This window comes from Patiria miniata, unplaced genomic scaffold, assembly GCF_015706575.1.
Source record: "Patiria miniata isolate m_02_andy unplaced genomic scaffold, ASM1570657v1 HiC_scaffold_17, whole genome shotgun sequence".
NCBI lineage: Eukaryota > Metazoa > Echinodermata > Asteroidea > Valvatida > Asterinidae > Patiria > Patiria miniata.
This window is the reverse complement of record NW_024037055.1, coordinates 8819662-9025222: the sequence shown is the minus strand read 5'-3', so window position 1 is coordinate 9025222 and position 205561 is coordinate 8819662. Positions and strand designations below refer to the sequence as shown.

Sequence of the window (205561 nt, the reverse complement as noted above, 5' to 3'; positions counted from 1 at the left end):
TAATCCTAAACAGGCTTGTCCCCATTGCTGAAACATCCCTTATCCCTCAGCAACCTGGATTGCGACATTACAAGTCAACAACAAGCCAACTCCTAATCTGGCACAGCATGCTGAGGATTGTTTTTAAAAGGACGAATAAGTGGAGCTATTTTTGTGGATATTTTGGTCACAAATGATACTGTAAACCACTGCCACCTCCTGAAAAGATCTTGGAGTTGACCCAATACCTTGCATTGCCTTTCTCACGGACAGATGCTTCTTTGATGTTCAGAACAAAACAAAAACGCTGGCGACGGCAAGAAAACGGCCTACCTCAAGGCACTGTCAGCTCAGTTGTTGTATAACGTCTACACAAAACAAATCACAATCCAATAGGTCATGACACTGAACGTTTCATCTACGCAGACGATCTTTGTGTTACATCTCAAAAGATTCCGTTCGAAGCCATAGAAGCAAAACCTCAGCACTTATACTATGAATGCAATTACCTCCATGCCAATTTTTGGTTAAGATCCAAGTCTGCTCGTTCCTTGTCAGGAACGTTAACCGCGAAGCCAACCTACCCTTAACATCGAATGGCCCGGAACACCATTGTCCCCTTGTAACCATCCTGTCTACCTTAGGGTGACCCTCCATTGTGTCCTGTCATTCAAGTCATCAAAATTTAGTTCCCCGTAACAACATCATAAGGAAATTGAACAACCTCCGATGGGGGATCAAACCACACACCCTAAGATGAACCGTTTTGGCTCCGTGCCATTCTTCAGCAGAGTATGGGTGCCCCGTCTGGGAAAGATCAGCCCATACCATGAAACCTGACCAAGACTCAAACAACATGCACTTTGATCACTGGATGCTTGAAACCCACCAACACAAGTAATTTGCACCTCCTTACTGGCATTTCCTCTTCGGATTTCCGAAGAGAACTTGCCAACCGAGCTAAGATGTCCAAATATTGATAAATGACGAGTGTCGCCTCCTCCACGCACGTCAAGAAAAGCTTAAGAGTAATTTCGTGTAAATACTTCATATAAGTGTCCACGCTCAAAAAATCGAAAGGACTTAGGGAGCAAGTAACCAAAATAGACTTTTTAAACTTTTATTTTTGCCCGTTGCCATGGTTACGGGCCATTATGTGTTTTGGCCATTTTTCGGCAATTTTGAGGCTGCAAAAAGTCATTTTTCACGTTATTTTCAAAGGTCATCCAGACAAACTGCAAAGTAATGTCACAAAAGTAACTATATCACGACAAAGTATCATCCTTACCCTTACAAGAAAAAAATAGAAACACTTCTGAAAAATCTCTTTTTATATTATTTTTAGGCCCTATAATACAGCATGTTTTTACAACTAGCAAAACTGCATTTTTTACCCCATTTTAACCTTCCAAAGTGGCACTTGCCAGGGCACTCAGAATAATTTCCCTTCGGTTATAGTTAGTTCAGACATTGGTCTTTTCATATCTGGTGAGAAAATTTTGGGTTATTGTTTAGCCTTTGTGCAAAAGCGCTCCAAAAATGGTAAATTTCACAAAACCTTAAAAAGTGTATTTTCAGTGTTTTCCTTTGTTTTGAGTAAAAACTTGTATAATTGGTATTGTTCATGAATCTAGCACATTTTTACAAACAGAATTAGACTGTGTATCATTTTTAGACCATTGGATGAATAGTAGGTCGTGTACTTCCCCTCACGCCTGGCTAGGCCCCGCCCACTCCCCCTGTGCCACCGAATTTTGAACTTGTATGTCGCAAAACGAAACAAATGTAAATATGCAAGTGAACACTTTAGAAATAACATAGCATTCCTTTTCACAGCCTCCCCTTCCCCCACCCCGGGGGCATTGCTTGGGGTTGAAGGTGGGGTGTGACCACCCACCAAAAACTTGGCATTGTCGGTACAATCATTGTCACATGGGCAAAACGCATGTGTTTGCAAGCCGCAATGAATAATGGCCATATCCACTGTCCTCTGATTGAAGTGCACCATCATTCCAATGATGTCCAGTCCTTCCCCTCCCAGCTAGGCCCCGCCCCTTCCCTTGCCACCAAATTCAGATTTTGATTTCTGCATGTATTTGCCTAAATTAATATTGTAAATAGATGTCAATTTGACAGTGAAGCTTTCATAATCTATACCAACAGGTGTACCCGTCTCACAGCCCACCCCCTGCCATCCCTCTTCCTACTCCAGTGGTTATTATGAGCAACTACCCCTCCCCTCCCAAATAATTGTACAGAATATGTATTATTGTTTAGGTTACATATTGCCTTGCGGAAATTCCACATATTTACATACCCTATGTAGGTTTCGCTATTTTTTGTCAACGTGGGAGTGGTTTGGAATATTTGGAAAGCGCAGGGGGGGGGGTGTAATATGGATACATGTACATGGTACATGTACATAATGCTGAAATTTGTTTTAACAAAATTGCATTATTTTATTATTTTCAATACAGGGAAGTGATTTGCGATTACGAGAGCAAATAACTCATATTTTTATATTAAAATACATGTACTTTAAAACAACTATCACTCTAGTGAAAACTCAAAATGGCCTCTATATTGATTGATTGAATTGAACGTGTAAATATGGTCAGATCAAGCACATATAAAGTCGAATATAGTACCGTTATGTGTGCTACTATGCCCTCCAAAATCGTAATTTCGTAATCAGCATGGCATCTTGAGTCTCTTCCAAACTGTCATCAGCAGTGAACATGGCCACACTTCTGTGGTGCATCCATTGTTACATGGCTAGCTATCTAAATGTATTGGTGCTTATAAATTACAGGGTTTGTTTGTATACAAGCAGGGAATGTCTTGTTAATGTGTTAATTAAAAAAAAATCAACTTCCCCACCGAACCACAAGTACTTACAGATTTTAACCCTTTCTGGCGGGTATTTGGTTGTTGTTTTTTCTGAAAGGGAGGGGTACAACACACTGTGATCCCATTATGATTTGCACATACTTTGACCGATTTTCCTACAACCGATTTGGCAGGAAAATATTGGTTGACCATAACTCTATAATATGACATTCTTGGTTCTATTGCTGTTACCACTGGAGGTGTTTTTTATTTATTTTTCCAAACTCTTGTCTAGACAACATTTTCAGCATAATTTCTGTATTTTTTCTGTGAACATTCATCCGAGTCAAGCAATTGTATAGGGACTTATAATTACTGATTTTATTCCAAAAATTGTGTGGGTTTTCAACCCGAATTGGTAAAACTAAAGTAATTGTGATGATGTTATTTAATGCTCTGCAATTCATTCATGTAATAACTATAAGAAACGTACATCAAAACAAACAAAATGGTACAGATTGAAAGGTGAAAATTACATGCGCTTCTCGCACCAAAGGTGGCCAAGTTACATACTGAGCATGTATTGTTGTTAATTATATAGCCATGAGTTTCAGTCATAGGATAATACTTCCGTGATAGGCTTTGAAAATGGAAGTATTTTTGACTTTAGTTTATGAGCACCGATGTCTTTACCACGGTTGGCATGGTAATAATAAGCACACTACAGAAGTGTATTCGGTGCCACAAAATGTTGATCAGGCAAATACAAATTTGGAGGATATTTCCACTAAAAAAATACTTCAGACCCTAACTACATGTATATAGCCAAGTCAAGTCAGAGTGAAATTCATGCAATCAAATTGATGCTGTGTTCTCTCGGAGCTTTCACTGGAGTGATCGTTGTTTTAAAGTACATGTATTTCAATATAAACAAATAAGAGTTAGTTGCTCTCTAAATCGACAGATCTTTTCCGTTTTGAAAATTATAAAATAAACGTCATTTTGTTCACCACACCTTTTACTGTAATTCCAAAGTAGCTTGCAATATAAACAAATTTGTACAGCGTACATGCATGTGTCCAGATCACCCTTCCCACCCCCACCCACCCCCACGACACACCCCTTCTCCTACTCACTTTTCGGAAATTTCAAGCTGCCCCGTGTTGTAAAAAAGCCACCTTACATAATTCAGACTTTCCCTAAGGCCATATGCATGTATGTAATCTCAACAAAATTGTACGTGTTGACTTGTTGGGGAGGGCGTGGTTCTCTTTGAGCTTTGGGAGTGGGGGTGGCAGGGGAAGGGGCTATCTGTGAAACGGCTGTTGGTGTAGATGTAAAAAGTTCACTTTCAAATTGATATGTAGTATTTACAATTTAATTTAGGCAAATACATGCAGACATCAAAATCTGAATTTGGTGGCAAAGGAAGGTGCGGGGCCTAGCTGGGAGGGGAAGGACTAGACATCATTTGAATAATGGTGCACTTCAATCAGAGGACAATGGATATGGCCATTATTATTCATTGCGGCTTGCAATCACATGAGTTTTGCCCATGTGACAATGATTGTACCGACAATGCTAAGTTATTGGTGGGTGGTCACACCCCACCCTCAACCCCAAACAATGCCCCTGGGGGAAGGGGAAGCTGTGAAAAGGAACTGTGTTATTTCTAAAGTGTTCACTTGCATATTACTTATTTACATTTGTTTCGTTATGCAACATACACGTTCAAATTTCGGTGGCACAGGGGGAGTGGGCGGGGCCTAGCCAGGTGTGGGGGGAAGTGCACGACCTACTATTCATCAAATGGTCTAAAAATGATAAACAGTCTGATTCTGTTTGTGAAAATGTGCTAGATTCATGAACAATACCAATTATTCAAGTTTATTACCCAAAACAAAGGAAAACACTGAAAATACACTTTTTAAGGTTTTCGTGAAATTTACCATTTTTGGAGCGCTACTGCACAAAGGCTATACAATAACCCAATATTTTCTCACCAGATATGAAAAGACTAATGTCTAAACTAACCATAGCCGAAAGAAAATTATTCTGAGTGCCCTGGCAAGTGCCATTTTGGAAGGATAAAAATGGGGTAAAAAATGCAATTTTGCTTATTGTAAAAACATTCTGTATTATAGGGCCTAAAAATAATATAAAGGAGATTTTTCAGAAGAGTTTTTATTTTGTTTCTTGTAAGGGTAAGGATGATACTTTGTCGTGATATAGTTACTTTTGTGAGATTACTTTGCAGATTGGCTTGATGACCCTTGAAAATAACGCAAAAAGTGACTTTTTGCAGCCTCAAAATTGCCCAATTTTGGTTACTTGCTCCCAAATAGGCCGTCAGCTGGATTGGAAAATTCGTTCGTTTCGCTCCAGCAATCGCGGGTCTAAATTTTTTTAACAGTTCTACCGAAATACGTACCAAAGAATGATACTACAAAAGTTCTCCACATTTCGTCCACCAGTTTTTTGATAATTTGACCCGAAAAAGCGAACTATTTGTCCATTGTGGACGTTCAAAAACGTACCGCGCCTACGTTAAAAAAATCCGCCGCGTATGACGCATCGTACCACGTGACGTGAACTGTCCAATTAAACACCAGATATGAGGTCGCAGGTCATGACTCTTCACAAACATTGCGGCGGCCATTGCCAAAAGTGCGTCAACGTAAACATCGACCGGTTCAAAAAAAAGTGTTTGCACACATAATCTGTCACGTTTGAGGGGGGGGGGAATGCGAAGGATCTGATGTCCGGTGATAGTAAGTTCACTTCCTGTGCCAAAGAGTGGCTAAATTTCACAATGGCATCGCCGAATATACCCACAATGTGTGGGCAGTGGATCTGCTATGTCTGTATGTACAGTACATGCACTACCGGCGCATGTAAAAACAAAGCAGTCCGGCCGGCCGACCTCACCCGTGGCGGTTTTTATAGATAGTAAACAGGTAAACGTCTCAATGCTGCAAGAAAACACAAAGCAGACACTTCAGCTGAGACCCAGATTTCTTCACCGAAAAAGCTCCGGGCAAAGTTCAAGTTTCTTTTAATTGCCCATCCACATAACTGTGTCATGCTGTACACAAACTCAAACAGGATTTTGATTTCGATGAAAACCTCAATTCAAGGACAAGCTGCAACAGTACAACAAGCAGAACTTCCGTTGGAGGTAGGCCTACATGGCATTATAATGAAGGCGATTGTGTATTTATGTGCCCCAAAAGAGAACCAAAAAATCCATGTTTGGGTTAAATTGTCTTGAATTAAGGGTCAGGTTTTAATTTCTTTGAGGGAAACTGGGGGTGACACAACGATAAAAACGCAATGCGAAAACAAAGCTGGTGGTCACCACGATGCACCGTGAATGCACAGAACCGCATCGATTTGGATGGCGTCAACTAAAAATGCATAGGAAAATTTTATTTTCTTGCAAAAGATACCATTCAAAATGATAACAGTACTTACCTGGTTATAAAAAACACCTTTTATTTCTCTAAGGCAGTCGACTGTTGGGTACGTCACTTGTCTACCGGATGGTTCTTGGACTTTACTTTCCTTTTAAGGAAATTCTCTAAAGTCAATGAAGAAAAATGTCTTCAATGACAAATAGATCTTATTTGAAAAACCCAGTAAAAAAGGTGGTTTTTTTTAGTTCCATGATTCAAACCGAGTACCGCTGGCACTGAAAATAAATGTCTAACATTAAGATGCCAAAGTACAACGGGTACTGCACAAAATCCCATAATAAAATGTTGTGCAGTCTCTTTCTCCATTGTTGAAGGATACTTTTATGGAGGCGTGAGGGTAGTCTTTCCGTTTGTATAAAATAGCAAAATAGCTTTTTATAGAATTTACTATGTGATTCTATATATAAAGGATGAACGTCGGGAAAAGGGAGATGTTCTGCGACTGACTGTTCAACCCCGATCAACAACTAAGTTTCATGAGAATGTCCCAGCTTGCTGAACTGTTAGAATCATGAAATGATTTAGAAGCCGAAGGAACTGGCCTTGGATCTTTATACCGGTAAGATGTTTTGATTGTTATTCAGAGTGCTTTGTTATTCAAGGTTGGTTCTCAATAGCTACCAATGTTTACATATTTACAGTGGAAGGCAAAACGATCGAGCACATGATCTTTCTAGTAATTTAACTCTAGATTGAACAAGTTGTTTTCTTTCTTCTAAAGCACGTCCACAGTAATCATTGTTTTTGATCATCAAATACTAAACCTGTCTATATTGTATTACTCATTCCCTTTACAGAAGTGATAAGTTAACATATCGGCTTAGAAGAGAATATCCACAGGTCTCTTTCCTTGAATATATGCAACATCATCTACACCGCTTCTTTATCTGCTGGAGGTGTGGTTGAATCTCTGGCGACTTCAGAGGAGGATTCAAAACTGAAACTTTGGCTTAGAAAGCAAAACATACGCTCCATCCTGTTGTTATGCCGTTACTGCACAAGATTTGATGAGAACTTTGATGTAGTGATAACATTTACTTGAAGTTGTATCAGCACGACATGTCTTTTTTTTTACTCCAAAAGGGTCATTTATGACTCCAAAAGGGGTCAATTTTTGACCCGGAAAAGGACTGAGCAGACTGAGTCTGACCCAGGGGTTTCTAGAGTGTAGGATGTGACAAGCTATATTGCTGTAGTTTTGAAATTGGGAGTGCCAACGCAAGGCCTCAAACCGGAAAATGTGGGTTTTTAGCATACATGCATGTACATAACATTGGCAAACTTTGATGAAGTGTAAAAAAAAAACTGCAGCAGATTTGCTGGAGAACTTTTGACATAGTGTTTGTGATGTACTGAACCCCACACATGTGCATTAAAAAAGTAGACCCAGTGTTGCTGGAACGAAACTCCTTTTACAGCCGGTTTTTTGAGCGTGGACACTTTTATGAAGTATTTACACGAAATGACTCTTAATTCCTCGGCCATGTCCACTCCTACCCAACATCCAGAGAAGTGGCAAGACTCCAACACTGGAAGCAACGACTGGGAGCAAACACGCCCACCGATTGTCATGATTATACTGTAACTGCTACATGGACATGGGTTCAATGGAAAAACTATTAGCCGCTTGAGAACCAGAACTAGTCGATCACAGACCCGCCTTAATCAAAATTCAGCTGCATGTAGTTGTGGAGAGGCAGAGTTGTATCACACCCCGTAGTGCCAGATATTTCTACCTGCCTAGGTTTTAAGTTGGTATTGACTCAGTAAACAGGACGGTATTGGGCCTATACCAGCTAATTATGGGTTTCTTATGGCAGTACCATACAATTTAAACGGCACAAGACCGCGGGCTAATGCTGGCTCGATTGCGTAAAAACGTGTTGACGGTACAGACTCTAAGGAGTCGGAATCGGTCCAGTGCTCGTCCTTTTAAGTGGCAAACGGTGATGGTAGCACCATTTAGTGCCTGCAATGGACCAGTGCTGGTCTTTTTAAGGCAAACCATAACAGCAAGACGGCGCACAGCCTGAAGCGGGCCTTTGCAGGTCCTCGTACAATAAACAGTGATGAAACGACGGCAAAAGGCCTGAATCAGGCCAGTTTTGGTCCCTTAATTGGAAACCATAATTGCAAGACGGTACATAGCCTGAATCGGACCAGTGCCGGACCTTTTAAGTCAAACCATTATGGCAAAACGGTCATCCTAAATTGGGCCAGTGGTTGTCCTTTTACGGCAAACCATATGGCCATCGTAAAGTATCTGGACAAACTGACCATTTGACACGATCCCAAATACATGTACATGTAGTAAGTTGAATTCCCTGACCCCGAAAATGGATCTTTAGACACCAAAATTGTATTCCCAAGTGGAATAGAAGATGATATATTGGTACTTATAACACCTCACCCACAGATTCTGTGTCTTGATTGGCCGAGAGCGAGTCACATGTTACTTTCTAATTTTGCTATCTTTCTGTGCACGGCCAAATGTACTATGCGCATAGCAACCAAAGTACTATACCATTAGCAACCAAAGTACTATTTCCACGGTGCGGTATTTGTGTGCAAATGCATGCTGGTGTGCGCGTTGCGCGTTGTGCGTAGCGCATATTATTCCACAGAGAGCGCGCCACAGACTTGGGTTCAAACATTTTGTGAAGGGTTAGTTTTTAAGAGAGAAATATATTTTCAACCAATTTGGTATTGAAATTGAAGTTTATTTCAACTGTGTTCAGATTTAAATAATGTAAAATATTAAAATCAAGCAGAATCTGTGGGTGAAGTGTTATAAAACAAATATTGAATGCTCTATCTCGTGGTGAAGTAAAAGTAGCCTCCCTCGGTGATCCATGGACCATTCCATTTTCCCTTGGCTTCGCCTCGGGAAAATAGAATGGTCCATGGATCACCTCGGGAGGCTAGTTTTACTACACCACTCGAAGCATTCAATATTTGTATAATATAGGTTTTCAAAGACGGCATCTTTAAAGTCCAAGATGGCCGCCGCAATGTGTCTGGGCAAATAAACAATTTAACACTAACCATAATGGTTTAGTTGCGTTCCTTGAACCTAAAAATATATGTTAAAACACCAAGAGTTAGATCCTTATTGGCTTTAAGATGCAATCTATGTATCGTAGATATAGGTTTTCAATGGTGGCCATGTTTCAAATACAAGATGGCCACAATGCTGTATTGGGACAACCTAGCCACTTGACACTATCCCAAATGGTACAGTTGCATTCCTTGACCCTGACAATGTGTTTTAGACACCAAAACCTTAAACCTAAGTGGCTTAGAAGAAGAGATATTGGAAGATATTGGTTTTTAATGGCCGCCATCTTTAAAATCCAAGATGGCCACTAAATGTAATCGGATAAGTTGGTTCCTATCAAAAATTGGAAGATAAGGCATTGAGGAGCATGTATGGAAAATTTGGCGCTTTTGTCCGGAATGTCCACATCCACTCTCTGCCCGACTATAAGGTGAAAAATGTCTCCAATAGTTGAGCTAGGGAAAGTAAATCGGCTTACCTGTTTGCGTCGCAGCGAAGCCAGCCCCACCATCCACATTTGGCTTTGTAACTCTGCGAGCATGAGAAACTACAAATAGATCCGCTAAAATAAAAGGTTTAATGTCAATCAATTTAGGATATAAGAACTGTTTACTAATAACTCCAATCCCAAATATTACATTGTACTTTTAAACTTTAGCTTTGTGAATAGGCTGTGTGTAAGTTTCAAAAGCTGTTAAGGTGTGTGTGATGCTAGACAATCGAGGAGATGTTTTTGTGGAGTAGGTTTAATACAAACGTTATGTAAGGTTTTGTTTACTTAAGATCCTCAGTTATGGTATTCTATGTAAAAGACCATGGCAAAAGCCATAACTAATCAAATAGTAATAGACCATGGCAAAAGCCATGGTCTATTACTATTTGATTAATTATATGCAAGACAATCGCATCTTGAACTCTAGATTTTGACCAATCAGCGGGCGCTTTCTATGTCGGGTCTTCCGTCATTCACTCGTTGCGCGTCATATACATGGATGAAAAAAACTGTGTCACGCCTTCTGTATCATGTTACGCGATATGCGCCCGGCTGTTGTTGTATTCGAATTGACCATTCAAACCATTAGTCCTGATGTGGGAATGAAATAATGTCACGATTAAGTAAAGTCGACTCCGATTGGCTGGCGCGCGGCTTGAATATATCTGCATGTTTAGACATATCAGACGTTATACAGGAGACTTGGCTTCGTGGATAACGGGTGATACTCCAATTACTTACAAAAAGATGTATCAACTAGACTGGCTTGATTTTTCCCGTACTCACAAAGGTAAATTCAAGATGAAGTTATGCAAAGGATAATGGTGTGTGCGTGCAAGCCATCGGTTTCAATTCCATCTTTAAATTGTACCTATTGTTCACTTTTCAATAGGGCAAAAACAAAATTATTTCAAATGGTTTCATCAGTAAGTGACAAATTGGCAGGCAAAGCTTCCTGCAAAAATATTAGAAGAGAGAAAGACGTTCAAGAGATCTACAACCGATTGGCAATATGCCCCAGGTTTCGGGACTCCTCCTGTATGACCGTACTCGTTTTCAAAGTAAATTAAAAATCGACTTTGGACAACATGATCTTGTCAATGATCGGTTTGTAAAATTTCAAGAGCACCAGACACAATTACACGCCCCATTCTTTATGATAAAACGAATGTTTTTCATGGGAATGAGCGACTAAGCGGAGGAGCATTAAACTCTAGTTTGACTCATTTGATTAACTTCAATACAATGCAACATTCCCTTCCTTAATAGTCACCTAGCCTCCAAGGTATCGGGAATCTGTATTGAAGATGAGTGAACCCGGATTAGAACGGCAATCTTCCAAGGACTGTCCACCAGCATTTATTCAGCAGGCTAGTTAAGCCAATTACACATGTGGGAAACATATCACGTCAGAAAATATATAATGTGATTTGAAATAACCTCAAATGGGTTTGGTTAGCTTTCACGAGAACGCTCGATTAGCCATCACGTGAGGATCGTGTCTGCATGCCCGGACGTTAACCACCACTGCCCCGGCTCGCGAGCGGGTCTCTAGTGACTTCCCGGGTGTATCGACGTAGCCGGACGATTTCGAGGATAACATTATTGAGGATGGCGGGAACTTTAATACAAAGTAATTACAATGGAGAGGTTTAGGTCACAAATATTCCAGATTATGACAGGCATTCTATTGGATAGACAAAATTTGTTTTATGATATCTTCCAATAACATCAATAAACCTCGTCGATTTTCGCAATGCATTTATATTTTATTTATGTGTGCATTTAATATCCAACAATGGAGACCTGCCATTTAGAGGTATCATTTAAACAAATACAACGAGAGCAAACTCTGTTCGATGAACAGAGCATATATTTTCCGCATTTTACATTTTGGAAACTTTTAAAGCTCTTTTGCCAATTTCAGTCCTGAAAAAAATGCTTTTTAATGTACGACCATTTTTTTTTTTCAAAACAAGGTTTTGTTATGATGGGAAGGCTTGTGGTTGTACTGTACATGAATAGTTATAAGATATCACCTTTCAAAATTAATACTCTAAACATTGTAAAATTGTGTTTATTGAAAATCCCTTCCCGAACTGTACAGCATATCACAGCATTTCCTCAAGCTCTTTGTAATTGTTATACCGTCCCCAATCCAAAGCATTTCTTTGACATTTTGCAAGATAAGATACAACAGTACAGGATGCATAACCCATGGCCCACAGGTCGGCCACGGCGAGAATGCACGCATGAATATATACGTGTACATAGGCCGGCCGAATACAGGTCAACTCGCACGCGACCAACTCGCACACAGGACAACTCGCGAAAGAATGTTGCAACCTGGCGCCACTTCAGTGGTTGTATACAAAGTTTATGGAGAGTCTAGAAAAAAATTTACTAAAAGTATTTACTAACAAAATTGGAAATGTTTATTAGTCCCAGATTCATGTCTTATCATCATGTTTGCAATGACTGACCTTCATTGAGATGATATAGGCTATGTATGGTGGCCCTGAAGGGACATCGCATATCGCAAACGTGTGCGCATACGTATGCGATGTCGCGAAATTTATCGCGAATGTGTGCGCACACGTATGCGATGTCGCAAAATTTATCGCGAATATGTGCGCACACGTAAGCGATGTCGCGAAATTTATCGCGAATATATGCGCACACGTATACGATGTCGTGAAATTAATCGCGAATATGTGCGCACACGTATGCGATGTCGTGAAACAATTCGCGAATATGTGCGCACACGTATGCGAATTTGTTTGCAATGTCGTGAATTTTATTGCATACCTTGTCGCATACCTTTCAGTAAAATTCCTAATGAACTGGGGAGTTGTAGCAGCTAGTCTGGAATCTAGACGTACTGTTAGATATAAATAGGGTCTGACTAATAAACCTTCGCGCGCACGCTGTTCCTCGTGCAATCGTTACTACTAGTACTGTCGAGCGCAAACTTGCTACTTGCGCAACTTTAAAATTTTGCTGTTTCGGCAACCAGCAGAAACAGCCTTTGTTTTCGTTAAGAAGCAACAAAAGAGTTCAAAATCTAATAAGGGATACTAAGCAACTAACCTAATAAAGTTTCAGCTAAGCTTCAGTTGTACAATCCGAGAAAAACAGCATTCTAAGATTAGCGGGGGGGGGGGGGGGCAATGTACTTCCGTTGGCATGTCATGTTAATTTATGGCAACCATAATAAATGTAATCTTATGAGAACAAGAAAATTGATGTTGCCATTTTTTCCATTGACCTTTAGTGACCTTGACCTGAGGTCAAAGTTCATGGGTGATTTTCACCTAAAATTTGGTAGTTGGAAGGGTTTGCGAAGATTTTCGAGGCAAGTGAGCACATATTGTATTTGGTTGAGAGTTTCTCCATTATAATAAATGTTATTATTAATGTATTTATGGGTTTTGCTAAAGAAAACATGGGAAAATGTCACTTTTGCCCGAAAAGGGCCGGGTTGTCTTGACCATCTCACGCAGATTCCGCCCCCCTCATGACCTCGGCCATCGAGTGACGAAAAATTATGAAACTCGGTACATACATAGAACAACGATGGTTCTTCAGTAGAACACCAATAAACTGGGTAAGGGTCAGGTCTGCCGTCATGTCCAGGATCTTCTGAAGGAGTCGGCAACGGTTAACACTGTCAAAAGCAGATCAAATGGTTGGACCATCTTCTGGGATGTTTTAACTTACAAAAAATTTATGTTGCCATTTTTTCTGACCATTTTCTGATACCTTAATCTTATTTTCCATAATATAACCCAAAACGGGTTAAAATGGACACAATATGGTGTTAGAAGTAGGAGCTTAAGTATAGATAAAGCATTAAGTATCAATTTATCCCTTTGGGGTTTTTATTAATGCTTCTTACACTAAGTAACTGCTCTGCATGCGTTTTTAAAGTCCTGTTAGTGTGTGGCATATAAACAGCTGAATTTTCCAGTAAAATATCAACGTATTTTTGACTAAATTTATTAACATGACATCTTTCGCTGGAACATTACATAAATGTACAAACACTTTTAGATCTTTCGGCAAACACATGTTCATCTGTCTAATGTTTATAAAGGATTGTGTCCATGGCCGACCATACCAGCAGTACAAACTGCTGCAGTGTCAGAACTAAATTGAAGGATCATCCTTCTCATCATCGTCGTCACTCGAGCAACGTGACAGGTTGGCATACAAATGCCTCGATGCCTCCCTCTGTTGCGGCTGTCAGCTTGCAGGCAGCTCCCAACGCAGCAAAGGCATAACACCTCAGCAGAACACTAATTTAGTGCCTGCCAACAATTGAGCCTGCCCTTCACCGCAAACTTGCCCGTCTGCTCAGATCCAGTGAAAGCATGGAAGGCTGCATTTGTGGAGGCGCCGAGGGCATTAGCTATTATTGGTGCCAATGGTATTTCCTGTTTCTTAGTTACAGTGCCACTTCAACCAACGAAACAAAGACAATTCAACCAACGAGCTGTTCATTTGATTAACACTGACGGAGGAAGAAGATGATTCCCCAAATTCCAGATGTCTCTCCACATTCCAGATGTCATCGCCAACCCACCCACAGTAGGGCACAGCAGTGGACTCCCGGGGGCCTTTGTTAAGGCTGGCGCTGACAGTAATATCTGCTAACTTTGAGGGGATATGGCCAACCAAAGACGACCTTCTTGCCAATATCAGCAAGAACACCAAGTGCGGTGTCCTTTGCCTGCAAGAAATGCACCGTGGTCCCAACTACAGACCAAAAACCCCGGACATTGACTATGATGAGCGCCCAGTACGAGAAGTGTGGGAGTGCAGGGTTTTTTTTTTTTTGGGGGGGGGGGTCAAAACTGGGACTGTCATTCAGTCAACTTTGGGGGGGGGGGGTTCAAAACTGGGACTGTCATTCAGTCAACTTCCATATCCGATGACCAGACCATCAAAGTCCTGAATACTGAGCTTAGTGGAGTAGCCATAACATCTGTCAATAAACAACTTGGAAGCCCCTTCCTAATGCCACCGCCACAATCCCCAAAACAGCCCAAGCATATTACATGCATAATTATCGGGGATTTAATAGCCACATCAGCATCATTGGCTATCATTCCATCAAAGACGTCGAAGCTTTTGAATCGCTGGCTGAAGCAAGTCAACTGAGCCTTATTCACAATGTGAAACTGTCGAAGTTTTTCCACAGTGGAGGCTGGAGATAAAGTTTCAACCCTGCTCTAGCCCTTGTGAGCCACAACATCGCCTCACTTAGCAACAAGATGGTCCTTGTCCTTGACCCCATTCCAAAGACCCGACATCGCCCTATTGGAATCAAAGTGACTGCTGCTGTCTCTTCGCAACAATTCCATTCCACCGCTGTTTCATATTAGTAAGGCCAACTGTGAAGGCTTCACCAATAAGCTCAAACACCATCTATAGCTGAGATTGATCCAACCCCTGATAACTATGACACCGGTTTGTTGATGTGGTGGTGCAAGAACATCCCCACGGGCTGCCGCACTGATTACATCCCAGGCTTAGTATCCTGCAGTGCTGAACTTTACAGGAAATACAAACGCATGTATGAAAACGACTCTCTTGCTGTCGATACCATCTCATCTGGGGAGGAATTAATAACAGCCATATCAGAACAGCTTCAAAGCTTGTGGCAAACCTTTGTGGTAACCACCAATATGGCCAAGAAGCCAATATGGCCTCCAAGCCTGGAGCATAATAATAATAATAAAAGCTCAGCCAAGTGAACAGCATTGTAACATCACCGCCAACCAAATAGCCCACAACAACTGCTATTAAATGGTAAAGTGCCACGTTCTCCTAATAAGCGACCGAAACCCAAGCTCCGCAGAAAGACCCCGCTATCGACCTAAATGGCCTCATCAAATCCTTCCCTGCTAATGAACTTGCGACTGGCATAAATAAAGAACAGGAACCAAACTGGATAACATTTTTACCAAAGAACTGAAACATCTTGGACCAAACGCCTCAAATTGGTTTCTCCAGCTCATCAACACGTACCTGCCTCGCCACAGAAACAATACCTAAAGTGTGGCAAAAGTCGAAGGTCATCGCCCTCCTAAAGCCCGGGAAAGACCCACTGCATGTCAAGACTGATCTTCCCAAATCCCTTCTAAGTCACACATTCAAGTTGCTGGAATATTTCCTCCTCAACCTTCTTGCCTCTTCATTGAGAAACAACTGATACAGGAACAGGCAGGCAGGCTTCCGTCCCGGCAAATCTACAACGGGACAGCTTCTAAACCTCACTCAGTACATTAAGGACTGCTTACATCAGAAAAAAAATGATCAACGGCGCTATCTTTGTTGATCTTACAGCTGCTTTTGACAGTGTTAACCATTGCCGACTCCTTCAGAAGATCCTGGACATGACGGCAGACCTGACCCTTACCCAGTTTATTGGTGTTCTACTGAAGAACCATCGTTTCTTTGTAGTATTCAATGGCAGAGTAGAGTACGTCTTCAAAGGAACGGTCCCCCAAGGGAAGACGTTGACCGATGTTCTTGACCAGTCACAGCAGTGCTACACTGTGAGTCTCCAGAAAGCGATCAACCCTGCTATATTAAGACCCAAGTGTGTGCCTCCTGGGTTGGCCAGGCTGGTGTCGTCTCCCCCACTACATTGAAAAACATGAGATGCCAATCAAGCCTGCAGAAGCCTTACTTACAGGATCCAATGCAGGATGGAAGACCTGGAGGTGCTTAAATCACCTCCGCTCTCCGTACCAAAAGCACCATGAAGAAGTGGGGATTTTCCTCAACCGACAAACACCCTGTGTGAGTGCGGTACTGCAGAGGACACTTTACAACATTTCATATTTAGATGCCAGGCACTAAAGGGTTGGTCATATTTTAGCCCTAAAAGGGGGGCGGATTTCCCCCACCCCCCCTTTAACTTTTTCCGCGATACTCTTGAAAAATTATTTATTTCGCGGCCTAAGCTGTCCTGACTTTTTAGCCTCGAGTCTTGCACATCTTTTGATACCAAAAACATAAAATTCGAACCACAGGTTGCCGCGCAGCGAAATATTTTCGGTGCTACCCTCCGTCAAAACTTAATTTCCCATATACATAGTGTACACATTTGAATTACCATACGTGCTTATGAATAATTAATTAGCCGTAATTCCAAAACCCTTTGACCTATAGTCATGAAATTTCTTGGGTTTGTTCATGTTGAGTTGTTCTATGTATGTACCGAGTTTCATAATTTGTCGTCACTCGATGGCCGAGGTCATGGGGGGGGGGGGGCGAAATCTGCGTGAGGGCCGGGTTGTTTGACCATGGTCAAAACAACCCGGCCCTTTTCGGGCAAAAGTGACATTTTCCCATTTTTTTTTCGGCAAAACCCATAAATAAATTATTAATAACATTTATTAAAATGAAGAAACTCTCAACCAAATACAATTTGTGCTCACTTGCCTCAAAAATCTTCGCAAACCCTTCCGAAAGGCAAATTTTACAACAATTTTACAAATGGCAACATCAATTTTCTTGTTCTCAGGACTCATAAGATTACATTTATAATGGTTGCCATAAATTAACATGAAATTTCAACGGGAACCCAAAATCTGTTCATTGGCCCCCCTACTTGATCTCAATTTCGAATTAAAAGTTACTGAATCATTTTCTGAATTGCAGCTATACGCGACGTCGCGCACTGATCCGACGAATTATAACAACCGCGCGCGCGTGTGCGTCGTTCCAATACTTGCGCGCGCTGCGCTGAATAACAAAACGAACTACTAATTTAAATTTTTCAACGGTGCTTCTTAAGAATCACCGTTGGAAATGCCTTCTTTCGTTGATTACTTCAAAATGACAGCTTCCCAGAAAGAATAATTTCACAGGGAGATTAGTTCCCTTACTATCTTTCAACTAAGTTTGTTTTTCAACAATAATTACGCCAGTTACTTTTCGGATGGCTGCAAATGATGGACTATAGCTTTAAGCACGAGAACCTGCAGGCTCGTAGGAAGCTCAAATCATTGGCTAAGCTCATCGGAGTATTTTGCCAAATCTCTCCCAAATGAAACGGTACTTCAGCCACTATCTCAGGGGCAACCTAGTCCGAAAATGTTGGACTAAATACTGTGTATGAGAGTCCCAAAACTAAAGTACTGCCCTCTCAAGTGCAAAATATTGAAGAAAAATCACCTTTTAAAATTGAGTTCAGTTTTCAAACTTGGTTGGTGAAATGCTGAGGACCTTGTCATTGCCCAATGTAACTTTTGGAGAATTTTACATTTCTATAGAGTAAATAAACTTTACTGATTTACCTGATTTTGTTTTGCATGTTTTTGAGCAATCCAATTCCCAGTCTGGGTGCACCCCCTGAACATTACACTTACTTGTACAAAAGACATGCGCACGTACATAGGGAGATTGATTCTTCGTACATACAGCTGTGTACTGTATGCTCAGATAAATAAATAACCGAAGACAAATACTTGACGGAAAACAGTCAGCACCACACGAAGCACCTTGTGAAAAAAACACATACTAGGCAAGTCAAGATCGAGGAAGACAACCTTTTGAAAAAGTGGTCGGGTAGACAACTATTTCATTAGACATTGTCCAGGTTATCAATATGTTTATGCCAGAAAAAAGGATCAAGAACGTCAACATTTCCAGTACCGATTATTTTGTACAAAACGAAAGCGTCTTTTAGGGTATGATAAATTTTAGTAAAAATGTAGGTACTCGTACAAGTTATTTCCGGTTTGATGACGTCGTCAGTCAAAAAAGGGAAGGGAGAACACTTGTTTATCTTTAAGTTAAAACAACGCATGGAAATATGGATTTTAAGTGTATGTAATAATTACACCCAACTTCCGGTTTAATGACGTCACAGTATTTGGAAGCAAAGGGTCAATATTAGGTGTAACAGATCATTTTGGGGGCAAAAAACAAAGACATGAGACAGGGATCATAATGATGGATTTAAATTATATACTGATAAATGTTAAATTCTCCCTACAGTACCTTCCGGTCTGATGACGTCATGATTATGAAACCTTGCAAATTCATTTGTGGTTGCTCACGGGATATATAGGGGCAATTTCATAAAAATTTGAATGAGGGTTTTAACATTTCAGAAGATTAAACTGTTTTTGATGTGCTGATAGAGGGCACCCTTTCGTGGAATGACGTCAAATGTATGTTTTTGTATTTGGCATTCCTTACTTAACACTTCCACAATGTATTTGTCTGTAGTAAAATGCTTCCGTTTTCGAGTTAAATTAAGTTTCTATTGCACTTCCGGTAACATCGGAAGTGAAGGTCAAGCAGTTTTGTGCCTGGGAATAAGAAATGTTGCTACAAGGCACCGTCTACAACCTCACGAAAAAAATGAACACGATACTCTATTTAGTTCAGGAGATATTAGGTCGAACTATTTTGTCAAATCGTGCCATCAAATCGCTTGTAATTTGATACCTGATAACGTCATGATGACGTAACAAAATTTATAACATCTTCGTAACATAGTACAAGTTCACACTAGGTTTTATGATAATCCCGTAAACCGTTCGGAAGAAATTCTGCTTTGTTTTAATTTCAGGCTAATTACTTCATTTTGATTTCCCCTAACTTTGACTTTCCGGTAGACCTGGAAGCAAAGGTCAAGCAACTTCACGTTTAAAAACTGTTATTATTTGAATTAGCCGAATCGTATTCTAATATTCAAATGCGGCAACATCGATTTAATGCACTTCCAATGTAAAATTTCGTCTGTTGCCCGACCATTTCAATTTTAGTTCAAGAAAATTCAAACAATGGGAACACGTTTCGTCCCGTAGTATACTATTCGATTTCGTCATACGCCAAACATTGTTATTCAGAAATCTAATTCGTCTAATACCACACAATTTAATGATCATTTTTGTTCAATTTCATCATACTTCATGCTGACTTTTTTTATGAATTTATTGCTTGTTACTTTTGCTTCTATCCCGTTATAGAACGTTAGACTCAATATTTTAGGCAAAGTACACTGAGATTTGAGGGTTATTGATTCGTGGTTTTTGACGTTTCCTTCTTTCATTTTAAGAATTGTTCTTTTCGTTTGTTCATTTAAAAAAAATCTTAGTAATCTTTACTTTTCGGTTACTGTTATTTGAGTTCAGTATTCAACTTTGTCCGATAAAAGCATGCAAGCGAATGTGATGAATAGTGCTCCCGGACACAAAGAAAATGCTCAAGCACACACCAGACTTATTTACGTAACGCCTGTTGTACAGTATGAGACGAATTTAAAATGGAACGGTTTTCAAACGGGGGGGGGGGGGGGGCGGCATCACCAAAAAGGGGCACTTGCTCAGTAAAAGGCATTTTCCATTGGTACAGCAGCGTTTAAAGTTTTTTATTATTAACAGCCGGTATAACCAAAGTGAACAAATGTGAACTAATTGTTTTGCAATTTTTCGAGGAATGTGTGCTAAGATATATTTTCACGCTTTTTTCAAAGAGTAAAAGGCATTTTTCCTTTTCTGAAATTGAAACAAAGATAAAATTGTGTGTTAAAAATGGCACTGTCCTCTCATGCCATCAAATGTCGAGAAATGTCCTCGCCATTTAAGGAACAATTCAGAAATTGGGTTCTGGTGGGGGAAAGAACCTGAAGTAGCAGTATACGATCCAACATGAGGTGGGTATTGCCAGTTCATTCATTGTTATCAATGGAGTGAGTATTACGCATCAACTGATAGTGCTTCAATAAAGATGGGACGGCTTAGGGGCCATTCAGAATTTTCAATGTTTTAAAATTTCGATCTTTTTTTCCAAATTGTGGGTGGGTGGGTCAAGCTAAATAATTGAAAATCGAAATTCACTTTCCATGGAAAAAAGATAAAAAAACAAAGAAAGATAGATCTTTTGACTTGCCGGAACTACGCGCAAACGTTCCGATATCGCGATGCGTGTTTTTTTTTCCAACTTCGTCCCCTGTATGTACTGTCAGTGGCGTAGCCAGGATTTTTTTCAGTGGGGGGGGGGGGGGGGGGGGGGGGGGCGCTGGAGGGGGGGCTGGAACATTTCATGGGGGGGGGGGCGTCATGTAGATCAATGATAATTTTTTTAGAAACTCAAAATCTCAGTGGGGGAGGCGACTGGGGGGCGACAAGGTTTCATGGGGGGGGGGGGCTGTTTTCCCCCCCTCGTCCCCTCCCCCCCCCCCATGGCTACGCCACTGCGGGACATACAGTTAAAGTTTATGTAAACTTGTATGAAAAGTCAAAGAAAAGTAACTCCCATGATCTATTTGACACCAAGTTTGTGTTAACTTGCCGATAACGCCCTAAAAAAATTATCCAGACAAATATGTTTATTTTGTAACATTTTTTGTTCGTCTGTCGGTCTTCTTTGCTGTTATGTTTACTTTTAGGTACCTTCAATGGTACTATGTTTAATTAACCTGTTCATTTGTTTAATTAAACTAATAACGCACATATAGTAACCAAATATGGCACTAACAAGTTTGAGGTCGGCAATTTCGTCTTTAAAAAAATCTGGGTACGTTGGGTTACCGTAAACACAATTGTCCTGGAAACAACAGTACCGTACAAAAGTACAGAAAGTCGTACGCAAGAGCTCCCCAGCAAGTATCGCTGACGCCATTATGATTCCAAAATTTCTCACTGTGTCACACAGTGAAATATCTAAACAGCGTCGTTGTATTGTGAACGTTGTATTATTCTTGCACACTTTTTGCAAGTCGACATAGATATCCTTGAACCACTGCCCCTGCTTTGCACAACAAGTGCACATGAATGAACGATTCGACTTTTATTCAAAGAAATTTCTATGTAAAGTCACCAGACTCTATTCAGTAAAGTCCCCGTCATAACGAAAGTAAACAATCCACGTGCATAACGCACGGCTACACCATCGTACAGTGTGGCAGGGACACCAACAAGTAACACAACTAAACATGTTTAAAAAAATTGATAAATATTCTGATTGAATTTCGTTAAAAGATACTTGTTGGTGAGGTATCACATATTTTATCACATAAAAGAGGAAGACCGACAACTTCACGCCGTCACTGAACTAGACACACATGTACATGGTGTTCAAGTACATGTACATGCAAGTGCATGTACATGTACATGCTCAGTCTTTTATTAATCGAAATTAGGGGTGGGTGGGTGGGTCAAAATAATTTGGAAAAAAAGTCGAAATTTTAAAACATTGAAAATTCTGAATGGCCCCTTAAGGACAATGATAATTTGTCCACAAAATGGTGTTTCTCTAGGATATTACCCCAACACTGAAATCTGCAGCGTGAAGGGGGATCTTTCTGTGATGATTATTAACCCAGAATCGAAGTCCGTACCATTTGCGTGGGTGAGTTTCAATGTACATGTACATGTAGTATTATCTAGTCAGTCACAAGGGCTTGAGATAATATTATCTCTTGATGCATTGGGGGTCTCTCTGTGATAATATCCGCACAGTGAAGTCAGTAGGGCTTGGGATAATATTATCTTTTGATGAAGTGCGGTCTCTCTGGGATAATATTATTCCAAGACAAATAAGTTTGTGGTAGCACCATGTGAATAAATCTCTTTTCTGAGTATGTGTGGTTCTGAAAAGAACAGCAGGGCTTGGGATAATATTATCTCCTGATCTAGTTGGGGTCCCTCTGGGATAGCAGCATCCCAGCAAAGCAATCAGCAGGCCTTGGGATAATCTCCCGATGAAGTGGGGTCTCTCTGGGATAATATTATCCCAGCAGTGTAGTCAGGAGATCTTGGGAAAGTATTATCTCCTGATGCAGTGGGGTTTCTCTGGGATAATATTATCCCAGCAGTGCAGTCAGTAGGGCTTGGGATAATATTATCTCCTGATGCAGTGGGGTCTCTCTGGGATAATATTATCCCAGCAATGAAGTGAGCAGGGCTTCGGATAATATTATCTCCTGGTGCAGTGGGGTCTCTCTGGGATAATATTATCCCAGCAATGAAGTGAGCAGGGCTTGGGATAATATTATCTCCTGATGCAGTGTGGTCACTCTGGGATAATAATATCCCAGCAATGAAGTCAGTAGGGTCTCTGGATAATGTTATCCAGCGGTGAATTTTGTGATGTTTATAGCTGGGTCTTTTGGGATAATATTATCCCAGCATTGTAGTCTATACTGTTAAGTGGGCTTTCTCTGAGCTTTTTTTCTCTGAACTTAACATTTACATCTAAGTAGCGCTGCTCAACTAGAGATATTCTGATAGAACTTTGGATATTATCCAGAATTGTTTGTGTCCTTCCATAACAGTTAGATTCGAACTATCAGTGAAATGCCAACTCACTGCAAAAATTTAACACTTAATACTGAGGTACTTCAAATGATATAAAATCCCGTTATTTTATTTACCCTAAGTAAATAGCCAAATGCATGTATGATTGATACATTACTTATTATTAAAACTTTGTTATGAATTATCTTCAAAACTTGAACCGCAATCAGTTTTTATGGAGATTGTTTTGTGCGATGTAATACTAATGATTATTGTTCACTAAAATGTTGCTCTCAAAGGAAACAATTTTCATACGTTAGTCTTTTCTTGCATAAGCATAACTATAATTATGGCACACACGTAACCGATCAAAGTGCCACACACGTGACCACAAAACAATTCCAAAAAGCAGAGGGTGTACATTATTTAACGTTTGTGCATACTGTAAAGAGTAACCTTACTCTCAAGTGAGTATGGGTGCGTGTGTCAGAACTTTGGAGGAAAGAGTGAAAAGTTTCCGGTATAGGCTCAAAAACATTTTCATGTGTAATGTCACAAGTTATAATTTGATGATTACTTGTGAATAATTACGATAGACTGCCCATTAATGCTTATGGTTACAAAGACTGTCTTTCAATGAGGTGCTGCCATTGTCCTCGCTCAGGCTTTCCTCCTCTGCCCTCACCTGCATGAGGGCAGCCACTTTGACCTTCAGCTGCCTCTAAAAACCTCTTGTGGCTGTAAGTCAACGACATTTTGTCTGCCGTTTGACCCCCGCCGTGCAGCAAGGGTTGCTTCGCCTGTTAAGAAATTAATGCAAACATTTGGATAATTAAACATTATTTGGATTTTCAATTCAACCTTTATGTACAGCTACTGGAAGAGACACCATGTGCAGCATTATCTTCCAATAATTCAAAGTTAACCAGAAATATGCATACTCTCTTAACAAAATTATGCTCAAATCCATGTTGGTTGGAATATACGAGTTGGTTGGAGAATACGAGTTGGTCGAGCACGAATTGGCAAGGATGAATCTAGTAAAGTCTTTCACCAGTGGATAACGAGCTGTCAAAATTGTGCAGAACTTTTACGTGACAGCTTATAACTTCCTGTAAATAATGCACTTTTGTTTTATTTATTATCGGACACGACGATTATCTTTCGCATTTCTTGTCAGGGTCATTACTAAAGAGATATGTTTCTGTGTTCGTTTTTCAAGTTACATTTTCCATCATGGCAATAGAAGTCATATAAGCTCTGGAATGGGTCAACTGTGATTTATGAAACCATTTTGAGGTCCACTACGTCTTAGTTGTCAAATGAGATAGCAACTAGCAGTGGCGTAGCTACCGGGGGGGGGGGCGTGGGGGGGGGCGACCGCCCCCCCCCCATGAAACCTTGTCGCCCCCCCCCCAGTCGCCCCCCCCCCCACTGAGATTCTGAGTTTCTAAAAAAATTATCATTGATCTAAATCTAAATAGTCGCGAATGATCCACATGATGACCACTGAGAAACGACCCTTCGACCGGCGACCGCGGAACAGTAAGCTGACAACCGGCGGACATAGCGCATAATGATAATTTAAAATGCGTATTAACACCCACTGCACTGCTCGCTCACACCACGGAACACGTATTATAGACAGCCCCCCCCCCCATAAAACTTTGTCGCCCCCAGTAGCCCCCCCTTCATTGTCATAACAGACGAACATAGCAAAGACATCACCATAGCTGTCTATAATACGTGTTCCGAATTTTTTTAGAAACTCAAAATCTCAGAGGGGGGCCATTGAGATTTTGAGTTTCTAAAAAAATTATCATTGATCTACATGACGCCATGGGCGTCAATCCTGGGGGGACAGGGGGACTGATCTCAAATTGAATCATGAGGCTTATCTGTGAAAGAACTCACAAGGTGTAGTGGTTTACTGTAAGTGTCAACTTGATGATATAACTATAGACTGACAAGCCCTACTTCCTGGAGAGATAACTTTCCAAGCAGTACTAACTGTACTGAAAAAAAACCCCACTGCATCGAGAGATAATATTATCCTAAGCCCTACGGACTTCATTGCTGGGATAATATTATCCCAGAGAAACCCCACTGCATTACGAGATAATATTATTCCAAGCCCTGCTGACTTCATTCCTGTGATAATATTATCCCAAGCCCTACTGACTTCACTGCTGGGATAATATTATCCCAGAGAAACTCCACTGCATCAGGAGATAATATTATCCCAAGCCCTGCTGACTTCACTGCTGGGATAATATCATCCCAGAGAGACCCCACTGCATCAAGAGATAATATTGTCCCAAGCCCTACGGCCTTCCATGCTGGGATAATATTATCCCAGAGGAACAACACTGCATCACGAGGTAATATTATCCCAAGCCCCGCTGACTGTATTGCTTGGATATTATCCAAGAGGAATACCACTGCATCACGAGATAATATTACCCCAAGCCCTGCTCATGAGTTCATTGCTGAGATAATATTATCCAAGAGAAACCCCACTTCATCAAGAGATAATATTATCCCAAGCCCTACTGACTTCACTACGCGGATAATATTATCCCAGAGAGACCCCACTACATCAAGAGATAATATTATCCCAAGCCCTGCTCACTTCATTGCTGGGATAATATTATCCCAGAGAGACCCCGCTTCATAAAGGGATAATATTATCCCAATGACTACTGACTTCACTGCTGGGATAATATTATCCCAGAGAGACCCCACTGCATGAAAAGATAATATTATCCCACGCCCTACTGACTCCATTGCTGGGATAATATTATCTCAGAGAGACCCCACTTCAGCAAGAGAGAACATTGTCCTAAGTCCTAAGCCCTACCGACTTCACTGTGTGGATAATATTATCCCAGAGAGACACTACTTCACAGAAGTATTACATTATCCCAAGTCGTACTGACTTGAAGCACTACCAGTTGATGCGTAATACTCACTCCATTGATAACAATGAGTGGACAGGCAATACCCATCTCATGTCGGATCGTCTACTGCTACTTCAGGTTTCTTCCCCCCACCAGAACTCCGTTTCTGAATTGTTCCTTAAATGGAGAGGACATTTCTCGACATTTGATGACATAAGGTAAGGAGACGACATTTCTCGATATTTGATGACATAAGAGGACAGTGCCATTTTTAACACAAAGTTTCATATTCGTTTCAATGTAAGAAAAGTAAAAATGACTGTCACTATTTTAAAAAAGCATGGAAAAATTATCTAAGCACAAATTACACGATTAAATGCAAAAAACAGAGTTCACATTGGTTCACTTTGGTAATACTTGCTGTTTATTATCATTATTATTTTTTTCATTTTTCATTTTTCACTTTTTTTTTGGGGGGGGGCACATCCGTGCTGAAATGTCAACACTTTTTTGTCCACCACTTGGCCTCCACAAAATCAAATATTGAGGGGGGGGGGGGCTGGTACCATCTCACAAAATAGGGAGCGCTCTTCAAAACCGGCCATTATGCAAACTATGCACTATTTGCCCATTTTCAGAGCGCACTGTAAGGGTTTTGGGGCTTGGTTTTTATATTCCTCATTCATATCGGCACTCTCTATGCCATTTTGGGAAATAGTTACTGGAAACAAATTATTCGACATTTTAAGGCCAGTTTGTTGTTCATCTCGATGGACCAAATTTATGCTCGAGGGCAACGAGGGGGCACATTTATGTCCGCAAGAGGGGCACTTGGGTAAATCTTGGAGAGGGAGGCAAGTGCCCCCCCCCCCTTCCCCCTCCCCCGCCTCGGTTCCGCCGCCCCTGCACCATAATGATGTGTTACATAATGCCAAATCATAGGTGTGTAGGTTTGCTTAGTGAATTCAACTCAAAGGTTGATGGATCTTGCAGTCCGCGGCTCTCTTAATTCCCAGAGTTAATTCTCTTAAATGTGTTAGCTCTATAAATAGCGTTGTTGCTCTCGAATGCTTTGATCAATCTCTCTCTGTCCACATGTTAATACGGGGCGACTTGGTTTACGCTCAACTGGCGAATCAAAACAATTTCGGCGCTTAAAGTTCGTCAATTAGAATTACAAAAGTCTGCAGGAATAAAAGCGGTAGTGCAAACGAGAAAGGCCTTGACAAGGGATCATTAAGTGAGACAACTTTACTATATATTATTTATCATGCTTGTAACTTTTAAACGAAGGGAGTAAAGAGAGCACTGTACACTATGTATTCGGAAGAAAACATGAGCAGAAAAACATGTTGTTTGATCTTTGAACTCGCACGTATATCAGACTCGTTAAAGGCGCAGTCAAAAAGTTAAAGGTCACGCTACAAGCATTTCATCCCACAGGTTGACTGTAACACAGGTTTTCATCACGTTTGATTTCCAGTTTGTTATAAAGATTTCGTTTATGTTTTTAATTAAGGGAAAATGAAACACTTGCTATTTTCAGTCATTTGCAAATCGGCTTTTTGAACCACAGGCTTCGCTGACCTACATCGGTCTAAGAGAGATGATCACGAATAATCAAGGATATCCTCCAGAGAATCTGAAGAGTCATGGTTGTCAATAATATATAAACCTGGAATGACAATTACACTTAAGAACAAATACTTACTGAGTAAATTGCAAGTTTGCAATCACGAAGACTATTGCGTACAAGAAAATCATGGTTTCTAACTGCTGCCAAATCAGGCATTCGTCCTGGAAAAAAATAAAATTGTGGATTATATAAACCTCTGCCAAACGGTGTGATAAGGTGTGAGCTTCTATAAGTTTGAATGTTTGTGTTTCGATAACATCATGAATATTTTTGAAACCGTAATTTCAGCCGGCAACATCTTATCAAGTCCATATCCCTTCCTTGGTAACTGACCTAACATCAAATATATACGGGAACACGGGTACAGTCCTACTTCTACTTTATCACCAAGGAAGTCATACTCTGCTTTCGCACACATGTTGTAATATCAGTGCCTTTCTGCAAGGCCTTGCAATTACCTGGAAGGTGCTGTACGTGGATATGAATTCTTCATAAGGACTCCTCCCGTATTGAAGATAGTTCGGTTGCAAGACTTGTTGATGTTCCACAGACTTTAGACTAGTATGTGACTACAAATACTTCCTGCTGGCGGCAGCGCTGTATTACAGCGCATTGTATTGCTGGCTGACATTGCTCATTTAAAATGTGACTCTTTTTTCGTTTTTCGTGTGGACTTGGGGAGTGAAGTGCTCAAACATAAGAGACCCGCAACTCGACGCATGCGTAGTTCCCAGCCAACCGAGCCATTTTGGAGTAACCCAAACCGTGTTTGTCGTGGCGTGTATTAAAAGGCTTTCAGCTGTACGAAAGAGACAAGCTTTGGGGTACGTTTTCCTCTGATTCTGCAACAAGTCGGTAAGTACCGAAGTTAACCTAACATAACATAACAACACGTCCAGTGGTTAGAAACCTAAGACAATACAATGCACTATTTTGATACAGTTTGAAGTAATTAAGATGTTGTGCAGTTTTTCCTTTTTAAATTTTTTCATCACAGCATTCACCCTTTTCGTAACAACTCCTGTGAATATGTATATTTTGATCTAATTATTTTTAACTTACAAAGCTTTGCCTGGTTCATCCCCACACTATACTAAATCAGCTGTCGAATGGCAAGGTCATAGGATCCCCATGGGATCCTATAGGAAACACATGGAAATTTAAGGATTCTCATGGCGGTCTCTTAAAACACCAAGGTGGTCTCTTAAAACACCATGGTGCCCCATGCATGGGAACACCATGCACAGCGAAAGAAACATCATGGTGGGAACACCATGGGCAGCTATTGTAACCCCATGGCGCCACCATGACGTCTCATAAACCACCAGAAATGCACCATGGAGGTCTGAAACACCACCATGACATTTTGGGGTGACCACCATGGGGGCCATGGTGACCGATGTTGACGCCATGGGAATGCTTTTGTACACAATGGAATTTAGAGACGATAGATGTGCTTTGTAAACACCATGGCGGTGCCTATATATACCATTTAAAGCATGGGTGACGTCATGGACGTATCCTCATAATATGGTATTCTGAAACCAGCCATAGGAAAAATTCCATAATAAAAATTCCATGGGAAAAATCCCATGGGAAAAATCCCATGCTACATGGGAAACTCATGTGGCACTTGGAAAAAAAATACAAGATTACCGTACTATACGCAGTGGGACTCAACAGACACATGTCATCAAAGTGTCATCATAACAACATTTTTGCTATGGTGCTATTTTGGATATGTTTACTATTGAAATTAAAATAATCAGCAACTGTCATGAAAATGAAAATCCGGCACTTCTGATGGTGGAGCTAGTTATATCTATGGGGTAACAGTTCTCATTCCATTTTGCTATAAGACAATTCTCGACTAGGCCAATTGTTATGCTCAGTTTGATGGAGGCATATTTCAGCTACCTGTGGGTGTATCGTACTTTTCTGCCTTTCTCCACGAGCCTTATACTCCCAACTGTATTACTGTTATTATTCATGGTTCATTTTACAGCCAAAATGCCGTATAACAATTTCATTTACGTTCATTACCTTAAATGACTTGTTTTACATTCAAATGATTAAAAAACATTAACCCTAAAAGGGCCGGGGGAATCTGCCCTCCCCCCCCCCCCCAACTTTTTCCGCAATTGAAGAAAATGTTTCGCTACCCGAGCTAATCTGACCTTTTAGCCTCGAGTCTTGCGCATCTTTTTTGATACACAAAACATAAAATTCGGAGCACAGGTTGCCAAGCAGCAAAAACTGTTCCGCCATGAAAACTGATTTTCCCCATATACGTAGTGTATAAAAAGCAGAATTACCATTCGTGCATATATATGAATAATTAACTAGTCATAATTCCAAAACCCTTTGACCTATAGTCAATAATTGTCTTGGGTGTGTTCAAGATAAGTTGTTCTATGCATGTATCGAGATTTAAAATTGTTCGTCAATCGATGGCCGAAATGTTAGGGGCGGAATCCGCCCCCGGCTGTGAGATGGTAAAAATACCCGGCCCTTTTAGAGCTAAAGGTTAGAAGTGGTAAAACACAGAGAGGATACATATACTGCGTTATAAACTTTCATTACCAACAATGACATAAATAGAAAATATATTTAAATAAACAGAAAATATAAACAGATAAAACAACATTTTAATACCCATAACTCGATGGGAAGAGAGGAGGAAGAAAAAAATGGTCCCATCCGTACTCTTATGTCGTACCCTTCTTAAAGCACTAAGTCGACCAGGACACTTTAAACCTACCAATCCCTTCCAGTCTGCACCCCCAGGAAACAAAAAACACAACCAATGACCAATAAAAAAAAATAGCAATTTACCAAATCAGGAAGCCGAGGTCATATTTCCTTCTTTTTTTTTTAAATTTTCTCAGCTTATATTGGGCTACATTTGTACCTTCTTGTCCTATACATCACTATAAGGTGCTCAGATGGTCATTATTCCATACATGGGCGTCGCGAGGGGGGGGGGGGGGGGCAAGGGGGGCACTTGCCCCCCCCCCCCGAAAAGCCACAAAAAAAATTGAAAGAAAAAGTGGCTAGGACACAAACAATACGTCCACGATTGACCGACAGTCCTCGATTGAAATTCGTGAACAAAACCAAGGGGGTCCACGATTGCGGTGTTTACAAATGTGTGTGCATGTTCGTGCATGTACCGGTACATGAATTGCATGACAAATCATATTTTTAAATCAAAAATAGGGATAGGTGGGTGGGTCAAAACAATTTGGGAAAAAAATGCAAATTTAAAAGCATTGAAAATTTTTAATGACCCCTAAGCACTGATTTTTCAAAGCTGGAACACAAATGCTCTCTGCACAATGTGATAGTAAGTTATAGGAACATAATTCACTGTATTGCCAATTTATAAGACAAGATGTAAAAACCTGGGGTTGTAATTTTTTTCCTGACACTCTTCTTGCTTTTTTGATAAACTGTCGGAGTTGCCAGACAGATTGTTGCATTTTCTAGGGGCTCTACGCGATGTTACGAAATACCCGTGGTCCCCAAAACCCTTAGGGTTAGGATTAGGGTCAGGGTTAGGATTAGGGTCAGGGTTAGGGTTGGGGGGACATAGGTATTGGGAAATATAGCTATGCCCCCTATTCTAGTGTGGGTCTGATACACATTGATTAAATCGGAAATAGAAACACCACTACGTTTTATGTGACTTAAGAAAAACAGTCTGCAACTAAGTGTTTTACAAAAAATAGTCAATCTGTTTGTCCCACTTTAGCTTACTTTTAACTAAACACACACCGGTGATTTAAAAAAAAAAAATCTATGTATATCGATGAGTGAGTCACCGATTCGAAGGGTAAAAAAGTTACACTTACATGTATTAAGCTTTATGTTATTGAGCAAAGACCATTGATGAAAACAGTCTAGTATAATTATGTTGTATAATGTGATACTGAGCTGAATTTTAATGATCTGAGGGGGGAAAATCAAAGCATTCCATTACAGCAAACAGCCTGGGATCTTTTTTGTCAAGAAATAACATATGCAGGGGCCGATACAAGGTCGCGATCAACGATTGAGGGTATATTTCCCTAGTTTCCCCTGTTGTATAATGTGAAAGTGAGCTGAATTTGTAATGATCTGAGGAAAAGGCCACAGCGTGCCATCATAGCAAACAGGCAGGGATCGTCTTGTCAGGAAATAACATATGCAGGGGCCAATACAATGTCGCGATCCACGATTGAGGGTATTTCCCTATGGTTTCCCAAGTCAGTTGCCGTGTCACGCGTAGCTGCTCTATTTTCTCGTCCAGACAACTGACAGCAACGCGAGGCCATACCAGCGAACGATGGCCGTTAAGAAGGGCTTAAGAAAATTCGCAGTTTTCATGACAAACCACAACCGATGCAAACAAACAAAGCTGTCTCAGGTAGTTAAAGACCTACTCACTACATTTATCCAGGTGTTTTTTTTGTTCTCAAAAGAATGATTTCAATGAATTTTGACGATATTATTTCACGGGACAAATCAAATAAAAATTATGTCATGAAATTTCCTTTTTTCGACCACGACGAAAGTCTCCCAAATGTTAATGTACTCAAAGGAAAGAATGAACCTTCATCTACAGAAAATCTCGTGAACGTGATGTCGTTAATGTGGGAGTCCCGATATAATAGGACACCGCCATTGTGTATGGTGTGTTTATCGTGAGAGCTTTTTCTCTATGGCACCGCGATTGCGTGCGGAGGGACTTTCCCTAAATGAGAAATAATTTTGCGGGGAGTGGGCGATCGATGAGAAATTCGGACACATGCAGGAGAATGCTGGACGCTAATGTCAGGAACTCAGGAATGACAACCCTGCTTCCTGAAATGAGACAGAATGGTATAATTTCGGGGGACTAAAGTTCCAGGAAGGTTTTGTTTTGGGGGTTTTCTTTTCCTACCTCTATGATATGACCAAGCATCCGATTGGTAATAAACCGTAGTGATCGAGAAGTGATTGATTGGTGTCCAGCTTTCATCCGTGTTTAATCAAGGACGGACCCCAGCCCTAGAATTATAGTAGGGTAGACCACCACAGTAAAAATGGCGTCGTAGACAGGATGCTGGGAATATCGTCAACAAACTACCTGAAGTTGGACCGAAGAGACCCCCAGTGTCGGAATGTACTTCTATAAACAAGCCTAGTGTTGGTTAAAAATGAGTACAACTATTGGGATGTTTTTCTAAATATGAACATGTCATCTCTGAAAACTTAATGAGATTAATAGTGAGCTATAATTCCATGTTGACTCCCACTTTTGTTTGTTGGGATTAGTAGTTCATCGTTCTTTAGTATTGTTTCTTTAATTGATTTAGGAAGCAAAAAGGATTATGAATCCTGGTTAATTTTAAATGAGTAGATCGCTGTGACACATTTTGGGTTGTGGTTCGCGACTCAGCCATACTATTTTTGTCACATTGTATGCTGGTCTGTCCATAGATAAGTGTATGCACTTACATGTGTATTCTGCCATTTCTGTGATTGCTTATTGCATATCATAGACAATTTACATTTACTTGTAATACTATATTGTTGTTGAGTCCTTCTGCATCTGGGACCCAGGGAAAAATATGGCTATGGCAGACGGTGTGGCTGATGCCATACGCGAGTCAAACCAGGCGTTGGCTGAAACTTTGGCGGGCGCATTTCAAAACATTCCAAAAGTTTCAAAATAATAGGACACCGCCATTGTGTATAGTTGGGGAGATAGAGGGGGGGGGGGGTATCGTGCACCCTCGGAAATCAATTTCTAATCAACGTTTCTAGGTCAGAAAAAAATGCGTAGAAAACGATTTGCTGTGTTAAAAAAATCAAAAATTGTCCCACGTATTGTTTTTATGCAAATTAGTGCCACCATTACCGAAAAATCCATTTTTCACTATATCTCAGCCAATATTGCAGATAATTGAATGAATTAGGTGTCTCAACCCATGTTTTCAAGGTCAGAGATCACAATAAAACTATTCTGGAATTGGCCACATGTGTCTGTGGCAGGAATATGCAAATTAGCGCCGCTAATACCGGAAAATCATGTTTTTGGCATATCTCGGCCCATATAGCACAGATAGACTAAGTGTTATTTTCAAAATTAATACATGAAGAGGCATTTTTGAGTAGAAGTAGGTAACATAGCTATGTTACATAATTTTGGGTTGCTGAATACGATAGTGATGGTTACCAAGCTGGATTTTTCGTGAAAATATGCCTAATTTCCATAAATCTTTAAAATCTGTCGTGTTCTCAAATTTGGGAATATTTTTTTTATTTTTATTTTTTATTTATTTTTCTGTTTCTACTTACACTTCCTTACTTCAATAACATTTTCTAAAGCATATAAGTGACTTAATGATTATGAGGACATAGTAACAATCCGAAATGGCTGCTATTTTACCCCGAAATTGTGCGCGTTTACCTTGTCTCTAGATATCATCAAGTAGTCTTGCAAAACCTCATTATTAATGAACTTCAAATTCATCATGTTACTTACTGGTACAGTTACCTTATTAAAACCTGGAAAATCATGTGAACAATTATAACATCTTGATATTTAGCCGAGTAAACAAAAACGGGGGAAAACAAGGTGTCCGTAATTTGGGCTATAAAGTAGTTGAAGGGTTGCCTAACGTGGGAGACTTGAACAAGTTCAATGAAATTCCCAAAATTATTGGTAAGAAAACGTTTTGATCTTGACATAATTATTGTAACCAACACGTATCTGTTATTTTGGGGGATTTCCTTGAAGTTGTTCAAGTACCCCATATGTTAGGCAACCCTTCGCCTATTTTTTTAGCCCAATTTACGGACACTTCGTCATTTTTCTCCATGTTTTTTCTTTTTTTGGCCTAAAAATCAAGACGTTATCATTGTTCACATGATTTCCCATTTCTTACGGTTAGGGTCACTGTGCCAGTAGTACCTTTGTGAATTTGACGCTCAACAATACTGAGATTTGGCGAGACTATTTTGATGACATCTGATGAAAAGTTAATGCGCGCAACGTTAGGGTGTAATAATAGCCATTTTGGATTGTTACTATGTCCTCATAATCATTCAGTTGCTTGTACGCTTCAGAAAATGTTATTGAAGTAAGAAGGTGTAAGTAGAATCACTAAAATAAACTTTTCCCCCAAAAATAATAAAAATATGCGCAAATATGGGAACAAATATATTACACGACAGGTATTTAAGATTTATGGAAATTAGGCATATTTCCACTAAAAATTCAGCTTGGTAACAATCATTTTCGGATTCAGCACCCTCAAATTAGGAAAAATAGCTGGGTTACCAACTTCTACTCAACTTTTTCGTGCCCTAAATGGGCCTTCATTTTCAATATCACCTAAACTAATGTTTTGAGGGTCAGGTATCATTAGAAGACCATTCACGAAGTAACTATGTGTGTCTTTGGCAGGTAAATATGTAAATTCTAAAGTGCCGATTTATCAGAAATTTGATTTTTAGCCAATATTGCAGCTGATTTCAACAGAAGGGTTTTGATAAACGGTAATAATCAAAGTTGATTTTAAGCCATCGTATTCAAAATAAACTGTAATATTGGCTGAAATTGAATAAAACATTTGCTAAAAACCAAATTTTAGATAAACTTGCAATTTGGAATTTACATATTTTCATGCCAAAGAGACACAGTTCTTCGTGAATGGTCCTCTTATGGCACCTGACCCTCAAAACATGGGTTTAGACACCTTAAGTGTGTAGTTACAATGTATGTGCAATATTGGCGGAGATATTGGCTAAAAATCATATTTTTGATAAACCGACACTTTATCATTTACACATTTTCAGGCCAAAGACACACGTAGTTACTTCGTGACAAGGGCGGATCCAGTACACAATTTTTTGGGGGGCCAAAACAATTTTTGGTCCACCCAAAAAGTGGGTCAAAAATATTACGGCGTGGGGTTCGGGGCCCGCTTAAGGGCCCCGAATTTTTTTTTGGATTCTAGATGCTCTGTGGTGCGATCTGAGGCAATTTCTGACCACTTTAACCAATGTTTTCTTTAGGAAAAGATGGTGGGGTACTCATTGTCTGCCTTTATTGCGATGAAACATAAAAAAAAAAAATGGTTTCGTTTTGGGGGGGGGGGGGGGGGGGCATGGCCCCCTTTGCCCCCCCCCCCCTGGATCCGCCCTTGCAAACAGGTCTAAATAATATTGCAATATATCTATATTTTTCAAATCCTGAAAAAAAAGTTCACATCCTGCAAAAGTTCACAAACACGAGGCGTCCTTGGACCCGTTCGGATAGTTCGTTGGCCCGGGGAGCCAGTGCAGACGGTGTGTCGTGTATACCCTTTACCCCTCCATTGTTCCCCCCTGATTACACGGCTACAGTCAGACAAGGTAGTGGGGTGGCCCGCTATTGTCTAGGCCCGGTTGACTGTACTTTTTTCCCCCTTGCAACAGGAGAAAAATGGCGCGGGGCAAGCCACGACAGGAATCCAATGCCAAGCTCGCGCTGTTTTTCCTTTTTTCTCCCCGGTTTCATTATTGTGACAGTTATTTGGTAACAATTGCATTCTTGTAACATTGGAGGATTAACAAAGGACGAACAGTAATGGAACTGACTCCGAGGAGCCAGTGAAAAGTCCAGCACAAAAGTCTAACTGCGGTATTATTATATATACATTTTGCAACTGTGTCTATCTGTTAAGTACACTGTGGCTTGGCAATGGATAATGAATGCACTGCGGGGTTTTAGGGAAAACAAGTTTTGAAAGAGAACTAGCGTACCTGACCTTTTAACAGGAAACAAAATGGGGGGGGGGGGGAACACAAATCCGCTCTTTATTGACTTGTTGAGCCCATCCCCGCAATTTTAATTCCATGGGGTTTTGAAAGTTGCGTGCGAAGGGATGATTATGACGAAACACAATTTGTAAAGACGCGAATTCCGATCCAAAAATAAAAAAAATATGGCAACACAACCAAAAATGAAAATGGAAGGTGGTTCCTGAAGTTTGATTAGGGCAAGGTCTTGGACACATAATCAATGAAAACAACAAAAATAGCAACGTGATCAGGTAGCATTATTTGAAGTAACCATCTACTTATATAGATTTATCACGCTGCCACCATTTCAGTCAAGTTCCCTTTATCTAACAACAGTAATGAATGATGTTTTTTGTACAAAAAGGGAACCAGACTAGTTTTACTTCCAGCCTCGCTTTGGTTACGTTGATTCGAATGGGAAAAAAATCAAGATGGCCGCAACATGAAAATGGTCAATTGTAAGTCACTAAAAAGGGTACACCGGTTTCCAACCCTTCCAAAAAGCAACCCTTTTCCCCCCATAACTTTGCAAAAATCCCCATGATGCCGTTCATAAGCTTAAAAAAATAAGACTTCTAAGACTAAATTTGAACCATTTTCTACATTCAGTGCAATGCATACAGTTTTTACCGACATACGAAAGGATAAGCAATCAAAAAAAGCCACAATGAATGATTTTACAAACGTGAGAGACATTCTACATTTTCAGTGCAAGGGCGGATCCAGAACACAATTTTTTGGGGGGCCAAAACAATTTTTGGTCCACCCAAAAAGTGGATCGTGGGGTTCGGGGCCCGCTAAAGGGCCCCGAATTTTTTTTGGATTCTAGATGCTCTGTGGTGCGATCTGAGGCAATTTCTGACCACTTTAACCAATGTTTTCTTTAGGAAAAGATGGTGGTGTACTCATTGTCTGCCTTTATTGCGATGTCACATAAAAAAAAGTCTGTTTTTTTGGGGGGGGGGGCATGGCCCCCTTTGGCCCCCCCCCCTGGATCCGCCCTTGCTTCGTGAATGGTCTTCTAATGATACTTAACTCTCAAAACATGGGTTTAGACACCTTACAGGCGTAGTTATGTGCTATTTTGGCCGAGATATGCCCAAAAACATGATTTTCCGGTATTAGCGGCACTAATTTGCTTATTCTTATGCCACAGACACATAGGAACACTTCCAAAATAGTTTTATTGTGATCTCTGACCTTGAAAACATGGGTTTAGACACTTTATTTGTTCAATTATCTGCAATATTGGCTGAGATATAGTGAAAAATAGATTTTTCGGTAATGGCGGCACTAATTTGCATAAAAACAATACGTGGGACATTTTTTGAATTTTTTAATATAGCAAATCGTTTTCTACACATTTTTTCTGACCTAGAGAAGATGATTAGAAATTGATTTCCGAGGGTGCACGATACCCCCCTTTTCCTACTAGACTAGTATGGTGTGTTTATCGTGAGAGCTTTTTCTCTATGGCACCGCGATTGCGTGCGGAGGGACTTTCCCTCAATGAGAAATAATTTTGCGGGGAGTGGGCGATCGATGAGAAATGCAGACACATGTAGGAGAATGCTGAACGCTAAGGCCAAAAAAAAAGTCTCCGGTTTCTGGTATGCGCGTGCGTCGCCGTAGCCATGCGCGTCGGCAAAATGAAAAGGTTTTTTTTCAATACAAGATGATGTTTCAAAACCGCCAAACTCACTGGTTTGACTGGAATTCTGCTGCTGCACAATTTTAACGTGTTTTTAGAAGGGGTTATGATCAAGAATAAGATTTTTGTGGCCTCTTTGGACTCCCATATATTTGCACTAAGTTTAGTGGGGCACCATTTGCAGTCATCAGCCGACATTTGAAGCCAAAAAAAAAACAGGTAAAAAAAAAAAAAAAGCCGCGTCGCCGCACCACTTTTGGGGCAAGCTCCATACCAGACACCGGAGACTTTTTTGGGGGGGCCTAATGTCAGGAACTCAGGAATGACAACCCTGCTTCCTGAAATGAGACAGAATGGTATAATTTTGGGGGACTAAAGTTCCAGGAAGGTTTTGTTTTGGGGGGTTTCTATTCCTACCTCTATGATATGACCAAGCATCCGATTGGTAATAAACCGTAGCGATCGAGAAGTGATTGATTGGTGTCCAGCTTTCATCCGTGTTTAATCAAGGACGGACCCCAGCCCTAGAATTATAGTAGGGTAGACCACCACATTAATATCTTAAGAATTCGATGTACGACTAATGTTTCTAACAACTTCCATTTTTCACAACCCGAAAAAGATCGTCGCCATTGCATGCATCGTAAAAACATAAGCAAGGAATGCAAACATGGTATGACCTTGTGACCCCAAACGCGCCGCTTGCCCACTGATTGGTGAAGCTTGAGATGGCCTCCTTACTATTTTATAAGTCATTCATCGCACGTTCGCACGTGCTGTTCAGGCCGTTGGCCTACTTATGTTCGTTTACACGTGATTGCAACTCATGAAATCTCGCAAAAGTCTTCATTTTTCAAACGGCGATTTGGACCGAACATTAGAAGTTTCCTGCACGTGTTTCACATGAAAAAGAAGCGTATACTTTCCTCTATCTACTAAGCCTTGCCATTTCTTTTGGCCGTTTTAAGAATCGAATGTATGCCTAAAAACCATCGGCCCTCGCTTTTGTTGATATAAAATACGATTTTGTTTGACAGGCCGTAATAACACTTATGTCAAAAGCAGTTTTTTTTTATATCAAAAATAAAGCACACGATTTAAACTTTTCCCTATGAAGCCCGGGAAAGGACAGGGTGGAATTTTTTTTTGGCATTTGCTAATTCGTTCGCACGAATTAGTAATTCGCTCGCACGAATTAGTAATTCGTGGGAACGAATTAGTAATTTGTTCGAACGAATTACTAATTTGTGCGAACGAATTACTGGAGTTTGCTAATTCGTTCGCACGAATTACTAATTCGTTCCCACTAATTACTAATTCGTTCCCACGAATTACTAATTCGTTCCCACGAATTAGTAATTTGTGCGAACGAATTAGGAATTCGTGCGAACGAAATGTTAATTCGTGCGAACGAAATAGTAATTCGTGCGAACGAATTAGGAATTCGTGCGAACGAATTAGGAATTCGTGCGAACGAATTAGGAATTCGTGCGAACGAATTAGTAATTCGTGCGAACGAATTAGCAAATGCCCAAAAAAATGTTCACCCTGTCCCTTCCCGGGCTTCATATTACACTTATTTAGCCATCTTGGCAAAACACTGCGAGTATCCAGGTACTTTTCTGTAGTCTCGAATACATCTCGTAAAATATCGCCATGCTTGCGTGACCTCGGGACAAGAAAGTGAGGTCAAACAGGGCTGTGTGCGTGACACGGCCATTGACTGTCCCCAGTTGTATAATCTGAAAGTGAAAGTGAGCTGAATTTGTATTTATCTGAGGAAAAAGCCATAGCGTGCCATCATAGCAAACAGGCAGGGGTCGTCTTGTCAGGAAATAACAGGAGGGTCGATATAAGGTCGCGCTCCACGATTGAGGGTAGTTTCCCTAGTTTCTTCGATACTGTCTGAGCAACTCTACTTTTGATAGTATAATAACTGATTTAATTACCTTGGTATGTGTATTTATATAATTACTAAAGTTCCTCTTTTGCTGGAGAAAAACATTACAATGGTCCGTCTTAACTGGCAGTTATTGTGAAAGACATAATTATGATTATAATTATGATAACTCCATAGATTAATGATACCATGAAAATGTGTCCGCCTTAAAAAGAGTTGAATTTCGGGGGGGGGGGGGTCGTTCAATGTTTAACTACTATTATTCAATTCAATTCAATTGCTGAACATTTATTTCAACGTTGTTATGTCACTAAAAAAATCGTTATATTAACATTTAAGCATACAAAATATAATACGAAGTAATTTTACACAACACCGTTATTAACATAATGAACATATATGCATAACCCACATAACAACACGGGGATAGGGTGAAGCGATCGCTTTTGTTCCCTGACCCGTTGGACACTTACAGACTGACGGGCAATTAAGTACGAACTAAGGACGATGACAGACAGACAAACAAACAAACACTCTGCTAGTGATGCATTTGTGGTCTAGTTAAGAAGTTTGTTGCCTAGGTCCCGTACATGTGCATATACCGGCCAATACAGAAGTGTGCTTTGTGTGCATGACTGCGCGGGAAGTGGTTGAACGGATATTGAAGAAACAAACAAACCAACAAACAAAAACCCCTACACCCCAAACAAACAAACAAACAGACAAAAGCAACTTTCTAGTATCGAAATTTCATGAAACCAAAATCGTAAGCAAAAACAGAAAGAAAGTGATAACTCCCTTGTTTCTCAATACAGTACTCCAGTTATCTTAGAGCATCCAAGGGGGTTCTCTTAGAGAATTCCAGGGCGTTCTGTTAGATAATCCCTGGGGTTCTTTTAGAGCATTGCGGCACACACTACTGACTGCATAGGGTTCTCTTTAGTGTGTGCTCGGATACTCCGAGAGGATCCCCAGGATGCTCTAATTAGAGCCCCTGTGGATCCTCTCGGAGTATCCGAGCACACAATGCACTGATTCCATGTTACGATGGTACGATGGTACCAATTCCATGGTACGATGCTCAACCGCTCGGCCATGGCACCTCATACACACGGAATCTAAACACACCCGCAGCGAAGTGCAGCGATCGGGGTCATGCATCGGGTCACACGGGTTTTACGAGAGAGATTTTGAAGAAGGAAATACATGAATTGATCTGCATGATGTGTCAAATGTAAAATACCAATAGGCGGGCCTCATGGGGGTCACGGAAGCTCGTCGCGTGACTATTTTTGTTCAGTTTCTTTTGAGGAGAGGGGGGGGGGGGACCGGATCTTTACAGTGTAGTTTTGAGTGACTGCCCTTTTTTAACCTTGGCATAGCCATAATATACAGTGTTTTCCATTGTTTTGCCTTCCTTCCAATGTTTTGCCTGAGTTCAGTGTTGATGGCTGTCGGGCCTGAATGCTCAAGAGCAACTGACGAGAGGAAACGGATTTGTTATTACTATTTTTTTTGGTTGGGGGTCTTTTGGGCACTGATGAAAGTCATTGTAAGACTTGTTGAGTAATTTGGCACAAACCGACCGCTTTAAAAGTGTTAGAATTCTGGACAAATATTCTCCGCGATTTTGTCTTCTAAACCTTCTACACTGATTGATCTTAAGGTGTCTATTTATTTTGATGACGTCATGATCTTGTCATCAGGTATCAACTTACAAGTGATTATGTTTTGGAGAAAAGTAATTTTCGTTCATATACAGCTATGTACCATACAAAACGAACATTCATTTCCCTTTATGATTTAAGGACCATACCTTAATTAAACTCGGGTACACCAAAATGTTTGAACTTGTAACACGAACTCATCGAAACAAAATCTTAGACCTCTGGGTCAAGCATCACCAGACCTACAAAGTTATCAATACCTTGACTTTGACATGTATGGTTATCGTTGAGATGTTTGTCTGCAAGCCTTTTTCATCAAACACACCGTGAACACGTACATCACTGAAAAAATCAAATTGAATTTTCTTTCGAACAAATTGTAACTGCCTTTTCTTATAGTGAGGTACGTTAGTAACACAAATGCTAAGGATCGTTACACGGTAGAGAAAAGCACCATTTTTTGACCAAAGCATCTCCATGGTATACCTTTTCGAAAAAAAAGACGGACGCAAAAAATTGGGTGATGGGAAGGGCATGTATGACGTCATTAACAAATATTAATTGATAATAATCTTCAGAACTACAAGCATCACAACAACAAATGTGGGACAGCAAGGTATTTTATTTGAGTGGTATATTATTGGGATGAAATATAGTTAAGGGTGATTTTGTGGGTCAAAAAAACTTGTTTTGGTCAAAAGACCTGGTTTTTTTTGGGGGGGGGGTAAAATCATGGATTTTTGGTAGTCACTTTGGCAACTTGTTTTAACATGCAAACAGTATTTGGTATTGTGAGATGTTGTTTTTTAGTCAAAGAGAAAGGTTAAAATTCTATGCCAAAAGAATTTTTTTGGCCCTTCCATCATCCATTTTTTTGCATCCCACTTTTTTTCGAAAAGGTAAACCATGGAGATGCTTTGGTGTGAAAATGGTGCTTTTGTCCACCCGTGTCACGATTTTTTTACTAAGGTACCTCACTTTCCGCCTATCTTTTGAACAAGTTTAAACATTTAAGATGCTAATAATCAATTACAAAAACTCTTTTGGCATAGAATTTGATCCTTTTTTTCTCTGACTTAAAGACAACATCTCACAATACCACATGCTGTTTGTATGTTTAAACAAGTATGTTTTGACCCACAAACTCACCCTTAAGAGTCATTTCGTGTAAATACTTCATATAAGTGTCCACGCTAAAAAAAAAATCGAATTTTTAAAAACTTTGTGGGATGAAAGGACTTAGGGAGCAAGCAGTCAAGCAATTTTGAGGCTGCAACAATTCATTTTTCGCGTTTTTTTCCAAAGGTCATCCAGCCAAACTGCAAAGTAATGTCAAAAAAGTAATTATACCACGACAAAGTATAATCCTTACCCTAACAAGAAAAAAAAAAAAAAAACTCTTCTGAAAAATCTCCTTTATACTATTTTTAGACCCTATAATATAGCATGTTTTTACAACTAACAAAACTGCATTTTTTACCCCATTTTTATCACTCCAAAATGGCACTTGCCAGGGCACTCAGAATAATTTCCCTCCGGCTATAGTTAGTTCAGACATTGCTCTTTTCATATCTGGTGAGAAAATTTTGGGTTATTGTATAACCTTTGTGCAGTAGTGCTCCAAAAATGGTAAATTTCACAAAAACCTTAAAAAGTGTATTTTCAGTGGTTTCCTTTGTTTTGAGTAATAACTTGTATAATTGGTATTGTTCATGAATATAGCACATATTTACAAACAGAATTAGACTCTGGATCATTTTTAGACCATTGGATGAATAGTAGGTCGTGTACTTCCCCCACATCTGGCTAGGCCCCTCCCACTCCCCCTGTGCCACCGAATTTTGAACTTGTATGTTGCATAACGAAGCAAATGTTAATAAATAATATGCAAGTGAACACTTAAGAAATAACATAGAGATCCTTTTCACGGCCTCCTATTTCCCCACCCCGGGAGCATTGCTTGGGGTTGAGGGTGGGTGTGACCACCCACCAATAACTTGGCATTGTCGGTACAATCATTGTCACATGGGCAAAACTCATGTGTTTGCAAGCCGCAATGAATAATGGACATATCCATTGTCCTCTGATTGAAGTGCACCCTCATTCCAATGATGTCCAGTCCTCCCCTCCCAGCTGGGCCCCGCCCCTTCCCTTGCCACCAAATTCACATTTTGATTTCTGCATGTATTTGCCTAAATTAATATTGTAAATAGATATCAATTTGCAAGTGAAGCTTTCATAATCTACACCAACAGGCGTACCCGTCTCACAGCCCACTTCCTGCCATCCCTCTTCCTACTCCGGTGCTCATTATAAGCAACTACCCCTCCCCCTCCCAAAGAATTGTACAGAATATGTATTTTTGTTAAGGTTACATATTGCCTTGCGGAAAGTCCACATATTTACATACACTATGTAGGTTTGGCCATTCTTTGTCAACGTGGGACTGGTTTGGAATATCAGGAAAGCGCAGGGGGGGGGGGAGGGCCCGGAGTGTGATATGGATACATGTACATGGTACATGTACATAATGCTGATTTTTTTAAAAACAAAATTGCATTATTTTATTATTTTCTATTCAGAGAAGTGATATGGCGATTACGAAAGCAAATAACTCATATGTTTATATTAAAATACATGTACTTTAAAACAACTATCACTCTAATGAAAACTCAAAATGGCCCCTATTTTGATTGATTGAATTGAACGTGTAAATATGGTCAGATCGAGCACATATAAAGTCGAATATAGTACCGTTGTGGGTGCTGCTATGCCCTCCAAAACCGTAATTTCGTAATCAGCATGGCGTTTTGAGTCTCTTCTAAACTGTCATCAGCAGTCAACATGGCCACACTTCTGTGGTGCATCCATTGTTACATGGCAAGCAATCTAAATGTATTGGTGCGTATAAATTACAGGGGTTTTTGTATACAAGCAGGGAATGTTTTGTTAATGTGTTAATTAATAAAAAATCAATTTCCCCACCGAACCACAAGTGCTTACAGATTTTAACCCTTTCTGGTGGGTACTTGGGTTTTTTTTCTGAAAGAGATGGGTACAACACACTGTGATCCCATGTTGATTTGCACATACTTTGACCGATTTTTCTACAATCGATTTGGCAGGAAAATTTTGGTTGACCATTACTCTATAATATGATATTCTTGGTTCTATTGCTGTTACCACTAGAGGTGTTTTTATATATTTTCCAAACTCTTGTCTAGATAATATTTTGGGCATAATTTCTGTATTTTTGTGTAAACATTCATCCCAGTCAAGCAATTCGTCACCGACACCACGAACTGACACCCGGTGGTCAGCGTTGCAGAAATACAAATCGGAGAAAAACGCTTTTAAAGGTTTGACACGAATTTACTCAGTAAAATATTTCATTTATCTTAAAGGTTTTAGTATCACTCAACGTAAAAATGCTTTCACTACTCAATTATAAATGTTATATTGTAAAAATCTGCTTAGTTAATTAGCAATTAAATGATTAAGATGGGTGTCAGTTCGTGAAAACCAAAATTTACGTGTTTTCGGAGAGTGCGCGCATGCAATAGCGTTAGTGAGTGTCAGTTCGTGAAAACCAAAATTGACCAGTTTTGAGAGAGTGCGCGCACACACTGCGCATGCGTGCGCGCACTCTCCCCAAACGCGTCAATTTTGGTTTTTACTTCGTGGTAACCAAAAATACCAGAATTGACAAATTTCTTGAAAATTCATTAGTAAAATTCGCTTATTTTAGATGATTCCAGCAATTTTAACCTCATCATGTTAAACTTCATGATACAAACTGCTAATATGTGCAAAAAAAGAAAATTTGAATTTTTAATTTTTTTTGTACACATGTGATGCAGAGGGTGTCAGTTCGTGGTGTCGGTGACGAATTGTATGCATCCATTGTCACTGCCATAGGGACTTATAATTACTGAGTTTATTCCAAAAATGTGTGGGTTTTCAACCCCAATTGGCAAAACTAAAGTAAATATACATAATTGTGGTGATGTTATTTAATGCTCTGCAATTGATTTATGTAATAACAATCAGAAACGTACATCAAAACAAAGACGGCCACGTTACTTACTGAGCATGTATTGTTGTTAATTATAGCCATGAATTTCAGTCATAGGATAATACTTCCGTGATAGGCTTTGAAAAATTGAAGTATTTTTGAATTAAGTTTATGAGCACCGATGTCTTTACAACGGTTGCCATGGTAATGATAAGCACACTACAGAAGTGTATTGGGTGCCACAAAATTTCATGTTGATCAGGCAAATAACAATTTGGAGGACACTTCCACTAAAAAAATACTTCAGACCCTAACTACATGTATATAGCCAAGTCAATTCAGAGTGAAATTCATGCAATCAAATTGATGCTGTGTTCTCGCGGAGCATTCACTGGAGTGATCGTTGTTTTAAAGTACATGCATTTCAATATAAACAAATAAGAGTTAGTTGCTCTCTAAATCTTTTCCGTTTTCAAAATAATAAGATTAACGTCATTTTGTTCACCACACCTTTTACTGTAATTCCAAATTAACTTGCAATATAAACAAATGTGTACAGCGTACATGCGCGTGTCCAGATCACCCTTCCCACCCCCACCCACCCTGCGACATACACACCCCTTCTCCTCCTCACTTCGGGATATTTCAAGCTGCCCCGTGTTGTAAAACAGCCAGCTTACATAATTAAGACATTCCCCAAGGCAATATGCATGTATGTAATCTCAACAAAATTGTACTTGTTGACTTGTTGGGGAGGGCGTGGTTCTCTTTTGAGCTTTGGGAGTGGGGGTGGCAGGGGAAGGGCTATCTGTGAGACGGCTGTTGGTGTAGATCGTAAAAGGTTCACTTTCAAATTGATATCTAGTATTTACAATTTAATTTAGGCAAATACATGCAGAAATCAAAATCTGAATTTGGTGGCAAAGGAAGGGGCGGGGCCTAGCTGGGAGGGGAGGACTGGACATCATTTGAATAGTGGTGCACTTCAATCAGAGGACAATGGATATGGCCATTATTATTCATTGCGGCTTGCAAACACATGAGTTTTGCCCATGTGACAATGATTGTACCGACAATGCTAAGTTATTGGTGGGTGGTCACACCCCACAATCAACCCCAAGCAATGCCCTGGGGGTGGGGGAAGGGGAGGCTGTGAAAAGGAACTCTATGTTATTTCTAAAGTGTTCACTTGCATATTATTTATTTACATTTGTTACGTTATGCAACATACACGTTCAAAATTAGGTGGCACAGGGGAGTGGGCGGGGCCTAGCCAGGTGTGGGGGGAAGTACACTACCTAGTACCTACTATTCATCCATTGGTCTAAAAATGATAAACAGTCTGATTCTGTTTGTGCAAATGTGCTAGATTAATTAACAATACCAATTATACAAGTTTATTACCCAAAACAAAGGAAAACACTGAAAATACACTTTTTAAGGTTTGTGTGAAACTTACCATTTTTGGAGCGCTACTGCACAAAGGCTATACAATAACCCAAAAATTTCTCACCAGATATGAAAAGAGCAATGTCTGAACTAACCATAGCCGACGGGAAATAATTCTGAGTGCCCTGTCAAGTGCCATTCTGGAGGGATGAAAATGGGGTAAAAAAATGCACTTTTGCTAGTTGTAAAAACATGCTGTATTATAGGGCCTAAAAATAATATAAAGGAGATTTTCCAGAAGTGTTTTTATTTTTTTCTTGTTAGGGTAAGGATGATACTTTGTCGTGATATAGTTACTTTGCAGTTTGGGTTGATGACCTTTGAAAATAACGCAAAAAATGAATTTTTGCAGCCTCAAAATTGCCCCAAAATGGCCAAAACACATAATGGCCCGTAACCATGGCAACGGGCAAAATATCGGATAAAAAAGTCTATTTTGGTTACTTGCTCCCAAAGTCCTGTCATCCCACAAAGTATACAAAAAAAAATTGAGCGTGGACACTTATATGAAGTATTTACACGAAATGACTCTTAAGTATTCCATCCCAATGACACACCACTCAAATGAAAGATCTTGTTGTCTCCTTTAATTTGATACCACATTTGTCGTTGTGATGCATGTACTTCTGAAGATTATCAACAATTTATATTTTTTTCATGTAATAATTAGCTGATGACGTCATAATGACGTCATACATGCCCTTCCCATCATCCATTTTTTTTGCGTCCGTATTTTTTTCGTAAAGGTAAACCATGGAGATGCTTTGGTGAAAAAATTGTGCTTTTGTCCACCGTGTAACGATCCTTAGCATTTTTGTTACTAATGTACCTCACTACCAAGGGCCGATACAAGGTCGCGCTCCACAATTGAGGGTATTTCCCAAGTTTCCCCTTTTTTCCTTTTTTTTGCAAGTGTTTCCCAATACTGTCTAAGCCACTCTGCTATTGAAAGTGTAATCGATTTTTTTTTTTTTTGGGGGGGCCATGTATTTATATAAATACAAACGTTCCTCTTCTGCTGGAGAACAAAATTACAATGCACAACTTTATACTGCAGGTCCATATTTTTCTTAAAAAGAATAAATTGGTCCGTCTTAACTTCGGGAAAATTACATTTATTTTCAAAGACGAACATAAGTAAATTATAACTATGATTACCTTGTAGATGATGCTATCATTGCAGTGTTGGCTGGGATAAAAGAACCCCATGGATGCTCTAAGAAAAAACCTAAGATACTTCAAGATAATGTTCTGTGATTCTCTGAGAGAACCCGAATACTTAGAAAAGTATAATTGTGGATAACTTAACAAGCCTTGCATGCAGTTAAAAACAAATCTTGCGATGTTGATTTCCTGTTATTTCGATCCTGGATTTATATTGGGGGTTTTGGTTGTTTTTTTTTTGTTTTTTTTCGTTGTTAGTTCGTTCAGCTTCTTCTTCTTTATATCCGTGCAACATACCGCGCAGTCTTGCACACAGTGCACACTGTGTGGGTCGGCTATCATAAGCACACGTACGAAACCTACACACTGGCAGCGAAGTGCAGCAATCGGGTCACGCCTTGGGTCACACGGGTTCTGCGAGAGAGATTTGGAAGAAGGAAATACATGTACATGAATTGATCTGCAGAACGCATCAATTGTAAAATACCCATAGGCGGACCTCGTGAGGGCCATGAAAGCTCGTCGCGTGACTTGTTTACTTTCAGTTTCAGTTTTGTAACCTTGGGCATAGCGGTATTAAAGAGTGAACGTTTAAAATGTTTTGGCTTTTGAAATCTTAAGCGAAAAAATGACAGTAAACGATCGAAACTCAGAGTCTTTTTGCCCCTTAGAAACCACTTTATAAGGAAAAGTAACTACGTGAAATTTTCCCCACAATGAATTTGTAAATATTTCTCTAAATTAAGCGCTTAAAAAAAGTTAAACTTGGCATCTTAAAAGAGGAAGTGCCTGATTGCCACGGCCGATTTCGTATGGTTTCTCTGGGCGCAGTCAAGTTCCCTGTAGATAACTTATAAATATCGCACATTCTATGTGACTGAAAAGTACGTGGTACACCTTCATCCCAATCGCATGACCGATGATTGATCTGCCATCTCGTTTCCTGCTGCCAACATCTGCAGAGGTGAAATATTCCATGTTGGCTGCCTCCATGAAACGTGCAAGTTGCTTTTCATGTCAAGGCCGAGCGGTTATACATGTATAGTTGTTTCGGAATCCGTCCAGACAGAACTTGCTCACACGTATAGAGGGCCTTTAAGTAATCAATGCCTCGTAGGTTGTCATGTATAAGTTGCAATTTTACCTTAACCTACATTCTTGAATTCTACTTTACGCGAAACGGAGGTCAGATGTGCGAAACATATTGTGCTCCACAAACGAAGGCATGGTACGGTCAAATTAGAACATGCGGGGAAGATTCCGTTTCCCACCCTTGTTTCTTTTCGGGTTTTTTTTTCTCGGAGATAATAATTTAGTTCTTTTAGTGGCCTTAGCTCTTCTGTATCTTTATAATTTATGAAAAGAATTAAACTGTTACAAACTGCTCATTGACTGGATTGACCTGCATTATGCAGATCAAAAAATTAAAATGGCCATTATGTTTTTTAAATCTGTATATTTTATTAAAAGAAGATTACAATGTAGCCAACCTACACGAAACGTTTAGGCTACAGCCTGTGTACATGTTTTATTTGTTATTTATTTCTATTTATACCGTCGTGTCTTAAGATACAGCTACTTAAGGTAAACAAAAACAAACTCCCCATTCCCCCCCCCAAGAAAATAAACAATTTCTTTGAATTTCCTTTAGATTTTGCATTTCATTTCTTAAAATTTTTCTTTTCCTCAGAATGTGTAGTGTTTTTTTTCAGAAAAATTCAGAAGATTCTACAAGCCAGCCAACTCAGTATGCATAAAAATATATAGAAAGGCATAAAAAAATATGTCTAGACCGCAAAGGCCCAGATATATTTTCCCCAGATATTTCTTTAAAAAAAAATCCTGTTTTGTATTGTTTGTTTGGGTTTTTGGGGGAGGGGTGTTGGGGGATTTCTAAGCCTACTATGCGGGGCTTCGGCTCGTTCACATTGGCTGGCCATGTTCAATGAGGTGGTCCTCAAGCCCAATTTAAAAGCTGCGGCAGTTTAATATTGGGTTTTGAAAAGCATTTGATCATCGTGAAACATGTTAGGTTTTAACATTTTCATTAGGTGATTGAAAAACACTCGAATTGTTAAAAAAAAAAAGTGTTAGGTATTTAGATGTTCATTCGGATTTTGAAAGCATTGGGATCGTAAATTTTTTTTTTTACAATTTTCATTCGGTTTGAAAAAAAATACGTTCCGTTTTACAAAAAAAAGTGTTCCAATCTTTTTTATTCTAATTCTGCTTCGTATTTGACCTGTCTTTAGTCCAGTAGCATAGGCTCATGCCTGATGTAGCCCACATAAAACTGTTCAGATATTGTCAATTAAATGGGTTTCTTTGCTATACCGTTTTGTACTTTTTTCCCCCAGATACTTGAAGTAGGCCTATTTTATACCGTGTTCCCGTGAATGAAGCGGGCCATCCATCAAGATGGTATCGCTGGCACGAGGAATCAACCTCCGGCTCAGTGTCACCATGATGAAACTCGCTCTGGTCCTGTTCATTAGCACCAGCTTGATAAGTCCAGTCCAGTCCAGTTTCATCCGGTTTAAACCAGACACCGAGTACATCTATACTTTCCACTCTTCCACGGATCTGAAGAAGGTCCGAACACTGCACGCCGAGTCTCAGGTATCGGCTAATTGTGTAAACTCATGACTTCACATGGGCATTACATCCCGAAAAGCGTATTTGAATACTAAACGCGTTTAAACGAAATTATTTTGAAAGAACATTTGAAAGTAGATTCATAAATGCCTGAGAAAGTTTACCATTTCCTATTGGTCGAGAGCCGCAGCGCGTCACTGGGCTGGTCTTAAATTGATGATAAAGATCTGGTCTTAAAACACTTTTCCAGTGATGACTCCTATAAAGTCTGCTAAATTTTACGCTTTTAGTGGTTGAACGTTCAAGATCTTCACTTAGACTGCGCATTATTACTAATGAGTCTGTATTTCGAGAGTTCTAAATTTAAACTACACCGCCGCCGCTGCGTTCCAGGCCACTTTGTATACACGGGAATCACTGAACCCCGACACGGGAATCAATGAAACGGCTATATTTATTGTGTAAAGTTGCCAGATCGAGTGCAAAGAGCAACTATTTAATGGGAGACTAGGGGAGGTTCTTATGGTCAATTTTTAGGGCCAGCCTTAGCGCAGCTTGATTTTTGCGAGGGATGCCGCGGCCCACGCTCGCACATTTTGTATGCACAATCTCCGGTCAAAGTTCTGGACTTTCATGCAACATAGACAGAGCTAATTGTGCACTTGCACTTGTTAATTTGCGGCGTACGTAGGAGTCCCCGAATGTGGATAAGCTGTAAAAGAAGGTTTTCAGTGATATTATAATATAAATTGATAAAATAAATAATGAACAATAAAAGTCAGCACAAATTACTTGAAGAACATCTTTAGCAATATTCTCTTGGAATCTTCAACGATTCATAAAATGGTTACTATTGAGAATGCTGCATTCGGCCTCCTTCGTACGTTTCTACTATCAAACCCATATTGCCCTCTTTCAAGCACTGCAAAAAGGTTTTAAAAAGTTAGCAATATTTTTTGTTCATGTTTAGGCAAAAAAAAAATAAGTTGGTCTCTGGTCAGCGCACGCGTCGATTTTAATCATGCGCGTCAATCTTTTTTTTTTTCCAAAATGTTCCGCGGTAGCTCAAACAGCGCGCTCTATTGCCGCACTTCTTCATTTTTCCCCCAAAGAGCACTAAGGAATGGGAAATTGCACCAAGGCAAATGATCGAGAGCACCAAGGCAAATTATGGAGGACACCAATGTACATGAGGACACCAAAATAAGCAAAATATTTCCCCACCTTGTCTGTACAATCCAAGCTTGAAGAAAAGAAAAAAAAGCAAAAAAAAAAAAAAGCTGCGTCCCCGCGTCAATTCCGAAACTTTGGTCTGACCAGAGACCGAATATTTTTTTTTGGCCTTATATATCGGATCTTCCCATGCATTCAGCCTTGCCTGTTGCACTCACCCTTTATGTGGTTTTTTTTTACTGTATGAAAAGATTGGCTTTGTATTGGTGAGGGGATTTGGCAAGAGCAACGAGCTCCAGGAGATTTATCTGCGGGTGCATTCGGCGTCCGTTACTAGCCAGGATGAACGAGGTATAGCAAGTTCTCGATAAAAATAAACTATAAGAGCAAAATAGGAGTTAACTATATATGTTCAGCCATAATTGTATCTGTCCTCAGTTGCCAACACGACCTTTGCTCGGCAACACTACCCTATCCGCTCCGTTCACAAGTACCCCCTCACCGCCGGGCAAAGAAAGTACAGTCGGGGCTGACCGAACGACGCCATCTTGCCTGACTGAAATATTTTGCCGCGAAGCGCGGCCACTGCGTGTACGTGTGTACGTAGTATAAATCCCCTGGTTTACGTGCGTCACACACAATGAACGGTGCACGCGTCAACCAGCGAAATGTATGTGTCCCTCCCATGGGACGTCATTACTAAGTAAAAGGGCGCCCTCTTGGTTGGCGCACGGAGCCTTCAGCCCTTATTTGAAACTGACCGACTGACAAACTTCCGTTTAAATAAACACTTAGTAACAGTGACTTAGTTATTTTTGAAGAAGCTTCCTCATTTATTTTGTTTTTCAGTTCTTTTGAGTGAAGAGAGAGACTTTAGCGATTGGTAAGTTTTGTTTTTGACCTGTGTGTATATCTTTCATTCCATAGCAATATACCATTTTGATGTCAGTTTATTCTTTGATATTGTTGTACGATTGTAGTTGATGTACAAATTACACTTGGACGCCCCACGAGTGTCATGTGAATGTACCGATGAAGACAAAGTAAATATATTATTGAAATTAACTGGAAGAATTTTATGTTTAAATATAAACATAAAGTTATGCAGGTCGTTGAAATTCAGTATTTGTAATTCTGCAAAATAAGGGAGATGTATGTTCTGATTAAGAGGATTTTGTAATTATTCTGACAGCTTTCTTCTGCAATAAAAACAGTTTATTACATTTTGAAGTTGCGCCACCCTATATGAGAATACCATTATTAAATATGAAAGAACAAAGGAATTATAAAGTGCTAAAAGAATAGAAGTATAGTAGTTCAATAAATGCTTTGAAAAAATCCAATTCGCCGAACTAGCCTTTTAATAAGCTACAGTTAGGAGCTTTTCTCATTTTACTCACGCTGTGAAAGCTCTTGCAACCCAATTTTTTTCTCTGTTTCCCTTTCGTGTTTCTCTTCATTTTGCCACTGATAAACTAAACCCAAAAATCCCCGTAAAACTGTTTGCCACAGAGGGGGAAACATTGTTTGGACTTGCACAAGTCCACACAACGGCGCTGCTACCTGGTTTATGTGTATACTGGCCTCAGAGTGCGCAAGCGCGCCCCCTATCCAGTTAGCTAACCACGCGGCAGGAAGTAAACGTGGAGACCGTAGAGTTGAAAGTTGTACTCTTGTCTTTATTCCAATAACTACTTCGCTCTTGCCCTGACCTTAAAACTGTAAAACAGAGATTATAAAAAACGTATGTCAGTCCTCCATGTTTATGAGGTAAAATGATAAAAACCAGCATTAAGTACTTCAACTTCTTGTCAATAAATTTAAAAGGCCCTTAACATTAAACAGTCTCATCCCTAGAGATTATAAACACACACATGTGAAAATGGTTCATTCATGGAAACCTAATGTAGCACAGTTCACAGAAAAATGAAAGTTATGTTAAACAAAATCCTAATACACGTACATGTACAGTATAGTCCCAAGCCGTTTCATAAAATGAAGTGATTACATGTTTACCATGTCCAGCCATCTACATTATGTAAATCCAGTAAACCTACAGACTTGTGATTTCCAGGCTTCCTGGCATAATCAGAACGTCATCTAAAGAACTCTGTCACACATGTGTTCCTAAACTGTGAAAATAATCCATACATGTAGGCTCATAAAGAATGTGAGGGTAAATTGTGAGGGTGATTGGGTAATAAAACTTCTTTTAATCAAAGGTCGTAAATAAGAGCTCAAGTTATTTGTTCCAGCATTAACAGACTTCAAAGTTAACACTTACAAGGCTTAAGAAACATAACACTCATCCCGCAAGATGTCTCTTGACACTGCAAATGTGCGACTTCCTATAACAGATAAACAATGAACGGGACGACTTCAATTACAAAATGTCCGACTCTATACGTTATACATGAAAACTAACATGTCATTTGACTTAATTTATACACAACAAAAATGAGACAGATCCAGAAAACAAACCCAAAATCACAAGTAAATGCCACGCTTTAAATCTAGATAACAACAAAGTATTGATTCTCTACTTACATATAAACATGTGGATGTCGAACCCCAAAGGATGAAGCCTCTAAAAACACTTATTTTAGAGCTTTCTGACACATGACTGTGCAGACCGTTAATCCAAAAAAAAACGGTCTAGTCTCGAAACAAGAAAATACGCGATGCGCATGCGCAACGCGCGCTTTCGTTTGGGTTTGGCACGCCTGGACATAAATGAACAAATAAAAAATCGCGTACAGCACAATGTCGACCTATTTTGTTCGAATGTCCGCACAGTGAATGTAATGCTTGTACACTCACACACGTTTGCTTATGGTGTAAATTGAGGATTTTCTTTTGTTCCTCTTCCCTTTTCCTTTGTTTGTACTCTTTTTGCAACAGCTCTTATTGGTTTTGTACACGTTTTCCAAACGAGGAGTCTTCGATTCGGTTTCTGTCCTCGATTTTTCGATGGTGTTGCAAGTGTGTGTCCCCGATTTAACCAGTTACACGCGCAAGTGTGTATTTGCCTGCAATCGGGGGCCTCCTATTGTCCCTTCTTTTGTTTTTTCATTAACTTTTAAGAAAGACCTCCCATAATTTTTTGTACAAGAATCCAAATTGGGGACCCTATTGCCCTTTATTGTTCAACGTCGCCTATTCAATGCAGAAACAAACTCACACGCACACAGGATTTCTAACTGCAAAGGAAGCTCTTATTTATTTCGCCAAAAGGACTCTGCGGTCAACTCGCAGCACCGCTATCAGAACTGCAACTGCTGATTCCAAGCATAGAAAAACACAGCTACACACAATGTATTACACTGTAACAACTTTAGCCCTCCCTAGAGTAGCCACACCTTTTAGTGATCTATTTATAGGGCCTATTTCCGAAGCGCACGCCATTAACCAGAAAATAGAACAAAAGAATAAGGCTTTTAAAAGCACAGAGAGCTCTTTGGCGCAGTGTGGGAGATTACAATAAACTGAACGCATTGGATTTTGTTTATTCATTTAAATCGATGGGCATTGCCTGGACGATCAGTCTTCCTCTTACTAATTATGGGGAGTGTGTGAAAAATCCAGTTAATAAAAGTGTTGAAGCTGTTGAAATTCTTTATAACCCAAACTGTCTTCTGTTATTTCTTTTGGGGCATAGGTTTTCCTTTGATATCAGTGAAAACGGAGCGATCGGTCAAGTATACTACCCACGTGATGAAGACGATCACGTGATATGGGCCAAGAAAGGTCTGGCTAGTCTCTTAGCTGGTAACCTGCAACATCCTCCAACAGACAAGGTACAGACAACTTTAGTTCTAAGATTATACATAGTACGTAAATTCAGATCACTTTCAAATTTAATATCATTGGGGTTTCCCTTCACCATAGGGTCTATTGTAGTTTGGGTTTATACCCAACTTCCCACTTTCCCGTTTTGTAATCATGCTCTGCTTTGAGACAAGCGTATTTCAGTCAATGTGAGTGTATTTCACAGATATCTGATTCCTACGGGTTACACCTATATTTTCTGACACCCCTATGCTCCGACTGCACATGTTCCTATTCCTAACCCTAACCCCAACCCTAAGCGGGTTGTCGGAACATAGGGGTGTCGGAACATGCATGTAGGGGTGTCGGAACAAAGAGTCGTCACCATCCCCACGTTCACTGAAAACGTTTCCCTTGTCAGATTTGCCTCGGAATCCGTGTATTGTTTGGCCTAATATTATGACAAAACTAATTTTGTTTGTGTAAAAATGAAACCTTTTCTGAGATGTCCGGGTCAAAACTGAACCGAAATTGAATCGGAGAAGTGTCAATTTTACTCAGAAACTTAGTGTATTTTTTACCATGAAAAGTGTAGGCCAAATGTAACACTGATTCTAGGTCATATCTGTCCAGCGAGTTTTGCAATATTTCCTGCAACTGATCTGCATCAAATAACTTCGGTTTGTACCTGATAAGAAGCTCAATGCTCGCTAGTGCAATTACTCATGAAATATTAAGTTGACATGAATGACTTAAATATAAACACCGCAAAAGAATTCCACACTCACAAGAGGGGTTATACTTGATGACGTCATTTTTATAGACCTTTGGGGAATTTTGCTAGCTACATTTGAATACCCCGTTTGATAACAAAGACTGTAGTTGGAAAAGTTGCAAATTGAAAAGATTACGCGAGTGGAAATGGCGAGGTGACAATGTTACACTTCCCGAAACGAACGCCAAGGAATATTGAATGACCTGTGCTTTGTTCGGGCACTGTGCAATCGATACGGGCCAATTACCGGCATGTGTGGTTACGCTTAGCAATCTCTCCTGATAACCTGATTTCATAAAGGTATCAAAATGTGGCTTACAAAATTCTCAAAACGTCTATGACGTCACCATCAGATCCAAAATTATGACCCCTCCAATGAGTGTTGACCAAATTAAAGTAATTATTCGAAAATAGTGTTCTAAAAGAACTGGATTAGGTTTTGTGCCTAATCTCAAAATGATCGTTGTTACACAATTGTATTGATAAATCGATTCTCTTTCACCTCCCATTTGGACAGATGAAGGGAAGCGGCTGGAGCTACGACTGCAATGAGACAGGTCACGAGGGTCACCACGAGTCGTCCTACACGGCTCAGATGGCACCGGGCAATGATGGCATTATTGTCTTCACTAAGACTAGACGCACACACCCAATACCTTACGGCAAATCCAAACACCAAAAGGTAAGCATATGAGTGGGGCATTTTGGGACCAGGACAAAGTGTTCAACTAAAGATATCTTCTGCACCTTTTTCCCTCAATTGAAATAGAAAGGCTGCATTGTCCATTAACATTAATCAAAATTCGAGTTGTACCCAGTAGCGCGCGCCGGAACCTAGGATGGATGATTTCATTTTCTTGCGAGTACTCTAGCTGCGAGTGCTTGCAGAAATTGCCAAGTTTTGAACATGTCCAAAATCCCGCGAGCAACTGCGAGCTTTCACTGCCAGCTGCAAGTACCTGCAAGTGGCTGCGAGTAACCCCCTCACACGGGACAAGTTCCTGTGGGAGACTGCCTTAAATAACTGTTACGTTCCGCTCGTGTCGCCCTTGATACGGAGATTTTACTCGCTTATTGAAAAACAGCGACGACAACAGAACTCGAATAACATATCGGTCTTAAATGTTACACTATAACACCGCATAATTGTTATGACACTCTAACACCACGTTACAATATGTCATGTTCAGGAGAAACTTTCAAAGAAAATCTTCCAATGACAGGAACAAAACGGTCGCGAACTTCAAAAACAAAACACACAGACGGTGTAGCTGGATACAATTTACCTTTAATTTAGATTCCACAAGCTTTTCCAGTAATGTTTTATGGCAACCCGGTCAGTTTTGCTAATCCGATGGTTCAAGTGCTGCAGCTAGGATGCGAGCGAGTTCGTATTTCCGAAACTTTAAATGTTTATTTCCCCCCCCCCAAAAAAAGAAAATCCTACTAACCGATGAAATAAAATTTATATAGGATATTTTTTCATTCCCCCCCCTGTGTCATTGCCGATGACCATAATAACCCAGTTTACATGAGAGATAAGACGCAAGATATGTTACCAAATATGTACTTTGGATTTATTTTTTGTTTAAAACCTTTGTAAACGTTTGTTTTAATTAACTATTTATCGAAACGATTCTGTTCAAGTTGCTTGCTTTTTGAAAAATATTTCCAATATTACAGCTTCGTGATACGAATATGCAAAATGTTATTTCGTCGACTCTTTTGATCCAGAGGACATATGCCTTTTCAGTTTACAATATCCAGATTAAATTATTATTGTCTGTCCTTTACCTCTTACATACCAACATAGAATTTCTTTTTTAAGGTTTGCATCAAAGTCAGTTCTGAAATTCATATAGATTTTTTTTTTAAGTCACATATTCTATTTGAGACACAACTATGAACACCAGGTATTATTATATCTGTTTGTTCCTAACCAAACGGTTTCAAAGTCTTAACTTAAAGGATTTCTGTTGGAAACTATGGCACAGTAAAAGATCATCGCTGCATTGTTTCGTGTTCTGAAGCAGCTATTAAGGTTTGCATTTGTACAAGAATTTGGAATAGAATACATCGTTGTTGAATGGACAAGAAGGTTATTTGAAAGGGTCCTTGTCAAAATTTAATGCAATTATAGTTGGCACATCGGTCGAATTATCCATCCTAATTAGTTGGCATATCGGACGATAAGTCATTTTACATTAGTACTGATCGATAATTCCAACCATTACATTGAGACCAATTTCTTCAGAAGGAGCCTTCGTAAAGTGTTATCATTTATTGGTCGAATAGGAAATCCACTATCATCCTGCCATGAAGCTCCCATTAATGGTCAAGATACTGGATCACTTTGATGCCCCAAGAGAATCGGCACCAGGGTACGGGTATGAGTTTTATATTCCCCATGTTTACCATGATTTTTAAACAATGAAAAGTAGGGGTGTTCTTAAAGATGGAGCATACTAGCGAATTGCAAAAACTAGTTGCAACTTTGCATCTACCTGACAGTTCGGACCAGTTTGGTGCAATTTTAATTTTTTCTTGTCAATTTGAATAAAGTGTACTACAGAGAGTGCTTTAAAAAAAGTGTGCCTTGTACTTGTACTCTGGCAAGTACTCGTATTCGTACTTGTGAAAAAAAGTACTCGACTTCAACACTGCAATAAGGCGTTGCACTTGAGGTCAACATTTTTTTGTCAATTTCTTTTTTTTTTAATACAAATCAGTACAAATGAAGTTGAAAGCCCAAATGCATTACACTCTTTCATTTCCCCCAAAAAGTACCCCCAAACTGACAATTTTGTCAAAATAGGGAAAGAAATTAAAGAATGGCTTTTTGCACCAACGGCTATTTGGCTTCACGTCATAAATTACATTAAGGTGCAATTAATTTTGGTCTAAATTGCACGCTTGACACAAAGGTTTGCCCAAGAAAACATGCTCTTGACCCTCAATAAAACCTTTAAAAAAAGGCAGCAATGTTAATGCTTGTCTGTCAAAGCCTACCAGAGCTATTATTCATAATATGCCTCCAATCTTCCGCTGTCCTAAAAATTATGTTTTAACGAATACGTTTTAGCTGCTCCATAAACTTATTTTCAGATGAACTGTTATAGTGACTTAAAAAAGGTCTGGCATTCGATTTTTAAATAGTGAAAACACGTTTTATTTTCAGATTTCGTCATCAACATCAAGGGGATGAGCAAACAGAAGAAGAATTTGGTAATTAACCATTGTAGTGTATCGATGCCTTAGTGATCGTTGTTTTCAAGAGAAAATTCGTGAACCTGACAATGGTCCAGTCCAGTCCGGTTCGGTCCAGTCCAGTCCGGTCCAGTCGGTCCGTTGCGGTCCGGTCAAGTCTGGTCCAGTCCGGTCCGATCTGGTGCGGTTCGGTTCTGTCAGATCCGGACTGCATGGTTTGGTGTGGTCTGGTCTGGTGCGGTTCGGTCCGGTCAAATATGTTGAGATGTAATGACATGTATGGGAAAGTAACAATACGCAGGTATAATGAGATTGAAAACATTGAAACATAAATTCGTTCCCCCGGTTTTGGCATTGATTGTAATATGTTTGAAATAATTTGTTTGTCGCACATCATTGTTAGCTGTTACATATATACATGAACCAAACTAATAAGGTTTTAATGCATTGGTTTCTATCGTTTGGATGTTCTTCAGAGTTTCCTGAGATGCAGACCTCCTCTGAAGGGCAGCTGACCTTTGAACGAGAGACATACTATTCATCACCAAGTGGGCCACCTGATGATGAGGATATAGTCACAGACTCAATACACTTGAAGAAGGTAAAAAGGATATATATGTATTCGAGGTCACATGTAAGTGTTCTACATGGGTCATTTTATAAACTAAGGGGCAAAACTCTAATATAATAGCCCGACTTCATCAAGTGAACGGGAAGGTAAAATGCGGCCCAAAGTAAATGGAATAGCCCAGTGAATTGATGGCGTATGTCTTGTATCCCTTTATGTGTTATTTGCAATAATTTAATTCAGCATTAAGATTCCCATAGGAAGCACATACTGGGATGTCTCGATGTGTATCACTGGTGGAGACAGAAATAGTAATGCTATGGGGTTTCATAAAAAAAGTGTTTTGTTTTTCAGTGTGCTAATACAATTACGAATCGACCCATAAATACATCTTCGTATAATATTGAGTGTTTTTTTTATGTTCATTCACGCATCATATACGATTTTTAGCCCCTGCGTAGTCATGTGAACACCGATATGGCGTCATTGAAGGAACAGATTTCTGGCAACCTGACATGCATGAGGAAATCTGCGCTGAAAGGTAAAAAGACCGATACAGCTGATAAAGTTAGCTCTCTACAGCTTGAAGTGTATGGCACACATAAGCACTTTTGAAAACCAGAAGTGCACAGTACAGCTGCGTTCCTCAATTATACAAAGGTTCGCAAATCAGGTAAATGTGGAGAAAAGCCCCTCGCATGAGATTTTCGTATGGATACATTTTCGAAATTTAATATTAATTTCGAAATCATCAATGACGTAAAGTTTGAAACAATGTATACCCAGTACCTATTTCGAGACATTGTGAAAATACTTTACAAAGCTAGCTTAGGTTGGAGTACAATCCCGACCTATACGGAAGGAGACTGTGGATTAAACCAGACCAATGAGAAAATAGGAGGCTGCAATAATCAGGACTATTCTCAGCAAAAAGTACATCTATGTCAATTGATTTTTGCGACACACAGAATCCAAGCAACAGAGCCAATGTTTCCAGGATCTAGTTCAGACCTTGCACTCCGTGCCTGATGGTCAGAAACTGGCAGAGATAGTGGCTCCAATGTACAAGCCGCCCATGTCAAGGTATGCAATAGATGGGGGCCTATTATTTAAAGCACATTAACTTCAACCATGTACTAGAATAAAGAATGTTGTTCATATGCTTTTCTAATATCATAATTTGTTTTATATGTATGGAAACCTATCCAAGTGCTAAAATCATCGCGCCAAAGATGCTATATGTGACACACTAACCTTATTACTTTTACATCCGCCCTACGATTGTCTCTTCTCAGACGGGTTCGTGACAAGCAGGACAGGCTGAACATGTTGGATGCGGTTGCCGCGATGCACACTGATACTTCTCAGTCACTCCTCACTGATGCCATCCTCTTGTCGCCGAAACCAAACAAGGAGCTGGTAGAGAGACTACTCATTGCCAGTGCTGGCTTCATACATGCTATTTCAGAGGTAGTACATATAGATTCTTTCAAGTTGTACACTCGAACAAAGTCTATAAGGGCGACATTCTACATTTGTTTTTACCAATTTTCAATAAATTTTGTTTTTCAGCATTACCTGGAGAATGTGGAGAATATCGTCTTCAAGTCACACACATTCCCTAGTGAGTATTTTGTTAGTTCTTGAACAAAGAATCATGTAGTTGCCTCCATGGTTCAAAAAGTAGAATATGTTTGTTCTCCGTGCAACCGGTTTTTTTTTTCATTTTGTACATGCCCCTAATTCCCACTGGTCTGTTCGAAAAGGGGGAGGGGACCTGTATTGCTGACCTCAGGAGAGAAAAAACAGTACACCTACTTTACTGTAATACTATTTTGTAGAGGATCGGGGCACACAATTGCAGAGTAATTAAGGACCAAAATGGGTACTGCTACTTGTACATTTTGTTAAAGCCGATAGTTGATGGATGAATTTAGCTGACGGTTTGAGGTCCCATGGGTTCTCTTTGAATAATAATTCGAATGATTTTTCAATTCGCTTTTGATACAGAACCTCTAAGGGACCCCGAGATACAGAGAGTTGCTGTGCTGGTACTCGGTGCCCTCGCTGGTCACCGATGGAAGGCCGGATACAGAGCTCAAGCAGAGTCCATTGTCATCAAGATTGAGAATAAACTCGGCGTACATGGTAAGGGAGAACAATCCTCTGTTGTTTGAAAAAAGAGTCTACTTTACTAACGCTATCAGTTTAAGCGAAAAATGAAAATCCCATTTTTAAGATGTGGCTATTTCCAACATGATCTGAGACTAGAACTCATTGTTAGAAACGCGATTTCTGTAGACTTTTGAGACTAACTTAGAGTTAAGCGACAGTTTTACACAGGTGGAGCAATAGTTTCCATTTACTGAATATAGTTTAAATTGATAGTTCTGTTAAATAGTCATATTTTTGGTATAATTTTCAATGTTCAGACCCCTGGGTGTACGAGAAGACCTTGACATCTCTGACCGAGGATGAGCGAGATGATTTTCACCACGACATGGTGGCTTTGATTGAATCCCTGGGCAATGCTGGGCTCCATCGTTCCTTCCCTCACATCCAGAGCTATACCAACCACAGCGCTACTCATCCACTGCTGAAAAGGGCTGGCTTACACTCCATGAGAGACTACCATCATGACATGGTAACATAAAGTTCAGTTAACCTGGGTTATTTTGAACATCTCACAGCCGCCCCCCCCCCTCCCCAACCCTTATATCTCGGCCATCAAGTGGCAAAAAATTATGAAACTTTGTACATGCATGGAACAAACAAACATAAACATACACATAGGTTTAACAGTTTTGGAATTATTGGCTAGTAATTATTCATATGCACCAGTACTAATTCTGCTTTGTAAACACTACATTATCGGGGAAGTTAGATTTCACGGCGCGCAGCGCCGACCAATATTTCGCTGAGCGAACAACCATGGCAAGACTTGAGGCTTAAAAGTCTGGAAAGTTCGGATCTGGAAATCAGTTTTTTTGCAAGGGTATTGCGGAAATTTGAGAAGGGGGAATTATTCCCCCCGGGCCTTGCTAGGGTTAATCCTAAGAAAAAAAATATAATGACACAGGGGCGGCTCCAGGAATTTTCGCAGGGGGGGGGGGGGGGTTTATCAGCAAAAAAGTCAGAAAATGTACACAGGTTTTTTTCTCCGGACACTTCGCCTCCGTAAAATCAAAAACTGGTGGGAGGGGGGGGGGGGGGGGCTGGTACCATATTTCAATAGGAGGCGCTGTTCAAATTCGACGATTGTTAACACTAGATTACAGAATGGTGTACCGTATTTTGAACAGGCGGACATTATACCAGTATAATTTTTTGGTCGGTGTCAGGAGGGGGGGTCGACTTATTTTTTTAGGATTTTGTATGATAATTTTTTTTTGGACTAAGCGGGGGGGGGGGGGGGTTCTGACCCCCAAAGCGCCCCCCCCCCCCTCAGGAGCCGCGCCTGAGACAGCCTGTCAAAGATACAGATAATTGAGAAGAAATAAAGACTTTCCTTAACTTATAAATAATTAAATAATTGTATTGTATAATTGCCTATTAAACAATGTTTGTTTGTCTCTCTCTTATTCTCCTTTTTTTCAATCAAATAATGTTCGTTTCAGGTGTTTGCAACCCTCGGTAAAACAAGGACGATTTCTTTTTCGGTCGACGTCTTTCAAGAAAACTTGCAGAAAAAAAAAAAAACTTTAGTTTTCGGGTAGGCAGTAAACGAACTTAACTTGAGGAAGTAACGTTTAATGTTAGAAAAAGTTGGGGTTTTCCCCATTCTTTTCACACTGTTTCGCTGCACGTATCTAAATGACAAGCTTTACGTCACGATACGTCTGCTTTTGTTCGTCGCATGTAGGCAGCTGGGATTCTTCTCAAGTCAGCCCTGGATGAAGATGAGGACGAGCATGTCAGATACGAGGCTTCACTCTTCTACAAGAATCATCCAATGGGTGGTCACCAAAATATCTCCAAGTTTGTCACCCCAGAGGAGTGAGTATGAAATCTCGTACAGGCCTACATTTTTTTAAAGAAAAAAACCAATAGACGTCAGACATAATGACGTCACGTTTTGTTTACATGTCCGCTTTCCTATTAGAGCTAGGTGAGACGTTTTTGAGGTCTTGTCATGATCATAAATGGAAATTGTCTTACCCATCGTTATTTCTAAATGTTTGGTTAATTTTCCTAAAATCGGCTGAAATGTTAGCTGGCTTTTGTTTGATTGCTCAATATCCAACACAAGAGGGCGCGTTTTTTGTGTACCCAATCATGCCCATTTCTAATCCAGAAAAAGTTTGTATTAAAAATGCTCTCAAGTTTAGCACATGATTATTTTCTCTAAATTAGTAAAAGAACATTCGGCACTCAGAAGCGATGCTAGTGGACGATTTTTCACATTGTATTAGAAATTATAATAATGCTATTTGCATTTGCCTCCCAAATTCGACGCGTTCCGGAGATACAGCTCAAAAAAAAGATAGTTTCGTAGAGAACAGACACAACCCTCGCTCTTCGAACGGTTACAATTACTTCAAACAATTATACGGCTAAAAAGTATTGCTCTGTTAGGCATACGGTTATCATAAGCTTAACTTTGTCCATTAGTAAAGTCCAAAATGAATGCCATTATCATTCCTGATCAGATATTCTGCAGACAATTTCTCCCAAGATGTAGCTTCCGCTGCTATAAGCCTGCCCTCCAGGCGTCGCTTGAGACGGGGATTCTGGGACAGATTCTCCTTTACGTTGCCCAGTCCGTCCATTTCCTGGAAGAAACTCCTTGGCAGCCGATTGGTTGGAGCAGAGTTTGGAGTGACCATCAGGAATGAACTTAAAATGGAAATTGGTATGTATAAGATAGAACACTATTATGTGCTCGACCTCTGTTTATTGGTAAAAAACAGAGGTGGATTATTTTTCGCAGAACCTGTCATCAGTAGTTGTTGAGATTTGCCCATTGGATAACGCACAATTACTCGAAATGGAGAAAACCGTACCTGGAGAAAAGATTTTCCAACAGATCAGATGCACTTATTTAATTCATTTTTTTGAACTCTTACAGCTCCCCTGAGTGGTCATGTCGGCGTGGATATTTTAGACGAGGCCTATGCAACAGTCTTGGTAGGACTTGTCGGTTTTTCAATGGATATCGCCCGGGCTCGTTTTTGCTTCAATGGTTACGCTGATTATAACCTCAACATACTACAGGTATATGTTACTTCCCTTCTTATGTGCTATATCTTCTGTCGATAAATACACGTGAAAAAAAGTTGGCGTTAAATAACATTGCTCTGTTTGTCATGATACCAAAGCAGTTCCTCTGATCAAAGTTATAAAATAAAAAGGTACTTATTTGTCACAATCAGGAATTTGGTGTGGAGCGCATCACTGACTTTGCAAAAGCGTACGATCTCATCATTGGGCAAGTAGTTGGGAACATCAGGAGGGCAGTGGACGTTGTTGTTAAACTCTTCAACGGCGAGATAAGCATTGCTCAGCTATTTGACGACTTTGTTCAATCACTAGAGAATATCCCTACCTCCGTAACCGTAAGTATATTTTGACCGTAGCATAATGGTACTAGTGGTATTTGGCTGTAATAATTATAGGTTTTATTGTGCTAACTTTTGCGCTAATCATACTAGTGTGGTACTGATTAGAAGCTGATCAAAGTCAATTATTCTCTAAAACTCGATACTTAACAACGCGAATAAATTATTTTCTGAGGCGCCTGCGCACGCGCACCTGAAAAGGAATTTGTTAATAAATTACAACAATAATCCATGTGATTAGGAAATTCGCTTTACCGCAGCAGCACAGGGCCGATATAACTCAGCGTGCAGATGACTCGATGGGGCGCTTCCATTACCAACGATAACCCCCCCATACTCACCTCATAACTTCAGGTTGTAGTTACTTACAATGTCTCATCTGAGTGACTGGTTTCTTCTTAATAAATACTTTTCTTAGCGGTTAGTGCAAGGAAGATAAAGATCTTTGGAAGTATCTTCTGTATAAAACTACAAATGAAAAGCGTTTTCTCATACAATTTTGTTTTATAAAATTAGCCTACCAGGATTGTTTCGTAGCATGTCTGATTGGATTTTAATGGATTTGGTGCTAAATGTATTTTATTAGTCAAATTAGGTTTTGCCCTTCACCGATGTATAAACACTGTATACTCAGTGTGTTACCTCCCGAGTGAAAGTCGGAAAAAAAATCACTCTGGTGGAACTCGAACCCACGACCTCCTACTTTCTAGTGCGGATGTCTTACCACTCGACCACCGAGCTAACGGGATCGGCTAGCTGGTTCGAATCTAATGTACATAGCATACAGTGTTTATATGTCGGTGAAGGACACAACCTAATTTGATTTACATCACCCGGCGCAAAATTCAATCTTATTTTATTAGTAATATATTTTATAATTGTTCATGTCCGTTATGCAGAATTTGAGATCAGTGGCCATGCAGGCTGTGTTCAGATTGTCTCAGTTTGACCCAGATCAGATGCCAGCTTCCTTCAAAGGTGTGATCAGTGTCGTCAACAAGGCTACTCAGCTCTTCAGTGATATCAAAACAGATGTCATGGAATTCTACCAGGTATAGCTATTTGTTTTCCTCTGCAGTTGGGTATAGTCAGTATAGTCCATTATACGTATGCGTACAGAAGACAGATAATGCCACTTGATAAGTTTGAATATATTTTTGTGTACGTGTGAAAATATTTTATTTGTACAACAGCCGCCACTTATTATGTGGTGGCCGCCACACGATTCCCAGCATACGTCCACGATTGGGGTCGTGTATAAAACCTATGGGAGTCTTCCTAAAAAGTTAAGGGTACAAACAAAAGAGGGACAATGGGACGTCAACGATCGACGGTGTGAACACGTTTGCGTGCGTGTACAAGTTTACATTCACTGAGTGGACCTACGAACAAAAGATGTCAACATAAACCAGGTAGCATCGACGTTGTGTGGACTTGCCCACAACTTCATATTTGTTCTGCTAAGGTTGAAGAAATTGTGTGTGGTCATGATTATATGGTATGCTGTAACCGATCGGGGGTTAGAAGAAAATAAGGATCAAGGAAACAGGGATGCAGAGGCACAAGGATAAAGTTCCGAGTTCCAGGCAATTTTCTTTAGGTACAAAAGTTCAGCCTGTGTAATTGTAGGTTGATGTTTGTTACAACAATGTCCCCCAAAAAACGACATGCAGTCAATTGAATAATGGCTCTGTAATGATTAAACAAAACAAAAATATATAAATTAAACAAAAATACATAAATTAATATATACAGTGATTCACATTTGATCATTAATTTAATATTTTAAGTTCATTAACAATTATATTTTTCTAGAGAGTGGAAGAGGCTTTCCTAGTCACATCCAAAAAGTTCAATGTAACCATATTCACTATTCACTCTATGTACATATAGTACCGGTATGTGTTCTCCAAGTACATGTTTACATTGCTAAAACAGTTATTTGTCATGGAATCTATATTATTTTAATTTGTTCCATGAAAGTTTCAAATATCATGAAATCTACCTTAATTTGTTCCATGGAAGTTTAAAATATCATGAAACAAGTGCAAAATTGATAAGTTTACACCCTAGATAAAGATGAACCACATTATTAATCAAAACACCTACCAACTTTATAAATGAGCAGGGATTGACAAATACGCCTGGGCTAAGCCGGCTGTTCACGATGTAAAGGCACTGTCAAGATGTATACATGCGGCGTCCCCCGACCTGTGCCAACCGAAGAGATGTGCTAACAAACACGGGCAATTCTAATTTACAATGGCTGCCAGTGCTTACGTATCGCAGAAAACGTATGATATTAGAACAAGTATCTCAGCAGAGACACGATGTTCACTCATGAAATCTCCAGAAGAGAGTGACAGAAAATTTAAACTAGGCCAACCACACCTAAATTTTTCACATCTAAGCAAGGCATAGTAGCACAACAATAAAGACTATCATGCTACTCGCATAGCTACAAATCTACAGCATCCCACAATGCAGAGTAAAGGCATGTAAATCAGTGCATCTCTATAGGGCGCTTTGTATGCGCACAGCATAGCTGCATAACATTATAACAGGGGAATGCAAGTGAACTACAATACAATAGAGGGCGCGCTACATGGCATCGCTGCACATTTGTAGTTCCAGATCATGACACTATAGAGAAAGGAATGCGAGAAAGAATTGAAGAGAAAAAAAGAATGTGTCATTAGAACCGTGGAGGGACCAGATGACATAAGTCCGATCGGTCACACTCAACACTAGATACAGTAGAAGTAAGAATTTCAATCTGTGTTAGACAGTGGAGGGACCAGGTGACTAACCGGGTCGACTGGTCACAATACATTTTCCCTGTACATAGTTTGGATGAACCTTGATTTGTTCCAATTTCCTGCAGGCCGTCAGTGAAGCAATCACTGTCACTTTGCCCTGGGCAGCCGAGCAGATCTGGAAGTCTATCGTTTCAGTTTCAGATTCTATTGGAGGCCTACTAAAGTCACCCCTGGAAGCAATCGGAGCCATCTTCAAAGGTGTCCTCAAGTAAGTGTAGACAGTGATGTACGCGCTGAAGTATTGAGCCTGGATGTTTGCCCTTGAAAAGGAAATTAATATGCAAACATCCTAAAATTTGCAATTATTTTTAGTAAATTTTTGATAAATTGCATGACTTGAAAGAGAAATATCGTGCCAAATATTGACCTCTCACTTCCGATAAGTACATGCGGACCAGTGAAACTTGTTGCACTCGTACATCGGATAAAAATTATGAAATCATTTTGTGACGGTCAATTGATAACTTAAATTAATAACGAAAAGCAAAGTATCTTTTTGTGTTTACTATGTTTTTAAAATAAACTTGAAGGGCTCGTTAGCATTTACAAAATAAAATCTAAATGTGCGCTGATAATGACTGCAATCAAGCCGTCCTGACTAAATCTAGAACCCTTGAGTTAAAGATTTCCATATACGAAGTTCACTCAACACCCTGTGTACAAACCCGATGAGATTGGACTGAAAAATTCTAAGTGTTTTCTAAGAAAATATTTGTATTTTCTCACTGCTCAAATTGACTTTGATGACATTAAATTGCTATCTGGGGGCTTGTTAGTCATTACAGAGGAAAATTAGTGAACTTTGTATATGGAAATATTTCCCCCTTGAGTTGTAGGTAGGTTCATCTTAAAGTCGTTGTATATTCTCGTACACACGCAAGTAAGCGATGTGAAAAACAAACGTTAACGAACAAGGAACACCTAGGAACCAAAATGCCCGATGTGTAAGGTTGTACATGAAATTCGTTTTAACTATTTCCAAGTGATTTTTCATCACTTTCTTTTTAAAGAATTCCAAAATAAAATTCCAACATGAATGCTTCTCGGGGTGGTATTCGATTAGAAATTATTCTGCAAAAATATTAGTAAGAGAAGGACAACCCAGTGTAAAATGTCCATGCCCAAGCTGAGCCGCGTGGCATTTCACTCGTACGCTCTTTCCAGATTTAGAATACAAAGCAATAGAAATATAATTATTACCGTGTCCATTCTCTTCCAGCCTCTAGACCTTTCAAATCAGCAGATATGTAAAAGTTACTACACAGAGTGCATCAGGTGTTACTACGAACCCAACATAAGTAACTTCTTTTCTATGCCATAATTATCATCGTTATGCTTTTTTATCAGCATTAAGACTTCTGTTACTGAAATCCTGAATGCCAAGAAGGAGATAGAAGAAGCCAACTTTTTCAAAGAAGGTGAGGAACAGTTACATGTTTTCCTCTACCAATTGATCCGGCCGGTATATTTGAGGGTTTGAGGTATTGAGAGGTGCCTTGAATAATTTCAGCAAGTTCTGTCTTGCCAAACAGGTCAGAGGCCGTACTGGTTTGATCTACCCAAGGTCCTCGGTGGTATTCTCAGAGAGTTACTGGAACACCTCCGCAACATCAGAAGAGATCTTAGCGTTTGGGTGTCCGAGATTGACAGCTCATCAGATCCCGTCAAGAAGTTGACAGGGGGTGCTTTTGACTCGGTAAGACACATCAAAGCACTTTTTTAATTTAAATTAAATTATTAAATTAAATTATTAAGTTATTACATTTTTTAGAATGAAAATAAACAATCTGCTGCAAAACAATTGCAAACTGGATTGACCTGAAATATACAAATCAAACACAAATAAAACGACCTAATGTTGGCATCCTAGCAGTATCTTTGTCAAAGACAAACTGGCAGGGATTACAGAAATAGACAAATGAGGGACACACAACCTATGTGTGGTTGTGCCTCATTTATGTGTCTGTTTCCTGTTAGGCCATCTTATTTTGTTTTGATTTTAATTACATTTTTGATATTGTACAGATTCCCATTTCTTACTGAAAATAAAAGCAATATTGCTTCATCAGAGAACAGAAATCGATCTATTTTCATTGTTTGATAGACTGCTAATTTAACACGGCTGAATTAAATCAACATGCAATAAGTTTTGCTAATATCTATTTATTGCTCTAGGTTAAAAGGGATATACAACATTTGCTTTTGCTGTAATTTTCAGAAATGGACGGATTTGGGGGTAATTATTTTGTAGCATTGTAACAATGATCTGTTTAAATTAAAGTTCTGTGTTCCTAGATAATGGAGAAACTAAGAAAAACAATGCTGTTCTTGTAGTGTGATTCCCTGACCCTTCTTCAGACGAAACGAAGCAATTTTATTGACGTCGGTGAATTATTAGGTCAGGGAACCATACTAGATGGCTTGCAGCCGTTCACGAACTTGTAATACAATTTGGTAAATTTGGGGTAGTTTAAGAAAAACAGACATTTTTTCCAACGATGGTCAGCCTACCATCGTTTGAAATTGGTACAAACATCTTCCACTTTTTAGTCAAGTAAGGTATTTCATGAAAATTTCGTAGTTTAGTTTTTGGATGTTTGCAAATGTTGCATATAGCCTTTAAGACAAACCTCACAAGCAGCAATTACAATGTTACTTTCAGATCAGGGACAGCTGTTTTCTCCTGAGTGCAAAGATGCTGTTTTAGTGAAGTTTCCCTTTATGTGACCAAGCCTTGTGGTCAAACGAATTATTTCAAATCGCTAATATTTAGACAAAGATCTTGCCTCAACACTACCATTCCAATGTTTTTGTCCCCTTTGTGGTTCATCGTGTCATTTGTCGCTTATTATAGCACACATTGAGAGGACGAGTGCGAGATGAGATTGAGTCAATCTTTGAAGATCTGATGGATCCGATACAACCCCTTCAGAATCTCCTAGGCCCATTTTTTGAGCTGCATAACCTTGTCTTTGGTAGTGTTGATGCACTCAAGGAAGCGTATCAGACACTAAAGGAAGGGTGAGTAGTCCGACATTGACAAAATACATAATGTGCCCGTACTTAGGTTCGCTGTTCTCATGCACACGAAACAATTTTGTACGCGTTTTGTTGACAGAATGTGCCCCCCCCCCCCCCCGCATGTCATTGGTCCAGGTATTTTCCAGGAAGCGCTATCATTTGGCTCTTGGGTGCAAGCTCTCTAAACAAATGACACAATGATTAACGTAAAGTTTATGTCCACCTGGATGTTGGTTTTCAGATACCAAAAGTCCCAAGCCCTTGTCATGAAACTGTTTGGGCCCAAGGCTCACGAGAGATTCCCAAGGAAATTCCGTGAACCGGGATCCGGGGCGTGCGCATCAGGAGGTTTCTACCCAACGGACTCAGCTGGACACTATGAGAATCAAGGTGTGGATCTGGAAATACCACCTGGAGCAAAGGTTAGTATGTCATTCTCTGCCCGTTTATTGTAGCTTATGTGTGGGCTTTGTACTAATACCGCGAAGAAGTAAATTGCCATATTAAAAATAATTGCCATATTTAAGACAGTGTCAGCAGTAGCGTAAACTCGTGTCGTCGAGTGGAAGAATGGTCATACCCCCAAAGCCGGGGGGTGCACACCACGTTGTAATGCAAACTTTCCGTTGGGAGGGAGATGTACACCAAATGACATTAGTTCATGAAACAAATGTGCATTTATATAAACTTGCTCACTTAAGGTTATATAAGACGGGTGCATTCAGTCTCCTGGGTTGATTTTTTTTCAGAACTATTTCATTAATATATTTTCCTATAGGTTTTCCCGGCTATTTATGAACCTTTATCATTCGAATTCACCGATTCTAATATTCAAATTCGTCCATCATCATCAATTTAGTGCACTTCAATTTTTAACTGCGTCTTTTGTCAGACAAAATCCCCACGCGGGATTTACGCCCTTGTAAGTGAATCAATCTCCTTAGCCAGTGAAATAATGGCATGTTTGCCCACGTTTGCTCAGGCGGCAAGGTCTCAGATGCACTACCAGGAGCACATGGCACCTGCCCTCTTCACAATCTATCTCACTGCAGACCTCACCAACATCTCGCTGATTTTGTCATTATCAGCACCAGAATAAAGAAACAATTAACCTCGTCTGGCTCAAGGCCAAAACCAGATTCCATATTCCCTTTGTCCGTGAGCTGCTGTATACTGACGACACAGTTTTTGTTTCCCACATCCACGCTTACCTGCAGAAGATCATTGACATCTTCGCCCGTATAGCCAGTGACCTGGGTCTCTCTATTAATGCAAAAAAAAAGCTCATATAGTTTTCACCTCTTCCCCCACTCAACACCATACCTCAAGTCCTGCTCAACGGAACGCCTCTAGCCAAGGTTGACAGCTGTGCTTTATCTCGGAAGCAGAGAGCGACGCTCGACTAAATCCACCAAGTGTAAAGTTTACCGAGTAGTTGATTTGCCAGCCTTCCCTGCACCGTAGAGACTTGTACTCTCTCGTACTCAGTCAGGCTTAGATCCGGCATCTTTGTTTTATCCTTAGCATGAGCTGGTGATCAGGATCCCTTATTCCATGGTTTTGCAACTGGCTGGCATGCTTATGTCACCAAAATGCTTGAGGAGTGTCATTTCAGATGAACCGCGGCCATGTTGTAACGATGGACGATTCCAGACTCCCCAAAGCCGTATTTTACTCAGAGCTCCTAATGGGTGATAGACCTTGTGGCCCGCCCAAGCTTCGCTTCAAGGACACACTGATAACGCAACTTAAAACATGCCTCATCGACATCGACATCCAGGGCACCAAGGGGGAACAGTTCTTAGAGTAACTGATGGGGCTACCCTGGTAAAATAAAACGATAAATTAAAAAGATAATTAACAAATATTAATTAAAAATAAACGTCACCACCTGGGAGGACGCTCCCAGTGGAAAAAGAACATCCTCACTGGCACAGCTGTCTCCCAGGCTTCACTCTTCACTGCGGTTGCAGACACTCGCAGCCGACGTAATGCTTTTTCCAAAGCTGTCGACGATGCTAACCTGGTGTGCGGAATATCCGGTCAGGTTTATCGCGCTCACATATGTCTTTTTCCCCTTCAGGAAGCCTGTTCAAGAAGCTTGGGATGACCGTATCGACATCGACCGGCTGCCACGACGACACCGACAGAGGGCGGGTGCCCGGAAAAGGAACCCTGTCTTACCTTTTAGCACGAATTGACTGTCGGGAAATATGTCATTCCCCCCAAAACAAAAGTAGTCTTGCACATTCCTAATACATCATTGATCCTACATTATTTATAACCGGAGCATTTGTTCCTTTTTTGTCAAGTTGGTGGCACCATATTCAGGCGTCCTTTACAAGAGTGCTGGTAAGCCCAACCAGGTTACTCTGCAGGCTGGTGGTGGGGCCTTCCGCGACATCAAGATCATCATTGACAACGTTGAGCCCAATAGGACCATCTCCGAAACTAAAGGAGTTCATGTAAGTGGAAATCAGCTTAACTGGGTTTTGCTTAAACTGCATTTTGATTTCATGATTATCAAGTTCATTTCTTTTCATTTTGTATGATTCATCTGATGAGTCAAAATTGAAACAGGCATATTATCTATAGCCATACTTTGTAAAGATTAATCAGATGCGGTGTGTTTGCTAAACATCTTATTATACATACATGTATGATACCGCATTGATAATTCAAAAAGCATTTTCAAGGGGAAAATCTAACGTTGAAAATGCTTAACAGGCACTCCGATAATAAAATCTAGATTAAAGAGGTAATTAGTTCGAGTCATCCATATCGCCGGGCTTTTGGAGCCATTTGTGTTTGGCGAAGTAATGAGTTTATGTCCTTTGCATAATTTAAACGTTGTCTTCATATTGAAAGAACAGTTTGCATTAAAGAAATCATTAATTAGCATGTTATTTCAACATATTGTATGCATTGACCTTTTGGTACCATAATGGGAGTATAATACGTGCCATACCTGCGTTTTCTGATCCCACTTTGCCAGTACAATACCTCAGGCAGGGTTTAATGGTGCGCAGTGCAATCTTGAAGGTGAAGTCTCCGGTTTCTGGTATGGAGCTTGCCCAAAAAGTGGTGCGGCGACGCGCCTTTTTTTTTTTTAACTGATTTTTTTGCTTCAAATGTCGGCTGGTGACTGCAAATGGTGCCCGACTAAACTTAGTGCAAATATATGGGAGTCCAGAGAGGCCACATAAAGCTTATTCTCGACCATAAACCAATCTAAAAACACGTTAAAATTGTGCGGCAGCAGGATTCCAGTCAAACCAGTGAGTTTGGCGGTTTTGAGATATCATCTTTCATTGAAAAAAAACTTTTTCATTTTGCCGACGCGCATAGCTACGGCGACGCGCGCGCATACCAGAAACCGGAGACTTTTTTTTTGGCCTAAGGTAAGCATTTTGAGGGATCCACACCAGGGGCTAATCCAAGTTTGAATCGAGAGAGAGATGTAGGTGCGAATCATGCAATATTTCATGAGCCATTTGGTTCTTCTCATCAAAGGTAATAGCTGGAACTGTTATTGGCACAGTCGGTTTTTCCGCAACATGTAGATCTTCAAACTACATCCATCTTTCAATGACGAAATCCAAACCCAACCGCCTGGCGTCCCTTCTAGACGGCGCCCTGGATGACGATGTTTCAGTTGCTGACCTAGCTGCCAAGGAGGGATACGTGGATCCTGGCAACTACCTTGGGAAGAGACCTCTGAAAACACCCAAGTGGACACAAGTCTGTGACGATTTCAAAATTGTTTGGTTGGTAGGTCTGAAAAACTGTTCGAGCACAGATCACTGCACATTACGGAGGCATTGCCCTGGTTAGTGAACGAAGCAAAACAATGTCCGGTAAAACGCATTCACCATCGAAAAGGGCCTCCGTACAGGCATGGCGTTACGAACGCCACACTTGTATAATATGCTGCAGTAAATTCAAGGCTGTGTCTCCTCAGTGTGCATTCAATCAGTGTGTATTCAACTCCATGTGCATTCAAACACTGCTAACCGCAGCGTCTGTCGCAGACATTATTACCAAAGACTGATACTAGGACATACGAAGTTAGTGGATTCGAGACCTATGAAACCTTTCAAAATCCTACAAAAAAAATGGTTTCTTTTTTAAAAGGTAAAGCATTGAGAGTCTTTGCTCGTATCTGATCATGGACTTCACTGAAATGGACTACCCTTGAAACAAATGACAGTCAATAAAAAAGGGGATAAAACCTGATGTTCCGTTCTAGACTGTACGTATTTTTTGTAGGTCTTTTTAGAGGCATGAAAAGGATCTCGACCACATCACTGATTTTTTACCACTGTACATAGGGAATGGTAGTGAAGGAAGGTACCGTGCTTGGAAATGATAAAGACGGAGAGACGAAGGACACCAGCCCTGAGCGCGAACCTCCCCCTGACACCACTACCGATAGACCAGACCCTACCAAACTACCACCAAAGCGAACGCCCTCTTTTGGTCTAGTAATGTCACCAGGTAATTGAAACATTTTCCTCATGTGTACGTACACGAAGAAGGGTTTTCAAATATTGCCTCCGTATAAATAACACTATCAGAGGCGTAGCCAGCAGGGGGGGGGGGTGTTGGTAAGGGGGGTATTTAAACAAGCCCCAATATCTTGTGAACGTTGCCTTCTTTTCAACAAATGCCACTTTTTAACGAGCACCCTTTTTTAAAGAGTGCCCTTTGGAATGTTGTGCTAACGTCGGCAACTGTGTTTCCATGAAAAGTGCCACATATTTGTCCCTTAGTGGCCATGATTGTCCAGTTAGAACAGCGTCCCCATAGGAAGATGGTGTGCCCCCCCCCCCCCCCTCGCTGATGATTGGTGAAAAACTGTCTATCTCTCATGACGGATGGGCGAGTGCCCTTTTTCAAGTCTACTCCCTAGTAAAATGATCTTGTTACGCATTGGAATATTGGTAATGCTTTGTAAAGATTTTAAAAAGGTAAGTTTTATCGAACTAGCTCATTTGCATAGGCCATTTTGCCCCGTTGCATAAAGATCGCTGTGTAAACGCGAAAGTAACAGGGCGGTTAATAATGTATCAGCTTGAATTAATTGTTGTCATTCATAAACACTTTTTCACTTTTGACGAAGACAACACACAACAAACCAGAGAAGCACTGGGCTTTCCCGAGCCAAAACTTGCCTCGGGGTCTCCGTTTAAGAACTTCACTCTGAGGAACCTGAAGATTGGATCCATCCTGGCATTTGCCCGTAAGCTTGGACTGGAGGAAACAGCAGACGCCTTGTTGACTCTTGTCAAGACCATTGTTGTAAGTTCGATGACACAAATTTGTCAAACTGGCCCCTAACCCCCTCCCACTCCTAAAAAGGGGAAAGTAAACCGTTACTGCACCCGTTCATTCAATTCTCTCCTGGGGTGTATTTTTTACTACAAATATTATCAAAATGTATTGATTTGTGCATAATTAAGTCAGTGTTTCAGATAATTGCACATCACAATGAGCTGTCAAATTAAAAATGTAACCTTACAACCATACTATTATTATTTTTTAGCAATACCTTTAGCATACAAAGCTGTATTATATAAGTCATAAACACGTTCTGAAATTTAGATTTTGACTTGTCTTTTTGAACTGCAGAAACTTGTTGGTGACAGGCCGTGCGTTCTACCCGAGTCTTTATCCAATGATATGTTGCGAATTGAGCTGCAACAGCGTCGTCTGAGCTCACAAGGAGACAGAGAGACCTTACTCAAGCGATACAGGCAACCTGAGGATCGTAAGTGTGGATTGATCCGGTGGTGGTCTGTGTCTAAATCTTTGTTTGATGGTTATGTTTGTTGTTCCTGAGTTATTACTCTTTGATTGTTGATTTTGAAATTAAACCCAAAAAAATATTGCAGACGGGGTTGGAATCTGCATCCTGCTTGAGGTTCATATGTATTTGGGGTGTTTTTTGTGTGTACTTTTACCTGTACCGGTATTTATTTGCTCTATTTTGGTAGCGTTGCGATTTGTCAGCGTGTGATTTCCCAAAAAATACACCAACGTAGTCATCAAAATAATTTCTACATTTACAGTGGCTTTACTTATAGGAGCCCGTTCAAAAAATGCTCGCCAATAAGCCAGTTCGGTATTCCAAGCATGTGCACATCAAGATTGGACGATTTTTCTTTGGGGATAAACATTTCATCTTGTGCGTGCAAAAGCATAGCAGGGTACCAGCAAAATGGAAGAGATCGTTGTGTTCTGAAGTAACAGTTTGCAGAAGAAAGAAAACATTTGGACACCAAAGTGTTTTAGGTGTTTGTGTGTCCAATTCCATCTCTTTTCGATTGCACGAAAAATTACACAGAATGCAGATTCGGTTACCACGTCCCCCATAGCCTTGTGTGCATTTATCTGACGCGTTTATCCCGAGATTGTCGAATCTTGTTGTGCACCACTATTTTGGAATACAGAACTGACTTATTAAATACCAAAAATAGGTTTGGTTTTTCCTTTGTTAAGGCTGCCCCCTGCTTCAAGTTTCCCTGCCCAAGAATGTGTACTGTAAGATAGACAACAGTTGCCTGGGTGTGGAGTGTTGTATGAACGTCAAACTCTTCATGGTGTCCTTTGCCTTCAAGGCATTCATGCGCTTTGACCCTTGCGAGTTTCAGTTTGTACTCGGTGTCAATTCTTGGAACTACACCTTGCACATTCTAGATGCCAAATTTGGTAAGTTGAGTTGTCACTGTTTCATGTTCACATCAATTAAGACATTGTAGAGAAGGAGAAAAGGGGGAATATGACAAATTAGGAAAAAGAAAATTAAAATGAATTTTATATTTTTAAATGTATATATTACACGTTTTCTATGTAAGTTTTAGACTGTTCTTTGGTTCTATTGTTAATTCAGAGTTAAAATTTGCAGCTAAAAATATATTCACGTTTAGTGCAGTGTTAATTTATGATAATTTTCTCTAGGCAAGGAATTGAATTTTCCAGTGCCCTTTGACATTCCGTTTGCTGATGACATGGAGCTGTCTCTGAGGTATACATTCTTTTTTATTTTTAATTTATGATGTACAGTGTCATTAAAAAATATTCCCATCTTTTGGAAAATATTAATACATAATCAAAGAAAACGAATATCTTTTTAGTGTCGTTATTTGACTTTTTTTCTCAAACTAGGATACCAACTGAAAAGTCCCTGGTCACATCCTGGTTTCACTTGGCCCGATCTTTTGCAGGGTCAAGACAGTGACACTTACGTTGGTTAAATGACCCTTTTGCCAAGGTTATAAAGTGATGTCGTGATGTGTTTTTTTTTCCAGAGAAGTGGCTTTTTTACCTGAAAGTCTCAAGCCAAAAAGAACAATGAATTCCGGGTGAATCTGACAAACCGTGCACGAAGGGTATCTACAGTGTCCCTGTAACCCCAGACACACTCCAGACTATTGTTACCTAACGCATCGCCCTATACGAAGATATCTCAAAAGATCCTGTGAACACAATGACCAACACAAAAGCAGCGGTCCCCTCCGTTGCATGCCTTGCTTCAAATAGGGACATTTTAGAGTGTGCGTTTATCTAGAGTTCGGCTGGATTGTTTGAATATGATTATGACGACCATTTTTTTCGAATCAAATGTGTTTCTAGAAGGTTGTCACCAAAGAGTGCCTTCGTTTTAAGGTTAATAATGTATTACGAACAATAGATGTACAGGAAGTGGAATTGCCTCCTTCTTTATCCTTATTGTACTTATGTTGTCACTCAGATTCACCATTGAAAAGAGCAGGACTCAATTACTAGTCAGCATGTCTGTTGCCATCTGCCCAAAGACTGGAGATGCGGCCTGTTTGCCATCTATCCACGTGTTGAAAGATTCTGCTGTCCCTGTGCCCTTTTGCCATCCGAATGGAACCATCACGTGGCCAGACAGTAAGCAGGACACAACCAAATGAAATCCTAATAAATTGTAAACTTTGCGCAGGCCCACCGTTATCGAATGATTACAGCTTTATTTCTATAAAATGAACATTAATTAGTCGTCTTCAAGTCATATTGATTTTAATTTAATGCACCTTTAACAACATGGGCGTCCGCAGGGGAGTCAATGGGGTGGGGTGGGAAAATGCCCCCCCCCCGCCCACCCTCGAAAAAAGGGATAAATTGAGAATACCTAGAGAAAGTATAGGGATTGTTTTGGAAATAATGTGCTTTGCCCCCCTCTAAAAAAAATTTGAAAATGGGCCACGACAAAGGCATTCGTTATCATTGTTCATCTCCTTTTATTTGTGACCTGACTTCTGATTTTACTTGTGATTGACTCGTGACTAGATAACAACTCTGAATAAATGTTCTCAGTTTACCAAAGAAAACCACAATTGCTATGAAATACAAACAACGCCATCTTGGACAATGTTGAATTGCAGTTGACATTGAGGAGTATTTTAATCGTGCAACTATGAGGAAGCTACTCAAAGATACTGGAGAGGAGTTACTGCAAGCAGGTACTGAGGTTGCGTTGAACTACGTCCTGAATGAGCTTGGCATTCCAAAGGTAGGTCACATGGTGTTGGAGGGTCATAATCAAATCAAGCATCGGATTGATAACCGATTGACAAACTAATTAAGACTTTTGTCCACAAAATGTCTTAATGTGTCTCAAAAATGTAGAAGTTAAACAACTTGTTTTTTTCTGAGGAAACTAAATCTTTTTTTTAGTAGACTAGTTACCATAACATGACAATGTTTTTTATGCTTGACGACATGATTTTTATTCTGTGTGATTTGTATCTTTTGTTTAAAAGTTTAATACGACAAGGCTTGTAAAGACTGTCAAAATCTGTTTGGGCCACTTTCTTATTGTTCACAACACCTTCTTGGTTTGTGAATGCCTTAATATATTATGGTGTCACTGAGCTTACAGTGCTCTAAAAGTTCCGGAATCAAAAGAAGCTGCAATAAGCTTAATTACAATGGTGTTTTGCTTTTACCCTGCGCAGCGTTTACAAAAAAATTTACAACTCGTCAACTGCTGCCCTCTGGGCAGCAGATACTTTCCCGCACTAAGCAAGACCCTATTCATAGCAATACAACAAAAAGCCACGTGCCAGACAGTGTCCAGACAGTTGCCAGATAGTTGCCAGACAGTGCGCTGGAAAGATAATTGACTGGCGGCTGTGGTATGCAGTTATGAAAGGAGATGACTGTGTCAAGTTACAGGTCTTTGTTGATTTTCAATGAGACTTGGCAGGAGCCTGGTCGAAAGTTTGTTGACACGGCCTGGGTGTAGCCCTGGCTGTAAAGTTCATTGAACCGGCCCAAAGGGTAGCAGGTCACTCTGCGCAGGGTAAATGTTAGATTTTAAGATACATTAATATAACACACTTTATCGTTTCAAACTTCAAGACAAGCTACAGGCCTAAATAATTGTAGTACCCAATTTGCAGGAATTTCTTAGTGACAAGAAACCCTGCCTAGCGCCAACCAGCATGAGTCATCTACAGTTGATTGCTGCTCTGGAGGGGAGGCAACTTGCCATCACGGGAACTAGAATGGAGTTGGAAGCCAGGCTGTCTCAGGATGATAGAAGTGAGTAGAAAAGAAATACAACATGTACTGCCATTTTTTGGAAATGTTGACCCTTTTGGTTGGCAGAATGTGCTCCTAATTAAACTAATTGGAATAGCTCCGTAGCGCTTTGGCCGATCGCCATGAAATTCGATGACTTGTCGTAACTTTCACAGGGGCTCTATATAGTACCAAAACACGATGTCTACGGTATGCATTGTTATCATAACAACCGACTAAAAAGCATAGTAATCGTAAAATGTTATTTTTTTTTTATAAAAACATGGAAATATTCATGTTTTTGAGTCAAAACAATGTTTTCTGTGCCCGAACCTATCAAGTAATCTACTTGGACTCAAATTCGTAGTCAAGTGACCTACTTCAATGCATACTGGGAATCCAGCGTGGCCACTATTCGCGGGAAAAGCCTTAACAGTTTTTGTGGTTTGGGGTTATTTTTTATAAATTTGTTGTATTAAAATTTACGAACGTTTATAATATTCCCATAATAGTGCCAATTCAGGTTTGAACCAATTCAGGTTTGTGGGTCAAAATCACATAAAAAATGATGATTTTGCCCATTTCCAGTCTAGCCGGGCAGAGCGAGTAATATGGTGGAAGTACATGTTCTGTACATGTACAAGTAAATTGGATTTAGTTGTAGAAAAAACGGGAACCTCGCTTAATTCGAACTATGGATAACTTCATCCATTACCTTAGGTTTGAGTTATTGGGATTTTACTACATTTGAAAAACGAAAAAAAAGAATAAAGTGTTCTGTTAAAATTTTTAACGAATAAAAACAAAATCATAACTGTTTTTAAACTCGTTTTTCATTTCATTGTATTTTTAAATTGTGTTTGAAAATATAACAACCGTTTAAATTAACATTAAGCAGTCAGAAGAGAGCCGGGTTCTCAAAGATAACAAAATGGCGTTTATTGCGAAATAGATATAAAATGTTAACTGAATTAATTCAGAAGCCCCTAAAAATACCCCTCAATCACCAAAGACCCTAAAACGTATCCTTTTTTTTTACAACGTCTTGTTGTTGATTTGCGCAGGTTGTCAGTTCTCTACATTGCCAGTTTTTCCCCCGGAGCTGGCCAAGGTGGCCTACTGCTCCCTGAGTGAGAACTGCCTCCGTCTAGACTGCTGTCTGGAGCTCAACATTGAGGAACTGAAATTCCGCCGCTCCTTCAAAACCTTCGTTGAAGTTGACGCCTGTGATTTCACATTCTACATCGCGTTTCAGCATTTGCAGTACAAAAAATTGCTGTTGAGCTACGAATGGGGTGAGTCAAGGTCGTTTTGACGAAAAACACATGTATACACGGATGCACCCAAGTGTGTATTTTCCTGCAATCGGGGACCCCTACAGTGTCCCTCTTTTGTTTGTACTCAAACTTTTTGGGAAGACCTCCCATATGATTTTTACACGATCGTCAATTGGGTACCTTCGGGAATTTGGGACCCTATTGTCCTCTATTGTACAACGTCTCCTTTTATTAGCAAAAGAACTCACGTACATACACCCACACGCACACGGTGTTTTATTGCATCCAAGCTACACGGCAATATGATTATATTAGGTCGCTGTTCGTATTGGGCGCAACAGGGACTAATACATCCTGCAACTCTGTGCGTCCTACGAACTGCTAAAACCGGGTAATCGCCTAGTTAGTTTCAAAGTCGCATACACACTGTTGGTTAAGTGGCCTACGAGCTTCAAAATGCTACAGGTGTCTGACACGGCTTAAACCAGATTCAGATTAACTTAGTGTTACCGAGAGTACACATGAAAAATAAGAAATTAATTAATTAATTAATTATACCCCGTCTATGGAAACAGGGAAATCGCAGCAGCAAAGCATCGGTCCTATCACCCTTAAGTACTCCATCAACAAGCTGGAATCGGAGAAGACGTTTGAGATTGACTTTGGGGCATCTATCTGTCAAGGCGCTGATGATTGCATCTTTGATGTGGACATCATCCAGGACTACAGAGTTCCTATTCCAGTCTGCAACTCTAACTTCTCATTCTCCCTTCCTGGTAAACTGATTCAAATAATAAGGATTCGACATGTCCATCCGATTTTCAAATAGGTTGAATGTGTTGAACCATGGAATGCTATATAAATACGGGTTTTTATTTATTTATTTTTTCGGCAAAATGGATGATTTTAAGTTGAAGTGTTAAAAAATGTTGTTAAGGTTTTGATAAATATTGGGTTGTTTAAATAATTCTTAGAGTAAGTGGAGATTGCGGCTCATTGTAGTTGCAACACCAGGCAAGACTTGATGGGGCTAGGAAGTTCCCGTTGTACGTCGCGAATAAAGGCCTGAATTTGACTGGTTTCGTTGTAACAATTGGTTTGTATTATTTGCTGCTTTACGAGTTTCATTTCCACGATCCTGTTGTTTCTATCTTTTTGTCTGTGTAGGAGGGAATAACTTGAAGGACTTTCTTGATCAAGTAGGCCCTAATGCTGGACAGGAAGCCGTCAATGTTTTTCTGGAGTTCATTGGTCTTCGAGATAAGATTAACGATGGACAGTGTGACACAGGCGCACTTGCTTTACAGGATGAGGAAGGTAATTTATGTTTGTAATGTTTTGGTTTTGTTTATCATACTTTTCCTTTTTTGGCAGAAGAAATTAGAACTTACTTGACGCTAGTTGTCTAGTGGCAAGTTGGTTTTATTTTGATCAGTTTCATCAATTTAACGCTTTATAATAAAGGGGGTATTATAGAGTCGACTAGGGAGGTTTGCGAGTACACACTGGCTTTGTGACAAACAGTCCCTGTCTGTCATGCTGGAAATGCGTGAACTGTATGTACAGGAATCTTAAATAAGCATTTTACCCATTAAGAGCGCAACAACGTTTAAATTACATGTACATTTTGTTTGAAGTAGATATAGCCATAGTCAGTTGATTTGGCTGATTGAATCTGCCCTTTCCTTGATTTTTGCGATTTTTCATGCTCTTTAGTATGCACTGAAGTAAGCCTGCAGTCGCTGCCTAGTGGAGTGACGTGTGAGCTTTCACCTCGATGCCTGGGAGTTCGATGCTGTGCCGAACTCGATCTGAAAATCACTGTATTATCAGTCAACATGTGGCTGATTCTCGATCCGTGTGAGTTCACGCTGTCCATGGGATTTGGAAAATGGTCTTTGACGTCCACCATATTTGACTACCACTGGGGTAAGTGCGACATAGAAAGTGCTTGATGTCGATGTCGGTATCAAATATGTTAAAGGGAATATACAACATTTGCTTTTGCTGTAATTTTCAGAAATGAATGGATTGGGGGGGGGGGGGTAGTATGTCATAGGAACTAGTGTTACACTGATCTGTTTGAAGTTTTGTGTTCGTAGGTGCTGGAAAAACCAAGAAAAATAACCATGTTCCTTGAGGCTGGTTCCCTGACCCACTTAAGATGAAACAGATCAATTTATAGTCGTCAGGGAATTGTAAGGTTGGGGAAACAGTCTAGCTGGCTTGTACCCGTTCATAGGTGTGTAATCAATTGCAAACAAATGCAATCTAACTAAAGAATGGTAATTTGGTGGAAGTATTTGATAAAAGCCAGTTTTGTCCAACGCTTTAGACTGTCAATCACTAAAAGTCCAGTAAGGTATTTCACATTAATTTGGAAGTTTTGTTTTTGATGTTTTCAAATGTTGTGTATTCCCTTTAATTGCTCTGAATGTGAATAATTTGAAAATAGTCTCTTTACTTACAGTGTTTCAATTCATTAAAAAATGGTATTCCACAATTCAAGGCGAGAAACAATCCCTTTTCCTTGTCTGCGATTGATCACTTGACGAAAAATGTATTTTCAAATGTGACGAAAGGCTTTTACGTTCACTTAATTTGATCCTTTGTAATTTCCTTGTAATGCGGTACTTTTACCAGGTACCCAGGAAGAGCTGAAGATTGGCAAAGCCGTGACACTGATCTACACCATTGACAAGCTGACTGAGGACAAGGTGTTTGTACTGGACCTAGCACTGTCCCTGTGCCTGCCAGACTCAGACTGCGACTCCCCCTCTATTGACATACTAAAGAGGACCCGAGTGCCAATACCACTCTGCAACCAGAATGCCACATTACCAGGTATTCTTTCAAAATGCCTTTGAGTCCAAATCTATGGGATTACCTGTTAAAACTGGAGCATACAATAAACGACAGGCAAATGGCAATTGGTATCTTTTAACGAAAATTGCCCTTTCTAGTGGTTGAATCTTTCTTAAATAGGGCCTATGGATGTTATATTTAAGGGAAAGATCCTTCAGACAAGGTTATCTTTCTCAAAACGCCCTTGTTTTGAAAACGAATTTAGGGTTTGCCATGGGACTTTCGCTGCATGGACAATTGTGGTACATACATTTTGGTCTGTCCTTGTTGAAATTGCATCGAGAATAATTTGTATCCATCTACAGGAAATGGAACTGTTAGAGGCTTCTTGCAGATGGTCGGTCGGAATGCGGCAGACTCGGCCGTGGATGCCATTCTGGAACATCTAGGATTATCTGTGAGTCATTTCTGTCAAAAGTTACCACAAATTTGAGATTTAAGATCAATTGCGATTTGACGAATGGTTTTATTTAGAGTAATGTGGGATTGTCATTTCAAAAATTGTCTTGTTATGTGGTTTACCTGTTCCAGGAATACATCAGTCGAGTGCCATGCGTCCGTCCACAAGTAACACAAGATGGTTGGAACAGAAGTAAGTAGAATATAAAATAGAAAATATATATGTATTGTACACATATTTTTACCTTATTGCTGGTCTCGCAGATGATAAATTCTACTTAATTGGCAGTCTCCTGAATAAAAAGAAGAAAGATTTCTAGCTATTTGTGGCATTATTTGTACTGTTGGTAATAATAAAAAGGTCCCGGAACTCTTAAACCTGGCTTGTCATGCGCTGGGTCTTGGTTCCAGTCGTTGTTTTGCTTTAAATTCTCTAAACGTGTTCTAAAAGTAATTTATCTGTGTCTAGTTTGTCCAAGAGATGTCAGACTACCCCGCCTTCCGAGGAACCTGATCTGCACACTACCGGAGAAGTGTCTAGGGTTCGATTGCTGTCTGGAGCTTCCCATTCCCGGGATCACTCCCGTCAGTACCCAAGTCGCGTTCATCTTCGATCCTTGTAACTATCGGCTGTCGATGAGTCTGGGCAGCTGGAGCCGGGATCTGAATATCTTCTCCTATCATTGGGGTCAGCGGGAAGTGGTCACCATAGGGAAGTCGGTCACCTTAAGGTATGCTAAAGGGAGTAACTTCAAGCTGGTCACGCTTTTATACACGTCATCATGTGTTGGTTGATACAGAAATGGAATCACAATACCATTAAAGTTACAACCAGAAACGTATGCTCAAAACGTACTCAGGAGAATTATGTTTTGCTCGTTGGGCAGCCTTGGCATCATATTTTGGACATAAGATGTCAGGGACAGGGGTTTACTTTTTAAGGGGACACACAAAACATATGGTAAAAAATTATTTCTTTTCGTGTTAATCCTTTACAGCATGGTCATTGACAAATCTGATGCAGAGGAATCCTTCTTGATCGATTTGGACATCTCCATCTGCATCGACAGTGACTGTACAACCACACCAGTCCTTCAGGATTTCTTGGTCCCTATCCCATTCTGTAACCTCAATGCTTCCTTTGAGTTGCCTGGGGACGGCAGCTTTGCAGGTCTAGCCAGAAATCTTGCCGGGAACGTTGGGGAGTTGGCCATCCAGGCTGGTCTCCAAAAACTTGGAATACAGGTACTACTTCGATCATAAGTAGGCCTCTACATCTTGCTTGCATTAGACAATTTTGTTCGGTTTTGCGGTACTTTGGCGTCTTGTTGTGGGAAACAAAGAGTGCTATTTGTTTGATAATCTGTTTGTTATAGCCTCTGTGCAACATGCATACTGTCTGAAAGACAAAACGACGGTATAATGGTAACATAGGGTCACATTTTTCGAAGATGGTTTGCATTTTTGTGCATGTTAGCATTGGCAAGCAATGGTAAGTGGCAGAGAGAGCCCTGAAAGTTTTCGTCATTGTAGGCTGCGATTGTGCTCACTTTGAACTTATTGTTGGCTTGTAACAGTATTGGCCTTTCACAGTCTTCAACCGTATCACACCCTTTTTATGTCGACATCAATTTCGGCTATTAATTACACATCTTTGTATACAAGCGCCCAAATCTTAAGTCTTACAGGCTAGTGCCATTCCTGAGCACATCAACATTACGTTCATAAGCACATCAAATTGAAACTGTTGGACTAACCAATAGCACATAATAAAGAAAATCCTGCTTTAACAGTTTCTTCCATAATTGAGAATGTCTTATCAAATTTATTTGCTGCAGCAATTTGTTAGCAACCAGCAATGTGACATGGAGATTATTGTCCCTATTGAAAACAGTAAGTTGCTTTTCTTTAAACATGTTAACTAAATAGGTTGTTACCCTACAATTCTGCTTTTCGGAATCGAAAAAAACCTCAAATCGTCGGTTTCCTTGATTTTGATCTAGGACTGTATAGACCTTATTCATCTCAGGTGTCTTGGAGGCTGTTCTTAGTTATTTAAATCTAGTAACAATGATTGCACCAAAGGTTTACCTATTCGTATCCACGTGATACAAAACCATTTCCCTCTGACTCCACCTTAACGCATAAGGTATATTATTATTACCTATCAAAAAGTCACAGGAATTATATTCTTATTTGTTCCTAGTTTATCCTAATTATATATCCTTTTACAAAGAATGTTCCAGGCAGCACATAAATGATTTTTTTTTTACAAAATATGAGATTTTTATAACATACTCAAATATAATTTTACAAAAAAGCTTTATTTGCAAAGAAGAATTTTACAGACGCTACCTCTGGCCGCACTGAATATTTCAGAAATATTGCAATAAGTGGAAAAGTTCGACGCAAGTGATAAGTCAGTTGTTAGTTTGAGGTATCACTGTCAGAAGAAAACATTTGATTTAATTTGCGGCTTTTAAACTAGTTTGGCTTCCACTGACTCATGTCTTCCTCAGGATGTCCACTCTTAGGGCTACCGTCTCCATCCAGCCTTTTGACCTGTTCAGTGGATGACCGCTGCCTGGGCCTGACATGCTGTGCCTCCCTTGACCTGGTCTTCACTCAGCTGTCTACCACCGCTTACGCCCTCCTAGACCCCTGTGAATTCCAGCTGTCCGTCGGGCTGGGGTCCTGGTCCAAGAATCTGAAGCTCTTTGAATACGACTGCGGAGTGGATAAAGTGCTGGATATCAGTGAATCTGTCTACATCTCGTAAGTATTTATTTGAATTAGGTAAAAATACTTTTAATTGGAAGTTATCTCAGTGGAGGAAGCTTGGATTAATGAAGAGTGTGAATAGATGTTGACTCTGTGTTTTTAACCCACTATAATCAGGTATAATGTTGACAAGCTCACAGAGGAGTTCCTGATTGACCTGTCAGTAACCCTGTGCATAGACGGCACCTGTCGACCCATTCACCTGCTGCAGGCATCTCATGTACCCATACCAATCTGCAACTCCAATACCACCTTCTCCTTGCCTGGAGGTGGCACCATCTCTGGCTACCTAGATAGCCTTGCAGGCCAAGTAACTGATGCAGCGGTGGACTTGGTACTAGACTTTTTGGGACTGAAGGTAAGGATATTGACCTTTGGTTCGACCGTTGCAGACAAGTTGTCACCGTCACCACAAAGTGACACTAACATCGAAAAATCGATATTTTGCGATTTGGATTTTTTTCATAAGTTCATAAACATGGATGGATATGGATACGCATAGGTTACCTGTAACTGTCTGCGTACTTTTGTCATTTGTTTCTAGGCATTTCTGTCCAGAGACAGGTGTAACCTCCCTCAAGCACTCCACGGTGGTAGCGACGGTACGTATTGACATATTCTTCTTGCGGCACACGTCACGACAAACTTTCTTTCTGACAACCAAACCAAAATACTGTTGTCACGTAAAGTAAAATGAGGAAAAATTGCTTATTAGAGGAGGGTTTCAAATGGGACATTAAGCCCAGCCATGCTATGTATGAACTTCCCACTAGAAATATGAACTTGAAATATGAAAAATATTACAATTTAACCATACATTTTGCTTTTGTTTATCACCAATAAAATGATTAAGGTGTTTCACCGTGATTTATATCCTAATTCAGATTGTCCAGTTCAATTTCAAGACGCCCTTTCTTGCCGTATCGGCAGCCGTTGCACAAGTTTCCACTGCTGTCTGAATCTAGACTTGAAGGTGACTCAGATCAGCTCCAAGGCCTGGTTTATCATCGACCCCTGTGACTACACGCTGTCAGTCGGGCTGGAGAGGTGGTTCTTCAACGTCTCGCTGTTTTCTTATGAGTGGGGAACTGAAAACCGTTTCAAGATTGGAAACACCATCAGTGTCAGGTAAGTTCAGCAGTGTATACAGTTTTTGTTGTCAGGGGGGAGGGGCAACCGCACATCCGAGCCGAAATGTACACATTTGTTTCTCCGGACACTTGGCCTTCGTAAAATCAAAAAGCGAGGGGGGGGAGGGGTGGGGACTGGTACCCATCTTCCAAATGGGGGCACTTTTTGAAACTGACCATTATTATGCATATCTTTCATTGTAATGGCTGTTGATCGGGTTTTCTTTGGTGGGATTAATGTCAGAAAAAATGGTTGGTATGCATCCGTGATGTCTGACATTTTGTGTGTTTCCTGATGCCACGCCATTGTTGTCTGTCGGCAGCCAGTTCATATACCACTGGTAAAGGTTGCCCCGAAAAAGGCTTGTTCCTATCGATCCATCTGGCCTTCTGGGGCCTTCATTGAGTCCCTGCGTAACAACATTCTCTAAGCTGCCTGTTGACCTCTGACTACGTGGAAAGTGGGAGTCTGTAAATTAGTCAGTCCAAGCAAACCTTTCTTGGACCCAATCTCCTGAAGCACATTAATATTATATCTTTTCTGCGCCAGTACCACGCCTCGAAGGCATTGATATTCTTGCATTCTGTCTCTGACATTGTCCAAGACTCGCAAGCATAATTGCAATAGGCAAGATGAGAGCATTCACCAGCTGGATGTAGGTTGTTTATGTTAATTTTTTTTCTGCAAAATTCGTGGACAAATCTTGGAGAAATCATCTCCTTCATCTCCAACTACCATCAACTGGCATGGTTTGGCTACATGCTGACTATATTATCAAGTTTCACCCTCACCCAAGTATATGAGAGAGAGCTCAGTGTGATTAGAAGCCAGTAAAATGGCGTTGTCTATATAATTATCTTAACCAATAAGTCATCAAGCGCATGTCTCATGATGTACTCAGCATATAAGTTGAACAAGGTTGGCGATAGAATGCACGATCTGGCGATAGGATGCATACTCTGGCCTGGGTAAAATTAGTCACCGTCACTCTGTTGTCTGTGGACGCACGCCAGTTTGCCATCATAAAGGCTTCAAACAAGTTGTATAAAATGGCCTGGAACACCCAAGGCCTCCAAAAGCATTCCAGTTTAAAAAAGTGGCTAACTGTTTATTCAAGATCGGAGTAATTATGTAGGATTTTGTAAAAGTACAATTTGCGGGAAGACTGCTTTGAAAGTTCAGTCTCACAAAAAAACAACACTTTTAACAACTCATAAGGATTAATATCACACCAAAATGATACGTATTTTATGGTAAAATAAGGGTAAGGTAATAAGAAGTAGGCCAAGTCATCTTTTAGAAAATGTGTCCTTTACTTTTTAGGTCTCTTTGGCCTGATTTCTTCAGACCCACTTCCATTTGAGCGCTGGTCGGGGATGGTCATAATTTTGTTCATTGTGTCCAGGTTTTCTATTGACAAGCTTGACCCCGCCAAGGCGTATGAAGTGGATCTGGTCTTCTCCCTCCTCATCGATGGCATTACTACAAACTTCACCATCATGGCTGACCAGAGAATCCCAATACCTCTCTGTAATGCTAACTTCTCCCTGGCCTTGCCTGGCGATGGCTCGGTCAGAGGATTCATGATGGAGCTAGGAGACAATGTGGGACAGGCAGCCATCCAGCGCGTCTTAAGAAGACTCAACCTACAGGTGAGACGGACAAGCCATGTTGGCAAACGAAGTGTAATATTTTGGTTGTATATGAACAGTGGTTTCATGGAAACTGTCGCGGAATGAAATAGAGCACAAAATTCGGGTGTTTTGGATCTGAGGTTACAAGAAATATAATATACACATAACGGAATATATACTTAGCTGAAAAGGCGTGAGCACAAAATCTGTTTGGCTATTGTTGGATTGGTTACTAATAAGAAATTATCTAACAAAAAACTTTCAATTTAAATTTCTCTCTTTCGGCCGAGGTTTATACCGTCACACTGTCTTCAAAACTAATAAAAACTGCAGACAGAACGTTTGCAATGTTCAAGCCACAGTGTTTTTAATCAGTGTTCTGTATGTACACAAGTTTGTGTTATTGTAATCTTTTGTTTAGGATGTTGTCACTGGAAGAACATGCCTGTTGCCGTCAGATCAAGTGACAAACATTCGTAAGTCTGTTCGATCGGACATTTTCTAAGTATCGAAGCAATTCTTTATCTTTGAAAGATGATTTATCAGATACATTGTGGTATGTCTTCAGTAAGGGTACTAAATTAACACTGGGTGTGTACGATTAACATTTATAACAAAACGAAGTGAAGTTCTTACAGGACAATTCTATTCCTTCATATACTTTATGCTTTCACTGCCTTTTAGACAATCAATGCATAGTACTTAATATATTCCCCATTATTTTACTAGTTAAGATTTTATGACAAATCTTGACCAACAAAGACGTATCTCAGTGTCTGTTGCCCGATAGCTGAAATCTGGACAACGTGAAATAAAAACTACCACGTATTTATTTTAAGAACCAAAACATTTTTTTTGATAATTGTATTTATCTTTCTCTTAATAAGACTGCCCGATGATCTCCCTCCCTTTCCTGGAGAATGTTGTCCAATGCGCCATCGATGATCGCTGCCTCGGCATCCAATGCTGCATCCACCTTGACTTTGTCATCACTGAATTCATGCTGAGCGCAAAGATTCAAGTCGACCCTTGCAACTTCCGGCTGTACGTGGCCTTTGAGAACTGGGAACTGAACATTACCCTCTTCAGCTACATCTGGGGGAAGGTGGAGACTGTTAACATTGGAAACGCAGTAATGTTGAGGTTTGTTTCGTTTCTCAGTTTCTTCTAATTGTCGGCCTTTTGGAATGACAAAAACAGGCAGTACTAAAACTTGGTTATGATTTTCATTTTTAATACAAGTTAGAACAAAAAAAGCGTTTATATTTTCTTGAATCTGTAAAAATAGGCCAATATATTAAAGAAATGGAAGGACCTGATTCGATGATATTATGTTGTTCAACTCAGTGGTTGGTGTTCTAATTGGAAAAAAAGCCGTCACCATTTATTCGTTTTCAACACCGTACAAAAGATACGGCAAACTACCCGCATTACTCAAGCATTACACCTAATCTTATGTTTGTCCACAGACACCAGTTAACGTTTGATCCGTGAGCATTTAAGACATATCAAATACATATTGTTTAACTCGTGCCTTGCAGTCATTTATTTAATGACATACATTCATCTCTTTCCGAAAAAAGTATATTTTTCTTGCAATTTATTACCATCCCTTAAGTTTTTATTAAAATTTCTGAGTACTTTATAGGTGATCCATTGCACTTCGAAGACAGGCCCTCATGTTACAAAACTGAAGAATTTTTCACAACATCTGCTTAGATTTTTTTTTTGTCAAGATATAAGTTGATTTGTAGCTTATTTTCGTACTTTCGTACACGAATTTAATGCAAATAGAAGTAGTTTTATCGGCAAAATGAATGTATCACAATGATCATAGCGTGCATTAAATCAAAACAACGGATTCAATACAGTTTTTTCTGTGAGATTACGAATCACATGATATTGTAAATATTGAAGAAGTGTTGGGGTATATTTTTTGTCTTCGCTTTACAGTTATTCCATTGAAAAGCCAACAGACAGAACAGTCTTCTCTGTGACCCTGAACCTGATGTTATGCATTGATGACACCTGCACTATGACCTCAGTACTAGACCATGTCTGGGTTCCTATACCCCTGTGCATCATCAATGCCACATCATTCCCCTTGCCTGGTGATGGCACAGTGGAGGGATTCATAAGGGAGCTGGGCGGTCGCATCGGGAACTCGGCCATTGATCTGGTGCTGGAGAAATTTGGCCTGACTGTGAGTGAAAATGTCCTGCTTCCTTTTATGTTGTATGTTTTTGATGGGAGAGATAATATCTAAGCAGAGATAAACCTTGTGTAAGCGGCTGTCCTAAGCTTAACAGAATAACCTTTTACTTTCACATGATCAATATGAATTTTTTCAGCGTCTAGCTGTTATCATATTTGTCTTCATGCATGTACACGTAAAGTGAATATGATCTCTTCTCTAATCTTGACCGATTACAGCAATATCTACAGAGTCCATCTTGTGACATCGGAGTGCCAGGGTCTTTGAGAAGTAGTAAGTTGGCGTAATTACATTTAAACTACAAAGAACTTGAATACATGAACAGATGACTACATCCCGTCAGGATAAACCGTCCTGCTGTCTACTTTTTTTGGCCGGTTGGCAAGGGGGAGGGGGGACACTAAAGGATGCTATCTAGTGAAGATACACATTGGGTTCGATCATAGTTTCAAGAAATAGACCGACAAAGCTATTTCTGTTTTATAAGGGAGCCGGGCATTGTTTAGTTCACCAAGAAATGGATTTTTGTCTTTTGCAATTTTTTTTAGCGTTATCACTTTTTCCAATCAACGCATTGTCCCTTTCACTATCAATATTTGCTATTACCATAACTTTGTTTCTTATCAGCGTGCCCATCCGTTGATGTCGCCCATCTCCCAGACTTCCTTTCCTGCACTGTCAGCGACTGTCTGGGCATCAGATGCTGTCTGGAGATGGACTTGAAGATAACGACTCGCAGCGTCAGTGCCTGGGTCATCCTTGATCCCTGCAACTTCACCCTGTCTGTGGGCTTTGAGAAGTGGGAACGCAGTGTCACCTTGTTCCACTACCCACTCGGAGATGTCATGGAGGAAGTTGTCAATGGTTTCCTGAGAGTAAGGTACAGTAACTGCGACAAACGTTTGCCTTTATATTTCATGGTTTCGCAAACGAGCGATTTTATGTTTAAGATTCACGATTTAACTGTATTACTATTGGATCATACAGAAGTTACGTACGTTTCCATGATTCCGAGATTGCTGAGGATTCTACAAAGGCTAATAGAATGTTAATGAAACCATTTTAATGGTTATTATGTAACAATCACATCTAATGGGTGCAATTAACTTGACTTAACTGATTTCCCTAATGTAGATGGCGAGTGGATAAGATCACGAAAGACAAGCAGTTTGAGATAGACTTGTCCCTAGTCCTCTGCTTCGATGAGGTATGCGACACATGGACAGTATTTGCAGGCAGTCGTCTGCCAATACCGCTGTGTAACACCGAAGATACATTCACTCTGCCTGGTATGTTTAGGATTAATTGACAAGATTAGCTTGTGAAAATATCTGTCTTATAGTAAAAGATCACCAATTATTATATAATGTGGAAAGTACACAAATATCGCATAGGAGCACAAATACATCGCAGGAAATTAGTCACCACGATGAGAAGAGATATTACCCTGCTAAGGTTTGTTTCAGTAGAGGAGATGATTTCTAGTAATAAGTCTCATGGAATTTTCAAGCAGACTAAATAAACATGGCTTGTATGTAAAGAAAATTTTTGTACATTCCCTGATTTCTGATTTCTTTGTATTCCTTAGGTGACGGCACTGTATCAGGCTTTTTGAATTACCTTGGTGGTAATATTGGTCAGTTTGCTGTAGACGCAGCTCTACGACATCTAAACCTCACCAGCTTCCTGACAGGAAAGGCATGCACCTATCACAGGCAGGGTATGCATGTAATTTATGTAATTGAATGTATGTTGGAAATTATTATATATATCTGAAAATATATTGAATATAATTTCAATATATTATTGATATTTGAAAATGATCTTCAGAATTGCAATCTAGACATTTTAAAAATGCATTGCTGCATTGATCTGAATTTTGCAACTAGTGTAATGTCATATCCAAAGGTCATATCTAGGCTTTAATGTTAGAAACCAAGGAGTATCAATGCCGTGTCACAACGAGCCTAACGAGGAGTCTTTTCATAACGCCAGGGATAACCCAATATTTCAGTATTGAAATTCACTAATTAAATTAATTCAGGATTGCAATGAGGACCATTGTATAATAAAAAAAAATATGAGCAAGTCTGTTTTTTAAAAGTCATTTAACAAGCTCTGGGAACAACCAAATGCAGTGTCCGAACAGTGTGTCACTTATTTCGCGAGACTACTTATTTTGATCCGTAAATTTCGGTCTACTCGAATGTCTACCATTTCCTTTGTTTACATCAGATATATGTCAATTCAAACCTTCGCATTAGTAATGCAAAACATGAAGGCCTGCTTATTAAGATTGCCGCTCTTTTCCATAAGATGCCTGTGCGAGGTCTACAGGTCTACTCGGCAACTGTACTCTAATTGGAGATTCCTGCACGGAGCTGCGATGCTGCCTGGACCTGGACCTGAAGATAGCTGATGTCTCGGCCACAGCGTGGTTTAAGTTTGATCCCTGTGACTTTACCTTCTCTTTGGGTCTGGAGAAGTGGTCCTTCCATGGGTCCATCTTCAGCTATCAGTGGGGTAATAAGAGCTTCCCGTCTTTCATAAAGTTATCAAAATGGTTGGTGGAACGGTTATCTGCACTTGCACATTTTCTGGTCAAAAACAGTAGTTTTGGAATAACTAGTACTACTTTTCCATTCAAATCTTATCATATTTAAAACAACGGTTTGGGGGACATTATCCATCAATATACCAGATTTTGGTATTCATATTCAAAGTTAGAGGGAGCTTTTGCCACTTTATGGGAAATCAAATTTAATCCAAGTGGCCCTTATGTAAAAATTATGGTCATATAATTAATCCTTTGCATTTTACATGCACGATCTGTCCAAAAAAACAACCTAAATCTTGCAGAAAATTGAAGATGGAAAAGTGACTTTTCGTGCCAATGACGACCATACTTGATTCCCGGCATGCGTTCTAGTTGGTCACGAGACCATGAACGTTGGTCTAAAGTGAATAACTTTATAGGTTGAAGCGAAACAAATAGCTTTGACTCTTACAATACGTATGATAAAGTAGTTAAAAGTCACAAAAAGTCATGCCGATTGAACAATGCGCTCCAGAGTTATTACACAACGTTTCATGCCCCAGTCCTGATATGGTTAAGTTTGATCAATAAAGTGTTCCAAATTCTGCCCCTAGGCCTACAACGATCCTGGTTTAGAAAACAACCTTAACGAGAAGTTGAAAGTACTAAAAATACTAGCTTGTGCTTGCAATTGTTTCTTCATTTGTAGGAAAAGAGATTACAGTTTCTGTTGCTTCAGGAATGAATCTGAGGTAAGTTGTCCAGAGTAATGAAAAGTCGATTTTCATTTGTGGCTGCTTTAAATTACTTAATTGTTTGTTTGCGTCTTTTAAACAAAGCTTATGTGGTATATATGCGACTGATTTCAATTTTGATAAAATGGATATGTGTTAACATTGTGTGTGGTACATTTCGTGGCTCTTTCCTTTGTATCCATAAAAGCACAACATTTGTGTTCGTCATTTGCGAGTTTATGTTGATGTCAGGCGCGGTTCTAGAACCAATATTTTGGGGGGCTAGCAGGGTGGATCCAGAATTTTTTTCAGGGAGGCGTGCTGAAATGTAGACCGGTTATTTTCTCCAGACACTTAGGCCTCCGAAAATCAATAGGTGGGAGGGGGGAGGCCTCATGCCATATTTTCAATGGGGAGCGCCAATAAAATCCTAAAATAATTCACACTATATTAACTACAAATGCACCCTTGTCACGACTATTTCTTTAGAGAGAGACCGTTCGCATGTACATTACAATCCTTCTTTTTGCTATAATGTAAGTTATTTTTACGGAATTTATTTTTTTTTGGGGGGGGCTAGACCAAATTTTGGGGGCTAAAGCCCCCCCCCCCCAGGGCCCCCCCCCTAGAACCGCGCCTGGTTGAACTTTTGCGAAAAATGAGCACATTGTAATTACCTTTCCAAAACTGTCTCCATAATAGATATTCAATCAATAAGCGGAACGACACTAATATGTTTGAGGTGAGCATGACGCTAGAATACTGCATTGATGAACTATGTACCGAAATTGATGTACAGCATGTTATTCCGGTCCCTGTGTGCAACCCAGGCTTCAGCAATTACAGTCTGTCAGGTGAGAGTGATATAATTTTGGGTTTTACATTGATAATTAATGTCTGTTTACCAAATGGACTAACCATGTATCGCTAAAAGATTTAACTAAGGTTAAAACAGAGTCAAAAGTGTCAGTCACTTTTGCCACCTATCCGATTTTCACAACACACTTGTAAAAGTTTAATTCTGTCCTAAATCTCAACACATATGATAACTTTTTTATTTTTACTCCAGTGGATGGTTTCATAGAGACGGTATCAGGGCAAGTCATCCAGGGAGCATCGTTGGCCCTTCTGTCACGGCTCGGAATTGGCCCAGACTTTTTCAACAGTCGACAGTGTGTCAACCCTAACGGGCCTCAGTCTTATGGCAGTAAGTTTCTTCTTATTACCCAATAGACTTGATTTGGCATACAGTGCTGCCTGGATGTGAACCGTGCACCGTACAATCAATTGTTACAGTGTTACCTCATTTCTTTCCAGATTGACCGAGCATGCAGCTTCCTAGGATCCTGACCCCCTTGCTCACTGTGGCATCCTAGACAAATGCTTTGGTATACAGTGCTGCCTGGATGTGAACCTTGGACCTTACAATCAAATGTTACAGTGTAACCTCATTTCATTCCAGATTGTCCCAATATGCAGCTTCCCAGTAACCTAACCTCCCTGGCTCACTGTGGCATCCTGAACACTTGCTTTGGCGTACAGTGCTGCCTGGATGTGAACCTTGGACCGCTGCATCACCCATTCAGTGCTTCTATGGTGATAGATCCATGCCTTGGCCAGCTGACCCTTCAGTTTGACAACTGGCAGTACAGTAAATCCCTCTCACACCTGGACTTTAATAACAGTCACGAGATCACCATTGGAAACTTTGTTATGCTGAGGTGAACATATTTATGCTTGTTCTATTCGACATATCAAAATAAAGGCTCATTAGACATTTGAAAATGATAATAAAGTTATGTTATGACCCACGTGATGATCTGTCACCATAGGCGGATGTGCCACCACGGTCCACATGACGAGAAATAATATTAGCAATTTGTATTTTGGTTTACATTGCCTGTAAAGTGCGCTGCAGTTCCTCTTTGGACGTGGCAGAAAATTGTATTAATCGCCACGATGCCACATGATTTCATTATATGAAACATTTGTCGTTAACTGATATTTTGAGGAACTTACTTTTATCTATTGGTTTGACAATACAGGTACACACTGGAGCTAACTGATGGTAACATTGCAACCAGTCTGTCCATAAATGCATGCATTGATGATCGTTGCACAGGAAATATCATAGTCTTGGATGGTGCAGGCTCCCCTCTTCCTCTGTGCTACCCCAACGGGACTATCTCTTGGAACAGTATACCAGGTACGATTCTCTTTCAAAAATACGCTAATCTAGTTTGTATGTATCTACACAAAATGAGCATACTGTTAAGTGATAACATGGCACGTTTTCGTTTGATAACTGTTAGGAATAACGTACACCTCTCAACTGGGAAGTGCGGATGCTGGAGTTGAGGCTGTGGCTCAGGCTCTTGGGTTGCCGTCTCGTCTTGTCTCGGCCTCATCTTGCCCTTCTGTGATCCAGCCTAGTCAGACCAGAGGTAAGTCGTACAAAGAGTAATATCAGTTGCCACTTTCACAAATATGGCTTAAATAACATTTCATCCTAGAATATTATCTTCTACTAATTGTTCGAAGAAGCAAATGTTTTGAAGAGGTCAAAGTTGTACGTCTCAAAATGAACATTAATATTTTCTGTTCAAGTCTTTTTTTCTAAACTGCGAGTTAAAATGGGTGTAACTTGCTTTAATTTTCATTTATACTGTACTGGCAAGTTATGAGAAATGTTTGTGTTCTGTGACTACCATTCCAATCATATAGTTTCAAAAGTTACATCATGCAGTGAATACTACTCATGTTTTTGCTTTTCCTAGACTGTCCACACCTTCCCCCTCAGCCCATCTTTCTATCAGGGGGTGTATGTCACTATTCAGATACCTGTCTGGGGGTGGAGTGTTGTCTAGCAGTAGACCTCGGCATCATCAGTCGCACCCTGAGGGCCTGGCTGATTGTAGACCCCTGTGATTTCAAACTGAGAGTTGGATTCGAGAACTGGAGTTACAATGTCACTTTTATCAGGTATGTGAGAACGTTTTTTATGTGAGAGAAAGTTTAATTCATGTTTTGTCAATTAATATTTGTGATGATTGCTTAAACATAACATGTGAGGACACAGTGCCAGGAGACCGTCAATGGAGGTTATTTTTATTTTTTCAAAATTTACTTTAATACAGAAACTCTGAATTTTTGAAGTTATAGGTGGGGCATGGCAACCAGTGAAAGACTGAGTGATGCGGTCTTGCTCTCCTTCACTGTCGACAAGACCGCAGACAACCGGAACTTCCTCCTCTCCCTCTCCCTGCAACTCTGCATTGATGGAGTCTGTGCTCCTGACATTGTCATCCTTCAGGACTTCACAGCACCTATACCGTTCTGTCATCCCAACGGTACTTTGGAGTGGGCTCAAGAATTGGGTAAGCCCTGTTTTTTAACAAATAAAGGAATGAGATGGAACATTATTTTTTGGTGAGTTTATTCAGCTTATTTGGGACAATAATGTGTTAAGGTTATCAAGTTGTATTTTTCTCAGATGGTGATATTGGGGATTACGCAAGTGGCCTCGTGGTAAACCGTCTCGGTGTCAGCGTTGATGTTCTCCTACCTCAACCGTGCAGAGGGCCACCAGAGCAAATCACACCATCAACCACCGGCAAGTTGTCATAACTTTGTGCCAAACCTGTGTTCACTAGTTATGTGTTCACTCTTAACCCTTTAGAAAAAACTAATTACATGTAAATGGATAGTTTCATTACAGTCGGAAGGTCTGTTTTTACAAAGCAGAACTAAACTACAGTTGTGGTTTTTTATTAATTATTTGCGTCATGATATGACATAGAAAGTGGAAATCCAATCCAATTTTTGGTTATAACAGGCTGCAGCTCTCTTGCTTTGCCATCATCCGTCGGACCGTACTGCTCCCTGGACCAGTCATGTCTCGGGGTGGGTTGCTGCTTGAACCTTGACCTGGGCATAGTTCAGAGGTCCTTTTCTGTGTGGATGAAGCTGGACCCCTGCGCTCGCACTTTCTCGTTTGGCTTTGAGAAATGGACTCATGTGGAGATGCTAAGCATACAACTAATGCAAAGTAAGGAGGGCCTAGTATGCTTTTCATGACGATTTATAACGATTGGAACTAAATATTGACATCAAAGGGATCGATATGTAAAAGTAATCTATAGGGTGATTATTTCCGTAGTGATTATGGATAGACCTTACCAAAAGAAATACTGGCGATAATTTATGGGGTCACAGTCTAAATAAGGGAGTGTGTGTATTGATTTAGATTATTTTGAAAATCTGTCTGGTGACAGTTTTATGTAGAAGTACTGAACACGATCAATCCACGTGCATGACCGGTGAGAACGGCATGTTTCACTTGAAGTGGCGGAGCGAGATATTTTCTTAAAATTTTTCCCCCGAAATTTCAATTTGTGGGATATCTGTGAAACAGAGAGGAAGCCGGGGTTGGAGAAACGTCTTTTAAATGACTGATGGGTTTAGAGACGTCCGCATACAGCGCGCAGAAAAAAAAAACACTCAGCACACTAAAAAGGGAGGGTAGCCGATTTGTGGCTTCCCCTCCCTTTTCCCCACCCCTTTTTTTGTCATAGGGGTTCTTACCTGGAAGAAGCCCCGCCCCCCCCCCTCCCCCGTCGCTTTTTGCCACTGTTCATTTGTGTTTGAAACCGTTTGAAGTAATGTTTTATTAATATTTCTATAGTAATTATTTCTATTATTAATACTTGATCTCCTCAGCTCATTCCTTCGAGAAAAATCTGGGGGTTTTGAAAATAAGGTAAGTCATACATAATTATAATCTTGATTGGTACTGAAGTGCCAAGAGGCAAGCTGTCAGCTTTGAACACCAGATGCCGTTCACAAAATTTTTTTAGAAAGTAATTAGCATCTGGGATAATACAACTTGGAACGTCCGAGATAAAGCTGCTATTTAGTAGCAATCTTTGAATCGTTTTACATTTGTTATTTTCATTCATTAAAAATTAATGCACAACATGTCTGTAAAAGAGCTACCTCGACGATGACTGCCATATAAAGGGTGTCTTACACGAGTGGGCAAGGGTAACATAACAACACATTTTAAATTCAGCTTTACTGATTACTGATTGATAATAAGAAATAAAAGAGTCCCACAACTCGGTCAAAATTTCCCTCGTGGTAAATCCTGGCTTCCATCACCGGCCGTTGGAAACCGGGCGTCCGGTAGATCGGCTGCCAAGTTTAATCCTTTTTGGGACTCTGGCAGAGGCAAGCACCCACTTTGGCGATCCTTTGTGTTCATGTTTGATTATAGCAGGTCCCAAATCTGGGACCCAACAATGAGTTGTGTTTAACCTGCTTAATTCTCCACTGGTCAACAAAGGGCCTACAGTGCTTGTCTTCAAATAACTTGTCAGGATGCTAGAATTGCTTGTTCACGCCATGTTTACACCATATACACTAATCTGCTTAGAGCCCTTTGTTGAACTATGGAGGCTTGCAGCCCGCATACCAGTTCGCTTGAGTTACTTTGAAGTTCCGACGTTCCGACGTTCTGAAGTTCCGAGATGGGCAAAAATACCGGCCGAGAATCATACTGGCCTCAATTGAAGGGCCGGCCTGGGCTGACCGGTAAAGCAACTGGCCGGTGATGGAAGCCGAGCCTAAAAAAATGTCGCCATGACGAGGTACTTGTCAATGAACACACAAAGTGAGAAGACCGCTCAGTACCTGAGGTCAAATAATTGTAATTTAATGATAACTGAATATAAGAAACATCACGTTACAGTTTAGCTATACCTGTATAGGTACCTCCTGGAACATCCCCACAATACTATCTATGACGTGGATCTAGATATCAGCTTATGCTGGCAGGGTGTGTGTGATGAACCCATCGTCATTCTCAGAGATGCAATGTTCTCAGGATCACATTGTGCTGATCAGCAAGTTGGAGGCAGCAGCACAAGGAGGAAGAGAAGAAGTGTGGGGGACCTGTGAGTGGAAACAAATATAATTCTTGTTATAATACCTATTTTATATATCTACTTATATGCTTTACATCAGCAAAACTGGCTAAATATTCTTACTGCTTATATGAAACTGATGAACATTTTTGATTTTAATATTTTTTGGTATTTGTTATATCTGATTATGGGAGGGGTGGGTGCAACTGGAGTGCTGGGGCGGCGCTTCATCAGCGGCCTAGGGCTTCCATATACGTTTCCCTACTTCCACTTGATATACAATATTCACTGGCTCATTGTACAAGTCAACTTCCCAATTTCAAGTGCATATAAATGTCATTCTAACTGCGGATGTCTTTTTGAAAGTGCTAATGAATCTGCCGAGGGAATGGACAGCATGAATGATGTGACAGCTAACACTATAGACAAGGCCAGGGCCTACTTTAAGACCATTCTTAGTGGAAACTCCACCTCGTATTCAGCAGAGGATAACGCCATCACAAAGCTGCAGCCGGAGAAGGTGGTCAAGCCCAGTGAGTTACAGTCTGGTGTGTTTTTTTTTTTTGGGGGGGGGGGGTTTGAAGCGAATTTTGAATGAACCCACACAAGTTTATTTGTATAAAAACATACATGATTCTGTTCCGGTGCCCCTGCTCCCACGATTTGATCCTTAGCGTACAGCAACCTATACAATTGTCAATTTCCCTTTGCTCGATAAAGGAGGCTATTAGATAAGCACATTTACAAATGGTAAATCACACAGTTCGTCATACTGGTTATTTCATGCATTTAATAAGGAAATGGAAGTACAAGCAGTTTATAGAAATGGATTAAGTATTTTGTATTTCTTATCATAGGGTTAGCTGAATCAGGCACAGCAAGCCGTCGCTCCATGGGTCTACTCTTCTTCGGTAATGAAGATGGCACTCCATTTACTATGAGGAGAAGGAGAACGGACATGTCACTCTCGGCGAAAATAGGTAATGCTAAACAAATTAGGAAATCAGTGAGAAATGAGCAGGACCGAGAGTTTTCATATTACCTACACTCTGAAAACTACCGGGTCAGAGTGTCCTGACTCTTTTCCGGGTCAAAATGACACTTTTGGGGGCAAAATTACACTTTTCCGGGTCTAAATGACATTTTCCCTGTCAAAATGACACTTTCCCCTGTCAAAATGACACTTTTCCAGGTCAAACTTTTTTCTGGTCTAAATGACACTTTTCCGGTCTAAATGACACCTTTTCGTGTCAAAATGACACTTTTTTTCTGGGTCAACAAATGTCAATGCTCTGACTCCTTCCCAGGTCATTTTGACCTGTTAAAGTATTGGCCAAAATAAAACCCATTTCCGGCTCAAAGCTGACCCGGGAATGTTGGTGTGTACTTGAAAGGTTACGGGCGCAAATTTAACAGATGAGCCTTAGTTAAACATTCTGAATTTACATCCTTGTGTTGTTTTAAGGGAAAGACAGTTTGTTTGGACTCAGACTTACACCAGGCGCGGATTCGGGCACATGGCAGGGAGATTCCATCATTGGAGGAGGACTAACACGTATGTACTGATATGTAAATGTTTAGGAGATATAAAAAAAAAGTCAACTGAAGAATGTCTGAGCTGTCCACTCCAAGTTAATTTTCATTTTGCTTTAATAAAATGTTTATTTAAAAATGTTTAATAAATGTTGTCTTTCGTACTTGCATAACAATCTTTGGAGTAAAGCCTATAAATAGTGCAATGTCCAACGGATATAGAAAAAAGTAAACGTTTCTTGGTACAAATTAGTTGGCAAATCGGCCATAAAAGCACATGTTCATCGTTCTCATTATCTGGGGCCAGTATTATTTAAGGACCGGTAAATAAACTCCATTGTTTAATTTTGAGAAGCATCGTACATGTTCTATTGGGTTTTTAAAATAAAATGTGATTTTATAATCCAAAGTAATGTATAATGTTGGAATTACCAGACTTCTTAACAGTACTCGTTGGTATCAATTTTAGCAACAGAGTGTTAATGTTGTTGCACCATTGACTCACATTAGAGAAAGGTCTTGATGCTCTTGGAGGACGTATCGCCAATATGACCATCGGTGAGTTAGAAGCAATGCTGGATCTTCAGAATATCGACCCGTTCACCGTGGGTCAGTTGAGTAAGGACCTACGGGCTGTGTTCAGGACTTTCGTGAGTCAACTTTTATGTTTTTGTCGTCTTTACAGCGCGTCCTAAAGTACCCGCATCATTTTTTTTGGCGAGGCCCTAATGTCGCCGCTGGAACACCTACCGCCGCCGCAGAAACACTTACCGTTATTTGTATATCATTCTAAAGCTTGGAATCGTAGCTTTATCCCTGGTAAGAATTGGTCTGATTTTCAAAATTGTTTTTTTGAAATGATTCGTATTCAATTAAAGGTATGTCAGAAACAAAGTCAACCGATTTCAAGGAAATCAATCATGCGCATATTTTCTAATGTTGATGAAATGGTTCATCATGTTCATGACATGACGATGTCTTTGCCTTTTACTTTCTGTGTTTGCTATTCTTTTTGATCCACGTAGACTACACCTTAAATGATTTCACAATATTGTTCTTCGTTTTATTTTCAATTTTGATATGCACGTGCAAGTATGTACCTACTCAAGATGCGCTCTAAAAGTGTGACTCAGTTTGCACCTGATGTACCGTATCATCACTTTTTACTTGAAATCGGTTGAGTATGTTTTCGACATGCATTTATTTGAACTTGAATAATTTTGAAACTTCTTTAAATATCAAACCAATACTCGCCAGGAATAAAGTTCAGATTTCGCCAGTTTAGATTCCAAGCTGTAAAATGGCATGAAAATAATGGCGGTACGTGTTTCCGCGCCGACGCTAGAGCCTCGGGAAAAAAAGAAAAGTGGCAGGTATTTTGGGACGCACTGTATAGCATCACAGTTCGATAAGGAAGATAATTAACTCAACGAATTGCTTGCACATAAATGTCACTTACTCAGACTTCAGTTGTTAACCACTTTTTAAACTTTGAATCTTCATATAACATTTACTTTTTCTTTGAAGATTGACGAGTTCATCGACGTCATCATCAGTGGCAAGGGTGGGGACATCTTCAAGCAGTTTGACATTGTCTTAAGTGGAAAGATCCCTTTCCCAAGGAGACATGCTCCGTTTTTGTCTGCAGGGTGGGGAATGTCAGTTGGTGGATTCATCTCTCTTGGGTTCAGTAAGTAGTGACAAACCTTTCCTGTCAGTGTTCCAAGACAATGAGCTTTTTGTTCACAGTGTGTTCTCTAATTGCTCCCTTACGGGTCCCGTGGTTGTGTTGTAGTGACGTAGCCGAGAGGGCATTGATGCCCCCACCTTCCACACATACACTCACCCAGGCAGTTGTGTTTTACTATACTCACGAGGACCTGTCGCTTTCCTTCTTTTGTTCCCTTTTGTTTGTACTCGGTAACTTTTTTCTTTGACAGCTCCCGTAAGGTTTTTACACGAAATTCTCCTGAGGACTAGTGTCCAGGGCCTCAGGGCCCATTGTTATCGCACACACCCCATTGTCCAAAGTCCTCAGTTGTACAGGATTACCTGTACATATTTGTAAACACCGGCAATCGTGGACCCTTATTGTCCCTAATCATCATTTTTTTTTTTTGTACTTTAAATTTCTACCATAAACTGTCATTGGTTTTGTACCCCAAGTTCATTAGTGGACTATCGGTCAATCGTAGACGTATTGTTTGTGCCCTTACCCTTGTGTCCTAGGTCGACAATTGCCGGTGTTTACATACTCACACAACTTCCCAGTTTCCCCAAGTGTCCTGTCCCACACCAAAATACCAACATTTTCCCCCGCCCAGTAGAATGTAGATTACTTAATTTAAACTCGTTTCAATTCCCTTCACGGAATTAAACAGCTTCTCAAGCTAACGAGTTCCCCAATCGCTACATAACATCATCCGCTTGTTGAATTCGTAGCAACCGGCTTTGCATTCACCTTTGGTGCTCCCAATTAAATGTTGTGTCCCTGCCCTCGGCGACAAACACAAATCATCCCATTGGTCATCATGGGCCACGAGAAGTGCTAAAGATTCTCTATCCAGAACCGATTATTCTACAAATGTGAAATAAGGCCAGAGTGAAGTATTTTTAAAGTAAATATCTAAAGTGTTTGCTAGGTTTTGCACACGGGCAAGTACCTTTTTTCTTGTTAAAGTTTTCTTAACTGTTTCCAGATATTGGAGCTGGGGGTTTCGGTTACCTGGAGATACCAGTACATGTTGGCATCGTTTCCATGAAAACCACGGTACGATTAATATACATGTACCTAATATTTCCTGTCAGGGTTTATTCAACTCTGTTTGGCCTGACCGCTAAAAAGCAACGCAGAGCTACCGAGGTAAATACCTCAAACCAGTTGAATAAACCAGAACCAGTTATAAACTGCAAATTAATGTAGTGTGTCTATGTTCATGGTACTTTCGTTTAGTATTTGGACTAGACAATTAGTAAATTCCTAAGCTCTACATAATAATAATAATAAACACTAATAAAGATTGAAAAAGCTTCAACCAGTTCAATCAGTTGAAACCAGATTTACAAGTTCTTTACGCTTAAAATATTTTATGCCATTTTAAAACCAGTTATAGCAGTTCAAATCCAGGTTTACGAGTTAAAAACCAGTTCTGAAACTTAAAATCAGTTATATTATGTCAACACCAGCCACCAATTTCCATTACAAACAGGTATCAGTTGAAATTAATTGAAACCAGTTGAACTGGTCTAAGCTGAATTTTTAACCATGGTGATACTAAGTAATTCACTTGAGGAGTTTGAATTTGTTGTAGGGAGGTATAACACCAACTGTTGGCGCGTATGCAAGTGCCGGTGTTTCTATTGGATTCATCTTGTATGGTGAGCTCGAGCTGATCGCCGATGTGCTCCGCACTCGCTTTCCAATTGTAGCTGAGATCACGTTCTCCAAGTTCCCACTTGATGTTGGGTAAGTAAACTGGATTGGGCGCAAAGAAATAGACCATTCAAGATCAACCAAGATATACCAAAATAAAGTGATTGTTTTTAATATTCCTGTTGGTCTCCACATACCGAGGTTTTGTGTTAGTATAGGCATACACATTTACTTTAAATACTAACGTGATGACTTTGTCAAATTGAAACTATCTAAAGAAGTAACCTTCTCCTCTCTTCTGTCATTCACAGAAACTCCCGAATTTAAGATGACACTTACTACAGACTAAAATTAGCATCGTAGTACAGGCATTATGTGACATGACCTTGAACAAATTGCAACAGATATGCTTTCACTTGTTTTGATTCCACGAAGGTATATCCTCGATGGCATATCAGGGGAAGTCCTGAAAACGGGGGAATCAATTTCCTCATGTTTCAGACCCTTTTATGACCGGGTTTGATATGGACCAAGATGGGGAACATTGTATCCAATGTCCTAATTCCCATAACTGTAGACAGATTTTCCTACAATTTTGCAGAAACGTTGGTTGGCTAAATTGCTATAACATGATATCTTTTTGTTGCGCTGCAGTACCACAAGAGGGCGCTTTGCAAGATATTTTTCTATGTTTTAGTCAAAACAGTATTTTAATATAATTTCAAATTTTTACTTTGAACGCTTTCATATTTGGTTCAAATTTATTTTCCGCACAGTGGCGGAAAAGTCATAGTATGGCAAAGTATAGAATAATCAAGGATCTTCATTTAATCTCATGCATGCCAAATAACGTGACCATTCTTTCCGGTCCAAACAGGAAGTGCCTAATAATTTGAAAATGGAAAGAGATGTGAACTTGCTTTCAACGATGTTAGTCTTTGGCTACATTATACTTCACAAAGAAAGTACCGGTAATGTCATAAAATGTTAGAGCGCCCTCTAGCGGCAGGTTCAAGTATTTGAAAATGAATAATAAGTTGACGTGTGTGGCGAAGTTTGCGGTAATCGCTTCAAAATTAATATATATGATGAAATTTATACAGACAAGACCTGTGCACGATAAACAAAAATGATAAAAATACCCTTTTTCCAATGAAAATTAATGGAGAATCAAATCTGAGAGATATTACCTTGATTTGTGCTTTAAATTTTAATTAAATGGTAGGTCCTAAACTTCCGTGTGTTTCTTGGCAAGAGCGAACTTGGACATGCCCTGCGGCTCCCTTGAAATTTCACAATACGCTTGAAATCGTTCATTGCACAGCACCGAAGCAGATTGTATTGTGCGTGTAAGGTCAAGAGGAATTGCCAAGCACTGACATACTGTGGTACATATTGCTTTATCAGGAGTAGAATCCTTATAGACATGGTACACGTCTTTCCGGCCTTCACTTTTGGAATTCATCTTTGTCATACGTCATTCAAAGCTAACATAGGCAAGGTCCTTATAGCTTAGATGTGTCCCGAAGACTGCCGTCATGATGATGTCATCATGTGTCACGTGATGTCACGTTAAAGATAATAGATTTCATCTTAAAAATCAATATAAAATCCACCATGAGAGACCTTAACTTGAGTTTTTTGCGGGAATTGCCAAATTACGTGACCCTTCCTTCTGATCCCAAGCCAGAAGTGCCTTATAATTTGATAGTGGAAAAACGTGTGAACTTGCTTTGAACGATTTTAGTCTCTGGCTAGGTTATACTTCACAAGCAAATCACCGGTGACGTCATAAAATGTGAGATCGCCCTCTAGCGGCAGGTTGAAAAATGTCAAAAATGAATTTTCAGTGGGGTAACTGTATGTCATTGAAACAGTCATATTACTCATACTTGTTCAAATGAGTAAGTGCTCCGATGATAAGTCTCATTTATAGGCTAACCGTTTAACATTGCATTCAAGTCATGGAACTATGTTGGTGCATCTCACCAAAACACAAATTCATAAAAACATAAGCTTATACAAAACCATCATACGGAAAGGTCCTGTGTCCTGTTTATGGAACAGACATAGCTCTATTTTGTTTTTGTTTTTGTTTTGTTTTTTTGCAAGCATAATTTGTCTCATGATTTTGTCCCTTTTTCAACAAGAAAGGACGCTGGAAAAGTACCCTGAAAAATGACACCAAATGAAACAATTTTAATGTGGCTCTAAGCATCACTTTGGCAGCCATACTGCATGCTTTTATTGCACTATGGGTAATAACCGAAACCTGTCTTATCTATCATTGTCTATGACAGGTAACTGTCACGGTAGCGGTTTATTCTCATGTGCAATATATACACCCCAAATCAGGGTGACTCAGTGTGTACATTGAAAGTCCTCCTTTCCTAGGCCTATCCTGCTTGTCCAGTCCTAGAGATGAACATCAGCGTAACATAATGCATAAGACCAAAAAGGTCAACGTGGTCAAAATACAAAAGGGCTACTTTTCAGGTCCAAGACCCCTACCCTCAACCTGTGGGGCACTTTGGACAATTTTTATTTGCAATCAGTCAACACCGTCAAAATCAGGTTTGAAATTGTGTGTGTAGTGCAAACTTATGACTCTTTGAAATTGTTATTTCAAAGAGTCCTATGGGTGCACATCGGTGTATCGGAGTGGGGGTGCAGGCCCCTGTGGTTGAAATCCCGGATATGGCGCTAATGGTGCATATAACCTCTCACATTTTGTTACATATAAAGCTAATTCCTCAGCCCTTTTAAAACCAAAAAACTCAAAATAAAACGTAGTCAAAGCAAGCCGCCAATGTGAATGCCGATTGCGTAAAAGTGCCCTTTAAGAAACCGTTGTTTCGAACACAGGTCCAGGTCGCATTCGAAGCAATGACTACTTTGTGAATGTAATGGTAAAGGTTAAAAAATAAATCGCTGCACATCGCAATCGACTTCTTATTCCTGCAATTATTCGTGTCTGCCAATTTACAATTATGAGCTATTTTACATATTAAAATGAAGAAAGCTGAAATGCTCAAAAAAACCTTTATGCTTAGGTGATACCTGTTGAATTTCAAGAACTCCCCCGCCCCCGGAGAATCCTCCACTGAGTTTATTTTGTTGCAGTTTGTTTAAGGATGGCCCCCTAATTTATTGTAAAATGCCTGTAGTGTAGTCGCTATGCATTCACGGAAGTCCCTGATCGAAGCGTATGAAAAATTGTTGTTAGTAGTAGGTGTAGCGTAAATTAGGCCTTGTGTAGGAGGGAATTTGTATTTGTTTAATGCTGAGGGGAAAGAGGAGAAGTGTAAGAGAGGGACGGGGTCCCAAATGTTGTACGCTGGAGGTAGTTGTTAATTTGGAATAAGTAATTTGAAAACGTATTTATGAATATGACGTCACACAATATCACATACGCAAAACAGTTTAATTGTTTCGGAGTTTTTAGAGGAAAGATGACGTCACACTGACTTCCAAGTTACGTCACGAGGTTATTAATTTCGGACGGAACTGTGTATGGGCATATGGTTCAGCATTAAACCAATACAAACTCCCCCTCCACACAATACAAGCCCTCATTTACGCCACAGCACTCTATAACTGACGTGGAGCAGTAGTATATTAAGACAGTTGGATTTTAAAAATACTTTACTGTTTTTCACATTTTCAGATTAAAGATGGATGTGGAAATGATCCCCCTGATAATCCGTCTACGAGCTTTGGTGACATTGAAAATACCTCTTCTGGGAAAATTTACACTATTCAAACATGACATATGGCGCTATCAGGTTCCAACCATACGATCAAACATATTTGATATCCACAACACGGACCCTGACAAGTCACCTCCGGAGATTGAAAATTACTCAACACCAGTGGTAAACCATTACATTTATCGCATTTTAATGTTATCAAAGGACATCTTAAGTTGTTCAACGTTTCCTTTCAAAAAATATGCTATAGGTTCATATCAACTGATGCCAGCGGCTGATATAAATCTTGTGCTACATCTGAGCCTAATGAGACTTAAACTAACGCTCAAACCTAACGCTCAAGCCTATATAAGCTGAAAATAAGACAATTTCTTTTCTTAAATAAGACGGTCTTCTTTGCACTGCAGCTGTTACTACAAACCTTTCAAATACAGACACCGTAACCGTCATTTACCGTTGTTTTTAAAATGGTAGAAAAGACAGACAAACCAATGTCTATTTGCCTTGAATTCAGTGCACAATATAATTGCATGGTGGTGTTAAAGCGCCCCATTTTCTCTGTAAGCAGATATTAAGGTGTTTGGGATTACCTTTTGTTCCATATAAGTTATACTCCATTCCAGCCCTATATCATGCCAGCAGTGGTAATATTCTGTAACGCACCGACTTGGGGGGCTGATGCATGTACACACATGGGCGTCGCGAGGGGGGGGGGGGGGCAAGGGGGGGCACTTGCCCCCCCCCCCCCCCTTCCAAAAAAATGCCCCCCCCCCCCTTGAAAAGCAAAAAAAAAAAAAAAAAAAAATAGCGAAAAAAAAGGGAAAAAAAGAAAAGAAAAAGAGGCGCGAAGACAAAGTGGTGTAAATTTAATGAGTTATGTCCCTGCCCCCTCTAAAACTGATAAATCGAAAATGTGTTGAAAAATACTAGCATTTTCGGTCAAATTTTGTTTTGCCCCCCTCTAGAAAAAATCCTGGCGACGCCCATGTCTACACATGAGCCTCTTGCTCTTGTTTGTGTCTTTAAACAACAACAATTATTAATGTCAACATATACATGCTCAGGTCAGCTCTTTTTTGTTGCAATGTGCGGCGAATTTTGGCAAAACTCGTATTTCGATATTCTTGTCATATCACTTATTTAGTGATTCAAAAATGTTAGGTTCACCTACAGGAAAATAAATGTTTTCCTATTTCCTATTTTGTAAGTTCGCCAATGATGATGCCATGTGTAACATATAAATGCTAATAGAGATTTTGAAATGTCTTCGTTTTGTTGGTTTCATGAAGATTGGGCACGCTAAGCGTAGCGTAACAGGCAGAAGTGTGTGTGGTGTGGAGCAGGTCCCCGGATTAGACTACACAGAGCCAGCCTTCCAGCTTGAGATTGCAGCGGCCGATGACAAGAGCTTGGTGACGTTCTTCTATCAGGTCGGAACAGCTCCTGGAGGAAGCGACGTATTCTCTAAGACAGAGTTTGGAGGACCCTCGGTCATTATTCCTCAAGTACGAAAATAACGCAGTTTTGTGCTCATTCTTTCACGGGTCTCAAATTGTGATTATTTGGCCAGATTAATGATGAATAAATATCAGAAGGAGTTTTGATGTCATGTAACAGTCCTTTGGTATTAAGTAATGTCCATTGTCTGGATACTGAAAGTGCAAGGGTAAGTTTCGCCAGGGCAAGTATTTTCTGGGGAAGTTTGCAAAAGTTCAACATTCCAACTGAAGCAAAATAATGCTATATTCGTTTTATGACTCGAATAAACAAAATAAAATGCCTATGTTTAAATGGAAAATTCCTTATTGGGCATGACAAACCCCACAGTCTCAGGTTAATTAATTAAACTGAAATCAACCCAATAAGGTTGTTCAAGTTCTGTTCATCATGATGAAAAAAAAATACGACAGAGGAAAACAGGACAACATTTGCAAAGTGAAAAAGATGCAACTTTTTACAATTTCATCAGGTTTACAGTTTCCCTTGTTCCCTTTCTGATCTGAAAACAAGAGGTAATACATCAATGGTCCAAAAGGAGCTTTTGTGTTGTTTGTGCTTTGCTGTTTAGTGAATGCCAACGTATTTTAAACTGAGATTTTTCCAAATAGGTCTACCATAACCAAGGTTACACATTTCCGAGGTATACCATCAACCTAAAACGAACTTGTAACTTTTTATAGATGCTCCTCGGAGGGCATCCTCTGTACTTCACTGTGTACGCCATGAATAATGGAGGAGGCACTGCCACAGCTACCTGCAGCCTACCAACCTTTGACGTCACCCTGCCGACGGGTCGCATCACGCCAGACTTCACCTCAACCAGTCACCCGTACATACTCCGCGCCGCGGCCGTGGTGTACGACGATTCCGTCATCTTGATGCAGAAGGAAGGCGTCGGGTTCGGCCCCGAAACCTGGGGCGATCAGATTGTACCGTGGAATACCATTGATATCACAGAGAGACAGCACCTTGGACTTTCAAGTAAGTGGGATGTCGTAGTTTAGCTTTGGTTCCCAATTCCATGCTCAACAACCCCTCGGCCCGGGCAACATTGGCTTTCCGCTTTGTTGAGATTTAGGGAGAAATAAGATGTTATTTGGATACTAATGTTATGTAATTTTAATTTTAATATAATATAACAAATAGAAAACAGGTGGTCAATTGGTCGAGGATCACCCAAGGTGCGTATTCCTATTCGCATTCAATGCATACCCATTTCTGTATATAGGTCGTCTTAGCACATCCAATTACTTAGACTCACGCACCACTCTAATATCCCTCTCAGACAATGACTTTGACTACTTCACCGCCGCCAAGAAAGGTCGCCTCGTCTCCAAACCAAAGTCAACCATCACTCGTCGCAACCCCAACTTCTGTGCACGGGACTGCCTGGCCCTCCCAGAAACCAAATGTCTGAGTATTAACTACAACTACGCAGATTTCACCTGTGAACTACTGGAGGAGATTGAGGGTCATGGGGTTGAAGTTCACGAGGTAGCATGACATGTTAGATAGACCAGATACAGTAACAACGCCAAACAGTCCAATTGAACATAAGATACACCTACAAAATATTCAATTGCTGATTCAAATCACAGTGTGTCTACTTGTTGATTCCCTTTCATTTCTTGCAAGCGATCCCAATGTGTAAACAGTTATGGATGGATCCTGTATTGTAACTGTGACAAAACTGTGCTACTATAATCATTATTAAAAATGTTAATGGATGTCAATTTAATAAATTTGCTGTGTTTCAGTACGGACTCTTCACCCATTATGAGCGCCTCGGTGTGGGCCACGCTGTAGAGTTCAACCACGAATCACTCCAACTCGTCCACAACAACCTCTACTACTTTAACATTGAGCTCCTGAACTACGTAGGATATGAAAACATCATTTCATCCGTCGGCATCTTAGCAGACTTTACTCCACCAGAACCGGGGCTGATCGTGAATGGGACCAGGGATGAGGTGGTGCATGAAGCTTGCGTGGAGTTCACACCAGAGGAGTGGGAGAGACGATGCATTGAAGACACTCCATTGAATAACCATCGGTAAATATCAATACTTAAAATGCCTCTAATCAATTAGCATAATGGAAGAAATATGTTTAGTAATAAAACAACTACGTGTTTAATTTATAACGGACCAACATCTATTTGTGATTCTGTTCCAAAATGTGACTTTTTGTAGCCAAAATAGGCCAAAATTGAGCCCTGATGGTAAGATTTTCGATTATTTTTTATAAGATAAACGTGCAGAAACGGTGGCAAATTAAACCCTTGATGAAGACGACACTAAAATCTAAAATGTGAAAAAAAGTTTTTTCTAAATTGAACATGAAATTGTCATTTTTGTGGTACTTTCAACATAATGTTTTGTTATTCTGTACCAAATATAACAAACAACTACACATTCTTTAATAGCAGAGCTTGTCAAAGAATGGACAAAAATAATATTAAATTCTCAAATAGCCTATATTATGATTACACAAATTATAATGTCTAAAAAACACATTTTGCATTTTGGATGTACCATTTGAGCAATGTAGTAAGTCATTAGCTTACTAAAAGTCTGATTTGCAATTACTCTGTTAAACGAAAAACTGTTCAAAATTTTACAAAATATGTTGTACATATTGCGAAGAAGAGGAAGTTTAATTAATTAACCTTCCAAATTATGTTGCCTGGATTTTCCGCATAGCTCTTTGTCTTTGTAATATAAATATACAACCGCACCTGGTTTGTGTCTTACGACGTTTAATCAGATTTCTGCTGTGCAATTATTTAACCTCAGGTATATTACTGATGGTCCTGGTTCTATGACTGTATTTAACGGCTATCAGGAACTAACTGATTTGCATTATACAAGAAGCAATACTTTCATAGCGGGTAAGTGCATACACGTTTCGTTGACAATATAATGAACGTATCTTTGTTTGACCCAATGTACTTATTTTGAAAATCATCCGAAACATGTGGACAAGCTGTTTAAATATAAGCTGTGTGTTAATCTGAGGTAATGTTCGGGGGGGATTAGGCTTGTGCGTTGTTGTTTTTTGTGAAATTTTTGTTTAACCTGATGTATAAGGCTTTTACTTTTACTGCTACTTTAATGTACAGGCTGTAAACATTCCTCAATGGCGGTTAAAAACATGATGCGTTGTTATATTAAAAATTATTCCCAAATTCTCACACTGGCTGTATATCATTGAATCACAGTGCTTGTTACTTCGGCGATGGTCAAAAGAACTCGAATGTTCAGACTGACGTCCGGGACGCGATGTTCTTTCCGTACCAAATATTCGCTACGGGCGCAGAGCGAATTCGAACGCTATTGTTGTGACTAGGTGCAAATTTAATGTGAACCAGAAGACGAAGATATTACTTTAACAGTTTATATATATTCGAACAACAGGTTTTAAATTGGGCTACTTATCATGGCCAAGGCCTACCTGATTGTACCCTTAAGCTTAATAGTGCCAAGACTGTCATCATTGTGCTGAATTCACCACGACATCGCTGTCCTCACATCATAGAGAGCATCCCCATTGACAGTCAAGCCATACCAGTCAGTAATACAGAAAGACTACCCAAGATGCAATGCGCGCGTGAGCAAGCTGGTCGGGGGTACCAGAATTTCGTCGCGTGACTTATTAATTTTAGGCTCTAAACCAGATAATGTAATGTCACAATGATATTGTTGTGCATGTGCTGTGTGTTTACATCACTGAAACATGTTGATACCTGTGTCTCCAAGCAGCATCTGAAAAGATTAGTGATATGTCTTTCTAATTTTCTTTTCAGCAAACTGGGAAGGTTTTCATGACAACGAGACAGGAATCCATGGCTACACCTGGTCCATTGGTCACGATGTCTGTGATGATGATGTCAGCATGCATGTTGACCCCCACGCTCATCTGTTTGATGAGTCAGAGTGGACTCACCAAGGACTTGTTGTCAGTGTGAAGCTACCAGGTATTTTGTCCATTGTCAAATGTTGAAACAATCGGAGAACGTAAGAGAACTTACCTGCAGCATGTAGGAAGGAATTATCCATAATTACAGCTGTTCTGGGAGGTTTTGTTGTTGAATAGACAATTACATTTAAAAAGTTGTACTAGTAATTTCAAAGTTTTAAAACGTAGTATGGTTTGAAATTATTGCGTTATTGGTCTCTTTAACCAAATTCCTATTATATTCACAGACAAATCAAACGCAGGCTTATTTCATCTTTTCCAATCCAGGAAACAAATCATTCAATAAAACATTGCTGTAATATATTCATTTCCACAATTAGAAAAGATACCATGCTGATATCTTTCCCAACAGACGGTGCATATTACATGACTGTGCGTGCTCTCAACAAGGTAGAGTTTGGCGGCCCTATGGCACTCACAGTGTGTCACAGCACACCTCTGATTATCGACAATACTCCGCCCATCATTTACAGCATCCTTGACATCACCTACGACTCGTCCATGGGTAGAATTGGAATGAAAGTCAACGCTACGTGAGTATCTGAATACGGGCGATTCACAATAGTGCGCCTCCAAGAGTTTGCAACGCGTTGGCAAGTCATAATGCGCGGAATCAGTCGATCTTTTCCAAACGCGCATTGGGTCGACAGATTTTGCGCATTGTGATTGGCCAGCGCGTTGCAAACTCTTGGAGGCACACTATTGCGAATCGCCCGTATAGTAAGACATTTTAATTGCACACAAAATGACGCTGGTGCATGATACACTTCGGCAGGTGAAATTCTCAAGAAATTCCCAAGAATGTATGAAATCTATATTCCGCATTATTATCTTCCTAAGATTTGCATCTGGAAACAAACCTTCGTATATTGAGACCCTCTCTGAGTGTCGTCATTTGGCTGAGTACCCCCAAAGCATGCACTGCCTGTTTAAAGAGGTTGTGGAATACTGAAAGTCGTTTTGTTTTTATTTATTTTTTTACTGTAGAGTAGACCCATATATCATAATGACAAAGTCCCATTCTTTTGTAATGTGCGTTTATATGTTTATAAAACTGAAATTCATCGAGTAATTTGTTGGTCGGCGAGCGCATAATTGAAATCAACAGTCGTCGGGTTCTTCGTAAAATGTGAAAAATCGTGACGTAATAAGCAGGTCTTGTTTATACTACGCTGCATCGCGAGTCCTTTTTATTACGTCACGATTTACTATGTTTTGTTTGCTGCCCCAAACGACGACTTTCACACAAAGTGCACGTTCGGGTCCAAACAGGACCTGAAAAACAGCTCTCAAAAGTACCTTTTGTACTCATTTCATGACAGATACAATAGTCGTTTTTATTTCATCACACCTTAGGCTACATATACCCGAAAAATGACAGAAATGTCTTCGAGCATTCCACAACCTCTTTAACACGAGTTAGCTTTTTCATAGGTAATTGAGTCCAGTTTTGAGAATGCTCATCTTGCGCACAAACTGATCATCCAAAAGGTGTTATGTGAGGCAAAATGATAAACGGCTACAACAGCTGTTGCGGGCGCATCTTACATGTATAACTCCGGCCCAATCATATTTGTCTGCTTAGAAATGCTGAAATATCCTTCTTATCTCTTTCTGTGACATTAAACACAGTGATCCCGACTCCCATCTGTTTGAGTATCATCTTGCAGCAGGCAGGACACCCAGGGATATATCACTGCGTGATTGGGAGGCTCACGGTTTGGCTGAACAGCTCTTCATGGACTTCAAGATACCCAACGGCATACCCTGCTTGGTCAAAGTCAGAGCAGTCAACAGAGGTAAATATGTACTGATTGTGATTTGAAATATGCCCTGCCGAGAGGCCTAATCCACTGCAATTAGTTGATTACTTCTAGGTTTCAATGACTGAAGGCATTGAAGGCACGTGTGGTCTAGCGATGAGGCACAGGATTCATGATCGTGAGGTTGTCAGTTCGAGCCCCGCCGTGGCCGTGTATGTAGTGCCCTTTAGTAAGGCGCTTTAGCTCAATTACTCCTCTCAACCCAGGTGCATGTTAAATGGATACTGGCATTATTTAATGCAAGCAAGGTAACAGACTCGCTGTGGAGGAGGTGTCGCGATCCCCCACAGCAACATATGAATCTGGCCCAATCGCTAATGAAAGCGAAATGGGCACTCTGTTCCCTGTTGACACAGGTTCGGCCTCTTTACCTTTTGTTTTCAATGACTTTACCGCACTCTCAGTTTATTGCTCGGGAAACATAGTTAACGTAGATAACATTTTGTTTGGGCCTTCTGCAGTGGACCTGCGCACCACAGAGCATGCTGACCAGCCAATTCTTGTAGACGATACTTCACCAATCGCTGGAGACTTGTATGATGGACCCTACGCACATCAGGATCTGGAATTTACCAAAAATAGAAATAAGGTAACACAAGTGGTCGCCATCAGTCAATAGGCCTACAGTGTGAACAATTGGTTGGGAAGCGTTATACTTCCCGTTTTGCAAAATTTCTTAAGAATCTCCTCAAAATGGCTTTTGTTGGTAATTCATATCTCTGTTAACGGAATAGATTTGTGCCAATTGGTACAACTGGCGTGACCCTGAGTCTGGGATCTTCTCCCACCTTTGGGCGGTTGGGACCCAGCCTGGACTGAGTAACGTAGTAGACTTCACCAAAGTGTCTGGTCGAGAACACAGCGCCTGCTCTGGCTATGTGACCCTACAGCACGGGGAGACGTATTACTCAACTCTCACAGCCTTCCACGGCGGATATGATAAACTCAACGTTTCGGCTTCGTCTAATGGAGGTAATTTTAACTTGTGAACACGAATGAGTGTGGAGCTCACCCATACCACACTTTGTTTTTTGTATAAGTGGTGTTAGTATTACTTTTTTACTTTTTTGGAGGGGAGGGGTCCTGGACAATAATTCATTGTGAGTAACAACAAATGAACTTTAAAATTGGTATTAACATTAACTCTGATACAGATATGTAGATAAAAGTGTGATGTCATAATGATGTCATCATGTACCAAATTAGAAGAGACTTGTATTCAAAAAGGGACCGTTATGTTTTAGTCATCACTCGTGAGCAAGAGAACAATCACGTAAACAGTTTTTGATTTGATAGACCATGCCCTGATAAAAAAAAATATGTCGTGTAGCTGAAGTCGCTTGACTGTTACTATCGGGTTTATATGAAAGTCAGTGTTAGGTGAATTCAAAATACCGACAGAAGCATCGATATTAAAACGGGCGTAATTTCCTCCAAAAAGTGCAAGGGATGAATATAAAAACTTGAATTGTTAAACTATTAATTTTTTTTTAAATTGCCTAGAAACATTCTTTGCACATGAAAAATAAATCAGACAGGGAGTTATTTTAGCGAAAATTTGGAGAAAAAAAACTTTTATAGAAAAAAATCTAGCCTTTTGTACCAAGTTGGACCATTGTTTCAAAACGTCAGATGTCAGCTACCTGACGATGAGTACCTTAAAAATCTGACGACATCAAAGCGAAAGTGACGTTACGTTATTTTGATATTTCTAACAGTTCTTTCACTTTATGTTGCATATGTGACCAGTCTAAACTAAATCAGTATTCACCATGCACATTTTTAATAGTACCGTGTAAATAAAGCATGTCATGAAATCAATCGATCCCTTAAGGACGCGTTTGTTCAAATTAATTAATGGTTAAACCTAAAAGGTTTGATTTTTTTTTCATGATTTACAACTTAACTAGACAACGCCGTAAATGTCTCGTCTCCTCCTTTCGTTCTCTTTGTTTCTACAGAAATCTTATATCCAATAGCGTTGTCCACATAGCATGGGAAAGATACATTTCTAAAGGGTGTTTTGTGGAGTCCATAGTCCCATTTGTTTCTTGTGTACTTGTTGCCCAGTAAGGAACCAATGTGTGTGCACATACACATAGGCACCATGTTTGTTTATGGTGTTAATCTATTTCCTATTCTTCCTCTTTTGTTCATACTTTTTGCAACAGCTCCCATTGGTTTTGTACACGTTTCCAATCGAGGACGTCCTTGATTGGACTCCCGTCGTCGATTTGAAAAAGAATGTTTCATCATTTAACATTAACACTCAAGTGTGCACACCTTCAATTGTGGACCCACTTTTGTCCCTCTTTTATTTATACTTTTTAGGAAGATATCCCTTTTTCATGTTACACACACACATCAAAATGGACCTTCGGTCAATCGTGGACCCTACTTTCCTCTATTGTTCAAGGTCCACGATTTGAATGTGTATACATGTACTCACACGTTCAGCGGTGATCCAATCGTCATGATCGTAAGCACTATCATCATGATCATCATCGGCAGAAAAATATTTTCATCATGTTATATAGTGATACCTCAACTTTAACCTGTTATCGTCAGTGCCGATTAGTCTTCCCTCAACAATACACTGAAGTGCATGTGACACGTGATTTTATATTACTTATCTTCAAATTCGGTAAGCATAATTCATGTTAGTAACATTTCAAAAATAAAACTCTCCAGTAACTGTAGATCTGACTCCACCAATGCAAGGCGATGTGTATGATGGCCTACGGCCGGGACATAATGATCTAGCCTTCTCATCAAGGCCAGCGACTGTGGAGGCTCAGTGGGAAGGATTCTCTGATCCTGACTCTGGTATCGACGACTACCAGGTTACAGTCTATCGCAAGCATGCTGAAAGGTGCAGACGGGTTTAGTTGAATTTGATTTCTTTAAAAAGTTGAGAAGGAAAGTAAATCTGGGCTTCTTCTTATACATTTGCATTTTGTCTTTGCTTGGAATGTAAAATTGATAGTGGTGCAAAATTTTATAATTTATATTCTGTTTTTATTGAACTACAGTTTCACAAACAGTTTTGAGGTTATCCATAAGGCAGATTCAGTAGGCAGCGAGACATCCTCCATTGAATGGCATCACTTCCATCTCCATCACAAGGACCAGGTCTATGTCAACCTGCGCACCATCAACCGGGCTTTCAATCACATTGATACACCGACGAATGGGTTCTTGGTCGACTTGACTCCTCCAGTGCTGCGAACTCTGGGAGATGGGCTGGATGTGGGTCAAGATGCTGACTTCCAGGTGAGTTGACATCATGCTGTCGTTTATGACTCAACAATCGCCTCTAGTTACAAATCTAAACCTTTTATTAAGGCTAGTACTCAGAAAGAAAAGTAAATTGTAAAAAAAACATAAAAATTAACCGTTCCAACTTAAAGTAAAAACAATTCAACGTTGTGTTTCTTTGTTTTTCAAAAGGTTAAAATTATTAAAGATGTTCAATAAATTACCTTTTATTTGGAAGTCGAATTTTGATAGCCTTGCTGTACACTGGGACTACTTTGATGAGGAGTCCGGCATCGAAGCCTTTGAGTTGGCGATCTACGAGTTGCGACATGGAAATAAACACAAGATCTTTCCTATGGGTAAGATATAGTTTCTCAGTGTAGTCTAGAGAAATGTTCATTCATCATGAAGACGAAAACAACACAAAAACCAAATAAAAACGAACAACCAAAAACAAAAACAAATTGCACACCTTCCTCTGCGTTTGTTTTAAGTATACTTTTATGTTTATATTTTGTTTTATTGTTTTAGGCCAACACTCGACTGGCTTTAAATTGATTTCTGATACCACGGCTCGGTCCCACGTTCAAGGTGGTCTGACACTGCGTCCAGGGGCTCGTTATGTGACACGAGTGAAGGCCAGGAACCATGCCAAACTAGATGTTTCTCATGAAACCAGTGGCATCAAGGTCGATCCTAGTCCTCCAATGGTGAGTATCCATCCAGGCAGCGTCAAGCGACACAAAGGCGGTCAATTGCAAATGATCTTTTTAAGTATAAGCTGCCCGTGTACACACCTCTCACCCTTTGAACTTTATAGCAAAACTGCATTTGCCGGCTGGCGACTTTACGTTGCTTTGAAAACCTCGAAACTTGATATTCAATCTACAAATGTGCTGTTATCTTAATTAATTCACAGATGAGATATGTGCGTGGAGGCAATTTTGATGGGGGAGTTGAAGAACTCTTCAAAGGGTACTTGTACCAGAACAGTCGTACAACAATCCAGGCATCCTGGCTGGCTGTAGATGGACAGAGTGGTATCAAGACCTACTGGGTGGCAGTCGGAACGGCTCAAAGTGAATATAACTTAAGATTACCTTACAAGATAACGTTAGAATGTCCAACGTAATTGTTATTGTTTGTCCTGACTGGAATTGCCCAAGATTGATGGTACAAATGTTTGCATTGGAACTATTTGCCAGCACCGTGACTTTAGGCGTTATTACTTGCCAAATTATAATAATGTGTAGCGCGCCCCAAAATACCCGCAACATTTTATTTGCGAGGCTCTAGCGTCGCGCGGAAACACGTACCGCCATTATTTGTATATCATTTAATATCTTGGAATCTTAAATTTTTCCCTGGTAAGCATTGGTTTGATTTTCAAAAGGGTTTTGAAATGAATCGCGTTCATGCGCATTTTTCTAATGTGGAAATGGTGTATCATGTTCATGATGTGACGATGTCGTTGCCTCTTACTTAACGTGTTTTCTATTCTTTTCGATCCACGTAGACAACACTTTAAATGCATTTACAATATTTGTTCTTCGTTTCAAGTTCGATTTTGCGATCCACGTGCAAGTATATGTATCTATTCAAACAGCGCGCTAAACGTGTGTCTCAAGTTTGCATTTGATATACCGCATCGTCGATTTTCCTTGAAATCGGTTGAGTTGTTTTTTTGACATGCCTTATTGAACGCGTCAAACAATTTTAAACTCTCTTCAATATCAAACCAATACTCGCAAGGGATAAACTTCAGATTTCAAGCTTTAAAGTGGTATAAAACTAACGGCGGTACGTGTTTCCGCGCCAACGCTAGAGTCTCCTAAAAAAAGGATTGCGGGTATTTTGGGACAAGCTGTATAGGCCTATACTTTTCATAATTTTCCCGAACGACAAATCGACAAATATTGTATAAGTCAAAAGAGCAAATGTTTTAAATATTAAACTGATGGGTATTTATGTAAGAAATAATTAATAAGAAAAAAATATGTAAGAAAAAATTAATACTTGAATTTGACTCTTTGTTTTGTTTGTGGCATACACTTCTTTCTAGACTTTGAACTCATCAAACCATTCACTCCAATGGGCCCTAAGAGCAGTGGTGTCCTCTTAGACCTTCATCTTCAACTTACCGACCCATCAACATGCAGTGATGAGACAGTCACTGAAGGTTGCCAACCAGTCTACTACTTGTGTGTCAAGAGTGAAAATGGCGCAGGGGCTTTCAGTGACGTCATCTGCTCCTCACCAATCAGAGTTGTTGATGAAGATCAGACGGGTTAGTTATCAGTTCTATGCAGTACTTGAAAGCAATCTGCTTATTTGACTATGTTAATTGTAAGACGTTGGATACCATCTACTAAGAACTACATAAAACACTTATCAATTTCTATCTTTTTCTGTGCGGTTAAAGTTTTTATTTTCACATCAGGAGACACAGTGAATTTCATTCCCCCCCAAGACTCTTCACTCTAGACATCGTGTCATTTGAGATTGGTGGACAATCTCTCTGATAGTTTATGGTGACAAATGGCCCACAGAAGTGCCCAATTGTCTCAGATATCACAATTAGGTTTTACTGCAATCAAAATCTGTCACAATCTAACATCTGGGTTGTGCCTGATTCAGATATTTTGATGACTGCATTGCTGCAGGGCTTTGAGAACATTATTGGTTTTATAACAAGAGGCCTGACATCCTAATCTTGTTCCGTGCGTTTACTGCAATGTTGCACTTTAGGAGATCTGAGAAAGTAACGAAGCATCTTGTCAATAATTATTTTTTGTTGTCAACAAAATTTACTTCCTTTATAGTACATGCAATATAAGGTTTGACCTCAAACAAATTGCAACAGAATTTTTTTCACCACAGTGCATTTCTATAAGGTCCCTAAAATGACATACTAAAAGTCTTAAAAAATCGAGGTGGTGGAAATATGCCTAATTTGCATAAATCCAAAATGGCCGCATATGTTAGGACTTTCGCATTGATTTGGTCATATTTCTCATACAAGGTCGATTTTAGAGGTACTTTAAACAACAGTTTTAGTCCTTTACATTGATTTACTCATTATTCAAGTCCTAGGTAAATTCCAAGATCCCTATGTTTCCGAAATTTTCCAAATGCCGTATAATTTGCATAAATGCTGCATATCAATTTGCCTAATTAAAGTTAAAATAATGGATACCATGTGTGGACATGTACCAATTGAGTGTTCCCTGATAATCCAAGTCAAATTTCACACCACAGTGCATTGCTATAAGGTCCCTAAAAAAGTTGTTAAAAATCCAAGTGGTGGAAATATGCCTAATTTGCATAAATTCAAAAGGCCGCTAATTACATGATTTTCATATGATTTGGCGCGGCCATGATAATAGTATATAGGCCGTTATGTGCGTTTGCTTTTTTTTGTTTAAGAAGTAATTTTTGCCATATTTGGAAAGAGTTTACCTCCCTAAGCCGGAAATGCATTGGAGACATTTTTCCCAGCTACCGTGTGGCGGCCATCTTGGATTTCAAAATGGCCGCCATTTCGAGCCTAATTTGTATCATAACTTCGGACTTGATTGTCACATGAAGTTTATTTTGATGGCAAACCCCATGTTTTTGATACCAAGGAACCTGAGTATATTATTGTTTATGGTGTACTCCAAATGGATGGCAGCCATCTTGGATATTTCAAAGATATGGCCGCCATTTTCGGCTTATTTGCATAATAAATTTGGACTCGAATGGCGTACGAAGTCAATTTCGGTGGCAAACCCCATACGTTTGATACCAAGTAATCTTAATGACCCATTGCTGATGATCTATCCCAGATGGATGGCAGCCATCTTGGATTTTTTTTCAAAATAGCCGCCATCTTGGATCTTATTTATAATAACATTGCACCTGAATGTCCTATGAAGTCCATTTTTTGAATGAACTCAAGTAAATCACTGTGGACGGGGTACTTACAGTTGATTGCAGCCATCTTTGATATTTCATAATTGCCGCCATTCTGAACTATTTGCATAATAAATTTGGACTTCAATGTCGTATGAAGTCACTATTGGTGGTGGCAAAGCCCATAAATTTGATACCAAGGAATCCAATTAGCACATTTAGGCATCCCAAATGGATGGCAGCCATATTGGATATTCAAAAATAGCGGCCATCTTTGATTTCATTTAAATAATAAGGTGGCACCTGAATGTCGTATGAAGTCCATTTTGGTGGCAAACTGCATATGTTCTTGATACCAAGGAACCCAAGTTAATCATTGTTGATGGGGGTACTCCACTGGGAGTATACCCCATCAACAATGATTTTCGTGGGTTCCTTGGTATAAAAAAAACATGGGGTTTGCCACCAAACTGAACTTCATATGACAATCAGGTCCGAAGTTAGATACAAATTAGGCCCGAAACTGCGGCCATTTTGAATTCCATTTTGACCGCCACATGGTAGATAGAAAAAAAATGTTACCAATGGATTTCCAGCTTAGGAAGGTAAAGTCTATCCAAATAATTATGAGAAAAATTCCTTCTTTAGCAAAGAAAAATGCAGTGGCCAAAAATACGACATAATATGCTATCTAGTAATAACTCTCGTCCTAAGTTGCTTTTCGGGGTACTTTAAACAACATTTGTCATTTGACATTGGGGCCATTCAGTGTCAAATCACCCCCCAAAACTTTAAAATTTGAATCCCCAACCTCTTCAAATTGGATCATATTTAGTTTATAGGGTAATTTCGGCTGAAAAGCCGAAATTTTAAGTTTTAGCACCATCGGACAAACAGTTTTCGCGCTACCGCCCAGGCAATTTTGGTCAAAATGGACATTGCTGCCATTTTTAAATGACCATATTTCTATAATCTGTGAGCCAAATGTGTTAATCTTAATTTCCTTTGAAAGGTTACATCATGAGAAATCCAAATTTACCATTGTTTTTTTTCATGTCGGGGTTATTTGAAGTATAATGACATTTTGACCTTTAATTTGACCTTGAATTTGACCTAGTGGATCACCCGACATTGAGACAAACTTGGATGAAAATTAAACCCGGTTTTTGGCTCATCTCAAAGTTGGCATACGCGTTGCAAAATGTGATATCCCTATGCACTGTACTAGTGGATTTAAAGTAGGGATTTTTTTGTCCCTGAAATGTGTTTATGTACAGGGTGTCCAAGACTGTTAAAATTATTCCTTTTATTTTCTGAGTTGATTTATCAATCACTAAATTTTACGGCCGTAAAGTGTTATGTAACTTCGGAGGTGGGCATGCTAGGTGAATTATGCAAATCGTAATTCCTTTTTCCTTTGTTGCATACCAATTCCGGGATTGCACCCATGCAGGAGGGGTATAAAACCCTCACCCTTTGTGATTTGTAACTCCTGTGTTGAATCCTCTGTTCTCCTGAGTTAGTCTTTGATTGTTGGTCCGAGTAGAGCGGCGCAAGGGTTCGCTCTGCGACACAGGGATATCACATTTTCCAACACTTATACCAACTTTGACAAGAGCTAGAATCCTTAACAAAAATTGTATACCCCATAGGAAACATAGGATCTCATAAGGTACCTCGGACTGGAATGATGATGAAATCAATGTCAAAGGACAAATTGTTGTTCAAAGTACTCCAAAAAGCAATGCAGGACAAGAGTTATGGCCAAATCAAAAATCATTTAATTAGTGGCCATTTTGAATTTATGTAAATTAGACATATTTCCACCACTTGGATTTCTTTCCTTTTTTAAGGAACCTTATAGCAATGCACCATGGTGTGAAATTAATTTATGTACATGACTGGACTTGGATTATCAGGGAAAATTTTATTGTGACATGTCCACACATGACAGCCATAATTTTAACTTTAATCTATGCAAATTAATAAATGGCATTTATGCAAATTATTATCGGCATATCGCAAATTTGGGAAACATAGGGATATTGAAACTTACCAAGGTCTAGAATAATGAGTAAATTCGCCTGATGATCGCCACGCAGTGTGCGTGTGCGTGAAACCAATGGTAGCAGAATAGACTGAACCTATATGTTATATATAGATTCATATATATATCATATTGCAGATAGTATATATATATTACAGCATAATAAATGAATATAAATCATCTACAGATCTTTTCTGAAGTCAATGGGCATCTCAATAATAAATTAAGATCAACTCTCTGTGTTTAGTATTAAATATATTGTTGCAGCATCACTAAATATTCTATTATAAAGTAGCAAAAAAAGTGGTACTGGGTGTGGTTAAGAAACACATTAGAAAACTACTTTCCACCACTCGGATTTCTTAAGACTTTTAATATGTTATAGAGGAGATTTTTCTGAGTAATAACATTTTTAAATGGTTTCTGTTGCAATTTGTTTGAGGTTACCCCTTAATTTTTTACATAATGCCTGTACTATTAACAATCTCATTGCACAGGGTACGTTACAGATGGTCCGAGCATGCAACAGGATCAAGATGCTCAGCAAGAGAGAACCACTGTTACGATCTTCTTCAATGGCTTTGAGGTAAAACCGTTTTGTAGGGGAATCATAGTATTTTTACATCATTCATTTCGGTTCTTTTAAAATCGACAGCCATTTGAAATAACCTTTACTCACGCTTTTCTCCGTGTTGCAGTCGTCCAGTATTATAGTTTAGGTAGATTTTTTCCGCTCAAATTTGCATTCTCCGTTTTGTTTATGCATAAATGCACTGTAAACATACTCTCAGCCAAGATTCTTCAAAGATCCTTCAAGAACTTCTTTTAGCCAGTATTGACCTCAATTAACTGATTGTATTTCTGATTTAGAAAAGTATGCAGCATACTTTGCTTTAAATCAAGCTGAAGAATTCAGTGGAAATGAACGTTGCTTTGTTAATACAGAGCATTTTTTTAAATCCCATGCAAAGTTTGTAAATTTGTTGTTGATCGAAGGTTGTCTAACTTTGAAGTTTAAAAACAAAACTAAATTGAAATGAAATGATTTTTATTATTAAATACTTTCAGAGCCAAGTGCATGGCATTTCTCAATATGAATGGGCGGTGGGCACAACCCCTGGGGGCGAGGATATACAACCTTTGACCTCAGATGGCATAGTACCAGGAAGTAATGCAAATGTCCCAGGTAAGATTGCCAAAACAAGTGCCGTTGTAGCTGTATATTAGATGTGTGTAGGAGGATTTTGTACTATGTGTCCCAAAAAGGAAGTGTCCGTCTAAATAATAATAATAATTTCTAAATTACAACAAAACAACAAAGTAAATTTTGAAAGTTTTGAGTGTTATGTAAGTTTCCTCATACCTCACTGCACAATGGGCAATTTATCACAACAAACTCTGTGGACATTGTGACAAAGTTGCTTGCCTTATTACTCAATGTTAGCGCTTTAACTGTTATGTAGACCGAAGCTGTGTTAAATCCTTCATGATGTGATAAAACATTTGCCTGGCTATTAGTTATCATGGCAAGACCTCAGTTTAATGGTCAAGGGCAACTAATTCGATAATCAGGCCGACATCGTTTTAACTTCAAGGTTACAGACTTGTAACGAGTCACTGGATTTTGTGACTCGAGTTAAGTCGAGTCATTTTAAGGAAGTGACTCGGGTCGAGTCATCAGGCCAATAAGGTCGAGTCGAGTCGAGTCGAGTCAAATTATGCTCGAGTTAATTGAAGTCACTGATATTTGAACAAAATCTAGTGATTTATAGAATGGAAGAAGGGGCACAAGGCACCAGTTTATTATGAAAATCCAGAGACTTACATTTTGCAGCATGGTACCCAATAGAGCGCTTCTGCTTGAAATGTATACCAAAGAGATATTAGTTGGCTGTTGAGAAACATACATTATTCATACACGATATTTTGCATATCCTGTCCCCCCCCCCCCCCACGAGCGCTTGATAGCGTGTGATGGCCTATTTGATTTAAGGTATCCGTTAAGTAAGACTAATGACTACATCTTTCCGAATTTGTTACAAACTTTGGTTTTTCTTTGGTTTGGCTTTTGGTCTGGAGTACTTTTGACGTCAATGTCAAAACTAAATTGCAACTTATAAAACTGTTTCTGATTAATTAGAAATATGTCTCATTGTTTTGTTTTAGCAGGACTTAGCAGGAGTTCCATCAAGGGCTTTAGAAATCGCCCAAAACCGATCATAAAACCCAGTGGGAAATGCGTTTAAAGTCTGGTGCCTGGATAGTAGTTTGAGCGGTACCTCAAAACACATGCGAGGTGCGAGTCCATGATATGGCGTACATTTTGATAAGCGGCCAAAATTGATTGAAGCAAAAATAACTGAATGCGAACGCGAAGTCTCGGCAAATGTAATTATGTTCGCACAGTCTTGGGACTCTCGAGTAGAGTCGAGTATTCTGACGAGGGATTCGAGTCGAGTCGAGTCGAGTCATTCGTTCCCAATTCATTGAGTCGAGTCGACTCAGTTACCAGTTGGGACTCGACTCGACTCTCGTCGCCTAAACGTTTAACTCAGGTCGGACTCGGGTCGAGTCATGGACTCCAGTCATTACAACTCTGTAAGGTTTATATGACACAAAATGCATTTTAACTAATTTCCGTTAAGGTAGTCATGTGACAAGCCCAAACAGCTTTCCACAATGAGATTTATTTGCTAATAATCGAATCTTCTTGGTTAAGGATTGGCAGGGATAGGCAAGGCCCAGTCGCCTCTGCCTCTGCAGCATGGAGTGACTTACTACAGCACACTACGAGCCATCACCAATGCAGACAAAGTCTTAGAATCCACATCCAATGGATTCACAGTGGACATCACTCCACCTGACATCATGATGACTGACCTGGGCCTGCATGACGCAATCGTGGACCTGGTGTGTAAATGTATTCGCCTTTTTTGTAGAGGTGTTTAATGTTCCCAACGTCATAAGGAGTACATATGCAGTATTAAGGCATTCTTATTCTTCCCTAAATATGCGACCCACACTTAGCAATTCAGTTTCATTTTAAAGTCATATGTACCTATTCACCCCTTACTACATAGGCCTTCTTCATTTTGAGGTTCCTTGAAAGTGGGAATGCCATCAGACAACCTTCGCACACCTTCAGCTATTGCATCGGTTTGGTTTTGCACCATGCAGGGATCATACACAGATCGAAGTGAAACAACAGCCTGCAGTAAAATAGTCAAAGAATAGCGACCGACCTTGATTCAATAATGCAAACAATCACAATGGAGAATATGTCTTGGAACGAGAAGGGAATTTGTACCTGCATTCAATGATTGCTGCCAGTGCCATTAAGTGCTCTATACATGTTGAAATTGCAAATGTTTCCGAAGTTTAAGTAATTCGGGCATTTTGCTTCCGTTTGTTTTATGCGCAGAGCTATGACGGTGGAGTGAACTTGTACCAATCTAACTCTGACTCCATTGATGCTATCTGGGATGTGACTGAAGAGGAGAGTGACATTATGGCTTCGTACTTTTACATGGGGCAGTACCCTGGAAGCGGCGATATCTTCCCCGTTACTTCGACAAAAAAATTCTACATTCCATCAGCCTTGATAAGTCCTGCCGAAATAGGTACGGTTCGACAGGTCACTTAAAATACCTGCTTCCTTACTTGTTTCCAAGCCGTAAACCAGGCTTCTTGGCTAGCATATTGAAGTCCCTATAGCTTTTAAAGTTAGGTACTTGCTAACTAAATTATCCTGCTTCCTGGCTGCTTCCAGCATTGATTCGCCTGGTAGTTAGCTTCCGTAATCTGACCTCCTTTCAATCAAGGCAGGTTGTGTGGTTAGCCTTTACTGTTCTTGTGTTGTCCTGCTTTGATTATTTACAAGTTGAGTTTCAGTCTGGTTTGGCTTCCATCGATTAATTTTAGTTGCTGTTTGACCGTTATTTGTTACGTGTTTTAACATTTTGCAAGCCCATTCCAAGCTAGTAATATTTAAGCGTACGGGCATTAATATGACTATTTTGTAATGGACATTCTTTTTTCCCCTTTCTAACGCTTCCACGATGAAAACCATCTTTGCTTGGCACAGGATCGCCCAACATTTTGAGTGTTGAAGCAGTCAACAGTGTCGGGCTAAGGAGGATTATTCATGCCACAAGCGTGACCGTAGATAACTCTCCACCTAGTGTTGGTCAGGTATGTATTTACTTCAAAAGTCGGAGACATTCTGATAGATAACAAGCCATCCGAAGCCAATAACAAGTCACTAACTCAAAAATTAGATGAATGAATTGTAACAAAGCCATTCCGAGGTGTTTTTTTTTTTTATTGTTCATCCCCTGATACCTATACAGGGTGGATACAAAAAAAAAACGAAACCGACATATTATTGCTAATTGGAACAGAAGTAGGGCACATGTGAATCAAAGGAAGTTATCCTCTGTTAGGGTTGAACCTCCTCTTTAAAATGACACCCTGATCATGTTCTTACATTCACGGTTGACTGAGCAGTGACCAATTTTATGAAAGGTTCTATTTAGAGAATTGCGCCACTGTTCATGGTGAAATCTCTTTTTCCCCCCACCTGCCTTGATTGGCAACCATAGCCTTCCACTCTGTGACAAATGACACCACAAAAACCAAGAGGCGCAAATTCTCCAAATAGGCCCTTTCATAAAATTGGTCACTGCTCAGTCAACCGTGAATGTAATGACATGATCAGGGTGTCATTTTAAAGAGGAGATTCAACCCTAATAGTGGATATCTCCTTTTGATTCACATGTGCCCTACTTTTGTTCCAATTAGCAATAATATCTCGGTTTCGGTTTTTGTATCCACCCAGTATAGTATAGATGGGTATAGATTGCTTTGTTATTCTGGTAATGCGACTCAAGTTGTACTTGAGTTTTAAATGCAACACTGTTATTTAGTCAATTGTCTCATTTTGCAGAATATAACATTTTTTTCATACGAAATCTCCAAAAAGGCGTTCACAAAATCAACCATTAATTTGTCACCTACGTAACTGTAATCACGTCTGGGTATGAAAATCCAGACCCAACTGACCAAACTAATTTATTCTCATGTGATTGGTTTGGATTTGTTAAAGCCAAAGTACGACAGTAGTACACGTTTTCCGGTTATTTAGAAAAAAAATTCGTTGTAATTCACCAATTCCTATATTTGAATTCGTCCAAGAATAATTTCAGATGCGCTTGGAAAAATCGACTTGGTCATTTATCATTCAGTTACAAAGTTTGGTCACCCTAATAAAGCACAACATCAAGGATATTCGTCAATACAGATTGAATTCAGTTGTTACCAAATTATAGCATTCAGAGATCGAATTCGTCTCATATCAATCACATTAATATAAGATTTGAGGCTTTGCATGGTGGGGTATCGGTATCTTTTCGGTTTGCGGTAACACCATGTGGTAATAACTACTGCTTAGAAGAAATTAGTTCTGAAAAGAACTTGTCCTGCTTATTATCAACTTTGCTAAGTAGTTTTTTGTTCTGATAAGAACAGTCCCGCTGTAAGTTCTAAACGAACTTGTCTTTGGTCTCAACGTTTCGACTAGCCTGCTTTAGTCATCGTCAGGAGACATCGTCACATTAATATTTCTTTTAAGTAAATTAGTCTGGTCTCTGCTACAGGATTTTCCCGTGTGTCCTTGAGCCTTTGAGCACAATTTGGCACATTCGTTCGCATAATGATGTCATACCAAGCTGGTGCACTAAACTCAGAGAATAGTTTCCAAGAGAAAAAAATTAAAGAATACCAAAAATGTAAGAAAACCCATAAATACCTTAACATTTACAAACGAATGAAAATAAGTCAGAAAATAAGAATAAATTTAAAAAAAAAACGACAAAATACAAAACATCTTAGTTTTTTACTTTTTTCTTTTTTCTAAATGTGCCCATGTGCCAAAATAAAACCTTTTTTTCGGAGGGTTGCAGACACCCCAACCACAGGCCCCACAAAAAAACGAGAGGTTTGTTTCGTTGGAATAAATATATTGAATTTGAATTTGTTGAGGAGCACGGGGACGCAATGTTGATAAAATTAAAATCAAAAGAAACAATCTATCTATCTCTTTGTTACAATGAAGTATGACAAAATTGAACAAAATTATGAACAAATTGTGTGACAAAAGACAAATGTGTTTTTCTGAATACCCCGGTTCGGCTTACGCGAGATAAAATTGAATAGCCATACCTCTTGACAAGAATGTATTCTCGTGGTTTGAATCCGCATAAAGTAGAATTGAAATTGTATGGCTCAAAGTGTCTCACTACACGGACAAAATGACTCAATTATTACGACATTGAGTCAAATTACTTACTTAGTGTTTTCTGTGTACCTGTTACCATTCAGGTCCAGTGCCCTGCATTCATTCATGCAAACAGCGCCCTCTTGTGTAGATGGAGCGATTTCCTCGATGCTGAGTCTGGAATTGATCACGTCGGGTTTCTCGTCGGGACAGCGAAGGGTCAAAGCGATGTGTTCCAGTCTGGTGATTTGCCCGGCTACTTCACTCACTACAGTGTCAGAGGTTTGTGAGCAGCATTTTTGATGAAACAACTATAAGTGTTGATCAGGCCTTAAATTTTATCGAGTTAGAGATTACCCCTGAAATACTATATGGTTTATATGACAATATTTGCCTAAGAATCTATAATTAACCAAAAAAGTCACTTTATTACAATTTTAAAAATTTTTGGTCCTTATAGATCCGTATGGTTATCTTTCCAATATGGTTATATATCTGTACTACCCCGTCTGCTGAATTCCTTTAATCGTTTTGAATATTTACCATCGTAAGTTGGATACTGCATTCGGGTTTTTAAATTTGCGCCTTAGAATTATTGCCTCAGATAATAAATAATTTACCCTTGCCCTCCAACATTCACCTTGAGCTTTTGGAGGATTTTGCAGGAATATTAAGGAGGCACATACCGCCTCACATCTATTTTAAACTTTAAAAATCACCTGTTAAAATTAAATCAAATATATAGTGCAGGACACTGTTGTTTGGCCTAATGTTATTCTCAAATGAATAATACGTACTCATTGGATAACTTTCCACCTTATAGATCTGAATCTAATTCACAACAAGGTCTACTATGCGACTGTGAAGGCCTTCAATGCTGTCAACCAAAGCACAATGGCATTCTCTGGTCCTATTGAGATCGACGATACACCTCCATCATATGGCCTTGTAGTGGAGCTGTCTGGTGTGTACAGCTACAATTTCAGTGATCCTATCGACCTACCAGAATGGGACTGTACAAACGATGAGGAATGCTTGAGCTTGGACGGAGAGTGTGTGGAATCGATTACCCAGCTGCAGATCCTGTGGCAACCGTTCAGCGATGAAGACACCCTGATTACCAAGTATGAGGTTGCCCTGGGCACCACACCAGGAGGATCTCAGATCAAACCTTTCTATGAGGTGTCCAAGGACCAGACTTCAGAGCTCATTACCAATATCGATCTCAGCAGTGTCCGTAGAGTCTACTCCACAGTTAGAGGCTACAACGAAGCCGGTTTGACCAGCACCGCCGTGTCCAATGGCATCTACGTCAGCCGGTTGAGTGCCGGACTTCCAGCCCTCAGACCATTCCAAGTCAAAGATGGTGTCATCGACAACCAATCTGCCGACAAGGACTTCCAGACGAGGATGCGAGAAATGAGTGCGTCGTGGGATTTCAGTGGCGATCCATGTCCAATAAAACATTATGAATGGGCCATTTACAGAATTGATGACAAGGAGATTCAGCCAATGACAAATGTGCACGGTAAAGAAAAAAAAGTTTTGCTAAACAACCAAATATGGTTAACGCGTTCTTGAGGCACATTTCAAGTCACTCGTCCTACGCATAACCTTTCTGGAATGTTTAACATTTGGTTTGTGTTCGTGAACATTTGGTGATAAAAGTACACTTAACTTTTGTCTAATAACAGTGCCTCACTAATCGCGTATTCAAACTGCCAAATAAGTTAAGTTAAGCATCACTCAGTCCCCGCTCATTTTCACAAAGTTTGTTGGACAGAGGTTTCACAGCAAATGTTATATGCTTAATACACATCTTGTAGCAAAAAAAGTATCATAAGACTAACAAAACTTGAAAGATTACAGTATAGACCATCCTCGTGATTTTTGTTGTTGACGACAACGTAAGGTAAAAGATGGTTTCACAATTCAATCTGTTATTGTTTATGAAAACAGAACGGACCTCAGACACCAACACAGATATCGAGATGACAGATGGTGAGACGTACTACACCCTGGTGCGAGCTACCAACGCTCTGGGCCTGGCTGTCACGGTCCGATCTGATGGAATCACAGTCAAGCTGGACCCCTTGATACCTGGCCAGGTCTATGATGGCCTCCTAGTGGGCTTTGATCTGACTTACCAGAAGGAGACTGATACTATTTCGGCAAGCTGGAAGGGTTTTGGAGGGGGGAGACAACACCTGCATGTTGAGCATACAGGTATGTGTTGACACAACCGGATAGCATTCTGGAGCAATACTTTTACTCACAGGTAAATATTCAAAAGAGCTCTACAGCATCGTTGTTAATACAAAAACTAATTCTGTTAACCCTAAAGGGGCCGGGGGCGGAATCCGCCCCCACCCCTCAACATTTTCCGTGATAGCTTCTAAAAAATTTTTTTCGCGACCCGAGCTGTTATGACTTTTTAGCCTTGAGCTTTGCGCATCTTTTGATACCAAAAACATAAAAATCGGACCACGGGTTGCCGCGTAGCGAAAAATTTTCCGGCGCTACGCGCCGTGAAAACTGAATTTTTGCATATACGTCGTGTACACAGAGCAGATTTGCCATTTGTACATATAAATAATTAATAAGCCATAATTCCAAAACCCTTTGACCTATAGTCATGAAATTTCTTGGGTATGTTTAGGAAGAGCTGCTCTATGCATGTGCCGAGTTTCAAATTTTTTCGTCAATCGATGGCCGAGATCTTAGGGGGGGGGGGCGGAATCCGCCCCCCCCCCCCGGCTGAGAGATGGTCAAAATAACCCGGCCCCTCTAGGGTTAATACTGAATATTAAGAGTAATTAGCTATAAGAATCCTGAAATTCTCAAGTACCCTTTACAAGTCAGACGTTGGATTGAAACGGGCTCAGTACGATGGACTGACATTCCATCCAAGAAGTAGTGACGTGGCTCAGGCCAATTAATGCTTGTTTTATGTAGTGAATATATGTATCCACCTTTAATCTCTGCGCTGAATTTTCATTTAGGAAATGCTGAAGTCATCAAAGACCAACTCACAGAACAGACTGTGGATTACTACGAGGCGGCGGTCGGAACTGACCGCCGTTACCCTAAGACCAGGGACAACGTAGTGCCCTTCACCTACGTCGGTCAGAACACCACCGTCACTTTCACTAACCTCAACCTTTTGGCATTGGACTCGATATATTATGTGACGGTAAGAGCACACAGTGCTAGCTTTTCCACAGCTGAGGTGACATCAACAGGGATCAATGTTGGTATGGACAGCACAGTACATGGTAGGTTTCTTCATTATTTCGTCGGCTATTATTTTTCTTTCCGATATCTTTCAAAGTGTGAGGCGAAGAGCCTTTTCAACAAATGTCAGCAAGTTACACGCATTATATCTTAAGTCAGTGTAATAGATACTTCAGTGCAGGTTCCATAAGCAATTATTTTCTTTCTCTTCGAAGAAAACACTCAGACTAAATGAAACAAAAATTCATCAGTACCTTGTTAAAGAAAGAGAACCCATAACAAGTTGATAAGTTGTTGCCATTCTTTTAAATATCGCAAATAAGTTCAATTTGTTTGTTTTTTTCTAAAAACGCAACCGAGGACTTTGTAAAATAAAAAAATGTGTAAAGGGCCATTGGTTTGAGAAATCTTCGTCGGATGATAATTGAACTTGTATTTTAAAACTTTGTTATAGTTGTCAATTGATATCATTTACATTAAGATTTTGTATTTTATTCTCATCGTAAATATGTTTTAAGATTCACCTCTGCAATTTCCAAAGTGAAAAAGTTGAATGGCACTCAACTAAATGGAGTGAACGTATGTGTTTGACTTTACTCTGTTCATGTTGAAATGAATGTAAATACTAATACATTTATTTGATATGTAATTCTTTATTGCACTGACAAGGATCCGAAGTAGGAGTGCCCAAGTTCTTGAACTCTGTGTCCGAGGTGCAACTCGTGTGGGATGAATTTCAATCCACTCTGCCCATCCTGCTGTATTACGTTGGTGTGGGTGAATCTTCACCTTCCTCCGTCCAACCCGAAGATATCGATTGCCGGGATATCTTGTTGGGGACGAGGCAGGCATTGGCGACATTCAGCGAAAGAGCAATGAGTTTTGTTGGCAAGGACACGTATGCGGACGTCAAGGGACTGAATCTCACGCATGAGGGATCCTACTTTGTGACTGTTGTCGGTGAGTGATATTTATTAATTGTGCGTAAAAATACAAGTTATGCCTTCAGTTCAGTAGATAGTGTTAACGTCTTTTTCCTGTGTGTCTTATAGGAATGAACGAAGGAGGACAGTGTAACTCCTCAACGAGTTACTTCTCTGTTGACATCACTCCACCCGTAAAGGGTAGGCTGCGTGTTGGACCTTTCTATGACATGGTAAATGTAGTTATTAGTAGTTTAGTGTAACTAATCTACCAGTAAAGTCGATGTTGACATCAGTGTATAATGTATGGTGCTTATTCACTAGTTACATTTTCTGATAATATCGCTCCACCCATTCAGACAAGGATGTGTATAGGCCCTGCCTATGACGCGGCAAGCTGTCAGAACAGTGAAACTTCTAAAACAACTTAATTCGTTGCCAAAAATTACACCTGTCACGGAGGTTTGGCTGTACACGTTATGTAATAATAACAGAACAGTGAAACTCCTCTGTCAGCTATTTTTCTCACTGCCGCTGATAACAGTATCTGACTGTGCTGCATCTTTTCTTTAATGGTTATCAGAGTCATTAAAGCAGTGCAAATCTACCAGTAAAGTCGATGTTGACATCAGTGTATAATGTATGGTGCTTATTCACTAGTTACATTTTCTGATAATATCGCTCCACCCATTCAGACAAGGATGTGTATAGGCCCTGCCTATGACGCGGCAAGCTGTCAGAACAGTGAAACTTCTAAAACAACTTAATTCGTTGCCAAAAACTACACCTGTCACGGAGGTTTGGCTGTACACGTTATGTAATAATAACAGAACAGTGAAACTCCTCTGTCAGCTATTTTTCTCACTGCCGCTGATAACAGTATCTGACTGTGCTGCATCTTTTCTTTAATGGTTATCAGAGTCATTAAAGCAGTGCAAATCATCATAACTTTGTAATCTGTATATTTTTAACTCATTTAATACACATCTAGCCTGTTGCATACACCGACAGTGCCGAGTCAGTCTCTGTGGTGTGGGAGGATTTCAGGGATGATGAGAGTGGGATCAAGTCGTTCAACTTACGCATCGTGCAAGCTGCATCGTGTCATGTACGAGATGACAACAATCTGAGAGTGGTACCAAACCAGGACTGGCTGGCACTCAGCCCTGATACGTGGGAATTCACATTCGTGGACTTAACCTTAGAGGTGTGTTATTAACACTCTTCATTTTAATGCTTGCAGTAACAATTAACATTTTGTTCATTTATGCTCTTACCAAAAGAGCTTTGGATGCATTTTTTAAACAAAATTAATTTGCTTATTGATCAGTTAATTTTGTCACGAGAGCTAGTTTGAATCGATCTTTGCAAGTCTAAACCTAACCACAAAGGGTGTGCTCCAAGAACTTATTTTCTAATGTTAAAATATTATCTTGTTTTCTCTCCTCAGAAAAACCATCCCTACTATGTCCAGCTTTTAGCGGTTAACCATGCAGGAGATAACCTCCAGGCCCTGGTGGGGCCCATCTTCGTCGATTCATCAGAGCCGACAGCAGGACTGGTGGTTGATGGCGTGGACTTCAAGATGGATGTTACAGACAGTGGAGACCGCAGCCAAGTACAAGGTAAATGAAGAATATTGCTCAGTTTGTGTACCGTTGTGGTAGCTAGATTCATAAGGAGGCAGTACCTACGTGTAATACCCACATCATCGAGGTTTTAGTACACAGCTTCATTTCATTTCTGCAGGCACAATCCTACACCTGCCTAACCCAGCGGGCCCACCTTGTCCAATGAGAGACATTCCCTTCACTGACCCAAAATGGTCAGCGATGGACTTCAAGGGACTCTGGAACATGAACAGGGAGCACTGGGACCTGGAGTACCAGTCACAGCAGGTAGGCTATCAAGCTTTGTGGTTTAGTGAAACGTTTTCGCCACACCAATCCTTAAATAATTTACATAGAAGAGTTTTTTTTTTTCAAAGTCATATTCTTATTTTCTTCTTTTGCTGTGAATCCCCAGGTGTTTGCATCCGATGAAAGTTTGACACTGAAGTTGGAGCGGGACACAAGGGGACCTCGTATGCTGTCTGGAGCCTGCGTCACCAATGCACAGATTGTCAGGGGCTCGGAATATGAGGTCAGTGTGGTGATCTGCTCGGAACTATTTTCTGTTGTGTCAATGGACAATGTTTTGTCTTATACATACATTAGAAAAGGCGTCCAGATTTGAGTATATTCAACTACAAATTGGTCACCACAAGTCATCCAAGTGCCTCCATTTAAATGCTCACTGATAAGTAAGCCGGGTTCCCGGCTATTTTAAAACGTTTACAATTCAAATTGACGAATGTTAGGGTTAAATTCGGTAAAGAAGAATTTCATGGGCATTTGGTAAAAACAGTTTGTCTTTAATCGTTCATTTTCAGGTTGTAATTGTTTAAGCACTTCAATTATTGCCAAGAAAGTTAGTTTAGTGAGAGGTTAAGCATTTTCCTTTGGCCGTCAAGCACGATTCGGTGTGTTTGTTCTGATGATATTGGACTAAGGTGTAGGCATATTGAAATCTGAGAAGGTAGGAGAGAAAAAGAAGAAACAATTCAAATTCATCCCTGTGAATCTTAAGAGGGCCATTGTAAGTAAGGATAAATGTTATTACTGGAGACATTAAAGAGACGGGTTTGTTTTCAATACAGAATTAATTTTGGCCACGCTTACTTGAATACTCCTTAACGAATTTGTGTGCTCATGGTTTTAATTTATCGAAATCAAATTGAACTTAGTCAATCAAGGGCGTAAGTAGATACTTATGTTTGTGTGTAGTAAATATATTAACCGGATGAATATCAACATAATTGAACCGTGAACGTTTTTGCATAGCAGAGATTACGTACAGTACCACGGGAATGTTCAGCGTCCTCAACAGTTCATGCTTTGATTCAATTAACTGGTTATACTATGTAATCATATATAAATTCTTCGACCTATAAATTATATACTATAATTATTACAGTTTTACATTTTGTGTTTTATATTACTTCAATACTTAATTAGAGTATGTCATGTGCACGATTTAGTCATATACACAACGGATATAGTGTAGCTGCCTAACACACCTTACTGTTTTTACCATTGTAGTTTGACTTGATAGCTGCACAATCTGACCTGCACAGCGTGACCAGCATCCTATTCTGGGATGGTCCAGATGGCACGATTGGGGAGTTCAACTTTGATGGACGGGAGAACTGGCAAGAAGGGATCTGTCAGTGCTGTTATCAACAACCCTTTAATCAAGTAAGTCAAGAAGCTGTGTATTCGATATCCTCCTTGTTTGTATTTAGTTATTTTATTTATTTTTTATTTTATTTCTTTCTGGTAACAAAACAAAGGATTCCTCAAAAGTGCCCTAGGCACTGTAGCTGGAAAGCCTGACGAAACCTATAGAGAGGAGACAATGAGAAGAAATTACAGTTTTAGAGATGGGAGGAAAAGCCCAGAATAATATTCTGGGGAAAACCCACGGAATCAGGTAGGGACTGAAAACCCAATCCACATATTGGCCCAGACGGGATTCGATCCCGGGTCACATGCGGTGGAAGGCGGGGAAAGTGCCGCTACGCCAACCTGAATGCTGGTGTGGTCCTGTGATGACAATTTTTTGCAAGATATTTTGTAACAAGCGATGAAAATTCAGTGGTTGATCTGACATGTCCAAACACATGTCCTTTGGAAATTAAAATCTTATTTATGTTAACCGGACAATTGTATAAATGTTTTATAAATCAGTTAAACGGAGCATACTTACTTTCTGTTCTATTTGTGTGTAAGGGTTTATGAGACATCGGGATTGCACCATTTCGGGCAAAACACTCAAACACGCTAGCAGTTTTATTTGCAAACAAGAATCATTGGATGCTTTATGTCAATCTCAGCTGATCAGTACGTTAGAACTATATATGTCTGCCAGGTGATACCCACTGCATGCTAATCTGTGCGTAGCCCCAGATGTAACCTTCTTTTACAAGGGAGGACTAGAACCATGCGATGCGCAATACGAATCAAAGATTCCTCCAAGCACTTTACAACAGTAAAATGAAAATCAGCTTAATGCGCTTAATCTCGTCTGTGTTGCCAGCTGTAGCTGTATATTTGTTCATAAATGCGTGGACAACATTACATTCACTGTGTGGACTTCCAAACAAAAGATGTCCACATAAACCAGTTTTCAGATACGTTGTGTAGCCTTGCCTACGCCCACCCTCGCATACTCATGTTTACGTTACATACCTAGTGTGGACATTCCTTTGTTTTCGTGTAGTAAAGAAAAACCTGTACAAAAAAAAATCATTTTTCTTAAACTCTGAAAACTCTTTCAACCCAATTTTTTTCTATGATTCCCTTTTTCTTCATTTTGCGATAAATAAACCTAACCCAAAATGCCGCTAAACCTGTTTTCCAGATAGGGGGAAACCTTGCGTGTGTATGTGTGTGTTTTACTTGTTTAATGCATTTTATGAAATCAATTGGAGAAACAAATCTCGAGTATTTTTTTTTTTATTTTGAATTTTCAATTTCATATCTGTTATAATTCTGGTGAGTATTCGTGTAAATATGCCAATGGAATTTCCTCTTTGCTGGGATAATATAGTGTTCGTTCTGTTGTATTGTATTTTAATGTATTGTAAGTGCACAGCAGCTTAGGACTTCAGGCATTTTTGTAATGCAGTGTGAGAAAAACTTTCAATGTCAGATTGCAACAGAGTATTTTAATTGTGGCTTGTTCGTGACCAGGACACTAATATTAATAAGTAAATATTACCGATATTTGCTGCTTTTTTACTGTAATAGAAACTGTCTACAAGAAACTCCTGCTGACACTTCAATTTTTATGACATTAAATCCAAAAACCTGATTTGTCTTACAGTCCATGTGCCCTCAGTGTGACTGTCTGAACTTCCTGGGGATATCTGATTCAGTTGACAACTCAACATCTGGGAACACAACCTCTATGCGACCTTTAACCACATCCGGTGAGTTCATCATGGCCACCGACAATATTAGAGAGGCTGAAGTATCCGACGAAAATGGCACTTCCGTGATGACTACGTCTTCCAGTCCTTGGACTATCAGGAAGGTTGATGAAAACGGGGACAGTGTTCCCGATGATGAGAGTGGGAGATGGACATCTCAAAGAGCTTGCGGCTTCCAACTCTATCCAAGTAAGACAGTCTTCTCAACAAGCATTTTAACAAGTATGCTTTACTGGTAGAGATGGTTTGATACAACTCTGTTTCTGTAACCACCAAACCATGTCACTTTATTGTCATTTAAAAATCCCCCCTTAATATAGGAGAGGATGAGAGTATTCAGGTTAATCATACTATGGAGTTCATCTTTGAGCATCGAATGACTGCATCACGACAGGGGTTATCATTTAATATCGGAGAAAGTTATTCTCCCAGCTACCTGGTCTCATTACCCTATACAATTTCTGATTATTTCAGAGTAGTTCTATTTTTCTGCTCTTTTTTCCCTTATTCCGAGCTTGTTGGTGCACGCTCTCTGTATCTCTGGGGGGACCACATTAGGTACTGCCTCACTTGGGAGAAGAAGTGTCTCCTTCGTGGACATGCTGAAACGGGACATACTGTTGGAGTGTCATGGCCGAGCGGTTAAGAACACCGGACTCAAGCTCTGCTGGTGTTTCTGATCAGCAGAGTGTGGGTTCGAGTACCGGTCTCGACGGCTAGGCCACCGCTGAGGACCTTCACTCATGCATGCTGGACTAGGTCATCTGGACCAACATCATTGGGCGGGCTCGAGCTGCCATATGTTCTCGACTTGATTGATTGACTGATTGATTGATTGATTATGTATCAGTTCTTTGGCCTTTTTAAAACCTTAAAAACATCTAGTGATTGGTATCTTTTTTGTTGGGCACAACTTTTATAATAGTGTATGATGTGTTCAGAACGCCAAGATGATTTGAACGTGTTGTCTTTTCTAGATGGCGGAGCGTCTCAAGCTGTTTTGTGGTGTCGCTACCTTGATGATGCTTGGCCTGTGACGTCACAACCTGTCGATCTAGATTTTGATCCATCAGTAGAGGAGCGACATTACTCCATCCACTTCAAAGTCATGCCATTTGATGCAGATGAGGTATACTTTTTATCGTTGTTGGTTGTATTCAGGAAAATTCTACGAGGGTTATCTTTTATTTATGTTGCTGATATTCATAATACTGCAGTTTCCATTGTTTACATCTGATTCCGCTGCTGATGTCACCACCGTTGTTGTCAATGCTTTTGGTTTTGTCTAAATCTGGTCAGTGACTAAATTCCATCGTAAGGTTTAGAATCAGAGAGATGTTAAAGTTCAAGTTTGCATCAAGTTTCTAAGGCCTCAGTTGCCCATTGGTTACAGGTTCCTATTTAATGTGGTCTATGCCTTGAAATTGTGTGAACAAAGTCGAGTTTTCCATCACACTCTTTGAAATTGTTGTGTTGTACTAGGATGAATGGTCCTTTGAAGTTTACGTTGACGGTAAGCTACTCTCCTCGCTTACTGGCATACCAGTCCTGTCCTCATCCACGAAGCTTATCCTCCACGTCTTTAATCGAGACAGCTATGTCGCCGAGCTACAAGACCCCTTCAATCCTCCGTCTGTCACCGCAACACTCACAAATTTGAGGTTCGTGAAACTAAACTCCTTGGTCTGAAATTGCTGTACTATAGCATGTTAAGTTTTGAACCGGTTGACCACATCTTGCGTCTTTTTGGTTTAATTCAATAGTTGTATTTTAGCATGCGTTACTGTATCATTCATTTGTAAGCCCTATCACTCTGTTCTGATATAGGATGCCACCTGATCAAGGTAATTTGTGTCGTTACGGGGCACCATTTAGAGCAGGAACCAGTCCTGTCTCGCGCTACTTTGCCGGAATTGGATCAGTAGCAGGAGCAACCGATGTTGTGGCATTCAAGGAGGTAAGCTGAATCTTATCATCAAATATAGATTCCGTGTTTCTGAAAACTTGTATACGCTGTATAGACTTGCTAATTGTCTTTTTCTTCCTTAAATCAGCTATGTTAAACACTTAGATTACAAATATTACATGACTAATATTATAAGCGAACCAGATTACGTTAAAACCTCGAGGTTGTCCTGTCATCGTAATGAGCATGCAGTATCTTAATGCTCAGTGTGCTTGTCCTTTCTGTCAGAAATTCGTTTTTGGAATCACAAATGGAAAAAAAAGGGAGATACTTTTTAGCAACATCAAACTGACACTCCAGCTACTTCCCCCATATGGTACATCGACGTCTCCAGTGACTATAAGTGGGTTATGCTAGGGCTATAGGATTGCACAAACATAAATATTTCATTTTCTTACCAACATGAAATTTTGAACAGGTAAGGGACCGTTCTCATGAGAAACCCATCGGTCTGTTTGGTCTTGGTGACATTTTTTTTCTCGATTTTAATACAAATTTTTTTCCAACAAAATTTGTATGATAAAGAGCGCCCCCTAACGTCCAAAAAGGTCCAGCCCAAGCTCCCCCCCCCCCCGTGATTAAGCAGCACCAGGCCGGCCATTGGGCGACCTAAAAATTTGCGGAGAACTATTTTTGTGTGGGTCCGCCCTTAGTGGAATTCTTTCATTGGAAATGTTTCAACAAAAGAAAACCAGAAAATATTTCAGGCCAAGCGTTATGAATCCTGCAATCTATAATCAATTCTTTGAGCATTGTACCCCTCCCCACCCTCTCTTTTCTTCCTCTGTCTCCCTCATCAACAGGTTGCCCGGCCTTGCGTCCCATGCATCAATCTCTGCGATCAGTACCAGTGCGATCCTTCGTGTACTCTTGACGCTGTTCCCATCACGTTCACAATCACCAACCTGACTCTGCAAAGACTCGAGCTCTTAAATGTAATGCTTGACAATGACACTAATGCAACAACACCATCCTCTCAAGAAGATAAGGGATCGCTTCCATTCTTCTTGACAGGTGAGATATTAGTTTGATTACAACACTGGATATCAACTTGGATTTAACTATGAAGAATTTCCCTTGCAACATTTGTTTTGGATTAAACCTACTAAACAAGCAGTGTCTAATCACATTGGCAAAGTTGCCATTTCAACGTTTGTGTAATATCTGGGATTCAGGCCTCGCATGCTATCACAAAATTGATACCTGAGCAATTGTAAATTGAGTTGGTATACACGCACGGATTCGAGGAGTAGTGTGAGCGGAATATAACGAAACCCAAGTTGATTTTCAAAGACCTGTTGTAGTTGACACGCTCCTATTTGAAATACCGCATTTTGTTTAGCAGCAGCACATTTTGTACAAACATTGTCAACGAATACCTTATTATGTGGAGATGGCCACAATGAAAGATTTTTGCCGGATATAGTTTCTAGTGAAAACAAAAAAAATACCTTTCAAGCCTTTTCCCGACTACATCTCCCATCTCCTATGATAACCTGTTTAGCTTCAGTCGCACAAGAACAACTATTGACTCAAAGCTTGACCATCTAATAGTAGAAATTTCCTAAAGGACCAATCAAAGGATATAAGGCTGTGTATAAATCTCCGAACACTAATGGAATAACAAAAAAACTCATAATTATAACCAGCCAGAAGTACCTTTTACAACCGGAAATTTACGACAATTTTGCATTATTTGTAAAAAAAAAAATGTTGCCACTTTCGTCATTAAAACAGCGCATTGTCGCTGATTTCTCCATTATTCCTTGAGCTAAAAGTTCGCATTACATTTAATTTGTGTTTGGTGCATTTGCGTCACAGTGAAATCTTTCTTAGGAAACGGGAAAACGGTAGTAGCATCCTCAAATGGGTTCTACGTTGACGACACTCCGGCGCAGCTAGATTTGTTCTTCCACGTAGACCTCAATGTTAACCAATACCAGCCGACATCATTTCAGTCATCAAACTCTACCATCAGTGTATTGTGGCGCTTCAGTGATATGGAAAGCTTGGTCAAGGTAGCAGCGTTATTAAAATTGTATTGATCCATACTTGGCGTTTGATTGAAAGTCCTACTAAAGGTTTATGTTTTTAGGATTTTCCTTTTTAATATATCAATTAAAATTGATTTATGCAAACCATATTCATACAGAGATCCTAGTCAAAGGTTTGACATATCGAGAAGTAATACTTTGAATATGTATCCATTCTAAATGTGTGATGCAACTAATTGTGTGAAAAGAACATAGCTGCTGGCCAGACTTATATATTTATAGCACACTCGGAAGGGTAGAGTGAGAGCACCTTGTTTTTGTATGCGCATCAGTTCAAAAAACTTCCATTGCTGTTTCTCACAGACTTGAGCATGTCCTTGCCAAAGTCAAACCTTTTGCATCGAGAACACAGCAACAATAATTATCTGAAATCTTACTCCCTAGGAGCATTACTGGGCAATAGGAACCTCTAAAGGGGCAACAGACCTGCAAGACTTTGTCAACGTTGGGTTGAATCAGACAGCCACCAACAGCGATCTGGTAGGATTACTCCACCACAACACTACATACTATGTGACTCTGAAAGCTATCAATGGAGCAGGCTTGGAAACCATGGTAGAATGTGATGGTAGGTAGAGAAAGACTGATATATAGACAGACAAACAGACAACCTGACAGTGATCTGACAGGATTACTGCATCACAACAATACATACTGTGTGACTCTGATTGCTATCAGTGGAGCAGGCTTGGAAGCCGTAGTAGAATGGGATGGTAGCTACAGATAGACTGACATACAGACAAACAGACAAGATATTCAGTGATCTGACAGGATTACTGCCTCACAACACTACCTACTATGTGACTCTGAAAGCTATTAATGGAGCAGGCTTGGAAACCATAGTACAATGTGATGTTAAGTAAAGCCAGATAGACATTCAGACAGGCAGCAACGTGTCACTGCACAACCCGTAGACATATAATGCTGTGTTGCCTCTGAACGCTATCAGTGAAGCGGGAAATTGTAGATGGGGGAGGCCTATGGAACCAACACTGACTTTCCAGAAGAACAGGCTTTATTTATGCAGATACCTTAGGACCAAACGGGTTTTTTTGAAGATGCCATCACAAAGCTACGATGTTAACTTTATAAAACGGAGTTCCCTTTTTACATTTTTTAGGTGTAACTGTGCTTCTTGAGGAGCCCGCGGCAGATGACGCCAACGCCACTTCCCTGTTTAGCAAGAAGTTTCAGGAGGAAGTTTACCCTCCTGGGGTGGAGAAAAGTGAAGACGCAACAAAGACTGGTACCTCCTGGTCAAAACCAAAGGATGAATCAATTGTCCGTTATGGTATGACAACTTGAAGTGCCTGTTCTGGTTCATTTTGCTGAGTCCCTGCATCAAGCTAATTATCCATTCGAATATACTTCTGAACAGTTTTTAACTGACAGCAAATGGTTTAATTTTTGCCAAAACTTTTTATTGTCAGCGTCTCACTGACTGACCACATGTGCTCAACACAGAACACCTTGCCTGCAGTTCTGACAGCTAAAATATTTCATTATCTGACCATTCACATGTAAACCTCCATCCTTTCACTTTGTGTCAGTGAGACGTCTCATTGTTGGGTATCTGATCTTGCCTAATTCAGACCACATTGTCCATTTATGCGAAGAGTTTCCTTGTTAAGTTTTGGTTAAACCATAAGTATCTAATACGATGTATCTCGCTTCTTCGTAGAGTATTGTGTGAGTAGCTCAGCCGAGCTCTCAGATGACATTGTTCCATGCATGGTGGTTGGAGGTAACTCCTCTGGCTCAGTGGCCATAGAGAATGGAATGATCAACGTCCGGGCCGGTGAACGGGAAGAAAGGTTCAATATCACGGACTTTCAAGCGCCAAATAACGCCAATCAAGTGGACGTGACTAAAAAGGCTGCCAAGTTCAATATGGAACCTGGAAAGTAAGTGTGTATATGTATTTACCCCAATCAGTATTACAGGCCGGGTTATATTGCATGCAAGGGAAGACTGCCATATGTATGCTATACTCTGGACCTTTACTGAGCGAAGCTGACAGTGTTACAGCCAACAGTGTTACAGTGTTACAGCCAACATCAACGGCCTGCATCAACGGCCTGCATAATATTACATCCCTGAGATTATGCAGTATTCCACCAGAACCAGAACCTAACATCACGCCAACTGTTAATCTTGACATTCTAAGTATTAATTGGTTTATAAGTTACTTATATCCAACTGAGCAACTTAAGACATTGAATCAGATTGAAACATTTTGACTTAAGACTGATTAACTGTAAAATTTGACGACATTTTTATTACCACTTAGGCTTCTTCATACCCGGATGAAGATGTGTAACGCAGCTACGCTGTGTGTGACAGTATCAGCAGGAACCTCAACCGTGCTAGGTCAGTATTAAAAACCACAAAACATGAACAAATCGCGTGCATTTTGAAGACAGACATTAACTAGGGCTCTTTGTTTTGCGGTTTCTAAATCTTGTTACCACCATGTTTTGTATAAGGGCCAAGTCATACTAAAATGTGGACGGCAATAGGGAAGAAAAAACAACATATTAGTATCGTGCCATTCTTTTTAAGGGTTAGCATTGATGCTTAAACTGTTTTCATCTCAAACAATAAAATTCTCGCTTGTCAACTAATAACTACCTAGTTTCACTAAATTTTCAACAGGAGACAGTGATATGGTGACGACATCAACCAATGGTACAGACCTTGTTCTGACATCACCGACAAGAAAGAGGAGGAGAAAGAGATCGATAGATAACCACTTTGATTTCACTGTGGCTACAAAGGGAGGTGGGTGATACTAATCATAATAATCTTATATAGAGTCTTATATAGTGCACGTATCTACCAACAATTAGGTACTCAAGGCGCTGGTACTCTCTAAATTTTAAAGAGTGAAAAATCTCTCCATTCGAGTGAAGACTCAATCCCGCAGTCGGAGACTAGGGTCTAGACGTTTTAGAGTAGAATTTCCTTAATCGTTAAGATCGAAATTTCACTCGAGCTTTGACTGAAGTGATTCATTTTTCATTTTTTGTCAATCGAAAATGAAAGTGATTTTCACTCTAAAACAAGTAAACTCTAATTTCACTCTTTGGAATTTAGAGAGTAATTATGTCTATTTTTAAAGACAGGCAAATAAAGTTTATGAGAAATATGAGACCCATTATGTAGCACCTTCTTAAATGGTATACAAGGTGCAGCCACTGCTTCAAAATCATGTTGTACCCATCAGAACAGGTAAATCGAAATCATGTTATACCCATCAGAAGATAAATGCCGTGAATGATTATGTTCTCATTAAAATTCGTACAATTCAAACCTTATCCCAGTTTCAGCAGAGAAGCCAAAAGAGATGCTTCTTGTAGTAATATGTTGATTTCTTTTTTTTCTTAAATGTCTTTATTTACCCGGATAAGCGTTTCGTGTCCATTTACCTGTAAATCTTACGTGTTTAATGCTTTAATTCGATTCAATTTGATCTGGTTTTCTTAGTGAGTGCAGTATTTTTACTCAAGAGTTTACACATTATTGACCGAATGAACTCTGAGTGAATTTCTGACTTGTGTATTGCAGGTTTACACCAGGGCGGTTCACTCATCCTAGGCCTGCTGGATGTCAACAGAACCAACCAGGAATTCACATCGGCTGCTGCCCTGGATTATAAACCCTACATCACCAATCCCCTGTACACCATCCAGTACACATCAAGAGTTCTCAGAAATAGGTTGGTGTGGCTATTCAATGCATATTTCAAGAAAAACGCTGTATGGATTGACGAAAGTGAGACATTCCCAAGACGTGGTGTTGAAAAGGCTATTATCCCTAATAATTTGCGAAGAAGCATATTTTGGATAAAAGGAGTACAGCGGTTGGCTGTATAGAGTGGTCCTTCGTGGCTGTGGTTGAACAGTTCATTTAAGTCTGTACAGAAAAATGGAAATGAATAATGAACTGGAAAAAAACATATGCATATGGTCGTTGCAAGTGTGGTCCATTCAGCATCAGGACCCTTGAAGCACGCTGGCGACTCTTCGCCCATGTCCTGCGGCTAAAGAGAGATGTACCTGCTTAGAAATTCATTGACGAGTACTTCGGCACAGAAGCAGGCAGAAATCAGACCGATTTCAAAATCAGACCTATTTCAAAACAGTCGATATTTAGTTGGGTGCAATCGTCACATTCTTTTAGAAGTTTTCTGATGTAGAATTAAAAGTGTTCAAGCAGGGCTCTGCGTTTATAATGACAAAGGCAGGGAAGGAAACACAAAATACTTCGTTTCAAATACAAGTTCTTGTTTATTCCCCATAGAATTCGTTTTGTGTATGAGCCAACATTCTATATCACGAGTCTTGGGCAGACTGAGCTCCGTGGACCACTAATGATCAACGTAACACTCAGTACACCTCGGAACTGGACAGAGGCAAAACCTAGACTCATTTACTGGGACAGAGGTGAATAGATACACTGAAATTACCATTATTTTCTTTGCTCTGAATAAATTATGAATGTGTTAAGTTTCATTTTGTAATAGTTTACTCAGGCACTTGTGCAGTGTATGTTTTTGTGAATTTAATCCAAATTATAACTGTGAATTGATTAGGCCAGAGTCCTTAGCTGACAACATTTTAAAGGGGAGCGGATGTTTATGATGTTATGTACCAACCAACCCTTAGTGAAGCTGCAACAAAAAATCATTATGTGTGGTTATCCGCATGATAACCACACTTTTACCGTCGTAAATCGTACCTTTGTGTAGATAACTCTGAATGGCGAGATGCAGCCAAGACGTGCAGTGATGTAGATCGGATAACTTACCTGGACGATGGGAACAAGGTCAATGTGGAGGTTGGTTATTCTCCTGACAGGCCTACTTTATAGGCCAACATTTAAGAAGACACAGTGAAAACACAGTTATATTCCACAATTTAAAACAATAGCAAAATCGTTTCAATCTGAACAATCTAAACTAAAGCAGGGTTTGAAGTTGGAATGACTTGCAGTTTACTATGTGCCTCTGTACAATTGGCACGTTAATTCTTCAAATAATCCGAGCACACTGATTTAAATGTTGAGTGTTTACCCATGCATCAGTTCCTCTAAGAACACCTTTTCACTGTCTTCACGGCGCTGCTATGAACCTCCAATTTTCCATCTCAACAAAGTAAGACTCTTAACTCTTAATTATTTCAGCCAAAGTAGATTTTGTTTCATTACTTATCGTCCGGCTAAAATAGGAATACGTGCTTCTTTTACTTTCGCGTGGTAGGTTTGTTCTACATGGGCTCCTGCCTCGTCATCCTCAGAGCCAGGTCGCAAGCGACGTTCTGTGCGAGAGGAGTCTTTCCCATCTGACACGGCTTACTTCAGCCATGAGACTCAGTTTGCATTGGCTGAGGTTCTTGATGCCATCCCGAATACCCCGCCTGCAATCATAAACCTGGTAGAGACTATGTTCATGAATGAAGATGCAGGTACGTATATCCGTGGCGGAAGAATGCATCTGGAAAAATAGCCCGTATGCTAAAATTCGAATATGAAAGAAAATATGAAAGTTGTGGGGCATTGTTTGATTTTTTAAGAAGTTTAGTTAACGATTCAAACACATTTCTTAGAAATCCAAATGTTAACACTAGAATTTTTCTACTTTGTTTGACCACGGATTCTACACACAAGGATAAACGACTGTTCTGAGCGTTAGTACATAATGCACCGAGCGGACTTGTCTTAATTGGTTGGACGCGTGACAACGGATACCAGTTGGTTTGTAATCGCGTATTTTCCAGGTGTACCACTGTGTCGTGGTTTTTTTTTTGGCATGACATCTAAAACGGAAATATGCATGAAACTGTTAGCAAAACTACTCCTTATATAAGATATAATTGTTCCATAATTGCTTTAAAAAATAAATACTTCAGGATATTACAGACAGTATTGTGCAGTTTTTGTCGTCATAGATGAAGTATTTACCCGGGAAATAAACCAATTTCGAGGAAAACACCTTTTACCCCAATGTTGTGTTTAATTAGGCTTTCATTAAGAAGTTTTGGAGAGATTTGGTCCCGAACCGTTGAAACAAAAGTATCATTACATAGCTCATTTAAAGCCAAAGATACTGTGGTCGGCGTTATCATGGCTGTGTAGTTATCACTTATCAGATTCTTATCACTTATCAGAATAATAAAGACAAACATAGACTCATTAATATTCACAAATATAACTAGGTGGCTTGATTGGTTTCGACACCAGATCGGGCGCAGTGCCCTGCAAGTCTGAAAGCCGCCGCGCGCAGGGGTCTTTGTTCGCAAGTATTCGTGGTATTTGCCACCTGTGCGGTCTGTTATCACTCATCTAACCAGGAGTTTGGCCGAGTCGTTAATCCTTGTGTGTAGAATCCTTGGTTTGCCAAGTATCCATCAATATTAGCTACTTGTTCCCAAAATGTAACAGTATATATATATTGTTACATTTTGGGAACAAGTAGCTAATATGTTAAATTGGTTGCTGAAGTTTGCTTTTATTTTTCTTTTATTATTTTCTGCACACTTGCCTTATTATTGCAGGAACTTTGGTGTACACATTCCAAGCTAGCGATGCTGAAGATGACATCTTAGTCTTTGAGCTTGGTAGTAACAAGGACGTTCAAGGGACAACAACGATCACGGAAAGTGGTGAATTCAGCTATACACCTTGTGCTGATTGCCATGGTACTGTCACTCTGCAAATCACAGGTAATATTTTGGTTTTTTTTTTTAAATCACAGGTTATATTTTGGAGACTTTTTGCCAGGCACGTTTGACATCATGTGCTTCTCAGTATAGCATTTTCTTATTATTAAGCACTTCAAAGTAGCCCTACTATGTAGTTGTTTGTTACAAGTCCAATTGTTATGTCTGTAATCTGAACGGTTCGGTTCGGTTCGGTTCGGTTTGGAGTTCTGTGGTACAATTACAAATCGGTTAGATTTTGGAAGTGCTCAGGATCTGGGTTACCGGTTAAATTAATCCTAGTTGCGACTCTGCAAAGCGAGTGCCAATTAACAAGCGTCTAGCAGCCAGTCCAGATGATGGTATTCAGGCCAGGCCGTGACACTTGGCCATACGGCTGGCAATAATTAACGCACAAGTCTATTATGGGAAGTGGCTGAGCAGTGGCTTCCAAAGGTGCGCGTGTTGTGTACATGTACATAACCGTAGCCAAGTGATAGAGACGCAGCCTGAACAGAATAAAACAACGAGTTAACAGTTTTCTTGTCACAAGAGGGCCACTTATGCATGGCTCGTTGTGTGTTTCATTTTTTTTCTGGGTACACGTCAACACCGTGACACGGATACTATCATGATTGCTTGCGCAGCTGGCACAGGACTTGTGCCAGTGTTAAGTCTCGATTTGCCTCGTGCCATTAACAATGATTAACTCGTTATTCTGGACATTCTTCTGTAACTGGAAATTCTTCTGTAACTGGATTTTCGTCACATGGAAAGCACGTACTGCACACACCCACTGTGCAAACGATATACGTGAAGAGTTTTAAAAGGTGTCGACCGGGGTAAAGTTTTGCGTATTAAAATTAGGCATACATATCTTTTTTTGATGCAAGTTAAGAAACATGGAGCTACACAGAGACGTGGGTTGACTAGCAACAGCTCTCAAAGTTTGGTCTCCCAAAAAGTGGTTCCAAAAAATTACGGCGTGGGGTTCGGGGCCCGCTTAAGGACCCGGAGGTGGTTTTTTTTTATTATTATTATTATTATTATTTTGATTCTAGATGCTCTGTGGTGCGATCTGAGGCATTTTCTGACCACTTTAACCAATTTGAACGCCCTTTTCGTAACCCTTTTGTCCTAGGTCCACGATTGCCGGTGTGGAAGGTAATTCTGTCCCCCGGTAAAACTGTCCGGGGGGACAGAATTACCTAGGTAAAAGTGCCCTCCCCGGCCCGTTAATTCTGCCCCCCCCCCAGGTAATTTTGTCGCCCAGGTTTTTTGTCCCCCTCTTTTGAAATCCGGAAGGCCAGTTCTCTTTATTGTTTTTATGAATTCACTCTACAAGGTATACATTTTGGACGTTTATTCTGCCCTTCATGAATATACAAATTTAATTCTGTCTATTAGATGATAATGTGAACACAATGTTTCTGTTTGGAGTACGGTGAAATCGCGATTCTACCGCGATTGGTCAATACGGCGGCGATGCCTGGCGATGGCCCTCGCCTCATTGATACAACGCTTATGCTTGGATTGGTCTTTGTTCCCATCATAGCGCGTAACGAAATTTCCAATTGGATGAATTTCCATTGTAGAGGGAGACGCATGTACACATGTGATAATCACTGCCACATATCTTGCAGCATGTACTGGCGCTCGCGACACGCTGCTGCTCTCAGTATATACTGCATGGGGACACATTTACCGGGGGACACTTTCACCGTTGGGCAGGGGGACATTTTTACCTGGAGGGGGACAAATCTACCTAGGTAAAAGCAAACATTTTTGTTTTGTTTTTATGTGACATCGCAATAAAGGCATGCAATGAGTACACCACCATCTTTTCCTCAAAAAAACATTAGTTAAAGTGGTCAGAAATTGCCTCAGATCGCACCACAGAGCATCTAGAATCCAAAACATTTTCGGGGCCCTTAAGCGGGCCCTGAACTCCACGCCGTAATTTTTTTGACCCACTTTTTGTGTTTTTTTCATGAATTGGTTGACTGAATGGTATTGGGGGAACAATTCTTCAATGCAAATTAATATTCATGAGCTTAAAGCAGGAAGAACAATTCGTTGAAAGTATTTTCAGCAAGGAGCTCTCATAATTCACCCTTGCACTAGAAATAGGCCTCCTGCCTCCGTGTTGTTGATGAATTGCTCTAGAAAACTAGTTGAGTATCACCCGTCTTCCACGGAGCCAAGTCTCCTGTCTAACGCCTGATATGCCTAGACATGCAGATATATGCAAGCCGTGCACCAGCCAATCGGAGTCGACTTTACTAAAATCGTGACTTCATTTCATTCCCAAATCAGGACTAAAACTGTGATTGGTCAATTCGAATGCAGTGTTTTTTAATACAACAGCCGCCGCGCGCGTGTTGCGTAACATAATACAGAGCGCGTGACTACGGCCTTTGTTGCTGTGTCTAGCGTTTTTTTCTATCCATGTCTTGACGCAACAATGGGCAAATGACCCATGACCCAACATAGAAAGCGCCCGCTGATTGGTCAAAATCTAGAGGTCGAGATGCGGCTGTCCAAGTTGCATAATTACTCAGCGAATCTGTTCAAAAATTATAGACCATGGCTTTCGCCACGGTATATTACATAGACTACTAGAAAACAAACCAGTCAACCAAATTAAAAGAAGAAGAGAAAAAGTGTGTAGTCGCCATTTACTCTATTTAACTTTGCTTCTGCCCTGGAAAAGGTAGCCCTGTAAACTGCACATAATGTCTAGACTCAACAATAGAATCAATATCGGTAGACGTCAATATGGAGTTTGACGGAGCCTCTAACGTCCTTGGAGTTTATGCGATATAATTTTTCTCATCTAAAAATAAATGTTTTATGGCTTTTTTGTCTCTCCATAGACACAATAAAATTCTGCTCTTAGCTAACGAAAGAATGGTTTGTGACTATTGTACACTGTATGAATAATATTTTCTGCATTAAGATAGAGGAAAATTGGAAAGGTACGATTGTAATTTAGAAAATGGACTTAAATATTATGATACTGAATGCTTCGAGTTCGATTGAGAAAATAAAATCGAACACATAACTTCATGGATCACAGTTTTACTGTTCTGGTCCCGTGTAAAAGCAGTCTATGTTGATAACGCCTCACCAACATTTTTGTTAGCTTATTTTCTAGAGATATGTCTGCTTAATTTAACAAAATCCAATTCAAGTATTATATTATTGGACCAAAGGCAATAAAAGGAAAATGTCTTCTTTGAAAATAAGAATTGCATGCATCAACGTTCATAAATTTCATTTATATTCCACGCATTTTCACCCTTCCCTCTCACATCATAAACTGAACTTCCGTTCAGTATTTTGTACACTTTAATTAATACAAACCACGCTAAAGTAGGCAGTTTTTATTTTGACACCTTTCCGAATACGTTGGGGCATGGTCGGGGATTGTCACTTAAATTTTGCCCGAGGGGTGGGGATTTTGTAACTTCAAAAGTGACAATCCCGACGTCTTGAGTGGGGCAGCCAAGGGGGCGGAGGGGTGGGGGAAACAATTGATAGGCGCATAAGTTTCATGAAATTACAATTGAATGCAGGCGAAGTTTGCACTATCAAGTTAAGCCAATACAGGTTTCCACGACGGTGGGCATCGGGGAGATGATAACCGGTACAGTTCAAATGATCTCGCGCATTCTCGCTCGTGCGTCATCACGCGATTTGTCAACGGTCGGATGCCGTTATGGCGGCAAGTTTATTTTCACAGCCTTGTATTACGCGTGCAAGACGTAAACACAGACAGCCCGGTATGTCAAGAACTTGGTCGGGAATGTTTGGCCCGTGGTCGAGGGACGGTGACTCCATCAGTAAAGTGTGATGTGATGACTTGACGTCGAGTATTACCTCCGCCAAGCTTCATCGGTTTTATTTGTTTGTTTGTTTGTTTGTTTGCTAGTTGCAGTATATTTTTGATAAATGCAAATTCATGTCGAAAATATCTTTGACGCTGTTTCCTTCTTCCTCTTCAGTGAAAGAGATAAAGACTTTAACTGAGCGAGAACCTCTGTCTACTAACGCCAGTTTTACAATTGAAGTGAGACCGATCAACGATATCCCTGTATTGTACAGTGCTCTGAATGGCCAGGTTGTCGGCAACGGCCGCATCGATTTGGTAAATTATGTTTTATTCTCTCGCACGAAATATCGATACCTTATATTTAGAAAAATTGTTTGATTCCTAGTGTTTTCCTTCTCCAAAATTGAAGGTATTTTCATTCCTGAAAGAAAGCCTCACTTGAAATCAATTTATGCAAACAATTCACAATCTTGTCCTCTTACGTCTTTTTCAATATGCATTTAAAAAAAAAGAGCAATTCACCAACAATAATTAGCTTTTATGTTGTTACCTTGTCAACCACAAATATAGGCCCTGGTGATTTTTGCAAGTGTCATAAGCCTTCACTGCGCCAAACCCTACTTTGCTGTAGCAGTTTGTGACAGTTGAATTTACTTTTTAAAAATTCTCCATATGTTTTCATGAAAAGTTAACAGTTGAGCAGAACACACTATCCAATGTGGCCTACAAGGACCTGAGGGCTGAGCTTGGAGCGTATGACGTTGACAGCGATGATAACCTGACCATTATAATCCAGCCCCCGACCTATGGCACTCTGACGCTGACAGAGGAAGTAAAGACTGTGCCGTCTACGCAGAAGTGCAGTGAGCCCTCTGGAGACAGGGAGGGGCCAGTCATCCCATGTGGGCTAAAGTTGCCTCATGAAAAGGTAACCTGCAGTGGTCATTTGTTAATAGTGTCTTGCTTACTAAGTGTTCTGTCATGCTGATTGAAGCTCGATTATTAAGTGTTCCTCTGCTTTAAAATGTAAGCGTGTGATTAATCACGCTTAATTCATAGAAATATTTATTTTCTGGTGCAGTTGAATCAACTTTGGTTTGATCCCAATCCTGGCACTCTGTTCCAGCACCTTAAAATGTTTGGATCAATTTTTAGAATCATAATTAAGTGTAAACTTTCTAATAATGGTACACCACCGATGTGAAATTACAGCCATTCCTGCACCATGGTGCTGTTTGCTTTCAGCAACCGGTGAAATTGTCCATACAACTTTACTATGTCACGTCTGTTCTCAGCATTTGTATGATGTCTATTTACATTTTAGCGGTCCATATTTTCTCATTTGCCCCATCAATGTCGGGTTATACACCCGTTTCATGCTGGCATTCTAAGAGTTGCGCCAACCCAACCTATTTCTTACATCTTAGCTGGAGGGATGTTCATGCCGAAAGCTCTTTTAATACGGAACGATTATTTCAGACGGCACTCTAGTCAATATTAAATAAATCCTAAACTGTCTGAAATTATAATATATTTTGGGGGATTTTCGTAGCTCAAAATCTCTTCGGTTCGGCGCGACTCTGAAACACTGAACAAACATTTTCTCCTACAGTGCACGATGAGCTCTTTTAAACTGCCTGAGGTTAATTGATATCACTTTAAGTTTACTTACATTTGAGTGTAAACTGTTGCTTTTAGGAGGACATGAGCTGGACAACATTAACATTCACCTACACTCCGAACCCCAACTATCACGGCAAGGATAGTTTCCTTGTGTTAGCCGACGACCGGTCAGGAGCCAAGTCTCAGCTACTCGAAGTACAGATTGCTGTGCTGGTCAACCCTTGCATCAATGATGGCGTCTGCAGAGGTGGGTTACTCTCTTGCAATTTCGCAATTTCATCAATTGATTCATGTGCTCGACTTATTGCACCATCCTCTGAACGTGTGTGGAATCCGTCAGTATGGTGGAAAAAGGAAAGAGGATAAATTTTCCCATGTCTCTGACAAAAAAAACGAGTCATCGATGTTACGCGAGGAGATGAGAATGGGTTTTGTAAAACTGTGTATGACATCCCGCCCGACTAATATAAAGGCCAGCAAGTCGGACTAATATCAAATGTAGGCGGTTTCAGACGGACAGACAGAGACAGACAGACATTTTACTTCAATTAATCGCGGCCCATTTGATTTTGTTCTATTTTTACTTTCACGTCAGTGGTTACAGATATGTCCATATCAGTATTGTACTCGATTCTGGTTCCGAGTTCCTGGCAGTTTCATCGGATTCAAGTCCCGGTTGTACATAATTAAGTGAAGATGTCGACACGGATCCCAAGTTGACAAAAAAACTTTCCTAGCCTTTAATGCAAATTTCAAGCCTATTAACAGCACATATCAACCTTTGTTTCGTTCTTCTTTTAAACAAAGGACCTGTGGAAGATCCTGATTGTTCCTCCCCTGCACGAAGCAGTGGGTTCGAATCCTACTCCTGCCACTGTGAGCCCGGCTGGGTTGGCGACGTCTGTGAGATTGATTATGATGAGTGCCAATCCACACCGTGTGAATATCCATACATCTGCTACGATCATCTGAATGGATTCGAATGTGCCTGTCCACTTTCGGATCCACTGTGTGATGGATTGAACTGGAGGTCAGTTCTATTTGCGTTAAGCAATTTTTTTTCTTCCTGCCTATTGTATGGTGATGGTATTGGTCCAATAACAAATTTGTATTGACATCGACTAGTGTCCAAAACTTGGCGAACACTCATTCCTTTATGTCAAAAAAAGTCAAATTTTGCGCGTTTTTAAACAACCTCAAATGACTTAGATGACCCTTGACCTCCGTTTTCACCCCTCCATCCAAGACAAATCAAAATCCATCAAATTTTGTAGACAAAAAAGTTTGAAGCATGAAGGAAGGCCTCTAATAAGCCTTACATGAAATTTGACCTTAACAGTCCGAGGAAAAGTTTCATCAGATTCCACCATGTATGTACAATGATATAATTCCCCCCCCCCCAAAAAAAATGACCTGACTTCTGTGAACTACATCATTATTAACCTCAGTTGACATTTGACCTAAGGGCTTTGCTTTTCGTAGTCTATGACTCTTGTGTCCAAGTGTTATGGAATTCATGTGAATATTTCTGAAATGAGAGTAATATTTAAAACACAGTTTAACTTACTTATGGGAATACGGTACACAGAATTTAGGACCGGTGTCACCCAGAATCCGTTGAGGCGACAAATCAACCAATTTAGTGTGGGTCACTTTAAGGAATGTACGAAAGCCCTGTAGTGCCATCAAGTATATATTTCGCCAAGTTCGTTTTTATGAGTTATATATTTCGCCAAGTTCGTTTTTATGAGTTATATATTTCGCCAAGTTCGTTTTTATGAGATACATTTTGTCGAAGTTCGTTTTTATGAGATACATTTTCTCGAAGTTCGTTTTTATGAGTTACATTTTCTCGAAGTTCGTTTTTATGAGTTACATTTTCTCGAAGTTCGTTTTTATGAGATACATTTTGTCGAAGTTCGTTTTTATGAGATATATTTTACGGAGTTATGGAGTTTTATGAAGTTACGGAGCCCCAGGCTAAAGGGACATCCAAAATTATTTTCTTATCTCGTGCGCACAACATACTATCTCGTGCGCACGACATATATCTCGTGCGCACGACATGCGCAAGCTCCGTTAATGCTTATAATTATCTCGTGCGCGTGGGGTGTAGGGGGCTCTGGATAGAGATAGTACCTTTGCTGTCTGTCAGCTGCACTCTCTTGGTAGAGTGGACAGGCATCACTGGTTCTCATCCATCTCCTAAATCTCTCACGTGCTGGCTCCAAGTGCCACACCCCGGTATACCGCTTCAGCTGGCGGGCGAAACCACGTGAGAGGGTGGTGTCTACACTGCACCACTGGGCGGATGAGCTACATCAGACAGCCAACGACCAGGGCGGAGGAGGTCAACGTCTGACCCAACGGCCACGTGTAAAGGAGTAAACCTTCCAAATCAGGAGAGGAGCCCCGAAGGCGGAATGGTGCCTTGCAAACACCGTTTCGGCAGCTCCTGCAGCCAAGCTGGTGCCAAACGTCATGCTCGCATTCCTTTGGAACACATCAGCAAGGCCGAGAGGGGGATTCTGACGCATGGGCAACCCAGGATCTCCGTACTTCATGCCCAGGCTTGCGCCCTGGAGAGGCCACTCCAGCCTCACCCTACAGTGAGGAAACAACACGGCAGCTGGCAGTTACGGGTTATAAGTCCCATCCAATTGGCGTAGGAAACGGGGTGCCACGGGTCAGCTGCGACGGTGGGAGGAACCATTGCGTTCCATTGGTCGGCTACCGCCCGCCTCAAGCCGGGCAGCCCCCGGCCAGTAAGGTGTCGACCCGCCAACGTCCGTCTGCCTCATTGGGTGCTTGGGGCTTAGTGTAAAGCACGACAAGCGGACGTTAACACCGCACCAGACAAAAAAGGAAAGAATAAAACGAAGATGCCAGCTCTTCGCATATCAAGCTGGAATGTTAGAACCATGCGCACAGGGCTCTCAGACAGCCTTGACCACATTGACGATTCTCGCAAGACCGCCATCATCGACCATGAGCTCGACCGACTCAATGTCGACATTGCTGCTCTCCAAGAGACACGGCTTGCTGACTGTGGTTCCCTTAAGGAGAAAAATTACACTTTCTTCTGGCATGGCAAGAGCGCAGAAGAGACCCGAGAACATGGCGTTGGCTTTGCAGTGAAAAACACCCTGATTGCCACAACTGTACCACCAACAGGAGGCTCCGAACGCATCCTTGCCATCCGTATATCCACCAGCAGTGGACCAGCCAATCTGTTGAGCGTTTACGCCCCAACCCTCTGCTCTCCCCCTGAGTCAAAAGACAAGTTCTACGAGGAGCTTGACACTGCCATCAGCACCATCCCAAAGAACGAGCACCTGTTCCTCCTGGGGGACTTCAATGCTAGGGTTGGCGCCGACCACGAATCCTGGCCAGACTGCCTTGGACACTTTGGAGTGGGGAGTATGAACGAGAATGGGCAGAGACTGCTAGAGTTGTGCTGCTATCATCAGCTCTGCATCACCAACACCTTTTTCCAGACTAAGCCATTGCACAGGGTCTCCTGGAGACACCCAAGATCCAAACGCTGGCACCAGCTCGACCTCATCATCACGAGACGAGAGACACTCAACTTTGTCCACTTCACCCGCACTTTTCATAGCGCGGACTGTGACACGGACCACTCCCTCGTCCTCAGTAAGGTCAAGCTACAGCGCAGGCAGGTCCACCATGCCAAGCAGAAGGCACGTCCCCGCATCAACGCCAGCCGCTCCATAAATCCAACTGTCACCCAGCTCTTCCTCACCTCACTTGATCAAGCACTCTCCTCCTCCAATCAGCAAAGTGCTGTGGACAAGTGGAACTGCCTGCGTGACACCATTTATGACCAAGCCCTCGCAGCATATGGCAAGAAAGTGAGGAAAAATGCAGACTGGTTTGAGGCCAGTGGAGCGGAGATGGAGCCAGTTATCGAGGTCAAGCGCACCGCCTTCCTCAAGTACAAAGATAATCCATCGACGAGGAACCTTGAGGCTCTTAGAAAAGCTAGGGGCAAGGCCCAGCAAACAGCACGACGCTGCGCAAACAACTACTGGCTCAAACTCTCCTCCCGCATACAAGCCGCTTCCGACGCAGGTGACATCAGGGGTATGTACGAGGGGATCAAGCAAGCCACAGGTCCCTCCATCAAAAAAACGGCGCCTCTGAAATCCAAGTCCGGTGAAGTCATCACCGACAGCAGCAAACAGATGGAAAGGTGGGCTGAGCACTACATGGAGTTATATGCCACAGAAAACACAGTGTCAGAGGAGGCTCTGAATGGCATCGCAAACATGCCTGTGATGGAGGAACTCGACAAGGACCCCACGCAAGAGGAGCTCAGCAAAGCTATTGACAGCCTCGCTTGCGGCAAGGCCCCAGGTGCTGATGGGATAACACCTGACATCATCCAACTTGGGAAACCAACCCTTTTGCCACATCTTCACGACCTCCTCTGCCTTTGCTGGAATGAAGGAGCCGTCCCCCAGGACATGCGTGACGCCAAAATCGTCACCCTGTACAAGAACAAGGGCGACCGCAGCGACTGTAACAACTACCGCGGCATCTCTCTGCTCAGCACTGTGGGGAAGGTCTTCGCACGCGTTGCCCTTATCAGGCTCCAGCTTCTGGCGGAGCGCGTCTACCCTGAGACACAGTGTGGCTTCAGGGCAGCAAGATCCACGGTGGACATGATCTTCACCCTTCGACAACTGCAGGAGAAATGCCGTGAACAGAGGAGACCTTTGTATCTCGCTTTCGTCGACCTCACAAAGGCCTTCGACCTTGTTAGCAGAGATGGTCTCTTCAAGCTGCTTGTAAAGATTGGTTGCCCTCCAAAACTTCTCAGCATCGTGACATCATTTCACAACAACATGCAGGGTTCAGTCTGTTGTGATGGAGAAACCTCAGAGGCCTTCCCAATCCGCAGCGGAGTGATTTTCTTCTCTCTCCTGCTGTCGTTTGCATTTGGCTCATCCCCTGAAGGCGTCTACCTACACTCAAGAGCTGATGGCAAACTCTTCAACCTTGCCCGCCTTAGGTCCAAGACGAAAGTGACCAGTGTACTCCTGAGGGAAATGCTATTTGCAGATGATGCAGCTCTAGCATCACACACAGAGACAGGGCTCCAGCAGTTGGTGGACAGGCTCTCTTATGCATGCAAGGAGTTCGCCCTCACCATCAGCATTAAGAAGACCCATGTCATGGGCCAAGAAGTCGAAACCCCATCCTCCATCTCTATTGACAACAAGACCCTAGACTGTGTGGGCACCTTCACTTACCTCGGATCAACAGTCGCCAGCAACCTGTCACTTGACGCAGAACTGAGCACCCGTCTTGCCAGGGCCGCCACAGTGATGGCCAGGCTGGCAAAGAGAGTGTGGTCTAACAAGAACCTAACTGTGCGCACAAAACTCCAGGTCTACCAAGCATGCGTCATCAGCACTCTGCTATACAGCAGTGAGGCCTGGACCACCTACACCAGACAAGAAAAACGGCTGAACAGCTTCCACCTGCGCTGCCTACGCCGCATCCTTGGCATCAAATGGCAGGACAAAGTCCCCAACACGGAAGTCTTGGAACGTGCCCACTCCACCAGCATGTTCGCCATGTTGAGCCAGCGCCGCCTCAGATGGCTCGGTCACGTCCACAGGATGGACTCCGGTCGTCTTCCAAGGGCCATCCTGTATGGCGAGCTTTCGTCAGGCTCCAGGCCAATTGGTCGTCCGAACCTACGATTCAAGGACGTCTGTAAACGCGACATGAGGCAGGCTGGCATAGACCCCAACAGCTGGGAGGAAGCCGCCCAGGATCGCAGTGCTTGGAGACAGACAGTTGCCGCAGGGATCCACCGCGCTGAGGAGAGGCGCACCACCTTGCTGCAGGAGAAGAGGCAGAGGAGGAAATTGCGAGTAGCAGCCCCCACCCCTGAGTCAGTCCCCTCTCCTTTCGTCTGCGCTAATTGCGGCAGAGACTGTCATGCAAGAATTGGACTGCTCAGCCACAGCCGCCGCTGCAACAAAGACGACAATCCCCCGGGCGCAGTCCATCGTCAGTATTGACGGACGGATGCCTACTACTATCTCGTGCGCACGAGATATATGTCGTGCGCACGAGATACATGTCGTGCGCACGAGATATATGTCGTGCGCACGAGATATATGTCGTGCGCACGAGATATTATGTCGTGCGCACGAGATATTATGTCGTGCGCACGTCATATTTTTTCTGCGCCTGTGATAATTATCTCGTGCGCACGAGATATTATGTCGTGCGCACGAGATAAAAAAATAATTTTGGATGTCCCTTTAGGGGCTCCGTAACTTTATAAAACTCCGTAATTCCGTAAAATATATCTCATAAAAACGAACTTGGACAATATATAACTCATAAAAACGAACCTTGCGAAATATATATCTCATAAAAACGAACCTTGCGAATAAATAACTCATAAAAACGAACTTGGCGAAATATATAACTCATAAAAACGAACCTTGCGAAATATATAACTCATAAAAACGAACCTTGCGAAATATATAACTCATAAAAACGAACTTGGCGAAATATATAACTCATAAAAACGAACTTGGCGAAATATATAACTCATAAAAACGAACTTGGCCAAATATATAACTCATAAAAACGAACTTGGCCAAATATATAACACATAAAAACGAACTTGGCCAAATATATAACTCATAAAAACGAACTTGGCCAAATATATAACTCATAAAAACGAACTTGGCCAAATATATAACTCATAAAAACGAACTTGGCCAAATATATAACTCATAAAAACGAACTTGGCCAAATATATAACTCATAAAAACGAACCTTGCGAAATATATAACTCATAAAAACGAACTTGACCAAATATATAACTCAAAAAAACGAACTTGGCGAAATATATAACTCATAAAAACGAACTTGGCCAAATATATAACTCATAAAAACGAACTTGGCGAAATATATAACTCATAAAAACGAACTTGGCCAAATATATACTTGATGGCACTACAGGGCTTTCGTAGGAATGGTTGAGACATATCCCATTTTTTATTTTAATTAGGGCCATTCACAAGGCAGTGCGTCACCAAGAGTTTGCCACAGAGAGTTCATTTTCCCCAGTGCATTATCGGAGGTGGTCGACAAATTTGCAGCACGGGACATTTGAAATTGTTCGTTTTTCCGGTCAGTAGTTTCATAAGCATCCAGGGAGTTCCAGGGCCCCCAGGGAGAACAGTTCATTGACAACTGATGGGGCTACCCTGGTGAAATAACACGAAATAAATAAATAAATAAATAAATAAATAAATAAATAAATAAGCATGTGATTCGAGTATATTTTTTCCCTTTTCTTTGTATCAATATGGTGATTTTAATAAGGCGGCAGAATGCTATGCCCAAATCCATAATAAATTACATATGTAGCTCAAATTGTTTACTGACACAAATGGGCCATGTTTTGTCGACCGTAAACTTGAAAAGTTGACTTTCCATGGCAAACTCGTGGTGGCGCACTGCATTGTGAATCGCCCAAATTTTAATCATGACACGTTTGAACTAATGACCAAAACTTGAGTGGCTCTGGTACGGTTTTAAAGTAAAACTCGTTTATATAGGGGAGGGCTAATTGGTATGTTAGGCTGTAGATCGTCCTTACAAATAATTCTGGTTACCATTGGTATTTGTTTCACTACTGGTATTATAATGGACTGAACCAATTGTTACTGTTGCAATGGTTTTACATTTAAATTTAACAGTGGTTGTAATAGACCATTATCATGTTGCGGCCATATTGTTTTTTTCCCATTCCAATTCAACGTAACCAGAGCGAGGCTGGAAGGAAAAATAGTCTGGTTCCTTTTTGCACACACAAAAATTATCATTCAGTACTGTTATTGGATTCAGGGAACATAACTAAAATGGTGGAAGCATGATAAAGGTCAATTAAACAACAATGTTACATTTGATTTACCATAATGACAGCAAGTCAGTAGGAAAACTTCAAGCACAGTTTTGTTTTAATGTCTTTAGGAAAAAACCCAATAACAGTGTTTTTGAATTCCAATGAACTTTTTTTTTCATTTTAAGATTGAAAGTTATAATCTGCGTGGTAAGCTGTCTGGTTGGTTTGTCCGTCATTTGTGCTGTGGTCTTCTACGTGTACAAGAAGAAACGCAGCAAGAAGTAAGTTTAAACTTCGTGTACAAATGATTGCAAAATAACCTGCGTTTTGATATAAGGTTAAGGGAAGTAAGCGGGCAAGTTTGCATCAGATGTACATTTGTATCATGCACAGCGCCCCTAGTCTCATGTGGTGTCACCCCCCCCCCCCAACATTTCGAATTGCCCACAGCCGAGCAATTGTAGAATTGTTATTCGACGCATCCCCTATCCCCCCCCCCAAAAAAAAAAAAATCGCCGACGCGGAATAACGCCATTGCCCCAAGGCGGGGAGAGTTCAACGATTCATCAAAATACCGAGATTGGTACATTTTTCCTGTCTAAAATTTCATTGTGAAAATAAAATAATTAATAAAATCAGAACTGGCTCGTACTTGAAATCCAACATACCAGTGTTACCATTTTGTTAAGTGTACACATGTTTATCAGTTTTTGAAAATTTTAGGACTGTCACGGTGAAAAGACTTATGTATTCCTTCTACTCTTCTACAACAGATATTATATTACGGACCCTAACGGTGGTGGGCAACTGGCGTCTTATGTTCCCCGCTATACTCAGCAAGCCTTTGATGCTGCCACATTTGACGATGGCAGTGTCGATCATACAGATGCCGATGAGGAAGATGAAAACCAGGACTCTCCATCAGGAAGCTTACTCTCCATAAGCAAAACAAAAGGTGCTGAAGCCTCCTCATTGGATTGTGGATCTACTCGTGATGAATCTTCCCCTGCTTGTCCTTTATTGAGCCCTGCTACTGAAGTTGAGAAGTTGGTACGTCCAACTATGCAGGTGGGGAGCTCTGTATGCCTCGATAAGGAGGTTGATGAACCAGCGGAGATGCTGCCGCTCCTAAATGGAAAGGGCAGCCAACAAACAATCGGAGGTAAGTGCCATGACCTGGGTTCAATCTCATTAAGCTTGATAGAGCAGTCGTAAAAAAAAGAAAGTTGCTAGAAAGAATTGCTTTCAGTCATTCATTAAAATTTACACGCATTTAGTATCTTCAAATCCTTATAATAGTAAATCTCTGCCAGAAAAAAGAAATCTGTCATCTTGGTTAAAAACTACGTGCGGGTAAAAACGTTTATGTTAAACATAATTAGAATTTGGGAAAATGATCTCATTTTTACAAACGAGTTTTTCTTGCTTAGATCTGACTAAAGTTACATACATGTAGACAGTTTCTTGATATTTTGTAGACAAATGTTACCTGATGGCCAATCATAAGGTGTGAACACGATACACGTGTAACATAATGGAAGATATCATGTTTCCTTGTAATGACTGTGTTCGGCTATTGTTTGGTGCTTGGTTACCGGCTTCATAAATATGCTTATAAATGGTGGGCATACAAAATTAATCCGAGACATATGATTTCCACCAACCATGATTAACGTCTTCAGCTCACCAAACAGATTGACATGTACAGTGTAGCCTACTCTAACCACATAATAAATTGAAGTTTTAATTTCTCTGTTCAACAGCCATCAGTGTACGTTATTTTTATGGTTTCTTTTTTTCTATATTTCTTCAGAATATCAAGAAGATGATTGCGAAACAAAGTTGTAGAGATGGACCCAACCATTTTGCGTCTGCTACAGGTCAAATAGCGTGATGTCAACGGTTATGTACATGTAGTTGTATTACATTTTAACGCATGTTTAATAGCACCTAAAGATAACAAATATAGATAAACGGTCATTTTAGACATTTTTGTTGTAAATCGTCGATGTACCAATTTTTTCAGTATGTCGAGGGTGGAGTCTCAAAGCACCTTTTGGTGTCCTGATTGGAGAGACGTTCTTTGGACATGACCAATCCACTACAATCTGCGCATCTTGATCATAAGGGAGATGTGCAAGTGCAGCCCATCTTACACGGATACTCATTGCTGATAGGCCAATAAATGTTGTAATATGAATCATATTTGCTTTATAGGAAGGAAGTTTGCTATGTTATTTTGGAGACTAATTTTAAATATGCAAACATTGTTACAGTAGAGCCATACAAATGAAGAGCATTTTCGACGTCCAAGACATAGGATACCAAAGTACATTGAAGTTTACTTCATCCCGTAATTGTCTTGGCGAAATGCTATATCTGGTGCATATAAATTACATTGATGAAACGAAACTTCCTAATATTTTTAGAATTAGCGACAGATTTGGAAACTATTGCTAACAATTGTAATATTACTGCTTTTACTCTATTTACGGTCATCTGTGCATATATTTTATACAGGTGGATTGCCTTAAAAAACGGCTGTGGAAGAAAGTTGTTCAGTTATTTTATTGTAAACGCATTGTTACCCAGATTCTTTTTTTACAAATGACTCCTATATAATCTCTGATTATTTTAAAATCTAAGTAGTTGCTTCATTTGTGATGATGTTGCTCATGAGCTCTGACATGTTTTGCTGAGATTTGAGGCAGAGAGTAAGTAGATGCTTTAAGCCTAAATTAAACCATGCGCCATCGAATGGAGTCATTTCAGCCTGCGTTTAACATTTAATAATTGGTATTTACATTTAAGAATTAATATTTTACCATTTACTAATAAGTTTCCGTGCACCTTTCTATCAATAATAAATTTACAAACTTTCAAAATTGTCTGTGAAATTGTGAAAATGCCCCTAGCCTCTTTTTCACATATCTGCACTGATTTTGCCATACCTTCTGTATCAGTCTTTTGAGAGTTTAGAAGGAAGAAGTCTGTTAAACAAAGAAAGGTAAAGATAAGTCGGACAACATACCGTCTGGGTTTTTTTTTTTCATTTTGGCACTCTGGTATTTTCATGTTCTCAACTCAAGGAACTGAAATGACATGATATGTATATGAGTATTATACATAGGGTCTATAGAACACCGAACTTGTACCAAATGAAATGCAAGAATCTTCAACTTATTCGTCGCCACGATGTTTGTGCAATTTCAATATTGCTTTAAAAGACACTTCTATACAACCGATATGTTTGAAGGTGCTGATCTCCATCTTTCAGAATATGTAGTACATTGCAATGTTTATGTAAATGTATCCAGCTCCAATACTATGATATTAATTTGAAATGAATAGAATGGTAGACTTTTTTAAAAACCATATACTCCGATTGATGTCAGAATTATACTCAAACCTCAATAAAAGTACACAGACACCCAAGGTGTGTGTGTATATGTGCCACAGCTTCAAGTTTAATTTAAGAAAATTCACCGGAATACCAAAACATAGGGCAAACAGGAAGCATTAGGTAGTACCCATGTCCACCGTTAATCATCAGTGATTATTAATATCGATATCTACCACTACATGTACATGTATTACGAGAATACCGCAATACAAAAAAAAACAGGTAGGGCAAACCGGAAACATAAGTTACGCCCAAACTCAAAAAGGATTCACTGATAACAATGACCACGATAGGGATAGTGATACCCAAGACCATTTTCCACACAAACCATCCACAAAGAACGCAGCAATGACGCAACAATGACTCAGTGATAACGATAACCACAATATAGATAGTGATACCCATGACCACTGTCCACACAAACCATCAAAAAGGAACGCAACAGTGTGAATGTTCTCTACTCAATTGGAATCGCTCCAGGAAAACTATAGACCATAAAAGGTCAACAAATTAGTTATTCCAGAAAACTTTCTTAGAATAGTAAATTACAATCAATTGTTCCAACCGCTGGAACATGCGGCCGGTATAATCCGTGTGGGATGTCACGGGCTATTTGTTACACATTTGTGTTTACAATGAGGATAAACTCCCAGGTATGGTAGGGAATGGGCCGTGTAGCACATCACGGCGCTATATTGTTACATTACAAAATTACATCTAGCACATGAGACTTTAGAGGTACATGTGCAAGCGAAATGTCCCATCCCATTGAAGTTAGCTAATCCCACGTCCAAATAAGATTGGGTGTTCGACTTCTTATTTGGCACGAAAAAAACCCGCCAAACTCGAGAAGCGCGACCCACAAAAACAGAAACGAACACACCAAAGGTACTTCCGAGTGTGGTTGTTCAAACACCTTGGCCCAGCGCCTTCATTATGAGAAGCCATGCGGTTTGCCTCATTATAACGCGCACTCTTCCACGACTCAATACGAAAACTGCATCAACTTCAATTTGAATATATGAATGTACAACCTACTGAAGATGTGCAAAAATATAATGACGTCACCATGACGTCAACATGTATCAAATGTCAAGCAATGAAAGAATTCTAGATTTAATCTTTGGAAGTCAATATAAAATAAACCGTGAGCGACCTGAACTTGAATTTTGTGGGAATAGATGGAATAATTCAGGATCTTCAATTTATCTGGTGTCTACAATATCAAGTGACCCTTCCTTCTGGTCTAAACCGGAAGTGCCTCATGATTTGAAAGTCGAAAAAGTTGTGAACTTATCTTCAACGATGTTAGTCTTCAACGATGCTGACGTCGTCAAATGTTAGAGCGCCCTCTAGCAGCAGGACTTAAAAATGTCACAAAATAATGTTCATTTGATGGGTGTGGCGAAGTTTGCGGGAATCGCTTCAAAATTAATGTATATGATGACCTTTATGCGGAAAAAATGATGACGTCATTAGACCAGAAGTTACAATGAAAAGATCTTAAAACCTTATAAAATTGCTAAACAATTTGTTTTTCAAGATAGACCAAAAGTGGATCAGAATTAGACCCAAGTCCAAGCACTTTCTCCTGAAGAGATTCGTAAGTAATTAAATCTTAAGTAAAAAGTATTGTTTATTGAGAGTCTGTATAATTAAATAACTTATGTAAGATGCTATTCAAGTTTTCTTTATGAAAGTTTAGAACAAGTTATTTATTCATAGTTTTGAATTTGATGGCTTAAGAGTCACTTCACAAATTTGAAGGGCTCACCTGTTTAATTTGAAGGATTGAAGAGTCGATGGTTCGTTGTAGAAGTGTAATTGAGGACTTACCACATTTATTGCTATAATTTAAAAAGAAAAGAGGATCCAGACACTTGTAAGGTTTTTGGTATGTTTTTAATACCTACCTTTAATTTCCTACTGTTGATGTTCATAAGCATCTGAGAAAGTCTGTCCATCCATCCTACACACAAGGATGAACGACTCATCCAAACTCCTGGTTAGACGCGTGATAACGGCCTGTACTGGTGTCAAATACCATGAATACTTTTCAGCAAAGACCACTGCGTGCGGCAGCTTTCAGACTTGCAAGGCTCTTGCCTCGAAGTCTGCCAAGCCAGCGAATTATATTTTCGAGTATACATGAGTATACGTTTTTGGTCTTTATTATTGAATTCTGATAAGTGATAACTACATAACCATGGTAATGCCGAGCACAATATCTTTAGCTTTAAGATGAACGATGAAATGTCGTTTTTGTTTCATCGGTTCGGCATCCTATCTCTCTAAAACTTTTAATAAAACCCTAATTAACAACGAAAATTGGGTAAACGGTGTTCTCGAATTTGACGTTTATTTCCTGGGTAAATACTTTTTCTATATGACGACAAAAACTGCACAACACCATCTGTTATATCCTGAAGTATTCATTTTTAAAATAATTTGGAACAATTCTATCTTAAATAAGAAGTAGTTTTACTAATACAGTTTTATGAATATTTCCGTTTTAGATGTCGTGCAAAAACCCAACACGATGGCTCATCTGGAAAATTCGCCATTACGCGCCAACGGCTATTAATGCCCGTTATCACGCGTCTAACCAATTAAGGCAAGTCCACTGAGTGCATTTTGTACTAGAGCTCAGAACAGTCGTTTATCCTGGTGTCTAGGATTCGTGGTCCATCCTAAAACATGCAACCAAGCTGGGGACATTTTTAAGTGGGGACATTTTTAAGTGACCAAATCAAGCATATTGGGAGCCCGACCAACCAATGTCACCCACGAAACGAACCAGTCAGGAACAACGTCTAGAGATATTCGTATCGGTTGTGTAATGCGCGCACCTGTGTGGCCTAATATATGCAGCGCGCATTCAAACCATGTAATTGTAATTCCCAACTAAAGTCTTAATTCTTTCAGTAGTATAAAAAAAAATGCAGCAAGAGTTTTGTGCAATTTCGCTGGTCAGCTCTTTTGTGGTGTGTAGTGCCAGGGACTGAAAACGGACCATAATTGCCTGCAGAAGTTGCGCATGCGCACTTGTTTCTCCCATTTTTTTTTTTTGGGGGGGAGATATTTTGTGAATTTCTCTAGACGTTGTTACAGACGGGTTCGTGGGTAATATTGGTTGGTCGTGATACGCCCTCTCGCAGTGGGGTTATCGCGGCCACGGGTTTGTGCGTATTCAACCTTAAAGCCAGAGTCCATCATTTGCAGCTCACCAAAAAGTAACTGACGTAATTAGTGATGGAAAACATACTTGGTTGAAAGATAGGGGACTAAACTCCCTGTGAAATTATTCTTTATGGCAAGCTGTCATTTTGAAGAAATCATCAACCAAAAAAGCCTTTCAAACGGTGCGTCTTAAGAAGCATCGTTGGAAATTTTCATTGGTAGTTCATTTTTTATTCGGCGAAGCGCGCGCAAGCGTTGACACGACGCAAACGCGCGCGCAGTTGCTATAGCTACGCGACTTATATCATAGCTGCAATCGGCTCAGTGAGAACGTGTCTCGGACGCTGAATTCAGGCCCAATTCAAAACATAATTAAGCAACTTTTGATTTTAAATTGGGATCCTAAAATGTTGTTTTTTTCACGGAAGATACAGCATTCACTGAGCTAAAACTTCATCAGGTTAGTTGTTCAGCACCTTTCTTTAGATTTTGAGCACTTTTGTTGCTTCAAAAGAACAAAATGCACAAATTACAAATGATGGACTATACCTTTAACAACGTCTAGCCCTATTGAAGATTTTAGACTACTCTCCATATCAAAGCGTTGTTTGAAACCGCCTGCCCTGCCAAACAGAGCTTTTTTGTAAGAACATGATTATGTATTCATTTTTGATGAAATGTAAACATTTTCGTCATAATGTGCGAGGGGGGAACATTGGAACCTTTAAATGCAATTTTCTTGAAAATGATTTTGGCGTCAGAACGCTCATATGCCCTACTGCCGGGCACCCGACGAATTTTTTTGTGATGTCTGATTGCATAAAGGAAATCAGCCTATAAGCGATATCAGGTCGTCAATATTACTGAGATCCCTTAGGAGTTATCCTTATCTAATGTATTATGCTACCAAGTAAGAAGGTCGTCAATCTACGTCCATATGCTGTCGGAACAGCGCCCACTATCAAACTCAAGGTATACATAACTGTGTGATGTCTGACCGATAAACCTGGGAAGGAGTCAGCCTTTCCTGGCGGTGGACGTTGAAGAATTAGCTGATAAACCTCTTCGAATTTTGCCGGTAAACAAAACAATCATTCACAGTGACTAAGACAGCTGGGAGACTTGCAAAGTATTCGCACGAAGGTCTTCAATTAGACGCACCCACAACTGTTTGCGTTTCATACGTTTCTGTTTTGGGGTCGCGAGTAAATTTTATTATGCCTTGACATTTTACGAAGGTGCTTCCCTGCGCCTCACGGCAGCAGAGCTTGTTGATGAAGCTAAGGAACTGTTGGTATTTTATAATGGTACCCATTCATTATTTTATATAAATATATTATGAAATATATTAAGACATTTTAATATCAAATATAAACGATTTTGTCGACAGGATAACCATTTCGCCAGTGTTTTCGCAAAGAGACGAATTGGGCCGCGGGGTGTTCAAATGTGGTTTTGAGAAAAACGAGTTTTAAGTTGGTCACTTTTTGAAATAAACATTTGGCCTATTTTTGGAGCACATGCCAACTAACTTTTGATACAGATAGTAAGTTGAGATCTTAAACTTCAAATATTTACCAATTGCAGTATCATGGAACAATTCATTGCGGAGTAACTAACCTCCATAGAGATTTGTCTGTTCATGAAAACTCAAAATTCCACACGCCTATTGGTTTGGCAAATTGCCAGTATCCATTGCCCATACCCTTTGTGCGAACTCGTCTTTTCTTGTCTTTTAATTATATCTATTGTGAAAACTTCAAATCTCACGTGCGCGTTGCTGTGCCCTTCGCATGCGCTCCATTGACCTATCACGTAGAATCGCGTTAGAATTGCGTCAACGTAGCTTGTGAAAAAGTGTCCAATTTACATGATAATGGACGCAGAACGCGCAACATCTGAGACAACAGAACTAGTAACGTACAAAAAATCCATGGAGTTGTCTAAGGGGCGTGGCCAACGCGCAAACGGCGATAGGTATATTCGTCTCTTCGTGAAAACTCAAAATACGATTCAGATGAAATTTGTCCTACATCGATTGTCATGATTTCGTTAATTTAAACTGATTTTGACCAAAAAAACTTCGCTCAAACGTTCGTTGCTGTTCACTTAACCGATTTCGGCTTTTTTTAAAATATGTTTTTTGGCCCAATTCGTCTCTTCGAGAAAACGCCGACGAGTTTGCCAACGAGAGTAATTCTATCCCAGGGGGGAAGGAGTTATGAATTTGCCGACCCCACTCATTTGGATACATAACTTATTCTACTGCTATAGTGATTGGGAAAAGAGCCAACAGATGCTCAAAAAATTAAGCAGATTAAATAACAAAACTATACCCATTTACGACAGTAGGCCCCGACTTTGCTTTAAGTAGCATATTGGGCCTATAGTAAGACCACTGTGTACAATTGACACTATTATCATTCCGATCGTAAGATGCCTGACAGAGATTGATAACTGTCTCCGAAAACTATTTCTGTCGTCAGTTTTCATCCATCAAACTAATTACTTGCAATTAAGGTTGATGAACTGTCATTAATTACTCATTAATTATTAGTCCTTATCAGCAAGCCAGATGGTCCAGAGGTTGGAAATAATGTTATAAAAAGCCATGGAGGTTTTAGTTTGAGCAGTTCTTTGATGACTTCCGTCACAACTTACACAAATAATATTTCTCCTCAACGTGGTTGGTTTACGATGCTGGCTCTACTATCGATTCTGACGGTGACCGCCGTGGGTCCCCTCGGCGTTCTGTGCGCCGGTCCGCGGGTCGACATCTCCGGTCTCGGTGCCGTGGTCGGAGAGACCGTACACTTTCAGCGTAACACCTACCCGATCCTAGACACCTACGTGGATGTCTTCCGGGGAATCCCCTTCGCTGAGCCACCAGAGCGCTTTGCCAAGCCCCAGCCGAAGAAGCCATGGTCCGGTGACCTGGACGCGACGACGTTCGGGACCCAATGCCCTCAGCCGCTGGTGAGCACCAACACAGGCGAAGACTGCCTTAACATGAACATCTGGGTGCCTAACCCTAAGGTAAGTAGATTAAACCAATGGGTAAGTAGAGTGCACATTTAATAGTAATGGCAAATAATTGAGACAGGTAAAATAATATGTGGAAGAATTTTTGAAAATGTTGGCTCACATCTGCATGTGGAGGCTACAGATAATCTTCCATAGGCGATATTCTAACTTTCTCAGATGGTTGGTAAGTAATTCAGACGTCATTAACAGCAAACAATGAAACGAACAGTGCCGCGTCGCAAGTTCCATCCTGAAATGATCATTGTGGGTTTTAACGGAGCGAGTTCTTGAAATGTTTACATAGCAAATTCAGAAAGTATTAAAAGGGGGTTATAGACACTTGGGGGCGCTGTCATAAGCACATACTGTCATGTACATTTAGCGGCGTTTGGATTATGTACATATATGCAATTCCAATTCAGAACTGGCTTTGACAAGTGCGAGTGCGAGCCTTTCCCTTTTTGTCGAGGATGGGACTTTTTGCTGGCGCTAGGGTGGCTATAGATCGCGGTCCATTAAGAGCCTGTTGTTACGCCGCTGTTCTGCGTATGCGTATGAGCCCAAGGTCTATATTTGTATCCCATATGTTTGTTAGCCGACCAAAGCTGCTGTCATGCTGTTCATCCACGGTGGGGCGTTCCTGGTGGGCACCGGTTCGGACGAGACTTACAACGGGATTTCCCTGGCCGCTTATCGTGACGTCATCGTGGTCACTTTTAACTACCGACTCGGAGTCTTCGGATTCCTCAGCACAGGTGGGTCTCAGCCTTTCACAATTAATTCTTTTACTGACATCCGCATATTATGTTAAGGGCAAAATACATTGTGGGCGGCTTCATCACCACAGAAATGTTAATCAGCCAAACCCCAGAAAACGTACGCTAAATCTATGTACGAGGGAAAAGAACATTTTCGAAATTTGAAATGAGATTAAATAAGGCAAGAAACAAAAGCAAAAACGGCCAAAATATCCCCAAGAATTGAAATATCGAAGACTCGGCCAAAGTATGTCGAAGCTGCATCTACGTTTCGCTTTCGTTATTTACCACCAACTGTTAATTACACTCATTGCAAACCAGATTTTCCCCTCGTCTGTGTAATATTCGCAAGGTTTGGCTTTTTTTATTTTTCATTTTTTCCGAATCATTCAACGATGTCTGTATTTTGTTATTACTTGTTTGCAGGGGACGGCGAGCTTCCTGGTAACAACGGAATGTGGGATCAGCTTGATGCTTAGCACTCCAATGGGTCAAGCAACATATCGCTGGTGAGTGTGTGAGTTTGAGACGATAAGCAGTGGGGCGTTCACGATGGGGGAGGTAGCTAGGCATGGCGATCCGGTCTCCAAGATTGTGCATGATTAGCCTATCTTAGAACCCCTATGGCAGAGAAAAACTGATTTCGTGATCTGTTCCAAATAGGACTCATTGCAGTGGACGCAATGTAACCATATCAAAACACCTTGAGACGGTTGAAGAGCTGGTGGAGTTGGCTCTTACACACAACCATATGTCACTGGTGATAATCTGTTTGTAAAACTCAGCTATCTCAGTTTGATTTGACCTTGATTGGATTTTATATTTGGTGTTTCCATTCCAAATCTCGGTTTCGTCTCCGGCTTTGGCTTCTTGAGATTTTTAAACCCCTAACTTTTGCGCCTCGGGTTTAATATACATCGGAATTCTGCTACAGAATATTGTGATCATAATTTTAATCTTACATCTTATGAGGCCAGTATGATCTCTTTGTATCATCATCATCATTATTCCAGACTTTGGAGGAGACAACAGCAGGATCACAATCTTCGGAGAGAGTGCTGGTGGCGTGTCGGTCAGTCTCATGACGCTCGCCAAGCAATCTTGGGGTTACTACGACAGGGCTATCATGCAGGTACGTGCTTATGGTGTGATTCAAGACTTTGAAGACTGAGACTTGCTCGGACACTTGATGGCGGCAGACATGTTAAGTACCTCCAACAACTCAAGTACTGCATTAATATGCTTCATAAAAGGAACATCAGGGAGGCTGCATATGCCACTGCAGTCTCCCTTTCAACCAACGGCGTCCGTGGCACAGCATTTTCTTCTCAAATATAAATCTGCGGTCCTTAAGTTAATACAGGGTGATAAAAAAAAAAAACTTAAATTGCCGGACCAATTTTTGAATGAAGTTTTGCCTGTAGCACTTTCAAAATCGAGGATATGACCGCCCATCAATGAGCTTTGTTTTAGTGCAAGAATCATTTAAATCACTCATGTACTTTTCAAGTTACAGAATTTTGAACACAAACACTGTTTTAAAGTTCTTTCCACGGATCACAAAAAAAGTAAGCGTTCTTTCAGCAAAACGAAAACAATTCACATGCATCCCTATGAGAACTGTTTGCGTTTTGCTGAAAGAACATTTACTTTTTTGTGATCCGTGGACAGAACTTTAAAACGCTGTGTGTGTTTAATCTTGAAAAAGTACATGAGTGATTTGAATGATTCTTGTACTAAAAGAAAGCTTTATAATGGCTGGCCTTTCATAACTTATATTGTGAAAGTGCAACAGGCAAAACTTCATCCAAACATTGGTCCTGCTATTTGGGTTTCGTTTTTTTTACTCACCCTGTATGTCAAGGGATCTACCAACAAAATGTCAAATGTGTCAATTTCGATATTTGTTCAAGTTGAAACTTCAGTGAAACACAAGGCAGAGTATCCGTTGCTGTCACAACGTGCTACTCTTCTTCAAACAGAAAGCTTCTTAAATTACGGAAGGATGTTAAATAATTCCTTTGACAAACAATCTACATTTTTGACAGTTCATCTAACTTAGCAAGTATTTAAAACGTTTGTTTTCGGGTAAAATGTTTTTTCCCCTTTACATTCAACTTCTTCATCTCAGAGTGGAACTGCAACAGCTCTTTGGGGAGTCCTTGACCCAACCAAGGCCCAAGATGACGCCTTCGGACTCGGTAGGAATGCCGGATGCTGGGCCTTTGGAAGCAGTTCAAGTCTGGTCAGTTGCCTCAAGAAGAAAACCACGGACGAGATCATGAGTGCTGCTTACCCGGTAAGTTGGAATGATAGCACTGGACCCTCAGAGCGAAAATCTCGAGATAGTTTGAATGATTGAAAGCCGTCCTAAAAAGGTAACCTTTAGGTTTTTATACGTTTATCCCCTACCGTGGTTCTATGACAGTTAATACATGCATGGTCCAAGACTAACACCTTTTGTTGTCTTGTTCTGTCAGGCATACATTGGATATCAAAATCAAGTTATACAATTAGAGTGTACAGTTTCCTCGTAGTGATTGCTGGTGGATCACACAAGTTGCGAGAAGTTATCATCTAACAATCAATTGCATCTATATCCCGTACATTTGAGTCCAATGAACGGACAGACCCCTTATACAACCTAACAACTATGGCGTCAGAGGAGTTTGTAGACACTTCAATTGTCTAGGTCAAAAATATTTCCAATGGAAGCAATGTGCCCTATTAACGTTCCTATATGACTCCTTTATTTCCACACTGAGTTTGCAGTGTCATCTTCGGTTTTAACCCTGTTGGGTTGTTTTATATAATTAGTTTTTCTGTGTTCATTCTTTCCTTCAGATTTTTGTGGCGGCGTTGCTAACGAAAAACAACCTGATCCCATTCGTGCCTACCATCGACGGGGAGTTTCTGACCAAAGACCCAGCCGAGCTCTTCCGACTCGGTGAGTTTAAGAGCAGTGACGTCCTGCTGGGCACCCAGCGAGAGGAAGCGCCTTGATTGCCTTCAAGGCCTTATTGCCTACCTCCTTGGGCTAAAACCTTGTCATCAGCAAGGAGCAGATTGACGGATCTCTCAGCAGTTATGTCTTCACGGAGCACGACCAGGCGATGTTGAACGTGATCAGCGCGAACTACACGGACTCCACCCAAGCCAACTACCTCCGGCCGTTTTCCTGCCTCACCACGGACGAGGGATTCACCTGTCCTACCGATACCGTGCTGCGGCCAACCCAAACACCTACCTGTACCAGATGACCCATGTGTCCTCCTTCCACTTTGTTCCCCTACCGACTTGGGACGACATCGTGCCCCACGCAGATGACCTCGCCTATGTCTTCGGCACCACCTTTATGACAGGCTTCCATTGTCGGCGGAAGAGGTAGACATTTCGGTGGACATGATGCGATATTGGACCACCTTTGCCAAAACCGGGTAAGGAAATTTAACATTAAATTATTACTCTACCATAAATTGTTTCTTTTCCTTCTAATTTCGAGTGTGGTTATAACTAGGTTTTTAAAACAAATAAGGAAATAAGGCAATTTGCAATGCTGTGTTTTCTAGAAGGAACCCCTTTAAACTTTACAGCCAACGTCCTTATAATTAAAAGTTTTACTGCGTTATCAATAATGTTTATTGGGCAGCCCCCTTTCAAGTTTGACACTATTTTTTTCATAGAGGAAAAGATTAAATCTTTTTCTCCCTCCTTTTCTTCATCGGTAATCCCAACTTGGAAAGCCTGAACGAATTGGAGACGCCGGATGCTAAGACATGGCATAAGTTCAACACGCAGACCATGTACTACAAGGACTTGTCCCCGTCAATGGTGGACAGGCAGAATCTCCTGAAAGATGAGTGCGATCTCTGGAACGTACAACTCCCCAATATGGCGCCAAGGTATGACGACCGTTCTTTTTTTTCTTTTCTTTTTACAACCAACAAGGTTTGACAGATGAAAGTTTTGTCTTTACGTGAAGTTCGACTTGCTATGCAAAGCATGAAGCAAAACGATTATAGATCCAATGAATTCAAATGAGTTATTTTTAGTATCATTTGGTACGAAAATAAGAACCATCAGAAACAAATCAAGTGTTGGTGGTCTTTGAATTGACCAATCAGTCTGGAAACGTGTATGAATTACTCAGGCGCGGATCCGTTTGGGGCTTTGGGGGTGGGGGGAGGGGGTTTCAACCCCCCAGCTTTGAATCCATTTTTTTTACCAATAGAAGTACATGAACAATCATGTGGACCCCCCCCCCCCCCCCGCTCTGACACCCCGACAAGTGATAGGTAATAATGTCTGCACACAATGAATGCACAAAATTCGGACAGTGGCAGCTGGTTTACGGGGGTATTTATACACTATGGTGTAATATAGTGCTAAGGATGGTTGGATTTAAGCAGCACAACCACCCCCCCCCCCCTGAAATTATGGCATGCACCCCCTCCCCCAACCCCAGACCACTTATTGATATTACGGAGGCCAAGTGTCCGAAGGAAAGAACCCTGTCTACATTTCAGCATCGACTTTGCTGATGACACCCCCCCTCCTCCTGTAAAAATTCCTGGATCCGCCCCTGTTACTTGTTACGAACTTTTCGCAATTGCTTCAGGGAATAAGGTTTGGAGTTTTGTGAATGCTTATTGTTTTTGTGGTGATCTATAATTTAAGTATAACAAATCTAATAAAAAATACACAAATCAATTAAAAATTATAGTAACTTAGGAAAGTAAGGGACTCGTTTCAATACTTCGTTCTGCCTTTCACCAAAGTACCTTTTAGTGTTGTCCTTGAGCTTGAGAGAGAACACAATGCATGAACCAGATGTTCCTTCTGTGTAGTTTGTCGGCGAAGAACACAAGGGCTCAGGCATTGAAGTTGTACCGTTAGTGACATTTTAACGCAAGTCTCAAACGTGTTGATATTCTTTGTACGCGACAGTAAGGTATCTACCCCGCAGGGAGGATCCAATGAGGTATCGTCGGACCTACTCTCGCTTCTGATGATCGGCCACAACTAAAAGAACTGATTTGGTATACCCTATTGAATCGTCACATCAGAGGTTCGTCAATGATCTGCACATGAGTCGGCTGGAGTGATTCCCTGATTCAATCGGAGTAATTCCAAACCTTGATCTGTATATTAACATGCGGTGTTAATGTGATTATAGCTAGCTTTAATTAAGAATTTATGTGCTAACAATGTCTTTTTGTCTTTATCTGATATCATCACATAACTGTACTTTTGAAAACAACAGAGAAATCCCAGAAACGGCCTTTTGCTCATAAGCCATCCCAACCGAAAAGTCACTTTAATATAATACATTTAATATATAAAAGAATCTACTTTAAAATCAATTTTGTTTTCGCTGTTAACATTCCACCCAGCCTCATGTAGTCTGTTATTGCTCCTGATTTAACTTTGATATGATTTTCTGTATTTGTTTTACCAAATTAATCTGCGAACGACTAACAAATTAAGTTGCCTCCAGTGTCCTGCTGACAAAATACCATTATACATTTTTCATTTCTCCCAAATTTTTGTTTTAAATTGTTTCTGATAATAACGATTTAATTTAGGAACATTTTTTTTTTTCAAATGAAGCCTAATCAGAATGAGTATAAGGAATACCCGTTGGCTAAATCAAATCCACTAGCTTACTATATGTGCATTTACTTATATGCTATACTTTGTCTCCTTTTTCCTGATATTTTGAACAGCTTTCTTTGGGAGTTCTTTTTGTTTTTTAGTGTAGGCAGTGTGGGGGTGGGGGTTTACAACTTAAACGCAACCAGTTGTTCAAGGCGCCATCTACGTTTTGGTCCATAAAGTATAAAGGAGAAGCATTCTACATGTGTTTTATAAATAGCGTCCCGAGCTTCGAATAATGTGTTGATCTCTTTTGACCTTGAACCCATGATCACCTTTGACCCCAGTATGTCATGTGAACTGTTGGGGCTGGGCTACTGATACTTTTGACAAAGTTTGGTTGAAATCGGTCAAAATATGTAGGAGCAATTGACAATGTAATAGTTTATCTCATGAACTAGCTAACTATACTAACGTGTTTGCTTATGAACTAACTAACTAACTGACTAATTGACTGTAACTAACTAATCTACGGACTAACGGAGAGACATGGGTACTTGTAGAGCTGCCATCCGCATAAAACAACCGAAAACATAGTACTCAATACTGGGAGCTGTGAAACAAATAGGCTGTTTGTTCCCTTCACTCGCACCTTGTATTCTATCAACACCCTTCGGTTTTACGGTCCTCGTTTATGGAATGCCATCCCCAATGACATAAGAACGGAGTCGTCCGTGGGTCGATTTAAGATCTCTTATAAACGAGTCCTCCTCTCCCATTATGTAACATAGTTATATTTCTCTCCTTTATTTCTCTCCTTGTTTATTCACGTTTGAAGTCGTCCTCGGTTTTTGAATTGATAATTTTTGTTCCTATTTTTTTGTTCTTTTTGCCGTTAGCTATCGTCGTGTAAGTCTTTTGTCTTGTCTGTCTCGTCCGTGTGTTGTTATCAAGTTGTTTTTCTGTTGTTATTGTTGTCTGTAAGGGCTGTTTCCTACAAGCCTCGGCTTACTTAAACAGCCCCATACTCCTTAGTTTCTTTTGTACATAAATCGAAATAAGTTTAACATTTCTTTATAGCGTATCTTACTGGTATTAATTTTCTTTTCTTTTTGAGACATTTTTATTGATTTTGTTATCTTGTTATTTACCAGATTTCTTTTTCAATGATGGATGTATTTTTTAAAGGAGTATGGCATAAATGTTTTCTTGAATTGAATTGAATTGAAAATTGAATATCAATCCCTTAAAATCCGTTAGCCCCTCCCCCGGCAAAAATGCCACAGAAGTTTCCTCTCAATGTCAGCGTTTTCTGAAGATCAGCTCCTTAAAACTTGACATCAAACAAACCTGTTTTCAGTACCCCAGTAACATATAGGTTCAGTCTATTCTGCTACCATTGGTTTCATGCACACGCACACTGCGTGGCGATCATCATCAGGCGAATGGACTTCTTCGTTTGCACGGCTGGGTGGTTACTTTTTCTTGCTGCGGTCCGTTGGTTTTGTATTATTGTCGCTGTGACGGCATTAAGAGATTAGTTCGGATCTCCGATTGATTACATTGTTCTTGTTCATAGCTATGACCAGCTTTTCTTCTGTACACAGATTGCATTGCCCGGATCTACGTCTGTTTGTGTTGGATTTTTTTCAGAATGCCCCATCGTATTGCGTAACCTACACTTTTTTCTTCAAGCCCCATATGTATTTCAAAAGTTCTGTTTCTTTTTCATATTTTTCGTTGCGGAAATGACTTGGTGTGGTTCCGGTATCTGTCCTAAAGGATCCGCCAGCGATCCCAATGTAGGCCTTTACTGCGTTGCCATTGGTAACCGTGGCTTTGTAGACGACTGATTTCACCAAGCAGTTTCCACGTAGGGGGCAGTCGGCTTTAATTCTGCAATTGCAGGGTTCTCAGGGGGGTAGTCTGATCTTTTTGACTTTGCGATGATCCTGTCATTGTGTGACATTATCACCGATTTCATGTTCTTCATACAACTGTAGCTGACTTTGATGGAGTTTCTGTTAAAGATCTTATGAAACTTGTGCCCTACAGGAAAGTGCTTGGTGATCAGTTTTAGGAAGTTCCCACCGACATTTGTTGCGACATTGGCACTATACCGTGGATTAAACCATATTATTTTCCTAGATCTTTTTTTTTTCTTGTTCGGTTCCGAGGGATTGTGCTCGGAAAACTTGATGCTGTGGTTGTACCCACTGTTCTTTAGGGCTTCGTTATATGTCGGCGCAGCTTTCCTGAAGACATCCTCACTGGCTGACAGGGCCGATATTCGTTTCTCCACTGCGATTGATATGTGCTTTATGCTATGTTCCGTGTTGCTCGAGATAAATCGAACCAGCACTGTTGTCAGGCAATCACCATACATTTTCCACATCATAAATGTGTTCAACATAAAATTGGCTAACGAACCGGAACGGCTAATGGCCTGCGAGAAAAACTGACTTTCCTCAAATTAAACCTTTTAAAACCGCCTCACCAGGAATGGCTTGCTGTAAAACATGCCAAAACAAATCTGGTTTACGCAGTGGTTTCAGACCAAAGCCTGTCAATTGACATATCATTTATTTATCTGTACAATTTCTCAACCCAGCTTATGCCCCTATATTTTACATGAATTACTGGGGCCCACTAACATTCATTACAAGTTATCAAATGGCGTTCAGCAAAATAGAGCTTAATAAAATAAAGTTGCAACCTCATGTAAAACAAGGCCTGCCTGCCAGCCTTCATTAATATAATGTTTTTATAACAATGAGGACGGAATTATCTACACAAATGTTTTCGAAATACGACATTATTTTTGGAAACTCCTCACCGATTCAAGCAATGCTACCAGGATGCACTTTCGGCGCCGTTTCATGCATAGGTTATTCATAGATTCCGTATTCGTGATTTCGCTTGTATTATGAACCTATCGCCCTTTTTTCCATGACAATGGGGCTATACGGCCCCTTTTATTACTAATTCACAACTCCAGAAAGATTACAAGTACGTCACATCAAGTAAATACTATATTACAATTAAAAGAATAACACGAGCAAAACAAGCAAACGAAAATGTTCCAAGAAAACATCTCTCTGGCCAAAAAAATAAACGATTACAAGTAAAAGGATCAGACATACAATGAAAATCACCAATTCTTAATCAACAATTAAGTGGGAACACTGCATTTTGGATGGGCTATTTAGAAGGCAAATCTCAATGTATTTTCGTCAAGGACACAAAGAGCTGAGTTTTTGGCATAAATTAAACGAACTGTATTATCGTCAAGTCTTGTTCTTTCGAGATAGACGAATTTTTTCAAACTCGCTTTGAACACTTGCAAAATGTTACAATTATCTGTACCATTTACATCTTGTTTTCCAAATGACTCGATGGAGACGACCGATAAGAAATAAACACAATAGCTTTTGTTTATAACAATAGCTTTCCCTTTTAACGTGAGATCTCTAGTTTTCCACCTGTTAAGAACGCCGCTCATTTTACCAACTCTGGGGGCCCAGTTCGTATCGGCATTATCATCGTTGCCAAAATAAAAACCGAGGATTTGATTGTTCACCCAGTGAAACCCCCGGGACTGTCAGTGCGATTTTTCCATTTGCCTAACCAAAGTCCTTGTGATTTTTGAAAGTTGATTTTGGAACCAGATCCGGTACTGTTATATTTATTGTTACAGTCGTGGGTAACATTTTATGTCAGCATTGTGCCTATCAATTCACTTCAAAGCAAGTGCAATGTATATCTTGTGCAATACCGTAACCGCCATCATTTATTAAATATGGAGCAGCCTAGAAAAACGTGGGGACTACAAATGAAGATTCAGTTCAATGTAAGCTGCGCCTGCCGGATCGGGGCGGCCCCTCTCTTGGGCCGGCGCCGTTGTGCTACGTTGAAGACTACAGCACATTATTGTGTGACATTATTGTCCATACACGTAGCGTGAATCCTGGTGTTTACTTGGTATATATGTGCCTCTCGACCACCGTCGTCTGTAGTCACAGTTTGCACTCAAAAAATATTGTATTTGCTTTGTTTTTTTTTGTGTGTCAAATTTGTTTGTTGAGACTTTGAATCGCTAAATATTATAATATTCACTACATAAAACATTCTCATCATTCAACATAACGCTTTTACGCAAAATATATCGTTCATCATGTCCAACAAGTGACACAATTGCTTCACCAAGGTTTACCACGCCCACCTCGGGTCAACATGTAAATGAAGGTCACAGCAAAACAATCTATTGGTCTTTAGAAAACGAAAAAAATAACCTTTTACACACTAGATAATTACGTTATGTAGGGCAGTAAGATGTCTAGGTAAATAACAAGAGACAATAACGTGAAGATTACTAATGAATTACTGGTAACTGTAGCCTACAACCAAAATCTATTGGTCTTTAAAAAAACGAGAAAACATAGTTCCGCTTATAATTAATCAAAATCACGTTATAAAAACGAAAAAATTGGTTTAAAAACTACCAAACCAAAAATTCACTAAAAGCTCTCTCCACAAAACAGGTTCTTTTCTGGTGTTTTGTTTACTGGGACGCCAACCTTTTTATTCTTTGGCCTAAAATAGTGCACAATGTTGGCATTTAATGAACGTCAGCAGGTCCACGAATAGAGGTTAATCTATAATGTAATTACCCGAGATTACAACTTGAATATACATGTAGAGGAAATAAAAACAAATGCTAACTAGTCGACTCAACTAATAGAAGAAAGCGCAGCAGTAAATGGATTGAGCAGAGTTACCAAAACAATGGAAACTAACATTACTTATTTTTAACAACTATATTTACGTTACATCCAAAGGTAACAGCGAACAGTTCTTCACAAGATGCCAGTTAATGTTTTAAATCAAGTCAAAATGACAAGAGATTCAATAAACGAATAGAATTGTTCAAATCATTTCTTCATCAGGGAATTTTGATTAAAGACCCCAAAAGTAATTTGTTAACAAAATTGACGAAATTGTCAGATATTATTATTTTAATTATTTTTATTATAAACTTTTTACAAAGGCATGGGTTGTGGAAAAGACTGTACAACCCACCTTGAACCACTTCCCGTGTAAAATACGATGAACAAATTAAAGTAATCAGTTAAAGATAAAAACTATAAGTAATCATGTAACTGTAAAACAAAACGGACAACATTTGAAATTTAATGTCTATAAGAAAAAAAGGAAAATTAACATGATAAAATCTATGACCAACAAAAAATCAAGTTAGATAAATTAGACGTATGAACAAGCATATTACACACAATCAGAAACGTTAAAAATAGGTACATATACATTTAAAACTGGAAAAAAAAATCAAACCAAAGACAAATAATAACAAAAAGTATCAAGATAAGACTCCAACTGGCCAACAATGATGGAAATGCACAATAAAACCAAATTACACACAACAGTGAGGCATTAAAAGACCCTATACAAGCAGGTAAAGAAGTTTCTGAATATGAACACAGTTTTACTCCCTAAGAATACATATTTCTACCGGTGTAACATTCCCAAAATCAGAAGAAAAAAAATCAATCGAACTACCACAAACAAAGCCAAAAACTACTAAAATACGTGCATATATGTACCTACCACAATACGACATCATAAGAGTGTGTGTTATTTTGAAAAGTTTATCCTTGCATCCGAAGTTGGGAAATGTCTGAGTATGGAATTTACTGGTTGTGAAGGGCAACAAGTCAGGGTCGCTATACGAGTTGCGCTATGGACGGATCTTACTATAGGGGCTCAAGAGTATTTTTTAAAATCACTTGAAGTTAGACAGAGATCATAATGTGGTGCTTTTACAGTATGTCCCCGAAACAGTGTCCGTCTGACTGTTTTTAAAATAACTACAGAACCATGTGGTCAAAATTGTGTATGCTGTGAGGAAAAAAGGCTGATGGGATTTGGGATTGGAATCATTTGCCCATGAGCATTAAACTGATGTCTTGTCATCATGACTGATATCCAGGCAAACGATTCCACTCCCAACTTCAGTCCTTTTCACAACGTGAAAGATTCTACACAGCTTATTTAACACAGTAGTGTAACTGAATGAGGCAAGGAACTTGGTCACAGTGTCCAAAAATGTTGTTGTGATCAACTGACAACAGTACAGTGATGCGTGACTGAAATTAAATGAAACTTATAGGGGTTTAGGCCAAGGCTTGGGAGTATCTGAACAACAACAAAAATATTCAAAATTGACCTCGTGGTTGTAACGCTTTATACAAAAGGTCTCAGAGCGCTTCTCAATAATATTACCCCTGTTCAGCTGTGTGGTCGCGAAGGCGAAGCGTGGCCCGTTGATAGGCAAAGTTAATCCGAACACGTACTTGGACGCTATAACGGAGCAGTGAAATTCATGCACCCAAAGACATGGCCTTTTGAACGGTTTGTTTCTCATAAAATATGCTCAGAGTGATTGAAATGTTTAATTATAACGGAAGAAGAAATTCTCAACTTAATGTCAGTGAAAAAAATCGCCGTCAGCGATGCAAAAACCTCATTACTGGTTACTTGTAAAGTTGACCTTCAAGTCGGGAAGAAATCGTTCGAAAACGTCCCCAAATCATATCAATTTCTAGGAATTTTCGAAAATTGTGATTTCACGAATAGTTGAACACTTATAGCATCTAAGTATATTCCATATTCCAGCTTAATCTGTTGTTGCAAACGCTAGTATTACACCTTGAACAAGGAAAATTTCGGCGAGGAGTTTTTGCCGACCAAACCCACGTGCATGGTTTTCAGCAAAGATCCTATAGCGCCGTATGCGCTATGGTTGACCGATTTCGGCCCGGCAACACGATAACGAATTGCATATTAGCGTATTCAATATAGACCAATGGAAGCCGGCAAAAAGGGTGATATTTATTAATTAATTACTCGTGAAGGAGGCTTCTCTGCAAATTTTTACTGCACACAATAATGGATAGGAATGTTATCGTCACTGTTATGTTATCTTTATTGATAAGCTAATCAATGTTGTTTGAATGGAACGTTCATCGTCCGATTCTTTATTTTCTTAATTTACAATTCAGTTTGAATGAATTTGAATTAAATGTCTTCCATGCTTATTATTATTCGTTGCCTTCTTTGCATGGAATGTCAAGTCACATGGCATTGCTTCACCAATAGCATTGCAGAATACGCTTATCACGTGTAGTATGGGTAGTTAAGCGTGGGAATTTTCAACACGCTTCAGTCTTCGTCACGTCGCCGAAAGCTAGTGAAGACTGTAAGTTTCGTCCTTATTTTGTGTACTTTCATTTTTATTTATGTAAGTCGGAGAGGTAGAGCGGAATCCTTGCCGAACAAATTTGTCGTGGCCAAGTCCAGACTAGATTCTCTAGACAAGCGGTTGGTTGAGGGTCGTCTGTATCCTAAGTACAAAGCAAAGATCGACAAGCTACTGTGTAAGGTTACTCCGAAAGAGTTCCCTCAAGCCTTACAAGCTCAGAGTTGTGTATGATTGTGCATGCAAGTTCAAGGGAAAGTCCCTCAACGAGCGTTGTCTACAGGGTCCTGATCTTATCAACAAGTTATTGCCGGTTTTGTTACGTTTCAGACAGCACAGCATAGCGATTCAAGCAGACATATAAGCCATGATCAATCAGGTAAAGATACCACTCAAAGACAGGGATGCGCTTAGGTTTTTGTGGTACAGCGATGGTCACTTGGAATATTACAGAATGACTTCCCACTTGTTCGGGGGTGTTTGGTGTGCTTCAAGTTCGACCTACGCTATCAGTCGCTCAGTTATTGATACTCCAGATGTTTGTCCCTTGGTTAGGTACCTTGTGAATAAGTCATTCTATGTGGATGAGCGTCTTAGTTCGGTGTCTTTGAAGACTGATGCGAAGACTATTATCAAGGAAACTCCGAAGGTCTTGAGTGATGGGGGATTCAGTTTGGAGAAGTGTGTTGTGAACGATGAAGAATTGCTAAGGGAAGTATCCAAAAATTGCGTGGCCGAGGAGATTCGTTCTTTGGGTCCTTTGTTTGACAGCCGAGCTCTTGGTATAACGTGGAAGGTATCTACAGGTGAGTTCTTCTTCGAAGTTGGGCGCGACAAAGAGTCCTATCACCAGAAGGAAGATGTTGAGTGCCATGTCATCCATGTTCGACCCTCTCAGTCTATTAGGTCCTGTAGTACTAACCGGTACAATTTTGTTCCAGAAAGCTACGGCTGACAAATTGTCTAGGGATGAAGCAGTCCCATCACAGCTTGAAGATGCCTGGTATTCCTGGGTGCGGTCATGTTATGCCATGAAGCAGCTGAAGATTCCTCGGTGTGTCTAACAAAGTGAATTCGATGGCGCCTTGATTGAACTCCATCACTTTTCAGATGCAAGCTCCAAAGCGTATGGTTGTTGTAGTTACATCAAGAGTGTTAACAAACATGAAATGGTGCATGTCCAGTTCATCATCAGCAAGAACAAAGTTACGCCGTTAAAGCAATGTGCCATACCACGCTTGGAATTGCAAGCCGCAGTTGTAGCTGTTAAAGTCGATGCATTGTTGAGACGCGAATTACTTTTAGACATCACTCGTTCAATTTCTGGGCAGATTCCGAAATTATGCTGAAATACATCAGTAATGATAGTAGGAGGTTTCATGTTTTTGCTAGATCAGTGGCATCATATTGGCAGCAAGTCTTATCCAGCAGATCTTGTGACGAGACCACGGTCATGCTTGAAGTAAGGTGACAAATGGTTCCGTGGTCCAGACATTCTGCACAAGTACAAATATGATTGGGATATGGGTGATAGAAAACCAGTAGATTTGACGAATGATGATCCAGAGGTCCGTAAGACTTTAGTCGCAGGTTTCGGCGTCGTTACCACGGAAGACCTTGATGTTGTAGATGAGGGTTTTGTGTGCCAGTTGAACCGAGGTGTCGAGAATGATCCTAAACCATGTCAGCAGCTTATGGCTGATTTGCCCAAAGAACGTGTAGAGGCTGGTAAACCACCATTTTCCTATGTTGGTATTGATGTGTTTGGACCATTTTATGTTAAGTATGGGAGTTCTGAGATCAAACGCTTTGGTTGTTTATTTACATGTTTTGGTACTAGAGCTATCCACATTGCGAAGTTAGATGCCTTAGGTACAGTCGTTCCTGAATGGTCTTAGACATTTTACAGCCCGTCGTGGCCACCTGGAGATCATTTATGCACATAACGGTACTAAATTTGTTGGTGGTCAAGCCGAGTTGAAAAGTAGCATGAAGGAATTGTCTCAGAAGATTATCAATGCTTATGCAGCGCTGTTAAACAAAGTATTGTATGACGTTTTAATCCACCCAAAGCTTCCCATATGGGCGTAGTTTGGGAACGCTTAATTGGTGTAATCAAGAGAGGTATGGTTGCTGTACTTCCTGGAACATTTAGATTAACTGACGAAATTCTGGAGACTGTACTTTGTGAAGTGGAGGCCATTGTTAATAGACGACCGTTGACCAAGGTGAATGATGATCCAAGTGACCCTGTGGTTAAGCCCTTACGAAAATGTCCTGTGGTATTACCACAAAAAAGTACCACAGGACATTACCACAGGAAAGTTCTTGTGGTTTTTTGGGACATTACCACAGCACTGTTCCTGTGGTAACATTCCTGTGGTACAATTCCTGTGGCAACAGTCCTGCGGTACAATTCCTGTGGTACCATTCCTGTGGTAATATTCCTGTGGTAACATATTCCTGTGGTAACATTCCTGTGGTACTTGTGTGTGGTACATTCCCGTGGTAATGTTCCTGTGGTACATTTGTTATTATTTCTGTGGTAAATGTTCCTGTGGTACGTTGATATTATTCCTGTGGTAAATGTTCCTGTGGTAACTAAATGTTCCTGCGGTGCATTTGTTATCGTTCCTGTGGTAAATTGACCATGGTATAATGTTTTGTGGCAATGATGCCGGGGGGGGGGGGGAAATGTTCCTTTGTTAGTTTCTGCAGTACCTGTTCCTGCAGCTGTGGTATTAATGTATATTTGATAATGTTCCTGCGGTATTAATGTTCCTGTGGTAATTGCTGGATGGGATTCCATTGTTTCCACTTGAACGGGATCCTTGAGATAGAATATCCATGGTTTCTTCTTCACATGTACCAACATCTTTGGTGGGAATTAAGTCAGGAAAGCTGGAAAAGAAAAGAAACAAACTTTTTAGTTTGTATGAATCAATATGGTGTTCAACAAAAGAAAACAATGTTGTAGTTGCAGTTGTTCAAAAACATTTTTGTACATTTCTGTAATATACGTTTCATATTTAAAAAAAAATTGAACAGTCAACGTTTGTAATAACACCAAAGAGTGCATGCAACAACTAATCACTTACGTATGGAATATTTGAGGTAACATCCTCTGAATTGATTATTAACTTAATGTAATTTACGAATGCAGAAGTTAAACCAGGAGAGTAATTTCCCATGGTCATGAGCAGATGGTGTTACTGAAATTCGTCCAAGTTTCATACTTGATATATAAAGTAATGAGTTTGCATTTAACTTTTACTATGTTTAAATCTTAATTTTGGTATCATTTCATGAACAATATCTTCTTACCCCTTTTAAATTCCCAGTCAAATCACTCGAAGACAACGTTTTCCAATTTGACACAAAGAATACAAACAGTTTATACTTTTGATGAGGTAGATCTGATAATAAAGATGGCGCTGAACAAATACAGCATTGTCATCAAGTCATATGTGACACGGTTTATATAGAGCATGGGATTTTTCAAAAAAAGCTTCCATGTTGAATGTGCGAGGATGCAAACTGTCCAGACTGGAATTGATTCTATGAAGTTGTAATGGGAATTCCTAACTGATCCACATAAATGTCTTGAAACAAATTCCTACATTGGCACTAGCTAGAGACATCATAATTCAGACTTACCGGTACATTAGACAGACCATGGAGCTATAAAAATAGCTCCATGAACAGACGTACTGCAAGACCCATTCAGCATGACTCGATCCACTCGGTCCAGTTTTCATCATCCAGAAAACTTAACATGCCTCCTACTATAGTATGTTCAAGCTCACAGTAACACAGTATATTATACTGGCAATTGATGTTTGCTTACAGGCAGAAGTGAGGCACTTATTTCATACAAATATTCAGTTTTGAATTCTGCCATGTCCTGCCCCATGCACATCTGTACTGCTTCTTGTAGTGCTGTGATTCAAACTGTACTGGTTTTCAAACTTCCCACACACTCAGTGCAGTGGAGAAGCTGTGTGGGTGACCTTTCGTGAAACCTGACCCCTGCATGGTTAATACACTGTGTATATGGAATCACGTGTGGGTCATGCATGGGTCACGCACTGCACAGGGCACACAAGGTCACACATGTGGTTGTGGGGAACAGGATACAGTGTACCCTGCATTATACATGTACAATGTACATGTACATGTACACATGTACAAGTATGCATGGGCTTTATGTACAAGTACTGTTCAGTACATATTGGGGCAATATTTGTTCATGTATGGTTTTTATGGACGGTGTGTTCTTATTCGTGTTTTTGTTATAATTTATGTACACTGTTTATTGGATGGTAATCTCTTTTTCTTTGGTAATTTATGTGGTAGCATAAAACATGTTTGTTTTTTTACCTCGCCTAAGTTACATATATGTGCAAATTTTAAAAATATGATAGTTATAACTTTCATATTTTTAAAATGTGCACATATGTAACTAAGGCGAAGTAAAAAAAAAAAACATGTTTCTCGTCCCCGCCCTTTACTTTTTGGAGGCCGCCTGGATTTTTTTATTATTTTTTAATTTTTAAAAATGCAGTAAAAAACACACAACAAGGTTAAAGCATATGCAAACTGTTCATTGTAGACCAATACAACTCTAAATGACTGTAAATATGTTCAGTTCTCTTGTCCAACTTGTTTTTCATTTTAAAAGTGTCTTTGAACAGTGGACTAACACCAACGATTGCAGGAAATTTTAAAATGGCGGCCATCTTGGAAAAAAAAATAATAAAAAATAAAAAGCCCCTCTATTAAGCTTCCTCCTTTTTTTCAAAATTCCGGACGAGAAACATTTTTTTTTATTCGGCCTAAATATACATTCGGCCTAAATATATCATTTTTGTGTGTGTGGTATTTAGCATGGTACAACGTAGAAGTACCACAGAATATCGAAGGTACCACACACATATGTGGTAATTCCACTGACCTGTGGTAGTTTATGTGGTATTTAGTAAGTACAACAGAAGTACCACAGGATATCGAAGGTACCACACACATTTATGTGGTACTCTCCTCCAATTCCACTGAGCTGTGGTAGTTTGTGTGGTATTTAGTACAGTACAACATACTACCACAGGATATCGAAGGTACCACACACATTTATGTGGTACTCTCCTCCAATTCCACTGACCTGTGGTAGTTTGTGTGGTATTTAGTAAGTACAACAGAAGTACCACAGAATATCGAAGGTACCACACACATTTATGTGGTAATTCCACTGACCTGTGGTGGTTTGTGTGGTATTTAGTAAGTACAACAGAAGTACCACAGGATATCGAAGGTACCACACACATTTATGTGGTACTCTCATCCAATTCCACTGACCTGTGGTAGATTGTGTGGTAGTACAACAGAAGTACCACAGTATGTGGCAAATACCACACACATGTATGTGGTACTTTTCTCAAATCCTACTGTTCTATGGTACTTTGTGTGGTACCTACATGTACCACAAGAATACCACAGGACAGCGTCGGCATTACCACATAAATTTGTGTGGTACTCTGGTCATATATACTTTTCCTGTGGTAATTTCTATGGTAAACATATGTACCACAGAAGTACCACAGGAATACCACAGGACATTTTCGTAAGGGTTATTACACCCAACCACCTGTTGCTCTTGAGAAACAGTTCCAGTTATCCGCCTGGTAGGTTTAGTCATGAGCATTTGCGTACTCGTTAGAGACATGTTCATTACTTGGCTAATCAATTTTGGCGAAAGTAGCTAAAGCTTTATTTGCCAGATTTGCAGGGACGAACTAAATGGGTGAATCCAGTTAATAACATAGCTGTTGGTGACCTAGTGCTGGTTTTAGAGGAAATTACCCCTAGGAACCTGTGGCCTCTCGCCCTTGTTAAGGATGTAAACCATGGACGAGATGGTCTGGTTAGGTCTGTAAAATTGAAGACTCGAGCTACAGAACTTTTACGTTCAATTACCAAAGTAATTTTATTATAAGGGGGGGGGGGGTTCTTAAACTGTCAATTGATTATGCCATGATTTGAATTCTCCAATTGATAATACTTAATGTACACCAGATTAAGGTTGAAGATGAGAAAATATTTGTTTGCATTTGATCGCTGTATAAATGAATTGTAGAGACAAATCGATAGACTTCAGCCAATAGTATTGCAAGATTGCACGAATTTCCTGATAACTATTTTTGTAATTCCGTTAAAGTGACTTTTTAAATTTAGTTTGGTATTGCATACTTGCTGCCATATGTGTTTTTTGTCGGTTTGCGTAGATTGGTGAATTGTCAATGGTGATTGTGAATTTACAATCTACGATTATACTGTGTAAGACCACTTATAATTGTATTAATTTTCGCATTAATACTGTGTGGGATTTATGGTTCACAAGTCCTGTGGTTATAGTGGTTGATGTAACTTATGATTGTATAGACACTTGTGGTAATGATGTATACAATTATTGTATGTCTTGGATTGAATAGTCATTCAAAGGAAAGCGTTATCGTAACTGATAAGTAAGCTTATTGATAAGCTAATCATTACAACAAGTACGCACGGGCGAGTTGACAAACTTTAATGAGCTCTGATATCATCATTTCATTTACATACAGCCAATTACAGCGCGCACTGACTTGGGAAGTAATGAATACACACTTAGCGAATACGCAGTGACCTAATATAGCCGCGTGCAAACGCAGTAAACAAACGAGCAGCATGCAGTACCGCGCGTAAAGAGCTGCACGCGCGCGCACCCGGCGCACACACAATCCAAAATTGGGTTATCGGCCGATTATACAGTCGATCAAGTTCAGATTGATTAATGGTTTAATGAATTTTGAAAAGTACGTACATACAATTTTTGTGAATTTCATTCAAATTTGGTTTGAATATTCACTAGAGTTGACAGCAACTAGCTGTGCAGTTACTTTCTGAATAAACTTTGTGAGTGACACGCAAATATACTGCCCCGTATGCCATCTGGCCTAGCGAATCGGCCACCTAAAACGCATGTATTTTTAATGGATGTCTGACATAGTCAGTGTGCCCGAAGTGCAATTGCTGTCGTTTTGAATTCGAAAAGTACGTACATAACATTTTTCAACAAGCAGAAATATTTGGTTTCTACAGCAAGCAGACAAACTAAATTAACATTGAGTACAGTTACTATGTTAAGTACCCGTTTCTTTTAGGAGTTATGGTTTCAGTAAGTCGAGGGTGTTCGCATTAGCCTATACCCATCTGTGTGTGAAAACAGCGCGTATTTCAACGCTGATCGTTTGTATGGAGGATGGCCGTTAACTTGTTGTAATGTCAATGTAATTTGAGTGAAACGTTCATCGTCTGGTTCTTTATTTGCTTAATTTACAATTCAGATTGACTTAATTTGAATATAATGTCTTCCATGTGTTCTTTTAATCATCTTAATATGTTATTGATCATCGTTGCCTAATTTGCATGGAATGTCCAGTCACATGGCATTGCTCCACCAATAGCATTGCAAAATACGCTTATCACGTGTAGAATGGGCATTTAAGCCTGGGAATTTCCAATACGCTTGAGTCCTCGTCACGTCGCCGAAAGCTGTGAGGACTGTAAGTTTCGTTCTTATTTTCTGAACTTCAATTGGTATTCATGCTATTCGGGACATTCATGGTGATATTATCGTATGTTGTGTATATTTACCTGTGAATTCTGGCTTATTTGAAATTACATCGGTCATTAGGAAGACATGTTCATGTCTCCCTAATGTCACAGCCCCCCTTTTAGAGGCACAACTTTACCGTCGCAATTAGGCTATATTTGTTGCTCGTGGTCTAATCAGTAAAAGTACAAGTGAATATTGGGTTAGGGCACATTTAGGTTTCAACAATTTTGTGCACAAGTCTATGGGGATGTCTCCCAAATGTCCAATCCAGGGTAATAATAATAATTATTGATAATTAATGAATACCTTGGAGAGTTGATGGTTTCTGATTGGTCGAGACTCGATCACGTGGCCGGGCATTAACGGTGATAATGGACCGGCTTCAAAGATCAAGCGAATAAATGGCCCCTGAACCAGCATTGATCAAGCCCCGTTCAGCCCCATGCAAGCCAATGATTGGTCAAAATATAGTAACAGTCCTGCGGTAGCTTGTAACAATAGAGTACTGCACATGCGCTCAACCCCCATCGCGTGAGACTGACGCGTGCGTACGCAACACAGTTGCTAGGGATGCGTGCGTGCGCGCGCGCGTAAGGAAGTTTTGAAACGACATCGTACAGCAGTGCACTATACTGAGGATGTTTACTACGAAAGCGTAGATCTACGATTTATTTTCTTTGAACACTTCACCTACCGACATATTTACTTTTCCTAAACCAAGCATCTTTGTAATTCCGGACACAAGGAATGTGTAACCGAGATTTCAGCTTCCTCCATCAGGTAAAGATATGAAAGCATTGTTGTAATTTGTTTCGCTATGGCAGCAGTTTCTGTTGAGTTTACGTCGTTATAGCTGTAAAGCTAAAATATGGCCCATGAACAGGAACACAAAAAAGTCTGGAAATATCGCCGGGAAAAAGTCACAAAATTGGAGCATTTTAACTGTTTATTTCGTTAAAAAGGTATTTATTAATGGGAATAACAGTGTGAGGATCCGGTCTTCACTGCGTGATAATGACCGGGTGTGGGGGTGACCGCTGTTAATGGACCTCGACTTCGTCTCGGTCCATTTACAGCGGTCACCCCAACACCCGGTCATTATCACGCAATGAAGACCGGCTCCTTACACTGTTATTCCCTTATTAATAAATACCTTGGAGAGTTGATGGTTTCTGATTGGTCGAGACTCGATCACGTGGCCGGGCATTAACGGTGGTAATGACCGGCTTTAAAGAACAAGCGAATAAATGGCCCCTGAACCAGCATTGATCCAGCCCCATGGAAGGAAATGATTCGCCAAATTTACAACAGTCATACGGCAGCTTGTATCAATACAACACTGCACATGCGCTCAACCACCTTCGCGTGAGACTGACGCGCGCGTACGCAACACAGTTGCTATGGGTGCGCGCGCGTAAGGACGTTTTAAAACGACATCGTACAGCGGCAGTGCACTATACTGAGGATGTTACGATGAAAGCGTAGATCTACGATTTATTTTCTGTAAATACTTCGCCCATCGACATATTTACCTTTCCTAAACCAAGCATCTTTGTAATTCTGGTAATTTCGTGAAAAAGATATTTATTAATGGGAATAACAGTGTGAGGATCCGGTCTTCACTGCGTGATAATGACCGGGTTTGGGGTGACCGCTGTTAATGGACCTCGACTTCGTCTCGGTCCATTAACAGCGGTCACCCCCAAACCCGGTCATTATCGTCTCGGTTCATTAACAGCGGTCACCCCAAACCCGGTCATTATGACGCAGTGAAGACCGGATCCTCACACCGTTATTCCCTTATTATTATACGTGTAATGGTACCATTAAGCAGACACGTTATCGTAATTTCTTCGCACAATGGGAGACATCGGTCATTAGGGAGACATTTTCATGTCTCCCTAATGTCACAGACCCCATTAGAGGCAAAATGTTAGTGTTGCAATTAGATTATATTTGTTGCTCGTGGGCTAATTAGTAAACATACCGAACTTTCGTGGAAAAAGGACAATGGAATATTGGGTTAGGACACATTTAAGTTTGAAAAAAATTTGTGCACAAGCCTATGGGATGTCTCCCAAATGTCCAATCCAGAGTAAAGTAAGATCCGTGCATGGCGCAACTCGTTTAGCGGCCTTGACTTGTTGTTGACCTTGACTTGTCACTGACATAAAAATTAGAATTTCTTCATCCGTTATAAATTAACATTTCAATAAATACTGAGCATATTTTCTGAGAAACAAAACGTTCAAAAAGCCATGGTTTTTGGGGGTGCATGAATTTCACTGCTCTGTTAAAGCGTCTGAGTACAAATTCGGATTAACTTTGCCTATCAACAGGGCTGCACGCTTCACATTCACAATCACACGGCTGTATACCAAATGTACAAAGACGATGGCTGCACACTATCTACGGCTGTATAAATGCACGTGTGGCGTGCTTATAATGCTGCACATTGGCCCAAAATGTGTCCACAGAACCGATGAATCACTCTTTATCTTGTTATGAATTATAGCAGCGAAGAAAATCAACAGGATTAATCTATGTGTTGATAAAGTGTCAGGGGAAACGGGGGGGGGGGCAAAGAAACAATTTGGTGGAGGAATGCCCCCCCCCCCCCCATTTCCCACCCCACACCCCACCCCCGGCTGCGCCGCCACTGCATGCACGGTTTCATTAGATTCCATAAGGCCCAATGAAAGTCTCCGTGTTAAAAGAAAAAAAAAATCACTTCTCAAGTACATGTTTTAGCAGTCTGTATGTAGTTTAATACCGTTCAACGACCTTTAAATGATTTCAAACTAACCACCAACCAAGTTTCTTTATCTCCTTTACTTTGGAGTCAATTCCATGCACATAAGTGAAATGCATCACAGTTGTTTGGTTAATGTGTTTGTCTCTCCAGCCACGGACACGATAGTACAATCTACCGTCTGGGTAGTTGACAGGATCGAGTGTCTTCATTTTCAACCCCCCGGTGACATTTTTATCTAGCTCTCTATTGATAAGGCGGTTAAAAACATGTTGATCTAAAGTACTATTATCTGTTGTATCTAACAATGTCACCCATTCCCTTACCAGACTAATTGTGTTATTTGTTGGGTGATAATAGGCAAAACCGTCACAAAATACATGTTTTTTGGGAGGATCAACCTCGTCGTGCGCGGCAATATCGAAGTCCCCCTCAAAATCGTTGAACGGATCTTTGCGCCAAAAGGTATCTGTGTCGGCAAAGAGCACATCATAACCCTTCTCAAGTAATTCCAGTATATACCGTGAACGTCGTTTAACGAAATTGTTGTATAGCCTTGTATTCCACTTTAGTTTCTTAGAGGTAGTCAGTCCAGCACTGGTTTTCTGCACAACAACCCCTGGTAGAATGTCGTCAGGTTTGTCATATATTCGTAAGACTGCTTGTCTTCGGTGATAATGGTTACGTTGGGGAAAGAAGGGGTTCTAATTCGCTGGATGCTTGCCAGCATGTTTTCAGCTATTTTTAAGTAGGCCGCGTTCGTTGTAGTAAGGACCATTCGTGTTTCCTTTTTGACAACAGCTGGTTTGTTTGTCAAAATCTTTTCCAAAGCGCCGGGGTTACACATCGGTTTGAAAGTTGGACGGGGTTGCGTACATGCACAGCGGAAATATGACGTGTCCTTTCTCGTCAAATTGAAGATTCCGTTCAACTGAAAGACTGTAAATGTTAGAAAATAAAAAAGAACAGCTTATGACCAAATCACATTGTGCAACACACTTAAATGCACCTCTGTACGTTTGGAAAGTTCGATCTTTTTGTACAAATTTGGGTTGATCCCACCAACGTTTATTATAAAAGAAGTCTCATTGATTGTGTTAAAGATAATCTGTAGTCTTTTGATATAATTCAATCTTGCTGTTAAACCTTTGTGAAGAATTTCAGTGTCGTAAAAAAGTAGGAAACTCAAAAATTGTGGCGTCCGGAAATTGGGCACAAAATCGGCTGAGTGTTTCCTAAAGTGGCGCACTTGAACAAATCTTGGAAAATTTCTCGGAGAATTTCTTTAAAGTTGAAACATTTTGAAAAAAACCATTATCATCTTTACTCAAATACCCAGCTACACATTGGTCAGAATTTGTCCCACTACATTTTGGGGCGCATTTTTAAAATGTTCACTGTGCACTTTGAAATAAAATCGGAAAATCACGCCAAAATGAATCTATCCGTTTACTTTGTAATATGTATAGGTACACTCAAGATTTATGAACGGGAATGTTCAGAGCCTGATGAAATTTTTACTTTTCAGGTAAAACTTTTGCTCTAGCAAGGCGCAAGAGGCAAAAAATCAAAGTGCGCCACGTTACACGTATTTTCAGTTCATTAAATTAGAGAAAAGCTGTAAAAAAAGAAAACATTTACCTTGTGAGGTTTGAGCAGTACCTCACAATTTATTTCCAGTGTATATTAAATGTGACTCTTGACTCGTACTCGGACTCGACCGTTGTGGCTCGTGACTCGGACTCGACCTGTGTGACTCAGAACTTGGACTTGGACTCGATGTTTGGTGACTCGAATAAAAGTCTGTAAATTGCAATTTTGCCTAGTATGCTGCACGTGAGTTTGTGAATCCCCTGAAATTTCTATGAGACCATCACGTGCCCCGTTAGCAGCCGGTGGTCATTATTCGGGATATTCTGGCACGCCCGCGGATAGGGACCCCGTGCCCAGTGGCAAAACCCACCCTGCCGCTATTTCTGAAACTACCAAGCCCTCATCCAAGAACCAAACCCACCCTCATCCACCTTCGGAAAATATGTCCACCCGAGCCATCCCGACAATCCATCGATGTCCTTTCCAGAAATGAATCTAGTTCAAAACCCTGTGGCGACCCCCGTAACCAATAGGTACCCTCCGATCCTCCCCTGCCTCGACTGTTGACACGAACACTGACACTGACTCCATGGTGTGGGAAGATACTCAGACTGACGAAGACGTTCTTCCTGAGTGTCTTTCCTCGCCCAAGGCCCTCTCTTACATGATGGACTTGTCCAACTCCTATCCAAAGTCAAGGCCAAAAAGAAACAGCTTCCAATTGCCAGGAAATTTGCCGGGTGCGATTATTTTACGTCGGAATGCCGCTTGTTCAAGAGAATCACACGATTTCTCAGTTGTTGTGACCTAAGCATTATTTTCCTGCAACTCGCGAGGCGTTGTATAATCCATTTCACGAACGTTGCGATGTGTTGAACGCTTCTTAAGTTCCTTGACAACAGCTTAAAGCACGTCGCCAGTTACGACGTGTCTAGTGGTCGTCGCAAAATGAGAAGAGTCCTTTTTTAGCCAGTTTTGTGCCATTACATTACATAAACGAGATTATAAGACCGAGGCAATGTGTGTAAAGTTGTAAATAGAACATTCATTGAATAAATATGAATTAGCCTGGAATATTGCAGTTGACCTACGTTTTAACACATTTCGAGCAGAGATTCGATGACTCTTTGTTGAATACCAGACGACTATTTACTGTACGCTGACTTAATACATAAAACAGTCACCGAGTTGTGCTATAAAAACACATACGAAACGTCGCACTTACGACTTGTTTTGTGAAATGGATCACAGGACGCGTCGCAACTGCGACGAATCGTAGGGATACAATGCGTCGCAGCGCTGCGATGCATCGTAAGTTAGAATGAGTTTCGTGAAATCGGGTGCAGAAACTCCAACAGTCACCCGAGCAGGCAGAAAAGTTTAACAACCCCAAAGGCTTGATTTGTTAACCAAAAGTAAAAGAAAACCAACAAACCAAATTCATATACCACAATTACAGGTATCAAAACAAATGATAGGTGAACTCTAGAAGAATAGATTAAGGGGAAAAAACGTTTGGACTCTTTATTTGGAAAAACATGTAATTCTGGAGAAAATGACAATTAATCTTAACTCATTGACATTAATTGAACTGTTTGAACTTTAATCAAAATCTTTAAATGTTTGTATATGTATTAATCTTTAAAGAGGAGGGGATGTCACAAGCACACAACACTAAATGTGAATAGCGCCCTCTAGAATATCACCACCCATTGATGTGAGCAAGAAAAGATGGCCGCCAGCATGTGACAATAACGCCGTTCATGTTAAGTCCAAAACAAGTTTCTGCACTTTCCTAACAACTCGAGTACACGCAAGTACTCAGCTCGTACTCGATTCTTTTGTACTCGAAGCCCCAACCCACCCTTGAAATATGACAAGTAAATATTTGAAATCTGAAGCATTTACTCCGTTTTCATTCATATTAAACGAAGTAAACGCTACGGTAGCTAAGGCTACGGGTCAAAGGTAATTTTTTTCAGATTTTAGCGAATGGTTTTTAGTAAAAGCGTTTGCTTTTTTTTTCTTATCAATACCGATGCGAGTAAATGCTTAAAAACAGGTTGTAAAAGCAAATGCAATGTTTTATTTATACATACATTTATTCGTACAAACATGGTATCATTTGTACTTTATGAACTTTGTTAAAATTCATTTGTCGCGATTAACATTAATCAATGCAGTAATTTTTGCGCAGAATTATTTGCTTTATAATTTCAAGGTTGCCCCAACCAAGCCTTGAAAATGACAAGTGCATATTTGGAATCTGAAGCAATTACTCCTTTTTATTCAGACGAAACGAAGTAAACGATTATAAAATTATTTGTTTATTTCTGCTTTTGAAACAAAGGATTCTTCAAAAGTGTATGCCCCAGGCACTGTAGCTCGCAAGCGTGAAGAAACGTGTAGAGAGAAGACAATAATAAAAGGAAATTACAGTTTTAGAGGTGGGAGGAAAAGTCCAGAATAATAGTGTGGGAAAAACCCACGGAATCAGGTAGGGACTGAAAACCCAATCCACATGTAGACCAGGGTAACGATGCACAGCGCATGGGGCATTGCGTTCGTCACGTTTGGCGCGCGTTTGTTTGTATCTGTCCTCCAGCACGTGACCCTCCGGATGAGGCCGCACGTATGCACGCGCTGCCGATCTAGTCTTTTTATTCTATATCAGATGATTGCAGCCTAGTCTAGTTCCCGCCTTCCCAATGCTACTAACATTCAAAGTCATAGCACTGAGGATCATGGGCGTCGCGAGGGGGGGGGGGGGCAAGGGGGGGCACTTGCCCCCCCCCCCCCCCGGAAAAGCAAAAAAAAGAAGAAAAAAAAAAGGAAGAAAAAGAAAAGAA

At 40.2% G+C, this 205561-nt stretch overlaps 2 protein-coding genes and 1 pseudogene across 2 annotated transcripts; all 3 read left to right on the top strand.

Annotated features, from left to right (window-relative positions):
- The first annotated feature begins 50714 nt into the window (after positions 1-50714).
- Positions 50715-162407, top strand: LOC119724014. The gene is made up of 131 exons (XM_038194934.1): positions 50715-50915; positions 52316-52415; positions 52914-52947; positions 55723-55861; positions 57125-57289; positions 58903-58988; positions 59786-59832; positions 60291-60415; positions 60833-60923; positions 61351-61465; positions 61678-61852; positions 61955-62006; positions 62393-62530; positions 62815-63026; positions 64245-64378; positions 65032-65234; positions 65451-65596; positions 65755-65937; positions 66840-66992; positions 68825-68967; positions 70107-70177; positions 70292-70455; positions 71614-71780; positions 72022-72202; positions 74093-74245; positions 75294-75551; positions 76112-76277; positions 76903-77081; positions 77412-77550; positions 78282-78491; positions 78741-78807; positions 79534-79697; positions 80192-80319; positions 81212-81353; positions 82397-82627; positions 83185-83385; positions 83777-83926; positions 84326-84538; positions 85253-85453; positions 85780-85871; positions 86006-86066; positions 86343-86604; positions 86872-87118; positions 87712-87766; positions 88393-88648; positions 88772-89012; positions 89199-89256; positions 89539-89782; positions 91191-91437; positions 91841-91891; positions 92309-92562; positions 93373-93622; positions 93853-93907; positions 94262-94514; positions 94769-94923; positions 95223-95354; positions 95951-96157; positions 96880-96922; positions 97607-97758; positions 97974-98111; positions 98367-98625; positions 98950-99110; positions 99217-99348; positions 99682-99886; positions 100061-100281; positions 100398-100517; positions 100740-100952; positions 101624-101663; positions 102673-102858; positions 103195-103361; positions 103686-103808; positions 104294-104383; positions 104872-105011; positions 105889-106051; positions 107061-107131; positions 107673-107827; positions 111402-111606; positions 112734-112949; positions 113625-113925; positions 114230-114438; positions 114702-114997; positions 115740-115834; positions 116750-116920; positions 117275-117455; positions 118555-118721; positions 119207-119334; positions 119480-119717; positions 121437-121617; positions 121778-122018; positions 122242-122362; positions 122535-122713; positions 122923-123082; positions 124066-124290; positions 128442-128530; positions 129013-129130; positions 130664-130854; positions 131366-131564; positions 132029-132135; positions 134323-134500; positions 135042-135746; positions 136178-136444; positions 137221-137493; positions 138122-138412; positions 138505-138608; positions 139367-139582; positions 139826-140000; positions 140125-140273; positions 140401-140517; positions 141516-141671; positions 143302-143596; positions 144385-144536; positions 144890-145068; positions 145235-145364; positions 146177-146387; positions 147195-147391; positions 147812-147995; positions 148548-148718; positions 149109-149331; positions 149718-149797; positions 150083-150208; positions 150995-151145; positions 151730-151872; positions 152178-152266; positions 152688-152892; positions 153982-154149; positions 158133-158275; positions 158649-158888; positions 159659-159830; positions 160391-160613; positions 161842-161959; positions 162093-162407. The coding sequence occupies exons 1-131, from the start codon at positions 50715-50717 to the stop codon at positions 162405-162407; spliced, it is 22290 nt and encodes a 7429-aa protein (XP_038050862.1).
- A 97-nt stretch (positions 162408-162504) lies between these two features.
- Positions 162505-170581, top strand: LOC119724013. Its single transcript, XM_038194933.1, has 4 exons — positions 162505-165632; positions 167672-167767; positions 168260-168648; positions 169300-170581. Exons 1-4 carry the CDS (start codon positions 162505-162507, stop codon positions 169332-169334), a joined length of 3648 nt encoding a protein of 1215 aa, XP_038050861.1. The 3' UTR covers positions 169335-170581.
- Positions 170582-177706: 7125 nt separating this feature from the next.
- LOC119724012 lies at positions 177707-182877 on the top strand (annotated as a pseudogene).
- Positions 182878-205561: the final 22684 nt, after the last annotated feature.

Coding starts and splice junctions, on each gene's coding strand:
- LOC119724014 (XM_038194934.1), top strand. CDS start 50,715: ATGGTATCGCTGGCACGAGGAATCAACCTCCGGCTCAGTGTCACCATG. Junction 60,416..60,832: donor ACTCAATACACTTGAAGAAG/GTAAAAAGGATA, acceptor TACGATTTTTAG/CCCCTGCGTAGTCATGTGAA. Junction 94,924..95,222: donor AGATACATTCACTCTGCCTG/GTATGTTTAGGA, acceptor TGTATTCCTTAG/GTGACGGCACTGTATCAGGC.
- LOC119724013 (XM_038194933.1), top strand. CDS start 162,505: ATGCGCACAGGGCTCTCAGACAGCCTTGACCACATTGACGATTCTCGC. Junction 165,633..167,671: donor CCGGGCGCAGTCCATCGTCA/GTATTGACGGAC, acceptor TTTCATTTTAAG/ATTGAAAGTTATAATCTGCG. Junction 167,768..168,259: donor AAGAAGAAACGCAGCAAGAA/GTAAGTTTAAAC, acceptor CTTCTACAACAG/ATATTATATTACGGACCCTA.